At 40.2% G+C, this 288,358-nt stretch overlaps 7 protein-coding genes, 1 long non-coding RNA gene and 1 other non-coding gene across 16 annotated transcripts; 5 read left to right on the top strand and 4 right to left on the bottom strand.

Moving 5' to 3' along the window:
* The first annotated feature begins 436 nt into the window (after positions 1-436).
* vent (ventral expressed homeobox) lies at positions 437-1,551 on the top strand. The gene is made up of 3 exons (XM_003457984.5): positions 437-606; positions 716-915; positions 1,155-1,551. The coding sequence occupies exons 1-3, from the start codon at positions 453-455 to the stop codon at positions 1,389-1,391; spliced, it is 591 nt and encodes a 196-aa protein (XP_003458032.1). The 5' UTR covers positions 437-452; the 3' UTR covers positions 1,392-1,551.
* Positions 1,552-5,058: 3,507 nt separating this feature from the next.
* On the bottom strand, positions 5,059-6,092 carry LOC102079200 (uncharacterized). The gene is made up of 2 exons (XR_267693.4): positions 5,771-6,092; positions 5,059-5,525 (listed from the first exon to the last, which is right to left on the bottom strand). It is a non-coding gene; the product is annotated as an uncharacterized LOC102079200 (long non-coding RNA).
* Positions 6,093-36,005: 29,913 nt separating this feature from the next.
* hs3st1l1 (heparan sulfate (glucosamine) 3-O-sulfotransferase 1-like1) lies at positions 36,006-61,117 on the bottom strand. Its single transcript, XM_005462954.4, has 2 exons — positions 60,721-61,117; positions 36,006-37,367 (listed from the first exon to the last, which is right to left on the bottom strand). Exon 2 carries the CDS (start codon positions 37,196-37,198, stop codon positions 36,257-36,259), a length of 942 nt encoding a protein of 313 aa, XP_005463011.1. The 5' UTR covers positions 37,199-37,367; positions 60,721-61,117; the 3' UTR covers positions 36,006-36,256.
* Positions 61,118-116,587: 55,470 nt separating this feature from the next.
* On the bottom strand, positions 116,588-211,983 carry dntt (deoxynucleotidyltransferase, terminal). Of its 4 annotated transcripts, none has more exons than XM_025897501.1 (11): positions 210,933-211,983; positions 204,379-204,553; positions 201,648-201,758; positions 184,629-184,799; positions 180,273-180,344; positions 179,947-180,070; positions 177,229-177,361; positions 167,138-167,240; positions 152,857-153,105; positions 152,005-152,085; positions 116,588-116,910 (listed from the first exon to the last, which is right to left on the bottom strand). In XM_025897501.1, exons 1-11 carry the CDS (start codon positions 211,124-211,126, stop codon positions 116,824-116,826), a joined length of 1,500 nt encoding a protein of 499 aa, XP_025753286.1. In that variant the 5' UTR covers positions 211,127-211,983; the 3' UTR covers positions 116,588-116,823. The 4 variants fall into 4 exon arrangements, with proteins under 4 accessions (XP_025753286.1, XP_025753287.1, XP_003458026.1 ...); XM_025897502.1 differs by having other exon boundaries at positions 152,005-152,088; positions 210,966-211,981; XM_003457978.5 differs by having other exon boundaries at positions 152,005-152,088; positions 210,933-211,979.
* A 2,259-nt stretch (positions 211,984-214,242) lies between these two features.
* Positions 214,243-238,796, top strand: blnk (B cell linker). 4 transcript variants are annotated; one of them, XM_013265925.3, is made up of 24 exons: positions 214,243-214,407; positions 214,636-214,698; positions 220,963-221,009; positions 226,009-226,074; positions 226,583-226,629; positions 227,603-227,646; positions 227,725-227,836; positions 228,121-228,212; positions 228,310-228,373; positions 228,533-228,595; positions 230,599-230,624; positions 230,722-230,750; positions 231,300-231,356; positions 231,474-231,501; positions 231,586-231,637; positions 233,442-233,496; positions 233,588-233,615; positions 233,776-233,806; positions 234,221-234,296; positions 234,381-234,409; positions 234,508-234,542; positions 234,623-234,706; positions 234,792-234,947; positions 237,640-238,796. In XM_013265925.3, the coding sequence occupies exons 1-24, from the start codon at positions 214,339-214,341 to the stop codon at positions 237,754-237,756; spliced, it is 1,470 nt and encodes a 489-aa protein (XP_013121379.1). In that variant the 5' UTR covers positions 214,243-214,338; the 3' UTR covers positions 237,757-238,796. The 4 variants fall into 4 exon arrangements, with proteins under 4 accessions (XP_013121379.1, XP_013121380.1, XP_025753289.1 ...); XM_013265926.3 differs by lacking the exons at positions 214,243-214,407; positions 214,636-214,698 and adding an exon at positions 220,138-220,254; XM_025897504.1 differs by lacking the exons at positions 214,243-214,407; positions 214,636-214,698; positions 220,963-221,009 and adding an exon at positions 224,070-224,220.
* On the top strand, positions 221,516-221,609 carry trnai-uau (transfer RNA isoleucine (anticodon UAU)). The gene is made up of 2 exons: positions 221,516-221,553; positions 221,574-221,609. It is a non-coding gene; the product is annotated as a tRNA-Ile (tRNA).
* Positions 238,797-238,827: 31 nt separating the features above from the next.
* Positions 238,828-244,789, bottom strand: znf518a (zinc finger protein 518A). Of its 2 annotated transcripts, none has more exons than XM_005462953.4 (3): positions 244,050-244,789; positions 241,021-243,244; positions 238,828-240,898 (listed from the first exon to the last, which is right to left on the bottom strand). In XM_005462953.4, exons 2-3 carry the CDS (start codon positions 243,215-243,217, stop codon positions 240,231-240,233), a joined length of 2,865 nt encoding a protein of 954 aa, XP_005463010.1. In that variant the 5' UTR covers positions 243,218-243,244; positions 244,050-244,789; the 3' UTR covers positions 238,828-240,230. The 2 variants fall into 2 exon arrangements, with proteins under 2 accessions (XP_005463010.1, XP_005463009.1); XM_005462952.4 differs by lacking the exon at positions 244,050-244,789 and adding an exon at positions 243,480-244,043.
* Positions 244,790-249,290: 4,501 nt separating this feature from the next.
* ccnj (cyclin J) lies at positions 249,291-254,392 on the top strand. Its single transcript, XM_003457981.5, has 6 exons — positions 249,291-249,460; positions 249,721-249,810; positions 250,140-250,350; positions 250,439-250,738; positions 252,954-253,113; positions 253,405-254,392. Exons 2-6 carry the CDS (start codon positions 249,742-249,744, stop codon positions 253,727-253,729), a joined length of 1,065 nt encoding a protein of 354 aa, XP_003458029.1. The 5' UTR covers positions 249,291-249,460; positions 249,721-249,741; the 3' UTR covers positions 253,730-254,392.
* Positions 254,393-264,242: 9,850 nt separating this feature from the next.
* Positions 264,243-282,837, top strand: btaf1 (BTAF1 RNA polymerase II, B-TFIID transcription factor-associated). Its single transcript, XM_003457990.5, has 38 exons — positions 264,243-264,648; positions 266,392-266,515; positions 267,360-267,474; positions 267,952-268,095; positions 268,705-268,904; positions 269,507-269,640; positions 269,805-269,934; positions 270,015-270,083; positions 270,199-270,288; positions 270,374-270,469; positions 270,998-271,174; positions 271,408-271,548; positions 271,693-271,817; positions 272,279-272,399; positions 272,597-272,701; positions 272,908-273,057; positions 273,670-273,812; positions 273,950-274,124; positions 274,237-274,440; positions 274,694-275,114; positions 275,268-275,452; positions 275,556-275,712; positions 276,005-276,114; positions 276,228-276,429; positions 276,585-276,733; positions 277,152-277,304; positions 277,810-277,931; positions 278,341-278,508; positions 278,654-278,731; positions 278,828-278,957; positions 279,057-279,198; positions 279,321-279,451; positions 279,602-279,724; positions 280,202-280,354; positions 280,566-280,777; positions 280,885-281,044; positions 281,317-281,487; positions 281,646-282,837. The coding sequence occupies exons 1-38, from the start codon at positions 264,635-264,637 to the stop codon at positions 281,802-281,804; spliced, it is 5,583 nt and encodes a 1,860-aa protein (XP_003458038.1). The 5' UTR covers positions 264,243-264,634; the 3' UTR covers positions 281,805-282,837.
* The last annotated feature ends 5,521 nt before the right edge of the window (positions 282,838-288,358 follow it).

The raw sequence follows: 288,358 nt of genomic DNA, 5'->3' as shown, positions 1-288,358 counted from the left end.
AAGTTGATGGTGGTCATAATAAAGGTTAACAGTGTCAAAATGACCTCTTAAGACGATAAATTATATAAAATATATATCTGGGAAACATTGCATAACTGTATGGATTTTTCTTCTTGACCGACAGATGTTAAACAAGTCACACATCCCACATTTATAGTTATTCCCTTCGCATTTAGTGGCGGATACAGACATGATTCTCTTTATGCAGACATCGTTCAGTTTGAAATGCCAGGTAAATGAGAGTCAGACTCAGTGGCGCCAGGGCATCCCAGCACGACCTGAGAAAAAGTAGAATCCTGCCTCTATTAACCTCAATTACAACCGCCATCAAGTCCCCATTGTTCCGGTGAGACCGCTTTGCATATGCAAACAAAGACGTGTGCCCCTCCTATATAGCGGCCAAGAGCCATCCATACAAACACATACTGCTCCAACCGCTGCTTCTATCCACCATGGCTAACTTTTCTGTTGAGTGCCTTGCCAGGAGTTATTACGAGGAGATGACTCCATGGACAAAGGATGCCGCGCTTCATTCGAGATATCTCAGTGAAATGGTGGAATTTACAAAGGAATCAAGAAGTCGATACTCTGCAACATCGCCAAACAGTAAGTTCACTGATAAACCTTTTGTTTTAAGAGCTGCCATCGATAGGGCCTTTGTGTGCGTATTGATTTTTGACTAAATTAATTCAACTTCTCACCTTTTTCCCTCCAGACAGTTGCGACAACTCTTCTGGGTCCGAGAGCGAAGTGGGAGATGACAGCGAAGGGGAGGCCACCCAGCAGAGGAGACTCAGGACCAAGTTCACATCCGAACAAGTTAGCAAACTGGAGCATACTTTCAGCAAGCAGAAATACCTGGGTGCCACGCAGCGGAGGAAAATCGCCGAGGAGCTGAACCTTTCTGAAACCCAAGTAGGTTACATGTATGCTTTCCCCAAGGCCTCCTCAGTGGCACTGCAAAGCTTTCCAAAAGCTCTCAACAAATGACAAAGACTTTTATTACTATGTTGCCATCTATTTACCCGATGTAATTCAAGGTAAATCTGTTTCAAAGACTATATAAACATCATAAATACACTATATAAAGAGTCCCTTTGCTTTGTGTTTGTGCGTAGAGGATAGTTCCTTATGGGCTTTTTTGCATCTCACAGGTGAAAACGTGGTTCCAGAACAGGAGGATGAAACTGAAAAGGGAGGTCCAGGACAGAAGGACGGAGTTTCTGACAGTGCAGACTTCTCTTCTGCCCCCGATGCTGTTTCAGCACCCCTTCCTCACCGGACAGCTCCCCGCCAGCTGCGGCTTCTACCCGCAACTGCAGCCGCTCCCCGCACCTCTGCACCATCACGCCTCCCACCCTGTTCTCCTGCCGCCGCCAAACTACTTCTGAGGTCCCCCAAATTATCCCCCAAATTCCTGTCTAGAATCTAGATATTCCTCCCCTCATTGCTCTCTCTAAAAGAGAGATTTTAAAAGTTGTGAATATAATTGCTTTTATTATGTCTGAAGCACTGCACTGGGTATGTTTTGATGTTGTATGTATCATTTAAATAATGGAAATGAACTTGCTGCAAGTTTTTATGGTTTATGGCAAAAATAAAGCAGAATTAAAGTCTTTAAACTGCTTGGGATCGGCGTTTTTTTTCTGTTTTGCACTTCGGATTCATAGTTCATCATTTTACGTGCGCACACTTAAAGAAGTAAAACACACAAACCACGACGTTAAAAAGTCACATATATTTCGGGCAAGTTTATGTAACATTTTAGGAGAATGTAAAATTATGAATAAAAGTTTGTAAATGAGAAGACAGATGACGATTTTGGGGGGAGGAGTGAGACAGTGTGTCGTGTAGAAGCTGTTGTTTTCAGTTTGGATTAAAAGGACACAATATTAGGGGGAACAAAGTGGTTGAAGGTCTCACAATCGGATCCTGTGTGTTGCCATTTATTGCAACAGGAACAACGTGTGCAGTTCAGTGCGCCTCTCCTCATCATACTGCAGTGTTTCTATCAGTGCCCTCTCTCACTCCCCTTCTCTTCTTCTGGTTTCCCAGCCTTGACAAGCAGCTGGGCAGTTTTCTAACATCCCCGTCGATACAGAACATGTAGCGGCATGAATCATGTAACAACAGTGACAGGCCCGTCTGTCTTCTCCGTCATGTAAATGCAACGATGTGAAGTTGTTGTCCCCTGTTTTTGCCGCTGGCATTGCTCCATGCTGAGCCTGTCCTCCGCTGGTTGTAGATTTTACTTGTTCAAAGGGATATCAGAGCGGATCTAACCGCGAGATCATTGAGCTTCATTGAGATCTATTGTATAACCATTCAGCTGTTCGCACTTACTTGAAAGACAGAGGGAAGGCGCCATTGAGTCTGCCAAAGGTGTATATTGGCTCACCTTAAAGTCATTAGTTGGCTCCAGCTAAATACAGTTAGGTCCATAAGTATTTGGACAGTGGCACAGTTTTTTGTAGTTTGGCCTCTGTACAGCACCACAGTGGATTTGAAATCAGGCAATCAAAATGTGACTGAAGTGCAGACTTTGAGCTTCCATGTCCATGGAGTTCACTGAATGCTGTGTTTCCTTCCTTCATATGCTCGGCTATAGGCCTCTACTGCAGCTGTTGGGTTTCTGTGGCTTCAGTTTTGTCTTCAGTAACTAAAAAGCATGATCTGTTGGACTGAGATCAGGTGACTGACTTAATTGTTGGAGAATATCAAATATTTCTTTGCATTAAGAAAATCGTTAGTTGCTTTTGCAGTATGCTTTGGGTTTTTATCCATTTACTGCTGTCTGATTAGTTTTGCAGTATTTGCTTGTATCTGAGCAGAGATTATAGCCCTTCAGAATAAACACCGGTGGCGGCCCTATGTCATAACAATGAGTCCACCATGTTCAACAGAGGGTGTGCTTCCAATCATGGGCCACGTCCATTTTTTTCTCTATACTTTGCTAACGATGGGAAGTTAATCTCTCCTGACCTGAACTCTTTGAGATGTTTTCTGGTAAACTCTAATCTATAATCTAACTGAACTCTAGAATCTACTCTTCATATTTAAAAGAAACTCCTGGTGATCAGACACGTGATGTATGTGGATTTTTGGCTGGCTCTACATTGAGCAGCACACAGGATTTTCTGAGTTATTTGGCAGGGCCTAAAGCCAGCGCACACAAACAATCTCCAAAGAAAATAAATGCTGTCATTTCCCACCAGGAGGCACAATTATGAAAAAAGAGATGATTAGACCTGCAAGCATCAGTAACTAGAATAATGAGAAGGACACATTCATTTAAAGGCTTACTGGACCATATATCTATTTATGCTGTGCCTCTGTTTAGTCCTCCAAACAGAGGAAAGCCTCAGTCTGCAGCATTAGCTGGGATGGTTCCTAGCTGTGACATCAACATCAATCAATGATCTATTGTGAGAGGACAAAGATGTGGTGAATTAAATGACAATGAGTTTTTCCCTGATACCTTTAGAAAAAGGTGAGTGAGTAGGTGAAGAGGTGTCAACAGTGGCTGCAGATAGACTGATAGGAGTCCTATTAATACATTTATTCAAGAACTCTAGCTAATTTTGCCCGCTTCCCTAAACCTACAGAAGAAACAGTTACTTTTACACTAAAAGAACAACTTTTTACTAATGAAATGTGCTTGACACAAGATTTAAAAATGTGAGCTCAGTAGTTAACAACCTTTCTGGTTTGTAACCCCTTTGAAAAATACAAAGGGTTCATAATTATTATTTTTTTTAGTCAAGTTTTAAAAAAAGGTCAAAATGTTTCATTTAATTTGCTTTAAGTTTGAGACCCCAAGGAGGTGAAACCTATCATTATAACAGTGCTTCACAGCTTAACACATTTCAAAATAAAAGCAAAAACGTTTGATGCACATATTTTTAAAAAACCCCCTCTTATATGCTTAATTATGTCATGACCCCCAGATTTTGACTCTTATGAATGGCACCAACCCCTAGAAATCATATTTTTTTGCCTTTTAAAGTTCACTACATTTGCAGTGAAGTGTCTGTGTGATGCTGTGGGTGGCATTTAGATGGCATGGTCCTGCTCCACGAGCTCCAGCACTTTACAGGGCAGCACTACAGCGAATCAATTCAGTGCCGTTATGCTATGAGCAAACATTTCTCTCTGATGGACAAACTCTCTTCCAGATGATGCTTCCATCCACTGAGTAAGAAGGGCCGTTCAGCAGTTTGATTAGTATGAGTTAAATGTTGTGGCCTTCACATTCTACAGATCTCCACTGCGGCGAGCGCCTATAGGAGATTTTTGATTGACACATTAGACAGTTCTCTCCACTGCCAGCATCAATACATGCAATGACAGAATATCATTTGGAATAATCAATGCCTGGGAGCACTAAAACTATTCTGTTACCACTTAGTCAAATGACACTTTACATACAGTTTTTTTTTCAGCCTTGTTTGGTTTGTGACCTCTTACAAAAAGTAATAAAAAGCACTATAGTTATAGCTATAGTAAAGAGCAACCCTCCTCCATCAAAATCCTTCAGATGATTTTATTAAAATATCCACTTTCTGATGTCTCTGAGGAAATCCCTGTATGAGTGTCTTCTCTTTCTCCCTGCTCATTTGATCTATCTCAGACTTGGCAGGTATATTGTTAAAGACCAGACTGTTAATTATTTTACGGCCCCTTTGATTTTTATGACCCTTTTAGTGGGCCTGTGAACCACTGCACTACACCACCTAATTGTATTTATAGTCAAAACAAGTTCCACCTCAACCAGAGAAATGCTATTTTGCTTGTTTTGCTACCTTTTAAATGTTTTGAAGAGTGAAAATGTAACTTTTAAAAAGCAAAGAAAATGATGGAAAGATTTATAAAAAGCACAAAAAAGATCCTCTTTTATCGCATTAAATCAGCAATACTGAGATTTTATGAGCACTATTTCTCATATCATTTGTGCTGCAAAAAACATGACTAGTTATTATTATGTAAAAGTCTGTACTGTATGATTAAGTGTCCAATACCACAAAAACTTAAACTGCATACAAATACTTAAATCCAGTATTTAATGGCCCAACTTTCTTTATTCAGCAAATACTCAGAGGCAAACAGACATGAACAATAATGTCACATAAATGCAATAAAACAGATATAAAAAAAAATGATAAAGATCAAATTTGAGCTTTGATAAATAAATCAATTATAATCAGAGGGGCATAAAAATACCTGCATCCAGTGTATCAGTCTGTACTTTGCAGATTTTCTCTATAAATCCCAGACAGGCTGGAATTCCAATGTATATGTGTGTGTGTGTGAGAGTGTGAGTGAGTGAGTGTGCAAATGCACAATTTGAGGTCAGCTGTCATGCGGAGTAGATGATGAAATGGCTGTCTGTCTGGTGGAATACCTCTGCAGCCCCATTTTCCCATGCCTTATGCCTCTTTAAAGTTAAATCTCAAAGAAGTATGTGCATAGGAAAAAGGAACAGCGAGTGCAACAAGTCCCGCTGCCCCGATTCTGGACACTGGAACCTGTAGGGCAGGGATGACAAAAGGCATAGAGATGCATGACTGCAAGCACAACACAAGAAATGACTCTTACATTCTTCTCCTGTCTGACTGGCTGAAATTGCATTACTTCCAGGTATTAAAAATACTGTAAAATCAAAATAAAATGCACATACAGCAGTCATTTAAGCGCTTTATAGTTGCCAAGATATAGTTTTAATTAAAGGATTAAGTTTATAAAATGCGTGGAAGGCGTGAAGAGGACTTACCCCGTATAGATCTCCATGCGTGTCTCCCAGGAAAGCACCTCCTGTTGGCCATTTATCCCTCCACAGGGACCTTGAAGATGTTTAACAAAGACAGAGTAGCTGTTGTGCGTGCTCACTCAGCACTTCTCCTCCCTCTTTGGTTTCAAGCCATGGCGACACATCTGGGAAGATGCCTGTAGACACTGAGAAAAAAAAAAAAATTCTACAGTACGGTGGCATACAAAGGTTGGATTCTTCTGCAAAAATACTTTGTCTTGTTTTGCTCCAAATCTTTCAGCTACTAGTGAACTTGTTACAGTTATTATCTCCTATCTGACACAAACTGTGGACGTCAGAAGCAGCTCACGGAAGAAGGGAAATATTCAGGACGCCCTGTTCCTGATGGTGGAAAAGTTTCTTATCTGTTCAGGGTTTTTTTTTTTTTCGTTCTCTTTCCCTCTCCCAGAAGAGAGGCCCCCGCGCTTTTTAGAACTCAAGGTCTCTAGACAAGGACTCTCAGGGTGTGCTGAAGTGAGACGCTGACGCACACACACAGGTTGTGTGGTGTGTAGCTGAGGGAGTGTTATGGCATGTCAAGGCCGGTGCACCGGGCTGAAGATGAAACTGCTCTCTTTTCTCTGAACCACTGTGTTTGCAGCGCTTGTGGGCAGCAGTCGTATATCACACGCTTTGGTAAAGGAAGATCTATCTTTAAATGAGCACCCTGGACCAGCTGAGGTCATTTCACATCCCGATGTAGCTGTAAAAAAAAAAAAAAAATGTCTGGCAAAAATGCCGCTAATGAGCACTGAAAGTTACTTAGAAGCATCATACATCTCAGTGTTGAGTCTCAGCCTTGTTGTGTGTGTATGACATCTTTAATAGAGCATAAATGTGCATTGACCCAACTCAGTGTTTGAGGAAGCTGATATGCTCCATAGCTACAGGAGTCATTTATGTTGCAGCGTTAAATCCACTCTTTTTCTTTCATGGCTCTGAATCACGTCTTCAAATCATCAGCTATGTTCTGATGTGGAGAGGATTCTTTTTCTCTCTCTCTGTCTTTCTCTTTATATTTTATGTATTTAAGTTGTATAAATTTGATGTCATGAGAAGTTAATGAGTCCACAGTGCCGTGCACATCAAAGGTCTGGACATTTGATTGAGACTAACCAATTACTTTGCTTCTTGTTTTCTTGGTAGCAGCTGAGGAATCTATATTCATCAAAATGAACATAGTTAAATCATTAAGAAATACATCAATACAACAATAAATCAATGGCTTTTTCGGATGAAAGCGGGTGCATGTTGGGGCATTTGGTTAACACTGTTGCGTCACAGCTCCTGGAGTGAAGCGAAGCTTTCAATGGGTTTGTTCTTCGGTCCAGAGATATAGCAGTTAGATTCTAAACTCACCATAAGTTTGGGTGAGAGTTTGAATGATTATCTGTATCTCTGTGTTGACTCTGTGATTGGCTGATGACCCTTTTCAGGCTGTACCCTGCCCCAGCACAGATAGGGCCTAGTAGGATAAGCAGTTAAGAAAAACAGATCAATGATATTTGGTGTTTTGTAAACTGTTGTTCACAAAAAAACAAAAACAACAAAAACATTTTGATCGTCTTTACTTGAACTGTGCAGATATTATGTTCTAATATGTTTTTGCCACAAGAAAACAGACTGACGACCCGTCCAGGGTGTACCCCACCTCTAACCCTATAGTGGCTTGGACAGGCTGCACCCCACCCATGACCCTGATAAGGATAAGTGGAAGCAACAAATATTTCTGTCACAACTTTACCTACTTCCAAGGTGCATGGAGAAGATAAGGACCTAACTACGCAGAGACTCCAGCAACACTTAAAAGTAATGAGAAACAACTTTATTAAGTGACCTTTTTCACTTTTTTTGTCACTTAATAAAGTTGTTTCTCATTACTTTTAACCTTCTTATTATGTTAATGGTCAATTTGACCCATTCCAGTTTACTGGTCATCCTTTCTTTTTCTTCATGAAACCTTATGACTTTTCCTTATCAGGGGTCATGAACTGGTGTGTAAAATATGGACACTTTGATGTGTCCTGGTCCTGGAATGTCTCTGCAGTGTTTGTATACAAAGATGATGTTGCGGTTCATTTTCAACCGCACACTTTTATCTAAGTAAAAAGTTGTTCAGATCCAAAATAAACATTTCCCTTTGATGTACTTTGTTTTGACTGCTTCTGAATATACATTCAGACCCTGGTGTGTATGCAAGACACTTTCTCTCCTCTATTCTTGTCACTGTTCTCATGTCATTTCAACACACCAAAAATGAGCTCCAGGAGGTTGACGACTGAAGAAGCTTCATCACTACTTTTCAACTGGGATAGTGATGAAGAAGAAGATGTTTTAGAGACTGAGGATCTTTCAGAGGCCGAGGACAATGTTATTGATGATCCAGACTGCCAATTTTCAGACGAGGAGGAGGATTCTGAGGGACAGTGTGCCGCCATCTCTACATCAAATGAAAACCAAGGAATGCAGCAATCATCATCCACAGAGGAGACATGGACATCTAAACATGGTAATATAAAATGGTCATTATCACCACACCGAAGTCAAGGCAGGCTGTCATCTTCTAATGTCATCAAAATGACTCCTGGTCCTACAAGATTTGCCATCACACGAGTTGATGATATTCAATCAGCATTTCAACTCTTCATATCCCCTCCAATAGAAAGGATCATACTGGACATGACTAACCTGGAAGGGAGGCGTGTATTTCAAGAGAAGTGGAAGCCACTGGATCAGACTGACTTGCATGCTTATATTGGAATTCTGATATTAGCTGGAGCATACAGGTCCAAGGGAGAAGCAACTGCAAGTCTATGGAATGAAGAGAATGGAAGGCCAATCTTTCGAGCAACAATGTCTTTGGAGACATTTCTCAAGATATCTTGTGTGATCAGATTTGACAACCGTGAAACCAGAGCTGGTCGACGTGAAAGAGACAAACTTGCTGCAATCAGAGATGTATGGGATAAATGGGTGGAAATTCTACCTTTGTTGTACAACCCTGGTCCCCACGTTACTGTTGATGAGCGCCTTGTCCCATTCAGAGGTCGCTGTCCTTTCCGACAGTATATGCCCAACAAGCTGGCCAAGTATGGCATCAAAATATGGGCAGCCTGTGATGCAAAATCTAGCTATGCATGGAATATGCAAGTGTACACTGGAAAGCTACCTGGAGGAGCATCTGAGAAGAATCAGGGGATGCGTGTGGTGCTGCAGATGAGTGAAGGGCTGCAAGGGCATAACATCACCTGTGACAATTTCTTTACATCCTACTGGCTTGGAGAGGAACTTCAGAAGAGAAAGCTGACTATGTTGGGAACAATCAGAAGAAATAAGCCAGAACTTCCCAGTGAAATTCTGAAGATGCAGGGAAGATCTCTGCATTCCTCATTATTTGTTTTCACTGAGAAAGCAACAGTTGTTTCATACCGCCCAAAGAAAAACAAGAATGTTCTTGTCATGAGCACAATGCACACAGATGCATATCTGAGCACAAGAGATGACAAAAAACCACAAATGATCCTAGACTACAACTCCACTAAAGGAGGAGTAGACAATCTTGACAAAGTCACAGCGACATAAAACTGCCAGCGCAAGACAGCTCGTTGGCCCTTGGTAATTTTCTACAATATTTTGGATGTGTCTGCTTACAATGCCTATGTCCTGTGGACTGAAATCAACCAACATTGGAATGCGGGTAAATTGTACCGACGTCTCCTTTTCCTGGAAGAACTGGGAAAAAGTCTTGTCACTCCCAAGATCCAGATGCGAGTCAGACCAGCTCGATCCCCAGCAGCAGCAGCTGTCATTGAAAAGGTCAAGTGTGCACCATCCAACCAATCTGCAGTGGGTTCAGTGGAACCAGGTATAAAGAAACGGAAAAGATGCCAGGTCTGTCCCTCACGAGAAGACATTAAAACAAGCACTGTTTGTGAGAAATGCAAAAAGTACATCTGCAGAAAGCACACAGTTACATTCTGTCCATCATGTGGACAAAATTGAAAATGTTGAACACTGAAAAACTGAAAAAATCGGGCAAGTTAAAAAGAAATGTGTTTGTAAAGAAGGGAAAACTTTTACTAAATTGTTCTTAAAAAGAGTTATGGTTATTCAAACTGTGTTGTATGTCTGTGTTCTAAATGTTTTTCTAATGGAAAATAAAGTTGCTATTGTTTTATTGCAGTTTTTTGACAATTCTGAGTGGATTTACACAGTGCGGGTCATTTTGACCCGCAACATAATCAATGTGATTTGTTTTCAACATAATACAAGGGTTAAGGATAAGTGGAAGAGAATGAAAGGATGGATGGATGTTTTAGCCACATACAAGTTCTGAAACAGTTTCTAACTGGTCAAACACATTCATCCTCCACACCACCACTTGGTGGCAGCAGTCTCAAACCTTGACTGGCAGCAGTCTGAGGTCACTGTTAGTATATAATGTAATAGTGTCTATTTGTTTTAAAGTAAATAACGTATAGGTAAGGGTTACAGTATATAAAGTGCAAGGAGTCATACTGCACTGAGGTGAACTGAGTGGTGCTGGTAGCTCAGCCCTTTTGTCTGTTTTTTGTGAGATAACCACAACAGCATTCAGTCAAGGTCGGATGGGCTGTGGAGTATTAGTGCTCCGATTGTCAAATATGCAGTTATCAGTTTCTCTTATCAATATGTGCTTTACTTGCACTTTAAGGTACAGGATCCTCTACTTTAAAAAAAAACACACAAGGCTTTTCAAACAAGGCAAACAAGTGTACTCTATATTCCAGCAGTTCCCTCTACATCAACATGTCAAACTCATTTCCACCATGTCTCACGAGGGCCTGCATGCTTTTAATTGGGTGTACTTTAACATGCAGCTTTTAAAATCCACTCTTGTTTTCTTCGTCTTCTTTTTTTCCCCTTCTTGCAGAGTGTTCCGTTTGAGAAGAGCGAATTTGCAGAGTTAAGCAGAAATGTCTCACTCTGCAGAAAAAAGGCAACAAAAGCTGCTTGTTCATCTAAACACATCTGCCACGGAGCAGGAGCGGGTTCTCTCAGAAGGCGAAACGAGGTTTTACATTTTGACACTTTGACAGGGTGAGAGTATGATGTTTCCAGAATCACAACACAACAAACACCTGTAGTTGTCTTTAAGCTTAAATTGGCAATTTGGGAAATCCGTCACGTTCATTAGGAGAAAACAGAGGTTAGGTGCACTCTGTAAACACAGTGCTTGTCTCGAAAATACTACCTACTGTGCAGTTTTTATGTATTTGTAGGAAAAAAATGCAAATTACTTCTAGATGTACACTACTGTAAGCATGTGCATCATAAAATAAACTATTATCAGGCTTTAGTCAGGTGTCTCTAGTCAGATAGGAAAGTTGTCTTTAAGCAAGATTCAACTGATTACTTTATAACAGGATCTGTGACTGAGGACCTAATTCCCCTGTCATTATATTGAATTACAATGTAATTTTATTTAAATATATTACATGTGTATTAAGTTATTTATTAGAAGTAATTATAAACTTAAAGGTAGGAACAAGAATACAAGTCAAGTTTTTACAGGACATAAAGAAATAGTTTTGATTTTAAGTAGTTTGTCAGTAATTGTAGATGTTGCATGAGTAAATTAAACATTGCACATCTTTGGGTAGTTTACAGAGAAGGAGACACAAACCATTCTGTAAGTAATTTTTAGTAATGCCTAAGTAATTGTAATTCCCACTTAATTTCATGTTAATTTTGTGGAAAAACAAGAAATACTTCCCCTTGTTACATCCTAGGTAGACTGTGCTTTCTGAGGCAAGAGCAGTATTATGGAGTGACTTAGGCTTGTCTAACTTCCAGCTATTTAATAGGGAAGGAGAAACTCCATTCTTCTATTTCCTTTTCAAAGTTATGTTTGAACAGTGATTGTGAAAGAAAGAAAATACGTTAGATTTCACTCCATCATTATAAGCTTACATAAGCCTGCAGACTTTGACTGTATTTTTTTTTCTTTTATTTGGTGAGGGGGAAGAGTCTGCTTTTACGTTGCTAAAATAAAGGGATGAGTGATTAATAGAACAGCCATCATAATGAACATAATGAGTATAAAAACGTTTTAACTACCCTCTCCAATGCAAACATTCCTCTGTCTAACCTCACAATACAAGAAAAGAAGGCCGTCGCTTCCCTGAGCAAAGACCAAAACATCACCATATTACCAGCTGTCAAGGAGAGGTGCACTGATGTTCTAAACACAACAGATTATCACACAAAAATGACTACTCTCCTCAGTGACAACTATACCTATGAAGCCTTAAAACGAGACCCCACATGCATCTGCAAAAAAAAAGTTATCAGTTACCTACAACAGCTTGTAAAGGATAAAATCACTGACCGCCCTGGATACCACCATCTGCCCAGGGGATGCTATACCCTATATGTATGGTGTTCCAAAGAACTGCAAAGAAGGAGCCCCATTCATACCCATTGTAAGCAGTATAAAGTCAGCCACCTACAACATTTCCAAGCACCTCGCCACCATGCTACTGCCCCTTGTGGGGAACACACCACATCACATGAAAACCCCCACCGACTTCCCCAACAAGGTCCAGAGACTTACACTGGATCCATAGTGTCCTTTGATGTGGTGTCACTCTCCACTTGCATACCTACAGCTGAGGCTGCCTTACCACCACATATTTTAAATGCAAAGAGGGTTTCTACAGACAAAAAACATGGATGTGCCATTGGCTCCCAGGTGTCACCTATTGTGGCCAACCTTTACATGGAGGAAGTGGAAAGTAAAGGTCTTGGCTCTTTTAATGGGACAGCACCTAGCCACTGGTACAGATACGTGGATACAAGGATTTCACATCAAAATCAAAACCCAAGAAGTAGAAGCCTTCACTGTTCACATCAACTCAGAGGATAGAAACATAAATTCACCTGGGGAGACACAAAGGATAATAGTTTGCTGTTTCTGGACTGAGCTGTGCACATTGAGGGAAATGGAAACCTTAACACTGAAGTTTACTGGAAGCCCACACACATGGACCAGTACCCACTCTTTGATTCCCACCACCCTGTGGAACACAAACTTGGGGTAATCAGGACCCTGCAACACTGGGCAGAAAAGACTCCTTCTAAGCCAGAAGGGAAAGAAATGAAACACACACACGTAAAGAAAGCTCTTTTGGGCTTTCATCAAATTCAGCAAAGATGCACAGTTCAGGTCAGACACCAACTAGGGAGAATCCAGAGTCCAGCTGATTTTGGAGAACCCCTGACTTTTAAATTTGCACAACCACTAAGTCAGCATTGTAAGAGATTCATCTGATAAAGTCAGACTATAGCTTCACCGAAACAAAAAAAAGTGTACATTTCAAATATCTTAAGTAGATATGATATCCCATCAACTCTGGGCACATTAAGGCTCCTTTTTCAATCAAAAAAAGCATGGTTGACTGGAAACTCCAGCAGATGTTTGCCTGTTGGAAGAATTCAAAAGTTACAGGAACATTTTACTGGGAGAATGCAACAGAGTGTAGCAATATATATAAGAAAAAGTCCATTAGTATAAAAAATCAGTGCGGTACACATCAGCATCAGAGTTGAGACGCTTCTCTGAGCCGCCCAGTAATTCTGATAGCTTGTCAGTCAGACTCAGGATTTTCTTTGGACAAATAAAATTGACAGAGTGCTCATTTCAGTTTATTTTCAGGTTACTGCACTCGCTGAAAACTCATTACCATCTCATGACTCACTTCACAATATTGTTCTAAAAGTGCAATTTTAGAGACATTCGTTCCTCTTGTGTGTGTGTGTGTTGTTATGTCATTTGTCAGAATTAGTTCAGAGTTAGCCTTGGGCTATGCTACTTTTTTCTTTTCTCTGTCTTTCTTTTATTTTCAATACATCATTTTTAGCTTTGGGAAAATGTTCTCTGTAATTTGGCCCTGTAGTCAAGGATATTAACACAAAACAGATGAAAAATACTGTATAATGTGACAAAAGCATGCCAATGGAAGGAGAAAAAGATATATAAAACATTGAGAGGAATAAAACTGAAAAGGCTGTGAAGTATTTATAGGTGTTTAGATATTTTTACATTGGAAAACATTCTTCTTGTTTTTTCTTCTCCAGTATTCTAATTCTGATTCTGATGAAATTTAAAACAAAAAAGTTTTTTTTTAAACAGAATGAAGACCATCTTTCAGCTGCTCCCTTAGTTCCCAAGAGGTCAACTGTGGATCTGAGTCCCTTCACGAGGTAACCTTCACAATCACTTGGGCTTGTGATGCCCTTTGACTGGGTATGTGTCTCCTCGCAGTCCTACACCACAGAGTCACCAGCAAACCAGTCTAATATATTTATGGTTACAGATTGAATATCTACAAATAACAAACCCCACTTAAAATCCCCTTTTTACTAAACTTACACATTTCTGCTAAATATAATCATAAAAACAGCCATTAAGAAAACAATTTTCCTCTCTAACTGCGAGTGTGTGAGTTTACTGCAAATGCTGATTAAAAGAAAACCCAATCTTTAAAGGAAAAAAAATATTTTGTTTGAACAAAACAAAATTTAATTAAATCAAAAGCAAAGGAAATGTCTGTTGTTCTAGTTACCGACAATTTGGTCACCTTTCCCCCCAGTACAAGGATGAGGAAGCCGGCAAATTTTTTTTAGATCAATAACTGCAAAACAAAAAAATAAAACTAACACACGTTTTTTTAAGAGGAATTCTTTTGAAAAAAAATGAAGTGAAACAAATAAAGTCAGTGTGGTAACTAAAGTCAATTCAATGCAAAAATTCAACCCTATTACAAAAGAGGATTATCTAACTTTTACACAACAGGATTTGCTTTACTAGCAGCAAAACATAAAAAAAATGATTTAAAAATTAAATATCTGAGACTTTTTTTCAGCCAGGATACAGATACTTGCTGGGCCTCTCCTGTTACCCGTCAACTTCAAAACGAGTGTAATAACCTCACACACTCTCCTGGACAAACATTTGCTTGCCTTGTTTTTGGTTAAAGCCCAGAAGCTTTGTTATAATTAAGTAGCACCATGCTGAATTAATTCACAGTGATGTCTGTGTTGAAGCGCACTTGTTCAAGGTCGGAATGCGTTCAGTAGCGAAGCCCATGCTAACACTGCTGTTACTATAAAAATCTGCTTCGGTCTGAAAATGTGTGATTTTCGTGAGGCTGATACTCCCTCTTCCTTTGCATCTCTCAACAGTTAGTGAATTTTAACTTCTCCTCCCATCATTTCCCCGTGTTGTGCTTTGGTGCATGATGCTGGAGACACAGTGAAACAGATGGGGACAGGGAGGGTGGGGGGACTTAGTGCCCCCCCCAAATGGGGCCCAATCTGCATCAGGAGCAGGGACTGACAGAATAAGGCCACGGGGTGGAGAGACAAGCACTGCAACCAGATCCTCCCGGGAGTTGGGGCACCACGAAGCCACCTGGTTCCCAATAGGGGGCTTGTGAGTTCAAGCATCCATGGGCAAAAGTTCTCCACGCCAGCTCTTCTCTTCTGTTCTGCATAGGTGTGTTTGTGCCTGACAGGAGGAGGAGGAGGAGGAGGAGGAAGTTGATGAAGGATGAAGAGGGGAGGGAAGGAATGGTCAAGGATAACAACGAGCAGGAGGCAAAATGCACTTCTGAGCCCTGGCTGTGAACATTTTCACTGCAGACCCTAATCTGACATTTAAATATGTGTCTCCTGCTTAATTTTACTGCTTCTATGTTTTGTAAATTGCCTCTGCAGGTGTTTGTTTGTAGCAGGTAATGGAAACCAGACGCTGTTTGACCGCTAGCTTTTTTTTTCCTCCACAATTCCTAATTCATAAGCTAATGCCGTTCAAGGCTGGAGATAACGCTGCCTACCACAAACCATCTCCTCTTTCTCTCTCTCTCTCTCTCTCTCTCTCTCCCTCTCTGGCTGTTTATTGGCTCTGACACGGTTGCTGACAGAGAGAGCAGAATCTTAAACATGAGCTCTGTTTGGTGGAGGCTTCTTCTTCCTTTTGTTCTCTCCATTCATGAGCCATTCATTCCCCCATTTCTCCTGGAAAAATTACTGTAAAAAGCTGGACATTTTACACAAGTGAAAATGATACAATTAAAAAAGTTTGACAGGACACTGATAATGCTTCATGTCACCACTGTGATACCTTTGGGCTCACTGCCACCAATAACAGTGATTCCTGTGAAATTAAATTCAACTATCAATTTGAAATGACGTCCTCTTTGTGTCCTTGTGACTTGCACTTTTCTCTCCCAGTCTCTTCCTGCCTGTCTCCCTCTCTTTCTCTCTCCCTGGCTCAATCAGATGACAACAGTGGCTGTCTGCCGTTGTCAAAAGACATTTCAATTTGGCGGCCCTCCCACGAGTCCGGGGACATTACCACTTCAAAAGGCTGCGAGTCCCCAGGTCGCTCCCAGTGTGGCTGGCCTAGTACACGCCCCAACCACCACCACCCCACCCCACTCCAACCTGCTGTTCAGCAATGCTGATGAGGGCCCAGGCCCCGCTGAGCACGCTTGTCTCTCCAATCTAAACAAGACTCTGTGAAGGAGGAGCGGGAGGATGCTTTGTTATTCCTCAGAATAGAACGATGTCTTTATTCAGGTTAGGCGGGTGTTTAACAGTTCAGCAGAGGACACATGAACTTTTAGGCTAAATTTAAACAAATGTATTATCTGTTGACTTGAGCTGTAACTCATGTAGCATTTTCATATATGTTTTCCATCTATGTGGATTCATATGTGCCAGGTAAACTTTAAACTCAATGAACCTTAGTTAAAGGAGGGAGGCAAAGAAAAACTCACCAGGATAAAAAAGGGTGAATCTGGTGAGCAGTGGAAGCAAAAAGATTTTTATGCTAATCATCATAACAAAAAGTAAACAAAGAAATTATTTGTGATTTTTGCTAACTAAAATCAGGCTCTCATTCAGGGATTTCTCCTAATGAGCTAATCAGCCCACAAAACCAGCTCTCCAGGTCAGCAGACCAGTGATCACACGAACTCCACCTGTCCTTCAGGATGGTTTTGTTGTTCTGCTTCAGCTGCAGCACCTTGTCTGTGTATTCAGAGATGATTAAAGACCCACAGTCACTGACAACCAGTGCTGGAAGGAGATCCCTAATACAGCTGGCAAAAAATGACAGCTTTTCTCAGAGTCAAAAACACAAGTTCAAATTAAAATCACCTAAAAACTACATTAAGCTTTGGGCTCCACACCCTGATAAAATATGTACCCATCATATTGCATGGCTGCTTGTTTCCCTGAATCTATACACAGAGGTAAGAAGTGCAAAGTTAACACAGCCTACAATAATCACAACTTCTAATATGCTAATATATCTATTTTCTATTCTTTATTTAGAGTCCCATTAATTCATACCACAGCAACAGCTATTCTAGCAAGGGTGCACAAATAAAAACAGCACAATACATCCGACCTTTAACCTACAGACAACCGACAAATACACTGAATAAAACAACATGGTGAAAATCAATTCGTTCCTCCAGCTTGTACAACAAACAGTCCAACAGACATTAAAACAATTTCAAAATATTACAGGTATTTTCTATAGAAGTTACAAATGTTATACATTTCCACATCCTGTTTGTGTACCTTAAAAGGAATGGAGTAGATTTTTACTTTAAAAAAAAAAAAAAATATTTAAAGATTCAAAATTTCTGTATGAGTTTATTCACTTCTCTCGATTTAATCATTAGTTATTATTCATCTCTTCCTCTGTTTCACAGTGTGTCTTCTCTTCTGTCTTCCTCCCATCACCCTCAACCGGTCACAGCAGACAGCCGCCCATCCCCGTGCCCGGTTCTGCTGGAGGTTTCTTCCTGTTAAAAGGTAGTTTTTTCCTTCCCACTGTTGCCAAGTGCTGGGTCATGGATAAGGCAGGCTACAAGAGGTGTGCAAACATTTCCTGTCAGTTTATACCTTACTATTGTTTTTAAATGTGAATGCTTTAATATAACCAAGAATACTGGAAGACTGAGGTTTTGGGGTAGTTGAAAAAAGCAACTAGAGTCATCTGAATAATCTTGCAGATTAATTGCAGGGCTATTTTTGCACCATTGATGTTCTCTAACCATCTGTCACCTTGTTTTTAATTAAAATTTGAGACACGGATCTTTGTCTCTTTGTCAGTGCAGGTTGTATCATCTGTTGTTATCATTTTGCATTTTCTTTTAAACCATACAGTGATTTTTCTCTTTGCCTCGTGTTTCTTAATGAACGCACATGCAGAATCTGTTTAACAGCTGACAACAGCCATTAACTGGCATTCTGTCTAATAGCATCCATAATGGATCAAGTTCATGTTTTTTATGTAAGTTATCGTACGCAGCTCTCCATTTACACGTCAAAGTGAGATTCTTTTTTGATGAGTTGTTTATTTAGTGAAGCCCATTTAGTGGCACGGACACATTGAGCACCGCTAACGGTCTCACTTATGTAATGGTCTTGTTGTTTTGGAGACAGGATATCAGAAATCTATTTTACCACATTCCCCTTTTTGCCTTTGTAAACACACTGTCGGTGTTAATCTGGATCAGTGAAAGTCACACTGGTACATTTGCGTGCATGCGTCCTCAGTTGAATTGTGTTCCTCAAAGGTGAGCCTGCAGGCCATAACACTCCCCGTACTGCAACTGAAGACATCAGCCAAGACCCTAAAGTGTAATATAAGCTATAAATGACTGGAGGTATTACCTGTAGCACAAAGACATGAAGGGAAGAAGTAGCTCCCTCAACTCAGTGAGAAGATTGATTTGCATTAACAGAGAGTTGAGTAATACTTCTGTTGTTCCACTCTGTACGTTTTTGTTTTGCTCTTTAAATGAGCACGTGCAGCTTCACTTGTAATGTCGCAGAGAGGGTAATAAAGCCTCGCAGTGACTAAATCAGACGTTACAGAGGTTGGCAGGGAGCTGACAGTGAGTGAAACGGCACTATTGTCTGAGCTGACTGACACTCTCGATGCTGTCATGCATCACCAACACTTTAATGTTGCACACTGCTGTTGAACGCTTCTGTAGGGTTTGATCGGGGTTAATGGCACGTTAATATGGCAATGAAAGATCAACCTCTGCTGAATGAAATATTTAGTGTTCACACGTCCTTCAACCGTGCCCCCGCTGGGCTTTTGACTTGGCTGCTGCAGGTCTTCTAAATCAGTGAGTGAACTGAGTCCTGAGGTCCTTTTCCTCCAGGTGTAGGTGTGTGAAATGAAATGCAGCATAACACTGTTAAGAAAGCCTGAAAACTGAGATTAGTTGTTATTTGACTTGTGTGTATTAAAAAGAAAAACATGCTTCAACATAAATTGGATTAAAATGGGATTTCAGCCAAAATGGTGAAAGCTCATTTACATCCTGCTATAGAAGGCCTGCAGGTAAAACTACGCTGTGTGACCATATTCAGGAACAATGTTGCCATTGCAACAATAATGCAAGTCTCACAAGTCATTTCTGGAAGGTGGGGCATTTGCTGTTTCCATGAGTGCGTGGCCCGCTGTGGGCAGCTGTGTAGCCCAGCCATGCTTCCAGGGAATTTGTTTTATCCCCCCAAAATAGCACTAACTGTCTTATTTGTCATATATTTTACATGTTGACAGCTTTCGTCCTATATCGGGCATTTTCTGTTGATGCACTCTAAGATCAAAACATGACTAATGAATTGTGTCGCTGTACAGCTGATGAATTATCTTCTCATATGCTAGTTGTCATTTCAACATCACAAAGATGATAATTTAAACGATTAAAATGCCTCAAACAAAGCACACACAGTCCCTGCGTCGGTGCTGATCAGCGTGTGTTTGGTATAAATCACATGAGTGTAAATCAGGAAGGAGAAACATTTTGTTCTCTTTTCACTGATGATCATGGGACAGAAAGGCAAAGTTCTACCACGTTGTTGATCATTTTGAGTCATAGCATTCTAGTTTTCTTTACCTTTGCATCACTGAATGCTAAAAACTTCAACATTGCTTCTTTTGTAGATAATTCCTTTAACGTTCCTCTGGTCCACTGTGTGTGTAACTCCTGCTGCAAGCGAACTGTATGTTCACACAAACCTGTTTTTATATCCCCACTGAGTCCCCACTTATTGACCTAAAGCATTCAGTGCCAGCGCCCTCACAGCTTAATCCCTAACCCTAACCTTAGCCCCTGACCTAATTCCCAAAAAGCAGTCTAGACTCACAAGGACCTCAACTCGTGTCCCCACAGTTTTCCAGCTAGTGCTGTAAAATCAACAGCAACTAAATGTGCTGACTTTAGGTAGGTATAAAAAGTGGGAACCAACCTAGATCTGTGATAGAAATGGAAATGTGAAGCTCTGCAGGGCTTTGCCTTTCTATATCCAGCTTTATGTGGAGCCCGTGCTGTGCAGGGGTTGCAAAGGGGAGATGTGAGGGTCGTCAGGTTGTTTCTAGTTTTAGACATGTCTCCTGCTTCCTCTCTCTCCCTCCCTCCCTCCCTCTCCCCCTCTATATGTGAATGTCTCACTCCAAGTGAGGTGTGATCTCTCTCCCTCTCTTTCTCGCTCGGTTTTTGTACGGTGCTCCCTGGCGGGACTGACGATCAGACGCAGGCATGGGAAAGCAGGGTTGTGGCCTTGCGCCGTGGGGGCTCTCACCTCCTAGCTCTCCCTTCCTTTTCCTCCCACCTCGTTCTCTACCCTCTGGTCGACTGATAAGAGTCACATGAAAGACCTTCCTTTCCTCGGGTGGTGGGAACTCTGATGATAAGGTGGGCGATGTGGCAGCTGCTGGGCCTTCTCCAGGGAACAGGGAGTTCTCAGACTCCTCTGATACTGTTGTGCAGAGGGAATGAAGGTTGCAGGGCATGCATTTGCGTGTGTTCACTGAGCATTTGTGTGCACGCGTTAGTTTGAAACCCTGAATAAATGTGGCATTTTTCTCATGCAGCAATGTCACAGCTTGTCAGACAAAAAACAAAAAACAAACAAAAAAAACTTCCCTCAAGTTTCATTCAAACAAAAACTAGCTCCCAAAATACATTAACCTCAGACTCCCTGCTGCATCCTTGAGTATCTTACAGTGGCAGCACAACACTGTGTATCTGATGAAGGTTAACCAAAACACAGGTCACGATGTCCCTTCGTGCCTCGACCTTAACTTGCTGTAGCTCTCAGTGGTTCTGGGAAGAGCGCTGAAATGCACTGTGAAGGAAAACGAGTGCTTAGCTCACGTACATTTTTCTCAAGTCATACGAACAGTCAGAGTAATTACTCAAGTCAGAGTGAGTGATAAATCACTTTCAGACATATTCTGCCTCAAAGATTTGCCCTTGAATAACTGTGTGGCTTTGGGGGCTAATAATTTTTTTTTTTTTTTAAGTTGTCAGTGATTCTTTTTATAGTCTTATTAACAAAAATATAGACCGTGTCATGGGAGGCTACTCATTAATCTGATCTCTTATCTTGAGAAAATTAAAGTTGCAGAATACAAAAGCTGGCGTGAGAACTTGTGAAGTGAGAGAACACATATCGTCAACCTCTGTGCTCGCGTCCCCGAGTGTGTCTCAGCCCAGCTGGAATACCAAATTTAACGTGATTCTGCCGGCTTTACCTCTATTTTCCAAGGTTGTTGTCTGTGTTAAAGGGAGGGTAATGAGCTGTCAATCAAATGACCAGGGTTTGATTCATGGGTAGCTTCCATGGAGGACAGAGTTATTTCTCCAGTGAAACCTGAAATGCGCTGACAGCTGATGAAGGAAACAAACAGCCACATTTGCATCACTGTATTGTTTTGAGTGTGTGTGTGTGCGTGCATCCGTGTGTGTTTGTGTGTGTGTGTGTGCGTCAGCTGCCATCACCTATTCAGTTTGACAGAAAATGTGATTATCGCTTCCTCTCCCGTGGTTTACCGTAGGGAAAGAGAGACGAGATGTGCGTGCGCGGTTGGGCGGCGGCTCACGCAAAGTCTGTGGTCGTCTTCATACCCTGCTCTCAGCTGGATGCGCCTTATGTGTCCCTGACACTTTCTCTCATTATTAGATACACCGCTTCCTGCTGGGGGAGGCCAGGTGTTGGTGATGCTGTCACGCACAAACCTCCAGTCAAGGTGCCTCGTGCACATGTTCTCACAGCACACAGCCACACACACATATAGGTAGTTTTAGAGGCGGACAGATGTAATATATTTATCAGCTCCTCAGTGCTACACGGAGGAGGTGTTAGATTGTGGTCTGGAGAAGAGGAACTCAAAACTTCAAGATCCACTTTTCAGCTAATAGCTGTCCGGTCTGTGTGAAATATCAAGATGATGACGACAGGTGTAAAGTGGCTGTTCACTTTTCCTAGACCAGCACAATAAAGAGTGCTGCACATAGAGAAAGTCCCTCTGCAGTGTCATCTAATGCTCCTGCCTTTCACCAGAAAAAAAAGGGGCTCCTTTCCACTGGAGTAAAGAAAAGATTGAAGTAAAGGCTCAAATTCAATTACATTAAAACAATCTTAGCTTTCATCTTCCATTTTAATTCAACTTGTGTAGTTAATAAAGATAACCAATTACAGCAAGTAATGTCAACATATTTCCAAGAATTTACATCAGAAAACAATTATGCAGATAAACAGAAACAAAAAATGATTAATAGCAGAAGTAATGACCTGTCACCTGCCTGCAACATCATTATAAAAGAGATCTTCTAGCTGCATAACATATTCAAGGCCCTGTTGCTGCTGTTAAGTGGATACTATTGTTTATCCATGATCACAAATATTTGATATTCTGTTATTCTACCCTGTGGAAGCATGAGTCTGACTCTTCTGAATTCATCATTACCAACTTGCGAAGCAGAAAATAATAAAAATGACAAAGAGATTTTATTAGGAAAATAATCAAAATATGTTGCTCAGTAAAACTGGAGCTTACACTGGCTGTATACTCTGTGTTTTAGCTTCTTTTCTGAGTATTTATAGTTTTCCATGGTTCTGGTATCGGGCCACAAAAAAGCACAAATTTACTGTTGATAATATTGTACATGTACATGCTCTACCCTTATGTTATAGCCAAGCCCCAATACTTTTTCACTTAGACACAAACTAGAGGTGGGCAGATTGATCTAAATATCGACAGTATCGATACCAACAGTGGTATTGGTAGTGGATCGATACTAGTGTGAAAGGATCAATACTTTGTTTCTATCCTCTATGTTCAGTACATCGCCTACTGAATTGTATTATTTATTTATTTACTGGAAATGAAAAATCTACCTTAAATATGAACATTTTGTGTTGACTGTCACATCTTTGTTATTTATCGCCTTTAGAACATTTAAACAGAAGTTGATGTAAAGTCCTTTAAAGACAGGCACATTTAGATTCCAGCCCACAACCCCTCAAAAAAAAACCCAACAACTAAAAGGTGTGTTTTTCATTGTGTTAACTAATTATTGTTGATTTAGAGGTCTTTAAAACGTGTTCAGAATTTGCAAATTGATTATGACTCATGTCACATGTCATGACGCACTGCTTTCACGGTAGTATCAGTATTGATATCGGGCCTGTATTTACTTGGTATAAGATCGATACCAAAATTGGTAGCATCGCACAGCACTAACACAAACTGAGGAAGTTGTGCGGTCTAAGAACAGTTGTTGCCTTTAATTCCTGTTCACTCTTTTCTCTGGCTGTCATTATTTAGATTTAGTACTACTACTGTCATTATTACTGCTGCTGTCATAAGTAGTACTGTATGTGTTTTTTTCACAATTTTTTTGTATATTTTTTTAGGTTGATCTTAAAAAGAGAAGTGACTGCACTGAGCTGTTGTAGGTTTTTGCTGTTCTAGCCCTCTCTTTGACATGGACCAATCAGATCATAGTTTGTCTGCGAGTTTTTACTTAACCTCACTAACCATGACACTCATAGGTGTTGCCCTATCGGCTTGACTGAAATCTTTAAATATAGTAACTAAAATCATGTTTTGATTACCTAAAAATAATTAGAGGACTTTTAACCGAAGTAAAACCAATCAGGAAAAGTGCTGTTAGAACATAATTCAGTAATTCATGGTATAATACTTGAAAATATAGGTTTGTGTGCTATCCAAGTATTTAATCAAACCCGTCCATGGAATGAGTAAAAAAAAACTCCAGACGAAAAGTCGGCAGCTTAGATTTAGTTCTACAATCCACTAATTTCATTAAAGTCACTCTCTATTATTTTTTTTTTTCAATATTTCACCTCAGATGGGCATATCTCTTCTTCAGGACTCATTCTCAGCCTTTTCCCATTAACCTTTTTTAAAGTTATCTTCCACCAAGGTTCAGGTTAATGCTTATCCTGTTTAATTATTTAAAATTGTGGGCCAAAATCTGAAACTGTAATTATAGTTCATCGATTATCTCATATTTATTAATTGCACAGCTCCCCAATGCCAAAAAGCCTTTCTAATTATAAAAATTTTGGTGAAAATCCCCTCCTCTATTTGGAAAAGGCAACATATCTGAATTACTGTGAGCCAAGATGATCTTTGGAGGGAACATCCAGATAGGCGAATAACTAATTTTCTTTTTTTCCATTAGAGTGCTTTTACGTGATCGATTTATTAAAAACACACATGTGAAAAGCAGTTTGGGCATAATGTGCGGTAGAAACAAACAGGCAAAATAAACCACCAAGTAACAAACCTTTTTAATGTGAAGTGCTTGCAAACACCTAAGTGTGGACAGATGTCCGCACAGGCTACACAAGTGACTCTCACTGCCTGTGCTCTGTTTCAAGAATCAGACAAGCCGAGTCACCTGATTAACTTTGATAGGAAAAAGCCATAACAGTTTTTACAGCTTGTTTTCCAGAGGATAGTCATTCATAATTTCGATTAATGAAAATCACCTTTATTTTTGGTTGTGCTTTCCCACCGCAAACATCTTTCTGCGTCCAATCCCCCAGATGTGAGTCGCATATTTAGTTGAACGTGTGGCAGCTGACATAGAAATAAAAGAGCTTCCAAAAAAGAAAAAAGAAATCACAGTTTATAATTCTTTATTAGCATTAGTATTCCATTCCATCTTATTTTTATCTGATTTCAAAAAATAAGGATCTCATTAATTCACCTGCATGTTTAATAAAACATGTGCATGAGACAAATGAAGCATCGTGAATCCAGAGTAATAGCTTTAAAATGGCTCATAAGTGAGTGCTGTCAAACATTTATTGTTACGGGCAACATTTCTTTCATTACTTCTACTCCTACTACAATAACAAATAAACTGTATGAATGTGCTAATTAGAGTATGATATCATCTCGCAAGATTTAGTGAATTTCGAGTAACCTTTGGCTACTTTCTGTTGAACGGATTGTAAGTGATGCATTCTTGCAAAACGAGTCCTGAGATGACCTTTGCTGTCTTCATAAAAGTTCAGATCCAGACATATATGTGGCTTTTAAGGTTAGAGTGTGCTTTTTAATGACAGTTGTTTATGGCCTATTTAATTACAATCGGGTTAACAGTGGATTTGAAGCCAGGGACTGACTCATCTAATCACAACTTCAAAGCAGAATAATTTAGCAGTGGTCACTGAGGACTGGGTGCTGAGCAGTGGTGTGATAAAGAAAAGCGTCTCGCCGGTGCCCTCTGTGCCCTTAAAGAGAAGCTGTCTCCCTGTACACATCCACAGGCCAGCAATTACAGCTGACTGTTAGCTGCTTCTCTTTTTCTGCTCTATCGACATGTCAGCGCCCGACTCTGGGAGGACTGAGGATGAAAGAGGAGGCAGTAGAGACAGCAGCAGGAAATAGTAGCAGAGTTGGGATGAATTCACTTTTGGTGCAGTCACAAGGGACGTGGATATTTTGCACTATTTGCCATTTATTGCACAAGAGACAAATATGGCTAGCCGAATATTGCCAAATAATTTATAAATGATTGCTTTACAGTTAGAATTATAATTTAAAAGAATACACAATGGGCAAAAAAATAAATAAATAAAAAGTCCTTTTCCCCTCACAGATCACTTGCATCTACCAACTGAGGTGAACACTTGACAGATTTATGAGCGCTCTGTTCAAGCTGCCCTTTTTACTAGCAGCTCTGTCCCTGAAAGTGTCTGTGGATGCTTCTGGTCGATCGAATTTAAAGTGCAGTATACACAGCTTTATCATCTAAAGTGTATGTTTGTTTTCGATTATCTCCACAGCCATTCATTGTAAAAACCTGTCACAGTTTAGCAATCTCGAGACTCTTGTAAACTTTTTTTTCTTCCTATGAGGACTGGAGAAGACTGGGGAGTAAGTGTGAAATTGTACGTTGCAACAACTGGGTTTTGTGTCGAATTCCACAGAAAAGAAGGTCATATTCTTGGACTCAGACTTCTTTCCCTTCACAGAGACCCGGGCTTTGCCTATAAATAATCCTCGCACTCATTCGCTAAGACTGCTCGACGCCTTGCAATCGAAAAACAGCTGCGAGGAGAAACAATTCTTTCTCCTCGTTTCCTTTTTGTTTCTCTTTAATTGACTTTTTAACAAGGCTGTGTTCAAGTTGACCAGCTACACGCCTCCGTTCCAAACTACCACTCACACACACATATATACACTTCTCTTATTGGCTGTGGTTGGAAACTCATTAAAACCCTTTGTGTATGCGTGTGCAAAACGCTCCCAATTTCTGAATCAATGAGCTATGTGCAGAGGAGCATAAATGAACAACATGGTTATATGCATGATAATGGCAACCCCTCGCTTTCTGTCAGGGGAGGTCAAACTGAATAATGCATCTGACTGAAATGAAAACACCCTCTAGGGTGTATGTGGAGTAAATTATTTCAAGCTATTGTTATTAAGTCCCAGTGAGAACCTGTACGAGGACCATCATTTGGAACGGTAATCAACCAATCACTGATTTGTTTGAACGTCCACATGAAGGTTTTCACTTACCGGGTCCAGGCTGGATCACTACTTCATTATACCACAAGGACAACAACAACAAAAAGTCACGTGTTTGTATGGGACTCTGTGCCATCCTTGCAATAACTTCACGTAATCGTTTTCTAAATGACTTTATCAGTGTCTCACGTGGTTGTGGAGGAATTTGGCCCACACTGCTTTACAGTGTGACCTCAGTGCATTGGTGTTTGTGGGCATTCATTTTTGTACAGCTCTCTTAAGCATTCTTGATTCTTTACTATTTGCAGATTTGCTGCTGTGCTTTGGATTGTTTTGCTGTTACCATGACCGAATGACCCAACATTTATCTCTAGATTATTTTGGTATACAAATATATGCACGTGCAGGGTGCCCGGGTCCTGTGGCTGCAAAGCCAGCCTAAATCATCTCCCCTCCATGTCTGTGGTTGACAGATAGTATGAGGTGTTTATGCTGATATGCTGTGTTTGGTTTTCACCGAAAATGGCACTGTGCATCACGGCCAGACATCTTCGCTTTGGTGTCGTCTGTCCACATGACGTTGCTCCAGAAGTCTTGTAGTGTGTTCATATTCAACTTTGGAAACCTGAGCTTTGCTGAGATTTTCTTTAAAGAGGCTTTCTGTTGTCCAATAAAAGCCATACTTGTTTTCTAATCATGCTGTCATGAACCTTAACGTGCTAACTGAGGCCTGTAGAGTGGGATGCAGGTTTTCTGCAGGTTCTCTGAGCATTGCAGTCTGACTTCAGGGGTGAATTTGCTGGGATCACTCCTGGGAAAACCAGGAGATTGTGTAACACAGGAATGCTCCAGACCAGCAAACTGCAAACACTTTTTAAAAAGTGTTTACACTTGTTGATGATTGATTAATCAAGTGCATTTGATTAGCAGTGATTGGCTGCAACTTACCCTCTTAATATGTATGGAAATTGTAAGGGTGTATTTAGTTTTTCACGTGATCTGCATAAAATCTTATGAAAACTTTCTTTTTCACATGACTGTGTATGGCACAGACTACTGGTTTGAAATATGGTTTGAAATGTATCTTAATATGTATCCAGTATATGTTTATCTTCTAAATTAATATGATAGATACATAAAAAACAATGCTACAAACATCTGATATCAAGTAATGTTGTGGCTACATAAGAGGTTTATTTTTCCTCAAAAAGCATCTTTGTAAGACAAGTATCTCTAAGTGTCTTTGTGTCTTTGGAAAGCAAACCCATTGCTGACCTTGGAACAGGAAATTCAACCAACCAACAATCCATAATGGCAATGGCTCGTAATAAAACTTACCACAAATGTACATTTTTTTCTAACAAAGCAATTACATATTAGAAACAAAGCTAAAAAGTTTAACTTCTTAACTTGAAGTTTTCTCTTAATCTAAAATGACCGATTTGACTGTTTGACTCCCAAATGTCAAACTGCACAAGAAAATGAGGCACAAATGACCCATTTGCCAGTGTAACTTCTTGCTCATACCAAACAATGCTACACTAAAGCAAAATACCTCTGCATGCACTACAGCGTATTTTGATTTCAGCCAGTTTTTAAAAGATGCATAATAAAGAAAAAGATAGCAGCTTTGCTGTTAGTTTGGTGTCACCAAAAAGAATCAGCAGATTTAAAAAAAAAACCAAACAAACAAATTTTCGAAATTCTAACAAGCCAGAAATCCGACCAGCACCAGCTAACTGGACGCAGCACGTGGCTGCTCTGATACCAAGTGAGGCCAAAGGCACCCGAGAGGCGAAAGCTCAAACGCTTGCCAATCCAACCGTCTGTAGATCACTCGCTCGCTGCTTTCGAGGAGACAGTTTTATATTGCACAGCAGGACGAGAAGGTTTCACACCAGTCGCCAAAATGAACAGCAGTTTTGAATATCATAAATGTGCCCCAGCCTCAGAGGAGCGATGGAAGTTTCCTCCCTGCTGTAGCTCCACTTTGTGGTGATGTCTGATAAGAGAAGGCTAAGTATTGTGCCTGCTGCAGGTTTCATTAAGTAGAAACTTCAAACTACATTTGAATGACTGTTTATTGCTTTAATTATGCTAGATTTGCATGTCATGTTGAATTTTTAATATGTTCTTTTTCTTTTCTAAATGCAGCCAGATTAACAGGTAGAACAAAAGTCTCGTAACAGAAACACACTAATGATAAATTACTGAAAGCGTTGCACCTCTGTGTCCCTCAGATGTTTAGCAAGTGCTGCTAGGTTTGATGCCAGCTTTATAAATAAAAGTAATTTGGGGAATCGTTCTCAAGTAGTGAAAATAAGAGGTTGTTTATATCCTTTTAGCTTCCCTCTCCTTCCGTTTGGCTTATTTACCTGTTTGAGCTGCCACAAGGCTGCTGGATTAGCAACTGCCCCAAGGGGTAGGCTGTTCACTTTATATGGTTTCCTCTCAAGTCTGTGCTATGCCTTTGAACACTCTTTATCTTCACATCTCTGCACTCGCCTGCAAATGGAGCACCACACAGGGGCTTCTTTGATATGAATTAGCAATAGGAAGGTGCCCGAGTCACTTGCGAAGCATACTTAATTTGTACAACACAAATTAATGTTCTAAAAATAATACTCTCGCGCACCCTTTGAGGGGGCTCAAGGAGAGCTTGAAACAATAAGACTCAGACAGTGATGAGGTGCGACATTGAAAAATTAGCAGAGTCAAAATGTCACCTTCCCCCCTGAAGTGCCACAGCCAGGCAACCAAAAGAACAGAGGAAGAAGATGAATGAACGAGAGAGGCGCTGAGCATCTAACGTTAGCTGGAATCCCAGCTGACCAAAAAAAGGGAGTCAAAAAAAAAAGACTGACAGACTTCAAGGGAACTCGGGAGACCTTGCTGTTTTAGTGGGTCCCTCTTGCCCACTAAAGCAGGATGGCTAGAAATAGCAATTGTGTGACACTTGGCTCCTGCGGGCCCCGGGTGCTGTAGGCCAGCAGTGAAATGTGATGCTCGCTGCCATGGCTTTGCACTCCAACTGTTGTTGTTGTTTGGCTGCGGAGGAATCAGAGCGGGGACTCGGGGTTCTACTGTACACCCAAAGGAGAGTAGATTTCATATTCCAGAGTGAAATGCCTTCTGGCACTGTTCCGCCAGCCCTTGATTTGAATAGACAAGAGCTACTGGGGAGGATTGAGGGATAAAAGAGGCTGAGGGAGGAAAGTGACTGGAGCCTCAAGAACAGACACACAGTCTATACGCTGCATCAGCAGTCAGACATATAGAGAAATGGAGCGCTGAGTGTGAAGTGACACTAAAAGAGACTCTATGTCTTATTAAGTTAGCTAGAAAACTGAAAATACAATGTTAGGGGAGTTTGTTTACAGCTTTATGGAGTTTTTTTCTACTCTCGCTCTATATATAATACTTACTTCTCCCGAATGATAAAATAACACTTTATGTTTATATTACAGCTTTATGTTTCTGTCCATCTGGCATGGCTATAGGCTATAATGCATACTGCAACACCCATCGCTAGACTAAAGAGGCCAGTTAGGTATAAAATTGAATGAATTTACCATAAAATACTTTGAATGCTAAGAATGCTAAAAATTAGACACGTGACACCACTCGGTCACAGTTGGTATTTTGCATGCAGTTGGGAATGATTCCTACCTGTTTATCACTCTGTTGCCTCATTTCCTGTTTTAGTTTTTTTGATCTCAGTTGCCATTACTGGCATTAGCAAATTTAAATACTGAGAAAATAAAACATTAGTAAAACATACTTGGGCTTTTTCTAGATTAAACTGGTTTATTATGTATACAGAGACAAAACTAATATAGCTCATACAATATTCTCATAATAAATTCCAACTCACGGCTCTGTGAAGGTCCCACGGACGGCTTTGCAGACCATCGTCTACATGTTGTAGCTGTTAGCGGTCACCAGGGGGCAGTCTAACAAATAGCTGGTTTATGGGCGACTCTTGCTTGTGCTCCAGCCAGCGGGAAAGAGTGACTGTTGTTGCTATGCTGTATTTTTGTTATTTTCTTTTTTTTAAATCTCTGATGTTTCTTTGTCCTTCTCCTGTTAATGGTAAGCTTTGCTGTTGCTTCCTTCTATGTTCCAGTGTTGTGCCAAAAATAGATTTCTAGTAGTAGTTAAATTTGAACATCTCTCTAATGAGTGATATCACATCATGACTTATATCTCCTTTGTTTATCCAGGTAAAACGTGTTAACTACAGTTAGATAAACTAAATGGCCAAAAAGACCAAAATACTTGCAAAACAGGGCATCTCTTTATTTGAGATAAAACCCCTTTATCTAAAATCCTCTTGCTTATTTATCAATATAAGCAAAGATATTGACAAAGAAAACACATAAGCATTGGAAATCACTTTTTGACAATGTAACTTTGTGACACAACACCAGCTCACTTTTCAAACAATCAACATTCAACCTCTGCATAGCCCTCCACATCAAGCTGTAGTCCTCCAAGGACCCAGCATGTTTGCAATGTTGCAAACCTCTTTGTGTAGACAAATGCCTATGCAAAAAGGACACAAACGCAATGCCATAAACTCATAACACTTCACACTGCTTCTTCTTTCTGCTTGCAGATGTGTTGCTATTAGGTACCTCCAGCAATAATATATGGAAGAAGGTAGGGACACTCTTAGAAATGTAATGTTACATAAATGTAGCAGGAACGCTACCAGGGCTCAAAGAGTAAGGAGACACTGTTCTGGCAGGTTAGCAGTGCTAGCAGAAGTCTTCTTTTCTCGCAGGAATAAAGTGATGCAGATCTGTCGTGGTTATATGTCAGCCTACACATTGAACAGAATTTTCATTTGATGCCACAGTAGGTTAGTTGTACCGATCACTTTCTGTCGTACATCCTGAGTACATCCAGAGATATTTGTTTATATCTGACTCGGTAACCTAAAGCTATTGGTGTAACTAACTAGTAAGCTACCTGAGTATTTTAACTATGTTGAGGGTGTATGGGATCTGATTCACATGAACAGAGACTGTTTTAATGGGAAAGCTGGAGAAAAGCTGGTGCAAAAGGATGCCAGTCAAGAGTAACAGTGAAACATTGCACCAGTGACTCATCTGTCTCCTCCAAACCAGGAAGAGGTCAACTTTCACAACACTGGAAGGAACATTGGTGTGTGTGGACTTGGCATGTGTGCTTCTCTTGCCACCTCACGCACTTGCACTGGCAGTTTTTACAATGCGATGTGCACTCTTAGACCTGAACACACTTAAGTTTTTTTTTTTTATATCCTTTTCATTCCATCGCCTCAAAGGATTAATCAGAGGCTTTTAAAATGCAGCTGCAAATAAGCAGACATGTCTCCTTCTCCTCCCTTTGACCTGAATGCAGCAGAAGCCTTCCTTCCCCTTTAGTAAAGACTGCCATGGGAGCACATCAAACACATGCCCTCTGCACCCGAGGCAATGAAAAATAAATCAACAAACAAATGAATAAGTAATCACAAAGGTGGGGGGATAAAAAAATCACAAGAAACCTTTAAAATATGTGTGAAAAAATGCATTTATCTGCACAGTTCTTCTGTTTCTGAGCCTTTTGTGTTTGCGATAATCCAGCATGTATTTTGGGAAACATGCTGGCTCCCTGATCTCATTAGATTTATGTTCATTGTTCTTTTCCTGATCTAAGAAGATGTAAAAGGGCTTTAGTGGGTTGATTTTATGTACGGCAATGTTGGATGCACAGTGTTCATCATTCCACACAGGCTTTTTGCATTTGAGCCAGCAATATAGGAGTGAAAACACCTTTTTTTGATGTTGGGTTATGTCTTTGCATGAACAGTTGAATATAGTAGAGGGTTTCTTTCATCCTGCGAAAGAGCTCCGTACCTTGATGTTTTCGAAATAGCTTCGCTGTGATAAGATTTCAGAGGGATCATCCAGATGGTCACACCTATGTGCACAGCTGTGTGAAAGAGCTGTAAATTTAATAGAGAAATAAGTGCAACGGAGCTCATTCAACTGGCAGTGGGGTTATTTTTGAAGTCCTATAAAAACGTTGTAATATCATTAAGACAGTAAACCATTCAGTGTGCATTTAATTATTTCTAGAGATACTTCAAATGGCACAGTGTTCAAAATTTTTAAAAAAAGAAGCCGACTCTGCTTGTTACTGAGCTGCAGCCAGATTCACTGACCCATGCTGTTTGTAGCTTGTGCATATCTGCTGAGCCATGTCAATCAACTCCTAATGTGCATTAGGTTCTGCTTCTAATGTAAACATGGAGGTCATTAATTCACATCAAGGACACCTCTGTAATAGACTTTTATCACGCAAATACAGCGGCTGCTAGTTTGCAAACAGCTTAGCAAGCCGCAAGCGTTCCTTGTGCTTTGATTTGATGCTAAGTGCTTCATCAATCACAATCCCAGACAGATCATTAGAGGCTTCTAGGATGACAAGACCAGCCAAAACATCTACAGCAGATTGCTCCAGACCACCCCTCAAACCTTTAATTACGCCCGAGGTTGGCAGATATCAAAGACATGCAGTGATAAGTGACTCACTCAATAGTAGCCATTACTTAAAGAAACTTGTTAGTGTCAGAGTTTTAAATGACTTGCACTATGTCGGCGTCCCCCCCAAAAAACTGTGTGTTTCTGTATAACAGAAAAGGTAATGCTCGAAGTGGCTCATCGGGGCGATTACTTGCTCCACAGCACAGTGCCGTTTTTAATAACAGAGCGCCAGCTCGATTGTTTCGGGCTTCAGATTTAAGTGGTGGACTTTGCATCCAGATGGCTGCTGTGCTGACGGCCCTGTCAGCGTGGGTTAGAGCCACAAAGATAATGCTGACTTTGGTTTAGCTGATAAAAACCAAGAGTTGCATCGAAGCTTGTTAAAGGTAAATTTCTTAGCATAGCTCACCCTGACATTTGGCACAGATGTTTAATTGAGCTGCTGCAGCTTTCATGATCGGCTAACCTTTTATCTACTGCAACGCTCGTTTCAAACTTTTCAAATTCTCAGCTGTAGTTTGTGTTTAGTGCTAATTAGGAAATATTTGCATGCTAAAATACTAACATCCGATTGTCTGTGACACAAGTATCATGCTTTAAACATGACTCAGTAACAGTTATTACAGTTTTGTATTTTCTTGTTATTATTATATGGAGAGTATTTGTCATTGAGAGTATATGTTATTTTAGTCTAATTTTTATTTTTATTTTAGTTAAGTAAAATGTTTTTTTCACAGCTAGTTTGAGTTTTTAGCTTAGCTTTAGTTTAACTTTCAGCATTTAAGCATTTAATGAGTTGCCGATTTCATATAACACATATAGTAGAGGCTATTCGTGTTTATGTTGTTCATTTATATACATATGTATAGTTACTTATCTCACTTAGCATATCTTCTTTCAAAAAAACCAACATGGCTGAAGCCGAGTGCTCCACACACCTTTTTGGGATATAATTGTGGCTGCAATCATATTTTATGTGGTTAATATGCTGCACAAAGATGAGTACCAGGTAACCATCATACTCAGGCCAGTGGTAAAGAGCTCAAGGATAATATATTCTTTTTCAAGGATAACATGATGAATACTAGCAGGTCCGTGGTGGTTTCTACCATTTCTACAGTAAGAATTTGACACGTCAGTACTATTTTCTCATTTTCCTAACATCTACACGCCCCGTGACATAACCAAGACAAGATGAAAACTGGATTCTCCTACACCAAAAATGTGCACTCACAGCTTAAAAATATTGTAAGCTCATTCTTACAGGACTCGATGAAAGAGTCACATTTTTACATTTGTTGAAAAAACGTGAAAAAAAAGAAAATCTTTTCCTTAAACAACCTTTGCTCAACTCCTCTGCTTCAGGGTCTGAGAATTTGACAGCTACAGATGCACTATGCAGCTCCCAGCAAGCACACTAAGTAAACTTTGCCTCAAACAAATAAAGGGTATAAAAGGACTTTGTTCAGTATGTACTCACATTGCGAGCAAAGCATGCCCTTTTGTCCTTCTTGCCCACCTGTCTAATGGAAACACTGCGCTGCGCCAGTGTAACACCTTGGGAATGATTGCTTACGTGCGCGCTTGTGTTTGTGTGCGCCAGGCTGCTTGTGCTGTAGGACAGTTCGTTATCTCTCCGATGAGCGGCTGGGTGATAGATACCCAAGCAGACAGGCGTCGGCCAGGGTCACGGGGTGACTGTCACCTGCTTGTGTGCCGAGAGACTGGATCCTAAAGAGATCATGTCCAGACACATTTCCTTCCACCGGTTCCCCCGTCAGTTACTCTGGGGTCCAAGTGCCCCCTGCGAGCAGAAGCGAGAAACGTCCCTGAGCGAGATGAGCTAGGGCTGATTTTTATTTAGCACTTTGTCATCAAACAAAACTTGGCTATACACAGAATTTTCCAGCCTAATTATAATTTAAAACCCCAGATGGCCCACGAACTACACTACTAATATAAATATTCAGCATATTTCTATATAGCCCACAGCTTCACACCCCCACCCCTGCTCTGTTCTGGATATAGATCCAGCATAGCATCAATGACTTGTTTGCCTCGGGAGAGTTGTAGTGCTTATTCCAGCAGACAGAGCAAGGAGATCACATGAATATCAGATCCCGGCGGAGCTGTAGCTTTGGCTGCTGTTTAAAGCCCAATCAATGAAAGAAACATGACCCGCGTCTATCTGTTGTGTATAGGACGACAAGCTGTTTCTTGGAAGACCGCATGATACGCATGATTCAGGAAAGGGAGAAAATAGGAAAAGGATCTGCAATGGATACAGTATCCTTCGTAAAAGATTTAGAGCACTGTTAGGCATATAATTTAATGACTACACTTTACACCTGAGCAAATTGTTGAACAGCGGCAAAACGCAACAGAAGCTCTGTGGATTTTAGCTTGCTGACTGTGAAGATCTGACTTATTTAGCTGCAGGCACAGGCTGCATTCAATGTCCAGAGCTATTAGTGATTCCTGTACTACTAAAGCGCTGCTCCGGGGTACCCATTTCCTTGCATTAATGTCTACCTTCCACCACAGCAAATCAGAGGCTTATCTAATGCCTTTGCCTATCTTAGCATACTCCCTAAATAACACAGGTTAGAAGGCTGAGGGGCTTTTGATGGTCAGAATGAAACGGAGAAAGATAGAAAGATGCCATTTTTTGTACATTTCAAAGCAGAACAATTTATTATCAAGAACAAGAATATCAAAGGAGAGGGGGAAAAAAACTTCATCAGTTTCATAAACTTGTTTTCACTGCAATTTCACCACTTAACACTTCCAGCACAGAGAGAATGACTTATTAAGCTTGAAGGTTCTTCTTTTTAATCTTACGCCTGTAGTTACAGTTTTTCACATTTTTTGCCGTTATCGTGTAAATATAGAACTCCTCTGCTGAAACCAGAGATTACAACAGTAGTTATTAAGAGGCTATTCAAAAGTTTTTAAACGTCCTTAAAGTGCTTCATAGCCTCCCGCATTTTTTAAAATTTTTTTGTCCTCGTCACAGACAAGATAGTGGCTCTGTTAAGAATGCGAGCTGGTTTTTTTTTATTGCCAGTCAAAGGTGCGCTTCACCAGCCTGAAGAAGGTGCGGTTGTGTTCTTGAAGGTAGGAGCGGAGCTGCTGGAGCACAGTGCTGTTAACAGCAGGATGAGGTCGTCCCTTAGACTCGTGCAGACAGCGCTCTCGGCCATCACTGCGGATGCAGTAAAACCCCTTGGTCTGATTGAAGTAGAAGTTGGTGGATACTATCCTGGGTGGCAAGTTAAGGAAGCGCTCCACCTTCTGAAGCTCTGGGAGGGGATCACGGATCAGAGCGTCACCGTCTACTATGTGTATCTGTTCTAAGGGAAAGTGGCGCAGCCAGTTGCGCATGTGGACGTCGTACAGGCTCCTCTGAATGGCCTTGTACCTCATATTCAGCGCTCCGTTGCGTACTAGCAGGTTTTCAATGGCTTGAACCGGCTTGTGGTTCTCCAGCCGGTTAAAGTACACCTGGGTGTAGTCGGAGATGACCCGCTCAGCTGGGTCTCGCAAGATCAGCAGCAGCTTAATGGAAGAGTTCATGGCACAGATACGTTCGGGTGCAAGGGCTGAAGTAAAATAGCCTGGAGTTTTCTCTATTGTGATCTGGTGTGGGTAAGAGTAGGGCATTAACTCACGGTACCACTCAAAGCCCTTGGCGTAGTTCTCATCCCAGTCAAAGAAGTGCACCTCGGTGGCGGCGGCGGCAACCTCAGGGTGTATGTCCAGCATCTCCAACAGCGCTCTTGTGCCACCTTTGCGTACCCCAATAATGATACTATGTGGGGCTCGTTTGCTTGTTCCTGGGGGTGGAGATGTGGTTACATCTCCAGAGACATTTGCTAGTAGGCCGGTGTCCAGGTCCACGGCGTCCAGTGTAATCCCAAATCCTGCCTGGACAAGCTCAGGTGGGGCAGCGTATGTCTGAAGAACCAGGAGAAAGGCTGATGCCAGAAAACAGGCCATGGTGATGGACTGAAGTGGAGACTTGCAAAGAGTCAGTAGCAAGAAAGAAGGCTGTGGCTTAGCTGTGGACCAAAGCTGACTTTCTGAACTCAGTGTTGCTAAGAAATGCAGTCTTTGTCTGCCATTGAATATGAACTGGAGACGGAGGACGAATCAGTCTGCGGCACATCTGCAGGGAGGAACAAAGACAAAAAAGAGAAAGAAGAAAGGGCTTTTAGATTTCAGGCATATAATGAAGAATGAATGTCTGTATTATACTGAAATGGCACCTTCCTCATTCCCATGAAAAAGCAATCCAGCCATAAATACAATCCATGTCTGTTATAAGTGTATGATCTCAAAAGGATAATCTCAATTCATCTTTCTTTGAGTCTCTTTTCATCCTCCCTCTTCCCATCTGCTTTCTCTTCTCACTCTATAAAGTCACTTTCAATTGATACTGTAATTTCTCGGTGCGAAAAACATTTAGCCAGACAGCTCATCAGAAAATGTGTCTGAAATATGCAATTGAGTCTGAAGGCCAAAAGATGAGGCCAGAGTTCTTTGTCTTCCTTCAGCAGGTCAAAATCCACACCTGTATCAATACGCACCTACCCACAGCGCTGAAACCAAGAGACTGTAAAGACAAATATATTGCCGGAAATCAGATGAGTTCCCACTCTAGGTGGCTTTGATTTTCTATACGAGCCGGGAAAGATCGATACCAGAGCAGTGAAATCCAGCAAACAACAAGGAGAAGGATTTAGGGTGTTAGGTTTGACTTATAATATTGCCGAGGAGCCCTTCAAAAGCATGGGAAAATTGAATGTCGCTGCCTCGTCTTTTTTAACTTTTGATCCTTTCTATAAGGCCTTTTAACTATTTTAATATTCGCCTTGTTTTTCTTGCCTTCAACAAGCGCTAGTCAAATGGTGTGCCTTAACTTCAGCAAGAAAAAAGGGGAAAAAAACATCCCTGTAGCAAGAAATGTATAGACATATATATATTTTTAATGCCATGGAATTAATTTAAAAGGCAAAAGTCTTCAGATATTTTTCAGGAGGAAAGGCAGCCGAGAGAGCTGCTGCTTACTCTGTGCTAGTCAAAACAACAGGGATGGGCTATGCAAACATCCAGATTCAACAGCAAAGGTCACGGTAAGGCAATCCAAACAAGCACACATATTCCCAGCCTGGGAACACATGGCTGCACACACACACACACACACACACACACACACACACATATGATTTCAAATGCATACATTAAACAATTTTTTCACTACCTCGTCCCTCATAATGTAGACCACAAATGGGTTTCTTTCAAATACAATTTAAAAACTGGGTGTTTCTGTGGAAGTAACTTCGTCACCTTTTGAACGTTTCAGCACACTGGGGATAATTTCCCTCCCAACTAAGACGCTGAATTCCTGGCTCACAGTCTGTAGATGGCATTTACTGTAATTACATCTATTGGGGTTTTCTAGGAGGAAAGGATATTTTTTAAAATAAATTTGATCTTTCATTTCTTTGATAACAGCAGGGAGGCTGCCTGTTTCGGCAGTTCTTTTTCGCAGCAATCTTTTCCTTCCAAGCCCCCCCCCAAAAAATATTTTTTTTTAGAGAAAATCACACACTCAGTAATTTATTTTATGTTTAAAGAAAGGCTGAAAAAAGTCCTTTCCCTACCTAATTTATGCACCAAGCCAGCGGTGTGAAATAACGATCAGTTTGACTCCAGAATGATCAGCCATTACAAGAATTTAAGATAAGTTTGTGGGACACGCTCATTCCGAACTGATGAAAGTATGAAAGTGTAATCTTTGCATAGAAACTGTCAACACATTGTGAGGGGATCATAGATTTGTGAGGCGCGCATAGACGATCTAAATCTGCGCACTTGAGTTGTTTTTAGCGGGCCAACTGTTATCATTAATCCTCTGCTTGCAGAAATGCTCAGCCTTCAGCACAATTTAATCACAGAAGCCGTCTCTTAATTAAGTGAAGAGTGTAGCTACCAACGCGCAGAGCACATTTCTGTGGTGTCACCAGTGGCTTTCTCTCACCTCACAGAGTCTTTCAACCATATAAAGCCTGTGACACATGCCTCCCCCTCCCCAGTTCCACATTATGATCTGTGGTCTGAGTGTGGGACTGGGCCCGTGTTCTGAACGCGGGAGAGCTGACCTGCCCTACAGGAGCCGGGATGGTGCGAGGAGGCACTTATGTGCTGTGACAGCCTCGCCTGCCTGTCAGCGTTTCCCTGGCAGAGAGCTGCCAAGTCCAATGCTAACAGCCAGGCAGCCAGACGAGCTTTCTGTCTCATCCAATTCCCCCCACACCTCTCACAGTACAGCACCACCTGGAAGGAGCCATTGTTTCACATTCCACCGGGCCTTATTGCTTTATTCTGCACTTGATGTGTATCTTTCCAGCTTTTCAATCGGCACATGGCAGCCACAATATCTGGCAGACCACTTAACCAAGAATATATCTGCTGAAGACTGCGGGGACCAGTGGAAGGTTACACAGCACAGGCTGGCAGGGGATAACTATGGCCACACTGAGTTTTGTGTGCAGGATATAGCATCTGTGTGGTGTCTCACTGCTGCTTCACAGCATCAGAACATAGATTCAGATTGTAGAACTGGACACATTTTTGCTTGAACACTCAAAAAAAAAATTCTGCCTAAATTGCTGACTTTAAGTAATTTAATTGCATATACATTTTTGTAACTTTGTTCTATAATGTAAAATGTTAAACTGAACAGAATCTGCTCAAATGCACAGTCACCTCAAGGTGCTTTATTTTGTAAGGTAAAGACCCTACAATAACTGGAATAATAATACACCCCAGCAACCGCATGACCCCCTATGAGCAAGTACTTGATGACAGTGGAAATGAAAAACTCCCTTTCAACGGGAAAAAACCTCCATGAGAGGCTCAGGGATGGGCATCTGCCACAACAAAAATAAATGTTTCATTTTTTACATTTTAGTTACGTTTTACTCAAACTCATTGCTTCATTTTTATTGAGGGTGAAAAATCCAATTTTTTCAATGTAGAGTTTTAATGTTTTCCTCTGGCTAACTTTCTTCCTGCACTCTAAAGGCATAACAGTGCTGCCGGGCCACGAATGTCAAGGTGGTGGAAATGCTTTTAAACCTGTTCTGTTGTTTGCATTTTTCATCTTGAACCAGACATATCCTGATTTGCTGTGCTAAATAGACACTGGCACCATTCTGACCTAAGCCATGACATGACCATCTTTAATCCTTTAGCACTGCAGCGCTACTCCTTAACCTGATGATACCATACATAAGAATGATTCCAGTGGCAATGAGGCATAATAAATTTCCAGAAAAGAAAAAAGTAATATTTAATACTTAATATTCCCAGATAGCCAGAATTAAGGTATCGCACTATCAGTGCATTACTAATATGAACCATTAATACCTCATGAATTAGAGTCAATCCCTCCCTCTCTTTCAAAATGGTGATACGTTTTTAATTAGATTGGGGTGGGGGTGGGGGGCAGCTTTGGACGGGAAGCAACGACCACACTTTTACTGAATTAGTTTTACATGCATTAGCTCTGTGAGTGTCCACTCGTGGTGAAGATGTCTCCCTGCCCCGCACCCCGGGATATTCTCCATCCTCTTTTTGACCCTGATTATGTATAAGTGGGTATGGAAATTGAACTCGGTAAAGTCGGAGGCACAGTTGCTGAGATAACAAAAATCTAAAACACTGCACCACACTCACCACTCGAACCCATAATTCTGAGCCTCTGCACACACACGTACACACACGTTCGAGAGCTGCCCTTCGCTGACCATTGTCCAGACTTTAAAACTATTCTGGCCCCGGAGCAAAAGTGCAGCGTACCACCTGAGCAGACAGCTCCGCCAACAGTTCTGCACTATTCATTATATCCCACCAGGCTAAGAGGAGGGCTCCACAGGTTCCAGGCACCACGGGAAGCCAGGTTCCCACTAATTAACCCAAACAGCCGCCTCTATACATCTACAGCGAAAAAAAAAAGCCTCATTCATATTCAACAGGCCCCCTGCCATTAACTGTGGCAGGCAGCAGGTATTGCACAGGGTGCTTTGTTTTTTTAATGGGTGCTCATTAGAGACGTTAGTACAAAATAATTATTACTGCAATAAAGCTTGATTACAAAGGGTGGCTTTTGCTATTAAACGGATTCAAGTGAGGAAGTTAAAAAAAATTAATCAATATTACTATCCATTTTTCTTGTGTGGTCACACATTTTAAGTCGTTTAGCACCACAAGTAAACATAAACACTGACAGATTGTTTTGCTTGTTTGATCTAAGCATAAGAATCTGCCGTTGCTCTTATCTACCGCTTGTTTATTTGACTTCATTCCATCCCACCCTCTTGCGTCTCCGCTTCGCTGTCGTCCAGCGTTGTTAGACGATCCCGTGTGAGAGGCTGTGACCCGTCCGTCCAGTCACTTTGGACACAGAAACACATGCACTTTCACTCTGTTTTTGTTTTGCACTTTCCCACTTCCTTTCCTCACCCATCCTCTCCAGTAGGCCTTCAGAAACCACTACAATATATTTTTTCCCACCCACCCACATCCAAACTGGAACTCTGAAACTTCACTCCCACATGCAAGACTGATTTTAAATTATGGATGCATTTCGGTTCGCAGTGGGATTCCTGGCTCACTTGATTAATTTCTAGTGCAACAACTTCAGGCTTCAGCTACGTACCGAGGACAAAGACAGAGCTTTTCTTTCTTTCTTAACCTAAACTACATAGATTCAGTGATACAACTCATATAAACCGACAGCATGAAAGCCAGCAGAGCTTTGAGAAACTCACACGTTTAGTTTCTCAGATGTAAAATCCTTAACTTCCAACCCTGTGCTGCATCAGCATGCAAAGGGGTTTTGAAGGGACACCTTGAGCCCTGTGAAGCATCCCATTCCCCGTTCAAAGCTAGCTTCATCATGATGTGAACAAATAATGAGTGAGTATTCCCCCTCTGTTTACAATAATGGTATATTACAGCTGTTAACTGGGGAGTATGAGAGAAGAAGGCTGTGGGGTAGCTCGAGAACACAGTGTTGCCACTTTTAATCTCCAGGCTGGTAAAGAAAATATAATCGGGGAAGAGCAATGCTTTCTTCTCATTAGAAAGCCAACAGATGTGCCCTTGAATGACTTGCCCATACGCAAGGCATTTAACCCCCGACTAGGAGAGAGAGAGTTTGAGCCTGTTCTGAACATCAACTATAGGCTCAGAGATAGTGCTATTGTAATGCTGGCATTAACCAAGGTTAATGTGGAGGCGTGTTCACACGGAGCTGTTAGTATTGGGCGATTGTTGTGATATGCAGCGCACTCTTTTCCACAGCTCATTCAATAACTAGAATCTAGAATAGAAGAAGAAGAGGATGATGAATCAGTTTTCATCAGGTCTTTCTGGGAAGACAGTTTGTGGTGATTATAAATGACAGTTTCAACAGAAGCCTTCAAAAAGGAGGATTTCTTGCAGCACTGCTTTACTTATAACATATATGCATTAATTTGGGCTAGATGTACCTAATAAAGTGACATTTGGCAGTGGCACAAGCATCAGAGTAATCCTCTCCTTTGGGGCCACCTGCTGGTAAAGTATCTCTAAGTTATATCATAAGAACTGAACACTTCCTGTGTTTACCAAAGGATCAACACAAGAAAAAAAGAAAGAAACCTTCGCCGATCATGGTCAAGGAAAGACTTCAAGACCCTCTCCAAGCCTTTTTCATACTCCTGTGGCCACAGCTGCTGATATAATGAGAAAATCTAATGTCCATTTGGGCTGTGACCAACCTTCCCTCGAAAACTAACCCCACACTGAACAGTCGAAGAGTTTGAAACACTAAGCTAACCTTCGTGATTGTGTCTGCTTTCATAATGAAAGTGGTTTCGATGAAATAAGACCCTGGAAGAGTACACTTTTTGAAAGACAAACATAAAAAAGCCTGACTGGTGTTTGGTAAAAATGCATGTTTACAAGCCGCAATGTTTGTGAAAGGATGTACTTTGGACACATGAAACCAAATTAAAGCTTTTTTGTTTCTTTTTTCTTTTGGTAAAACATATCAGCTCTGTATTCTCAGAGGGAAAATTAAGCTCTGTAAATCAGATTACAAAAGTACTCTTTGGTTCTTTTTTTTACCTTTTCTTCAGTCTCTCTTCACGTTCAGGAACAAAGAGCACACAGTGCTCTCATTATTTTTCCCATGCCAGCCTATGTAGGTGTGTTTTAAGCCCTTTTTCTCTCTGATTTCTATGCCAGCCTCGGCTTGTTTTCTGAGTGAACTCACAGGGTTTCTGCCTGGTTTAGTGTTGATGCAGGGCAACTGCCTAATTCAACAGTGTTTCAAACTTAAGTTTAATGTATTCAGTTCGTAAAAAATGCACTTTTTTAAGCTATATTAAGGGCAGCCTTGGAATGCCATGTTAATCTAATCCTTGCTTAACTTTCAGTCTTTAAATCAGGCCCTGGAAGTGTGATAAAATGCCATAACTATGACAAACTATTGATGCAGACAACTCAGCAGCATTTTACAAACACTGATGCTGGAGAAACAATATTTCCCTGTTTTGAGAGGACTGCAGCTCTGATGAAGCGGTATCGGGCTATTTTTGGAGCGCATGAGTAAGACAATGACCTAATCCACACCCACATGTCAGCAAAGGCATTCATTAAGAGAGGATGTAATCTGTCATTTGCTTTTACACTCAAACGCATGTGGCCTCGGGCCCTAATTACAGTCTTTTATCTGTGATTTTGTATAAGTTGAGTTAAACTTTCTCTGTATAGCAGTCGTTTCAGCTTTTTTTTCCACCCGTAGAGTGGTTGAGTGTGCAACGTAAGCTCTTCCAATTACCAATCCTTCTGCCCACTGCCATCTGTGCACACGAACATGAGCCACCCAACTTGACGAAGGCCTGCGCCACATAAGCAAATGTATGTTTCTGCTAGATTGGCAACGTTTGAATAAGGATCTTTATCGACAAACAACGCATCGTAGCATTTTATACGACAGCATATAAAATGCTGTTGCTTTTCCCAATTGCCCGGGTCAAACAATGCCGCGGAGCACTGTCATTTCGCCACGGCAACACCCCTCCAGTTACCCAGCCTAAATGCACCATTGTTCAACTGCCACGGGATTGCTCTCGCAGTCCCGCAGTCTTCGGCCCAGGCCTCCTCCAGTTTAGCCCTGACATTTGTCAATGCTCTGAGATTTATTTCAAGCACCAACTGACATTGTCTGGATTCCCAGAAGGCATTTTCACAGATAAAATAGGCTGACTTGCTCATCACCCTTGGATGAGTGGAGGCAACCAATCCCAGGGACACTGACTCACTCAGGAAAGTGTTCCGCGGTCCGTCAGAAACAACAACAGACTATGAGAAGGAATTCAATCAGAGTGTGGCCTGATGATCCTCATTCAGCCTGCCACTTCTGATAAAGCACCTATGCTTTCCACAGAATCAAGCTCCCCGCTCCGCAATAGCCTCCTCATCTCACGAAGATAAAGCTAATTTTGCTGTGCCCCACTTTAATGCTGCTGTAATTCTTTTCCCATCACACCTTTTCCTGCTTCTCACAATGAGTCTGATCTTCTCTGTGTAAAGTAATTGATCTGCGGTTCATCGCAGAGGGAACACTGCGAAATGCCGACTTAATCAAAACAAAGGCACCGGCTTCGTCCTCCCTTCGTGGGGCTAAGTCTGCGGAACGCCAGCGCTTTCGCCCCCAGTCTCGCAGGCATCCTGCAAACACCAATATACACATACATTATGGATGAATTACTTCATCAAATAAAAAGCAGGCCATCTTGTAATGAACAGCGAGGATACTCTTAATCTTTGATGAGGCCGATGTGATGAATAGTTTAATGAGAAAAAACTATGGCAAGGCCTGCCGGGTACTGACGATGATATCAAAGCTCTGATGAGTAAAGTGAGAAAAATGTGCAACGTTTAGAGAATTTTATGATTTTTTTTTCTGTACCGTTGTTTATTAAATGGCATCAATCTTACAGCTCATAAACAGCATTACAGAATACACTGAGCGTAATCCCACCTTGCCAAGTGTTGAGTTATGCAGAGAGTAAACTGTACTCGAGGGCAAAGCGCGTAATACATATTAACTAAGGTGTACACGCACACACACACACACTAGGGGCATGCTATTTTCCTCCAAGAGGTCAACTTATATCTTGTGTTTATTTTCCCACACTACAGCTGGTGTGTGCAGTTGGAAAACCTTTCCCGATCTGGCACAGCAGCGTTCTATTGGAAGGCACACGCCACGGATCTGCCAGTGTTTTCCCGCCATCACAAATATGTATTCAGTACTGCAGAACTCGAGGTTTAGTATTTGGACCTTCTGTGATTTGCTGTTGGCTGCCAAGCGCTGGAGTGATTCAACACCAGGCGGCAGTTAGCAAGCTAATAATAACACATTCAGCTTAAAACCATTTAGCACAGAGGTGTCCTGCATTCACTTGCATCCAAGCATTATGCAGTTAGATGTGTCAGTAGTGGTTACACCGGGATATCACTGGCATACATGCAGTAAATAAACAAGCAGAAGCACGCTCTGGAAACACAGTGAGCACAAATAAAGCATGCTCAGGTAGGAATTCACTGTGTCCCATAAGAGGCAATAAAAATAGACACCTGACAATTAGAAAACTGTGATGGAGTTCAGCAAAGTCAGGAAGCAGCGGTCAGCTCAACTGGCTCTGCTATCATATTAGTGCAGAGCCAGGATCGGCTCGATTTGTTTGTGCAGTACGTGTGAATGACGAATCAGTCAAGCGTAACTGAGAGATACGGAGATGGGAAATGCAAGGAGCATCAGATTGGCGGTGACAGACGCCCATTTCTGGGATGTCGCTTTAGCCGCAGCGAAGGACCTTGAACTTGAACTTTCACGGTATCGAGCTACCTCATCTGCATAAGTAATTCAAGTTGTCGCCTCGCATGCGGCTCACGGATCGTAACACAATCGGATGGATCAGACGGTGTGGCCTGAGACGGTGCTAAGTTTAAAACCTGCTAAGTCATCCTTTTTAACGTCTCTATCAGACACAAAACCTTTAAGAGAGGCAAAATCAACTCATTTTAATGTGGCAGCAGACTTGATGTTGTCATTCCTTCTGTTCATACTGGACACTAAGAGGCCCACTGGTGTTTCTTCAGTCTATTTTCTGTGTACAGGCAAATTCTAGTTTTTGCTTTTTTAATTAATGATAGGCATAAAAAATACTCCCCGCCCCCCTCCCCCAAGAATACAAAACAAGTATTTTTCAAAGCTGCATCGTTCATCACTTTGAGTTCATTTGAAGTGCAGTGGAGAGGCATCTCTTAACTTCCAGAATAAACAGGACGACTGGTTAGAGCAACTCTGTTGTAATCTTCAGTATCATTTAAAATGTATAATGCCTAGTTCATATTGCATTTAAATATAGATATTAAGATTCAGGAAAGATTTTGTTTATTAACTGCAAAATAACGTATGCTCTTGGATTAAGGCACAAGGTTTCGACTAACCGTTGGTTTTATAATGAGTCATTTGGTTAAATATGTTATTTCAATGGACGTCATCATGTCAATACCTTATGTTTATGCAAACCCTTGAATGCTGTATTTAATAGAACAGAAGGCAAATCTTCATATTTAAACACATGGTATATAGCAAATTATACTGCAGTTGTTCATTAATTAAGCAACTGAAAGGCATCAGTTATACAAAAAAACCCATTTCTATCCATAAACATCATCTATATATACAAATTTATAAATGTACTCTAAAAAAGACCATCAATTTCCCACATGCGACTCAGCATCATTTATTGAGCGCAGTTTGTGACTGTGCATACTGGCACCTCGGAGGCAAATAAAACCAGTCGCCTCTGCGCTCAACTTTGAGCAACATCCTTGTAATTTCCTGGTTGCAGGGCAAACTAGATCGTAAGAGAAGTGTTTATCTATAATAACAATCTCCAGCTCCATTTCCCCGTGCACGGCCCCCTGCTTCTCTGGCAGGGGTGTGCTTCAGAGGCCTGACTGGGCAGAGATGAGGGAGGACATAAACCACCATAGCTCCGCGCGGCTGTCGTTCGCTCTATCATTACATTGTTTACTGCGTTTGCCTTCGCACCGCTCCACACCATTGCCCGTGAAGCACCGAGCTGCTTTTTTAGCCTAACCTCTGCAAAATCTCCCCCCTGCATGAGAGCAGACGAAAACTCCAGCGCCAGTTGGGCTCCACGCGCGCTTTTAAGCTGAGATTCCACCACCAGCGAAGCTCTGTTTACAGACATTTTCAAGGAAGGCTAACCACAAGTATTGGCAGCCTCTGTTACTTTATACTCTTTCTGCTCTTGTTCTTTTTTGAGAACACAACACTGGCAGCGGTTTGAATGCAATCTCACCGTACACTTTCTTGTGTTCAGCCCGCATAGCAGGATGGCATCCGCCATCGGTTCAAATCACCAGAGCATGCACACACTGAAATGAGGTGTGGGTTAAAAAGAAAAGAAAACAAAAAAAGAATATGTTATAAAAAAAAAAACACTCTTTGCTTTAACTGAATTTAATGTGTGTGGAATGAAAACCAGAGAAGATGACATACAAGACGTGAAGACTTCAGGCTCATTTTAATGGCTGTAAGAAACCTGTCTGCAACTTAATGAAAATATCTGTGCATGTGTAGTCCTGGGTGTGTGACAGAATCAGGTTAAGAAGATAGAGGGAATAAAACGTGTCACTTCAGCGGGGTGACTTTCATAGCAGAGCAGAGCTTTGTCTTCTGCTGGTGTGTCGCTAAACCCACAAGCTAATGTAAGAACCCCTGGTAAAGCTAATGAGTGTGCAATATTATTTTTTTTAATTTCCCTCCCAAAAGAGCTTAAGCACTCTGTATTTTACCGCTTTAAAAATCACCACGGCACACGCTGAAATGAAGCCCGGCGCAAAGATTAATCAACTTCAACTACGAGACGGGCCTTATCGGAGCAGCATTACCGCCTGTAGTGTGATGACGATGACTTCTCGCTGTCAATTTCATCTGCGCCCCCTTGTTGAGCCGTTCTTCATGAATAAGACATCATCACCACCCCCCACCACCCCAGCCTTTTGGCCATTCCCCTTTGGCTTATTGCTCGTACCACCGCCTCCACGGTCCTGTAAAAACCAACTGAAGTGTTTATGGGAGATAAGAGGCAAAGGAGGTCGCAGGCCCAATAACTCCTTTTATCACCCCACGTTCTGCAGCAAGGCCCATTTTATGGGCGAATGTGCTGAAGACGAATTCTTAATTAGAGAAGTTTGTGGACCCAGCATCAGAGGCCTAATGGGGGAATAAAAAGAATCAGAGAAAGGGCATCTGCAAGATTACTCGTTGGCTTGCTTTGTTACTGTGTCATGTAGCGAAGATTGGAAAACAGCCTCCGTTTGTTCTCTAAGCAATAGCAATGAAAAAGGCCTTTTAAAAATGTTTGCTTAGGTGCGAATGTTATGTTCGTCTGAGTCCATTCGAAATTAGTTCAGGTTATTGATTTTCTTCGGGGCTTATCTTTATTAAAGGAGCCTGCCTTGTCAATGGAATTATGCCTCTGCCATTAAGGTGAGCTGATTCTATTTCCCATTATTGTAAATTCCTGCCCAGACTTGAAATGGCTTAGGTTAATGGGAAACGCAATGTTTTGTCCTAAGCTTATCTCGCTAGTCAAGAAGTTTGAAAGAAATAACATATAGAACTTTACTTCCCGTGCATTTAAAAGTAGATGCCTCCCGGGGTTGTCATGAATATTTTAGTTATATTTTACTTTACCATAATTCCTGTTAAATGTTGTCCCCTTGAATTCCGGAGATTAGGGCCATAAAACGATCGGTTCAGTTGTGCTTTTTCAGATATTATATGGGACATATAGATATTTTTAAAATACAAGGTTTTATTATACAGATATTTTTTGGGTGTTCCTAGTGATTCTTTCACGCGGTGATTATGCATCGACTACATCGTTATGAATAGTACATGTAATACCACCAGCAAGATGTAATCAATAAGGTCTCCACAGATCCCTTGGCCTTTAACTTAATGAGGACCGGCTAGCTGCAAGGCTGCCTTTAATCTGTGTGTGAATGTGCCGCTATTTCTCTTCCCTCTGTTTAACTTCCACACACCTGCATGTGACGATGAGCTTTTAAAAATCTTTTATCATTTTATTCTAATATCATGAAGTGCCACTTTTGACAAATATGAACAGCCTGCAATGGAAGGAAACTCAAATTTTAATTAGCCAACTTGGCAGACATGTTTCACCAGAGCAGACCAGACCAGATAATGACTAGGACCCTGTGATCCCAGTCGTCTGCGTATTAACTCAGGAAAAAAGGAGAAATTTAATTACTCATTTTCCCAGACTAGGGAAGAGGGATCTTGTCCTTGATTGCATAATTTTAAAACTCCATAATTATCTCAACTCCACAGCAACAATGAAGGAAGGATAAATACACGAGAATTACCATCTCCAAGCAGGATGGGGGTGAAATGAAATGCCTGAGCAGGAAAGTGGCATTCGTTTTGTTGGGGGTCTCCTTCTATTGGATTCTATTTGAAGTCAATACGAGAATTGGGAGCATTTCTGTGGTTCGCCCCGTAGAATCGACAACTAAATTTAGCAAACAGTGGAACATTAGTTGGGAGTTGTGGTGCAATCCTCCGCCGTACTCGCTCATCAACTTGTGCCGTACAGCCTAGATTAACCATCTTTCACTTCATTTAGATGGAGGATTGTTTGGGGGTTTGCCTGATTATATCTGTCTTGAGCACAGACCAAGCTTCTATTGGTATTTAACAAAGATTAGCTTTAAATTGATGATTAACCTTTGTAATCCTGCGTGCATATTGAAAATGGCTTGCTTGTCTTTACCACAGCCACACAAAAGAGATGCTGCATTATCGTTCAGGGAAAATTGAGGCTGGGAAAGCAAATGAGGCAGAGTGTTATCTGCCTGGTGTTTGGCTGGATAATGAAGACAAATCTTCAGACTAGAGAGCCATCTTATAATGAATCCAAATAGATGAATTCTTTTGACTTCTTAGCGTGAATCTTTTAATAAAACTTCACTCTGACCCTGACAAGCAATTGCCACCCGTATGCTGCAGAGAAGCAGGATTTACTTGTGGGAATGTGTGGATACCATTGTTTAGATGGCTCTATTAGGGAGTAATCAGACATTAAATGAGTAATTTCTCCATATTTAACTCCAACCGGGGAGGTAATGGTTTAATTTGCTGGGCAATGAGTTTTCCTATGTGGAGTACTTCTTGCATTAAATTACACTGCAATACAACTGCATCTGTTGCTCTGGAAATTATCAATGCACAGATACACCCCTACAGACTTCTCTAACCCACAAAACAAATTTAATCTCTAGTGACTTCAGCCATCCAAAGATATAAAAATCAAACCCAAGCTAGTGGTTTTCTGCAGGAGCTCTCAAACCTTCTTGGGGGCAAGGACCCCTCACAAGGCACATAAACCTTACATAATCCTAATGTCAATTTAATGAGTTTGGGCTTAACGTCACTTGTTGATGTGAACTTACTCAAATAATCTTTCTACGCTTGCCAGCTAGCTTGCAAATAAGCCAAGCTATGCAGCTTTGTAGCATCCTTACAGAGGTTGGTAATTTCATGGCACACTGACATGATTTGTCACAATCGTATTAGTCTAAATTGCGTGAGAGGGAAGTGTTTTTTTACTTGGTATAAATGTTCCCTTACTGCGTATGTGCAGTAGGGTTGTCAAAAAATACTCAGATGCTATTCCAGACTAAAAATTAATATCATATTAGATGCTCATTTGCAACAGCGTCATCTTCACCTCCTCCAGTTGACACACTATTTCACCCCCACCCACCACTAGCAGCTGAAGATAGTATATTCACAATACAGAGCAAACCTCTATGAGGAATTTCAAGAGGTCAGGAAAGCCCCCGTTTTAAAAACACTTAAGTATTTAACATGTTAGCCAGGCCAGCTCACACATGAACATTAGCCATTTAACTATTAACAATTACCTGATAACCACATTAGCCCACTGTTATCATTAAGGCTAACAGCCAAATGATTACGTTGGAGCTAAGCTAAGCTAAGGTTTTCACTCCTGCTTGTCTATAACATTAATAAACAGTGTTTATTTAACAGTATGACACATTTTTTGTGGCTAAAATGTTTTATAACACACTGTTTAGTATAACACCAAAAAACAAGGGGACTGTTCAAAACCCAAAAGATGGATCCCAGTGACGTCTGTCAATTTATTCGACTATTGCTAATTAATTTAATTTCAGATTTTCAACTGTCCCTCAAAGCTGAACCAAAAGAATTCATCCTCACATTGAGTGTCAGACAATGACTGAAACCACCAGCTCTGTACTCTGACACATGCAGAATGAGAATTGGTAAGTTCTTTGAAACCCTGAATGCCAACATCAAATGCCCTCGCTAATCCTCGCAGTATTCCACAACTGTGGACCCTACTGCAGTTAACTGAAGGGGATATGATGTAAAGAAGAAGCCATGTGATGAAAAGTCATTCTCAAGGTGAGAGCCAAACCCTGTCCAGTTTTTATCGAGTCGAGATAGCCTCGAGTTAAGTCCTGTTAAAATGGCACCGTTTTTATCACACACTCACTCTTTAAACCAAAGAATAGATCTGCTCTGAAATGAAAAAAATAAGAATTAAAAATACCCTCCATGTGCACTGTATAATAAATGCTCCACTTTATAAATTTGTACAAATCTGTTTGGCAGCTACTAAAATGTGAGTGACTGTGTAGAAAAATGCCAGGAGCCAAAGTATTTCCAGTAATGGAATATGCATACAAAATGAACATATGTTTAGCATACATGCCATTAAATATTTACCTGACACTAAAGCGAAGCCTTTTTTAGTCGGTTAATTTACAGTGATGCATGAATATTGATTACAATATACAATTTCAATGACATGCATTGCAAATCGTCCTCTTTACATAAACACACTGGTAACAAAAACAAAAATAAAGCTTTTGCAAGCATTTCAGGCTGCATGTAATTATTTTTAATCCCATTTTATGTAATATTTTGGCTTGTTTATCTAGATGGAAAAAAACTGAAAGCAAATATAAAAATAATCACCATTATCCTCTTACGCCCTAAGTTATCGCTGACTGATCAAACAATCAAAACATAATGAACATCTGTTACACACATACTGTAGATTTGTGGGAAAGAAGCAAATGCTGTAATTAGAAGATTAGAAGGAGTGTACAAATGTGTTGTGAAGTGAAATGGAAAATCTGAAAAAGAATATGGATAAATTAAGAAGAAGCTCATGTGAATCTCTCCAATAGTTGAGTGAAATTAGAATTATCCATACAGATTACATCTTTATATCCCCAGATAATGATACGGCACATTTACTAGTCGCTGTGGATTTTCATTTCAGGGTTGGAGAGCACTCTGACACTGAAATGTTACAGTGGCAGTGTTACAGAAAAGGGGCTAGGACATGGCCTTGGGGTTCAGAAACTAATGCAGAGCCAATTACCAAACACACAACATACACAGTGCATATGTAAAAATATGTTAGTACATTTAAAACAATCAATAGTCAAACATTAACAGTTTTTAATGGAATTTCTGCTCTTAGAAAACAATGAAATTCTTTCAGCTTCTACAGTGACTGACCCCAAAGACAGAAATGTAAGTCTGTTCAATAGTCCTGTTTTATATGCATTGTTCTGGATACTTAACCCGTTCCACTCTTGAGCTTCCTGTAGTGAAACCAGGTCACATCTTTTATTTAAAATGCAACTAGCTGCCATTTTTTAAGGTTGTATGGCACCGTCAATAAAAGGGCTGCACAGCAATACTTTGATAAAAAATAAATGGATGTAGCATTGTTGTGTTTTATATGGGTTGAGTCACATTTGGGAATTTGTACCGGCTTGCAGGTTATTGTCCTATTTTAGAGTTGTGATCAGGCATGAACATTTGGCGTAAGTAGTGTAAAAACCTGCATTATTATTACATGATAAGTTTCAAATTAATTCATCTATCCATTCTCTTCCGCTTATCCTGGAGCCTATCCCCACTAACTGCATGTATTTGGACTTGCAGTACTTAAAATACTTTTGATAAAAGACATTTAAAAATGTTAGCATTATGTTGTCACTGAAATGTTAGATTTGGTGCTGAGTTGTCTACAGCTTTTACATTAGCTTAAGCATCTATGTAGCATTTTCCATTGCAAACATTTTAGACTATGGAACATTCACTTCACAGCAGCATCGCTAGCTCTTTCAAGCAAAATGGTAATGTTTATTTCAGATTAACAACACAAAGTACCACCATACTGCCTCCTTACTGCCTTTCTTATCAATTATTTGGAGCGACGCTATTGTAGCAGCTAATATGCTGTGCTTTCAGAGTTTTGGTAGCAAATAGCTTATATGTAGTGACATCCTTATTCTCACCATAGCCACAAATAGTGCATCACAGAACCAACACTGAAAAACTTTGTGCGTATATCTGAAAATTCAGCTGCTTCAAGTCAGCTAGAGTACTTTTGTGCCAGTGTCATCAGAATGTAATTCTTATCAACTCCTATCAGCTACTTACAGCACTATAAATTCTACTATACAGAGTTCAGCAAATATTTTTTGTATTTTTGTAGTAGTATTATTAACATAAAGACACATAAAGATAACCTTAATGTTAAGTGTTTACTAAGGTGTAATTAACTAGGAATTTCCCATTTATTAACTAATTTTAAATATATTTCCTTCTGAAATACATTATAAGCCTCATAAAATTTTGTTTGTTTGTTTTTCTGTTGATTAAGTGTTAGGGTGTTTTATTAACTGTGTTTTCTTATAAAACTGGAGCTAGTTATCAATGAGTAAGTTGCACTATAGTAGAATAATTGTGCTGCAACTAATAACCACTTTTAAATGGTCAATATATTTTCTGATTATTTATAATTATTTATACAAAAATATTCACCAAGAGTTTTTATATTTTAAGCAATGTTAAAGAAACTGATTCATTATTGATTAGTACTAAAAATCTGTTAATGAAACATAATAGTGAAAAAGCACAAATATTTTTTCTAGGGTGGAAAAACAAAAAAGACCATGTTACCTTTTACCTTTTTGCCTGTAAAATAATAATAATAAAAAAACAAAACACCTGATTATCTTTCCTTTGTGACATGGCTTTTATTATTAGCCTTTCAGATTTGTGTTGCACAATAGACTGTGAGTTGCTCGTTTTGAACGGTTCACAGTCCCCAGCCCCATTATATTCAATTAGCCATCCAATAAAGGACAGAGAATGAACCAGATATGGGAGCAATATTTGTTTGGCTAAAAAAGGTACTCCAAAACCACACATAAATGATATTGAAAATTAAAAAGCAGGCTTTCAATACAAGTACAGATGCAAGTTGCATTACACTGTACTGTGTTTCACCCTGCTGATATAAGACTACCAATCACAATAAATAATTGTTTCTAAATGTACAAGCACTGAATCCTCGCTTTTGAATTGTGTCATAATTCTGACTATTTTCAGATTCAGACTCATATAGTTCAGTAACTACACCTCGTGTCACCCTTTTGCCTTTAAGTCAGAAACAGAATCTTTCAAGGTTCAATTTCAAGTTTGAGATGAGCAGTGTTCCCTCTGGAGGTGGAAAAAAACGAGAGGTACTCATCTGGGCGTTCGCTTTTCCAGAACACAAGATGAACAGTCTCATTCAGCACCATGGACAGCTCCCCACATTACCTCGAGAGATTGCTGCTAAACTCTTCGCCAGTAAGCACAAGTGAAACATTATTAATACTGGTCAGATAGCTTTCTACGGGGCCACGCTGTGCCGAGCCACTGTTAAATACTCAACAGTGTGTCATTATTTTCATCTCCTCTCCGCTTAACTTTGAAAACATCCTCTGAGCTGCCTTCGTTAGTTGTTTGACCTTCCAACAATAAACCTAAATCGGTGTCTCTAAAGATCAAATTTCATATTTAGACTAACCCAGATCTTCGCCTTTGGAACAAATGTCAAGTGTTGCTTCTGGTGGTGGCAAGAGCGCAAGTCGGTAGAACCGACCAATGCTTGACATTTTGTTCTCATGAGTATTCATCTGTTCCTTTAAAATTACCACCAGTGATGTGAAAAGAAAAGGAAAAGTGGACAAATGCAGAAAATGATTTCAGCTTCCTTAGAAGTGATGATGATGTCCACACTGACAGACGACTAACAGTTCAGCAGACTTCTTTGAAATTGTGGACCATAAGGCCGTTTTTGTGTGAATTCCTTCTATAGCTCCCCAGATTACCTTAAAATCTCTAAATTAATGGTAAAACGTTGCGATGCAGGAAATCGTTTCATTAAAATGTGAAATAATCTGCACTCAGGTCACCAGACGCACACTGGAACCGTGTCACAAACAGAAAATCTCACCACTACACAGCCACAGGCGCACACACCCAGACGTTGACGCGTCCACACAAAATAAATCGATACGTATGGAAAAGGCATCTGAATCAAAGCAAGTCTCACTCTACATGACAGGGTTGTGCTCCCTCCAAAGCAACACAAGTCTGACAAATATGACAAGATATTCAAACTATGAGTGCACACACACACACACACACACTACATATATATGCATATATACATATATATGCAAGAAACAGAGAAAAAACTTAATGAATAAATGACTTGTCCCATCATCAAGTGGAATGATAAATCTGCTTCATAACACTCGCCAATGATGACGGTGTCTGGCTTTCTTGAACCTCTTGATGAAAAAGTGGCTCGTGAAATCTGTTCACTACAAGGTGTCGCTGCCCTCTGCTGTCTCTTCTTTCATCCGCTCTCACCCTGTCCTATTATTTCAGAATTGCAGTAAATTAAGCGGGAGAAGGCCTGTTGTCTGATTCTCTCATCTGCGTGCCTTTAATAAGGCTTCCCCAAAGGCAGAGTTCAGACTCTGAAGCTTTTGATGATAAAGACAAAGCTCTCATGTGCCTGGAAAAGACAGCTTCTGTGCACCCTTTTAATGTTGTTGGTACACACGGTGGATATGTTGGATAGATATATATAGTGCTCATCATGTGGACCAAGGTTTGCAGCATGCATCTCTGCCTGCTGCACGCTCATGAATTATGGAATCCGGCACAAATATGCAAATCTAAGCATTAGCCTAGTTATGGCCCTGTACTGTAAGTTACAGTGACTTATCTATTATGTATGAACCAAGGATTGGAGTGAAGAGGTCCTGGCAGTCAGCTTCACGGCCCTCTCTCAGTTACTCATTTTCACATCATGAAAGAACATGAATAGCAGGGGAAGTAGCTCCAAAATGTTAACTTTCTGCAGCTCAGCATCTCCAAAGACTTGGGAGAATTAGAACTTGCTTCCATGCTCAATTGCCAAGCTACTTAAAATAACAATGGCTTCCAGAGGATTTGGAGGCCTGGAAGATATGTAGGGAATAAGCATGAAGTTGTTGCTAATCCTCTAATTTCCCCCCACAAGGCTGATATGAAATGCTAGTCTGATCAGTAATCAGTCCACGGGGGAGGCAGACAGGGGATCCAGCCAACTCTACAGACACACACACACAAAATCAGCCTCTGTATGACATTACCATCACAATGCTGGATGAGTGATTGTACTTGGGTGACCTAATCACAGGGGCGTAAATATCCAAAATCAAAAAGCCAGCAGAACTGAGAATCCACTAGGTCAAGAGGCTCAGTTTTGAAATCATGCGCATATTATATCAGGCTGAGAGCATGACGAGCAATGTCCTACGGCTCCGAGATGAACACAGTGATCATTAGGCGGGATCAAAGTCAATCACAAAGCACATGACAGCTGACAACTTCTATTTAACTGGGTGCAGGGAAATAATGATGCCTGGGCCTTGTAAATCTTGTCACTAGCAAGTCACTCCATTCACGATGCTAACAAGAATAAACCACTTCTTCACTGCCCCATATCAGTCAGGCAAACAGACTTCAATATTTATTAAAAATAAAGTTATACCTCAGTTTAATTAATTTATTTTATATTGTATTCTTTTTCACAAGAAAACAACTTTTTGGGCCTAATTGGAGACAGAGAGCTTCAGGCCCCTGGGTAGGAAAAAAGCAGGCTAACTGATGACTAAGAGCAACCACTGACAGGAGATGGCCTTATGAACTCTTAGCTGCACTACATAGATGAAAGATTATTTCTTACTCTTTCCACATACTTTAGAAGATTCATTGTGCCGTGGAGTCTGTATTTCACTTTGAAAGTGGCAACCACCAAGCTCGGCTGGCTAGCTCGCTATAGCTAGTTCAGCATGCTAACAATCGCAGCAATTCTCTCTAGAAATGTCTTTTCATGCACGTTATGTTCACACCTTCAGAGTTTCTTATCACTCTGTGATGTTTTTCTCACATTGTACTAAGGAGGCTAGTTAGCACCTGTCATAACTGTGCAGTGGGGAGTTCTGCAACCTCTTAACTCAGCCTGTAATTCCAGGATGCAAATCACAGGAAGTAGCTAATATGCAAATGTATTCAGCAGTGCTGAGAGTGTTCAAATCACAGGTGCTACAAAGCAACGGCCAACAATACCTCCAATCTGGTTACCTGCCTGTGCAATATGATAGGGCTATCACCTTTCATGGTGGATACAGAGCCACATATGTCAGTGTGTGTCTGTTTTTTGCCTGTCTCGACAGCTATGTATCCGTTCTACTCCACACGGAACGGGTACACTGCTGGGGACTGAAGGAAGTGCAGCTTTAAATCTGAAGTTATTTAGATGGGCAGTATCTATTGTGGCTAAAAACTGTTGCTGTTACACTTTGTGTGAAGCAACATAGTTACAGAAAATAACCTGAATTACACTCTCCACTAACAGTCACTGCTGTATAATTAACACACCAATTCAGGCATATGTCTGACAGAGTGGCATTTTGAAGCCTTTTTCATGCCATTTTATGACATTTGAAACAGTTAAGACTTTGGGTCATGTTCAAGGTTAGGATCTCATTTATGACATGAAGTGCAGAATAACTTGCGATGTTATTCATATTACATTTCATGATATTGTCCTTGCCAGTCAGGCAATTAGGCTACAGTGATGAAGCATAAATTCCATGACTTAAAAACAGAGGATGTCACCATACAGTACAAGAAATGTTGATTAAAAATATTGTTTTTGTCACAATTGTTCACAAATAAAAATAAACAACATGGATAAATAGTTTAATGGTTTCATTGACGTTTGACTTTGATACAAAATTTAGAGCCTTTTGGCTGAATTGTGCCAATTTAAAAGCATAAAAAAAAAATGTGTTTTGTAAAAGTTGGATCTCTTGAGGGAAAACCTACATCCTCCCACTATCACACGCACACAAACACATAAAAGCCAAACGCTGGATTTCATTTGCATTTTAAACAAAAGTCTCATATGCCTCAGCTAATAGTTTTCATCCTTTAATTCAGCAAACATAACCTCATCAAATATTAACTCTACGCTCGTGTTATTTTTTATTGCTCTTGATTAGCAAAACTTGAGGAGGAGAAAATTCACTTTTGTTTTATTGTTCTTCTCTTCCTCCACCCCACCCCACCCCTCGTTCCCCTCCCCGCTTTGCTCAAGTGGAGCCAACTGGATAAACTCCATCAAACACAAAAAAGAAAAAAAATGTAATAACAGGCAATTGAAACTGTTTCTCTCCCACCTCCTCCTCCTTCTTCTATGCTTACCACACGAACCCCTCACGTTGTGGTGTAAAAACCAACTGACCCTGCGTGTTTGTCCACTCCTACACCACAGAGACACCTTTTGTTTTCTCTGCAGATTTAGAAATCATACCCGCCTCCCTATCTCACTATTGTCTTTACAACCTAACTCGTAAATGCTTACTGTCACGATGATCTCATAGACCGCCCGGCTTCACTGCTTTCTGCAATACTTACACATTTGGTTCAAGCATAGGATGAAGCAAACAAAATATCCGTTCTGGCTTAGCAACAGATGCACAGTCGCCACATTCATGTTGATTAGTCGGGTATGAAAATAATGAGGGTGACCCCTTTATCATGTCGACCTTTTGCCCTTTAATTCCAATTTTCTATCCAGCTTACAGAGAACTCATTGTGTAGCATTTTCACCATTTCCATACATTTGCCTCTTGATTAATAAGTGTACATCTAGAAAGTTTTTTTTGCACGCGCTCACTATGTATTTCAAATAAAATCTTTAAAAGGGGGATTTTCAGTGGAAAAAAAATAACAATAAGACTAAATTCAGCACAGCACATCTCAATATAATGAGCAGTCTACACCCAAAAAGTAATTGTCAGAACATTAACACCACCGCATTACTTTCCAGAGCGTGGTTATGTAGCCTTAAGATTGAACCTATTTTAAATACAGAGCAATTAAAGCCCACTTGAAGCAAAAGAGATAGGACAGGGTTTCAGCTGGGAAAAAAAAAAAGCCATTATGTTTCATTTGAATTTCATCACAGAACTTATTCCACTCAAACAACGGTTTATGCCTTGGAGGAAATCCTGCTGCTAGAAGCACCAGCTCACATAAGCCAACACCCACATGCTCATAATCAAAGGTGAATTGCACAGCCCATGGCAATTTGCATCCTGTGACGTTATAATATGTGGCTGCTGGAATTTCACTTGCTTTGGTTGTGATAGCAGATACAGGAGATGAAATGATGGCGAGGAAGGAAACAATGCCGCATCAAGGCTACGTTTCCCCGAGTACAGGAGAGGGGTAATTATCATTAGCTGCTCTTGTCTGATTGAGTTTACACGGCGACTCTTTAAAATGGAATATAAGAGCTTTCAGTTTCAATCTGGAGCTGAGGGTAAAAAAAAAAAGTTCTGCAAACGTCTCTGTTTGAGTTCGCATTTTAATCCCTTAAAAAGAAAAAACCCACTAACTTCGCAAATTTTGCCCCAAACTTTTAATGTGTTAGAAGTGTTATTGGAAAGCTTACTTTAAATGTCAAAGCCCACAGGGTTTAGAAAAGACGGTGCTCCTGTGAGCGCCTAAAGTTAATTTATTGGATGCAGCGTTTATTTTTTAATTAGTTTGATCAATACTCTATTAAAAAGAATTTAAATGTGAGGTGCAGAAAAACGACGAGGCACCTATTTCACATGAGTGACTAATCATATTTCAAAATGTCAGAGGATCGGCTCGCTACGAGGCGATAACTGGATTTGTTCGAGCTTGACAACTGAGAAATTAATCACCCGTGAATTGAAAAGAATAAAAATTCAATTTAAAAAACAGCATCCTTTTCTCAGACGCTAGGAGATTCAAGTGTTGCATGAAAGCGTAACGCATGTGTGTGAGCTGCTGAGAAGCAGTGTGTCCTCAAAGTGAGGGAAAATCTGGTTACCTCGCACGAGGGGGGTTCGTGGGGGATCTCAACGCGCCTCTTTGGATTTGGGTTGATCTCAGGAGCGGAGAATGGAGACGAAGCCGAACCAGGGCGCGCACTTTTGCGCTCGGCAGGTCCGCACGGGAGAAAAGCGTCCGCCTGTGCTCTCGGCCACTCTCATCACTGATTCACTGGAAAGCCGACACCAGTGCAGAAACGCAGTCCTTGTTTATTCAAAGTGGAGAACTCGACTCCGGTGTCCTGCTCACGTAGACGAACCCCGTGGATAGAAACGCGGGCAGAGTTGTGCCCGAGCCACTGCTTTGCGTAGCAGACAGGAGGGAGCGGGGAGGAGCCGTCTGCCGTCAGATGATCAGGGAAAGGTGCTCTCCTCACTGAGGCTCTGCAATCCTGAGCTTTAAGGGAGAGCTCCAGCTCAGACCCGAACACAATAACCTCCCACTCTAATCGTATTTATTATCTATTCGTTTTATTCTTGCTGTTTGTCAGACTTGTGCCTTTCTGAGACTATAGAAGACTGGTTTTGCCTAATTAACAATAGGCTTTACCATTATAGACAATAATTACATGCCTTAAGAAGACAGAACAGTGATATTAAACTGTTATATGACTCTATATTAGTACCTTGAACAAACAGCAGATATACTGGAAAATGCGTAACTTCAGTTTCAAACAGACATATTATACCTCCAACAGAAAAATGCGACCAATGCCATCACACTATTAGCCCTATCACATTATTATGAGAAATGTGCCCAAGACAAAGCACTAAAGGAGCGTTTCTTGAAAGCTTGGGCACCAGACTTAACAGAAGACTGATTTACAATCTATACATGATGCTTCTTTCTACCTTTTCTTTCTTTTCTTGATTAAAGTCTTGGTTCCGTTAGAAAAGAAGGGTGATGAGTTGTCTAGTCACACTGGAAATCAGACGTGTTTATAGCCGCTCCAAATGGCCATCCTGGCAGAGGGAGAAGCCAGATTTCATGGGTGATCATTTAAATATGGAGATGAAGGCGCACATTTTCAGACAGTCTCTCTTGGAAGACAGTCAAAGAGCTGGATTTCATTGTTCAAATTAAAACTACCCTAAATAGTAGTGAAATTGTAAAAAGGGGGGGAGGGGTAATACTCAGTTATTGTTGCCTTTGGAAATTTAAAGAAAAAAATCTTTAGATACAAACTCCTTCTTATCCAGAGTTTAAAAGAAGGAGAAAAGAAGCTTGCCCCTTTCTTGAACCTAAGTGTTCGTATTTATTATTAAGTAATACATCTGTTTTAGATGTCTCATGGTGGATGTACAGTACTGTGCAAAAATCAACACTCATTTTTTTTTTTTTTTAGCTAGGAAAATGGGAAATAGGTGCAGCAATTTACTGAAAAATGTAAAAATTGTACAAACATAAATTACAAAAAGAGATTATAACAAGCTTGAAAGTCAATATTTGACATGGTTACAATCATTCCTCAACACAGCCAGAACTCTTTTAGGCAATTTTTAAAAAAATGTCTTCAGGAATAGCTCTCCAGGCTTCTTGAAGTACATTCAAATCTCTTCTTTGGATTGTGGCTTTGGATGTTGATTGGCTGTAGGCTGTTCTCTAACCACATGACCATTCACTGTGTCAATTATGTCGAGGTGACTGACTGGACATGTTCCATTGTGTGTTTTTTCTATCCAAGTATGGATTTACTGCATTGGCAGTGTGTTTGGGATCATTGTCATGCTGAAAAATGAAGCTCTTGCCAATCAGACTCTTTCCAGATGGTTCTGAATGGTGGATAAGAATCTGACAGTGTATTTCTACATTTATAATTCCATCAATTTTGGCAAGATCCCCAAATCCACTGGCAAATCATGGCATAGTTTCCACCGTGTTTTTACAGATGGGTGTAGATATGTACATTTTGTCTGACCTCCTCAAATTTCACATTTGGTTTCATCACTCCATAAGACCTATCACCACTTTGACAGTCCAGTTCTTGTGTAATTCAGCATATCTCAGCCTTTTCTTCCTGTTTCCCTTCTTTAAGAATGGCTTCCTGACAACCACCCTTCCTCTGAACCCATTTCTAACAAGGCTTTCTGCAAACAGTCGATGGATCAACTGAAGGCTCGGGTGCATCTCTCAGGTCCTGTGTCAGGTCTTTAGTGGACTTTGTTCCTATTTCCTATTGTTTCTTCCTTCCTATTGTTCCTACTTCTTAAAGACATGACTTCCAGATACTATCCATCTGCTCCAGATAGTTTGCCACTTCTTCTTTTGTCCACCACCATTTCTTTTGTGAGTTAGGTGCCTCTTTCTGCATGAATGATTCATAGGTCAGTGTTAAATGGTTCAACAAACAATGTCCAAAGAAAAGACAGAAAAACTTTGAAAGACTTTCAGAAACACAGGAGAACTATTGCTCAAGACAACATAAAAAATTACAAGAAAGTCTGGCTCACTGGAAGCTAATTACAGTAATGAAGACTCAAGACTTTTGCACAGTACTGTATACTTCTGCAGACCCGCACATTAAGAAAAATGATTGGTTGATTAAGCTTTTGCTGCATCTTGGCTTTCAAGCTACTGCACATATTCTTGTCAATGGCTAGCAGTCCTCATGTCATCAGTAAAAACATGCAAACGTATAATGCCAGCCTATAAATAAGAGGAAAAAATAAACAATCGGTGCCTAATAATAAGACAACGGGTCACCATAGTGTTTAGTTTAGTGTTTGTTTGTTTTTTTCTGATTTGAGAAAGCCCCGCCTAACACGTCACTCCAAAAACTCATGAGTGCTCAAATGGGTCGAGACTCGAGTCATTTTCGCACTCATCAAACCGTTCGGCGACCCCTCGTGCTCCTATGGATGGGCATACATGCAGAAACCAATCACTTCAGTAAATGTTGAATGCTTCATTATAGACACCTGAGTGTGCGGAAGAAATGTGAAAAGGAAGCAAATGTGTTCATCCTTTGCTTTTCTACATTATTATTATTATCAGACACCATAGGCGACTCAAACTATACCATCTCTTTTTTTCCCACCGCTAACTCATTCAGGTTTTTCCCTTTAAGACGTCATACATAACAGCATTAGAATGTCTGTGCTGTTGTGGTTACTGCTATTCTCTTGCTCTTCATGAAATATTTCCACATGTTACGGATGTCTCATATTACTGATATTTCCCTTTACAGGAAACATTTAGCCTGCCCTTCCCATCCCTTGTTTTAAAGCATCTGATTTTAACCTAGAACCTTTTCTTACCTCATTTACATGAGAACATAGCCAAATCAGTCAATCTCTCACCCTCCTTTTAACATCTGCACGAACAAGTCTGAAAACAGGCTCGCCATTTCACAGCTGGGACATAATGTCTGCAAAAGACAAAGCTCTTTTTACAAAGAAAGGGTCAGATATGCCCGGGAGCATCATGAGAATCCAAAATCCCCATCCATAATTGAAGTGTATGTGTGTGTCTAACATCCCCATTGACTACACTTCCTACAGGAGGCTGTCTCAGAATCCTGGCTGTTGTAGCTGGATTCCTAAAATGAGAGCCAATGCCCGGGCAAGTGAAGGGCGCATTTATATTTCAATAGCTCAGTCAACCTTTAGAGAGAGGGGGAGCGAGGGGAAGACAGAGATCATATTTGAGTGCTTAAAAATGTATGGTGTTTGTAGGACAAAGGATGGCGGCTGTATGTAGATTTTAATAGAGAGAAATGGGGACGCTGAACAAGTCGCAGCCTAGTCAGCACCAATGAAGCTGACGTGGGAGTCTGACTCGGAAAAAAAGTCACTTTTAGCTCTAATTGAGCACAAAAGAGAACTTCCAAGCGATGGGGTAACAGTTTGGAGGAGTGGAAACTAAAATTCTGTCCTTCTTAATAAAATATAGTGCTGTGCTAGATAAAAAAAATGTTGGAAAATGGGAAATCTAGGACCCCCCAAGGGTTTCTGACCCTACTTTGAGGAGTACTGGAGTGTAAAAGATGGGAATAGTTGCAGGCTGTACTTTGTGGAGTGCCGATGTATTTGATAATTTATCAGGCGCCTGAGCAGAGCTGCAGTGATTACCTACAGCCCACAGCCAGCCAGACACCTTAAGTCACGAGGTCTCAAGCTCAAAATGAACTTTTCACGCTGACTCAATAATATTTTGGTAGATAAAGGCAATATTTCAAAGTCATATTTAACTTTAAATTTTTAGAGGAGACACACGTTAAATCTGCAGAGCAAGCTATTATTTATTGAAAGGGGATTTTGTAACAGTTGTAGTAGTTTCACTGGTATTTTAACCACTTCCCCACCCTGGATGGCTTATATGTGACACCTCTGTATATGTAGCTCCTCTGCTGCTACCGTGTTTTTATGTCATTTGAATGCACAGCGTTTGTCATTGTTGTCTGTTGTGTAATCTCTTTTTTTCCTTCTCCATTTCACAGCCAGAGAGCTGCATTGGTGCTGTTCAGACTTGTCCCATCATAGCCTGGAAAAGGCTCCTGCTGATGAAATTTTCATTGAGCAGATGAAGCGTGAGCGTAGTTTCATAATTCCCCAGTGAGTTGCATCAGCTCGTACTGATATCGTTCTATCAAGACCCACTAAAAGCAGATCTGATGTCTTGATAGCCAGGGGAACTTATTCTGTTTGAGAGGGGGGGATCCTTCACATTGCTGGGGATTTGGACTACACATGATTGAGATGTTATTTTGGTTAGAAGTGACAGTTTCTCGTTCAGATCATTTGATTGTGCCTCAACCATCAACACAACGACGCTTTCTGGTTGATGTGACTAACTGATGACCAACTTTGAAGACGCAACAGGGTTTCTGGCTGGTATCTGTCAAGAGCAGGCGCATATTTTAACAGCAATTGTTTCTTTAAAAAGAGCATAATGGTGGGATCCATCTTCTGCTACCTCAGGGTTTTTAATCCCCCACTGCTCCTTTATGTATAGTATTTACTCGTGAAATCCTCCAGCAGTGTGTTTAAAATTTAATGCTGATTCAAACCTGCAGAGATGCTTGAGATTTATATTTGGCTCGGGCGCACATCAAGATGTTAGTTTGTTTAGGGACGCGATAGAGATGCCAATGAGTCATTTTGCCATATTTCCTTTACTATTTTCAAAATTAGAGCATCTTTTTACAACACTTTGAACATGTTCAGTAAATTAAAGAGTGGAGTAAAAACAATGCGGTGTTTTTAGTGCTTTCGGCATCATGTGCCTTTCCAACCTGTTGCCAGTGTTGATTTAAAACTCTGGATGTCAATGGAAGCCCTTGGTCACCACTGAGCCAGTCTTATTTTTCTTTGCATTTCATGTTTATAAAAGCTGGAGCGTCATTCTTCTTCAGTATTTGGACAAAAAGGCTTCAGATTTTTGTTTTTTTTTACCTTAGTGGCAAGGACCCAATCAGTAGACCACAGATTTTCCTTTTTATTCCTCTACATTTTTTTATACAGTATGTGTAAAAACTTTAAAAATAAAAACAACACCAGTAAAAATGTCATTAAAATTATGTATCTCATTTTAATTCAACAGTCAGAATCATGGAATTATACTTTACTATGTTTATTTGCTCCAAATAACCCATGGCCCAACTGCACACAAGATAGCTGTCACTGGCAAAGATGTCTCAGCATATTGACAGTATGCTGAGATATCAACAAAAGGGCAAAAACAGAGCTGTTTCCAGAAAATGTCTTTTTTGGTACTACACTGGTTATGAAAAATTTATTTAGTGTTATCTCATTTGGAGAATGTACTGCAGTGTCATACGGTTGACTGCAAACCATGTATGTCCACTGGCACTGCTGACAAGCACAAAAGACTCAGTGAGAAACTGAAACACCTAGGTCCTCTATGTTCATTAAAAAAAAAAACCCAAAAACATGTAATCAGCTACTTCCTGACATGGCATGGAAGCAGCCGTCAGAGGATGGATATACGGACATGGTCAGCAACAATACTAACGTTCCCCCACACCACTATAACACCACCCTGAGCCATTTCTATAAGACAGGATGCCTTCATAGTTTTATGTTGTTTATACCTAATTCTGGCCCGATGTCACAGCAGAAATCAAGACTCATCAGACCAGGCAACGTTTTTCTAGCCTTCGACTGTCCAATTTTGGTAAATTAGTGTAAGTAACCGTCAGTCAGTAACAGCAAAGCATTATCTTTGGTGTGTATATTGGTATACTTGTGTTATGTCCGTTATTATGAGATATTTAAAGGTTTGAACCCCACCCCTGTGCATTTTCCTGTGACAGCAAACACACCGACTGTTCCTTACTGGGAATCTGTTTTATTTCGACTACCTCACTTTTTTTTCCATAGTTCGTTTATGAGGGGAAAATAACTTGTGAGAATGCATCTTCACTTTGGGGCATCAGTCATAGGATCACATTATGCATTAAGGTCATGTCGCTAACTTGTTTGGCAGAACTCCAACACAAGTGAAGTATTTCATTCTGTCTCCTATTTTTCTGATATTAAAAGTGAAGTAGCAAGAAAGAAAACCAAACTTTGATTAGTATAGCTTTAATCTGTGACTCCTGGGATTAATTTGCATCTGTCAGTGTTTATTGCTTTTTTATGGAAATGAACTCGTGCTACACCTTGGTTAATGCTTATCTTGAACCCAAAGAGCTTGGATATTTTGAAACACTCAGACCCCCATTATGAGTCCAACTCCTGTCTTGGGTCTTACTATGAATTTCTACGAGAGAAAAAAGCCAACTCTCCAGGTCAGTCATTGTGATTGCTCACTGCTACACACTGAGTATGAAGGGAACGACTCTGTGAGCTGGAGCCACCTCCTAGCGTGAGGTGACTCAGTCACCATGGTGACAGGGGAGGCCAAACCATCAGTCCCTTGCTTGGTGCTGAAATGTTTTATTTGCCTGGCAAAGAATGGGATGGAGAGCTTTGACCTCCCACCTGGCTTCTCATTCACCCACGACTGATGATTCAAAATGCACAGAGCCCTGATTATCCAGCGAACAAAGCCAAATCACGTAGGAGACTGAAGTGTTGACCTATGCACGAGGTATATTTGAAGCCACGTGTTTCACTGGAAGAGCTGAAGATGCATCAAAATTGATTAAAGAGCTGTGACTATGACTTCAAAATAACTGGGCGATAGGTTTGAACTGGTTAGAAGATCTTAAAAGAAATTTAAAAATAAACGCTCAGCTTGAAGAGAAGATGCCACTTTCACATCAGTGAAGATAAAGGAATAGCTTAGCCTTGCTTAGCCTTAGCATAAATACTGGAGACAGTTGGCAAACAACAAAAAACACAAAACAAATGAAGTGTTGTTTTTACTTTTTTGTGTATTAACTATGAAGATTTGGAGTTACCTGTAGATTCTGTTGGCTTTATATGAAGTAAAGCCAATATTCATTATGAGCCCATCTCCCTATTTCAATGCAAGTTAACAAGCTGCTTGCTATAGCTTCATATTTACCATCCAGACATGGCATTTAGTCCTCTTGCTTTACTCTCAGCAAGCAGGCAAAAGGATGCATGTACAACCTACTTTCAAAAATGTCAGTAGCACAAAGTATAGTTTTTAACACTCATCTGTATAATAAAAAATACCACCTATATGTCCAGACTAAAAATACAGTTACAGCCAGAGGATTGTTACTTTAGGGCCCAGTCACATAGGGCTAGAGACCAACTGGCAACAGCCTGTTGAAATGGAAAATAATGTGTATTCCCAGCTGATCGGAAAGGGATTGAAGGAAGTTTCTTGTTGTTGCAAGGTTAACTCAATCACCTTGAGGGATACCGTGCGGTACTGAACACCTGCTTGTGATTTACCTTGATTGCTATTAGATGGGCGTGGTAAGTGGTAGTAGTTTGTATTGAAGATGCGGACTTGTGAGCAAACACTAGCTAACTACTGGCTAAGCAATTTTTAAACTGTGAAAAGTGAGCAAACTGACACATTTTGCCTTAAAAGTAGTTTGTAGTATCTTTTGACGTGTTGGTTTCAGCGATGAAGCACTTTTAATCTGGAGGTGAATAGACCATGTTTCTGGTTTGTGAAGCACTTTTTCAAGTTTAGTTTGGATAGTTAGCTAGTGTCGCTGTCTTCCATGAAATCCTCAGCCATCCACAGTAATCTGCTAGCAAGCAAAGCATAACAAGGAGGCTTTTGGAGCAACAAATGGAAACTTCCAGCAAACTTCTCACCAACCAGTCACGGAATACACATTTTTCTTGAGTGACCAGGGGCTACTGACTGACCTCTAGGTCTGTGTGACTGAGACCTTAGCCTAGCAAAACACTGTAACTTACTCAAACCCCATCATAAGTAATACTTTGTAGGATTGTTGTTGTTTTTTAACCATTTTCTGTCTGAATTAAACAGTATTAAATTATTAAATAGGGAGTTTGGGGCTGCTGTTTTGTTTTGTGAATAGAGATAGCTAGTTGCTAACCAGTTCCTGCTGTAGCTTCATATTTGCTCTACAGACATAGCAGTGGTGCTTCAAATGAGCATATTTCCTAAAATGTCTAGTAACTCCTAACAAATGCAAATACTTGTTTTTTGTTCTATCTATGTAAATAAGTATCTGAAAGGTCGAAGTTAACATTTTTATATATTACTACTGAAGAACATCTCAGTGTTCAGACTGTGCAGATTTTCTTGCTACTTAGGGATAAACAACATTAGAAACAAGGCTTTGTTTTGGAAAAAGAAGAGGTGTCTGGCTTTAAATGATTCACTTTTTGCGTGACAGAAACCATTTTCAAGCTGTCATTTTCTCTTTGTGTCCAGCACCAAGGATAAATCCGAGGATCAGCCAAGCTAATTTGGAGCAGGTGATGTGGGAAAGTTATAATTGTGCTTTTGTTCACACATTCACAGCTGACAATGTACCACCTGCCACTGTGTGAATCGCACGCTGATAATACACTGCCTGTACTTGCCATGTAGTTTTCACCTAGAATTAGTTACACATTACATATATGGTACTACTAATATAACAATTCAGAGATACTTTGCAAATAGACTCATTAGACGTTAGGAACTCGATCTTTGCTAATAGTGGCATATTAAATGTCTTGGGACTAAGCATATTTAAATATCAGACTGTAAATTCAAGCTATCAAGATATTGAAATCTGAAATTAGAGCCTTTGCGGTGTAGAAGTGTATCATTTCACTATAATATGAAATGTGGCCTAGCTACTAGAGTTCGTTATCCTTGGCTTGGTGCCGTTTAGAGAGCCAACCTCTGGGAAGGTTTTAGATCACTTTCAGATGAGCATGAGCTTTCCACACAATGGCAGGCAGCACGATCAGATGACCACACATCTCCACACAAGTTTAACTCATTTACAGCAACATATTCAGCCTCTCCATGAGCCCCAGTTTGTGTGGTAGCTATTTTTAGACATGTTATTTGGAAGTGACTAAAGTGAACAGCTTCCCTGTCAATCAAGCCTTTAAAAAAACAAAAAAACATGAAATATCTTCCTTGATTGAAATTGATTAGGCCTACAACTTGAATTAAACAGAGCTGCATGTTCCTGAACTTATCACCTGCGCAGCTTCTTGACAAAAGTAGCGATGCCAAAAGGTATTTTGTTTCTCATCTTAAAAACATACATCCTTCAGCATATTTCCGTTTCACACCTTGGCTCCTTGGGAAAAAAAAGGACACTTCATCAACAATACAGGCTGACAGGAGTGTGATGTAGGCCCACTGAGAGCAAATTCGACAGGGCTACACCAAACATTTCCCTCCTGACTTATTAGCATCCTGAAAAGTAGGTCAATCAAAGGAGGAGGGGAGAGGCATGTTAAGAAAAGCACATAGTGCTGGGAATGCTTGCTGGCAATGTAATAGTGAAATCGCGAAACAAAACAAGAAAAAAACAGAAAAAACATTTGCATTTCAGAAGCACTTTTATCGTGATAACAAAATTCTAAATGATCAGAAATGTTGTATTTGTGGAACGGTTTGATAGACAAGCTGCAGGGGCATTTTCACCTTTACATTAGTGATTTCTCATTAGTGTAACATCTTCTTTGCTTTCAACTCACTGAGGTTTTTTACATGCTAATTGCCAATTAATTCATGTAAGAGCCTTCCAAAAGAGTCATTGCCTACAGAGTCTATACTCTTTTTTTTGTGGTTTTTCCACAGTTGTTGCCAAGCTCTCAGTAGGGCAGGGTACGTCCGCCTTAAAGCCAACCAGGCATTATTGCTTAGATTTGTTTCGTTATTTCATTACATGATGTCATTTAAACAGCTATTTTTGCAATCAGGCGAAAAAGTGTAAATTTACAGAGAAAATTCAACGTTAGGAAAAGCAAATTAATAATAAATGAGTCGGTGCTGAAAGATGTCATATGTTTGCAGTATAAGAAAAGAATAAGGGATCAGGTGTGCTATTTAAAAGGAAAGAGCATCATTAAAGAGAGCTAATGCTGTACATTGTGACATTTTGATAATGGTGACAGTCGTTTCCGTTTGATTAGAAGCCCGTTTGAAGTTTGACGCCCATAAAAGTTTTCTGCATTAATAACGGTAAACATGATGTCAGCTGCCGCAAACGACAAATGGTACAGATGAAGAGAAAGGAAGCAGGCGAGTAGATAAAAGGCCTAAATACACATAAAAAAAGACCCAGTGAATACATTTACTGCAGGAAGTTGGAACTGAGAGTACAGCCGTTTGCATGTGTAAGCACTTGCGCACATTTGTCTTTTGTTTACATAGTGTATAACTATTTTATGCAGAGGATCTAAATATTTAATGGTATGTAAAGGCTTCTTTCTGGATATGATGTGTTTGCATATTTATTTGCTTTTAAGGCTCAGCAAACAACTGTGTTGATGGCTCACAGATTCAGTAAAGTTGTGATTATGGGAAAGTATTGGCCTCTGCAAATGCACTAGTTGTACATTTATCACTCATTTCACTGGGTCTATAACTCATTCTGTGGCCCGTAATTTGACAACACAATGCACAACACCATAATGCAAATGTGGGTATGCAGAGGCTTTTGATGGATTTGTCTTATAATATGCATACAATATCCTAATTATTCTGGCTGCTGGAAGGGCAGGATTGCCAGGGAAATGCAAAGCTAAGTCATATCGATAGTAAAGCTTTGCCTCAGGTTAACTTTTTTCCTCCTTGTCTTTTGTGGTCAAATTGTTCTTGTGCTGGAGCTTGGAGCTGTCCACGCTCACTTTGATCACTTCTATAATCACCAAATCACCAAACATGATAGGTTTGTCCTGCATTCAGCTCTGCCCTCATCCCTGAAAATAAAAGAAGCACAGAAAGAGGTAGGGTAGTACATTTAAGGGGGGGAAAAAAATCACATCTTTGCCTTTTCTCTGACAGATCTTTGAAGTTATTTGTGTCCTCAGGCAAAGCAAAAGTACCCAGTGTGATAGCTTTTTATTCGTTGTAAGATTTAGTTTTTGTTTTGTTTCTTTTTGCAACTTTTTTATGCAGCGCAGCATATTTTATATACACTGATGGCAGCTGAGCCTCAGGGAGTTAAAGCTTGTCTGCGTGCCAAGTGCATCCTTTAGGGTCTCTAGGTTATACCAGTAAAGATCAAAATAACACTGAGCAGAAAGCCAGTGAAGGGATGAAGGAACATGGCAAAGCCTCTTGACTGTCCTGCTCACAGGGTTTGTTTTTTTTTTGTTTATTCTTTGTAGGCTTATTTTGTCTCTAAAGTCTGTCAACTTTAGATGCAGGTTTCTTGACTATTTGCTGTAGAAAACCTCCAAACTTTTGTTAGGCTTGACTAATATCATAGAACTTTGTACTGGAAGCTTTAAGCTGTTTGTTCTCTCTGCATTGCATGAGTTTTTCTGTTAGAAATATCCACACCGGTGCTTAATATCAGACAATCATGACGACAAAGATAATGTAGTAATGAGATAGCAAATCAGTTATTGGCTCCCTTGTCGCTAGCCTAGGATTTTGTTGCCTGGTTAAGTGACGTGGGAGTGAGTGGGAATTACTTGGTGTCCATGTAAAACTTTGACATTCAGTTGGTAATCTATAAATAGATAAAACATTTGTTTTCACTCATTTGTTTTTTTGTTTACCTCTGCAACATATTTGGCATCAATATTTGTCATCAATGTGCTGACTTTCTTAACATGGCAGTGTTTAACTGGTAATGTTAAAATGTTCACCATCAGACCAATAATATACTAACAATTCCAAGAGGTTTCTTGTTTTACATTGGGATTCACACTTTAGGTACCATGGACAGCGACTGATCTAATGGTTTTGAAAATCTTTGATTAAAAACCAAAAATTGTTTGGCAATTACAAGAAAGGTCACAAGAACAACAAGTTCAGGAATGTTCAGGAATGTCAAACTCATTTTTACATTGTGGGCCACATATTGAGCTCAAGTGAAACTGCCTTTTCTGATAGTTTTACTACACATTTAGCTGAGATGTCTTAATACTGTTAGTATTTTTTAGTTTTTCTGCATGCTAAGGAAGTGCTCCTTGGGCATAAACTGTAAGGAATAAATTTAAATTTATTTATTTATTTATTTTTAATTGATATTGAGTTAGTCTTGCATTATGAACAGTTAATTGACTTATTTTGTCCAGGAGTGATATGCACACAGTACATCTGTTCTCCTGAGGGATCAGTAAAATACAAAACTGCACATATCTGTGAATGTGAACGAAGGAACGGTGACATTTTTGTGTTTGTGAATGATCATGATTGAACTAGCAGGGATTTTAGATCAAATGTCTCATAATTAGCTTGTAAACAGAGTTTTGGTTACATATCATCTCAGCAGGGGGACTCACAACAAATACAGTTTTAATCAGCTGATCAGTTATAATCGAACCCATCCTGTGCTATCAACTTAAGAAAGCGCTTCATACTCTACAAACCTTCCAATCTAGGTTGTTTACAGCAGTTTGATCAGCTATTTCCCCAGTCTGAAAAAAAAAAACCCTTCAGAGCTTTAAAGCTTATTGAGATTTTGGCTTTTATGTGTCTCAGTGGGTTATTTATAATCAAAGTTCAAAGGCATTTATTGAACATACTAGTATAAATTCCATCTTCATCAAGGTTGAGTGTAGTTCTGATCAGCACTGAGACTGTTTATAGGGAAGATTTTTAAATGAATGTTAAATATGCCTGAAACGAACCTGTAACCTATGACATAACCACAAACCCCTGTGAACCCTACGCTGTAACCTACCACGTAACCTGACCTGCACCTCCTGAGGTATTTAACTACACATCGGGTTGATGCAGCCCAGATCTGTTGTGATTGTTCAGTTCAGCGCTGTAATGCACTTCTGGGTATGTTTTCACCACAGTTTTTGAATTTATCAGTGAGAGAATAATGATCATCGCCTCAGTATAAGGACTTATAATCACAGCATTAATATAAGGATTCGCAAATGCCAGCAAATTCCTGGAGTGAGATTGCTGAAACTATAAGCAGCAATTTGTCCCTCTAGTATAAATACTAGAGGGACAAATATACGTATCCCCTAAACAAACTGACCACAACAAAGAGCAGGACCCAGGATTTTATTTTTTCCTTTTGGCTGGCACAGTCAATCATGTGTTTCACCAGCACAAGCATAAATGCTGGCAATGATTTCATCCACTTATGTAGGTTACTTCATAGGCATACACAGAGATTCTCCACAGAAGAGGGAGTCTTTGCACAGACCCCTAAGCAGTTCAGTGATGTTGCACTTTAAAGTGCTTTTATGCGACTTTGGGCGACCCAGCCCTTCTTTAAACAGACAAGCGTGGATTACTGAAAAGGCCTGTATGTGTAAAGTGACAGTTAGAGAGCGATCATATTCTGTTGTGGTCACAGACACAGACAACTGAAGATATCACAGTGAAGTATTCAATCTTCTTAGACATCTTTGAAGTACGCTTGAGGGGTGCAAGTATAGTTGGTACTTTATGATGTGACGTCACAGGTACGCTCCCAATCTGAAGACAATATTCAGACCTAAGCCAACTGTAACAAACTCAGAGACACGGGAACTCTAACACTACAGCTTAATTAAAAAAGCAGATAAAATGAGAGGCATCTTGAATATGTTTTTTTTTTTCATTCTTAATATTTATCGATATTTAACATTGAAGATCTGCCAAAGTGTGTCTTTAATTTCAATGTCACATAGCAACTCTGAACTACAAAGGGGCACAAATGGCCAAATCATCTTCAGAGACATTTAAGACACTGCAAAATGCAAACAACTATCTAAGGTGATCATATCTCAGACAGGAAGCACACAAATTTCAATATTAGAATTGTATATTTACAATAAAAAACACAATTTTATGAATGAAAACCTCTCAAGTCACAGATTCAAGAGATTTTTTTTCTTGTCAAAGCACAACATGTTTCACTTTGTACTTTGATCTATCAAACCAATGTGCATGTGGTGGAAAACTTCAGCCAGCTTTGCAACCAGATCTTGTAAAAAAGAAATCATGATGCTATTAGAATGGCTGTGAAGGAAAAGTGTCTGGATGTTAAATTGGCTTCGTAGTCCAGGATCAAGGTCTCCTTAACATTTTGCTCAATAAAACAAAAGAAACAACAAAGGAGATCCTGAACGCTGGAGCAGCTAAAATTCTGCATGAAGACTGAATGGGAGACATTTTAATATAAACTGGTCTCCTCAGCTTCCCAGCTACTTAGATTGTGTTCTAAAAACTAGATGTGATGCACCATGTTCAGTTAAGAATAAAATGGACGGCATGGTGTGTCAGGATATTCATGATGTACAGCGTGGCAGCTTCTCTGAACAAGGTTTGTCACAAAGTTGTATGACTGACAAACCATGCATGTGCTGTGGTAAGTCAGACTGAGAGGGCAACTAAAATTTACCAGTTGTTTTGTGCCTGCTGAAACGCTGATTCTCATCTGAGTCTCAGTTCCCGCACAACCGACTCCCACAGTTTATAATCCACTTGATTAGAGAGTGATTGTTCGCTGAACTACAAAAAAAAAAAATCAAAAACAATCTCAGTTACCACCCTGTTGTATAAATGTAAGTGCTATCGACTTAGCTAAATCAGTGGTGTGTTTATTACTAAAATTAGACTCAAAAAGCCTCAGTCAACTGCTTTTCTTCTTCCTTCAACTTCATCCTCATGTAATCATGTAATTCTTCACATTAGAAGAAATATAGCATTTTAACAATTTCTTTACTTCACTCCAGTCCACTGCCATTCAAGCTTCTTCCCACAGTTAGCTGAGGCCAAGTTCCACAAAGATGAAACTTTGAATCAATGAAAAAAAAAAAATCATGTTCAATATACCTTCCCCCAGCTTATCACGTCATTAATTAATGGGGAACTTAACAAAGAAACACTGTAATGAAGTTACAGAAAATAATTAATGCTCGCTTAAGCCTTCATTCATTTTTAGCAATTAGGATTCTTTGATTAAAAAGTGTTGTGGCTTGTCATTCACTGTGCAAAGAAGTTGGGCAATTAATTTTTTTTTAATGTCAAAAATAGTGCGCGTGTCAAACAGCATTAATATTATGAACGTTATTACTGTTGTTGTTGTTGCCGTTTCCTTTTCAAAGAATGCTTCTAATACAGCCACAGAAAAGCTTGCCTTAAGCGTAAGGAAGGACATCAAAGAGGATGTAGCAATCATGCAGATAGGATAGAAACATGTTTCAAGCTCAGTGCGCTTCTTCAGGCACCAGGGGCGATGAAAAGGGACGCTATGAATATGTAACGAAGAAGAAGAAAATGGGCGAATGTGACGTAAACTGACCAGGAACAGATCACATGAAAATATAATTTATGTACATTCATATGATTGTGTGATATTACTTATCGTCTAACACAGTGTTTGTGAGGCTCTGGAGGAAAATGGCTAACAGCAGAAAAAGGTGAAAGACATACAAAACCAAAAAAAAGATGATGTGTCTGCCATTTTGGTGCTTAACATCAAAAATCCGTTCAGCTCATTCCCTACAGCAGATCACGGTTGTAGGGGTTTGAGTAATGTATGGAGCAGAATTTCAATTCTGCAAACACAAGTAGGTATTCTAGGAAGTGATTCACAAGGGTATTATTAATACTACTCTTATATTCAACAGTGCATGTTTTCAGGGCAAACATTGAATTTTACTCACATTATAAATTGTAGGTAAGGACACTGAATAGCATGACAACACTCTTTTCCACCTTAAGGAGGGAAGTAAAAGGCTGGTATAACATGATGTTACAATGCTTACAAATCACTTGTAAGCTGTAAGTTTTTACCCATAAAAGCCACTACTGAGATTGACCAATCCCTGATGTTTATGAAGCCAGTGTCATTTACAGTTCATAGTTTTATAAAATGTAAATACAGTACATTAACTAGTTTTTGTCAAACAGCACTTTGTTGTGTCCAATTTAGGGCTTGAGTTTATGAAAATATGAAGTAAAAAATGTAGGAGTAACAGCGTTTATTTGATTCAAAGCTCATGTATGTATGTGTCCTTCCACCAAAATGTTATTAAACGCAAGCAAATGCGCTGCACACTGCATACTTTCTGGTGTACTCGTGAACAAAAGGCTTATTCAAACAGCAAAGATCCAAAAGCCTGTTCACATTGACCACAAACAATTTGATGCTGCTCATGCAAACACCCACACAGTCAAATTCAAATTAACAGGTGCCAATAGCCCCTCAGGCTATCTGCGGGCGTTTCAGAGTCCACCTGTGCAGAGCAGCTAGGTTGTGAACTCTACGTGACACCAACGTGTGAATGCGCCGCGGCATTCATCCCTGAATAATTTGTGGGCTGCCAGCTCAACTGGGCTAAATAGTCTCCTAGCCCTTCAGAGAGGCACTTTGCTCTGCAATCTCAACTGGTCCACATTTCATGCATCTGGGGCTGCTATGATGAAAGAAAAAAGACAGTGCATGTGTTTAATAAATTATACGCCGCTCTTCGGGTGTTTTCCAAACCATTTGGTTTGACTGATATATACACATATGCTGGGCTTATTCAAATATTGGCCATTGTAAATATTGCACGTATCATCAGCAGCAGGAACATCATCTGTTTATGCTCCCACTGAAAGAAAAACTTCTCTGAGTGGAATAAATGATATGCCGTTTGTAAATATTAGTCTTTGGATACTGTTTTTTGTGATTCAGACTAATAGTACATGCCTTAGGAAAAAAGACTAATATCTTGACATATACACCTCAGCTCTAAAGATTGGACTTGCTAAGGAATGTCTTTGTTTTTGAAAGAAAAAACGTTTTTTTAATGAAAATAATCAGAAATTTAAATACCAATTCATATTTAACTGAACTGGTCAATCATAAGTTACTTTAGATTTTTAATGGAATGTCAGCATAGTAATATAAAGGCCAAAATTAAGGACTCGTTCCTGTGTTCCAGTGGCACATTACATCAAACATTACAATTTGATAGTCTCAAAATCCCCCCGAAATCTATCTATATAGTGTCCATTCAGCAAAGATTAAAAAAATACAAGCTGCATATTGTAGAACATCTTTGGATCTTTGACAGCTTCTGGTCTGGAATAACATTCACTGCTTACAGCAGCACAAGAGAAACCATTATCAAACTATTATTTTGCCTAATGAGATATCACTCCACAAGGAAGTCTTAGTTAGAGCTTTGTGTTGCTCTGCAGAGAAAGCGATGCACACTGCTTTATAATACCTCTAGTACTTGGGTAACTTCTTGCATGGAATACCATTCATTTCTTATAGCAGCACAAGATGAACCATTACCAAAAGATTAAGGTGCCTAATGAGATATTACTCCATAGTAAAGTATAATCAGAGCTGAGTTCATTTCCACCACATAGGCCGATACATCACAAAGATGTAAAGTGTTGTTGCTTTTATACTTTGTGAATTTCAGCACATCCATTGCCAGTGCTTTCTCCACTGATATTACTGATCCATGCTTGACTAAGTAGGAACAATGGGATTATCAATTAAAAAGGGTCTCACCCACCTGTCTGGATGCCTGATCAGCCTGGGCCATCTGCAGGCTTAAGCAGTCTCACACATAGATCTTCTGGTGAGCCAAAGCTTAGAGGAAAATGTTGGATTCACAGCCCATTTAACCCAATATTAACATAAATCATTGTGGGATAAACACCTCTACTAGGCAGAACTGCAATAGAGCTCACCAGTCTGTGGTTTCCCACTTTGCTACTTCCATATGTTTTTTCATTTTTCTATATTATTGATGCATTTCTGTAATTCAGAAGAAACTTTTAGTCTTTTTTTTATGTAATGAGCAACAATGGAGCTCAAAGTTTTACACAACTTTTGTCTAGAACTTAACATTCAATAGAATCCACAGATTCATTTCTTTGAGGCTTAAACTAGTAGTTTATTTCACTCAGTCGCTTTCCATTTTAGATAACATATATAACACACATACACTTGAGCACATGAGCACCAGTTTAATTGCTTTGAACATTACAATCAGCATTCACTATGAATGCATTTAAAAAAAGCAATTTAGGAAAACAGGATCTCTTGCTAACATCCTAGAGGCACCCTGCAAACCAAATTTGACGCTGTATGACCTCAAGGAATGTTAGAGATAGATGGTTTAAATACCAGGCATATATTGTGCATCTACTCCCCATAGTGTTCGAGATATTACGCATACCAAATGCCCATCATGCTCAGCAGATACTGTGACATTCACTTCAGTTCATTTCAATTCAATTTTATTTCTATAGTTCCAAATCACAATAACAGTCACATCAAGATGCTTTGTTTTGTAAGGTAAAAAAAAAAACCTCCCTTTTAACCCTTTAACGCACAGGTGTCGAACTCCAGGCCTCGAGGGCCGGTGTCCTGCAGGTTTTAGATGTGTCCTTGATCCAACACGACTGTCTTGAAGTTCTCCAGAGGCCTGGTAATGAACTAATCATGTGATTCAGGTGTGCTGACCCAGGGTGAGATCTAAAACCTGCAGGACACCGGCCCTCGAGGCCTGGAGTTGGACACCCCTGCTTTAACGCGCCCTGGACTAAGGACAAAAGACACACTGTGGAAGAGAGCCAGAGATTAAGAAAAAATAATGAATAAATACAGAGCGGTGTTTAAAATTGCATAATGGGAAGCCCCCAGCAACCTAGACCTATTGTAGCATAACTAAGGTGGGGTTCAGGGTCACCTGGTCCAGCCCTAACTATAAGCTTTAACACACTTATGTTTTATAAAAATAAAAATAGCCTGTAAAATGTGATCCTTAGGTGAGTGCATTTTTCCAATTATGAGTGTTACAGTGCCTATAAGTCAGAAACACTGTATAATCCCATCTTATCCTTCTTGTTTTTCGAGATGTAAACTTTTACATCACTCAGACTTTTACATAACTTCACTCAGATAACGGAAATGATTTTTCTGTTATCTGAGTGAAGTGTTGAATTATTCATGTCTGAGATATTGTAAATGACAATAGATTCCATAAAAGCTTGCAGGCCTGTATTGTCTTTCCAAGAAGCAAGAATAACCAAGGACAAATCGTGCTTTTGCAGCCACTGGGCAGGCTGTGTCATGGGTGTGACAGCTATAGTGGCTGCAGTGACACAGGAATGGTTTGTCCTTTCTTCCTGAGTGACAAACATGATTTGGGTTTGAATTGCAAACATGTGTGTCCTGGGGTTTGTTCTAGGCTGCTTCAGCAAGTGCCACTGAGATATACTGTTTGCATGTGGTTGGAATAAAATGGATTTGTGCATCACAGGTGTATGACATGTTTACATTTATTGAAACCATGTCTGGATGGCTGACATCATCCATCCATCCATTCAACCATCCATAAATCTTCTTTGTCATTCATCCAAGGTTGCACGGAGGCTTGAACCCATCCCAGCTGACAGAAAATGGCGTACACCTTCTTCAATCCAGTTTTAAACATAAAGATTTATTAATATAAATTTGCGTTCTTCTTCCTGTTTTTGCAGAAGCTTGTTCCAGGAGTTCCTTCCACATTACTGGCTTAGATCTGGAGGGGGCTCGTCTATTAAAAAAATCTATAAAAATGCCAGATTCTGTTATAGATCAGACATTGCTGACTTATTTCAACAGTCCTATATTAACAGAAAGATGGATAGTGAAATACCTAGCGAGGCTAGTCTTAGCCAAAGCTACTTGTAGCTTCTCCTTCCAAATTCATGCAAACCAACGGCAGTGTGATAGGTGAGCCAACAAAATGTGTACTTTGGCTTGCACCTAATGACCCATGACATTTAAGAATAAACTATGAACAAATGTATTGGGTCACACCTTGAATTCTGTGTCTCCTTTTACAAAATTCTAAAGAGGTCACTGAATGTGGTACTGCAATAGCATGGCACCATTGCAACAAGTTTGTGAAATTACTTTCCTCCTACATATTCTATGGAAGTATTTAGGAACCACACCAAAAAAGCCACAGAGTGGCAGATCACATAAAGTTATACCAAGTGTTGAAATCCTTAAGTGCATAGTGCTTAAGACTCACCATCTCAGTAATTCTTAAGCTTTTTAAACCTCCTCTGTCATTAACATCAGCACAAAAACTGTGCACCAGGAGCTTAATGGCATTGCTTTCCAAGGACAAGCAGCTCTTGTAGGTGGCCTCATACTTTTTCATTGTAGGCTGTGTAGATATAGCTAATGCAGGGGTTGAATTACAATATGTGCTAGCCATTTCCCAGATCTCCTGCTACTTACAACTTGCAAAATACTCCTGTAACATATAGACTGAGGTTGTGGGTCTTATTGGCTATGTACTAATGGCATACATACTAAAAAAACATATACTAAAACTAACGCAAAGATCCTTTGTCATAATATCTTGAATTCAAACACAATGGGCTTATTACTATAAACCAAAATAATTTCATGCTCCAATTCAAAACAGAAAGTTTAGAGAAGGCTTCTCTTTCTTCGGTGGGAGTCAGCGTTATCAAGAATAGGCAAGATGCCTGCAGGGTGAATTATAGTCTGTGAAACACCTTCATTGAAGCACACACGCTGTTAAAGTCTCTGAGCTGTTCAATCTAGTGAATTAATCACTGTTGTTGTACAACATAATACAGCTCATTCTGATCATCCCAGGCATATTTCCTCACATCATCTTTTGGTCCCACCAGCTGGCCATCTATAGCTCGGTGGATCTGCCTGGCTTGCTCTAAAACACAGAAGAGGTCGATGCATTCAATTCCACAGTTTTCTTATTGCTCCCCCCTAAAAAAAAAACTTCAAATCCTGCAGCTAATTTATTCATATTCTCAATTTCTTCCTGGCCTCCCTTAGAAAACGGAGAAGGGGGCGACGACAGAACTGCCGTATTCTGCTCTTTGAAAATCTTCCATTAAAAATGAATGGTCCTCTGATTTGGTGAAAAGGAGGCTGGGATTGGGATCGTCTCCCAGACACAGATGGGCACAGTGAATCCATAATGGGTCCAAGTTAAATATCTGCTACTCCCCCTTTTTTCTATTTTAGGCATTTCTTAGAAAGAGCATATATGCTCAGCAGAGCCTCAGTGGTTAATGGTTTAAAAACAGTTGTGGTTGTCATGTAATAGATAAGACTCCAACAGCTTATTCTTCTGTGTCCCTTCAATGGTAAAAAAAAAATGTCCCGTGACTGAGTTAACGTAATTCAGATTAAAATCTTTTAACAACGCTTCATTTCTGCAAGCCAGCAGATCAGAGAGTTAGAATTGTGCTTTGATTAATTCTGCTTTGTTCAAAGAGTCACATAAAAAAAGTTTATACTTGTTCCAAATGCAGTTTTATCATGTGGTGTGTGTGTGTGTGTGTGTGTGTGTGTGTGTGTGTGTGTGTGTGTGTGTGTGTGTGTAAGTTTTATTTGTCCAATGTTTCAACTTGGCTGTAGAGCTTTGGTAGAGTGTCACCTGGAGAAGATCAACACTGTGTTGACATAGTGCATTGTTAAAAGTTCCTCCACAGCATAAGGTGACGACTAACCTGCTTCAAGTAGGTTTTCATTCACCAGTTTCTTCTCCTCCATTCTTGTTGGCTTTCGTAAGGCACAACCTAAGAAAGAGGCAGCACAAGTAAAAGTAAAGACAAGATTAATGACATCCTTGATCGTTAATTTTAATGCAGATAGTTTTATGTGCTGCTTGTTCAGGCTCAGGCTCCTGAATATAAGGAATTAATGATTTCCAGATACCTCTTTCTAAAAATATACCTGTTGTTCCATATTAACAAAATTGTATTTTCTACAGCTTTGAGTAGAAAAAACCAACAATAACTATTGTTGTTATGTAAACTGGGCTCTCATTTATGTATTTATCTCGGTGCTCCTCTCACTGATTCTCACCAATTAAGATTTAGGTTAATCTTAAATGAGAATCTGATAATGCACCAAACCACTGTCAGTCACATGTAATCACACCACAGACCACAGGGTTTGTTTGTTTTTCAAAACTATATCTCCATTGATTATTTAGGAGATAAATATGTATTGATGGTGCTTTTCAGTCACAGGTAGTCTGACCATGACAGTATGTAGCCACAGGCACTCAAATCTAAGGTGTCTCTGCAGAAGAAAAATAAAAACACTGTAAGAGTTCCTCAGTATGATTATGAATGCATAGGATGTTCTTCCTACCATGTGCACTCACCGAGCATAGAGACATAATGACAATGACATGAGGCTAAAGTGTATTTATAGATGTGAATAAGTAATAAATTCTGAAGATTTAATGATGTGTGCATTGTAGTGGATGGAGGATTCCTGGTCAGTAAAGGTCCAAACCCCTGCCTGCATCACGACTAGAGCAGAATGCCAAACAAGAATGGTAGACTGAGGATGCTGGTGTTTTGATCAGTGTGTTTTAGTGTATGTGTGTGTGCCCGTGTGTATGTGTGGTGTTTGGGAGTGGTCCTAAGATCACAAGCTGAAGGATGCAAGCAAAACACATCTTTAATTCCAACACTGTTTATCTTTCCTCCTTTTAGAAGTGCAAAAATCTGAAAAATGTAAAGCGATTCAGCAATAATTGTGCTGAGATTCAGTTGATACACGGTGGAAAAGGCTTTCAGTAAATCCTGAAAACAATCTTCAACACCCTCAGAGAAGAGTATTTACATCAAAGCGGTATCAATAAATCCTCACTGAGACTAATTTCCTACAGGTTAAGCTTGTGTTTGTCCCTGGCAAGCTTTGTAAAGAAGGCACAAGGGTAAATCACACAGAGAAGTAAACCATGTCCAAGTGTTTTAGATATTAAGCAATTTTTGTAATCTATTTACTTCATGCTTCACTGTATTACTTCATACATACAGTGCAGCAGCAGAATAAACATAACAATCCTTGTTCTTTTTCTATACAGCCAGCAATAAGTAGGGAATCCAAGGGAGGAAGCCTCTGTGCCTGTAACTGGATTTACTCTGCATTTGCATGAGCCTTTTCCACACTACATTAGGCAGAAAGTGGAGATAGGCCCAATAATGTGAGCCCCTTCTTTTACTACAGTGATGAGCTAATTTCAGCCATTACCCTTGAGAAATCTTTTTTTATTACCTTTAGGGAGAGTTTGCTGAGCAGGCATGCTCTTTTTCACGTTCAGCGTTCTGTTGAAGGATTCAAACACTTTGACTCCTGGCAACTAACCAGTGAAAGCACAATGTGGTGACTAACAGAGGGCTGAACTCTTTCCTAGTATTTAAAAATAATATTTTGCATCACTAATATTTGAGCCACAGCTACATTTATAATACAGTAAATTATAATTACAATGCAGTAAAAAAAAAAATTCATAAAATTTGAATGATGTTTGTTACATTTGTTGTTTTGAGTCTTTTGAGAGCCTATAAGCATCATTTTGGTTTATTTGGTTTATTTTGGTTTTATTTCATTCTCCAATTTAAATGATAAATTATGACAAATGGTTTCTATATTCTGAATATTAGAGTAGACCATGTTATTGCCATAACTGGACTTTTTTACTTTTTCTTGTTTTGGATGGTCCCTTTCCGCATCCATCTGCCTGCCTCCATCTCACCCTATATTCCTTGCATCCTCCTCTCTCACAACAACCCCCTGCATGTCCTCCTCCACTACATCCATGAATCTTCTCTGTGGTCTTCCTCTTTTCCTCCTGCCTGGCAGCTCTGTGTTCCACAGGAGGCTATATCTACTATTCCCTCCACTGAACATATCCATTATCTCAGCCTTGCCTCTCTAACTTCGTTTTTAAACCACTCAACCTGAGCTGTCCTTCTAATGTACACATTTCTCTCCAGAGTGTACCTCCACTTCTCGAGGCTCTTTTCCACTGTTCCACAGTTTTGTTTTGTTTTTTGCAGTTTCTCCAGTTATTGCATTGTCTGACCTTGCAGTAAATTTTATGGGATATCCACTTGTGGTAAAATTGTGGTATTTTGTTAGCACATATCTAAATCCTCCAGAACAGTGAACTACCAAAACTTATTCAGGTGTATTTGATTACCTGCCTGCTACTTACCCTCTTCCTATGAATGCAGTAAGGGCGTACTTTCTTCTTAAATGTATCTAAAACTCCAAACTTCCCACAGAAATTACAGGAACATGAAAGGATTAACGGAGAGATGGATCTTTATGATTCAAATTCAGTCTTTGATCATGAATGGTTTCAAAAACTGACTATGGCTATTGTATACACATGCCCCAAGGCAAGTGCTGCACAGAAAACAGCCTAAAAATGCATGTTCTGAGTGATATTAGGTTCAGATGTTTGGTGATACCTTACTGACAGCATTATTTGTCAGCCCATTGCATGTTTTACAATCTTACCGTCACAGTATTTGCTTTGTTCATTAACTGGTCTCAGTTGTTTTAGACAAAGGCATCATGGAAATTAACTTGAATGAAAAATAATTAAAATTACTTCTTGATTTGAGGAATCAGTTCTTCAGAATCAAGAGATTAAAGTTATCCTAGAAACTGGTTGAATGTGGAAGGAAGTGATGAGATCCTGAGACATACTTATCTTTATTCACTGTGTGCAACGTTAAGCTAATGTTTAATAATAACATCATTATATACCATCTGTTACAGCTAATGGAAATCAATAGTTTTGGGATTTTTATAGTTGAAATCCTTCATGTATCACTAACCACCTTGTGAAAGTCTTCACTTGATACAGCTCTATTTTGGCAGCATTAGTTTTAGGAAGTAGAGGTGGGGGTGATGTAATCATTACCAGAGCATGTCGGCAATTTCAGTCCCGTCTGAATCTGCCATGACAGTAATTTTTATGGACTGCTAATGCTCTCACCAGTAGAAATTCTGCCCACTTAACCTGCTATACGATACCCAGTGAAGAATTACCTGAGGAAATACAGCCCAGTTCAACGTGACATCTCTGAGATTGTTGCCAAATATTGGGTCATTTCCTTTGGGATGGCACTCCTTGTGTATGGTAGTGGACCATCTGCTCAAATTGCATGTGGCAGCAGGGTTTTTCCTAAAAAGAGCATTGACCCAGGGTCTCAAATCTACTCAGTCTGTGACTTTTTCTGCTTGTCGTTCTCTTCAAATTGCACATCTGATGATTTAGTGGCTATTGTCCTGCAAACTGTGAATGGACTTTAAACCTTTAATATGTTTAAACAGCTAACAAAATTGCATATCAGAGCCCAAATTTGCTCTATGAGTCTCTGTGATAAAGCACATAAAAGTGGAACTTAATATTCCTTAGGCCTATTATTTTTTCACTTTTCACTTTTTTTTATTATTATTCTCTGAAGAAAAAGACTAACTTGAGAAATTTTAATGACTCTAGACAGCAATTTCATCAAGATGAAGTCAAAGCAGGCAGGGGACTTTTAACAGTTTTGAAGCTGTTTAATCTCACAATGCTTGCCACAAAAGTACTGCAGTAAACAGATATCCTTGTTAGTGAAAATTCCATTACTTTCCATTTTATCACCTTAATTTTATGTGTCACTAAAAGGCCCAGAAGAGGCCTCACAAATAGTGAGGACAGCTTAATGCCGGTCAAATTGAGAGACAAAGATGTAATTATTCCACCTAAACTGCAAACTGCCGTTGAATTAAAGTCATAATAGGCAATAGCTGTTGAGAAGCCTTCATGTCACACATTTATATCAGATAAACACAGTGTGAAACAGTTCTGAAGAGGCTGGTGTTGTTTATCGGTATCTCTTCTGGAAGGCAGTGTGTCTGCAGCAATAGAATTATAGCCATTCTTCTTATTTCAGTCAATAAAACACATTCACTTGGTGATCAGGTTTATAAAACTCTAATAAAATGCCATCACGCGGACATTTTTATGGGTTTGAATCTTTTGTATAGATCTCTGCCTCAGTGGCATCGGTTCTCTTTATCCTGTATGTGCAGTGGGATATTTTATTTTGCACATGTTAATGTATTGATGATGCATAAAGCAATGCAACAAAATTCCAATAAACAATCCTGGCTACATTAACAGTCGCACGAGTCTGCTTGTTTTCCACTGTTCGATTTGTGCAAGAACAGCATAACAGAAAACAGGAAATTACTTTTTTCTCCCATTACATAAAATGTCCAGAGTTGTCAGAGTTTCTCGGGGCACTGTGCAGTGGCTGCAAATCTGACTTTCTTTATATCTTATCTTATATTTTCTTTATATTACTTTCTTTTATAAAGAACATACATATGTATACATAAAGCAAATTCCACAGAGGAAACTGAGCTGGTGACAATACCACTGAAAAGAGATTACTATGAAAACTACACTATTATCAAAACAGCACCAATAATATTTTAGTCAAACTGCCATAATTCATATTTAAAAATGTCAAGAGTAATGGTTTGTTTTTATTACCTAGGAGGTTATTTATCTTTTTTTTTTGTTGGTAGAGTTTGAGTGCGGGCGTGTCAGACTGCTTGAAAACTTTTGAATGAATTCTGATCAAACTTTGTAGGGGTGTAGAGCGAGGTCGTGTTAACGATCCATTAAAATTTGGCTTACATCCACCGTGCTCTGCAAGGTCAACTTAATGATTTGTTGTTCAAAAATGGACAAAAAGCCTTACAACTTAGAAACTAGGATTCTTATAACTGTGGTTTGTGTTGTCAACATGTAGAAGGCACCATGTCAAGATTTAAAATATCATGTCACATTTGACCTCTGACCTCTCCTTCAAGGTCAATAGATTGATATGAAGGTTACGTGATAATCGTAATAATAATCCTACACAGTGTTATTTTAAGAAAATATTGTCCAGAGAAAGGGAGTGAGCTGCCTGTATGACGGTTAGTTAGAAATATACTGTATTAATATAGTAATATATAATAAGTTTGAGTTATGCATGTCCAGTTATTTACGAATCAGTCACTATCATCCATGATCTACTCCTACATAATGTTTGTGTAGTCAGAGTAAACAGCTGTCATGCACACCCTTATCTGATCTTATCTTTACTGCACTACAAACATCAAGTATGTTTATAAAGAACAAACAAAACAAAATATATATATCAAATACAGTACTATTAACTTAAAAGTAAATACTGCCCACAGAGTTAGCTGCCTTGTGCATCTCTTATTTTCATTTCTTATTTTCATCGGCTTGTGTATAAGTCCGTGTGTGTGTGTGTGTGTGTGTGTGTGTGTGTGTGTGTGTGTGTGTGTGTGTGTGTGCGACTTTAACATTGAACTGCTGTCAATGACGAGTTGAATTTTAATGTTGAATGTTAGATTTTGGCTGCTATGTGATTACTAGTAAATCATTTTACAAGTAATCATACGCCAGTCAAATAAATCATTTCTTTATTTACTTCAGTTTCTTGTGTTATTTATTCAAACTGGGATCTGTGAAACTGCGTTGCTCATTGGTGGGATAAATCAAGTTTTCAGAATCTAAAGTGTATTTTCCCATTATTGCAGCTTTATTGGGCCATGCTGAAATCTCTACCTTTGTTGTTAAGATTGCGGATGTCACACACAACATGACGTTTGGACATACTTGTTCAGTCATGCAAGGGCACAGAAATTTGGTGGGTAATTTTCTAATTGGGATTTTTTTCCTCATAGTTTCTGCAATGATCTGAAAATGATTTTTTGGATTGGGGGGGGGCTTTTCATGTGGACATTGCAGTCGGTCAGAGAATGAACGGGATGTACTGGACGATTCGAGCTCTCATGCTTCATTAGCTCCTCTCCTGATCAAACAGAGCTCTACCCAGCCCTTTTTTGTGTGCCAAAACAGTTACACCCATTAATCTAATACGTGTCGAGTTTGGTTTGACGACTGTAATGACCAAACTGAATGTGTGACCCCATCAGGACCCATAATGTTTTGTATTCTTCTGCCTTATTTCTCTTATTTGCTCTTTTATATTAGCATTCCCCCTTTTCTTTTATTCCAGGTCCTTCACTTCCTCTCCCTCCTGTGCTTCCCGCCTGTGTGATTACCTGCCCTAATGTGCTGCACCTGTGTCTAATTGTCTCCCCTCCTCTGTGTATATAAGCTGTGTGTGCGCGCATTCCCCTTATCCTCTGCCAGATCATCTTTGTCATGTACTTAGCTTTCCAGCACTGGTTTCCTCATGTTAGGATTCCCATGTGCTCGACCTTAATGTGTTTACTAGCTTTTGTCTCAGCCTGTTCCATCTGGTTGTATTTGCCCAGCTGGATTGACTTTGTGTGTATTGCTGTCCTTCAGGAAAAACTGCCAACTTTCACCTGGTCTTAAAAAAGTTTTGCATTCAAGTTCTTTCTTTCACTTTCTCTCAGGTTGTCGTGCTGAGATTTGATTAGGTTTTATCGTCCCTGTGACGATGGCGCTTTTTAAAGCAAAAGAGTAAACTGGTTTAACTATAGGGAAGACGGTCAGCTGTGCTTTTTAGTAATTGTGCTGTGGACCAAATCTGTCGGTCTTACATTTTTAGGCAACAGCTGTACTTTCAATATTCTGTTGGTGAAAGATAGTGGTGCACCATAATTCAGAGTAATTTGATCTGATTACAGGTTTTAGACGTGTGCAGGCGGCTGTCTGCTCTTATGCAGCAATTCCATTTCACTCAAAAATTCCTGGGCAAAATTAAATAAATAAATAATAGGCTTATAATAGTTCAGGGTTGATTCCTAACAACACGACACTGCTACTGTGCATGCTGTCCTTTTATTGTGGGTGTTTACATGAGATGCCACGCTGTATGTGTAGGAGAAAACCTGAAACGCCCTGTTTTACTGCTAGTTATCTCTGAGCCTAATGCATTCTCAGCAGCCATCCAGTTACGTAACTGACAAGCAGATCATGATTGATGCATTTTCACCTCTACCTAATATGCCAAGTCATACTGAAACCCAGAATCACCCCTGAGTTTAAACATGCTGAGCACTGCCGTCTGAGTTTATTCAAAGCGAGTCAGGCGTCTTGTTTTATCAGTTGATAATTGGCATAGAGATGGCATCATTTGGTTTTCTAAATGCAAATATATATGTATATATACTTATATTAGGCACTATACCAGCAGGGTGGCAAACACAGTGGGCTTCAGCCATTTGAATATTTAAAAACAAAACATGACCAGAGTAGAGCGTTAGGAGCTTTAGATTGTAAATGCAAGTACAAGATGAAATGCGGCCAGGACAGGACGCCTCGCTGCCTAAAACACGGGACAAGACAAAACATGATCAGAACAGCAGATGCTAAATTGGACTCCAATCTCCACTGAGCATAACAGCTCTGCACCGCACTACAATTAGAGTTATCCCAAGACCACTGGGAGGTAAAAGGCAATTCCATACTTTTATTCCGTCCTGTGCTATAAGGGTGGTAGATTCTTATTAGATCCAGATTATGAAGCGACACTCGTGTTATTAAACTTTATCGACAGTTCTCCCTGGTAATATGAGAGCTTGTTTATCCATAGCACCATGCACTGGAGGAGGACCAGAAGCACGGGGGTATAAGGGATAAATATTTGGCTTTCTGAGTTTACACTGTTTATTGAAGATTATGAGTTTGAGAGAGCAAACACTTTGTATGTGAGGTTATGTCTTACGCCATCCTTTGATTAAACTTGTCACCCACCCCCACCGATCCACCTCTCAGTGGCCTCAAGTGCACACACGTGGTGTGAATTCCTGTGATGTCATAATTACTCTGTACGACTCCAAATACGTTTCGCCAGCGGTGTATACGTGCAGATAATCCTGTGGTATTTGACTAATGTATGAGGAGCATGAATTTGTCATTCATTACACAAACGCTCCGGCAGTATTAACTGGATACACACATCCTCAACGGAATCAGACTGCAGCGACTCAGATGATGTAAATTGATTTTTTTTTTTTTCACTCCGTGGAAAATAAATCTTAGGTTGTTTTAACCCCATAAGTAACAGGCACGATTCATCTGTGGCACTTATATTCCCGCTGAATTACTGACATGATTATCTCCACTGCTCAGATTGCCAACATTATCTGTTAAAGGTCTCTCACAGCCAGAGCGATTGACTCATGATGTGATGAGAGCGCTAATCTATTACAGGCTTCTAGGTTATAAAGGTATTTTTCCTTTTTTAAAAAAAATGTTGAGATATTTTATTAATACATCTTTCCTTATTTTGGCAAACAAACACATAAATAGATCAGCTCTACTCTCCTACTTGTGCTCCATCTGTATTTGAAGCCACAGTGGAGACTTCAAAACTCCATCAGTCATAAATTTCTGCAGTTCACTTAAGTGGCCCAAAGAAGTCAGAGGTCACGCTCGTTTGTGAATATTTAACGACTCCATTTAAAAAGAGGAGCTGAGCAGGAGCGCCATGCAGAAACAGTTACTACTAATTACTGAGGCATTTCTCTCCTCATTTTCATTTTATGGGCATTTTCTGAACCCGACCTCACTGCCCATTAACTTCTGACCCTGGTCACTGGTCATAAAATATAATTTTTTTTCTTCCAAGATTTCAAAAACAATAATAAACCAATCAGCTGAGTGACCTTTAAAAGAGTCTTATCATTAAGAAGTAATACATTTAAAAAGATAATTGCTGTCTGTCTACTATGTTGAAGAATCCCATTACAAAGAGTCTAAAAAGAATCTATTGCACATTAGCGCAGGTATGTTTGTCATATTTTAGCTTGTTTGTTTTGAGTTTTTATTTGCTCACAGCTTTGTGATTTTGATTTATTCTCATAGTTTTCATTAAATACAATGCCAACAGCAAGAGGCAGTTGCTTTCATCTATATGATTTTAATAACCCCGCTGCACAGAAGCTTTCCAACACCAAACAGCAGATAGAATTTAACACATTGCTGGTGAACATACACATAGCAGTCACAGAGAGCCTGGTTCTGTGTTTGTCTACAGCCTTTTAGTGCTCTCATTGGTGATGTTGTTGATGTTAATGTTCATCTGTACCAGCTACCAGTGTTAACAGGCAACAAATAACATGTTTCTGAACAGGGATGTCCATCCTGGGACAGGATGATTATGGGGTTTAAATTCTGGTCAGCCACATCAGGGGAATAGATCGGGGATGGCGACACCTGCAGATTAAAGTGATCAGGAAAGGTGGCACTGTGATTGGCTGCAAAGTGGACACTTTTGCAGCTCTGAGGAAGAAAACGGTTCCTGGTCAAACTCATTGATGATCCTGACCACCTTCTGGACCACTTGCTGGATATGCAGAGAAGCACATTCTCTAATGGCTTGGTCACACTACAGTAAAAATATGAATCTATCTGTAACTAGGAACAATTGTGGTTGCTCAGTGATTTTATGTATTTAGTTGAAATTGGGAAATTATTGCGAGTAGTCAGTTTGACCGCCCAAAATCTGAGCATGCAAATCCCTTATCCTCTGGGAGGTTGCCAGACATGGGCCATGTTGCAATTTTGCAGTTAAATCTAACTGCATTTGTAGAGGAATTTCAGTTTCAAATCCACGAGGTTCTGATTGGACTCTTTAAGTATACTAGCAGGGCTGCATGAAACTTGGTGCAGCTGAGAATTTTAAGGAAGACACATTTAACTACTAATGATTTAAAACCATTAGAAATCCAATAGGAACAGTGAATTCTAACACAGTCTTCAGCTATTTATGTTGATCGTTATATATATACATTTTCTGTTAATTTTATAACTTTCATCTGCCTATATATCTTAAACCATGATTTTAACTGTAAACATAGAAATTAAAGTGGAAATGCCTCAAAAGCAACACTTTACCTCTAAGGAATGAACAGCCACACCTGCCGTTCACAGCTCCTACTTGCAGCCCTCTATGTCCATCATTTTTCTTTGGATGTAGCATGCAAATGTCCAGAAAGACTCACCACTCCCTCTGTCATCTGTTGTGACCGTCTTTCACCTTGAGCCAACAAGATCACCGCGCATGGTCACAACACACGGTGCCGTGGACACCACGCAACATTTTTTATTTGTGTGTTTTTGTTAATAGCATTACAGAATGATTCAGCTCTGCTGCCACAAGCACAGACACAGGAAATCTTTTACACCACATGCTATCACTGTCTGTAATACAATATATTTCTCTAGCAGAGACCCATCTGCCAGATGATGTTATTATTATGATTATTATTATCATCATTTCAACTGCTGAAACAAAAGAAATTTCCCAAATATGAGAAACAAAAAGCGTTTTTTGTCTTAATATGTTTACTTACTGCAAAATAAGACCTCTCCTCTTAACCATAAACCCACCTGATCTTTATTTATTGTCAACCCAGTGAAGGGACTCTGTATACAGTGCATAGTGATATATCCCCTCAGATCAACATTATCATTCCATACAACTACTACTCCTACCGACTTGCCTGTGAACTCATTAATATTTATGTCAGCAAGACTCTAAGTACCGTGTCAAATCCTGCCAGATATCACAGGCAGAAGAATGAAGAAGTCCTGCTGCTTTCAGCATCTCATGATTTTACCTTGTAAAGACACTGATTAGGAGAGATACTGGGGAGATGAGCCTTTGATGCCACTACTCTACAAATGCATCATTAGCTGTAGAATTTGGAGGAGTTGAGCAGGAATGTAGAGGATATTTACAAGGGCAATGAAAAAGCTAAGCATAAAGAAATCTAATTGTTTTGTGTAACTGTGGGTTTTCTATTGCCAGGGCAAAATAGTTTCCTCCCATTCTGTGCTGTTCTGTTACAGCAAATAATAACTGTCAAGAAAGTCTCATTATTTTTCTGTCTTGCCTTGATCTTATAGATTCGAGGCAAATTACGTCTGGAAATGTGTCTCATTGAAACCAAGACTGGCTTTTATAACATTATACTTTAGTAGCATCAGGCCAATTTGATTCCCTTTATAATTTGTTTAAGTGGCAAGTATGTTATATTTAGGGTGATAAAACCTGGATCGTCAAGTCAGTCGCACATATCAACATTTGATCCTGCAAGAAATTAAGCATTTTTTTAAAGTTATACAAATACATTTTATACAAACAAAATGTATCATTTAGTTTGTTAAAACATTGCATTTAAATGTGAAACGTTACAGATATTATGTGCACTAACCTTTAAAGGAGCTATCTGTCCACTTTTGTCCTCATTTTACCCTTCTCACAGTTGAGGAACAAAAGATTTGATCCCCTGTTGAATTGTAACTTTGTGGTCATGTCATGACCTTAATGTGCTTCTTCTTTAGCCACTTCTTCATTGCCTTAGTGGTCTGTTTAGGATCATGTCATGCTTGAAGAGCCATCTGTGACCCATCTTCACTGTTCTGACTGAGGGATGGAGGATCTCGTCTAAGATGCTGCACTATACCTTCATCAGAAAAACAGCCCCATAGCATGTTTCCACCTCCAAGCTTCATAGTGGGGATGCTGTTCTTTGAATCATTTGTCTTCCTCCAAACACAGCAGGTCAAGTTGATGATAAAGAGCTTGATTTTTGTTTTGTTTTTTTGGTGACCACAGCACTTTCTCCCAAGCCTTCTCTGTACCATTTAACTAGGTGTTCATTGGCAAACTTAAGATAGGTCTGCACATGTGATGTGCCCTCTTGAGAAGGGGACCTTGTAGGCGTCGCAAGATTCAGACCATTACAGTGTCAATATAAGTATCATGTAAGTGATACTTACTAAGTATCATGTTCAATTTTTGTATATAATTTTATGTTTATGATTAATGTGTTAAATGTTTTTGAATAAGCCTCATTTAAGTGGCCTGCAGTCATCTGTGTTTTTGTTAGTGTGAGTTCTGTTATGTGTGTGAAATCATGCTGTAGTATATCAGAACAGAATCTATGGTTTAATTATTCACAGATACAAACCTGAAACAACAAATCAGTTATTTTGTGTGTTGCTTTTATGTATATTTAATTCAAATACCTTACACTCTGTCTTTTAACCTTATCATTTTTCTTCTAGCACTCTTTAAAGAATGAAACGTGCCAGATGCAGTGTGCTAATCATACTATCCATCTGATCTGATTCCACGATATCACATTGATTTAAAACATTTTCTTCTCGTGTTTGAGCCATCAGGACCCGATGACTCGGAGATCCATCTCTGGGACGTGCTGTCCAGGAGATTTAATGGATAGTATTTTTGTAGATTCATGTTTGGAAACTGCTTTAAAGTCAAACCTAAAGATTTATTTTTTTTAAAGGAAAAAAGGGAAAACATTTCCTTTCTCCCTCCAGCTGATTGTGCTGAAAAAGATCCATGTCCTAGATCCTGCCAACACTGTTTTGTTCTTTGACGACTTTGAACACATAGGGCACACTTGTCCAGTGTTTGAAATGCTAGACATGACTTTACACACACTGCTAAAGGAGCAACATTGCCACCCATCTTCTCTTTGGGAGATAAAACCCACGACAGAGCAGGTATGTGGATTTGATCAGCGAGCAATATCTACTGAAATATACATAGATGGGAGAGGCCAACCAATATGTGGACAATAAAAGTCGGCCTTCATTTCTTCCTCTGTCCCTCCAGCTGCTCCAAAGACTGCTGGCATCATTCACACAAATATTAAACCAGCAATAATATCATGTTAGTAAACCAGATAGTCCAGCTCTTAAGAGTCAAACTTGGCTCAGCCATCAGGGCTGCTGGTGTTGAGCACAGCTCCATCTTGCAGCCTGTTTTGTTTGTTACTTTTGGTCTTCTGTGGGTAATCTGATCTGGTGCCAACAACATTTATATGTAAAACTTTACAAAAAAAAAGATTCAAAGTACCTATTCTTGCCTTCCACACTGAGGTATCACGATGTTGTTCTGGGTCTTTTAGTATCAGAGGCAATAGATATGTGATCTATCTGTGCTTAGCCAGTATTCACTGTTGATATACATCCAGCCTAAATGTATATAAATGCTTGGGAAATATAGCCCAAGTTGCACTCAGTGTTAGCCACTGGCTTATCAGTGGAAGAATAGAAAAACACTGTAAAGCTACAGTTAAAAGGCAGTATGTAAGTGCAGACCTTTTACAAGTATCCAGGCTCAAAGCAGGCACGAGGCAGGGTGCACTCTGAGTTTAGTCCACCACAGTGATCTTCTAAAAATCCTTGGATTTAATTTAGCATCACTGATGGTGTCCTGTTGTATCTTCTGTCTGGCATTCTCTCACAAGATGAACAGTTCAGTTCAAATTTCCACTCTGATCTTAAATAGAAACACTCAAATCAGTCTGTGCACAAATCCGTCCAGGGCTAAATTATTGCATTTTAATTTTTTAATGGATCTCAAATGCATTATCTGCTTTTTAGATGCCTGAAAATTACAGGGCTGGGACTTGATTCCCACCTCAGAGAGACAATGCAACCAAGTTCAACAGTCTGACCTGGTGATGGTAGGTAGTCTTTGTACTGTGGATGTAACATCTAATTTCATTTATCTGTAAGTCAGGAAGTGGATGTTTTTAGATATATATGAAATATGTTTCCAACTGTACCTAGATGTGGAAACATGAGGACAAGTTTATCAGATTGTTAAGGAAATAGCTACTTACCTCTACAACGTTACCCACATGGACAAATACAAATACATTTTTCTGTGTATGCTGACCTTTCATCCACATCCAGACACTTTTATTTCACTGTAATTTGGCATTTTAGAAGATTCCTTACAGTGTGCAGAAGCATTGCTGTCTGGATGAACACTAACAGTATTTCTGACACACCAAAGCTGTCAGTAAGTTATCATGCTTTTTGTGCATTTAACTTAAATACAAAGGAGAATGATTTATTAGATAAAATGTTCAGCTAGTTGACTTCATATTGATTTTTGCGCTTATTCTTTCACTCACTCAATTCTCGTCATTCCTCACACTGACACAAACTGAGGCACCCTATGAGTGTGTCAACAAAGGTGGCATCAGCAGCAAAGGAAACGTCTCTGTCACCTCCATCCGCACTGATGAAGACACACATAATGATAATGGTCCTTCAGCTGGGCGGCTTCGCTTGACAAAGCGTCCAGCAACTGAAAGCTTACCTGCTGTTCACATAACTGACAGAGTTTCAGGCAGTGGCTGGAGAAGTGCACAAAGGAGGTCACTGAAAAGGATCAGAAGATTTCTCAGCAAGATCTTTAAGATATATGTGCTGCTGTGAGTGTACGTGTTGAAAAAGTCAATGTGTGACCTACCAAATAACCGGCGGAGTTGTAGCAGTGGTGAAAGTGGCAAAGAGAGTGGCACTGGAGGTTGTAGCTTTAACAGTACAAGAATCCATCAGTCTTCTTTTGAAATTTATTACCTTGATAACTGTGAATTCATAACTGCTGAAAGTTATCGTAGGTACACCAAAAAATGTCTTTATGCCATCACTGGACCATTATTGTTGCAAAACAAGCTGAGTGTTTAGGGCAGCATGAAGACTGAGGTTTTTTAACCTATAATCTGTCCGTCCAATAATGTAACAGATAAAATACACATTTGTGAGTGTCACAGAATTATTAGTTTGAGACCATTTATGTAAAACATCATGTTTGGCACATGATAGTTATGCAGTGATACATGTGTATAAAAAAGATGAAAAAGAGACAAATTGGAGTCCCAAAACCAGATGTCAGTGACTTTGTTTCTTACCTGTTCTTGAGTTTCTTTAAATTGTGGCTTGATGTGTTGCTTTTTAAGCCTACTTCTCTTTGTCTGACAGGTTCTATTGAATTGATTTCTTGATTCAACAGGTCTGGCAGTAATCAGGCCAGGGTGTAGCTGGTGAAATTGAACTCAGCTTTCCAAAGAATGTGGTTAATCACAGTTAATTTGTGTTTTAACAAGGAGCACACTTAATTTTTCACACAGGGCCAGGTAGGTTTGGATGGCTTTTTTCACTTAAATAAAATAATCATTTAAAAACTAAATTTTGTATTTACTCAGATTATCTTTGACTAATACTTGTTGAAACATTTACATTTGAAAAATATGCACACAAAAAAATGCTAGCATTGTGTTAGCATGCTGTCTTTGCTGATGCTTCCAAAGAGCTTTGTGTTAGCAGTATAATGCAAGCAGTTTACACTTTATCATCATGCTTTTTTCTTTCCACACAATAAAAATCAATGAAACGTCCATATGGCCACTTTTCAAAAGTTGTATTACACTCTAACACATAATGTGACTAAAGCAACACGTTACTTTGGAACACGGTACACCCAACACTGGAGGCCAGCACCTGGTCACTGCCATCGCTGTGTGAACGTGAATGAAGTGGAAGAGAGAGCTTGCATTGAATAGAAACCCTATAGTTTGTAGTGAATACAGTCCATTTAGAAACATGAGATACAACTTTCAGGTTGGGGGTGGGGGGGAAGAATAAAGTTGGGAAATAGAATGCATGGAAAAGCAGCAGCACCTCAAACTGAAAGAAAGCGTACCTCTGAAGCTCTGATCAAATGTTCCCACAACTGTGTACATCTGATAAAGGGGCTCACTGACTCCGCAGCTCTCACACAGCACATATTGCAAAGAAAGACTGCCTTTCTCTGCAGGATGCGGTCATAAAAAAAGGCCATATTTCATCGGCTGAGGGTATTGACTGTGTAGGCTTGTCTTCACACATGATCAATAGCGATGTATAATGGCTGCTCTCCTCCAGTCTTAATAATGAGCACCGACCACAGCCAAATTCTCATTTTGTTTGGCTTTGAAAGAATAACAAGGTTGTTAGTTTCAAAGGTTACATTGATTAATATCCCTTCTCGCCCATCAATGGATGAGTAATTCTTGGTAATGGAACATGCTCGAACAATCGATCGGGATTCATGGAAGTGATGAAAAAGTATCTGGCTGATATGAGAGAAATGAATTAAAGGACAATCACAGGGGGCCCAACGAGCCGCTGCCTTTTCTAGACGTCTTGACTTGACAGAGCAGAAACAGATATAAAGTTAAAAAAACAAAATGTACACACACACACACACACACACACACACACACTAGCAGTTTCTATTTTTTGCCCCAACTGTAGAAAATCTACGCAGCTAATTCTTCCATACAGCTTGATGTGCAAAATTCTACTGTACGTGGGCAGCTTGCATCCAGCCCACATCCTGCTTGTGGACAGATTTATAATGAGTCATTTGATTTGTAGCCAGAAGTGATTATACATATGGTAGATAATGCACACTGCACCTTCAAATAAACCCTCTACTACACATTAAATTCAGCTTTATGAAGCGTGTTTTGTTGCATGCTAAAAAAGAAACCAGGCTTTCGCGTTATTTTTAAGAAGCCTAAAACAGAACATTCCTTTGTGGAATCCATGTCACATCCCTCTTGAGGTGAGGAGGAGATGTCATTCTGATCACCAATCCCCCTCAGCCACCGCTCCAGTCTATCTCTGTGACTGAGGCAGACACCGGTGGATGGGCCAGATGGTGCGTGTTTCACTTGTTTTGCCGTTGTGCCGCTGTTATTTATTCGCCACATAGGCATCAGCAGCGGCGGGGCCCCCTCGACGAAAGCTTTTGTTTTCGGAGCTTGAAAGGAAGAGAGGAGGCGAAGAGGCAGGGAGCGAGCGGGAGACAAAAACAAATGTCCCTATTAGATTATCACCTCAGCTCCCGAGGAAGAACTCTCTACTCTTGTCGTCTGTATGTGTGTGTGTTGTGCTGGCGTGGGTGTGTGCCCCCCATTGCCAGGGACAGAAAACAGAGGTCTGATATCTCAATATCACTGGTATTAGCCTGAGAAAGAGGCCATGGATCATTTTAATGCCATCCAGTGTACAGGAAGCCCAGAGTAGCAGATCGATGATACATGTCCCCCAGCCACCCATGACACCTACCAACCACAGACACACACATCCCTCCACCCTGCCAGGCCTTTTTACTCTGTCACACACGCACGCACGCACACACACACACACACACACACACACTCCCCTCCCCTATTCACTCAATAAACTGTGAGAAAAAGCAATATCTCTCTTGAAGGCAGAGAATATGATTAAAGCTCTTTGCGCTTCCGTTATCATCCCATGAGCTGTTAACAGCAAGCAAAACGAAGCAAAGTGAATTACCTCCAGCTGTCGCACGTAGCCTGCAGACCCACAGTCAAGGGCCCATATAATGTTCAAAGCATAGTTGACACTTATAATGATAGATAGAAGTCAAGAAAACCGAAACCAGCGCCAGTGGAAAAAATTTTGACCGTGTTTTCACTGTTTTCGCGCAGAAGTTAAAGATAAACAGCAAAAGGAAAAAAACATATACTGCTACTGAATCTTTACATTGAGTGTTGAGAAGCCGTATGCAGCCCTTACATTTATGAAATCACGTTTTCAACTTAAAAGTCTAAAAACGTATCGGCAAGCTTTTAATTTAGGACATCTGCAAGAACAGTTTTAAAATACCAAAAGACTGGAAGCAATAAATATACTTTTAATTATAAAAACACATTTCTTTTCTTTAAAAGAAAAGAAGAAGAAGAAGAGGAAGAAGAAGAAGAAGAAGAAAAAGCCTTGTGGTGATGGAATTACTGCTGTAAAAATGGAGAATTCTAATCTTGCCTCCTCTTAGCCTTTAATAGTAAACAGACTTTGTTTATTCGTGCCGGGTGGCTTTTACTTGAATATTAGCTCTCGAGTATGTGGAGAATAAGCATTCATTTTTTTTTATTAGACTGAACTCAGCATCTTCTTGTGTATTTTCAATAAGATCAAATAACCTGACATTATGTTTTAAAAAGAGTTGGAGCCACTCTGTCAAGAATCTGAAAACAAAATCAAGCATCCATCATAAAATATTTACTATACTCATACTGTACGCCTTTAGTTATATTGCTATGGTAACTGTGCTGGGCCTTAACTTTGAACATTAAAACTATATCAAAAATGGGATAATTTATACTTTCTCTCATGTTGATTTTGAAAAGCATGATTAATTAGTGTAACATATTACTGTAGCGCTTCACTGCATCTATTTCAAATCAAATGAAAAATTGTATATTACTGCCTAATTCACTGACAACAAACCACTCAGAGGTCTGTGGTCAGAAGATTGTGGCTTTCTTAAAAACCTGAAATGAGATTTGTATCTAGTCGAGATATGTTTGGCTGCTTTGATTCAAAACTTTTTATAATTACTTTCTGCTACTTTTTTTCATAACCATGTGCTATAGTTACACTTCTTGCATATTTTTTATTCCTTTTAGTCACTTTTTATAACCCCAGTTTAATCTAAATACACTGATGTTATCAGGAAAGGAATATAATGGATAGAAATAAGCATGATTGGACCTGCTTCACCATTAAATGGTGACATTAATGGGTCACTTTACTTAAATTACTAAGATGATAAAGAGTCATTTCAATCACAACGTAGATGTAGCAGAAGTAGTTTCCTTTGTACGAACATCTGTAGGCGAGAGATTCATACAAATTTGACCTGCTTGACCTCCTCTTGGCAGGGAAAAGCCTTTGCTAAGCAAAAAGAACATTAGAGCAGTACATTGCCGTTTTTCAGCAAACATACAGGCAAAGAACTGGCCATCTGGAACAATGTGCTCTGGACAGATGAATAAAGGTTAGAGTTGTTTGGCCACAGTGACATGTTTGGCACAGACCAACAACAGTTTTTCAGAAGAGCCTCAAACCAACCGGCAAGCATGGTGAGGGTGGTGTGATCAGTGTCATGGATTCCACTATAAATTCTGTATCATAGGTATCTTTGGGTTTCTTCAGCCATCACATATAATACAATAAGCACAGGTAGCATTAGCAGTAAGCAAAGCCTACAATCTGTGTATTGAGTAGTGACTGAGGAGCTCAGGGAAAAGCTGAATACTTACAGTATCATAGCTGATTCTGCTGATCTGGATGTTACCGTTTTAAAGTCACTCATCCAAGTGACTTTTTAGTCTGAGCTGACAGAAAGTCAGTGTGACTTCCAGTTTGATTCTTAATATGCTGATATTAACACCTTTGTACATTTCTTTAGTATCCCCAGTTGCATGTACTGTTAATATTTAGTTTAGTCAGAGTTTAGTTTCAGTCTCAGAGTTCAGTATATAAGTTTTCCTTTTGTCTTCCTCTGTCGTTTCCTCGTATTAAGGTTTCAGTTGTATCTGAGTTTCTCTGTTTACTTGTTTCCTATTTTAGTTTGCTTGTTAGTTGTCTCCCATGCTTTGCGTTTAGCGTTACTCCCCCTGTGTCGTTATTCTAATTAGTTTCACCTGTGCCTCCCCAGCTATGTCTAATTCCTTGCTTAGCCCTCTGTACGTGTGTCTATAGCCCCTATATCATTTTATCCTATCTCAGGGCATCTATTATCATCACACTGAGGTTCTGTCTCTGTGTGCCTGTATATTTTCAAATTCTGTTTTCATTCGCCTGTGGACTTTTACATTGTGAAGATTTTGTACCAGTTGTAGTAAAAGGCTCACTTTTAATTATTCTGTCTGTTACAGAATCATGCATTTAGTTCCTAATCTGGGAACCCTTGTCAAACAATGAGCTAGGATAAGAAGTATAAGCTAGCCATAAACTATATGAAATGCTCGATACTTTAATTGAAGTTACCATGTAATACAGCCGACATCCTTCCTCCCAGAGGATAGGTGTGGTTTGTCTCTTTTTTTAATGTGGGAATGACCTTTGTTTATTTAAAATCTTCAGGGAAAACGAAAACACCTCTTTGTAAATGTTTATTAAAAACCTCAGGTAAGAATAGATATCTTTTATATTTAGAAATAAATAAAAGAAAAGAACGACGAGTCAGCGTACAGAGAGGAAGTGCAGAGGCTAACGGACTGGTGTAAAGACAACAACCTGTCTCTGAATGTTGACAAGACAAAAGAGATGGTTGTCGACTTTAGGAGGACACGAGGCAACCATTCACCGCTGAGCATCAACGGCTCCTCTGTGGAGATCGTTGACAGCACCAAATTCCTGGGAGTCCACCTGGAGAAGGACCTCGGCTGGTCCCTCAACACCAGCTTCCTGCACAAGAAAGCCCAACAGCGTCTCTTCTTTCTGAGAAGACTGAGAAAGGCCCAGCTTCCACCACCGATCCTGACCACCTTCTATAGAGGAACTATCGAGAGCATCCTGAGCAGCTGTATCACTGCCTGGTTTGGGAACTGTGCCATATCGGACCGCAAGACCCTACAGCAGATAGTGGGAACAGCAGAGAAGATCATCGGGGTCTCTCTCCCCTCTATTAAGGACATCTACAACACACGCTGCATTAGCAAAGCCACCAGCATTGTGGCTGATTGCACACACCCCTCTCACACACTCTTCACACTCCTGCCATCTGGAAAAAGGTACCGAAGCATTCGGGCACACACATCCCGACTGTGCAACAGCTTTTTTCCACAAGCCATCCGTCTCCTCAACAAAAAGGGACTGGACTGATAAACACACACACACACACACACACACACACACACACACACACACACACACACTCTCTCTCCATCACTCAGCTCAACTCAACTACCTCAAAGCATCAACCTGTAAATGCTCTTTTTGCACAATATTATTATGTTTACTGTCCAACACTACCTACATACCAAGTATGTTTACTGTTACCTTTGCACTACCTACCTAGTTAGATAGTTAGTTTTAGTTAGATAGTTAGTTTTTGTTTTTTGTTAATTTATGTTGTAAATTTATTTATGTTGCATGTAGCACCTTGGTCCTGGAGGAACGTTGTTTCGCTTCACTGTGTACAAACTGTATATGGTTGAAGTGACAATAAAGCCAACTTGACTTGACTTGAAATATAAATAGTTTCCATATATATGGATGGAAAGTTCACTAATTTCTTTTAATAAATCTGTTTGAAAATCTGGTTTCACAATTTGACGTCCAAAATGTTGCCAACATCATAAAAAAAAAATTCATTAGAACCTTTACTATCAAACATAACTTGGAATTGTTTTTAACCATCTTGTAATGGATTTAAAATTCATTTTTTTAACCTTTTTTACTTTTATTTTAAGGTTTTAACACCCTAATGCAAATAGTCATGCTTACTCAAAATAAAGACAAATAAAAGCCACTTTAGATTCGGTTCCTTTCATACACTTGTCTTGTTTAGCATTATTCCAAAGCAGATGGACAGGACCGGTATTATTAGCTTGCTTACAGTGTTCATTATCACCTCTGGTTACGTGCGAAGTGTAAATGGTTATTCCTGTTTTACGATCTTGTGGTGTGTTGAGCCACTGAATGCTTTGCTGACTTTAAAAAGGCAGCAATGTCAGACCAAACATTTAGTCATTCAGAATATATCATTTACTTTGTTAATCTCACCCAGACTGTTTTTATGGGGCGGGCTGGAAAGATAAACACTGTGATTAGAAAATGTTCACTGCGACCTCTTGAAAAGTCAGAGATTCAGCAATCCCTCAAAGTTACCATTACAGTTCACCATTACACAAAATTTCATCTGCTCTGGCCGCCGTGCTAATCGGAAGCAATGAGACGAGAGGGAGACTCTGATAAGGAAGAAAATGAGATATAAGGACGAAGTAAAAAAGATGAAGTAAATTGTGAGTAGGAGACTGATTGGAGGTGGCTATCTGATCCTTGTCGGTCTTCCTCTTTGATTGCACCTTGTCAGCGTGCCTCAGATCTGCGTTTTTGAAGTCGATGGATAGAATATAATGGCTTACTTTGTGATCAGCACTGAATGTAGGAAGCAGCGCATGTAGAGAGGTCTTGTCAAAGCTCGGGAAAGATTTGCATTAAAAGTAGTGAGGAGGCTAAAACTGATTCAGTGGCTGCAACAGCTCCCATGTGAATGGAAAGGCAGTGTGTTGATAAATTAAGCCAAATAAATTAGGACGGGGACTCATTTTGTGCCAGACTGACAATTAAAGATGCCTTGGGATTCACCCAGTGATAACATCCATCTTCTCTTTTACTCCATTAAACAGGCAGCAATCAAGGAGATTGACACAATGAGTGCTTATGAAAAAAGATCACATCACATGTCTACTTGAACTAATGTTCAATTATCTAGTTTCCTCTGTCTACAATGGAAAAATACTTTGGAAGTTTGGGACATAGGTTGACAGATGACTTATACGGGAAGATTGATACCACTCTTAAATCTGGGAGCCAGCTTCTGCCTCCCAGCACACTTAAAATCTCATTAACCCATTATAAAAAAATTTTTTTGCACTTTTATTTATTTATGTATTCATTTTGTTTTGATATTTGTCCATTCTAAAATTTGAAGCATGAACAGATCAAAATATTGTTGAATCTGAAGTTTGAGGGGAGGGAGCAGGAACTCTGGAAACACACATGGTCTTTGAATCACGGGCGTCTTTCATAACAGCCATTTGTACACTCTTCTTACATGCACATTGCAAATGATGCCAGCATACTGCTTCACTAATGATGGCTGCTTTCAATTTGCTGATGAATTTGATGAAATTAAAGTGAAATAAGGCCTAATATTGAAGATGACATCTTGCGCAATGCAGACGTCTTGAAACAGGATCCAGGTCAGGTCACGTAAGGTCAGGAGTGCGATGCCTAATGCCAGGGCCTTAGATATCAAACAACCGCTCCAAACTGATGTTTTACACAGTTCTTACATCACACTGCTTCCAACTTCACCTTCATAAACGGTAGCCAAAGTTTAAAGGAGAAATCGAGCTAGGTGATGCCAGGTTAAGAATGCCCGTCAACTCATTTCCAAATTCTTTGATATTTATTGGGCCCTGGTGTAGCTCATCAGTGCACAGTCCAGTGTCTGAAACAAGCTGTTTTATATCCTTGACAGCCTCTTACTAACAAAAGATGTGAACAGCAGGTAGGTGGAGCTTCTGCAGTCACAGCTGGAGCTGTGTGCCTCAGATGATCACAGAGATTTTGGATTCCTGCTCTTAAAGACATCACATAGAGCCCAAAGAAGAAGAAGAAAAATTTCAGTAATGGAGCATTTAGAGCAGTCTGGAGCCCGAGCTTTAGACTCAGAGGTATTACTTGTGCAAACACTAACCAGTTTGCATATCGTGCGAACAGATCCTCAGAAGACGCCATCGCCATAGCCCTCCACTCTGTGCTGAGCCATCTAGACCAGCAGCAAAGCTACGTCTGAATGCTCTTTGTGGACTACAGCTCAGCCTTCAATATAATCATCAAACTGGTCACTCTTGGCGTCCCCCCTCTCACATGTGCCTGGATAAAACACTTTTTTACAAACTGGCCCCAGACTGTAAGACTCAGACCTCATGTCTCCTCCACTCACACGCTGAGCACTGGCTCCCCACAGGGCTGTGTGCTGAGCCCCCCTTCTGTATTGTTTCTATAACCATGACTGCAGTTTGACCCACATCATCAACCTCATCATGAAGTTTGCTGATGACACCTCGGTAGTCAGACTCATCTCAAAGGGAGACAAGGCAGCCTACAGAGAGGAAGTCCTGAAGTTGGCAGCATGGTGTTCAGAGAACAACCTGCCACTGAACACCAAGAAAACCGAAGAGGTCATTGTCAAATTCAGGAGGCACAGCACTGACTTAGCCCCCCTATACATCAACGGGGAGTTTGTAGAGAGGGTCCACACCTTCCAGTTCCTTGGCGTCCTCATCTCCGCTGACATCTCCTGGACAGACAACATCACAGCGGTCGTCAAGAAGGCCCAGCAGCGGCTACACTTCCTGAGGGTTCTCAGGAAGTACAAGCTTGACTCCAACCTGCTGCTGACCGTCTACCGCTCATCCATAGAGAACCTGCTGACATACTGCATCACAGTATGGTACTGCAACTACACTAAGGCGAATAGAGTGAGGCTTCAGAGAGCAGTCAAGGCAGCACAGAAGATCATCGGCTGCCCTCTTCCCTCCCTGATGGACATCTATTCCTCCCGCTGCCTCAGCAGAGAAACGAACATTACCAAGGACAGTTCCCACGCTGGTTTTGACCTGTTCAACCTGCTTCAACCTGCTTCCCTCAGGGAACCGCTACAGGTGCATCAGCACAAAGACCGACGGACTCAAGAACAGTTTCTTCCCAAAAGTCATAACCAGCCTGAACTCACACATGCACCGATAACACAGTTCCACCCCTCATTCCAAGGACTTCCCACTATAAACCACCACTGTGCAATACTTAATTTTACATGCAATAACCCAAACTGTAAATGCAAGCACTATTTATTTATTTATTTATTTCCTTTTTCCCCTCGATTTGTATATTTGTACACTTTATATTTTTTTATTTTTTTCTAAATACTGTTCATATGTATAGCGTGGCAGAAACTGTGCACCTCACCCCCCTTTCTTCTTCCACATGTTTGCACTGAGTTGGAGATGCTCTGTATCTCATTGTACATCTGTATAGTGACAATAAAGGCATTCTATTCGATTCTACCCTCAATATCAGAAACTTTAAAACTGTTTAATATGAGCAACAGTGATAGTAATATGTGTAATATATGACAGAAAGTACAGTGGCATAACAGCTCCTGTTTAAATCTAACTTATTTTAAGGGATACTCTACCAATTTTACGCACAGAGTATGTTTCCCACTTCTTATGAAAGCAAAAAGTTGTATAAAGTCTTTGGTGGATCCGGAGGGAGTTCCGTGAAGTCTGCTATATCCTCAAGCAATGTCACTTAGCATTTGAGGGTCTGAAGACAAGTTTTAAAATGGAAAAGATCTGAGTGTGTGGAATTAGACAGAAGAGAGCTTTCCAGATCATCGTAGCCTGCTCCTTATCTCTGCTAAAGGCAAAGAGGCCTGAGGGTATGTTAGCCGTTACTAGCATTACACGCCTAAAAGTCTGATCAAACTGACTGAGTTAATGTACGTAATGGAGGAAGAAGTAACATCAGCAGTGTTACAGTGTTACATCAGTGTTACAGCTTCACAAGGTTAAATCAGCGTGCTAATCTTTTAAGCATTGAGACCAACCAGTGCTTCTTTTTTGTGTGTGAGGATAACGTTAGCCTTTGTGGAGGACAGAAAAGAGTTGAAACTGATAAATATGCAACTTTAGGTTCAATTAGGTCAAACTGACAGGATTATAACAGTGGGACTCAAACAAACATTAACTGAAAAATCAAAGCTGTTGCCGTTTTGTAATGCAACAGATTTCACACCTACTCTCCCTCCATGGAGTAAAACTGACTACGCAGAAGCTGCCAGACATCTTGGCAATGATCTCTGTTTAAAATGATGATTTAGTGATGGTACATTTTTAAAGTGCTGCCTTTAGCAAACTAGAAATGCAAGAAAAGGAAGAAAACAATACTCTAGATGTTGCACCTTTTTCCCTTGTGGAAAAGTGTTTTCTTATCCAAGAAGTCTAAAGGTAGTATTTGCCAGATTTTGTCAGCCTGCATCACAAGACAGGACCCTTTACGATTTCAATTTTTGCTCAGTCCACTAGGAAGGCATGTGGCGTGTCCATCGAGGGTGTCCAGACATAGGTGTTTATTCAGCATGAAATGAGGTGAAGCCTAAAAATACATGGGGGTCATGAGGGCAGCTGGGCAGGGTTAAATGGTTGGCCCTCCATTCAAAGAGCCACAGAATGAAGAGCGCCGCCTCATTAGCAGCCTGATACGGAAGCAGGTCCATCTGGAATAGCGGGAAGAGCAACGGGAGAGACTGGGACTCAGCACAGAGGGAGAGGGGTCAGAAATAGCTGAAAGATGAACAGACTGACCGCAGTGCACATACACACACAGACACACACAAGAACAGAGAGAAAAAGACAAAGAAAGCGATAAGAAGCTCAGACACACTCATTTTCAGTAACTCGTGCACATTTGCACATAGAAAATAGGCAATAATAGATTTACTGATTTACTAATTTTTCCAGTCCAGAATATTAAAAATGTGATTGTTTTTTTGTTTGTTTGTTTTTAAAATATTTTAAGTCCGCACAGTATCATGCAGTTTTCACAAATACTGAATGTGCCTTCCATTGATTTCTCTCTCTGAGTTGTCATGCTTGAATAGGGTCACAGCAGCAATTAATTGTTGCACTTCAGTAAATTGGAGGTCTCATGAGAGACAGCTTTTTAAAAGTGCTATATAAACCTGACGAAGCAGGTGCTTAGATACTAATTGTACTTCTTAATTATAGGTACAAAAATCCTTGATCTTAGAACATCTTGGAAATGTGTGCTTGCTGCACTGATGAGAACTAATTTTAACTTTCTAAGAATGATAAGGTGAAGATGAGGCGGATATAGTGCTGGCTATCATTACCAACAGCTGTGGTCATTTTGTAACAAGTAGTTTTACAGACTTTTTGTGGAATGACCTGGGATTATCCACAACTACTCGGGAACAGTCCCAAATCACCTATCTCTCTAATCTTCATTCTTCCATTCCCGCAGCATCATCAGTAGTACAGGTACACCAGAGAGTTTACTGTAACTATTACGAGTACAGCAGGCAACATTAATTCAACACACACACACGTACACACACTCACCTTCCCCCCTACCTTAATCTTGTAAGCTCCACATCCGCCACCCACCAAATGTGGGTGATTTTTTTTCCCTTCCAAACCCTTCAATCACGTTGGCAGATAGCCTTTAATGGGGCTGACAGGACTGGAGCAAAAGCTGCAAGGAAAAGAATTCCAGTATGTGCAGTGCAAATTGTGATTTCACACCACAGATTGAGTATAGAAAGAGTATTTGTTTTTCCCACTCCATTTCCATCTTCAGTCTGATACTCTAGCTCATTTGCATGAGGGAAGAGCTTCAGGTTTTCCTAACCAATCACTATAGACCAATATATAGTGAGTCTCAGGTCATCTTAAGTTAACACTGTGAAAATGCTGATATACTGGGTGTGAAAGTCAAATGAAAACAGTCCAATATACAGCCACAGCTCAGGGTTGAAGAAGTGAGCTCTGACCAAAAGTATCACTGTGGCCCTAACTGCGAGAGGTGGGTGGATCAATCCAAATATTGATAGTATCAACTCTGGTATTGGTATCAGAAAAATATTAGTCTGATAGGATCGATACTTTGTTTCTATCCTCTAAGTTCAGTATGTAGTCCACTGAATTATGTTAAATTAAAAACCTCAAGCATACTCTGTGAAAAATGTCTGAAACTTTTTGTGTTGACTGTCACGTCTGTTTTATTTATAGCCTATAGAACATTTAAATAACAGAAGCTGACCCAAAGTGCTTTAGAGACAGACACATTTACATTCCAGCTCTCAAACAAAAGCCCAGGTGAATATCTGGAAACAGATGAATAGCTTAAAGGTGTGTAATTATGTGGAAAGTAAAAATCACAGTGATTTAGATGTTATTAAAATGTGTTTAGAATTTCAAATTGATAATATTTCATCACTGAAATCATGACACACTGGTCTCCCCTACATACGCTGCATTTATAAGTTAAAAGTATTGGTATTGGTATTGGCAACACTGACCCTGTATTTATTTGGTATCGGATCAATACTGAAATTTGCAGTATTGCACACCACTGGTAACTGCATATATTTATAGACTTTATGTAAAACATGCACATAACCATCATATCAGTGTCATCTAACAGTTGTGGACCACATATTTTGGAAATAGTGGATTCATCAGTGCTGTCAGGGAGAAAATGATGCAAGGTAATGTGTGTTTTAATCACATGATTCATATAATAATACTGTAGATACACGTTTACCGTTAGCCGCTTATTGTTAGCTTGTCACTTCCACAGCTGCTCCGGCACGTTATGTCTTCTGTTGTGTTTTGCTTCTTTTTTTTCTGCTTTTCTTTTGTTTTGCTTTTCTACTTCCATTGTTTTGTGTGCATATGCAGAATTTTTCAATTTGCTGGTTTTCTTCAGTTGCAGTGCATTTAAACTCTCAGCCACCATAGTATATAATGTATTAGCATCTTTAAATAAGGCCATAATTAACTTAAACTTCCCATCATCAGTTTACAGGCTTATTCTATTCCATTTGTACATTTACTACAACATAGATGCTTATAGTTTATTTTTCTAGAATTACAATGAGAATTATTAATTCATTGTAGCAAAATGTTGCTCTCCGTTAGTTAGTGACAGATGCAACCTTGCAGAGATTATACGTCAATGATCTTTACAACACAGACAAAAGCAAAGAGCAAGGAGACACAGGCTGACATGTGAATGTACTCATCTATGCATTCATAAACACATGGTGATGTAAACAAACATTAGGAAGGACTTTCATTCACTGTAAGGGAAGCTGCGTGCGTGTGTGCACACAAATATAAAAATGTACAAATGCATAGAAAGACAAACAGATGAGATTCTCTCCCACGCCTGTTTGCCACAAAGCAGAAAGCACAGGAAGGAGTGGAGTGCAGTGACATGTTGCAGCAGATGGCTAATCTCCTCCTCTTCATCCTCCTCTTCTCCTCCCATTCCTCTGCCACCTGTGGAGGAGGACACACACTCTCCGAATCCGTCCGCCCTCCCAGAAATCAAGGATGTAGGTCATTTATCATGAAGGGAGCGGGTCACCTCGAATTAAAGTTTCTTGTGAGGGAGCGCATGATTTTTCTCATGCTCTCTGTGCATCACTCTTGATTTTATAAGCCTGGAGGCTGAAAGTCACTGTGACACCAGTGGAGGGTATGCCTTTGCGAGGAAATTATCCCCAAGAATCCAGCGTAAACATCTCTGCTGATCACCCACGTCTCCAATTTCATTTCTGTTTTTCTAAAGCAAATTAAAATTGCTCATTTTCTTCAGAAACTCAGGAGAAATTCAAATCCAGTTTGAACCAGTCTTCTTGCCAGACAGTATTAGCTTAAAATAGAAATGTTTATCATGATGGCAGCCTTTAAAAGTCTTTCTAATGTCTGTTTAATGCAGATGTCTCAGTGCTCTTCTCTTCTCACTCTTTTTTTTTTATGTTTCAGAGTCGGCCACTGCCATGCATCGGCTGATTTGACGTTGTGACAGGCCTTGAGAGGCAAGGATACACAGTGTCCTTATTCTGTCACCTTCCCCCATTGGCTTTGACTGGCCCTAACACTTGCATTCAAGCCCCTACAGCACAGCCAATAAATCACTGTCTTCTGATACAATACAAGGGAAAGTTTGCTCAAGGAGCTCAGCTCAGACATTATCAGTGTTTGGTCCTGATCTATTTTGGTCCTCTCCTTTTCAGTTGCTGTATGCCTGACATGAAAGGATAGCTGCGCCAGTGGCTCAAACTGTGATGAAAACTGATGTTCTTTGCTGCATTAACGCTGTGGACGATAATCAAAGAGCTCTTTCTTTTTGTTTCTGGCATTTCATCCACAGATGCTTGCTCTCACCTCTGAGGAATGTGTCCACATGATTATTCACATGATGTGCACACACTTACACATCGTGACCTTTTGTCATGTAACCGAGATGAGAGTGGCACTTCATATTCTATCTCAAGACCATCTCCAGGGAAGCTTTATGGCTGATGGATGTTCCCCCAGGTACATGTGTCCTCCTCAAAGAGTCACCCATTAATCTTTGAGCACTCCCCATCTATGCAATATCATCAGCTCTCACAGCCAACCTCATCATATATGCAGTGACAAATTGGTAGAGCTGTAGAATGACCCAATGTCAATTTACATTGTAATGTATCCATGGATGACTTATGAGACATGAATAAGGAGGCCCACTAGGAGGAAGACACCCAGACTCAAAGTTGCAGACGTTTTTATTTATAATGGGTTTTGGTCTTTGAGGTTTGTTGAGTTTTGTCATGTACATTCATACTGTACATGACATTAGGGTTTTGAAAACAAGCTTGTATTTCTAACTTTTTGATCATTTGTAGCTCTAATGCATTTCATTTGTTTGCACTTTCCCTGCCCATCTAAAATTTGGTGTTTTTGCTGATAGTTTTTGCACTGTTGAAATTAATTCTTTGTCTCTTTTGATGAGTCCATTCAGTAATCCATCCATGAATGTATCACAGGGCACATGCTAGTTAAAGTCAGGAGTTGGGCTGCAATGCAGCAAATGAATGAGACCCGGCTGGCATATACCATCAAAATGTCAATACAAAGCTCCTGTGCCGTGATGGATCTGCTCAACTTAAAAGAATGGGTGTCAGATGGAGATGATTGAAGGTGTTTGGAGCTGGAATGTCACCAAGAGAAAACTGGGGAATGGAAATGATTGCATAGGTAGAAATGAAAACCGATTGGATGGCAAAATACATTTTTGTCAGCAAATCAAGCACTTTTATGCAAATTCGGGCAAGCAATTTTTCATTTATTCACACATCTGTCATCTCAGTCAGACCTCAGACATCAAGCATGCAAAAAAAAGGCAGTGTTTGCCAGACAGCGAGGAGCCAAAGGCGACAATTTGCATAGAAAATGGCCACATGTGATTGGCTGAAAGTGATGAATAAACAAATTAGCTAGATCTGAGGTTTTAGGGTTGGACCTTTGCAAAATCAGTCTCTTTGGACAATAGCTAGTTAATACAAGCTGTCAGAACACTCCGGAAAAATTCACAAAGTAACACAGGTTTGTTAATTTGTGCAGTGCAGTGTAATAGTTTCCTTCAGCTAATCTTTTAACCATCCTAAATATGGCTAATATATCCTTGTGCATATTTAATCAATTCATGGACTGGTCAGAAATTTGCCTTATATCAGAGTTCATGGTAAAATCTGTCAGTCAGCTGGCTGTGCTCATTCTGTGGTGGTTCAGCTGTAAATGCCAGGATTTTTTCAGATAATGAAATGATCGTTTACACTGTCAAACAAGCTGGGCAGGCTGTTACTAATTTATCACGTAAACAACATCCACATTGTAAAAATCCATACTACAAAACCCCAACCTGTGAAGTGCTCATGACAGCTTTGAAACATGCTACACAACATTTATGCTACACAACTGGCATCTATGGGGTATTTATTCAGGTTTCTCCGGGTACCTCACTTCCTCCCACAGTCCAAGGGAATGCATGGGATTAGGTTGGCTGTAGGCATGAAGGTGAGCATGGACGGTCATGTTATGTCTTTCTGTGTTAGACCTACAACAGATTGTTAACCTGGCCAGGGTGTACCCTGCCTCTCACCCTATGACTGGATGGTAATTTATACTATGCATGTATAACCTGACTGGACTGTTACTTGAGCCATAAGTCTATTCTTAGGCACTCATAGTTCAATTTTCAATTCAGTTCAGTTCAGTTGTATTCATATATTTATAAATCACAACAAAAGTCACCTCAAGGTGCTTTATATTGCAAGGTAAGGATGCTACAATGATACAGAAAAAACCTTAACAATCAATTGACCCCCTCTGAGCAACCACTTGGTAACAGTGGGAAGGAAAAACTTCCTTTCAACAGGATGAAACTTCCTGCAGAACCAGGCACAGCGAGGGGCGGCCATCTGCCATGAGTTGTTGGGGGTACGCTACCTAATCGAAAAACTAAAAAAAATTGTTTAGTTGAGCTCGTTTTAAAAGCAGTCTCCTCATACATATGGACTGCTTCCAAAGCAGCTTCTACTTTTTACTCAGTGGAAGGTGTGAAACTGGAAGTTGTTGACATGATTATTCATTTTGGAGGAAGAGAAGACGCAGAGGACCAAATCATACTTTCAGGTTGGGTGGTAAACTGTTTATGTTTGATAGGTCAAAGTAATGTAAGAGGGTATACACGATGCTCCCCCTCCACAATACGGGCCATGTGTGAACTGCTTTGCTCCAGGTTGAAATCAGGTAGCCTGATTTCTGGGGACAAATTTACTGTGCAAAATCAATGTTCATGTCAAAAAAACCAACTAGCTCATGCTGTTTTTATCACATGACTGCTGACTCTTTCATTTACTGTACAACTGCTGTTTGATTAGGACCATTGCAAAGTTGCAGGTGAACTCATACAAGTGGTTAGACTTCCAGGGAGCACTTCAAATATAACAGAAGCACTGGAAGTCGTCCATATGTGCGCAACGACATGAAAAACAGATTTTTAAATTTAAATCAGGTATGGGTTTTGATTTTTTTATAAACTTTTGATCGAGCTTTGTATTGCTCCACAGGAAATTAACTCTTATAGGAGCACGCAGCATTATCCCGTTGTACTCAAATCTTTGCTTTTCAGCTTTGCAAACAATTTAAGGTCTTCTAAGAGCACAACAACAATGTTGTTGTTAAATTGAGAACTATAGCCTTTTAATCCCTTTACACTTGTGAATTTTTAATGTGAAAGTAGCAGAAGATCCAATTTACACTTGAACAACAATTAGGAAAAAGAGAGCTGAACAAATGTACATTTATTGAGGTCAGCTTGGTTTTTATTTTACTCTAGAGAAATTTAGAGACGATTTTGGTGGGGGTTGGGGTAGAGGGGGTTCCGCCTTCGTTTTAAAAGTGAAAACATTAGATAACCCAGGAGATCAGGGAGCCTGTTCCATCTGGTTAACACTGCAGCTCAGAAGCTTTAGAGTTTGTTTTGTGTCAGCAAGGTTGAAAGAGCAGCTCAGCGGGAGAGAAAGACAGAGGCCAAGAGGGAGAAAGTAGAAAGAGGTGGGAGAGGGGGAGGCCCGGGTCAAGTCCTCAAAGCGCCGGACTGTTCTACTTAAAAATCTTTAAATAGGGTGATTCACTAGAATGCTTTGCTCTCATCTGTCTCTGCTCTTGTTGCAGCATCCTGGGATAAACCGGAGGCTGAGCATCAAGAGGAAAGTGGGTTGGGGGATGAACAGCAGGGCAGGTCGTGTCATCACTAAAGGAGCAAATCAGACGTACCCAAACAGCCCGCGGGGATCAATAAAGGTTCTTCATTAGAGGATCACCGTCCTGAAAAAAGGACACAAATCCTGATAAACAACCACCATACATAAAACATAAGCAAAGTCAAAGCAATAAGATAATGGATGCTGGGGAGACAGAATCGCTTTGGCAGCCAAACTCCATTTGTGTGTTCAGCAGACTCGTTTACCTTCCATCTGAATTCTTCCTGATTTCCCGCTGTAGCTGATTGCCTCTAATTTCAGCCAAGCATCTGGGGAAGTGGATTCATCGGGGAACAAAGAGAGGAGACTACTGGTCTTTGGATAGGGGAATGCCAGCTAAATGATCTCCAGTGGACGTAGGCTTAAATGGAGGCTAAATGGCGACGCGGAACGCTCCTCTATCTGAAGCTCATTACCCGCCTCTCAATTCCCCAAAGACCTGGCTCAGCTTCACACTGAGCACTTTCCTGCCAGGAGGAGGGTGATTACAACATTTTGCTCGACAAAGAGCTCCCTTCCCCCTCACTTTTCTCATCGTTTCCTGTCTTCTTCCTCTCCCTCCCTTTTTCTCAGTGGTCACCCCCTTTACTGCCGTGTTTCTTTCAGGCTCCCTTTCTCCTGCACCTCACAGGCACCCCAGGCGATTCATACTGACTGATTAGTCTTTTTATCCTGCCTATGATTACAACACTTAGAGACAGGAGCCTGTGAATGGTACGGGAGAATGTTTATTTGCTGGCAGACAATAGTGAATAAGCAGAATTATGAATCACACGTCGTCATGTAATCTAGACAACAACAATATTGGCAACAACAACAACACAAAAGTGTATGGAAATCAAAAGCTGTTTGAAAGTGAATCACAGGAGAGCCACATAACGGCAAGCAGATGGGATAAACACTGATGTATGCACAGGGTATCATCCAGCCAAGGAGGAGCGGAGGCCTACGCATTTCTCTGCCAAGGCTCGATGTACTCGAGACCCAGATGGGCAAAGATGTCCTTTTCAGTTGTCGCTGCCAGGAACTCTTTCTAGAGAGAGGACACACAAACACAAAGTCAGTGACTTGTGCAGGAATGTGCAGGAATTTGTCTCTAAGTCACCAGTGCAGATCCGTGGATTCTCAACTTGAGGTTTCGCCGTTCCACAAAATGTTTGTGCCTTGCGCTCGCAGCCTCAACTGTGCTTGTACTTCAACTCATATCTCCACCACAAGCTGTCTTTCGATTTAGGATTTTATTCGCCTAGTGTGTGCCAAGGCTCAGACATGCTGTGATTCTGCAGATTTACATTTGAGCATCCACCTCCTTTCTAAACCCATAAAACCCCAACCTTGCTCTAAGTGATTGCTCTCTTCAGCAGATGAGTATTTTCCCTGGCAAATCACAACAGGGCTATTAACTACTGGCCATCTACCAGCGCCATGTGATGGGTTATGTCTTTATAGGAGTGGTGACAAGGCCTGACTCACCTTGGGTGCGAGACAGCCTGGAGAGAGAGGGGGCTGTGATTCTGACACGTTCTGCCCTCAAGTGCTAAACTGGACCTGACACGTTGCTGAGAGATGGTGGAAAAATCAAGAGCATGTCAGCTCCCACAGCCAGCCAAAGGCAGAGATAACTGAGAGCAGCAAGTAGGAAGTCAGGAGAAGGGAAAAACACTATAAGGCACAGCTCCCTCTATAATGGCTTGTTATTTATAATGCAAATGACACGTTTGGGTGGACTTTTTCAACTTGCAGTTTTTGCCATCATTTCTATCAGGAATGGTTACTTTGTCCAGCAAAGTTTAAGATGAAACAAGCAGTTTAAATAGGTCACCTTAGCCACTCTATATGGAAGTGTAAGTGAGCACATTGGAAAACTGTGATTACCCAACTGTCAAATAATGCACTAAAAAAAGTATACCAATGTTTTCGCCTTTCACTGATCTACAGTATAAATTTCCAGAAGTGGTTTGCAGTCTATGATCCTCAGCTAACCACAGACTGCAAGTAAAAAAATGTGGAGTCACTTCAATTTTATTTATATAGCACCAAATCACAACAACAGTCACCTTAAGAAAAAGACCGGAGCTTTCTCTGTATTATCACAATAATACAGAGAAAACCCCAACAATCAGACGACTCCCTATGAGCAAGCACTTGGCAACAGTGTGAAAAAAACACTCCTTTTCAACAGGAAGAAACCTCCAGGAAAACCAGACTCAACATCTACCTGCTGGCATCCTCCATTTAAAGGGGAAATATGCCGATTCCCCAACCATATGACATTGCTGGAGGTTAGTGGCAGCTGCCAGGTGAAATTACTGGCAAAGAGCATGCTACATCAAAAACTTTGTGGAAATACTTTAATCAGTAATTGCAGAGGTTTTTGATGCTGTACCTTTATTGCAACCAGTTTCACACCAGTGATTGCCAGCAATCTCCAGCAACATGTCTGTGAAGGTTCTCAGTCATCCAGGTCATCGTAGTCTAAGGAGCTTGGAAAGAAAAGCGTCTGGACTTCTTTGAGTTGCTTGAAGACGTTTCACCTCTCATCCGAGAAGCGTCTTCAGTTCTCGGATGAGAGGTGAAACGTCTTCAAGCAACTCAAAGAAGTCCAGACGCTTTTCTTTCCAAGCTCCTTAGACAATCTCCAGCAACCACTCTCCAACTGGTTGCAGAGTTTATTCCCTATCAGCCAGTGGTTACTGGGGGTCACTGACAAGTCTAGGCCTGCATAAATGGGACATTAGCAATTGATTTCACAGTGACTACCAGCAACCATTTGTATCCAGTTTGGGAAGTTTTTTCCCTCATGACCTGTGGTTTCCAGATGGTGCTAAGCCTGTGTAACTAAAACCTGAAACACCACAGCACCAACTTTACATTCACAGCCTGGAGGCTTGTCATGTTGAAACATACTCAAACAAACAATTATTCATCTTTTTGACTCTAACGTCAAATGAATGAGACTATGAACTCACCAGTGACTGACCTTGACGATAAAATAATGTAGCTGTTTCTGTGATGGATGAAGTTTGAATTTTACCATCACCTGTATTTTCGTGCATTCAACAAAATAAAAGTAATATCCATTCCCCAAAAGTTATAGACCCCTAAACCGCCATCCTCCTCCCTGCACAGAGACCAAAATCAGCAGATTTCACTGCAAGTGCACAAGAAAAAAGACACATTTTCTCTTTTTAGTCATTTTTTTAGTCATTTGTCATTTTTAGTCAGGTTGGAGCATCTATTATCCTCTGACATCTTTAGCTCCTTGTGTTGTTGGTCTTAATGTTGCAGTACCTTGGGGATGATTGAAAAAAATGGGCAAGATTCAATAATCATGTTTCCTAAAATTAGATTAATATCTGTGGCTAGTCTCTTCAGTAGCACCCACTTTTTCTCTTGCACAACACATTTAATCAGCACTGTCCAAAGAAATATTATCTCTCTTTCCCAAATAAAAGTGTGCTGTTGGTGAAACAGTATTACATTTCAGTAAAGCCATCCTGAGGCCCATTAACTAGTCCACCATTGCCTGTATTTTTCACTGTTCTCATAACCCTGAGCCCATTTATTGCTCTGGCCACTCAAAACACATGAAATGCAGACGCACATCGCTGCAGTTTATGATGTGGCAAGCTATAGTGTATTAAACATACAGCTGATAAAACTTAGAGGCAGGAGAAGAAAAGAGAGAACAAAGGAGAGTGCTGAACAAAGCCAATGTGATTTGAAGTAAATACATATTTCTAACAACACATGACAGGATTTATTGTCGAGAGGAAACAGAGGACAACTCGAAAGATCCGACTAAAGGAGAAAACACAAGACACAGATGAGATTCTCAACATTATCATTTTAGCCACTGTGCTGGATCAGGGCTAAAGCGCTCTGTCCGCTGCACTGTCCACTTTTCTCAGTTCCTACAATCCTTACACGCCCTCAGGGAGATGTTGCTTTATTTACTTACCACAACACAGTGTGGTTCTCAGAGAGAAATCCACAAGCCTCGTGCACCTCTGGGTTCTTCCATTTGAGCAAGAAAAAGGAAATAATACTTGAAATGGCAAGCTTTATTCCAGAGCTGCTTGATGGATAAAAAAGGAACTTGGAGTTGAAGAACAGAGAAGCAGTTAATTAGAAAGAGAGGTTATCTGTCTGAGGCACTCATGTTGTCAGTGACTGGCAAGCCATCAGCACCACAAGCCAAAATGGCACCGGTGTATGTTACTGCGAGCCAGTGTCCTTGACTTAATAAGGCCGCTAATCAGCTACATGTTTCTCTGTCGGCCACGTAATGACATCCCTCGTGGATGTGAGAGCATATCAGTTCCTGCAAAACATCTGCCCCTTCTCTGCTGCCCGTCATCCTCTCTCTGCCACCCGTCCCACTGCTTGATGGATGGAGCTGATGGATATGGCTGCCTGCCCTACTCCGGCCTTACTCAACTGACACATCAAAGAGAGAAAGGGAGACCGAGAGACACTGAGACAAAGAGACGAGAGGGAAAACTTGGATGGCTGTTCACACCTACCCCGCCAGCAAGCATCCAAAGGACAGAATCATGAAGGAAGCTCAATATCACTCCAAACTGGCACAATAGTTTCACCACTGAAAAATCAAAAAGCTCCACAGCTACAACATACCAGCAGTAAAATGTTCAAAGTTAGGAACATCCAATAACTTTACCTCATTAAGTGAACGCATTTGCATATGCTCTAAAATGTATACTTCATCTTGTTTGCTTAAAACCAGATGTGGTGAGTAATAAAGTACAAATATTAGGTTAGAATCCCCAGGTATCTGAACTTTACTTGAATATTTATATTAACCTTTCACTTTTACCTTCTACTCCTTACATTTTTACAACAAGCTTGTTACTTTACGTTCAGCACATTTGATGAAAGTCATTTTTCCGGACTTTGTGCACTTTAAAAACATCAAATCGATTGAACCTAAATGGAGGGAACAATAATACATAAAAGACAATCCTATTGGTGTATCCATTATCAGGGCTTATTACGCATGACTGACATAAAAGACACAGAGATGAAAGAGACACAGAATACCTAATTTATACATTATTTATTGCACTATGGAGCTGATGGAGTTGAAATGGGCCGGAATGATCCGGAATGAATGAAGCTTTTTCAAACAGCTCAACAAATATCAGCAAACAAACAAACGGGTTATGTGCAGTTTGTGTATGCTAGCTAAAGCCATAGCTGATGTATTTCACAGGGAGAGAACAGAATGAGACACAACTTCATTCAGCGATGGAGAAAGAGGAAAATAGTTTGTTTTTAAAGGTAAAGACTGTTCAGTCACATTTTATAGACTGGAAATTTAAAGCATGTATAAAATTTCTGATTTCATTTTAGAGTTTGCTTTTTATCATATACAGTAATGGATTGGTACGTGATGTGTTGTAGACAGGTTTTTTCATATTGTGAAACATCCTGCAAAACAAATTGAAGTCTGAAAAGTGTTATGAATGTTTGACGGCTGGATGAAAATACAACAGAGGCTACACTGGTCACCTTTCAGTGCTGTGCTGAAGTTTAGAGACTATTTTAGACTGGTGTAGAGAAGCTGTGGTGTGATCATGATCAGTGTTTGGTTTCGACGATTACAGACACCAATTTGAATTTAAGATGATAATTAGAAAAACTCAATGAATTCCACCTTTATACTAGCTTTATATTGTCTAGCAGTGAGTAATTAGCCACAATAGCTCGTGTAGCATCTGCCTATATCTTGTTGAATTTCTTTACACAAAGCGCAGGAGTACAGCTCACCTATCACAGCCTGTACATACACAAAAAAAAAAATCTATTAAAGCACACAATAGAAATTATTGTGACCCATTTCTAAGTGATTTCTTTCCCCACACGACACTAGTACTATACAACCAATCTTATGGGTCCCACACCTGCCAAATCTCATTTTAACCTTTGACTATTCTTATTTTCCTGTTCGGTGTGAAGCCAAAGTCATCCAGTATAAAGCATCTACATTACAGGCAACAGTAAATGGAGCTTTCTTTTGTATTTCCTTTTAGTTTTTCTTAGCTTGTATTCTCCCCATTAGAATTATATTAAGGGTTTAAATAAGACTGTATTCTTTTATTATTATTTATTATATTAACTTAACTGAAGGCCAGTTAGCTTTGCAGAAAAATAGCTGGTAGAAATATTATCCAAAGCTCCATCTCTAAAACACTGTGGAGGCTCTGTTATCATTTGAGACTCTATTTCAGCTAGTAGTGTTGGGGATCTTGTCAAACTTGATCGAATTTTGAATGTGAAAAAATACCATCAGATTTGATTCATCATGCAATACCATCTGGAAAGTGTCTGTCTTCTTTTTTCAGCATCACAATGATCCCAAACACAGTGCCAGAGGAGTAAATACAAACCTGGATAGAAAACACACACTCACTGTCAGCCATGGATTGGCCTCCCTAGAGCGAGGACGTCAAGATTAACAATGTGGTATCATGTTGACAGATAACATAACAAAAGACAGCCAACATTCGAAGAGGTTTGAATGTCCTTGAAGAAGCCTGGAGAACTATTACTAAAGACTACTAAAAGAAATGACGAGAAAGCTACGAGAGAGCTCAGTCTGTTTTGAAGAATAAAGCTAATTGGAATTGTGTAAGCTCTGCGTTTGCCTGATATAGTGTGTTGTCATGTATGTTTACGCATAGTTCAATAAATCACTTGATTCCCATTTTTCTAGTAAAAGAAATGAGAGGTGGCCTAAGACATTTGCACAGTGCTCTACATCAAACCCTTTATGAATGAAGCCCCTGCTGCTCATCTTTCCTAACGCTTTTTGATTAACACAAGAATCAAGAGTTAGTGAAGTGGAACTACATGAGTTCAATCTCATAGACTGTATGTCAAAGCAGTCCAGCTGCCAGACCATAATGAGTCTGAATGGAATTTAAAATAATACATGTTGCAGTTCAACGTAGATCCTGCAAGAGCTGTCACACAGTGCTACAGCTCTTGCAGGGCCTGCTTATAGAAATAAAGCTTTTACTACTTAACTACCAGTTCCTTTCAGCTTCAGCCTATTTGAGCTCACTGAAAATTCACTACCACATTTTAGTTTCTGTGCTTATTTAAGTGCTGCAGCAAGTTGGTTCTTTAAAAAAAGAAAAGTGCTGTTTGCTTCACCAAAAAATACAAAACCAGGGCCAATAAAAAGCTGATGTTGGATAACCATATGGCCAGAAAGATGCATCTAGATGAGTTCTATCATGTCATAGTTGAATGTGTAAACAGTGTGTAAACAAGCCACAGCTTTCAAACCAAACAATTTACAGGCATTATCATGTCAGTGTTTCACAGCTTGTTGAGCTACTTGCCACTTGACAAATATGATTTGATGCAGACATAAAATGTTTCATAGTGCAGGTGTTGATTGTTGCACCCAGTGCTTGGTCAGCCACTGATGGCTGTTCAGCTTGGCAATGTCAGCTATTAGGACATGCAATTAAGAACTGAAATCATAAATAACAATGTAATATGTGGAAAATTGTCTTACATAACTCTACTCTCTTAGACGGAAAGATAGCTTTAAAAAAAAAACAGAAGAGAACTGAGCTAAAGGTCATGCAGACAAGTATGCAAACACGACCTGAAATCTATGCAAATTCACCCACGTTGTATAAGCCCTTTAGTAGGGGAAATGTATCTGAACAAAACTTGACAGTGCTGTCATCTCACTTTCAGTACTGACTGTCTGCTCAGCCGCAGGAGCAATGACCATGTATCAGGAACACGAGTGTGGAGGTCAGACTGAATGGCAGACACAGACAAAGCTTTCAAAAGCATCAGTTTCACCATGTTGTATTTTCACGGCTCTAATGGTGCAATGAGCACATTCAGAGTAAAGTATTTAATGTGTGAGTCCATCAACCTTTAAATAAAGAGTACAAGGTACTCTTCCATCATAGAAAGCACACTCAAAGGGCAGAAAGGAAGGAGACGGCTTTTTTCCCCTCGCAAAAATTTAAGATTATGAAATCAACTAATGTTCTCAGTCTGCTTTTTCTTTTTTTATTTGCACTTTCGTCTTTTCTCTGACAGTTAGAAATAGATTACTTTATTGCCAAGAGATCAAGGAAAAAAACTCTGATTGCCTCTAAGTTAATTTGTCTTTATTGCAGCACAAGGGAAAGGGCTGACAGGGGCAGAAAAAGTGGGAAGTCGATTACGCTCCTGTGTCTGCCTCCCCCAACGATCCGCACACCCACACTTCCCCTGTGCTCCGGTCTGCAAGAGCTCAGTGCACAGGACAGCCTGAGCAACCAAAGAGGGCACAGACACCTCACTAATCACACCAGCAATTAGTGCAAGCATCATAAAGCACCGCTGCCTATAAAACAGCTATTGAGTTTAGTGTTATCGTCATTACCCATCCTTCCCCGGCTTGCTAATCAGCTCATGCACTGGGCAGAGAGGCAGACGGGTAGAAAATAATAAATTCCTAATCAGAAACAATGGGACTCTCACTCGACGTCCCTGGTGTTATGGCTCTCTGCTCCCGTGGAGGAGTAAACATTTGCAAATCAAAGTTATTTAGTTGATTAGGCTGCCCAAAGGCAATGAAAAGACACATCAAAGAGTCTGAGAGAAGTGTTGGATAAGATTCTTTTTTTTTCTGTGCACTGATAATGTTGCCAAAGCAGCAGCAGTTTGACACTTTAAAAATTATATTTCCGTTTGCCTATGTTGCCACTGATTAAAGGAAGTAGCAATGACAGTTTCTAACAAATTTTTGCACAATGCTACACTTGAGCACTATTGTGTCTTGCTCAGCATGAATGCAAGATAAATCATTAGTCAGCGCATTTAACGCCATTTTTATGGATAGCGTAGCCCATTTAAAACAACCTTCAAACATTCTCAATTGCCTGTATGCAGAAAAATCCACATGAAAAGTGCCGACATACTACATGCATGAAAGTGATATAATGTTAAGACCCCTTTTTAAGATGACTGAAAGCTTTTCTACTCTGACTGAGAAGACTGGCTAAGTGGTCACTTGGAGCTTTAATAGTTTGAAGTGGCAATAGAGGAGATTTTTTTTTTTTTGCTTTAACATGTCATTATAAAGTAAATGTTGATTGCACTGCTATGAAATAATAACACCATCGGCCTCTAGGCAGGCTCTCTGTGAGCCTTGCTTTCATTACACAATTCTGTCTGCCACCAGAAACAAAATCCATCCTTCCATTTTCTTCTGCTTATCCAATTCACATTTGCGGGAGTGCTGGAGCCTATCCCAGCTGGAAAAATCGATAGCGCAGTCAAACTAGGACGAAGGTGATGTTTTTTGATTTTCTTGGTAGTTATGAGCAGGTAGCTGAAATGGAGACTGGGTGAAGAACTGAAGGAACTGCTAAAAAACAAAATATCCCTGCTGTTGGAAGAGGCAAAGAACGCTAAAAGGGAGACTGACAATAACCTAAAGCAAAAACAAGCATGACGATTTTATAGTATAAGTTGTACAGATAGTATTCACACCTAGAATTCACCTGGCATTACTTCCATGGCACAAGCGAGTTATAAAACCTGTCTATTTATCCTCCTACTTACAAGCAGGCGTTTTAATATGCTGCAGATACTTCAGTGGGCATGATTTCCTTCAGCAAATGTCATAGCAGTTTTCCAAATATTTGCCTTTAACATTCAGGGAAGATGACTGAATACTTATGTACAGTAATGTGCTCGCAGATGTACTGGCAAAAGGCAACGAATGAGACAAAAATACAAAAATATGCAAAAGTTATGAATGCAGTACAAACAAAAGCCTGACTAGGAACACAAGTAAATGTGAGAATGCTCAAAGACAATCTGGTAATGTAAATCATTTTCTTAGCCGCAGAGAAGGAACATGCTTAGTCACAGAAAATCCTTTGTTTTTCTATGCTACAGTTAGCATATTAAATCTAAATTAAAAAATACTTCACCTCTAATTAAAGTCAGACTAAGCTCATGAGTACAATTCAGTGATTATCAATATTTTTTTAAAATAAACAGCAGCTTTTCTTGCACTTCCCACAATGAGGTGTACCAGTAAACCAGTTTGTCAGTTTTGAATTTGCTTACCATAGAGACTGCACAGAAACTAGTGATCACTAGGGAAAGATGCACCTGACCAACTGGCAAGTGGTTGCTGGAGATTGCTGGTAGTTGCTAGCTAAAAGTGGTCGTAAAAACTTTTATGGAGCTGCTCTGATAAAAGAAGATTCCCACGTTCACCCTTGGTTTCTATGCAAATGCTGACTTCTCTATGATTACACACCACTGAGAGGTATTGAAATTATAAATCTAACGCAAACTGGAAACAGTAACCATCACCTTCAAAATAAAAGTTGTATCATTTGAAGGATTTTGTGGTGATGGTAAGCTAAAGCTTTTATTTTGAAGGTAAATATTCTGCAAGCGACCACAACAATCACAAAGACATTTTTGTTACACCAACCTATTTTTGGCTATCTGCAAATTTCCAGCAACCACTTGCCAACCAGTCAGGGAATACACATTTTTCCCTGGTGACTGCAGATTGGCAAAGGGTGTCTGACTAGTCTGTCCCACTGAGGTCTTAGTTATTGACAACCAAAGTGTTTAGTTAGGTTAGAGAAAAGATGAGTTCAGAGAAGTGACACTAGTGTGATGCCAAGGGGATCTTGCCCAAGGGTCCTAGGAAGGGAGATTGGGCTCATGCAACTGCCTGAGTGATAGGTTTGACTCCTATGTTTGAAATATGTTGGGCCTTAATTTTCTTTCTTTGCTCTTTTCTTCTGTCCAGTATCTACTGTCAGTTTGCCCCTCGACATTTGTTAGGCAATGAAAATATCATGCACAGCTAAACCCAACAAAGCCAAGCCACATGTGAATCACGTTTAAAATATGATTTTTCTTTTAAACAAAGATAATAATAACACTGCTGGCCATCTAATAGTATTTTAAAACAACCCTTGCACTCCTTGATGTTTATTTGCTGCCATGCATGTCATTTCCATTTGCTCCATAACCACTGACACGAAGTTCATCACTTGGCAGGTGTCTTGTGGATTGTAGGAGATTTCTCCCACAACTGTACAAATTTGCAGCTCCTGTAACTGTAGCTTGACTCATCCTCATGTGGACCCAAACAGAAACCTCTTCTAATGATAACAATAAATTAAGTTTTTCTGCTCCACTGAAGCCCATAAATAATTAATTGGTTTGTTGACGAGGGGATGGTTTAGCATGACCAGTTTGCTTCCTGCTACAGACAGTGTGATCAGATGCTACTGAGTCAGCACTCCGCTCATTCTGGTCAATTAGAAACAGCACATTAGCGAAATATGAGCTTTGTTTAGAATGTTTTTATGACACATTTTCTCATTGATATGAGCCGAGAGCTCAGGAATCATTTCATTGGGTGCTACACTGAAAAAATGGAATGGTATATAAGCAGAGAACATCTGAAGGTTAAACATGTAGGCTTCTCTATACCTAATCGCAGTTTTGGACATGCATCCAAGCCATCTTTGCTTATATTATGCACTACCAATATTACACTTTATTAGGTCCACTTTTGTCTTCAGAATTGCTTTAATTCTTCGTGGAAGAGATTTAGCAAGGCGATAAAGGGTTGGTGCTAACCTCCTGTTCCATCACATCCCAAAGGTGTTCTGTTGAGTTGAGATCTGGTGATGGTGGAGGCCATTTAAATACAGGGAACTCATTGTCATGTTCAAGAAATACAGTTTGAGATAATTTACGATTTTTGACATGATGCATTATCTTGCTGGTAGCAAACATCAGAAGATGGAAACACGGACACGGTCAGCAACAATACTCGGGTAGGTTGTGGTGTTTAACAGATGCACTAGATGTTCCAAAACATATGCCATGTGCCATTACACCACCAGAAGCCTACAAGCCATTGACACAAGGCAGTGTGGATTAGCATGTCTCAAGCTATCTATGCTAAATTCTAACCATCAGAATTTCACAGTGGACTCATCAGACCAACAAATATTTATTTTTCGAATCTTCTGTTGTCCAAATTTAGTGCTGACAGAAATGCCGATCATGTTGTTGTCTTCTGCTGCTATAACCCATCAGGTACTCATTGGATATTTTTTGGACTATTCTCTTTAGATCCTAGAGATAGTTGTGCAGGAGAATCCAGGTTGATCAGGGATGTCTGAATTACTCAGACCAGCCAGTCTGGCACCAGCTAAAAAGAAAATCACTTAAATCCTATCCTGATGCTCATTTTTACTTCAGTGTGTTGTCTTGACCATGTCTACATGCCTAAATGCATTGAGTTGCTGCCATGTGACTGGTTCTTTAGACATTTAGGTTAACATAGAGTAACAACAGTACCTAATGAAGTGGGCAGTGAGTGTAGAGCACATTGCAAGTATTGAGCGATCTGTCCTTTCTTTATTTCTCACTTCAAAGGCAGAGGCAGACCTTTCTAAAAGTGGTCTTGTAATAGTTCTCTATGCTTTCTGGAGATCCTTCGAAGTTCGTCTTTGGAAAATAAGAAATTACAAGAAAAGCTCGCCTAAGAGACTTCAAGCTGTGTTGAAGAATAAAGATCGTCATATCAAATATTTACTCTGAAGCTCATTAGAACTGTACAAATGTCATACTGGTTTTCCATTTATGTTTGTGGGTTTCAATAAATCACTGCAGCTATTTCCCTTTTTCCTAGAAAGGAAAAGAGGGGCATGTCAAAACTTTTGCACAGTACTCTATATATTACTAATATTGTACTATTATTACTGCACACTCACTCTCTTTATACTGAAAGAAAAGCTGAAATAAAACTGAGTTCTTTCTATAAAATCAAGGACTGCAAGAACGGCAACCTCATCAGTAAGGCTTAATAAAACCCCTTTTTACATCTAGGTTCTGCTGATAAGACAATAACGTAAATGTTTTACTATTCTTAATGCGACTTTTGAGATTTTAAAATGAAAATTTGGACTGTTGAGTGTTGGGTAATTATTCACTGTGATTAACCCTAGTGCCTGATTCTGGATGCGGTGAGACCAAATAAATCAGGCATGAGGGCACACGGGGTTCTGTTTTTATAACAGCGCACTGCTGTGTGCATTTTTCCCAGATGCCCATAGCTGTATTTTGTTAATAGAACTCATTTTGTATTTTAGGAAATCACCGTGGTGGTAAATGTACCATTGGAGAGTCAAAGGTGTGCAATATTGTGTGTCAGTCATAATCATGCAGTGCAGGGTAATTTGGATGTCAGAGCCTTGAATCGTGCGCTTACGGAGAATCAGAGTTTCATCAAAGTGAAGGCAGCCATTTTCTATTATTTTCATAGCTTCACTGAGCAGTCTACATATCAATTGATTCTAACAAACAACATGTTTAATTCTACAGCACTTCATCATCCAATGCAGAGCTATGCATCATGACGCCCAGAGTTAATAGGCTGTCGAGACATCCTTCGTCTTGCAGCTCATGTACAGTTTCCTACTCTTCTCTTGGGATCTGAGAACATGTAGCCAAATATGTTATCTCCTCTAAAAGCGGTTTGATTTAAAGTACCATATATGTACCTCAGAGTCCCATTGGGAGAATCGTTTATGGCAGTGAGTCTTTTGTGCTAGAGTTTTACTCCATTACAAAACTGCCTCAGTGCGATTGATCAAAGCAGACTCCTTTTAAAAGCAATGAAAGCGTTCTTATTTGACATGCTGAATCCAATGCATGGCCAGATTAATGTATTCCTCCTCATCACACCCTGGTTCTAATACAGTGTCAGTGTTCCCAAAAGGTGACCAAAAAAATCAGTCACCACATCCTGTTTCCTACATCATTATACACATGGAGCTCTGGAGGAACTGCAGCTTATCATCTTTGCTTTGCCCCCCCCATATTTTGTCCAAGTGTTGGTTCTGCACACAGAAAATGCATCACCTCTGAGCAGGAGGACTCTGATCAACAAACAGTGCTCAGAATAGCTCCTAAATAACCCTTCATGAACTTGGTACAGGCTGAATCATCACATTACGACATCTACTGACAACAGAGTTGCTTAACATTTTTTACATAAATTTCTAAGTCTTGTTTTTCAAACCCTAGCACTTATGTCACCATTCAGTGCACTTTACAATGTACACTGGCACCTAAACACATCCCAGCCTATAATACCAGAACATTTATGTCTTTCGATTCAGTCAGTAGATTTTTTTTTACCTGTTGCGTTTGTTCTTTACAAAACCAGCTCCATCTGGAGCAAACATCTGGAAGTGGGTGATGCTTTCTCTTAAGCAGGCAGCAATGCACAGCTTTATCAGACATGGGAAGTTAACCAGATGTGCGAAACCTTTCAGTCCGTCTGCACCCTTGAAACTTTTTTCTTGTCAAAGTGACATTTTTTTTTTTTGAAAACATGTATATCGTGCAGAGCATAAATATAATCTTTGCACGGTTCATTCTAGTTCGTTTACAAGTCATAAATGGGCTAATTGCTGCCTCAATGGGAAAATAATGAACACTATAACTGAAATCAAACAGGATAAGTTAACCTCAACTGTTTTCTAATGACTTGTAGTCATTAGCAATAGCAGACAATCTGTAGCCCCACATTGCTAGCGCGGTGGGGCATTTGTGGAAGCAACCTTACTGATGACTAACAGTTTGCAGTAACAGCAAAAGGTGTTTTTAACCTGTCCTGTTATAATTACAATAACAGCAGTAGCCTTCACTTAATGGCTGTGCTCTCAAAGGTCAGCACAGCTTGGGTCAAAGTTCAGCTAATTTGAATATATGGTTTCGCTGCTCACACGTAGACTTGACCCTGGGACAATCACAACAGATAATATACACAATTAGCTAACTACCCCATATAAACACAAAAAATGCTATTGCACCACATGCTGTTCTGTCTATGACGGTCTGCTGAACGTAAAGCCTTCGCACATGAACTACACAACACTGCCGTCTACATCAGCCTTTTAAAGTGGCAGCATGCTGTGATTCAGTTATTCAAATATAGATCACTTGTATATTAACATTCCCAAATTAGATATACCCACGACACTGACATAACAAGACATAGTGCATGAGTAATATTGTAGTATGTTGTGCAATTTTTGACAGTAAATCAACACAAGATTAGAGTTGGGATTTTTGGGGGGTTTTTTAGAAATCATCCTACATGTAAATTTAGAGTAAATAAATTTTTACTTTCATCATTCTGTCACATTGCCGCTATTATAGCAAAGTGAATGCACTTAACTGTTGTTTGAAAACGCACGTATGTGATGCTGCAGGTATGTGATAAACTACAAGCGGGACCATGAGAGGGAGACTGGCATCAGGTGTCTCATGTTCTTGCCGTACAGAGCTTTCTCTTGAAGAACGGTGTATTTTAGCGAGCTGAGCAATTCCAGATGCCGGAGAAACACATGCACAGTCTGTGAGAGTCTATTAATATGAGGCACGCATCGGGACTTAATGCTGCGTTGGATGTGATGCAAAAATGGTACAAGGTTACGAAAAGTAACCGTGGTGCACATTCAGACTGCAGCTGACATGATTACATGCTGTCGGAGTGCATGTCTAGAAGGGGTTGGAGCTGACAGTAACTCAGCCACTGTGTGTGTGGAGCTCCACTGCAGATTCATTTAGTGATAATTGAGATTCAGCAAAGCCACTTTACTGTGAAAAATATGTTTATACATATCATATATGACGTTGTTGTGCAGTGAATGCTCCCACGCTTTTTAGAGACCCCAAAACCACAAGACAAGGCTGGAGCATCCCAATGACTATTTACTCAAGTGTCCCTGTAAATAAATCATCGGGTAAACTGAAACGAGAGCCTGGATGGACGGGTGCCTGCACCACCGCAAGGGCTGTGTCAATTAATGTTAGATGACAAGCAGACAAGGTCCAACACCAGGCCTTCCTGAAACCTTCTGCCATTCACTTTCATCAATAATGGACGAGGATCTGTCTCTTGAGTGAGGCAGCACATCCTGGATCAGCCCTATCTCTCATTATTTTCTCTTTTTTTGTCCCCTTGTTCCATCTCCCAGGTTTACAGAGCAACTCATTTCTTCTCTTTGTGTAATTCCAGGAAAATAGATTGCAGGTTGCAGGATTCAGCGATAATAGCCTTCTATTGAATTTTTTTTCCTTTTTTTTTTTTAGTAATGCAAAACACAGCCCCAATAGAATCTATAAATACTTCCCATCCTTTTTTCCACAAATTAAGCACTGGTAACAGGCACTGTGTGGGTGGATGGGAGGCTGGAGAAGTGGAGGCAGATGTACACTGGTGTGGTGGTGGTGGTGAAAAGGGTGTCAGGGGGAGAGAGGTAGGAGAATTAAAATACAGTAAGTGAACAGATAATATTCATGCAATTATCCTGGATGTACTTTTCTTCTTTTAGAAATGCTCCTTCCTCTAAACATGTCCATCACTCTTTTCACCCCTAATTCCCCTTAATTTCAGTCTATTTTTCAACAGTTCCACATTCCCTCCTCTATCATTACCCCCTTCTGACAGGCAGTAGCTGTCAATATGATTTATCAGTGATGCTAACTGATGTAGTTGTCCTACTGTGAAGGCTGATTAGATGACCATCCTGCTGATACAGCCTTGTCAGGGACTCCAGTCTTCGGGAATGGTAACAGCATTGCCCTGTCTCTGCCCTTCTCTTCATGTGTCACTCTTGCTTTTCTTCCTCCCTTGTTTCATTGTCATTGCTGTTTGCCTTCCCTTTAGCAAATTTCCATATTGAGTGTTGTAACATCAAACATCAGCCTCTGAAAACTGTCCACATAAATTGAAAATTACAGCTGATTTTTTGAAGACCGTTCCCCTTCTTTACAGTGCTGTAGATTTGCCCTATATGCCCCACAAAAACTGCAGGTGTTAGACATAAACAAATTCTACTCCATCTACAGAAAATGATAAATTGGAACACAAGACCAAAGCACAAACTGTTTGTCAAGAAGCGCTTAGAAGCACTCCATCACCAGAAAGTAGGATTCAGCACTGTGTTGCCCTTTATAGCAAGCATTGTACGGCTACAAATTCACTAATATTCAATTCAATTTAATTTATTTATATAGTGCCAAATCAAAACAACAGTGTCATCAAGGTGCTTAATATTGTAAGGTAAAGACCCACAATAAGACTCAGAAAAGCCAACAATCAGATGCATGTATTTGAGACAATGGGAAGGAAAAACTCCCTTTTTAAAGAAGTCTCTATTAGAACCAGGCTCAGAGAGGCGCAGTCATCTGCGGTGACTGGTTGGGGTGAGGGGAGGGACACAGGACAAAAGAGACACTGTGAGCCAGAGACTAAGGCTACGTCCACACTAGCTCGGATAGATTTGAAAACGGCGTTTTTGTCTGAAAACACTCCGCGTTCACAATAGCGTTTTCAGTCGTTTTCACAGAGTTGTGCGTCCACATTAAAATGGCTGAAAACGCTCACGTTCCAGTACTGCGCATGCGTGAAACGCAAGAAGATTCGACCTGCCTCATTTCTGTCTGCCCTTTATTTACTTTCCGGCTCTTTGAAACGTTCGGGCAGAATGTTGAGGAAAAGCACCGAGTTTTTTAAATGGACTAACAATGAGGTGGAGTTGTTGCTGCGAGTAACACAAAAGTACAAAGTTGCAAAAGCAAGTGAGCGTTAAAGAATTTGAAGAAAAGCTATCTGGAGCATGTACAGACTGATATTAATCTTTAATAGGGCTGTCAAAATTGACAGCAAACAACTGCTGTGTAATGCCCTCAGCTATCTTAGTTTAATTGGTCACTTGAGTGCATCACATGACTATGTGTCATCATTTTAAAAAAGTCTCCGTTTTCGATGTCCACACTGTGGCACGAAAGCACCGTTTTTGAATGTATGCGTTTTCAAGAGCGTTTTCAAAATGCTGCGTTTTCCTTTCTCAGTGTGGATGGAAGGCCAAAACGGAGAGAAAACGATGGGTTTTCAAACGAAAACGCATTAGTGTGGACATAGCCTAAGAATAACTATCCATCCATTCTCTTCTTCTTATCCTTATCAGGGTCGTGGGGGGTCTGGAGCTGATCTGAGCTACCATAGGGCGAGAGGTGGGGTACAACCTGGAAAGGTCTGTCGCAGGGCTAACTGCATTTGTTTTGACTGGAGTTAATAATAACCAATAATTCAATAATATGAAACTCATAGCGGCTCGCATCAATTTGTGACTTATATCTCAACTTTTGGGCCTCATTCACTAAATTTTGCTTAACAACAATCCTACACTAGGCAAAAAATGAATTTGCACACACCAGTGGATTCACGCTATGTGTGGGTTGGCCGGTTTGTTCTCAATGCCATGCATGACACGACTTCAGTGACACCATCACGAAACTCTTGTGTTCAGTGCGATGATGTTGAATATTCCTGATAAGTTCTGTCCCTTCTCATTTAGTTAAACACCTTCTCAGTGACACTCAGAGCAATATATATCGCTTAACAAAATGTTAAAATATCTTTCTCTTTGGTTAACCAAAGGCCGTCTTCCTGATTTGGAAACAGGGAAACAGGCTCAATTTTTCATCAAGTGCCAACTTGGAGTTGACAGTTATTTAGTTGAACCATTTTGGACGAAAACTAATGACATTTACTTCAGCTTCAGCTATTTTTTGTATCTTATACTTATTACATATTGTTATATTGCTAACTTAAGCTGGAGAACTGTAACGATTTTTCCTGTTCTAAAATATTGTCAGCATGTTAGGATTTAGCTTAGAGCTTTGCAGTGTCCAGAGCTCCACTTCAAAGTCTTTTTTCTTTTCTCAAATGCTTTACGAAAATTCTGAATTTAAATATATAAAAAAAAATACATACAAAAAAAGCAAAAATATCTAATAGAGTACTTCCATCAGTAATGTGAGTAAAAACAGATAAAATCATAAACTGGTTGACTACTTTTTAACTGGCTCTGCACCACCAATCTTCATCAGCTTGGACCATTATTATGCCAGCCATCCCACTCCACACTCCCCAGTTCATCCCATTAAAGTCCCTTAATTGTTTCCCTGACCTCTGTGTGGAACGACCCAATCAAATAACCAATGTATCCTGAAATTAATGTCCATATTTGCATTGTTCACTTTTCATTAGGGTGTCATTAATTTAGTGGCTGGAGAAAACAGGGATCTTATTCAAGGGGAAGGAGGTCAAAAGAAGACCTTTCACAATGAGAAGGTGGACGACTGATTTTTATTCCACAGCTCTTCAAGAAACATTAGTTACAATTGATTAAGAAATCAAAACTCAGTATTTATAATCTATATATGTACAAACTACATGTGCTTCAAATATAATAAACCAACACAGAATAAACTTGCTTCCAGTTTTGTATTACAGTTTCTCAGAAATCCTCAAATGTCTATGAATCGGTCAGAAAATATCTGGAGTTAAATTAGACATCAATGTAACACCTTCACATTACACTAACTGAATGCTGCTACTGTTTAATTCATGGTGAATCCAGCCAGATTTAACTGTCTGCATTCCACTACAGTCAAAACCTTTCAAGACCGACTCAGGGACTTGCCAGAGAAAACATCCAAACTGATCAAAGTAAATCCTTGAAATGAAAAATTCCTTGAACCCTTTTTGACTGTCAGAGAAAAAATTGGAAATATGTGCTGGGCTTTTATGGCAAACCAGCAAACCCCAGTCTTTGTAATGCTGAGTGGCAGCTCCCTTAAAGGAGAGTGGGGGTTTTAATCAGAATAAATGCAAGAAGACACTCAGACTTGTTGTGTGAGTAAGGCATTAACATGGTCAGAGGATCGTCAGGGAAATTTGAAGCTCTTAGTGGAAATCCTAATTACAATGCCTGGACACAGACTGGAAGCAAATGAATATCAACCAAAGATAAGAAGCCAGGCAAAGTGCAGCAATAAATGATCAATCCAAAAGCTTTTGTCTGAATTGTCTTTTAGCAACTACAGCTATTAAACATTAAAGACAATCCCACAAATATGCTGTTTACTGCTGGAAATACCATATGGATCCGGATTTAGTAAAACATGAACAATCTGATGGTATTTGCTGTTATCTTTATTCCATCTCCATCGTTTGACTTGTATTTCGCCTACAGTGCAAGGCAGGTGAAAAGGTTAGATGGTGAGGAATAAAGTGGCATTTCAAAATTAAAGGCAGCACAGAAAGGAGCGATTTGTTTAACAGTGAAATTTACCCTTGATGATTTTTAATTTTCCTTTTTAGGCAGAAACAAATGATAGATGTAATTATGAGGTGTTGCGGTACCATAGCAGTGAACATATAAGGACGTCTTACCATTCTGACTCGTGTGAAACATAAGTACTCAGGGACCAACAAAGAAAGAAATCAGCTCCATACTTAAATATGCCACCACCTGATATGGTAGTATCTCAGAAAAGGGCCTGGAGTACCCTGTTTTTAAAAACGATGATGACAATATCAGATTTGATGGGCACATGCTACTTTCCACTTACTTCATTCAATTTCATCCCCAGTTGTGTGCTCACACTGACATCAGAGGAGTGTGGTGGCCAGGTCAAACTGGCTATTATATCCCACAACTGCACTGTGATGTTATCTTACTTCTTATGACCTGAGCCACTGGATCCATCTATCACATCCATCTTCCAAGGGCAGCCAGCGACAGAAGCAGTATTTTGCAAATGCCACCACAAGGTACCCAAGCAACTCTTTTGCGTTGTGACACTCAGACCTCGCTGGTACACACAATCCAGTAGCAGAGTCATCCTTTCTTTAGTAGTAGATAGAATCTGATGCTTGCACATGCATCTGCGACTTTTCGACTTCCTTCCTTTTTGTTACCTATATTTAAATCTAAAACAAGACAAAGCAAAGAGACCAAAACATGCTAACATCCAAGTGGTGCTTAGATTCATAATTAGAAATGCTTTATGTTAAATTCTGCACCATTCAAACAGCCTTATAGCCAAACAACTATAAACTAATCTTTTTAGACTTGCATTTTGTTAACTCTTTTTTAGGATCGCTTATTTTTTTGTAAAGCATTTTGTGATCCTTGTCTTGAAAGGTGCTATATAATTAAAATTTTACTCACTTACAGTGCCTCTATGTGCCACATGTGAACATTCTACCATATGCTGTATGTATTTGTTTATGAATCACACTAAATAAAAACAATTTACCCAAAGACGGAACTTTATGAAAACTTGCATCAAAGTTAACAACATTAATAAAGAGGTGGACATAAATGAACGCTATGGTTATGCTAGTGGGAAAGTTCGGGTATCATCTGCATACATGAAAATGTATCCAGTGAAACTTGCTTCCCACATTTTAGATTTAAGTTAGAGCTTACTGGTCACCCAATTAGCTTGTCAAGGTTAGCTTTAGCAGGCAAGAGGAAGGACCCAAATGCAGGACTCAGTACACACGGGGATGAACTCAAAAAAGCAGCTTTATTCTGCTGTATGACACTAAAATACTACCAAACAAAACCTAAACCGGAAAACTTGAAACTAAGACTAGGGAACAGGAGACTAGGAGTTACAAGGCAACATGGAGCACGGGAAAAACCACTCAGCATGAGGGACGACACGACAAGCAGCAGGGGGATGACAGAGGACTAAAATACGTGTAATCAGGAAACGGGAGACAGAAGGGAAACACATCTGGTTCTAATTTCACAGACGAGACGGGAAACAAAGGCTGAACAAAGAGCAGAGCTGTCAAAATAAAACAGGAAGTACACGACAGACACAGAGAACCTCACTAGACATGAGGAGAGAACTAACCCACACCAAACATGGGGGCACCAGAACAAAACCTGAGAACTAGAATTAACAGAGCAAAGAAGGACTAGAGTGCTAAAACAGAAACCAAAAATCTAGTAATAAACCATGAAGTCACAGATTAATAATAACAAAAGAAATCCAAAACACTGGATCACTCACCCAGGATCGTGAAATAGCTGATATTGTTCTATATTATATGTTACTTTTTTCTTATTGTTTTACAGAATATATTGCAGAAAAATGATGAGCATGCTATTTAAAAATTATGTCATTACATAGTCTGTACAGCAGAGCAACTACTCAGAATATACAAGACTCTCAGCACCTTCTGCAGTACATGCAGCACAGTATGCATCACAGCTGGCAAAGGTCAGCTGGTGTCTTAATGGTAGGTGCTAACTTGTTTGTGAAATTCTTTGCAAAAACTAATCAGTTACAACCCCATACAGCGGCACACAGTTTTAGCCATTTTTACATTTCATAGAATCTGCTCAGTGACGACAGGCTTTTTGTGGCCATTAGGAATATTTCATTTTTTGTGTACTTTTTGTGCCTTTTGAGCCTTAAGATTGATTAATATCAAAAATAACAAATGCATCATAAAGTATAAAAAGGTACTTCAGGGTAGAGTAAATAGAGTGAAAAGAAAAGAAAGCTATGGAAAGAAAAGCTAAATAAGAATATAAGTTTCTCTATTCACTTCCTTTAAGAACTTTTATGAAAAAGTATTCTCCCAGAGGCTCCATGCTTGTCTTGAGTTTGTCACCACACACAGCAAAAATGCACATGTGTGCAATATTTGGGACGGTCCAATTTTCTAAATCCTATTTTAAAATCCGAATGCATCTTGTAATCTGTCATTTCCTGTCCTTATCTCCCCAGTATAGGTGGGAGCTTCTCTTGGAGCGCAAGACGAGGTTTTATGAGAGAAATCTGCAGCAGACGGCCTGTAAATACAAGATATGTTGAGACTTTTTAAATCCTGAAGTCTGATCCCTTCTTAAGAAGCCATTCCTCATCCAGCTCTCCTCTGCTGCAAGATGTCTTCATGCTGTATGTCGGTCTTTTTTATAACTGCCTGATTTTTTGTGGGCAGTGCTGTCACATCTAAGAGCGTTTCTTGTTGGCTCCACAGATGATAATCACCCATTTACAATAAATGACTTGGTACTTTATTGCCAAATATGACGTTTCCACATGCAGTGATGACATTTATGTCTGCATAGATAGTGTTTCCACCTACAGTGATACCTACTTCCCCCATGATGAGGACGCTTCTGGTCATTTGACATTTCTGCACTGTGTTCAAGTGACAAAGATTTTTATTGATACGTTCTCAATCAGGGTTGGTATAAAGCTAATAGTCGAGTCAGATCATGATGTATAACTGGATTGCTGGTGTTCTGCCTCCAGCACACTTTACCCAGACATAACCCTTTGCCAAAACTGAATGGGAGTTTTTCCAGAAGAATGTCTCTGAAATATCTTTTATTTCTGCTGCGTGTACATCTGGTCGTGATACTTCTTTCATTACTCTTATTCCAAGTGTGAAAAGCTTTACCGTAAAGCATCTAGATATTCCAGAATGCACATTCCTTCTTTCATTTTTAATTAAAAAAAGAATGCATGTTGCTTCAGGAAGCCACTTCACACTTTATTAAATTTAACAAAATTTACTGTGTTGCAGAATAATTATAAATGAGACGGATTTAGACTGATGGAAAGGTGAAAAAAGTCAAAAATGCAAATTTCTTATATAAAAATGTATTCAGAGCCTCACTGGTTTATAAAGGCTTTTTTTAGAAGAGGCAGTTTTTTGTTCTTGGGTAAAGCTTAATTTTTACTTCTGCAATAAATCTGTGCAGAACCTACAACAGCGCCTAAGCAAGCGGCTGATGATTTTGCTAGGTGTGCATGCATTGCTCTGCAATTTTAATGCCAAAATACTGGTTGGGTTTTGGTTGCACTCTTTGAGGTGATCCATTCTCTACCAGCTGATTTGAAAAACAGTAGCAGACGAGCAACTAGCCTGAAATGTGTAGGAGGAAACAACAGCACCAAACTGTTCAGTCACAAGCTTTGCAGGCTGTGTTGAGGTAATGTGTAGTAACACTTCTAAAGAGCTGTATTTCAGGTAGGTTACCGCATAGGCTTTTAGAGGGGTTTGTAATTACAACATATCTGCAGCACAGCTTTAATACCGAAATATAAAATCCTATTTAAGTCTACAAGCTTTGCACATGTGGATTTGGGCAATATATCCCATTCTTCCTGGCATGTTCTCACCAGCTCTTTATATTGGTAATACTTAGAGTTCAGTTTGTGTCTCATTCAAGATTTCATTCAAGACTTCTGAGGCTCTGTTACAGTGATTGTTGGGTTCTTGGTCACCTCCTTCATTAAATCTTTAGATAGTTTTTCAGCTTCTTCCTGATCAATGTACATAAATACTGATAATTCTAGTACCTGCGGGTACTTCATATATTGTTTTATCCAGATTGATTCACGTGTCTAGGAGGAGTTAGTGCAATTTAATCATTACAGTAAGAAATAATGAACATAAATATTAAAGGTTTTACCTGCCAGCCCTAATCAACACTAAACATACTGTTCCTGCATCAAGTCAAACACAGCTACTTTTTCTTATCCTTGTACAAGTTTTCTTTCTTACTTGCTCTTTGATCTAACAGCACTGAGTTCTTTGTGTGGCTGAATAAGGGTTAAAAGTAAATGAAAGCAAAATCCAATGGTGGTTGCAAAATAAACGACTAGCAACCCGCTCACAGCTTATAACAAAACAGACCATCCCCAAACTAGAAGTTAAATAAAGGAGAGAAGAAGAAAAATGAAATCAATTTCTGTATCTGAAAATAGAACACCAAGTGTAGCAATTACTGGAATAATGTTCCTGGGATACTCTGCTTCCACAGCAATAATAACCAGTGACTATAAGGCAGCCTGTAATCCTCTTAGTGTGCTTAATGAAATGCTACATATTGTTTATACCTGTGTGAGATGAGGAAAAAATAAACTTTTCCTCTTACTTGCTTACCTACACTCATCCTCCTCAGCTTTTTCTTGTTAAATGAATCCTACTATTGCTACTAGTTTTTTTTAACAAATATGGGCAATCATCAGAATAATTTAAGATATTTTTTAATTGTAAAAAATTGAATTAGATTGTAATCTAAAGGTTTAATGAAAACACCAGCAAGATGAGTGTGAACGGTGCCACATTAGACTCTCCTATAGGTTGAGAAGGAAGACTTTATGTGTGCAATTTAGAAACTGGTTCAGAACCACATTCACCTCAGGTTTACTGTCTTTTCCTAAAGATCTACTTTTTATTGTCACTTGTCTGCATCACCAGTAAGCGATTTCTGTTTTACACCAAACTAGGGTTCAAAGCTAATAGCTGAACACCAGGTACTGAACTGAATTGGAAGAACATCTGACCTTGGGAGAAAAAAAACCATCTTGATGTGTTCTTTCAACAGCAGCTATCAGGTCTATTCATCTACCTCTGTTAATTAAAATTCATAAAAACAGACGTGCCACCAAGGTCGACAAGAAACATTTGCAAATGTGAATGGTAAGAGAACAGCTCACCCCCATCCCCGCCACTCACTCCACAAATGCTTCCCTTTATAAACGGAAAGTTTCCCAACTCTGTTCACCTGCCAGCGGGATGTTTAGAGGACAAAGACCTCCCCGCTCCTCGGCTCAATTGTCTGTCACAAAGCACGTTCGAGCATGTGTGCGTATTACACCGCGTGCCGCCCTGAGGGTCCACCATCGCTAAATTAAACCTCTACTCCCCCTCTCTCTGCTCATGAAAAGGGGCCTCCTTCCAGGCGGCTGCCCGTTCTCACTGCAAACACTGCCTGTGAGCGTCAGCCATCCGGCCAGGGGAGCTTTCAAAACCACGGCTCCCCAAAGCCCAGTGCAATTGCCCTGTTATTGTCCACTCATCCACTGCTCACAGGGTGGAGGAGGTTGGGAGGGGCGGTCAAAAGAGCTGTGAGCACTCTACATCCAAGATATTGTAATTTGACGGCGAGCTTCGTATTAAATTCTGCTCTCACCCCAGTGGTGAAGGAAAGCATGTGTCAGATAACACAACCATCATGAATTTATCATCGCATTTAAACATTTTACGTTTGTCAAAAAGAGTTAGGAGAGCCACCTGCCGAAATATTTTCATTTATGTATATAAACCACTTTAAAAAGGACTCTCCTGTGGACCTTTATACTACTGTTTGTGCTGCAATGCATGTGCAAGCACTCATAAGGCAAGCCCCTTCCTTTTTTTTACACATAAAAATCTATCCTTGAGGAATCCAATAATGGTACAACCAAAAAAAAAAAAAATCCATTTGAATTTTTTATGTTTCCTTCAGGTCTTTTGAAGGATGAAGGCCCTCCTGGAGGTCAAAGTTAATGCTATATTTGCAATTACATTACAGCTGCAAAGAAGTTCTTCATGGACTCTCTTTGGAGTCAGAGCATGTGCAATATTTTTATAATTAAAGCATTTCCTTCGTTTTTCTAATAGAATGAATTTTGCTGTAAATAACCTCAGAAATTGCTGGTGAAAATTAATATTGTATGTATGACTCACAGCTCTCATCACAGACAAAAAAATCATTTAAATTTTCATTTTTGTATTTTGTACCTTCTGAGGTTGATAGATGAAAGATAAATACACCCGATAAGGAAACGAGTGTTATGTGGGTGTAAGCCTTTCTTAAATGTTTAACACTGTTATTTCAGTACAATGATCCCACTGGAGGAGAGCTGTACAATATCTACTAGGCGCCGTCTTTTCGTTTTGCTTAACACCAGGTTGGTGGAGGCCTACTGTCCGCTGGAGTGTGGTGTAGAGCTGCTGGATGTCAGGTAGAAAGAGAATATGAATGGCCCTCTCATATCAGTATCTGTGCTTCAGGACCAAAGCCAGGACATCTATGCTCACAGCCTTTTGACCAGAACCTCATTAATCACACTCCACACATGACATAGAGTAATTACCCTCTGAGAAAGACACATTCAGATACACACACATGCTCACGCTCGCAGTATATAACACGCTTTGAGAGCACACGGCAAGGTATGCACAAAAAGGCAGAACAAACGACAGTGAGTTTGATGTACATGAACACATTTTTAACAGGTGTACTGTGGTTTGGAGACTGCAAACACCTGAACAGCTCCGCCGCACATTCACAACACACACTGGGTAATTTTCAAGGGTAGATACTGCTACACATAGAGGGGCGAGTTTTTTTTTGGAGGTGTTGGGCTGGGTCATAGATCCCTCCTGCCCAGGGAGGGAGTCAGTCTGTCTAGGCATGATGAAATCCTCCACCTGTCCTCATTCATCAAACCCACTACACATATTAATTATCACAAACCTTCAGACTTACAGCAGAGGACACACACACGCACGCAGACAAACACACACACGCACATTTCCCTCCCCAAACCGCTCCCTCCGACTTGCACCTCAGTTAAAATTCAACTGTGGTGGCGAGGAACTGATGCTGGGTGTAAGTGCCTGTGGCAGTACAAGTCAGCAGAGTATTTTCAGAGGACGACTAGATGTCAGTTATTGCTAGCAGGGTGTCGCAACCCAAACTTGACAGTGGAGGTGCAGTCATATCGATCACGCCGGGGTGCCAAAGATTTCCTGTGTTTTGTCCATTTCCCTTCACGCTGACCAATTACTAGAAAACCCAACTGACTTGGCAGCTTCTTTATTGGAAAAATAGGCCTTTTCCACAGTGGGGACATTTCTAAGAAAACCAGACAGCCAAGTATCTGAGACAACTTTTGACATTTTGCAGAAGGAAAACCAAAGATGTGGCACAGGCCACTGATCATTTCACAGTGGATTCACACCAGGAGCAACATCAATGACTTCTCATGAAAAAATAACACCTTAAACATTACGTGTGTGTGTAGAGAAAAGATGCCTCATATGGTAAATCAGTAGGTGAATTACAAATTACAAGCACCAGTTACTCATTACTCCTTTATCTGGCTACTTCATTATTCAGATCTAAGTTTAAGTTTTAGTGAGTTTAATTACACATCTTAAAAAATTCATGACTGCATCTTGTCTTGTTGCAACACTGTTGCATCAGCAAAACTTGCCCACTGACAGACAGGCACATGAAGACCTGTAACCACAACTGCTTTTTTTGGACAGTAGGTGTACAATAGCCATAATGATACACACCCACTGCACTGTTGTAGTGATAGCTGAATTACGTTTAGGAGTTTCAGTGTGCTACTCCTGGAATTGCTCATCCAAGTTCACTGACACACCAACAGGCCTACATTCGTACAGCATTCATTAACACAATAAGCAAGTGTGAGCACCCAGTTTGATTTAGGGATTGAAACAGGGCTGCAACAACCACATACAGGTCTCATTTACCCCTACCCAGCTTCACAGTGATTGTTTAACCTGTAGGACGCACCCATATTTTTTTCAAATCTATTTTCAGCACAAACTTTACAAACAAACTACAGAAGTAAATAGGCACCAGCATCTAACTGGTAAAAGGAATCAAGCATTAAAAGCCTCTCATTTCCACCAGGAAAAAGCAAAGCTAAGTACGGGTAAATATAGGACACACACACACACAAAACTATGATACTATTGCTCACTGGATACGGAGATAAGAAGCTGTTTGCTAACACGCAGGTTCACCATATCTGCTCTATTATGGTGAAATATTACCAGCACTTCTTCAGAAACCTCATGAAGGCATCTTTAATTAAAGTGCTTACTTTCTCTGCCTTGGAAAACAAATCTCTCAAGCTGGATCCAAGAAATGTTTGTCATATGTTGACTGACACAAAAAAATAAAATCATCAAAATTAGCTGAAACACATTTATTTTGGTCTTTGTTTCTTACTTTTTTTGCACAATAAAAGCAGGAATAACAATGATAAACTGATCACAACACACATGCCTTGTTATTTAGGAGACCGGCGTGTTTAGAAGCTCTCTCCACTTCTCTACTGCTTATGTCACAACGAGTTACAGAAAACCACAAAAAAAAAAACCAACATGACAACTCTGTCACTGTGTGTGAAAATGGCATCTCCCCCTCTAAAGCTGCATAATCTCGACAGTTCTTCAGATGTTGTGTGATGGAAACACTGATTAGTTCTGTCTTAGGGCTCTTTATTTCCTTGGACTGTCTGGGAACGAAGAGGGGCAAATGTTTGGAAACCTGTCAAGCTGCCAGTTCAGAGGATTAAAAAATATGGGAAAATGCAGCTTAACATCTCAATAGAGCGATGTTTCTTTTAAGAAGCAGTGAAAGTTGCTACTCAGCCCTTCTCTCCAGTGTAGTTTGGCCCGCTGTGTTATGTAAGGTCGTTTTTTTAACCATGAGGAGCTCCAGCTATCAACACCTATCACCTTACATCAATAAAGCAGATAAAGAATGTGTTTTTGGTTTGATGTTCCTACCCTGGTTCACAACCATTGTATTGTTTGGTTGTCACCTGTATTCACATTCATTTACCTGCCTGATAAAACTTTGTTATGGCAAATGTTTGAACCTGGAAACATCTGTCGTGTACATGAACCCTGAATGACTGAGACAGTTGTGAAGACCTCTCCCACAGTGACTCAAGGATTCCCCTTGAGCTTAGTCTTAATTGGGAAGAGATCATTAGCTTGAGCATCACCCTCTAATCTTTTTTTAAGCATTTCATAATAAGACAGAGACCAGCTTGTGTCCACTGAGAGCCACTCTGAAGCTCGCAAGATTAAAGTCCTCTAAATGACCGCCTTTGGTCCTAAGCACGGATGTCTACCCTTTTAATCAGACATCAGTCCTCATCGCTCCCCTGTTTCCTTGACACCAGTCACACTAGTGGTGCAAAACCTCTCCAAATCTGCTGGCCAATTAGAAAGGACAAGAAAAAGATGAAAGCCCTATTACCGCCCTGTCCTCGGCCATACGTCGGACCAATTGACAGCGTGAGCGTGGACAAAAAAACACAAGGGGGAGGATGCTCTTCCTCTCCTGGTCAAGTCGAAGGCGTGAACACAGGGAACAGTCAGCGTTGTGTGAAGGCAGCGACAGGACAGACACGGGACAGTTAATTGATCTTCATTACGTTAATTATGGTGGAAAAGTGGAGCGTGGAATGAAATACGGGTCACACTGCTGTACAGTTCTGCCCGGACGTTCCCCTGTTAAGCTTTGTGACGACCTTGAAACTACAGTCCTGGCAAGTGGTGACACGGCTTCAGTGACAGAGTGTGCGTTTGGCCTGTTTTCACCACACTTTTAAATCCTCAGCAGGTTGATGAGTTTCCGCTGCCTTGTTGTAGATGCGTTTTCTCACCTTTCTCACATACTAGAATCTGAGCCTCTGTTTTGTGTTTAACGTACCATCTTAGCGAATCAAACTCCAAAAAGAAAAACCAACATGCAAGGTTTTTCCAAGAATTACTGTGTGTGCGTGTGTGCATGTGTGTGTGTGTGTGTGTGTGTGTGTGTGTGTATGCGTGTGTGATTTCCCCCTGTCCACCCCAGTGCACGGATGGCTGCACTGTCAGCAAGCCTGGCTCTGCCCTTGCATTTAAATAAACACCATCTGAGTTGGCTGGATGCGTATATTATCTGTCAGGAAGCTGCCACCCAGTGATCTCGGGGACTTTGACCTCTGTCCCCGGGGAGCAGCTGACGGGACGTTGCGGTGACAGGGTGTCTTCCCTGTCGATCTGCCCGCTGATACGCCTTACACCCTTGTCCCGCTTGACTCGCGACTCAAACGGCTTGCCTGTCTCCCCCATGCATTGGAAATGAGCCGCGGGTGCCTTACAGGATGCAATGAATAGTAGCGAGGATAGGATAAACACGAGCTTCGAAGACGCCTGTCATGAAGATTGATGGTTCCCTGGAATTTTTGTTGTCGTCTTGTCAGTACTATAAACTTTTCCCTGCTGAATAATTGAGTCCTTCAGCTGAAGAGTCGTGTCAATCTCTTTTTTTAAGATTATGCTGAGGCACTTGTACTTTTTTTAGGAGCGTAACTCAGTCTGAGCTGTGGCTGTAAATCAGAGGTTTGCGTGAATAAATAAAGCCATGTTAGCATATTTCCTGCTGGTTATAGAACATCCATGTGATTAGGGTTAACGGGGTTCACAGGGTTAAAGGCACAAAGTCATTTTAGGGTTGGTCTTCACTTAGCACATATCCCGATTGTATTCAAACACCCTCACTTGTTGCTGCTGGCCTGGAAAATGTAAATATAACCCAGCTGTCTGTCACCACTGCCTACCTGCGATCTCATCAAACGAGTTGTCACAGCCAATTTTCACATGTGGAAAATGACTTCTCTGCATGCGTGAAACAAACCCTATAATATATCTCACACGCCATGATGGAAGGTCTGATTCTGTCACAGGTTACTAATTATGACAGCCCATCTTATCATCTCGCTTTTACCACCACCACATGAGAAATCCAGCTTACAAGATGAAGCACACCTACTGTCCTCTTCTGTTCTTCCTAAAGCCAATTAGGTACAAAGTTACAACAAAGAAAAGTTGTTCCTAAGCAAATTTTAATTAGATCTACCACTGTAGGCAAGAAAAGAGTTAATTGGTTGTTAAATTGCATAGGTTATGCTGTGAATAAGCTTTCCCTCTTCACCGTGCACCTACATACAACTGTGCGAAATATAATGCTGTTTATTTAATTTGGAAATGTGTAAATGAACCCTGAGCTCCCAAATGCAATTACCTTTACTTTAACAAGGTTTTTGCTTTTGTATACTGAAACATTAAGATATATTTTTGCTCACTCAACTTGCTCTGATGAACTCGCATATGCAGTGCGTTCATTTGTTTATGCGTGTGTGATGGAGATGGAGCGCAGCGCTGCATCAAGCCCTGCCAAACTCTGCCCACCTCCCACGAAGCGCAGTGCTATAATTAAAAATTGTTGTTCTCGCTCTTGTTCTAACTTTCTTTTTGCTCAGAGAGGAAAACTCGTGTTACAGTAAACAACTTTGAGCTTTCTTCGCTGTAGCAGTTCAACACAACAGCCATAATCCGCACTGATCACCATCCAAATAAAAATCGTTGACCAGTGAAGTGAGCAACAGTGTAACATCGTCTCATTACAATACAATGTTCTGCTCCGTAAGCTTGGGTGTTGCTGTTCGTGTAGATGATACTTTTGATCACTTTGACTTTTTAAATTTTAAAGTGCTTCCAAATGGAAGTTTAGATTAAACCAAGGTTGTGTACACAAATTGCACAAATTGCATTACATGTATTTCCACCCAAGCACATCAAGTCTTCAGCACATCTTTGTTGGTGTTAGCAAACAGGATCAAGAAGTGCTCATTACACCAGCACAGCAGCAGACCCTTGAAATAAAAAAGTGGGCACAACACAACAAAGACCCATCACAGGCAAGTAAATCAAATTCGGCTTATGGTAAAATAATGCTGAGGCTATGGCGTACCGATGAGGTAATTTCCCTTTTCTTCAATTTCATGTGTCGACAGTTACAGTTAATATGATAGCCAATATCTAAACCCACTTCCAAAGCAGCTTGACTGATGTGTACAATGTAAAATTGTAAGAAAAAAAGCAGAATGAAATCATTTGTGAATTTTATAGAACAATATTTTGTTCACAATAGAAAACAGCAACACACCTCAAAGAAGCTGGGACAACAAAAGGCTGGAAACATAAGTGGTGCTAAAAACAAACAGCAAGAGGAATGTTTTGTAACGAGTTACGCTAACTGCCAACAGGTGAGTAACATGATTGGGGATATAAAGAGCATCTTAGAGAGGCAGAGTTTCTCAGCTATAATGGTGGTTAGAAGTTCACCAATCTGCAAACAAAAGGCGTTTCTACAAATCGTTGGACAATTTCAGAATTAATACTCCTCAGCATAAAAAAGCTTGTGCCGAACATTCTGCCTGCAATCCAGACCTTTCACCAACTCAAAACATTTGGTGTACCATAAAACATGGTAGCAGCTCAGTACACTTAGACATAGTCCAAACCACCTGTTGAAGTTCAAACCGAGCACTGAAGTAGATGTGCTTCAAACGAGTGCCACTCCTGTCAGCTAACAGGAAACTAAGGCTGCTGTTCAAGTGAGCTCACCAAAATTGGACAATAGAAGATTGGAAAAATATTGCCTGGTGTGTCACAATTTCTGCTGTGATGTTCAGATGGTATGCTCAGAATCTGCCATAAACAACATGAAAGAATGGATCCATCTTGCCATGTATGACCCACTCAGGTGGGTGGTGTAATGATGGGGAATATTTTCTCCTGGCACATTTTCTTCCCTTCAGTACCAGCTGAGTATCATTTAAATGAAACACCTTGTCTGTTGCTGTTGCTGACCAGGCTCATCAATTTATGACCAATGTGCACCAATTCTCTGATGTCACGAAGCTCAAATCATGTTAAAGGTACAATGCTGCCTGGTCAGAGTTCAATTCATCTAAAACTGGTTTCTTGAACATGACAATTAGTTGTATTCAAATGGCCACCACAGCAACTAGTTACATCAACTTGCTGAATCTATGACACGAAGAACTGAGGCAGCTCTTAAGGCAAAAGAGGGTCCAGTCCAGTACTAGCGAGGCGTACGTAATGAATTGTCCTGCATATGCGTTTGCATATATAAATGAATCATGCAAACTGATTTTCTAAGTAGGTAATTGATACCAAACAAGCTAATCTTACTTTGTGTAATGATATGGCTGTGATGGTTGTTGCTAGAACTGTTAACTTAGCTGGAATGCTAAGAGGAGACGTTTGCAGAACAAGGCATAACTATTGCAGGCAGTTGTCTCAAGGCTGAGATTGCAGCACCAAAGCGCTGTGTCCATCCTGTACTCCTTCACTGAGTCCTCACCTTGAATGTCTAGAACAAAGCCCTCCATATTTAAGCTCCTTAGTTTTGCTGGCATTTAATGTAACAGAGCAGAAGCTAAAGGCTGTGGAAAATAGTCGCGCAACACATAATATGTACAGCAGAGTTTCCAGTGTTTTGAGATTGTTTCACTAAGGCATCTATTACATAAATACTTTAAAAAAAATTTATAAAATACACTAGTTTGTATGTGCACATGACACAATTATAGCAACTTAATTATCATGTTGTTTACTCAAGTCTTAAAGGAAATAATGTTTTACTTTTGTCTTTACACAGATTTCAGCAAATTTGTTTTTAATCAGGCAGCCCTTCTTTGAATGAGTTTTTATCAGAGAATACCTGCAGCCTCCACAGCCTCCATCATTTCACACTAATGAAAATACAATTTTCCTTCTTTAGTTCTTTGGTCCTTCTTTGGTTTGGCCAATATTTATACATTAGTGCATTTTTAGAAGATCAACCAACCTTGTTTTGTGTGGGTTTTTTTATTTGTTTCAATTGAATCATGCAAATTTGAGACTGATTCCTTTGCCTCTTCAAAGACAATACTTAATGTCAGGTCATAAAACCTGTGCACAGTGCTTTGTGAGACAAAAAAAGGGGACAGAAAAAAAATCCTTTTAATTGAGAGAAACCTCAGAGGGAACCTGGCTGAGGGAGGATAGCCATCTGTGTCAAACGGCTGCAGTGAGAGAAAAGCAAAGAAAAGAATAAGATACAATTTAACAATGGCTTCCAGGTTAGTAATTAAGTCTACTCACTGTAGTATTAATTTGGTTGAGACATCTCTTTGCAAACAACTTACAGACAAGCTGTTTATGGTTGTCTTCTAATTAAATTTGCAATTCATCATGGATATTGTGGGCAATGTCAAAAACACCCCGAGACTTTTTGTATGCAGAAAATTAGGATATTTAATTATTATTTTTAAAAAAACACATTTAAACTGAGACGAGTTAAAACAAAGAACAGAAACACTGCACGTGAATTTGTTTCATCTTCAACACTGGTTACGCTAATTAAGCAGTTATGATACAACTAATTCTAAGAGTTGGTAACCGGTAGATTGAATAGTGCATTTTAGGGTGTCCAGTACATTGCATAGTCACATGCTATGCGTCTTAGGTTGGAGACGTTTGACTGAACTCATGTGTTTGACAGTGTTATATTTAAATTGCTGTCTGTTTTAGAAAACCTTGTATGCACAATTAAAACTGGGACACAAGGATGCTAAGCTAAGACTTTGAGGAACATTTTTAAATAAAAGACGGTGACAACCCACTCAGACATCACTACAGCACAGTGGCATGATACGTGGCATTGTCGGAGATTTAGAGTTTGTCTTTCAACTTGTCTCTTTTTTTTCTTGTATATCGTATTTCAGCTGTGGTCTGCATGACTTTAACTTTTATCTGTGATAAGACCTGACACCTCTTTATCGGCTTTCTTGATTAGAAGAAATAATTCAATTGAATTTTTAATTTGTGTGCCGATGTCCTCCACGGTGACCATTCTCTACAAAGATTTTGAAATGCAAGGGAATGAGACACAAATCTCTTGACCTTTGATTTCTGAGTTTAAGACTTGGTAGTTATTTTCTGGGACAGTTAAATGTTAATTTTTCACAGAAATGAATTTAAGACTTTTGAAATTAGCAAGAGACAATATCCAGGACTAAAAATACCTAACTTACTTTCTGCTGTTTTCTAATTATATGACTTGTAGCTTACACAGGATGGGTTTCAGTCATGTCTACGTCACACACGTACTGTCACAAATACTGACACAGCTCTTTGTTTATGCTTTAGATAAATGATTTACAGACACTGCCTTATGGTAAAAGACCACTTACCTGCAGCTGACAGCAAAAAACATGCATTATATCACATTCAAAACGGTCAGAGCAAAAAGTTTAAAAGATCTGCAAAATGCAAATCAGTGCATTTCCCCCTCATTTCAGAAATGTTCTGTGAAAACTCAACATCTGTAGTATCGCAAGTAAAAGTTGACTTGCTGAAGAAGTGGACGCCTGTCCAACTTTGAGCTTGGACAGGCGTCAATGAGTCATAAAGCTAAATATTGTACATGTGTGAATTAACTACTCCAACCCATTATTGACATTAAAAGCAAAGTGCAGTTAGAATTTCTTATTTTTACAGTTATTTACCAAATATTTTTTTAAATGAATGAATAAATATAAATCACTAATAGAATGAATATAAATGCAAAGCACTTCATGAAAATCTACTAGATTTATGTTGATCATGCAGTTGAATCATACATTTATCATAAATATGTCAAAATGTAAAATTATCAGCTAAAAATGAAATGTTTTAATTTAAATGTACCTTAGTTTTGTCATACAAAGCGTGATTGTCCAACAGCATTCGCCGCTCCATTCGAGCAAACCTCCTCAGGTCTCTCTCAAACTGCTGTGAAAGGAAGAATCGATAGTCTGAAATTAAATACCTATTTTCCTTGTCAGCCATATGACATTAAAAGGAAACAGCGATGTCTAAATGCATTTTGTATTCCTGGAGGACTTCTATGCCTTTTCATTATTGTTATTAGCAAGATGGTTTTAGGATATGAGACTTTGCTGATATGAAATCATATTTTCATCATGTACACTTGGCCTTAGATACCAAATTGTGGTTTCAAATTGTGGCTCAAGCACTTCTAAGATGTACTATAGCCCATAGCCAAAGGGTTCTCAAAAACTATTATCTATAAAAAATAAGCTTGATTAAAATGTGCATATATATATATATGTGTGTGTGTGCGTGTGTGTGTGTGTGTGTATCAAGCATTGTGTCCATTACTTTCTATGCCAAAGCCAGTTGTTCTCAGAGTGTGCTTCTGCACAGCATGAGTTCAAATCAGGTAAAGCACTGCTGTGAATATGAGGGGGTCCTTGGACATTTTTCTGCCCTGTAAGAGATCCTTGGCCCCCAATAGTTTGAGAACTGTGAGAACTGTGGTTCTTAAAAGTAAATTATGTCTCCTTAGAACCAGTTTCAAAATGAACTCCCTGTTTGGCAAACAAGGTCTTCCTTTGACTTGGTCTTGTTCTTTTGTTCAAGAAACATTTTACTACAGAATTGACCGTGACACTGAATAACTACTAGTACATTTTTTTCTACTCACACCTCCTTCCTGCAGCTACCTAACTTTCATTCATTCTCTATAATCCTTCTTACCCTGGAGCCGCTCCAGCCAAGAAGAGTAAAGGCGTAGCGATCCACAGGTGGAGATACCAAGTCCACGCGTACAGCCCTCCAGCCTCTCCTGTCTTCCTCAGCAGTTTGGAGACCTCCGTCTACTTGGCTGTCCTCCAGCCGCAGGATCAGGAAACACTTTGCAAAGTGGTCCATGGCCTCAAACCTGTGGCTGGGAAGCTTCGACTCATCAAAAGTAGAGGCCTGGTATTCACAGTAGAGAAGAATGCCCTGTAGAAAATAAAATAAGGATGTGTTCACCGGTCTTTTCCATCTGCTTCTCAAAGATACAAAACAGTTTATAAAATGTTATCTGTAATACCTTAATATGTTGACCCGGGCTTCAGAGCAACTAACATGTGCAAGCGATGTCTAAGATGCATCGCTTGCACATGTTGCAGGCTCACTAAAATAAAATAATAAAGTATTATTCTAAGTAATGTGATGATTAGATGTGCAGGATAATTCTGGTTTATGTCATACAGAAATCTTAATCTAGAAATATTTTGCATAAAATAATATTAGCATGACCTATAGAACCACAATGGCCACATTAAAGGAACATTAACTGAAGTGAAATAAACTGAACTATTAAAAACTCTAAGACTGACATAAGAATGTAACATTTGTAGTATTTTGTCCCCTTAGTCCTAATACAAAGCCACATTCTTGCCAACCAGAATAATATCTTGTCAGCATTGCAGTAATTAAGACGCACGGACATAAAAGCCTCCATTATTATGTGTTCTGCTGACTGGCACGAGCTATCGAATTTTGTAATTTGTATTTTAAAAAGACTCAATTACTAGAATCCTGTTCAGTGTTTAAACCTGGATCAAAAAGCACAATTAGAGTGAAACGCTTCAATTCACGGTGAAATGTTTTTTTCTTAATAACCAACAGATTTTTTTTCTCGTGCAAACTTCTCTGTTAATGTAGATAAGCTGGAGAGTTTTCTAATATCTTTGCCAAAAAACCTTTCAATTTGTGTTGATATATTTTGGTAAAATATTTAATTGGAAGATTTTGCTGGATATTCTCAGTGTAGCATTGACAGCAGTAATCGCATCCCTGTCTTACCAAGAATTGAGTCTTTAAGCATACTGAAGCGATGAAGAGAGCCAGGTCTCATTCCCAACTCTCAAATAAAGATATCAGATTTGATGTCACATTTTTCTCATTCTGTATTATTTAGCTTAAAGAGTTCCATATTGCGCATTGACCAAACTCTTTTTTTTTTTTCAGTGCTTTACCGCCACCATAACTCTGATATTATCAAAATGGTTCAGCACAGGGTGAGTGAAGTAGTTCTCTCTGAAATCTGAATGAAATTCTAACAAAAAGTATTGCTTTACATGAACGACTTGCTTCAGAACCTGATTCTTCATAAAAGGCTGCTTAGACACAGGCCTGAGGGTATTGAAAAAGACTGAGTCATGGTAATTTCTCTTTAAGCAGTGCTGGATTTTTGCTCTTCTTAAAATAGTGAGCTGAGGAATGAGTACATTTTTCTTGACGTGACAAATTGCTGCATGCTCACACTTGATGTAAATTGAATATACAAGTGTTGAAGAATATAGAGGATAGCCATGTGATAAACTGATGGCCAGAGAATAAGAGTTAATATTCAAAATGGCTGAAGGGTCGTTCACAAGAAATACTAGTAGTGAAACTTGCACACAATGATCACCTAATGGGTCTTCACCTAAACTGTGATCAATGTCAGGGTCGCATTTGTCATTTTAAGGGACGTAACCTATGAACTCATGATTTGTTAAGTGTCTGTTGGAAAATCTAAACATTTCTGTGCAGACAGGATTATTATAAATTGTATGGCTCATAAATTCAGCAAAAATATACAGGGTCCCCATAGAAGGAAGGACGAATCTTAATGACTTTGGTGAGCTCTCCTGTACCATCACATCCATTAATACAATTTTCTTCCTCAAGCCAAGATGGGGAAACAAAAAATACATAAGAAGCAAGAATCATCCCGCTGACCTTTATAGAACCACATGAAAAGGCATACAAAACACTTAAAATTTCCTGACATGACACAAAATGTTCTTAAAGTGGTACACCTTTGTGTTTCATGCTTCACAGTTTCTTGCCAGTAATGTAAAGATTTAAAATTGCCCCATCACATTAGCTTACTTTCACATCAAGACAGCAGTGATTGAAAGAAAATAATTCTTACCTGGAACTTTAATCAGAGATAATAATTGAATGTTAAGCACTAACCCACATAGCAAAATTGGTATGGCCCAAATCTGGCCCACACAATGTGCTTACACATGGCCCACATACCGCAAAGAATGACGGCCCTTTGGTGGCCCAGATCTGGTTTGCCAGAGGTTACACACGGGCCAGCACAAGGCCAGTTGCAGACGCACTGGTGATCCTGTGCTGGCCCATGTGTAACCTCTGGCAAACCAGATCTGGGCCACCAAAGGGCCGTCATTCTTTGTGGTATGTGGGCCATGTGTAAGTTGTGTGCAGCCACGGGCCAGTTGCAGACACACTGCTGGCCCTGTGCTGGCCCAGAACAGTTTCAGCTCTGGCCCCAGATGTCACCCTAATGTGTACCTTAATCAAGCCATGTAATAACAACATGTGCCGGAACATAATAGTGCAAAAGTAACATGACAAAACTCTGTTCAGACAGTGAACAGACTGATTCTTATAAAGCGCTTTTCTACTCTCATGGATTACTCATCATTATTAAGTGCTCTACACAACATGCCACAGTCAGCCAATCACACACTTTCTCTAACTTGAGTGCTTCCTAACTACATTCATAGACATTCACACTCTTGATATGCAGACTGGAGGAGCCAGGGATCGAACCACTAACCTTCCGATTAGTAGGTGCCCTGCTCTACAACCTGAGCTACAGCCCCCCAGTGCTAAACATGAGTAAACCCTCAATAGGTTTTAGATAAAGTGTACACTCACAAACCTGTCAAACCTGCATTTGAAACATTGGCTACCATAGCAGTATAGTATTACATGGCATTTGGGTCTTCTAACTAAAATAAAAATAGGAACATAAATAGTGCCATCATTGCCAGACCTGACCCACATCTGGTTGACATACACCCTGCCATGACACCAGTCAGTCAGAAGTGTCAGCTTGATGCCAGATCTGGGCCAGACCTGTTTTCTATGAGCCTGAGCCACATAACCCAAACCACAATCGGGCCAGATGTGGCATGCCATCACATAAACAGTCCCACCTACACCAGACTTGGCCCATATCTGGATGACATACCACTTACATTGCCAGAAGTCAGCCAGCAGGGCCGGCTTGACACCAGATCCGGGCCACACCTGTCTGCTATGTGTGAAATATGTCTGTTTTAAATAATCGAATAAAACAGATTGAAATGACAATTTAAAACCAATTAGGTAAAGGGTGTAAAGTACAGTGACTCTATGGTTTTGAGCAAACTAATTTGAGGTTTTAATGGACAGAATGCCATGAACATTTGTAGAGTCATTCACAATTCCCTTAAATTAAATGTAAATGCCTCTGAGATTTTCTGACTTCTGATGCCAGCGTGATGAGTTAGAAGTTATGTGTAATTTCCATTCAGAAACTGTAAAACGATTCACATCAGTGCGATCTTTACACCCACTAAAGATCTCCATTTATTGTGAGGGTGTTAGCAACATTATCATGTAGTGTCAAATGTTGTGCTGAGGCATAGTCTCACAGGGCTTAGACCAAGTCAAATAGCAGCCAAAGGGACACATTTGGCCTCCAAAAACAGAATTCATTGGTTCAGTGGTTAGAATTTGATGGATTACCCTTTTCATACTTCTTCTATGGATTTAAAATATACTTATAATACTGGAACATTTAAAAATGAATAACTAATTTCCATTACAAACATTAAGTAGTGGCAGTCAAGCACAAATAAATGGCATAACTGGGAAAACCTCACAAATCCTGAAAACCTGAGGTGCCCATCTACACTAGTTCTTGTCCGTCAGTTCTCTAAGTACGTTCTAAGTGCCCTACTTAGGGAAAAGTTCATTCAAGGCTCATTCTTGATGCATTGGAATGCTAGCATCACATGTTGATTGTCTGTTTTTGTTGTTGATCTGAATAGTTACATATCAAATGTTTAAAAATCTCAAAAGGAAAAGAAACAGAACTCTAAGTCTGTATAATCTGACGTTAGACAAAATCCTGAGAAATTGGTTGTCATTGTTAAAAGAAATAAAACACTGCATCATCACCAAGCCTGTAAAGCTTCTTCTTTCCGTCTTTTGTTCCTGCTTTTAAATATTTACATAGATTTATTAAAAATTATCCTATAAAAAAGCGCTGACTTTGAGTTGTGGCAATCCATCAGGTTAAAACTCATAAAATCATTAGAGAATGAAATATGTCCACTGGTTAAACTGAGAGTCTTAATGTGAAAGTCTCAACTGTTTCAATAAAGCTCTAAAAAGTAGCTCTAAAAGGTAACAGTAGCTGTGAATGTGCACACAGACTTTCATCAGTAAAGCTGTGAAGACCAGGAAAAGAACTCGGGCCAGTGTGTGAGCATGTTTTCAGACTTGTCATGGGCCTAGAGAGTGCTAAAAAAGGGGGGATGGATGAGTGTAAGACCCAATAGAGAAACAAGCTTTCAGTCAGCAATAGTAGATGGCTGGAGCCCATTCTCTGGTAAATGGCTCCACTCCTTAGATAATGAAAATCTCTGCCAAGTAAGATGTCAGTGCGTTGAGGAGAGAGGAGAGAGGATCACTGATGAGAAACAAAGCCATAAGAGTAGAGGAGAGTGAAATGGAGTAAGTGCAAGAGGGTTTGAGAAAAACGAGTAGATAGGGGAAAGAAAGAGAGGTAAAAGACAGATAGTCCATGAATTGATTTCCCGGGACCTCGCCCTGGCCGATTTCGCTTCTCCCTGGGTGTAGCAGTGTTAAGGCGATTAAGATTACAAATTGTCAATTTAATTCCAGCACCCAGAGTAATTGTTGGGATACTACTCTCCTCTCACTGGCCATAAATTTGCTTCACTCTCCTTAAAGAGCAATAATTGGGGAAGAGAGTGCAGTGAGCAGCCACTCTGCCTGTCCAACTGATGACTGAGGTTAATCACGAAACATTAAACACCTTGTCAGCATAGCCCGGATAGCCGTTACTAAACACTCCTGCCTGACCGCCGAACGGCACGAGTTATCAGACGAGGACAGCTCTCCCCACGGGGGCCACCGCGATGGAGGGCGGTGAGATATCTTAGGTGGTGACACACCAGGGAGCAGATCTCAAAGAAATCACCCTTTCCTCTAATTATCTTTAGGAGTGAGCTCATGTGTTGTGCAACTGCAGGCAAAAAAATCTACGATGTCACCCGCTGCTGCACCCCTGGACCGCTCTCCCTGTGCAATTACAGATAACCGTTCACCTCCTAATAAAAGGCACGGACAGGAAAGTTCCCTTTCCATTTAGTAATAGCTTAGCTACAGGCAGTGACAGTTCTCACTTGGATAATGAGGGCAGAATGACAGCATAAAAGCACTTAAATACTGACTAATCTGAAATTAAAATCCCCCTGAGCCACACACTTGAGACGAGCTGTGGGAGAACGTCTGCAGCGCATCTGATTCACGAGGCCGCAAATGTAGGTCACCGATTCCGACCCCTCCTCAAAAAAGAATCTTTTTCTCCAGCCTTGAATCACGCTGATGCCTTCAGAGAAAGCATTAATGAGCTATGGTGACAGTTGCACAGACCATTAAGTACCTGAATGCGGATGCCCTTCGCCGGATGAGGTTTGCGGCCCTGCTGCCTACACACATGCAGTACAGTACAGCGGCACTGATTTCTCTCACTCTCTCCCTTTTCAGCCTGACACGCAGACACTCACAAATCCAACATAAAAACAGGATGTCATGAAGTTCCCCGTCTCAGCATCGCCGGGGGCTGTTTAGCCCAATAGCGCTCTGTAATCATCTCCTACACAGCAGGTACTGTCAGCGAGCATCTGAGAGTAAGCTTATTCCACCAGAACTGTTTACAGAGGGAATTACAGAGGAGGACAGCAGGGAGATAATCTTTCCCCCGAAAGCTTTTGCCTCCGAGCACTGGGTGGAGGGGGGTTCAAGTGAACATGACTATTGAAATTGTGATCAGAAGGTTGAGTGTTTTTCTTATTTGATTATTTACACCAGGTATTTTCTTGAGAGTGTGATGAGTGGACCCAGAAGCCACCTGCATCCATAGGATTATCGGGCACACTCTGATCTCATCTTGCATTCTTTCTGACTCGCAAAAAAGAGACATCAAAACCTGCCTTCAAGTTGCAGATTAGCGTGTTAGCCAGGACCATCTGAAATGCACTTTGACTTTGATACAGGGCCTCGCCAGAATGAAAGAAACTGATTTGTGAAATGAAAGCAAAGCGGTTTGTTCGTCTGTCCGCATGTGCGTCCTCTCAGTGTCAGTCGGAGGAGCCATTACTGCTCCAATTTTATTTAGATCTCAAAGTGACTAAGCCTCCGTGACTGCCGAATAACCTCGGCCGTATGGGCAGCTCTGTCTGAATCACTGATTCAGCCACGGGGAAAACTCTCCAATTACCAAGCATGCTGACCAAACGCAGAACAATAAAGCCTTAGTTGAATGGCACCATAATGACTGCAATGCATGCAGACTTCAGCCTTCGCAAAGCAGTGCTTAAACAGTATTTAGAGACAGAGATGATAGATGGACGGAGGATGAGGCATGGCCCTCTCCGTCTCTTCGTCGCTATAGCTGGGGCCAAGCTGAATCTCATCTGTCTGCCACAGAAGCTGGTGGCTGACCTTGCTTCTGCCCCCAAGTTATGCTTTCAGAATTTCAGCAGTAGAAGGGGGGTGGGCGATGAGGGGGGGGAGGAAAAAAAATGATGAACCCCTTTTTACAAGGACGTTTGGAGATGGATGTATTTTTAACTCCCTTCAGGCTGTGGAGGGGTGCTGGATGAAGGGGGGATGGGTTGGGTTCCAGGGGCTGCCTATGATATTAGGCCTGAGTGAAGACATGTCTGCCCCCAGGGGCTCGATTGCAGATGACAAGGTTACACGACTTAGAGTCAACCTCTGCTACCTCCACTTAATCACTGTCTCTTGTGTCCTCGTCCCTCCAGACGGTCCCCTCTCCATCCCCATTCTGCCCACCCTGCTGAGAAGAAAGCTTCCGGTCTTATCACGCCGTCCCTTCTTAGCTTTCTAAAGCCTTTTCTAACACCTGCCCTTACCTGCCTAATTCACTGTCTCACATCCATTCTGCCTCCCTTTCCCCGTACATTCGCACATCCTTTCACACCTTCACCTCGCTGCCTCTGCCTATAGTGGATTTAAGTGGCTGCAAGTGGTGAGAGCTCCCCGCGATAACATGCAATAAGTAGAAGGTAATTATCGTCAGGATGGACCTCTGAAGGAGTGCGGAGGTGGGGATGGAGGAGGGTTGGAGGGTTTGGAAGGGTTTATTTTTAAACCCCAGCGATGTCAAAAAAGAAGCCAGTGGCTAGACTAGACTAGACTAGGCAGCGTGATTCTGCTCTTTATCAAACACTCATCTCTTTTTCATGACTCTCTTCAACTATGCATTTATGCAAGATTGAAGACAGTGTTGACAAAGAAAAGTCCTTCCACATCCACATTTTCTTGTGCCGCCCGTTTTTATCTAACCAGTCTAACCAACACTGTCCATGATGGCCTTTTACAGATCAAGTTTTTCTGTTGCATGTGTCACCCTGTTCAGAGGAGAGGTATCTGCCTGCAATTAAACTAATAGGGACTTTTTAGCAAGCAGCTCTGAAGGGAGGCATAATGACTGGGATGTCATTTAGTCCTGTTAGTAGGAAATGTTTTCTTGGTGTTTTCATAGGCAGTGTCTCTTTGTTGGGGAGTATCAGACAAAACACCTGCAGCAAAACATGTGATTCAGCTAACTCAGCTTCATGTACAGCCACTGAGGAGACTACAGTATGTACTCGACATGATTTTTAAACCAAGACAGACAGCCACGGATTTCATTCATTTTCAGCTCAAGAGACTTCAGGTATGTGTTTTTGACGGGGGGGGAAACATGCATAAAAGTAACATGTTTGACTTTTATGCTTCAAACCAGCAGCAATCTCTGGGGCCGACCAGAATATAGCATTAAGGAAATGACAAAACATGCAGTTCCTCTAATGGCCACTTGAGGCTGACTCCAAAGGTGACTCGGTCCCCTTTGACCCAGTGTTATTGTGCCCAACTCAGCAGCATTAAAAATCATGTTTACAGCCTAGTACAAGCGTGCAGTTCATTGAATGACTGAAAGTTAAGCACACAAAAACATATCTCCAGATGAAACTGGCTGCGTTTTCCGAGCTAAAAGGGTAAAGCAGCCAAGTTCCAAAGAAAAACTTAAGAAGGCATCAGAACTATTGCTCAAAACCACTTTTAAAAAAATTACAAGTCTGGCTCATTGGAAGCAAAATATGAAGAAATGAGAAGTGGTTTTAAACTTGTACTGTACGTGCATCGGTTTATAAATCCAAGGTTGCAAACCAAGCTAGCTAGTTTTCACTGCTTACTTACCACTTCACCCTCTTCCCCAAATCAGATCAATTTTGGCTCCAAAAGAAGAACTTTGCAGCAGCAAGAGGACAGGGCTTTGGTTTAATTAGTAACTTTCCCCCAATAAATTTGGAAATGAGGCAAGAAAAGAAAAAGTCCAGTCTTAGGAAGAGTCAAAATGAGAAAAGTGATAGAAACAACATGAAAACAAGTGGGATCTGTTAGATCAGTGAGAAACAACACCTGTGTTTATTGGCCTCGTATAATCAGGTGTTTTAAAATAATCTGGCCCTTGTGACATCGGCGCAGTGAGGCGAGATGTGGGAGAAGTTATTAATGTGAGTCACAGAATGTTTTAAAAATGTCTTCTTGTGTTAATAGTTTTATTCAAGACAGTTAGTAAAAATCTCATGTGTCTCTTGGCACCGTGACTTTTCAGTTTCTAACTAGGCCACAAGAGAAAGTTAGGAACTACAGCTTTAAAGCCTGCTGCTCTTCAATAATCACGAATCACAAGGACATTATTCATGGATGAAAAAATAAAGTTTTCCATCACATTTGAATTTTATTCCTGTTTCCCAGAGTTATCTAACTATGTATCCAATCAGTTGAGCAGTTCCATAACTGAATGAACTAGTAGACGGTGAATAAACCTGGCCTACTTCATTGATTTCCTCCTCCCATGCATACGATAAAAACTTCAAAACTAGAGGAGGTAGGTGTAATACTGCATACGTCTATCTATAATTTAAACACCCTGGATATTTGTTTCAATGGTTGTGCTTAACACCCCAGTTTCATGTAATTGCAAATGTCTTTTATGCAACAAGTTGAAGTAGAGCACTTCTGGAACCCACTGATATTTGTCACATTACCATGATATTAGCAGCAAATAATTGCTGTCATTTGAGTACAGTCAATAATTAAATCACTGTGTTTATGTAAACATAATCCGTCATTAACATTGTGTCTCTCTGTTTTATCTCTTGTTCATATATTTTCTCACTCTGCTTACAGTCACTGTCTGTTTCCCTGTCTCTCTTTCTTCTCCCCTCTCAGCCACTTCTCATTTTTTTGCCCATTTTCCATTAAAGGCTCCATTTTCCACCATGGGGCATCCAGTGCTGACCGTGGTCCTTGAAAGCCCTAAAAGAAGTTCTTAATGTAACTGCTAAATTGTACTTTTTTTGTTCCTAGAATCACTCACCTCTTTCAAATCTCTTTTCATTGCAGGCAACTAAATAACTCCTTTCTCTCTAATTTTCACAAAAAAAGGAAGCTGTGTTTCCAAGGACACAGCTCTGAATCATGAAAAATTGACCAACTCCTTTAAGTGATTTATTTTTGAATCATGCTGAAAACTTCAGTATCTTACAGTGACCGCGAGTGAAAGACTGGCTTTTGGTTTCAGGAGGTTTTTCAGCATATAGTGCAGCAATTATATATATATTATGTGCCAGAATATGCATATGTCCCCTCTGTGACTTGACTCATTGTAGTGGAGGGGTCCACAGGAGCTATGTTGTTGGGAGCGTTTTGCCCACTAGTACGGTCTCCCTCTGCAAATTGGTCCTGGGTGAGGGACCAGACAAAGAGTGATTCAAAAACCGCTATGAGTGAAAGATCTAGGGAACAGTTCAGCCTGCCCACAATAGGGATAGGGTTAGATGGGGTGGTCTATGTATTTCACAAACTGCTGATCCACCTTGATTTTTCATCTCCAGGATTTACAGAGAATGGTCTGGAAAAAGGGAACCTATCCAACAAGCAGGATTTCTCTGGGTGAAAATCCTTTGTTGACGCCAGAGGTCAGAGAGGAATGGCCAGACACCTAAGGTGATAGGTAGGAAACAGTAACTCAAGTAACTAGTAGTAACTCATTATAACCAACTTATGCAGAAGAGCATCTCTGCATGCACAACAAATCAAACCTTGAAGCAGTTGGGTTACATCAGCAGAGGTAACCGGGACCACTACTGTCATCTACGAGCAGGAAAATGAAGCTACAATGCTCCCTGGTCAGAAAGCTCATTTCCTCTCAAACTAGTTTATTAAAAATGGAAATGAGTTCACTGGACTCAAATGACCTCCACAACCATCAGATCCCAATCAGATAGAATTGATGTAGGTCACACAAGCATAGGAATAAAGTCAGGGGAAAATATTCAACTGGGTGCTAAGAATTAGCCCTTTTTAACCCACATTTGAAAATATTCCATTAAATCATGGATGTGTCCCAAATGAGTATTGATTCCAGTAATGATTTATTGTTATTTATAGCATTTTGCTTCAGTTTTTTTAAACTTTAGATGAAATACATTTGTGATTTTCCTTCAAGAACAACAGCATTAATATGTAACCATTTTGTGCAGTAACACAGCAAAGGGTAATACTACAGCCAGTTCGTTAGGCTCTGAGGCCTGCTGACAAAATTTAAATAAGTTTTAATAACTTTAAAATTCAAAAAATTTACTAGAGAAAAAAATATTTCACCCTACTTTTTGGGAGCTTGAGGCTCCTTGTTTATGAATCAATAAATTATCCCCTACATAAAGGATAAATGGAGTGCCATTTATATAGCACTCTACCTGAGCTCAAAGCCCTTTATACAACATGCTGCATTCACCTATTAACATACATATTCACACAAGCACATTTTTAATATCTAAGTACTATCTATCTAACATCCAGACTCTCGTGAACGCGTTGGGAGCAACTTGGGTTCAGTATCTTGCTACAAGTATACTTGATCAGTAGCTGATTTGTATGAATTTTATGAATTAGTTGGGTGTGGTTGTGGTCAAGGAGGTTCGCCACAACCACTCCCAAGTAACAAATCACAAATAGCTGTGTGTGTTGCTGTTTGTGTGTCTCCCATACCATGCATTACATATAGGTCTGTATGTGTGATTGTATGTGTTTCTATGTGTCTGAATGTATCTAACTAGTCTGTATGGAACTTTATGAATCAGAAGTGGACGTCACATACCTGTCATTTGGAGTACCATTGCATCCTGGTACCTTATATCTCCCTTCATAAAGTCTGCTCCAAACTACCGATTCCCACACACACATGAACATGAACATACTATTGCTTCCCCACACACATCACGTATGTATAGCCTTTAACTGACCCATAACTCCTAACTGTTCCTCAGACCTGATTCTGGGATCCTCCTGGGATACTCGCTGCCCTCACCAAGGCAGTGACCTTATGACCTTAACTGTTCAATCAAATTCTTTCCTCCCATAAAATGTCCTCGTCCTCACTTCCTGCAACTTTCTGCATGCTTTTTCAGTGCATGATTTGCTTACACATCCCATCACTCAGTGCTCTCAAAAGTGGTTCCAGTCCCTGCTCCAACACAGCTGATTCAAATGACCAATTGGGTATTATGTGCTGCAACTGTATGATAACAGACTGATCATTTCAATCAGGTTTTTTTGTAGCGGGGAAACACCTGAAAACCTAAAACAAGACATCCAAAGGACCAGAATATGGAATCACCTGCTTTACCATTATAGCCCGAAAACAAGCATAAAAATGATATTCTTCTCAGCAGTAGATGGCACTCTGTCACATGTAGCTTTGGCACCTAAAAAGATTGCTCCACCCCTAGGTCAAAGGTCAAACCCTCTGCTACTCATCATTTAACTGAACACTGAAGTGTTTTATGTCACAAAATAAGTAAATAAATTTGAAAACATTAAGGGACAGTGTAATAAACAGAAATTTGGTTTGTTGCCTGAGGGCAACACCGTGCTACACACCATGGCATAGAGGGTTAACAGAATTTTAGGAATGTGCAAATTGGTGTGTAAGAAACATATTTTATTCTCAACCTAGATTTTGTGGTGCATCCTTTTTTAATTTAGCAATGTATTGAGCTCCACTATAACAGTGGGCTTAATATGATCTTATAAGAAGCTTGTTTGTTACTCTTACTGTTATTCTCCATGGTTACAACTGTGGTTATGTTGAACATGGTTGCATTATTTGGTGCAGTGATGTTTGTGTGCACCCTAAGCACTGCTCTTCGGGGGGGTTTTCTGTACTTCTTTTTCAGCACTGTTATAGCCTTGAGGGGCTCATCACACTGATTAGGAGAAACCATGCTATAGGCAAAACACAAATAATACAACCGGCTGCAAAATGCAGAGATTACAATTCAAATCCATTTCCCAAGCAGCACAGAAATTCCTGAATATGTTCACAAGGATGGAAGGATGTTCAAGTGGTGTTAGAGAATGAGCGAACATGTTGAGTTTTTCAGCACTTTGCCTGCTATATCCTGTTAGTTAAAACAGTCTGATGAGATACACAAATGTAAGCATGAAACAGAACCCACAACATGGGACATCCTTGGGTTTATCAACCACAAATGCATGGTTTATTAAACCAGATTTTGATAATTCATCTACTACCTGACGATTAAAAACTTTAAAAATTGCAACATGGAGGACACAATCCATCCTCACTGCAAAAGCATCAGATGCTGCTGTTTCATAAAATCCACTGACGTTTAGATTTGCAAGATATGTATCTAGAGAACATTCACCTTCAAAGTAAAACTAAACCTTTTACTTTGAAGGAGTTGTTTCCTAGTGTTTGAGCTCTCCTAGCAACCATAGCAATTGCAAGGAAGTTTTCAACAACTGCTTGGGAAATACACATTTTTCCTAAGCAGCTAATGGTTGCCAGGAGGTCACTGATTGGTCTCTAGGCCTGCATTGCTCGGGCCTTAGCAACTGATTTCACAGCAACTGCCATCAAACTCCAACAACAATTTACCAACAGGTGATAAACGTTTTTCCCTCAAGACCAGTGGTTGCCAGATGGTTGCAGACCAGCCTGTAGGCCTGGCTAGCTCCTTATTCTTTTGACCTTACAGCATCACGTTTCCATCAGGGCAGACAAGATAACATGTGGTTAGAAATCACATGACTGCAGAACCTGAATTGAGCTATGAATAGTCTCAGCAATCTAGGTTTAAACTTAATATAAGCATAATTACAGATGTCTGCAATGACGTATGAATCACACCACCAGAATGTTAAAACAAACAAAAGCCTTCCACATTCTCACATTTCCCACACCACCGACAGATAGCTGGCTTCAGTATCTCTATTACTCAGCATGCAGCAACAACAAGCACTTGTCTCAGCTGTGTCTATCACTGTTTTGGTGCTGCTCTGGAAACACTTGCCTTGCAGTCTGAGCTACTGCTGGCACCTTCATGTATTTCCTTGGGATTTTTTGCATTTGCTCATTTTCCCCCCTCAAAGCTCTAGTTGCCTTGTGCAGTCAATAAAGATGTTTTCTGTATTTGCATGTGCCTCATCATGGTGCAGTGGTGCGAGCTTGCTGTGCCACCATGGCCCAGGATGTAAGGTGTGTTTAATTAAAAAGGGATTGTTTATGAATGCAGGATATAGAAACACAGATGGACACCTAAACCAGTCTCAGTGATTTAACATCAAATGCAAAGCAGTGTTCAAACGTTGCTCTGAACTCCCGCTTATTAAAAATTTAACACACAGGCACTCCACAAACACAGGTTTCAAAAAAATATTAGCATTGCTTTGTTTAGTCTATTATTCCTCTCAAGAATATTGGATCTTTGTATTTACTTTAGCCTATAGTGTGTTCATTCAGGATACTAACACTATGCTTTAAGAAAGAACTAAACAACATACTTACTTGGTGTTTTAGTCTATCAATAACGCTGGTGAGAAGACGCTCCTCCTTCCCCAGTTGTGGTGTGGTCACGATAAAGTCTACATCATGGCCAAAATCCTTCCCCCTGGAGACAAAGACATAGCACAGTTACCCACTCACTGTATCCTGGAAATAATGAAATGAATTATCTTTTAGTCATAGCGTTTAACTGATGAAGAGGGAGGGTGGCAGACGGTGCTATTAAAAGAACAGGCCAAGCTAATGGCACTGGCTCTTTTTTTTCATTATTCAAACAAGTAATTTTTTTCCCTTCAGTAGCTAAGTGTAAAAACCCTTTTTGTTGCCTCAGCTGTCAGAGCTTTAACTTTTATGAGAATCATCATTTTCTACTTGGATTGGTGTCATAAAGCGGACCCATATGGACCCTGAGTAGGCTTGCACAATGCATTTACTCTGTCAGCACAACTGCACATAAGAGATGTTGCAGTACTGAGTGATTATCAAGTGATTATCTGGCAGAAGAAAAAGCTCTGCACGGAACCGCTGTATGGGCAGAAGATATGTACACAAAAGGCATATCAAAGCTTCTGTCTGGCTCACTGGATCCATAGGCACTTGAGCAGAGGAGCAAGAAAAGAAAAAGCATCCCCATTATTTAATCAGGAGGAGCAAATGTAGTTTTTTTTTCCTACCCTACTTTTCTGTCGCTTGAAAAGTAAATTATCATACACTTCTCTGCAGCGTTTTTATTAGAAGCCTATCCTTTTAAGTCACGGCACAGCAGTGAGTTGTTCAGACTAATCAGTGGAAACGCGAGAAATATGCAGAAATCTATTGTAGACTTACTGAAATGTATCCCCGTGTACCTCGCTCAGAGGAAATCGTCCTGGTACAGAAGTGAGCGTCACAACATTTGTTTATCAAAATCTTTTGAATGTCAAATAAGTGTGTTGCACTATGCGTAAATCTCTCACACCCAACCACACTAGGGAAGCCTGATCAAACACTAAGGACTGTCAGGCTGACTGAGTGACCAGATTTAAACATGTGGGCGCAGGCAAACATTGGGGTGTTGGCATCACTGGTCAGTTTGTGTACACTTTGAACAAACTGCTTTTATTTAGATTTGGTTGTTGACTTCCACAGAATACACATGGTTTGAAGTTAGTACTAAACCCGGGCTTGATGGTGCGAATGCGGCGTGTAGATATTCTTTGGAAATTACAGTCCATATAGTCTAAGGAGCTTGGAAAGAAAAGCATCCGGACTTTAAGGTGCTTGAAGACAGTTAAAGTCTAATCCGAGAACCTTCTTCAGTTCTAAGGTCAAATGATGTCGAGTCCCAGATTTAAGCCCTAAGGGAGTGTCCCCCAAAAGGGACATGGACCCCCTATTGATCCTCTACCTAATCACACAAGCCAAGGTGTGAAAACGGGTGTAGGTCACAATCGGCCAAGGTTTCGGGTGAACTCATTGTGAAACCTACCCCTACCCTATCATGTGATTTCCTGAGGTCCATGTCCCTCTTGGGGGGTCACTCCCATGGGACTTAAATCTGGGACTCTCCACCATTTGACCTTAGAACTGAAGAAGCTTCTTGAATGAGAGATGAAACGTCTTCAAGCAACTTAAAGAAGTCCAGACCCTTTTCTTTCCAAGCTCCTTAGACTCCTTGACCTGGATGACTGAGAACCTTCACAGACATACAGTCCCATATAGTTTTCTAACTCCCAGCTATAGACTGTATTTAAAAGATGGATGTAGCTCCTGTGCATGAAAATCAAATGTTCAAATGTCCTAATTTTCACTTTTTGTAATGGCCAGCAGGGGGTGACATCAGTGAGAACTGCTGGTTGAGTAGAGCTGTACTGGAAACCTGCTCCTGTGAGCTATGAGTCTACAGTTTCAGTTGCTCGTTTCAATTCTTACTAAATATAACAGGATTGAGGTAAAAAGCAGAATTAAGCAGAGTGTGCTTCACTATGTGACTGACACGTCAGTAGACTGTAAGTGTGCATTATCAACCACAAACAACCTTTGTGAGGTTTCACAATGAGACTAACCAAAGGGTGTTGTCACAGTGGTGGCACCGTTCCCCTTTGACTAAGCCTTGAGTTCTGGCATTTTTGCCATCTCTATATTATAATTTATTTTTTGTTTGTTTGATTGATTTTTGTTAGCAATAACTCACTGTAATATTAAAATCCAATCTAATTTTGGCTAGCAAAAAACTGCCATACAGCTAACCAGCCTGTGAAGGGAATCATCTTTTCATGGCAACCTCCACGGCATTCTGAATCTTTCCAGGGGGGTTTATTATTTTCCCACTTATCAGAGACATAGAGATCAGAGAGCATTTGTTACTCTGATCGCCTGCCTAATCTCAAGGAAACTGTCTCAACTTATTGAACAGGCTATTACTAGGAACCACTAAATTCATATCTTTGGTTATCAAAGCCATACGGTGACCGCAGATATGCTGAAGAAAGTTTTGGTTCAAGAATTATTTCAGTTTTAATGCCTTCAGAAATCAGCATTTCCCTCTTATTTTTGGCTGATTTTTGCTTTCTAAAACCTGGTTGCCTGTTTTCTGTTTGAGGACCACCCACTGTCCGATTTTCATACTTGAAGCTAAAAAACTTTTTCAACAGATTTTTATTATGGTTGAAACTGATTTGATACACACAGCAGGCGTACAGTTTAAAACACTTTTAGCATATGTATTATTAGTTACATAAATCGACAGGATAAAAGAAGTGTGTGTACAAAAGTAAGAAGCATATTGCTGCCATTCATCAGACAGAAAGAAGATGTGGGATTATATAAGTTCATGCCTGTTTCTGCTCCTTTCAGAACATAAGATTTTAGTTACTTATATGAAGACAATATTATATATTGGGTATTTTGTTTTGTTATATATATATATATATATATATGTTTTATCTATCTAACAGCCTTTTCACAATGTATATGGGCAGTGCTGGTCTGCATTAGTATATGAGTTCGTGGTAGGTGTCAAAGTAATATCAGAGTGAAAGCCAGGAGCCACAGCTTCCCGGCAGAACTGTGCATCATAATTGGATGATCAATGTTATTCACCTGTAAGTGTTTTTTATGATGTGGCGGACTGGTTTATGTACTATATTTCTGCATTGACTATGGTATCTTATTACAGTTATATTACATTTACATTGTACATATGCAGTAATGCACATTATAATACTGATATATTGTTATCATATCAATTTAATAGAAGGCACTTTGGACTGCTCCGTTATTTCCCAGGGGGTCGCAACAGTGAACAGATCTGCACATTTGATTTGGCACAGATTTTACACCAGATGCCTTTCCTGACATAACCCTCACATTTATCCGGGCTCGGGACCAGCACAAGCAATATACACTAGCCTGTGACTGGGTTTTATCATATCAATTTAGTAATATTTAATCATATATATCCATTATTATTTAACTTTCAAAACATAAACTGATGGGAATTTACGACTGTCCTTGATAGGAGGTTTGTATCTGTGCTTTGAAGCTCTTGAGAGGAGATCAATTTAGTGGCTGCGGCTGAGGTCCACTCCAGTTCCACCTGCTGATAATGCATTCCTCCTACGAGCAATATATTTATCATCCTCCAGCCAGTTAAGATCAGTCTGTGCTGTGCCAGGGTTTCAGAGGCGCTTCCAGTCAACACAATCACAAAAGCAGTTGGACACACCCACGTGTGCCTTACACCACGAGCAGCATCTGTGCTTACAGTCATATTCACAGAAGCATATTCACTGCTTTGAGTTTTCCTTTAAAATTCTCAATGACTTATGTGTATGATGCTCTGAGAGTACTTTGGCGTGCTCATTGGCATTCAAGCCAGATGATAATAAAATTAAGCCTTCAAGACAAACGATGAGCTGCTCAGAAGTGTAAATATGACTGCAAATGGGTTTGCATGTAAGCCCTGCGATGGACTGGCCCACCTGTCCAAGGGGTTTTCCTTCCTTTCACACAGTGCATCCTTTCACAGGTTGCAGGATGACTCAAAAACAGCAGTCAGACGGAATGATGAAAAGAATCTGTGGGTTTCTGGCGATTATAGTAGCTTGCCTCATATGGCAGGCTTTTCCACCAGCCATGAAAGCAGTGTAGACACAAATACACAGAAACAAAGCAACCAGTGCTAAAGTTGTGCCCTCAAATAACAGAAGATATCCCCCATAGTGCTCAAGTTTTGCTCTGGCCTATGCCAGCGCTACCTGCCAGAAGGCCTTGCATTATTTCAACCTAATCATTGCCCGACACCCACTCACACACACCTACACACGCACACACAAAAGATTTTGAAAAACGAGCAATGAGCAACGAGCAAAAAATCCTACATACGTAAGCACCAGTGTCACCGCAAACAACAAAGCAAAGTGACAATGAATGTTGGGGGCGATACGGCTCTAAAGAAGCCTCTGCAGCCGCGAGGCTCCGTGTTTGATCTCTCTTTGCTGCTGCTTGACAGCAGCGAGAGTGAAGAAAGGGGCAGAGGCTGTGAATGGCTTGCGGGAACGCTTCAAAGGTCACTGTGGCTAATTCAGGGAGCAAGGAAGTAATAGAAAACAGCCATTAGAGCTGCAGAAGGCATGATAATGTTAATGGTTAGCATTAGCAGTAGACAGCGTGTACCCCTGTGGCATTTACAGAATGAGCACCTGGTTTACAGGTTCACTCTGCAGCTGGGTCTTTGGTAACACTTATTCAATTTGCATTGTGAGCGTGTATTATTTTGTATTAAATATCAAAAGCTGTTAAGTGAATTCATTTTAACACTTGTGTTTAGACTTTGCAGTATATACATATACATATATAGGCCTCGATGTGAAGAGTTGGCACTTCTTTAATGAGTTGACTGTTAGGACAGCGCTGCTTGAGAATGCATCACAGATTTCCATCTGCTTACTGAGCAACTTTTGCCTAAGAAATCTCCCAACACTCAGCTTTAATTGGCAAAGCTGAGATTCCACAACACTTCCAGCTCGTACAGTGCGCTTAAGTTGTTAAGTGAGTCTCGCTGTTAGCCTCTGCTGTGCCGGCAAAACCCACTCGAGTGCACTGCATAGATGTGTGCCGAGAATAGCAAAGAAACCAAAGCGGGAAGGAGACAGAGAGATCATCAGCATAAATTGGGTTTACCTCCTATCACAGCTTAAGAACGACCTAATCTTGTCAAATAGTGGTTTTCCGTGTCTGTGTGTGTGTGTGTGTTAGGGGATAACATGGGAACTGGTGGTTATTTGAGGGGAAGCGGCATTTACGCTTTTCAGCTCCCTCCCATTTGAGCATCAGTATGTGTCAGGTCAGTGCAGATAATTCAGCAGCAGTCAGCGGAAAGGCGGATGACAGCATGTCGTGCACATTCTTCCAGCATACCAGGGGTTCTCCTTCTTCTTCTTCGTCTCTGCCTTTAGCAGTGCAACTTCAGAGCTCTGTTCCTGTTTAGCATTAGACACCCACTCCTGCTCAGTGGGATGTATGGATGTGAAGATTTGGGTAAAAACAGAAGAATTGATAGGCGGTCGGGCACAGCTGCACGTCGATAAACACCTGGTTTGAATTTAGGCCATCTAGTCTTTTATCGCGTGAGGGAAAATGCTAAATTATTAAGTGTTACTGCACAAAGACTATGAAATATACATGGTTATTTACAGTTTTGTGTGGACGACAAGGCGACACGCATGAATAATACAGATCTGCGAAGTGTTAGGCTACGGGCGTCTGCAGGGTAAGCTCTGCAAAACTTAGGTCACAAAAAAGCAACCAGGCTTTGTTTGTGACTATGCATCATTTTCCCCTTCTATCAGCCTTCCCATCCACATTTCTTGCTAACACAGCAGAGCGAGGCGATAATCAGTAAGATACGAAATGAAAACAAGAAGAAGCAGCTAAGTGTGGCCTATACTTCGTGACCAGATGGCTTGTTTTGCTCTTTCCTCCCCTGCAAGCTGATAATGAGGTTTGTTTTAGAATCACGACACCCCGAACTAAGCCGATAAGGAATACTTATCTCAGCTGTTGTTCAAGGCAAACTGTGCGGTGGGACTCGGCGGCTGTTTGCAGATTTGAGAGGAGACACCACTGGCCCCCCTCATCAGTGTCACTATGAGTCATATTCCAGACAATTTGATGTTAAATAAGGCCCTCAGTAGGGACTTGCCTGCCTCATACTGAAATAAACACAGTGTTCCGCTGACACTGCGTGAGCCTTCACATGCAGTTGTGGAAGAAGCTGTATTTTCAAGTGTAATCTATTTTTAATCCTCCCCTCCAACAAAACCGCTTTAAGACTTGTCACCCGCCTTCCACAGCTGTCCTTTCAATAAGGCTAATGTCAGTGGCATCAACAAATCCTCGCCACGCTGTTTCTCTCTGAAGTGGATGACAGCCTGAGTTTATTCCAGCACACGAGTTATTTTGTGAAACTTTTGGGAGTCGTGGTATCTTTTTGTGCATCTTCTGCCGAGATGAAAGATTTGCCAGAGCCGGGTGCAGCTATTTAAGGAGGTATATAGGATATGCACATTTCCATTTTTGACAAGGGGTATCGGCTAGAAAGATGAAGCTAATAAGAGACTCTACACCAGGCTCAAAATTATAGGTAATTAAATCGAGCTTTGACAGGACTTTAGAAGGGAACATTTTCAAATATGTCACCGTGAAGAGAGTAAGTGGATTATTAGTGGTACTGCTGGCATCTTAGAAAGCATATGAACTATTTTGGTGTAATAGACCTCATACTGCCTCCCACTGTGTTTAAACCATGTCTGGAGAATCAGCCTTTCAACAAGATAAAGGTAAATTACTTACTTGCTTACTGATAATGCACAAGTTATCGTTCTTCAATTATAGCGCCGCATGATTCCAATTAGGTCTATCTCGCTCTCTCTCTCCAAAGTCTGCACCAAATATGGGGTGAAGTAAATGTGTGTTTCATCTCCCCGAATTTGAAGCCATAAAGGCGCTCTTGCAGGCCCCTTTACGCTTTGCAGCAGTCTCCTGGCCCATAAATCTTGAGCTGTTCCTCTCCCTCATTCTTGAAGTTAACTATCCATGATGCTCTAATCACCTTCCTCGACTCTCTTACCACATTTCCCCCCTGAGCAGTTATTTACATAATCAGACATCATTCCAGCTGTCATTTAACTATTTAAAGATTGGAGCGTTTTTTTTCCTTGTGGATTTTCACATCATCCTTGCTTAGGAAATTTGGGAATCTTTCCCATTTACACATTTGCCCATCCCTCCTGATTTCTTAGGTTGTTCTTTTTTTTTTACATATTTGCCACATTTACATGCTTCAGATCATCAATCGAAATTTAATATTAGACAAAGATAACATTTGTTAAAAAAAGTTATCCAAACTTACCTGGCCCTGTGTGAAAAAGCAGCTGCTCACTAGACCTGACACCTGGTTGCACCATCCTGGGCAATCAAGAGTTTTTGATAACTGGGGATGAGTCTTTCACATCAGTGTGGAGGAATTTTGGTCTACTATTCTTTTTAGAATTGTTTTAATTCATCCACCCTGGAGGGTTTAAGATCACGCCAAAAATCAGTCTGATTTAAGTACAGACTTTGACAAGGCCACTCCAAAACCTTCATCTTTTTGAGCCATTCAGAGGTAGACTTGCTGGTGTGTTTTGGATTATTGTCCTGCTCCATAATTGCGCTTGAGCTTCAGGGCATGAACTGATAGTCAGACATTCTCCTTCAGGATTTTCTGGTAGAGAACAGAATTTATGGCTCCAGCAATTACAGCAAGTTGTCCTAAAGCAAGAAAACACACTACCACCACTGCTGGTATGATGTTCTTTTTATGAAATGCTGTGTTGGTTTTGTACCAGATGTAAAGGGACTCAAAACTTCCAAAACTTCCAAAAGGTCTTTGGTTTGTCAGTCCACTGAATGTTTTCCCAAAAGTCTTGGAGATTTTGCTTTGGAAATGTCCCATGCATGCCATTTTACCCAGTGTCTTTCTTTTTGTTGAATCATAAACAATGACCTTAACTGAGGCAAGTGGTGTCTGCAGTGCATTAGATGTTGTTCTGGGTTCTTTTATGACTTCCTGATTCTTGGAATAATTTTAGTCGGCCCAACACTCCTGGGAAGGTTCACCACTGTTGCAAGTTTTCTCCATTTGTGAGGCTTACATCGTGGTTCACTGGAGTCCCAAAGCCTGAGAAATAGCTTTGTAACCCTTTCCAGACTGTTAGATGTCAGTGATTTTGTTTCTTTAGTGACATGATGTGTTATTTTTTTAAATCTTTTAACCTATTTCACTTTGTCGGACAGTTTCTACTTAGGTAATTTCTTGATTCAACAGTTCTGGCAGTAATCAGGCCTGGGTTTGGGTAGTGAAACTGGACTCAGTTTTTCCCCAAAGAATGTGGTCAATCACAATTAATTCATAATTTAACAAGGGGAGGAGGGGGAATCAAAGGGCTAGGTACATTTGGATAGTTTTGTTTTTTATGTAATGTATGTTTTGAACAGAGAAATAATGTCATTTCCTTAATAAAATTAAGTTAAGCCATCCCTAATAAAGTGCCCACTGAGTGTATATATCATATTTTTCACAGGTGATTTTTAATAAAACACTCGTGTGATTCGTGTAGGCAGTAGGTATTTGTTTGATAAAGGTGTCCTTGTCTGCTAGTTTGACTGTTAAAGGTTACTTTGTTTCAACCTCTGATTGGTCTACAAGAACTGCAAATGAAATAGATTTCATTTACAGTCTCAACACTGCTCTAAAAATCCATGAAGGGACATGTGTATGGCCTACAAAATGATTTTAGGGTTTGGCTGTTGATTTACAAAATGCTCACAGCAAGAGAAATCAAAATGAACAGTGGACGTGGGTTAAACGGCTTGAGGCAAGAAACACAGATTTCAGGAAAAGCACCATGCTGTCTCTTTGTTTAGACAACTGTGTCATTCTGGAGTTGCAGTCGGCATCTGGTGCTGCAAATATTTCCTCCCAGTATAAAATAGTGAAGTACTCTGATTTCATGCACATTTGCTGTAAAGCTAGTATGCTATAAGGATCAGCATGTAAATCAGTGTTGTATATTACAAAGTGTGTTGAATTTGGACTCAGAGCAAAGCCTTAATGCTTTGCTATTTGGCTACACCTGACAAATGTGAGGTAATGCTACAATACCGGTCCTGTAGCTAAAGGGACTTTTTTCCCATTATAAAAGTTAGTGTATAGTAATTTTCTACCAAACTGACAAACAGAATACAGCAAATGCAGAAAAGGAAAACTTTAATAAGGTTTTAAGGGAGCAGGAATAACTCCGGTAACATGTAATGTTTGCAGCCCAGACACTATTAAAGACCATCAGCTAAGCCGCGGCAGCTCTGTCACCCCTGTAGAGAGGCAAGCGCCCGTCCTTACTGCCAGACTGCTTTTGAATTATTTACCTCACACGCCACTGGTTACGGCTGGATTTTTACAACACCACAGAGCGGAGTGCTCCACACTTACTGAGCCACAAAGCACTGCGCATAACAAAAAATAAATAAATAAATAAATGAAACAGCACCACAAAGACGTGCCAATGGAGGGAGGCACCGGCTGCGAGCAAATAGTGGCACTCAGCAGGTAGCTTTACAAGCGCACTCACTGTGCACTCTGAGACTGACAAATGTAATGCACTTTAGCATCTTAATGTAAATGCAAAACGTTAGCAACCCGTGCTATCTGGCGTTCTGTTTTACTGTCAAGAACAAAGGCGTGAGATGGGGAATATTCTGCGGTGGTAAATGTCAAATTAATCCGTTTTGTCTAAGAACTCTCGAAAACGGCAAGATGCAATTAGACACCAGCGGTTCTGACGCTTCTACCCAGACACTCACTCTGTGACTTCTATGCTCTCATATCAGATAATAATAATAATAACAGTAATAAGATCCACCTGGGAATCAAGCAGACCTCTTGAGGCTTTGCTAATGTCTAATATGAACTGAACAATAACGGGGGATGGGGAGGGGCGAGGAAAGATTGAAGGTGCCGTTGTATTTCATCTTCAAATATCAACACTGAAAGGAGGAGACAAGTCTTGTACCTGCGAAAGCCACCTGTCAGTGTGAGTATGGCGTCCGGTGTGATCGCATGGACAGCTTCGTCAATAATGTTCCCCAGGGCTTGGGCCTCTGCTTTACTGACAGCCCTGGAGATGTCTCCATAATGCAGAAAACCTGCAGGGAAAAAGACCACGTGGTTATTAGTCTGGAAGCCAGCCATCAATCATAGCCATTTGCTCCGGGGAAGTGGAGAGTCAGAGTGAATTAAAGGTAAGGTAAAAATGGGATGTGTTCTCCTGGCTGATAGAAGACGGCCGCCGGTGTTCGCCCGCTGCAGACACAAAACGACTGCAGCGAGCGCAGAAACGGTGCAAAAATTATAATTCATGGATCGATCGGTATCTCATTGATTTGTATTTTCCTCTGTCTTTGTGCTACATGAAAAGCATTAATTATCCATTTCTTTTTCTTTCTTTTTTTGTCCCCCACCGAAGAATGGAGCTTCCCCCAACAATTAATTAGAAAACCTTTAATGATATTTCTGCCTCTAATGAAGTAAATTAAATGGGATTATTCATGTTTCTGCTCTTTTTCAAGACGCGTGCACGGCGGAGGGTTCAGGGTTCAGACAAATTTTCCACGTCAAAAACTCACACGGTATTTCTCCGCACGGAGTCGACACCGCAGTGTTCCAAGTGATCGATTACGACCAGTTTGATGAAGGTGTCTGTCAGCGTAATACATTATGGGACGGAGTTTGAAAGTGAATGGAAACCTGCGAGCGATGCAGTACAGTGTTTTGAATTACCACCTCGTGCAGTGCTACAGAATGTGCAGAAGAAGCAGAGAAATGATGCAGACGAATGAAAAGCTGAATATCAGTATTTTTTTTTTTCATATGTGAGAGCACTGTGGGGTATATGTCACTGTCGAAAGCTGATGCTATCTGCATGTCTGGCTGCTTCTGTCTTGGTATATTTCTTCATATTTCTCACTCATGTATTCCCTTCACATTTGATCACATCTGTTTCTTTTATATTTTTAAGAGAGGGCACTCCAAACACCTTTAATTCTCTCTGTTTATGGTTTCCTAAGCATGAAGCCTAAGCAAACTTTTTCCTTTAGCACCACCAACAGGTTAACATTTGTGGGTTTCGGGCACATCTCTGTGGATTGTTATATTTGATGCGGGCCCTCGCTTTTCATCAGGTCATCATTTTAAACTTTACGCCGAGCACTTCGGTTTATGACCGCGGAAATTAATGACGTTCTCATCAGCCACGGCCGACCTCAGCTCCCACTTGTGACTGAAGCATCCATCAAATCTGCGTTTCGTAGTCAGAAACTCCTCCGACAAAAATAAACAATGAATTTAAGATTAATGACAACGGCTCACGGAAAATTTGCACGGAGGCTGCGAGTTCATGTCACGTCGTAGAAACACACGAGAACAGAGCGCTCCGCCTAAACTGAAAAACATCTAAGGCCACGTTAGCTTTATAACACAAAGATGGCCACAGTGGTAAACAGCGATGAGAGATTCGCAAGATGTTTAATTACCAGGGGACCTCGTGTGTTCGCTAATACCAGAAGCATCTAACAATTTGCTGATTTCACAGCTCTTACTAGTACTAGAGGTCGAATAAGTGTATGTTATCTCCTTCATGGAAAACCTGGATGCTTTATCTGTTTTTGTCATCATAAATGAGAGGCCTCATCGTGTGAAGAGCATGGCAAATCCTCACAACATCACACATCTGCATGCCATAAAAAAACATTGTTGTAAATTGCAAAGTGAGCAGCAGGATGGAGCGGTGTCTCCCAGCTGCGTGCTTGCTGATTTTTAAGTGGCATAAAAGAGTTGTTCATCTCAATAATGTGTGACATGCTCTCGGTTGTAATTTCACTCAAAAGCCAAACGAGCCAAACTAGTGGACAGAATAAATATTGAGGGGAGGCGGGGGTATATGCTTAAATTTATGGTGTCGTATACCACAAATACCAGCTTGGCGACGGTTGCTGGAGGTGAAGTTTGGTGGTCGTTAAACTGTTTAGAACACATCATCTGGGCTTTATGAAAACCAAGACAAGATGAGGCGTCAATCCATGAAGTATTTCACAGGAGAAGTAAAGAATCTGAGCTGCTGTTGGAGCTACGAACAAAAGCAGGGCATCATCGCATTCAGAATCATCCTCTGTGCATAAATGCATGAAATATCTCACCCTCAGAAAACGCATCTTTGTGGAATGGCTCAAAAATAACTAATAACTGCCACAAATGAAAAATGAATTTTCAGCTTTTGGCCAGTTTGCTTTTCTTTTAGCCTCACAGAGCCACTCTTGTGGCCGTGGGCTGTAAGTTGTTGAAACAATTTTAGCACCAAATTAATTCGATGGCTCTGCCGCGACTGAGTGGCGAGACGTCTGTACCATGCCTCCCCTTCAGAGTCACTACTTATTGATTTAGGTTGTTTTTTTGTAAGAAAAACTCTCCTGTTGTGGGTTTTTTACAGTAAACTCCCTGCTGATCATATCTCACTTTAGAGAAAACACATTACCGCTAGAGGCTCACATCCTTTGGGAGTAAACAAAAAAAAGGCACAAATAAAGTCCCAAACCACATGCAGCCCCACCCCCCAACCCCCCGGAGGGATTTAACAATTAGGCCTTTGAGTCTCTCTTGGAAGCGAGCTCGACTTGAAATTTTCCCTCTATAATTTGTAAAGTGGCGGAGCGAGGATGGTGAGATGTTGATGTACCACTTTGTTGCATCCGGTTGAGATGAATGCTGGGCTCCGCCAGAACGTCGCTGAATGAGCGCAGCCCTCTGCGGTACCACTTCTCAGCTGTCTTAGGTCCAACCCCAAACACACTTGTGAACAGCTGGCAGGAAACGAGGTAAGTATGTAATCAAGCAGACATGCTCTGAAATGACAGGTTCTTCTGAGAAGAGGTAAGCATTCAAAGTTTCCAAGAGCTCCGAGTCCTTAAGAGGGAGCAACAGAGCGCATCATTTTCACAGCGAGTTAAAAGCTCCAGAATGGAGAAAGCGAGCCATCGACTGAGTTGTTATTCATCCACTGACCTTTAGTATTTGATACCTTTCATCTGAGAGTATTTTCTCGACTTCAAACGAGCGGCCGTGTTGAAGGATCTCCTGCAAAACATAAAGGCGGATGATATTATCATCAAGGAAAGCAATGTCTGTGTCAGCATCGGCGTGTTTTCCCCTGGGTTCCCTCCCAGCCGACTATTAACAAATGAGCCCCAAATCGCTGCTTATTTGAGAAACCATCCACTTATATCAGGCATCCTTATTTCCATTTCTTTTCCTTTCGACAAATAACGACTTTGTTGTTGCGAAACCTGGGATTAATACCTGTTTTATGGCAATCATAAAAAACCCCCAAGGTAATGTTTTCCCCCAGATTCTGTTGTTTGCTCCGAAAATGCTTTGTTCTGCATTTAATTGCCTGCGTCTCTCAGCGAGAGTGCCGCCAATTTTGCTGGTCACATTTTAACTGTCTTCATTATGCGAAGGCGTAAAAAGAATCAGGTAGCAGCTATCTGGTTAATATCAGCCATCTTCCGGAGAGGGAAATGAGCCTGCATGCTTCTGCTCTGGGATAAGTATCCGTGTGCATTTTGAGCTTGTGCATGAATGGATGACAGCCTGTATCGGTGAGCCAGTGAACCTAACATCCACACTGTGAGTACAATGCAGTTTGAAGCAGCCTTCACTGCTCAGTGATGCATCCACCCGTCCACCTCTGCTTTTCAAGCCCCCAGCTAAGGCCAACCTCAAAACGCACGGATAATGCTTCAACACACTCCCCGCTCCAGGAAAGACACACTTCTTTACATGCACGGCTCCTCTCCCTCTCTCACACACACACATATACAGCAAACACATATACTGACTATTCAGCCCCCATCTCTGCCTCAGTGCTCCCAGACTTTCATGTCAGTAGGTTTATATCTTTTCCCCCACTTTGGATGTTCAGTCAGCAGTGAGCAGTTCAGTCGCTGCTGACAGAGTGTCGCTCCGATGTTCACAGGCACATCAAGCGTTTTGTTTTCACTCTGTTTGGTTTCACTTTGTTTTTTGTGTCATGTCATTTTTGGTGTTTTGAGCAGCAAACTGTTCAAAGAGACAACCCCAGCGAAAGGCGTGCGTCTGAATTGTGCAAGAAGAACAAGAAGGAGAGGTCACTTACAGGCAGTCTAATTTGGTCTCCCCGGGACATTTATGCTATTTTGTTTAATGAATCTGACTCGGCGCTGACAGCTTTGACAGATTCAGAAACGCGCTGTGAGTCGCACAGTGTGTATGTTAGGTTTAACGTGTCAGAGAGAGCCGGGTTGCTGAGCTCACCTTGTTATCCTACAGGGACCTGGCGTTCTCTCCGAGCGAGCATCCGCACTTTCCCTGACAACCTGCCATGATTTCTGCCCTGAGCTCGAGTGTAGATGAGGAGATGTAGTGACCCAATAAGAGTTTTTTTTTTTGTCTCAGAGACAAAATATATTTGTCTGATACCCATCAATGTGTGCTGCATGTGTGCAGCAAAGTTTTATTCTTACGTCTGTACGTCTTTCTTTCATATATTTCTTAGAACTCAGCATTGAGAATCTCCTCCAGAAAGGCTTACATGTGCAGATGGTTACTGATTCAGCTACATTCTTCTTGCTGGCACAGAGGGAAAAAAACCTACTTCTAAGTAATGGAATGCTTCATATACAACTGAGCCAGCCTATTTAAACTACTTCTGTCACATCAATGCCTCCTTATTTAAAGTGGGCCTATTATATTCATTTCTAACTCCATATTTTTATTCTTGAACTCCACCGCAGACGCTTTGCATGATTCACAGTCCTTATTAAACCTATGCTGTGCCTTGGTGCAGCCTCTCAAAAGACATTTTAACTTCCTTTCATCAACCTTCAAGTTAACTTTTTTCTGATTCGCTGCCCCTCGTGAGCAAATGGTTCAGACAGATGGTGGGTGGGGTTTCTTTGCTTTCAACCAGAGCTATGTCTCTGAAAATGATAATCTGATCTCACTGACGTCATATGTACAAAAAGGGAATAAAACCTTCTGAAATAATATACAGCCTTGTGCAAAAGTCTTGAGCCACCCCTCATTTCTTAATGTCCACAATAAATGTCAAACATAACACAGTGCGGCAGGCATAAAGTAGCATTTTTGCACCAATAAGGGGACTCCCAAAAAGATGAAAACATGGCATTTGTTGGCACGATGTGCAGTGTGTGCTTAGAAAAAGTAAACTGAGGAGAACGGACAAGCAGAGGGTAAACGATAAGGTGCAGGCCTGAAAAACTAACTACAGCAGATGAACAGAAAAGACCTGACACAGGACTTGTGAGATCCAACTGGTCCTTCAGCTACTGTTCACTGAAGCCTCACCAGAGATGGTGATCTTAAGGAAGGGAAACAGGCTGAAAAGGCTGAGGTATGTGACATCACACAAGCAGTGTAATGACGATCCTTGGCAACAGGTCTTATAGGCAGAGTGTTACAGGCATAGCCCTAAAGAATGGAGCCCCATGGTCAGTGTAGTCCAGTCTTAAGTAAGCTATTAAGACTCGACTGTACACTGTGTTCTTGTTTTTCTCCGAAACAATAAGTCCCGTTGGAGCAGCCTTTCAACACCTCTCTCTGTCTCTCGCTAGCCAAGGTGACCCAGCCAACAAAGTAAAGCTAGTTTTCAGCTACGAGCCCGACATGAACCCGACATATTAGCCAGAGGTCCCTTTACTACGGTTCGGAGCCGCGGACCTGTTTTATATACGCGCGGAATAGTTTTCTATATGAGACCGCTGCAAAAAGTGCAGCCTTACCTAATGTCCACCCTACTGTTACTCATTTATATTAAGATTTACAATCTAGTTGGTATTGGTATGGCGAGTAACCTTCAGTAATAGTAATAAATCACACAGCAATAGTACATTCATGTAGTTGTAAAAAGCATGATAATATATTAAGTAATCCAAAGTATTCAGAATACGTTACTCTCATTGAATAACGTAACGGAATATGTTACAAAATACATTTTGGGGCATGTATTCTGTAATCTGTAGTGGAATACATTTTAAAAGTAACCTTCCCAACACTGCACATACGCAACCAAAAATATAACCTCCTCACCGGAGGTAATAAAGAGTGGCTGAAGACTTTTGTCAGGTTTTGTATTTGTCCATCTCTTGATATGGTGTGTCTTTTTTTCTTACTGTGAATTTTAATCTAATGAAACTGGAGAAAGAAGTTCATTCGTTGGAAACTATTTCCAGCAGCACATTAATAAAGATAGTGATTTATCGTATGGGTCCTCATCAATCGGCACTGAAATTACGCCCCCTCCCCCTCCCCGTTATGTGCTGCATCTTACTTTATTTTATTTTGATTTATTTCAGAGGCTTGTGTTTACAGAGGTGACATTTGGTAAAACATTAATTTTACAGTAATGTAATGTCAAACCCCGAAACACGTCCATGTATAGAATTTATAGCAAACTACTCAACCTGGAAAGTTTGCAATTAAGGAAAAGAAATGCCGATGCTTTCATCCTCATCATCAGTGAGCTGATGTCGCTTCACGCTCACACTTAGTGATCACGTGTGTGTTATACAGTTCAAACGCTTAGAGCCTAACTACTGTCAAACCCCCACCCACAGGTCCGTGGGGATATTGGCAATATGTAAACAGTTCATTGGGGAAACAGAGGGTTGGTCACGGTCTTGTTCACTGCAGTAAAATTCTTGGGTTTTTTTCTTGCCTTCCTTTGCAGAGGAGCAAAAACTACGAGTAGTAATAGTCGTACCAGAAAACGTATCATATGTGAAGTGCAATCATTTGAGGCCGTTGCCAACATGCACCACTCAGTCAGGTGTTGTACACTAATGGCTTTATTGATCCATTATTTCCTATTGCAAAGGATCAATCAGTGTCAATATTTTACGCTGGTGTTAGTTAATTCTGTCACTTCATATCACATAAGCATAAATATTAATAATGGTCATTGGTTTTGAGTGCTTTAGCTCATAAATCACATGCTGTGTGTTTCGAATCATCGCCGACATCTTCCAAGCGTGTTTCCAAAATATTAAACTGTATCTTCATGGCAGCAAATTATTTTAGATCATTGCATAACTGTGTAAATAGGGTCCGGGAAGTCTTGTGATTTATGGTTTGCACACCTTATGTGAAAGCTTTGAGTTTGAGACGTTGCATTCAAAAGACGTGTTGTCAGAAAATCCAACCCAGACGATAAAATGGGGGCAATAGTTTCAGTTTTCAGGGCATTAGACATTTCTTTATATTTAGTTTTTAAGTGACACATGACACCAGAACCAAAATACAGAGGGAAAATGCACTGGCTATTAACTGGACTGCTGTGGATTAAGTGAAACTGGGCCTTACCTCTATGACACACATAGAGTGTTCCCCCAGGCAGGGCAGGTCTTCTGTGACCCGTAAATTCTGCACCGTCCAGGGCAGACTCTTCAGCACAGATGCAGCCCTCCTGAAGGCCAAGCACGGACCCTCCATGTCATTGAATTCATGGCTCTCTGCCAGCACTTCAAATGCATCCTGGAGTGAGAAGCCGGAAGTACAGGTGAAGGAATAATTAAGAAAGCAGATCTTATTCACACCTAAAGGATGTAGGTTAAAAAGCATAACAAGGCAAAATTGTTGCAAATAAAGGAAGAGAAAACTGGGAAGAAAAAGAGAAGCCAAGTAAAAATATGTCAGGTGTGCATTCACATGCGAGATGCATTGACCCGTAGAAGGAAACCAGACAGAGAGAGAGGTTTCCTCCCCCCATCCTCTATCAGTACTGGCTGTCTCTGCTCCTGTCCCTGTCACCGTCCCTGTACAGTAGAAACCTGCTGCATGTTGTTTTTCTTCTAGATGACTGGACAGAGACATTAGAGGCTGGCAAACACCAGACAGGAGCCTGTTATTTTCCACTTGTTTACAACAGCCTCCCATGGGGCGAGCCACGGACTTTCTCTGTACAAAGGCAGGATTTTTGGACCCTGGAATGACAGAAAGGAAGAATCTACCACATTCCCAGCTGTCTATTTTTGAAATCAGGAGCTGCTTTAATCATTATTTCATCATTAAAAATCAAATTGATCAAGAGGCTAGGAGTGTTTTTCACCTTGTTGTCTTTTTTTGTTTTTTACTCATGAGCATTGTTCACACACACAGGAAACAAGGCTGATGCAGGCACGTGCATAAATGATGGGTAAATATATACTGCACATGCTCAAGTTTGCCATATCCACTTTAAAGACAGACAAACTATTAACAGCTGTTATAAAAATCAGGTAATTGTTTAAGGAACAACATTACTCTAATGCCATAATTGGCCACTTTGTACTACAGAAACTGAGCACAGTTCAGTTTTGCACCCTTAATTATACAGAACCAAAACAACTCTGTGCCCAGCACTTTTCTGACATTTTATCAACAAGCTGTTTATTGTTTTTCCAAGCAAAATGCTCAAATTAACTGATAGCAAAAGTAATAAGTGCCCTACGTGATTTCATAAAAGTAAAATACACTCCCTGGTCACTTTATTAGGAAATCTTAATCATCTTGCTACAGTTACAGAGATGTTAATGAAACAATTACTGACGAGAGTGAATTTGTTCAGAAGTTTATCTAAATAGAAAAAAAATAAATATTGAAATGTAGCACTTTAAAATAATGCCACACGCTATTAAGCATTAGTAAGGTATTAGCATGTGCTTAACTCATCATTTGTTTATCATTACTCATCCATAATAGTGCATTTATAGATACAGTTATTTTTATCCATCTGTTCCTATACATGGTTACACCATATACAGCTATCACTGCTAGTAATAATCATAATAATAGTCATTATATCTGTATTTATATGTGTGTGTCATTAACAAGCCTCACTTCTCTTTCCCATCACCCACCAACCAGTGGCTGCAGATGTCTGACCCTTCGTGACTCTTTGTGCTGTTCGAGATCTCTTCCTGATAAAAGGGAGTTTTTCCTTTCCACTGTCACCAAGTGCTCCTCATAGGGGATCATCTGATTGTATGGTTTTCTTATTAGTATTGTATGGTCTTTACTTTGCCATTTAATGTACCTTGAGGGAAATGTTTTGAATTGGCACTACATAAAGAAAGCAAAAGTGAAATGAAACAGATCTGCCAAATACTGCTGTGCAACATATAATTTACTTAAAACTAGTAGGGTGCCTCGTCTGTCTGTAGCAATACTACTTAAGCTCAGGCGTGTGCTTAAAGAATTTTTTTTTTTTTTTTTTGTGGCGTCTTAACTCAAAAAGCTTAGAAAGCGGTTAATAAATGGCCACAGGGTGGTACAGTCATTGCTAAATCCCAAATAGCTATTCATTATTATTAGTAGTATTATTTATATTGGTTCAATCTCTCAGAAACTCTACAGTGGTTAAAAGGAAAAATACACTTGATCTACATCAGTTACACTCAAGATTTAAGCCTTTAATTAACGTTAACAGAATGGCGAGAGAAAAAAAAGAGCTCATGAAACGACTTCAGTGTCACACTTTCTAATATTGGAGTATACTGGCACACAGCAGTACATTTGGCACCATGTTCAGCTGGACCGCTTCACAGTTTGAAGTGATGAGCTACCGTTGTGGAACCAAGCGGAGGAAAACATGTCACCACAGGAAAGTTGGACCATCATCGTTATTGCAGTCATTCATTAGTTAAAACAAGCAATGCTGTTGTGTGGGTTATGATAAAACATGTCAAAAGACTCAGAGATGGAGCAGGTTCGGTGCAGTGAGGAGTGAAAAGAGCAGCAGGTGGGGCTGGACTCAAAATACTGTGTACGAATTACTCTTCTTTCAAATATGCATCTCTTTTTCTGAAAAAATAAGATAGGTTTATTGAAGCAACATGGCATTATTCTCTTAAGCACCGTGTGCTTTAAAGTTGCTCAAAAAGGTATCATGTAGCTTGTCTAGAATGACAAGGAAACATTATTTGATGCAATTATCACGATTAACTCATTTATAGAAGCAGAAGATACAAAATAGAAATGTGTTGCTGCATGGAAATCCTCTGAGTATTCCTCCTGCCAAAACCCCAAAGCATGTGCTACTAAATGCTAGAAATGTGATAATTGCCTTGTTTTTAAAAAAAATTGTTTAGTTTTTCAGCTCATACTGTGCATACCTCCAAAACAATGCCTTCACTAACTCGAGTGCAGTATTCCATCTGGAAAGTCAATGTCTCTCTATCGACAGTAATGCAAAACTGAGACAATGTGCAAATCTGCTACCTGTACAAAAAAAAGCTTTTTTTCTATGTCACAGCATGCATTTCCAGCTGCATGTACAAAGGGCAAAATGAATGACTTGAATGAACTGATGCACACTGTGAGTGAAACTGGAGTGTTCAATTAAATTTGTCCATTTGAGTACTCTCTTCACCACAGCAAGGGCCAGGTTTTGCTTAAAAAGAACTGGTTATACAAGACTAAAGCGGCACACTTTTTGACAGACAGGGCCCCATAGTTTTGAATTCATTTATCGCCAAGTGACTCACACATTTGTATAGAGTGAAATGTGAGAAAGAAGCTCAATTCCAGATATTTTTGTCACCAGATCAATTACTCTATGAAGCGAGCAAGGCTGTTAGAAATTGCAATATATGTAACTGTTAAAGAACCATTCGGTCACCACCAAGTCAGGTCTGAGGTAACATTGTTCAATGATCCAACAAGACTTTTGTTGGTGTATATCACTGGATTGGTTAACCAACCAAAAGATTTTTTGTGGTCCGACAACCCTTTTTCAAAACACACAATGTGATGTGTGGCAACCAGTGTTAACGCATTACTACAACCACCTTACATTATTCAGTAACACAGTAATCTGACTCATTACTACTAAATTCATTATTACATTACAGTCACAGTTATGTTGTTACTTTAGTTACAAAATTTCTTCAGTTATCTGCATCCCTGGGAAAGTAGGAGAGAAGGTGGAAATCAAATTGTGTCACTGAAATGTCCTGTTTAGATCAAAATAATGAATGGCTTGTAACAGTAGTTTCAGTTGGAACAATATATAATGTAGCCTTTATAATGTGACTAACTCTTGAAAGCTGTTCACTGTGTAAAACAGGTTTTAAAAGAAGGATGCATGCAGACACCATGCCATTCACTTGGCAAGCACAGAAGAATATTTTATTCAGTACATTCACACGTGGAGTGTTTTTACTGTTTTTCATTCTAAGCATGTGTTTTTTTCTAATTTCTCACGCATCCATCTGATGTGCATCTTAAAAAACACAAAAAAATATCTGTGTCTTTTGGAATCTTTCGTTTTACTGACCTGTGCACTGTCAGCAACACTTCTGAGTGCTGTGAAGAGGTGTGTAGTATAATAAAAGGACCACAGATGCTTCTGTTTTCCTTTTTTCATGTATCCCATAAATTTATCCTTTCATATTACATTGTTCAATTCAGCATTAATAAGAAGCTTTTAACTGGGTTATTTTAAGTTAGTTTTTCATATTACACTAACTCTAATGTGTTGCGATACTGCCATTTATGTGGTGCATGAATCAATAATGTTTAAGAATAATAATAAAAGCCGATGCTACTTTAATATCATATAGCCTATCCCTCTTCCACCCCTCACCCCACCTCCAAGGACAGATATTGAAAAGTAAGGAATTTGAAATCCTAGACCTGAACTTTAATGCAGCTCAGTGTTATCAGAGCTCAGGGCAGACCTTCATTTCCTCTCCTCTAGTCAGGGCGCTATCTGAAGTCAATGCATTACCCGCAGTTCTGTGCAGACATGCAGCATCAGGTCAGTGAGCAGCAAGACTTTAGCCCAGCTCACCCAGGAGACGCACTGACCCGTTTACTGCAGCACATGGAAAAGGAATGACCCTTTACAGCACACACACACACACACACACACGAAGCTAGGTTCTCCTCACAGCATGCGACAAATTGGAAAAGCAAGCTTGTTATTGGATAGGTGAAAGGGCACACTGGTATTGTGCAAGTCTTTAGTGAGAAGGATGTGTTACCAGCAGTTTACGGAGATGTGTATGGAACAGTGTTCTGAGGCTAACCGAATCTGACTTGACATAAAAACCACAGGGTAAACTTCAGATTATCCAAAGTGTAAAAAAAAAGTTAGAGAAGACTCTTCCTTCATTTCATCATTGAATGAAAAGCAGGGAGGATTCAAAGAAAGCTTTCAAACATCTCGAAGGAATTTTGCATCAAAAAGTGATCAATAATTGTCGGAAAAATGTACACGACTTAAATCAGAAAATATTAAGCTGCTAAAGAGCCAAATATTTCCAAATATTTAGTTGGTGGAGACCAAAACAGAGCTAAAAACAAAGAGGGTACTTTTCTGTATTTTTGCCTCTGTACACCACCACTTCAAACAATCGATATGTGACTGAAGTGTAGACTTTCAGCTTTAACTCAAAGGCTCCTTTAGTTTCCCTTCTTATTTCTTGACAAATTCAGCTGATCTTTGAGCAAAGTTTTGCGGGTGGAATGGCTGTATAGCATACGTTTTTATTGTCTTAAAAAAACAAAAATTAGGTCTACATGTTTGGATTTATTGTTCACATGGAGTCAAAAGTACATTCAGGTTTAAATATACACGTACACTCATTTAAATCTTCTGACAAATGGTGCTGAAGATTCCACAGTGTCTCGTAATTTGACACGGCCAAGGCCTATTAACTTCTGGTAAGTCACCATGATTGACTACAAGTGGTAGATTCTCTTTGCCAGCATAAAAAGGATTTATTTAAAAGAACTTCCTGGACCAACCTACATAAAAAGCAAGTTCAAGAAAAGTGATGATCTATAAAGGACAATTGTAGAGTTATATAAGTAAGGAAGATCTTATGAAGCCATTTCTGAACAGCTGCAGATACCAAGGTCATCAGTTCAAACATTTGTATATAAGTGCAAGTTATAAGTTATTTAATTGTTTAACCACCTTCCCAAGGTCTGGAAGAAGATACAAATTGTCACCCTTAGATGAGAGGAAATTGGGTAGAATGTTCAGGAACAGCCCAGGGACTACTAAGTCTCAAACCAGTCGTGAAGTAGAAATACCTGCATCCCTGGTCATACAGCGAATTGAGCTTCAGCTCACCATAGACCGAAAGGGTGCCAACTAAGAAAGAAGCTGACAATTTTATAGGTACATTGCACAAAGTGGTTGGAATAATGACAAAGGAAGACTACCTCCAAATTCTTCAACTTCACCTGCAATCAAAGGCTAAGGTTAAAACTTGGACACAACAGGAACACAACACTTGGGTGTTTTCTGGAATGACCTTCCAAAAGCCTTTACCTCAGCCATATTTAAAATTTGTGGACTATGCTTAAAAGCCTGGTCTGTACCAGGAAATCAACCAATTTAAATAAACTTTACCAAAATCGCCAAGAAGAATGGTCAAATATCCCACCAGATTAATGCCAGAAGCTTGTTAATGGCTACCAAAAGTATCTGATCAAGGTGCAACTTGCTAAGGGACATTTAACTAAATATTGGTTGAGATGTATGTATACATTTCAGCTTGAAAATGGTCCTCAGTGCCCTGAGTCATTTACTTCTTTTTCTCTAATTGCACTAAATGACTTAACCACAGTAATAGGCAAGATGAAACCCTCATCATGCTCATTAGAGAAATTACCTCCCTTCGGGACTTTCAATAGCATTGGTCCATTGTTGCTGTCTATTATTAACAGTTCCCTGAAGCAAGGCTGTGTTTCCTTGAATATTAAACATGCTGAGGTAAATCCTTTACTAAAGAAACGTAATATTGATCCCTGCACTCTTGGTAATTTTCACCATATTTTGTCATTTCCATTTGTCTGCAAATTATTATAAAAAAAAATTGTAGAAAGTCAATTGAGAGCGTTATCATACAGATTGCAGATTTTTTTTATCCATTTGTCTGGTTTTCAAAAGCAGTACTCCATTGAGACTGTTCGTTTGAAGGTCTATAACATTCATCATATATCATTCGACTTGACTTCAGCACAGTGTTTGATTCTGTTGACCATAAGATTTTACTAAACAGGCTTAAGGTTGGCTGTATGTGTATCTGATAGGACTTTCTCTCTTAGGATAAACAAGTTCTTCTCTGAGTTTGCCTCCATAATCTGTGGAGTTCCACAAGGTTCAGTCCTGGAACCATTATTATTTTCTTTCTACATTTTTCATTTGGCATTATTCAGTGTTTTTCTTACATTTCTATGCCGATGAAATTCACTTGTATATGTCTTTTAAGCTTCACCAGCTGGATAGGCTGTCTACCTGAGTCCACTGTTTAAGCCGAATTGGGAACTGGCTCCCTGTCTTAAACACCAACAAAACTGAGACAATGATCCTGATTTATATCCTAAAATGAGTCAGGATCTGGCTCCTTTTTTACACAACAGCTATGTCCAGCATTTTAAATATTAGCATAATATTTGATTGGTGTTGATTCACATGTAAAATCTACTTCTCTCTTTCCTTCATGTAAGGAGCTCAAGAAAGTTATTTGTGCATCTGTGTTATCGTGCTCATATTACTGGAATGTCCAGTTTGCTGGTTTCTGTAAACCACCTCTTTGAGCCCTTTTTCATTAGTACCTAGTTTCCATTAGATCTGCTCGGAGCGTCTCCATGGGGTTGACTCGTTTTCCATTACACTTGATGTGTGAGGGGTTGTTATAGCAATGCAGCCGAATGTCACATGACATCATTTGTATGCGACATGAACAAAGGAAGACATGACATCGATGGTATGCCTGCTGCTTGGTGTATGGCTTTTTTGTCAGACTCGGGAATCACTGTGTTGTTTTTTTGTGCAGCCATTTCTCTTGTTTCAAAAATGGTGCTTTGATTTTTGTGAAGGAGATACTCTAGCGTAGCCACTGACTAGCCAATTTATGTCATGCAGTCTGTTGATGTCACATTTTCGCTTCACCTTGGAACTCTTGCTGAGTAGGTACTAAAAAAGTACCTGGTAACAGGTACTGCCACCTAATGGAAAATCCTGAAAACCGTGTTGGGCCATGCCGAGTTGACCTGAGTGGGTACTAGTGGAAAAGGGCTATTTGACAGCTTCAAGTGATAGTAAATGCAGAGGCTCTACTTGTACTTGTAAAGACTTGTACAATGAACAAGTCTTTGATCAGTGTTCCAAGACACAGGAACATTCTCCCCCTTTTGTATTGCTATTAAAGCACTTATTTTTCTTATTTATTTTATTCTGTTTTGTTGTACACCACTTGTGACTGCTTGTCTGTGAAAAGTGCTTTAATAAAACTTAAAACTTTATTTACTCACTGTATGTAAAGTAAGTAGATTATTAAAAGAATTATTTGATCTCCTGCTGAATTTGTAAAAACAAATGTATGTCTCTAACTTTTATGGTAGTTTAATTTTAATGGAAAGAGACAGAATAAAACAAATAAAAGAATTAAAGATGTATGCTGTGTAATTATTCCACCCTGGAAAAGGATTAGTTCAAAAAATCATTAAACCCCCCCCCCAAAAAACCATGACATTCATGCCAATGATAAAGTTTTGACCACATCTCTAATTCCTAATCATCATAAAGCAATACTTTTGTTAAACTTCTTAACTGAAAGTGAGAAATTCAATCACATCTTGATAGCTAGTAGTTGATGTTGTAGAGTTTTTATTCCCAGAGAAAATTCATTTCCTGGTGTGGTTCACCTGATGAAAATTTCTGAAACGACTGAAAAAGTCAAAACAAATAATTAATATATACAATCATCTCACCTGTGGAAAACTAGAACTTTAACGTGTCCTATACAGAAATACACCAAACATGCACGGAGCCTTGGCACCAGTCTGTCAACTGTCATGTTGTCAAAGCAGCTGTGTGGAATCAGCGCTGCAGGCTTAAAAATCCACCCTGCATATGCGTTCATCTAATTAATGAGGAGTTAAGACTGGTAGGGAGACTTGGTGTGCAGGGACGTTGATATAGCACGCCGATTTACCCCCCATCACCGGCTATCATGAACATGCCTGCAAGTCATGTTCGCACAGCAGCCCGCCTCACCGCATGCTCAAAAAGAAACCATGAAAGGAGGTCAGAGAACCCACTGAGAAGAGTTTTAACACGATTAGCATCTAAGAGATGGATTTTATCTGTCCCATATCTAATGAATAGGTAGCGGGCACATGCCTCCATCTTTTTTTTTCATGTAACATTAAGTTTTACGGTTCGAACAATGAATAAAAAAGAATTTACTTTTTATGCATGCTGTGAAAGAGATGGCATTTTGTAATATTTATTTTCTTTAGTCTCTCTAAAACTCTAAAACCAAGCACAGACAGGGCCTTGCTGTTTGCTCCAGCTTTGATCCTCTCTGAGCCGTTTCTTTGTTTCCTCTGTAAGTTGTGAACTCCATCGGGTAAAGGATGTATTCAGTGTGATGCATTTAAGGTTCAGTGCTCCAATATCCCCTCCAACCATCTCCTCATCTGTGACATGTCAGTGTTATCAATGCACTCGAGGTCTTGTACTGCAAGAGAAAGAAGTCAAGATGTTTAGCTTCCCTGCTTTCTCTTCCCCTGTGTTTGCTGGTATATATCTGCTTGAGGTTATACACCAGTCAACCAGAGCATTAAATGGCAACTGTACTCTTTAACAGCAGCAGCCAACTGCACCCCATACATCACAAAAATTGCTCGGGAACAGCTCCCAAAACACAAAAAAGAGCCCAAGGTGTTGATCCAGCTTCCAAAATTCCCTGTATCCCGATCCAATTAGTATCCAAGTGATGCACAAAAGGGGCCGATAAGTGCACGCATGTGTGCTACCATCATAAAAAAATAACCGATGCTCACCCAAGACATAAGTGTCGATTTTTTTTAACACTCTGCATCAGGCTTATAGTGAACATATGACAGCAGAAAATTGGAGGCTAAGCAGATAGAAAAAAGAGAGAGTGTAAACTTGACTTATGTGCGTAAGTAAGGTGTGAATTTCCCAGTCACAGCAAGACAGTGAGAGTGGGAGAAAGCACAGGAAGAATGGGTAGGTGGCTAGGGTGGTGTTAGACATAAGAAAAGGGCATGTAGAAGTAATGTGGGAGTAAAAGAGTTTGAGGCAGAGATGGTGAGAGATAAAAAGGGAGCAGGGTTGAATAAATCAATAGTGCATGGCTGTGGAATGAAGGGCCGTTTGCTGCCAGCATGTGATTGACACCTCACTGGGGTGCTGTTGCTGGGACGATGCTCATCCTCTCTTCATGACTCTGACACCACTCTGAACTACCACTTCCTCCTCCTTCACTAACACATACACTGCTCCTCCGGATACGCTCCTCCATCCCTCCTTCCTGAGATCACTGCAGGTTTTCTCACACTTCCTTTGTTTGGATTACCCTATATAGAGAGCTGTAAGAAGAAACCGCATCATTTAAAGCCCCTGGGTGTTGATTATTTGCTTCACCACATTGTATCTTTGCTAAATAAATTGGTTTTGTCCGACTGGGAAAAAAAACAAAGCTTTTGTGTAACAGTGAAATATGACCAACTTTTCTCTGTTATTGTTTGGGTATTACTACAAAAAGTAAGGGTTCTTATTTCAAAAGGGGGTTGTGAAGACAAATCCAGATGTTGTTCACCCACAGTGTGCCTCATCATGTGTTGCAGTAGTCAGAAGGGTAGTGAGCAATAGTTTTAAATTTTAGTATAAAATCAATCCCACCCTCTCATAGAAACTGGGATTTAAATGATCGGGGGGGGGGGGGTTACTGATCAGTAAGTGGAATTATGGCTTCCTATCCATTTTTTCACATTACATTTAGCGGTAATGCAACACTCCACAATTCCTGAATAGAATGAACTAATGGGAGACTTCCATATTTGGTTTCCAAAGAACAACAACAAGATATCAGCCAATCATGTTGCCTGTTGCTCTAATATATCTTCACAGAAGTCATGCCTTCTAAAAATGTTCAACAATTCAGGCATCTTATTAATGTATCCATGTATCCATCCATTTGCTTCCGCTTATCCTTTTCAGGGTCGCAGGGGGTGCTGGAGCCTATCCCAGCTGTCATAGGGCGAGAGGCGGGGTACACCCTGGACAGGTTGTCAGTCTGTTGCAGGGCTAACACACAGAGACAGACAACCATTCGCACTCACATTCACTTCTATGGGCAATTTGGGTTGATCAGTTAACCTATCCCAACTAACTGCATGTCTTTGGAATGTGGGAGGAAGCCGGAGTACCCTTGGAGAACCCATGCAAACACAGAAAGACCCGGTCTGATGGTGGAATTGAACTCAGCACCTGTCTTCTAACAGACAGTTGCTGGCTAAACGTATACCTGGTTGTCCATGGCTGCAGATTGTAGAGCAGGCTGGCTACCATTTGGAAGATCTGTGGCTCAAGACCTACCATCACATGTCTGTGTGTTGAAGTATCCTTGGAAAAGATAGTGAACCTTATAGTGGAAAATCCTTTGAGTGCTCAAATTGAGTAGACAGGTGCTTTATAAGTACTAGTTTGTGTCTGCTGTTGATCAAGGTGGCCGCAATCCTAAGAATGGTAAACCTTCCTCATTAAAACAAAAACAAAAAAAAGAAACGTTTAAAATACCTATTGTGACAAGACCACATCTGTACCAGGCTGGGAAAGTACTTGTTTCCACTGCAAAATTGGGTATTTTAACAGGGTAGTCTATGTGGACTGACTTGCTCGTGGAGACTAAACTGATCACTCAAACACCTGCTGCTTTGAGCACTGTGCTTAATCTTTTTAATCCCTACAGATTACTGCTTGATTGCAACAGTTAATTTAATATCTCAAACTGATGGCAGACATAAGGACAGTATGCATTAAGTTAAATGAAAACTGCTCACCAAAGCCAAAATTTACCAGTATCTAGATTTACTTTTGTGTTGTGAGGCCTATTGTAGATTTGAGTTAGAAAACCCACTCGCCCTATATTCCTCATACTCTGTATGTCTGTGCTTTACACTGGGTAAAGATATCACAAAATTGCATTTCTGGGCTTTTGGAACATTTTCCAAATATCCAAAGAATAATTGACTTTATAATTGGTTTGCACTACGGAGGTTAAATAATCATATGTCTTTTCTTCCTTAATGAACCAAATCCATCAAATTTAATGAAAGATTTATTTTACCTACTTTGTGATGCTTTGTGAGGAAAAATGTACTGACTGTTTTTCAGTGACTGCTTGGAAGAAAAACCCTTTTCGGGCATGTATCCATCAGGAGGGAAATTTAGGTCTTAGAAACATTTTTAAACATCCACGCAGATATGTTGCAGCCTGTTAGCTTCATTTTGTGGAGCTAGTAAAATTGAACCTATAGACCCAGAGCTTGTGGGTTGTAGCCTCAGTGCAGTTCCGAACAACTCAGGTGTGGATTGTTTTTAGTGTGAACGTGATCCGACCCCGATCTGAACCAACTACCAGGTGTATGTTACAAGTTTGAGCTAAAAAACTTCCCATAACAGCGTCTACTTTGTATTCTCAATGCAAGAAGGTACTATGGATGTGCAAAGGTCTGTGCGGGAAGGCAATTAGCCGTACAATGAACGCAAACTCTCTATTTTCTGACACACCACCTTCTTCCTATATTTACTTTTGTTGCTCCTGCTCCAGACACATCTGGCCAATGAGCAGGCTGAACACTCGCACGTGGCTTTTAGTGATGTAATTTGGTTTGCTTGGAGTTCACTTGGATTTATTCATGTGTAAAAAAACCAAAACAAAACAAACCACGGGGAAAAGCTACAAGTTTACAAACTCATTAACTGCTTTGGACCAGATTAATTGAATTATACTCCCAGGAATTCCCTTTATAACAATTTCCAATGGCGCGTTTGCAATACATACTTTATCACCTACATTGTGTCAAAAACTAACTGTGAGGAATCCAATCCTGCAAGTAGTTTATGTACCATGAGCAAACACAGCATGCCACAGTTCAGGTCCACTGTTCTCAGTGTTTCTCTTGAGGCCTTTCAGGACATTCAGTAAAACTGTGTTTGGCAGTAGGATTTGAATCTAAAGTTCAGAAATCTGTGATGCCCCCAATCCTAGCCTTCTAACCTTCTTCAGGATTGGTCACTTTGGGCTCCTTTACTGCCGTTTGGTCTCTGGGTCTGAGCAGACCCAGAGACAGACACTTATCACCAGTTACGATCGAAGGTCAGGTCAGACTGAAGTTGATATTTGCAGAAGGTGGAGGTATGTAAAAGTCTGCAGAACTTGACCTCCAGGGAGTGATCTGAAAATAGCACCAGCACTTGAACTGGTGTATACCTGTGCAAGGAAATGACCATGAAGGGAACAGTGGTAAAAATTAATTCACGTAATGTTCAAATATTATTTGTAATATGCAAAGCTTCTGAATAATTGCTAAAGTGCCATAGTGAAGCTCAGATTTTGAGAGTCATGCAAATGCTTGACTGGTAGAGGCTGTCTTTCACTTTTATTTTTGGTTACAAGGTATTATGTTGCTAAGTGGTTGCTAAGTGACAGTAGCACTGGCTAGCCACGGCACACAGCAGTGTACATACCAAAAACAATGAGTCGCATGCACACCTACAGTCAATTTAGAATCACATAACCCCATGCAAATTCCGCATAAAAAGGCCCAAGACTGGATTTGAACCCAGGGCCTTCTTGCTGTGACCTTCTTGCAGGGCAAAACACTGCGCCACCATGCCGGCCGCTTTATAACCTGATAATAATCTGAGTGTGTTCTGTAGCTGTTCTGCATATTAACATCCCTTTGCAAGAAACATTACAAAAGCTTTAGAGTTACAAATTCTCCTTGCCTTTATACAAGCTTCTCCTCTGAGACTATTTGACAACACAGTGCTGCCAGCTGACATCTAACTCGCTAATGAGTAAGAGTGAACTTTTCAAGCACTTGTTATTGAAAATGTCCATGAAGGAGCAACATTGATCCATATTTGGCCACTTTCCATCAATGCAGAAGATTTAATGCCAAGGCTGCCAACCAACAAATGCCAATGTGCAGATTGTTACATGTTAAGTAACATAATCCCTCAGATTCTCAGGATTGGAAGATTTAAATTAACTGATACATTTTTTCTGCATGACAGTTTGTAATTTCCTTTGCACCCAGTCACACAGGCATGGAGACTGGTTAGTGACTGCCTGGTAACAGCCAGTAACTAGGAAAAAAACGAGTATTACTCCCAACCCCCGATGCTGCTTGCAATCACTAGGTAAATTTGGTCACAAAAATGTAAACAAGGCTTCACCAAAAAACCTCCATGCAATTGCCTTGGTAGCAGGTTTTAGGTTTTAGCTTTAACTTTAAGGTGAACATTCTCCGTTTCACATCGCAATTGTTTCTAGTTTTGTTACCACTTAGTAGTTAGTAAGTGTTTGCAAACAAGCTGATCCTATCTATGCAAACACTGGGCTTCTGTGGAAATCATGAGCAGATTTTTTGGTACAGCACTCTCTTAAAACCAGTTTTTACCTAGTGACTAGAAGCTATGACACAGACCTAGAGACCACAAAGAATAAATATGTCACTTTTGCTGCCAAAACAGGTCTGACTCATCGAGGCATGGACTCCTCAAGAACCCTGTCCTGTAGCATCTGGCACCAAGATGTTAACAACATATCCTTGAAGTCCTTTAAGTTGTAAGGTGGGGTAACCGTGGAGCAAAGTTGTTTGTCCAGCACATGCTCGATTAGATTGAAATCTAGGGCCAAGTTTGAGGTGCTGAGTTTGTGTCAAAACTTCTCTAGACTATTTTTTTGATTTGTGGCAGTGTGCCTTATCTTGCTGAAGGAGGTCACTGCCATGAGTGAATACCATGAAAAAGTGTACATGGTCTGCAACAGTGTTTGGGTAGTTGTTATATGCAAAACTAACATTCATATGGCTGGCAGGACCTAAGGTTTCCCAGTAGAATATTACCCAAACATCGCACTGCCTCCGCTGACTTGTCTACTTCTCATAGTGTACCCAGCCATCCAAGTGTTCTTAAAGAAAACCCGATTCATCAGTCCAGGCCACCTTCTTCCAATGCTCTGTGGTGCAGCTGTGATTCTCACATGCCCATTGTTGGTGCTTTCAGCAGTGGACAGGGGTCAGCATGCGTACCCTAACTGGTCTGCAGCTATGTAGTCCCATACACAACAAACTGTGCATTTTGACATCATTCTATCAGAACCAGCATTAAGTTTTTTCAGCAGTTTAAGTAGTCCATTGAATCAAACCACATGACCCAGCCATCGCTCCCCACACGCATCAGTGAGCCTTGGCTGCCCATGACCCTGTTCCTGGCTCACCGCAGTGCCTTCCTTGGACCACTTTTGATTGATACTGACCACTGCAGACTGGGAACACCCCACAAGAGCTGGAGATTTGGAGATGCTCTGACCCAGTCGTCCAGCCATCACAGTTTGGCTCTCGTCAAACTCTCGTCCATTTTTCCTGCTTCTAACAAATCAACTTTCAGGGCAAAATGTTCACTTTCTCCCTAATATATCCCACCCACTAGCAGGTGCTGTGATTAAGAGATAATCAGTGTTATTCACGTCATCTGTCAGTGGGCATAATGTTATGGCTGATTGGTGTAGTTGTTACCACAGTCAGGTTCATAGTCAGTACTGGTATTAAGGGCAACAGCCCTAATTCACACACTCAAAGGCTTTTTCATTAGATGGGTATTCACAAGGTTACATCATTACTGTCCCTTGCAATCAGGCGGACAGCTGGACTGATCAAGGATTACTTTACCAATGTTGATCAATAGCTTGCTGCTCTTTAGCACTGCCACTACAGGTGATTGGTTTCCAGTCACAGGACAAGGCAACATTTTATTATTAGTATTATTATTATTATTTCTCTACAATTTGGATAGTTAAAATATTTCTTAACTATGGGGAGTTGTACCTGTGGTTTTTCTTGGGTCCACAGCTAGAACAACTTTTTACTTTAATCAGAAATTCTGCTTTGATGTGGCCTTCCTTATGCAGAGATAATGAGTTAATCCCTGTGATAGGGAAATTGAGTGGGATTGCTAATTATGCAGTTAATGCTGTGGAAAGAAATGGGGAGATAAGAAATTGAACAGCAACGCTCCCCAGGTGAGACGCAGGTGGGTATGCACATCTGTAACTGCTCGTCCATGTGGGAAAACACGTGTGCTTTTGTGTGTGTGTGTGTTGCAGCACACGCATGAACGTACATGTGGGCCAATATCCGTACACGTGTGTGCATCTTTTATGTACATTTGCCATCAGTGAGAAGTAAAGAGTCATTATGAAACAGATGCTCAGGCCCTCTGCGAGCTGTGCTTAATACGTCTTACGGAAACTCATCAGGGGGTCTCCGCAGTCCCACATAAACACACACATAGCCACTCAGTTTACAGTAATATTGCACATTTTAAAACTTCAAATTCATATTCACATCCAGTTTTAGTTACAAAAAAGTGCTTCAGTGACAGCCCCAAAAAAGAAAAGAGGAAATAAATAATGATGTGTTTCTGCATACATTCTCCATTTCTTCTTTTAAGTTCCTTCAGGTCACAGTACCGCTATTAAATTTAGAAGTAATTGCTATTTTCATTATGGATTAATCTGCCATTCATTACATCGCAAATTACTTTTTAGATTCATTGTTTAGCCTACAAAATGTCAGACAATGTTGCTCAGAAGTTAGAAGGCCCCAACGCGAGCTCTTTAAATTGCTTGTTTTCTCTAAGCAAGGGTCAGAACCCCAAACACGTTCCACTCGACAATAGCTGACGAAGTTTGGTAAACGCAATGTTTGCTGACACTGGCTTGTTTCTGTTTTCTGACTGATGCTCTCAGCACCCTCGGCTACATTGCTGTTATTAATGCAACATCGTATCCCTTCTTCCTTTCACACTCATCAACACTTACTCCAATTAACTACTTTCCCATTCTGTCGGGGACCCTGAGCGAACCCTTCTTCAGCAACCCAATTTACCCACCCCTCTGTCCTTCCCTCCTTCACCCGCCCACACCAGATGGCGAAGGGACAGATCCATCATCGCTTGTGAGGAGTGTCACGTCCGCTGCCCATTTCAGCGTAACGCAGCGCCTGAGGGCGTGTCCGTGCCAGCCCCCGTGCCAGGGTTCGCAGGCATGTCAGCTGTTGCACCTCGAACGTGCCGCAGCTGCAGATGCTACTCATTTGCAGGTTAATGTATTTTGGGGGAGAGTTGTGTCAGAGCGCCCGTGAGTGAAGCAAGCCAGCCATCCAATTAGAGCAGAACAGATTAGGGGAGCTTTTTACATTGCAAAGTAAGAGCGACGAGCCTCTGGTGGCTCAACATGTAAAAGCGTGGTTCAGAGTGAGGCCGGAGAAGCATTTTCCCACCGTGAAAATCTTGTTGTTGTTCTGTGTGGTGGTCCGTCTCTGGCAGGCATATTGAGACACCGTGGACACGGGTGTGGGTGTTGTAGCTTCTGGCGATGCAGGCAAGGTCTCCTGTGTGCAAAAGAAAAGAACCGGAGAATCGTGAACACAATCACACACTGTCATAAAGTGCGTTAATTTCTCAGCCCAAATTGTTGACAGGCTAAATGTGTAAATGTGTGTGAGGCTATTCCTGACGAGCGCAGAGCCAAGAGTTCAAATTGAATTACATAAAAACGTAGCCATTTGCCTTGGAGAAGTTATTTTTATGACTGTGTGTCTCCAGGGCAACAGGCTAATGACACTCATCTCACAGTCTGGTGGCATCCAAATCCATTATGCTGCCTAACCCGTGGCATTACAAATCTGCTTGCCATCATCCAATTTGCCTCCTGTAAATTGCCTTTTCATTCTATAAGAAATGGTTTCCCATTTGTAATATATGTGTCAAAAGGATTACCAATGTAATATTAATATTCTTGGAGACAATTAGACATCACAAAAAGGGAACATTGTGTCCATAAAATTGCCTGTGGATTTGGCAGGAGAGCGACACAGAGAGGGGAGGAAGAGGAGGAAGAGAAAGATGGAGGAGATTGTCACCACGGAGCGTTGACTGGGACCGATGCTGCAGGAGGAACAGTGGCGTCTCCAACAGATAATGAAAAGGAGTAGTACCTCTCACACTCCTGGGCTGCATCAACAGCTAAGGGATTTTAAAAAAAAAACATTCATCATTTATTCTCTGCCAGGAGCCTTTCCTGTTCTTCAAAAAAAAAAAAAATTGAATAACTTTGAATATATTTCACGGCGAAAATTTTCTGCCAATCAAAAGTGAAACTCTCTAACTGTTTTCCTTCTAAATACAACACGGGTGTTCTTCATCACTTTTCCACCTCGGCTGCAGCTTGTTTAATCCAATATGAGATTGTGGGTCCGTGGAGACCCCAAAAAAAATAAAAAATAAAAACCGCGCCTGTGCATCAGCATGCAGAGGTTGGTCCCCCCCCTCTCCCATCTGGGCTCAGTTATTACACAGGCCTCTAACTGTGTGGAAGTTAAAGCTCACACACTGATCTCAGAGGCGCTGTATCCCCTCCTGGCTTTCTCTCCAGCGTTCTCTCCACCTTTGCTGTGTGGCTTTAGATGTTACTAAACTAATGTGTGCAGTCTGCACACTGGGGCCTCATTTCTTCACACACCATCTGCTGAGATGAAAAGGTACGGCAAGAATCGCAGAACCTCTACGCTGTGAAGCGTAGAGACACTTCCAGGCCTGCTCCTCCCCTCCACGTTAACGTCTGTCACACGGTCAGTTGAGGCCACTTGGGTGAGTTAATAAAAGCCACTTGATCCAACGAGCACCACAAAGGTCACAGAGGTCGTACCTCGTAAAGGAAACTGCTTGGCCTTTTGCCCACACACTAACCCACAAACATCATCCCCAGCCCACCTATCTCCTAAGCGTGAAGGCAGACACACGTTCACAATCTCCGTAGCACCTGCTTCCACTTTTACTCCTTTTGAAGCAAAGTATCCTCACATCTTACCACATCTCCACTCAAACACACTAAACAGCTTCTCTGCAAGCCAGGAAGTAATAGAAAATATTACATTTCAATGGGCTTAATACTTAAAATTCCTCCCTGACTTGCTGCAGAATATTTATGATAGCGAAAAACACATTGCATCTTCAGACTATCATGACGAGCCGCAGGCAAATGTGCCCAAGAAGTAGCCTGTTTGGGGAATATTTTATCTCCTCCTGGTAGCTCCTTAAATGGATTTATCACTCATAAAAAACAATCTACTGGAAGCACCACACGCATAAATGCCACCGCGCGTTAACTCATTTGCTTCAGAGAGGAGCTGCATCGCAAAACAAGCAAGAGGAACGGGGCCTCGCCGGTTACCTGGGGAGATGGGTCAATAAATGTCAGCGTGGCATCATTAGCCCCGTCTCCTAATGACGCGGCCGACAAGAGTCGTGCCATTGATGCGCCACGCTTACGTGGGCCCCGAGGAAACACTGCCACAGCAGTCTCTCACGTGGAGGCACAAACACGGCAGATTTCATCGTGACCATTAAGGCCGTCACAGGCTGTTAGGAGAAAGCATAGATGGAGCCTGGCAAACTGGCAGAACTTGACTGTATTTTTTTTTTTTTTTGCTTTGTTTTGTTTTTTACCCCTCCTTCTCCACAGTGGAAGGAAAAGAAGACAGCATATTTCTTTATTTTGGATCCATATGCTGCCAAGCTCTCATAGAGCCATTCACAGGGGGAAAATATGCGCGTCTGCGAGCATGTGTATGTGTCTGTGTTAGTGGGCTGCTCTGAGCCCTGACATCCAGCTGATGGGTTCATTTGACACTCCTACGCAATATGGAGGATGTTTCTCTTGCTATCAGCGAGGTGAAGTAATATGAGCAGAGACAGAGGGAGAGTTAGATGTGTCCTTTTTATATGAGCTCCCTGTCAGGGGGTTGACGTTATAGATTTGCAGTGGCAGGAAAAACCTGGATGCAATATATCCAACATATACCTTCACAATGTAAGTGTCTTTCTTTTCTTTTTTTTTCATTGTATCAGTTGTTTTTGTTTTTCAGTAAATAATCATATCCTGTTTTGTTTGTAGTGCCATCTAGTGCTAAGCACTTAATAGCCATTGTGCCTGATTTGCAACACACAAACCTGTATAAGGTGTCTGGTCTCCACAGCAACAGGTTTCCCCTCTCTCATGCTGTCAGTGAACCAGCTGATGTCCAAAACGTGCATGACGGGCAGATTCTTCACAGACCCTCCTTTTAGCCACGCCCAAAGAGACGAGGCCTGGCTATCCTCCGACACCACGTGAGTCACCACATCGCTGTGGGGGAAGTGGAAAAAGAGCGGTTTCACAGCACGTTTGGCAAATTCTATACAGCAAACGCCGGAATCTAGATAAATATAATTCTTGCTCCAAGAATATTCATTCTCATTTCAGAAACCTTAAAATCTAATCCTTTTTTTTTTTTTTAGATTGCGATTGAAAAAAATATGCTGCAATTTGCCCGGGTTGGTTGAAAATAGTATAATAGTGTTGGTGAGAACGAAACACCACAGAACCAAAAGCAACATTTAAAACAGGCTAAAAAGCTGAGAGGAACTGCAGAGATCCTGTTATTACATGAAGAAATGCAAACAGTGTCAAAATCTAAGCAGCCTCTTGTGTTTAGGGTTATTATAGTGAAGTAACACTTAACTCAAGACTAAAAATGTAAAATGGGTTTAAAAACTAATAAACTGTTGGATCCTGTGTAGTGTGTTTCTGTAACAGCTGTTTGTATTGCTGTACTGTAGATCAGGTCATCTAACATATCATATTAGCAAAAGCCAAAACTAACACTGAAACTAATAAAAACTCATCTAAAACTGAACACTGTGAAACAATAAGAGCTAAACTGAAATAGACGAACTAAAACTGAACTGACCTGAACAACTTTTTTCACAGTTTTGAAGTGGAAACACTACTTTGTGAAATTTTGGGCGTGGGAATCACAGATTAACTCAAGATGTGATACTAACACAACACACTACTGGCAGCTTTCTCCTGCTGTCTGTCTTTTTGCCCCTCTGAGTTTCTTCTCCTTCACTAAAGGTTAGCTTAGCATCACATTCAACTGCTAAGCACCACCACAGGTTTAATGAAGTCGTGACTCTGGTAAGTTAAATATAAAATATAACGTAAATACCTTGCAACAATAGTTTAACTGCAGAATGGCATGGACACTCTGCAACTTTTCTTTTATACTGGAATACAACCAGAATACAACCAACGAGTTGCTTATTACAAAGAAGCACATCGCACCAGTGCAGATTGCCTCAGATTGATTGCAACATGATTGCAATCTGCTTTTGTTTAAAAACTGAATAGCTGTTATTTAGAAACCTTTGCCAATCTGCCTGAGAGTGGTTGCAGTGTGTCGAAGCTGAACAGGCAGCTGTTTGGAGAAAGGTTGCCTCCCACCAGGTGACCTTTGCAACACTTTAAACCAGGGGTGTCAAACTCTGGTACTCGAGGGCCAGCATCCTACTTGTTTTTGAGATATCCCTGCCCTACCTGCTGCTGATTACCTGGATCAGGTGTGCTTTGCCAATAAGAAGTTACAAGGGCAGGTTTGTGGGAAAACAAGCAGGACAGTGGCCCTCGAGGCCTGGAGATCGACACCTGTGCTTTAAACCGTTAAGCATCATGTTGCTTGGTGCAAATAACTGCAACTGGTCACTAGTTTGACTGAGTCACTAGCTATGCTAATTTGCATGTTGACAGAATGTTGGTGTGGTTTTTATCAAAATTTGACCAAGAACCAGTGACATATCATCTTTCATCAATTTTAGCTCATCTTTGACAAGTTCAAGAAAACATTTTCCAACATTTTCTAACCACAAACAACAAAAATCACAAAAGCAAATGTCAAAAGTGAATGACACAGGAACTTTCTGGGACTTTTTATGGATTAGTAGGATTGCTTCACGGGATTCCTTCATCTTGTTTGATCGAAAGGTTTCTTTCGCTGCTTGACTTAACAAAAAAAATGCTCACGTCTAGGGCTCGGCAGCTTTCAGAAAGAGCAAGGGGTGCAAGCGAAGCTTTTGAAATGCAGCTCAGATGTCAGCATTGCAGTCTAACTTGTGTCATTTGGGGATCGACACTGGGTAAACAACAATCACCACAGACCCCCAGCGCCTCTCTCGATTGTTTGATAGCTGAACTCATTCAGCCAGTGCATCTCCACCGAGACCATCTCAACAGGCTTTTTATCAAGGCCTCCTCCCCTGTGCTTCCTGCCTCAGAATCTAACAACCAAACCCAATCAGGCTGCCCAGCTGTGCATAATCACACTCGGCATGCTCCTCCTCTTCTTCTTCTCTCTTAGCATGGGTAAATCAGTGGAAAGACTCCTTATGGGAGGTCCCAGCAGAGCTCAGACTGAAGCCTAATTGGTCAAATCACTAGCAGTCTGGCCACTGATTGTTAGTGTTTTTGCAGAAAAATCCTCCTTGTCCTCAGTGCAAAGACATGCTGAAGGAGCTTCTCAAACAGACACATTTGACAACTATGATCTCCAAAGACTTAACGTGAATGATTGTCTAACCACAGTAATCAAGATTTGGCTCTTGGGTTGCTTTCTCTCAAAAATCAAAGTGGTTTGAGTTGTCTATTTGGACCAAGACTTAAGATTATGAAAAAAAAAACTATATTCATCAAACTATGTTTACATATCCCCAAAATTCAGATCCTTATCTTAACATGTAGCTGAGCAGAATGTGAAATGGCAGATTGACATGCAAATGAGGAAGAAAGCAAGGCCAGAACCAGACTGTTCTTCCCTGAATCAGTGGGACTCTGAGCTCAGACACAAGGACAGGCTAAAGTCAATGGGCTTTGATATGGAGAACTCTCCTGAGTCATCTGTGTGCCCAGTTCCTGTCAGCAGCTTCCCTCTGTCCTTTCCAAAAGTGAAAACAAGCTAATCAAAGACTGCAAATGCCCGGAACAGACTTTTACACCACGGTGAGGTTTTTGTTTGCATAGACATGATCAGTAGTGCAATATATTTTTTATCATAATGATAAAATAAATGCACCAAAGAGATAAGCTGTGGACTTGGCTAATTTGATTTAGACTTGTTTGTAGATAAGAAGCCTAAATAAGCTTTTTTAAAAACAAACTGTTATTTTTAATTGAATGAACAGAGACATAGTTACAGAGCAGGTCTCTGTAACCACCTAAAAGGAACTATCTGTAAAAAAATATGAAAATAGTTTTGGAGTTCACCATTACACCATTACGGTGTTTGCTTTGTCCACCCAAAAGTCCAAATATCTTAATTATGATCGCTACTGGAAGGAAAAAAATTTTTCTTTTATTAATCCACATTTAAAAAGCTGGAGCTCTGAAAGGTTAGTCTTAAATAAAGTATAAATAGATTAGATCAGTGCACTGTATTCCCTGTGGGACCCTGACGCAATGAGAATGGTGTCAACCTTTAAATGTAGGAAATGCACATGAGGAGAGGAAGCTATAAGAGGAAGATATTTTTATAGTACTTTTCAAGCAATGGCAGTTGTTCGAGGCTCTTTGCCTAGTCTGTCTCTGATGGCAAAATGGCCTGAAAATGTCAGCTGACAATATAATAACCATCCAAAACACAGTGCCCAGTAATGTAGCAACCAATCACTGCAGGGCATCAATCCAGGTGATTTATTCAAGAACTATTTGTTGCAAATCTACAATAAAATACAATACAATACAATAACTTTATTTATAGAGCACCTTTAAAAACCAACGGTAGATCTAGGTGTGACCTACTCTTCAAACAAAATCTGTAGTGAAAAATGTTAAATTTATTGCTAAATTAAGTCCTGCCATCACTCCAAATAACTGACTTTTTTTTTTTTTATAAATAGAAATATCTCTTATTGAAATAAAAGCTGGAGAGAAGCATAGTAATTGACCAAGCCAACTATGACTTCCAAAGTGCATTTCAAGAACACACATGATATATGTAGTTGTATGACAATAACTTTTAAAAAGAGACTACACTCAACCCAGCTGCCATCACCACCTCCATGCATCGTGGATGCTCCTCCATTCGTTTATGTCCATATGTTTTGGACGTTGACACAACTTTTGTAGTTTTGACACAAAAGTGCTATACTGCAGTTTTGGCTATACTGCAAAACTGCAGTATAGCCATGTACACAGAATTCCTCCTGCTACCTTGTATCAGCAGCCACATCATCAAGAAACACTGGAGGCCCAGTTTCACATGCTAGCCGTACATGCCGTTTCTATACCCTTACCATTCTTAACAGATAATGTGTTATGCTTCAGATCATGAGACGTTTCTCTCCTTTTCCATACCTTTCTCCTTTCCCCATTCTGGTAAATCTCAGTTGCAACTGCCCAAACCATTGTCCAATTACTTTTGAGCCTATGAAAGTGGTGGTAAGTCTTAAACAGCACAGCTAATATAGCGCTTTTGTTGCTTGAAGGTAAAAATACTCAAATTCAATTACATACAAATTGTTTGATTTAAAATCCAGTGTGGTAGTGTACAGAGAAAACAAATAAATGAATAAATGTGTTAGTGTCCACAAAAAAAGTAATAAAAAGAATGTGAAGGTGGCCCGCGAAGTGATTGCTAGCTTGCTAGCTTGCTAGCTTGATGTGGGTGTTGAGGTACGGCTTGCATTGGGAATGAAGGTTCAGTGGGAGGGAATAATTAGTAGTGGAACTCGGGTAACATATGTTAGAACACGAGCATACGATAAATATTGATGCATATTGAGCTAAATGTTTTTAATTCTCTGCCACTGATTTTTGTTTTACAGCAGCTGCACCAAAGGCTCATGTGTACAGTCACATCCAACATCATATCTAACTGCTGTGACAAATTCAAGGATAAAACATCATTCCTCAGAAAACAAAGCGTTTGAAAAATGGTGCCTATGACCTAAACTAATGGGGTAAGTATGTGTGCGTGTGTGTGTGTTATTCCCATTTGCGAAACAGCATGTAATGCAGCTCATCAGTCACCCAGGACAAACATGTCAATATTTTGATCCATGTTCATGCGCACAGGCCTTGAAATTCATACAATGTGGAAACCTGTGTGTATGTGCGTCGTGTGATTGTGCGTGTGCGTGTACGAGCATGTTCCTTTATGCTCAGAGGAAAGCAGGCAGTGCATCTGACCATATGCTGGAGGCAGTCTGCCTATAACGTGTGTAAGACTAGGCACGTGAGGTGTTGCTATCAAACTGCAGCTGATAGCAGTTTTGTCGGCTTGCAGAATTAATGTCAGTTTGAGGCGGGCACGCTCTACTTCCTGTCGTTGGTTTCAAACAATTGTATCAAGCCAAGTGTAACCGTAGGAGCGCTCAAGCTGTGTTTCTGGGAATGCTGCCATGGCCAAGCTGGTGCACGGCTGGCAGGCCCACTTAGACACGCATTTAAACACTCTCTCTCTGTCTCGCGCACAAACACACACAGGCTCTTACGCTGGTTATAGCATACTCATGGGGACCCTTTGCCTAAACCCTGTACATACACCCTACATCATATGCTCAACTTCAACCATTTTCCAACCTTGAGCTAATGTTAACTTAGAAGGAGAAATTGCCCTCACTTTCCATGAAAGCAAAGCAATGAAAAACACAAACAAAAACACCTGCTCACCAGAGGAGCTCAAACTCTGAGCTTAACGCCCAGCACTGAAAACAAAGTCGACATCTAAATAACGGGATGTTGCGTTAACAAAGAAGCCTGACTCTAAAGCATCTCTGGTGTCAAGCGGAGGACTTCTGCTGTGCTCACAGTTTGGGACTTTAAAAAGATACTTTCAATTAGAGGCAGAAAAAACGACGGAGGCACGCTGCGTCTGTAATTACCGCGCAATAGATGAATCATCATCCCAAGGAACAAGCTCACAGAACATCTCTTCTTAAGTGAGACTTAACAAAAAAAAAAAAAACTTTCACCAAACTCATTAAAAAGTTTGCGTGTGCTCTGTTACCTTTCTTCTATTGTTTGTAGTTCTCTGGCTGCCAACAAGCTGCAGCTGGTTTAGCCAATTTCTTCCCCCTGCTTTTAACGTATTTATGTGTGGAGCTGTGAGTAATGGCTCAGGGGGGGGGAAATCCACTAAGGTGAAGAGGAGGCAGGATGGATGCCCTAACCCTTCTTAATTAACTATTCATGAGACAATAGTCGCTCTCTATTTAGCTAATTGGGCCATAGCTTCTAAGAAAAAAAGAAGTTTGCAGAAAAGTGCCAAAAAGTAACTTTGGATGTCTCAGTGTTGAAGTCCAGGCATGTTTTTCCCACTCCGATCAGTCAAAAATTCTGTGCACAGGCAATTATTCCACAAAATTTTAATTGTTTTTTTTTTCAGACTATAATAAAACTTTTTGTAGGCATGGAAAGTATTTAATTTTGAAGTCATAAGCTTGACTGCCAGAAAATGCTTTTGCTGAATGCTTCTAGGGTTAAACTAGAGGCCTCAAAAGTCAACTGCCAGATCAAACCAGTCTGTTTGCTTCCAGGAAATACAAACCCAGAAAATAAAGGTGTACCCACTCCCCTCCTCCCCTTACATTAAAGCTCTTTTCAGCTTCACATTGAGAAAAGCTTTTAGGTGGCAAGCCTTGCTAAGTCTGTGAATGACACAAATGGCAAGCTTTTTTTTTGGTTCCCAAACCTGAGGACGTCTTCCACAATAAAGCCCTTTGACCTGGCCAGCTCGGTCAGAAAGCTTCTCCTGCTGCGGCCCATTTTCCTCTCCACCAGGTACAGCCTGACATCCTCAAACTTCACCCCTTCACGCCTGGGAGCGCTTGCTTCGGCCGGCCTTGACCTCTTCCTCGCGCGAGGCACAATAGGAGCGTGGAACATCTCTGAGATGAGCTCTCCAAAGTATTTCTGCACCTCTAGGAATCGCCGCTTTTGTGAGTTTGTGTCGGTATTGTTGTGCGCCACTTAACTTCCATCCAGGAAAAAAAAAGAAACACCTACTTTGGTAATGGCGCAGTTGTTTTTTTCACTTGTGTCTCTCTCTCTCTCTTTTTTTTTTTAATATTTGGGAGCAGAGTTGGTGAGAGCTGGCAGACAGGAAAAGCCTCTGGCAACAGGTGCTGAGGATTTGGTGTTTACCAAAAACCACCTGCCAAGATCGAGTGATTGAGGATGTGAGCGAGAGAAAAAATAATATTTTTTTTTCTTTTTTTTGAAAAACACTGTGCTGACGTGGTATTACTCATTTCCAGTGAAGTATTTTCAACCAACACACACTTGGAGGAAGTAAACAATTACTAATCCAGTAGCTGCTGCTTCTTCTTCTTCTTCTTCTTAAAAAGCTGCTCATAAAGTTTTCATGGACTTTAAATTCTGCTCCTCTCGACTGCCAGCGAGGCCTCTCGCTCCTGGGAGACGCCTGAATTCTGGTCACCTCACAAACCCCTCACAGCTGTCCTGCCATGTCCAGTTCGTCTCGCCACTCACCGTCTCATTATGTCCGGACCAAGCCTGCACCATCTGCTCTGCCGCTTTAATTAGCTTACTGCCTAAAAATGAGAGCCTTTGTGGGCATTTCCCCGGAGAGCCCGCAAGCTCGTGCACGGCCTTTGCACACACTCAGGTACTGTATACGCAAGCCGTTGATGATTAGGAGCGTTTATCCGGGGAATACGGCTGCATATGGATCGGACAGAAATGCAGACTGAAAAAAGATTTAATCAGCTGAATTCATCTATTCCTTTTGTTTCCCAAGAGGTAATTACAGCATGTCTCCTGTTGTTATGATTCCTGTGCTATGGCGGTCAGGAATGTAAAAGAAAAGGTTTCAGCAGGTCTTTGCTGTAATTATCTGCAATAATGGATCTGCTTCAGTAGACCAAACAGCAATGATTTGTTGATTTAGGCGAGGGTGATGAAATCATTACAGGCCTTTATTCTACATCTAATTACCACAGCCTCTGTTCATTTCGTCACTTTAATAAGCACACCTTGTTTCTGTCTGCTACACAGAAATTATTACACAGATCTCATTACCGCGGAGTTCTGGGGGTTAACGGGTGTCACGGGGCAGACGCCACTAATTGTTTGACTGTTTACCCCCACCCATCCGCCATCCCAATCAGTCAGTTGTATATGAGGGTGCTGGCCCCCATCCAAACGTGAGACCGATGAAATTCTATCACTAAGACGAATGGCTCTCACACTGCCAGCAGCAATCGTTGCACGAGCAATGAATCCAATTTCTCTTCCACCTTTCTTGAGTAGCTCTGTGGGTGCAAGAGAAAATTGTCTGATAATTACAATTATGGTGCATATTCAGTTCCATTTAGAAAGGACAAAGTGACAGTCATATCTTGATTTTTTTTTTTAGTTTATTTCTTTTTTTGTGCCCTGAGGCCATTTACTACAACTTTGAAGATGAAAATAATGACATTTATGTTGTGTATGTTTTAAAATTAGTACAACTTTAAGAGTTGTGTTGGGGTTTTATAGTCTCGTTAGACTATAATAAGTCATTACAAGCACACAAATATTCAAACAACGCATGCTGTGCTCAAAGAAATTTCACGTACAATACTGGAATCAAAAGAAATACAGCCAACCTTTGGCAACTTTTACTTAACAGTAAAGTTTCAAGATACCAGTTTGACATGATGCACTTTGTGGTGACATGTGCATTGTTAGAACCATCAGAAGATGGGTGCATGCATGGACAGCGTATACAGTAATACCCAGGTAGCCTTTGGCCTTTGAACGATGCTCAGTTGACACTAAAGGGTCCAAAGAGTACCAGGAAAATATTCCCCACAACATTGCACTACCACCCTGAGCCCTTGATACAAGGCAGGATGGGATACATGCTCCATTTAGCTTAAAGCTCGTTTTAACTTTGTCCATTTGTTCTTTCTGCTAAGACAACAGTATAGTCAGTTTACCAGAATTTTTTAACTACACTGTTCTGCTGCTCCTAAAAAAATGTTAAAAATGGTTCAAACATACTGAAAAAGCTACACAAGTCTTTAAAAGCTCAAGAGCAGTGCGTATGGAGCTTCCTGGAATGGGTTTTGATGGCCGAGCAGCTGCATCCAAGCCTTATATTACCAAACCCAATGCAAACCGTCAGATGCAGTGGCACAAAGATCGCCACCACTGGAATCTAGAGCAGTGGACAGATGTTCTCTGAAGTGATGAATCACGTATCTCCATCTGGCAATCTGAAGGACGAGTCTGGGTTTGGTGGTCAGCTGTTATAGCTGCAAACCCTATGGTTTAAAAATAGGATGTTACTGAAGTTCATATGCATGTGAAGGCAGATGAACAAATATGGCAATACAGTGTATCATGCAAATAGCAAATATTAGCAGCAGGCTCTATTAAGTTACATTCCACCACTTGTTCTGCCCGTGTCCTCATCTGATATCACTTTGCATTGCAAGAGTAACTGCACTCTAGTCAAATGGCATTGGTAGGATGGCAAGTAGTGATGTCTGACCTGAAAGTATCATTTTAAAAAAATATATATATATATATATGTATATATATATATATATGTGAAAAACGTAATTAGGTTAACTTAAACTTATCAAAGTTTCTAAAAAAAGCTGAATGAAGGAATGCACTCTATATATGGCCATCTTTCCTCAGAGAATAATGCAACCTAAAGAGCCTCATGAGTGAAATACGATCACCCCCTGAAATCAAAATAAACGCAGAGTGGATTACATCCTTTAACCATAAATGAAGCAGGCATGAGCTAGGATGTAAAAATTAAGTCCCACTGTTATGAAACTTTTGTTTCAGAAGTATTTATATAGAACGAGGAAGTCCCCGCTTCCCTATTTGTTAATGGCTCATTGTATTCTATGGGACAATTTTAAAATTTTAAGAAGACATGAATTGCCACACCACTTATGGGTTAAGAGAGAGAGAGAGAGAGAGACGGGAAACGTGTGTTGGTTATAATGAGGTGACCTCTCTGTGTGTACTTCTCCCTGCTGAAGCTGCGCTAGAGCCACAGTGCGTGACGGGTCAGTCTATTACTGTACTTCCAAAAGCACACTCGTGCTCAGAGGTTCCCTGTAGAGTCCGAAATGAACCTGCCGTCCAGAGAGGAGTGCGAGGGGTGGGACCAGGCAAAAGTAGCCTCCTTACTGTATAAGGTGAGTCCACTGGAAATGGGAGAGATGCTTGTGTTTTGTCATAGTTTAAATATTCACCACTTCATTCTGAGGGTCATGTATAATGTTAATGTTAATGCAAATTAGCAGCTAAAGTGTTAAAGTAAGACCAGGACATTAGATGACTGGAAGTTAAATGTTTGGTTGTTTCAATAAGTGTGTGTAATTAGCAATTTAAAAGTAGTGAATGGATATGTTTCCTCTCCTCAGAATAATATGCAAGAATGCGCCGTCACCGTAAACAGACTGAAAATTAATGGACAGAGATTTCTGGTGAGTCTTTCCTCATTTGTACCTGAATAATCCAGAAATGGCTCTTTCTCCCACGCAGTTACATAATCTACTAATCCACCCAGGATCATATCAGGGTTGTGGTTGTGTTCAGTTTGTTATTCTAATTAAAATGGTCAAATCCTGACGAGCAGTTGTTATTATTGTGATTATGACATTAACAGCAGCAGAATAATTACATTTCCTCGAGCTGTTTGTGCCATTTTGCTAGAAAACACACACACACACAAAGAATCAGTTGAGGCTGGTTTATTTGTAAAACTCTCACTCTCTCTGTTACTCTGGCAGACATTTTTTTATTATTTTCTTGTTAAAATGTCACTGCTTGACTTGACTGACGAACACACTTTTACTATGAATCTAAAAGCACGCTTCAAGTTGACAAACAGGAGAGTTCACAGGATACGAAACATGACTAAAGCCGGTTGCGTTACTTTCCACACTTGCTCTTTGTGTAAACTGTGGCCCTGCTAATGTGGAAGTCTGTGTATCTGTTGTAACTTCTGCTTTGGTTTCACCCTCGCTGCTCTGTCTCCATCATCCACACCGTGTGTACAGTCTCTGAGGCCTTTCTCATAGTTACCGAGAAGCAGGCTGCCAAAATGAGCGCAGCTGAGTGCCCCTGTTCGGGAGAGAGTAAGGAGTGTGAAATGAGTCTCATGGCTAATAAAGCTGTAATCCCCACTTACTTAAGTAAGTATCTCTAAATCTGCTTCAGTCATGAGGGGGAACGCTGTTTAAAGAGGATTTTATGCAGCAAATAACTGAAGTGAGGGTTTATAACTCCCTAATATTTGGTGTTTTGGGGATCTTTATAATACTTCAGTAAAAACCTCCCACACACTGGCAAGCCTGAAGAAGCTTTCATTCATATGCATCTTTTAAGTGGACGCTTATGCACACTTCTTGCCACGCTCTAAATTAGAGCAGCGGCCTAGTCGCCTATTCATTATTCAATGACCCTGAGCTAACTCCACTTTAGGTGGGATATTGCATCACTGAAGTGTTTGGCCTGCATAGTTAAAAAAAAAAAAAGATGCGGATTTTTATCAGTCAAATTGATTAATACTTCAGAGCAGAGGCTTTGATGTGCACATTAACAGCACCGATCTGAAATATACATATACATACAGTATGTGTATCGATTGATGGATCTCCTTAGCTACGGATCCAGCCAGTGCACGCTTAAGTAAACCCATGCTTTTATTGAATGGCTGCCCAGCTTTTTAGTTTAACTAGCTTCAAGGTTGCGGTGTCTGACAGACATTCCCCAGTCAAACTTTTAAGCTTTTTTTTTGGTCTAGTTGATTATTTTTTTTTATTCAGTATTTTTACTGCAGCAAAGGATTTTGATCTATAACCTAAAATCCCCAACCAGCTTCTCGATGGATCGCTTTTGGATGAAATTTCCTTCTGCTGTTCGGCGTCCTCAGAGGCTGAATCATGCTGACTTTTGCAAACCTCTAACTTTTTCTCCAGTGCCGCAAGAGGAGGTTGACATTTGTGGTTCAGAGCAAAGTAGCTCAGCAACAACTGGGTGCACGGGCATGAAATTTGCAGCAAATATTCTGTGTCAATAGAGGACTTTGTTTTGCTCTTGACTTTATAATTTGCTCAAACAGGCAGGCTGGCATTTTTAACTATTATGTAGCATATGTAAGCAATTTGCACAAATAATAGACTGTATATAATGCAAAATGTTATATAATCTGCTATTTTAAGCTCTATAGTACAGATATTTGTGGTTTGATTACCTTCCGGTTGTTCCTCCAATCAAATGCTCCCATCAGTATCAGCTTGTTAGCATTGCTACTGGAATATATTAGCAAGCTGATGTTAGGCTGTTATGACTGTATATAAAATATGGACACCTGCTAGTTTGTGAAGGCTTTAAGCATGTTGGCTGTCACAGTGAAGTGGGATGTGATGAGCAAGAAAACTCTGGGCACTGCTGTCAACCACAAGGTGGCCCCATCCTGAAGCAGTATTGGCTCTACAAGTAGCCATAATTTAGAAAAAGTCCATGATGTAACTGAGAAGATTTCTAACTCACAAGTTATACTACAGCACAGTCAGGAAACTGTTTTCTGGAATGATTAGTGGAATCCTTTTCCTATAGACAACCTGTCTTTGTCATACAACCAGAGAGGTTGCCCCCTACTGGTAATGATAAAGAATGCAGAAGCTTCACCTTTCAGATCTGGAAAGTTACAGAAGAGTTATGACACTAAATGTTCACTGGTGTTTATGAGCATGCTTACAGAAAGTGTATAAAGTTGTCTGTGTTTGACAGAATAACTTCATAGATACATATATTTGGAAAATATCTGAAAAAAGTCTTTACTGTAAAGACATTTGTGTCTTTGAGAAAGGTTTTGTTTGGATTTTCAGTTGACGAATTCCAGCAGATGGTGCTCTGTTACTTTCTCTACTACAAGTGACGCTGCTCATTGCAACTATCCAGTTCCTCTTCTATTTTTGACAAACATCCTGAAATTGCCCCTGGCAGTGTAATGTCACTTCCTTTTATTTTACAAGAGCAACCGTTTTAAAGACTCAGTGGTTGAATCATCAGTGTGCTTCTGAAAAACCGACCCGCCTGCAAATATACGTTTTTGTATTGTTTGAAGGGGCTGTGTTTGCCTGTGTTAACCTAAAATCACATTTGACAACAACTGCAGTGTTGTTAACACTCCAGTGACATCACTGAAAGGACTAATTATTAATAAAAGGAGAATTTTTAAAGGCATTGTTTGCCTCTTCTATGGGTTTTTAAAATCCAGCAAAGAAGAGGAAACATTTGTAATAAGTTATTTTTGACTCATCCGGAGCTCAGCGTGTGTCCAGAAGCAGAGCAGGGCCTGCACTTTGGTATCTGAATGTCATCCAGCGAGCATGCTTCTGCTGAGCATTGCCTTTGGCTTATTTTACATATTCATGTAATGTACAGTGGCTGGAGCAAAGGTCATAAAATCCATTTAAAAAAAGTGAGCAACACAGATCTGAACTGCTTTCATATGGCAACGTCATCATCAGCTCCTGGCTCGAATGCATCTTATTCACATTGCACCCACAACGCGTGGTCACGATTTAGCGGTAAGAATGAAAGGTGAGAAAAGAAAAACAGTTTTATTCGAGCGGTGGATGGCTGTATAATACAGTACGGAGAGGAATGACAGACAGTCAGCGCAGCGCGGATAAAGGTAATCTCTGTCTTTTTGATGCCACATTCGCTCACACAGGTAGACAGGTTAAAAGCGATATGTAGAAGCAGAAGATCAAAAGAACTGTCAGCTTCCATCTCTGTAATGCCGCCTGTGTGTGGCGGCTATGTGGGGAAGCCACTTTCAGCTTCTGTGTATCACATTGACATTACAAACGAAGGCCCCTCGAAAAAAAAAACCACGTGCTTCCATTGCAGATGCTTCCTATGAAGCACATATAGCACATCTGCATTTAGTTGCCACTTTATTAGGTGCAGGGTTGGATTGCCTTTTGCATTCAGAAGTGTCTTGTGCTGGAAACATACCTCAGAGATTTTAATCCATACTGACATAGTATCACAGCTTCATGTCCGTAATGCGATGCTCCCATTTCCACCTGTTAAAGAGCAGCTGTACCTAATAAAGTGACTTGTATATGGGGAAGCAGTGTATATTTCTGCTTTGCCGTTGGCCTTAAAAATCTACAGCGGCACTCTGCAATAATATATCCTCAGCGTAATAAGCAGTAATTCTTTAGCCTCACTGAATCTAATTTGAATTTTGACACAGCTGCCTCGTAATGGATAACAGAGCCACAAAGCAGGAAAAACACCTTAAACTAGAATTAGCTTGTCTACATCCAGTGTAGATTTGTGAACATGTGGAAAGTCTCTCACCTAATGACAGTCATGAGACCTTGTGCAGCTGCCGTGAAAGAACCGAGGGGTAATTTTGTGGCCGTGTAGCTGCGAAGCTGTTCTCTCTATCGTGAAATGAAACTCGTTTCAACAAGAAGTATTAACAAATGTTCTGTGCGTCAGACCCTTGCCCTTGCTGTTTGCCACTCCGACAGCAAACCACTCATGAACAGAAACAAGAATAGTGGTCGTCTGTGCACCTGGTTTAGGGTGAAACTAAGATTTCACAATGACCCAATGTAGACTTTCCAGTGGGATATTCTGTGATTTTAATGTGTTTATTACCATCAGTAGTTTTGAGTCACATTTAAATAACAGTTGGAAAATTTCCTTATTTATCTTACGAGAAAAAACCCGCCCTAGGGTTGGTTTTTGTCAGGCCTGCTTGGCTTGTTTGCTTTACACATGCTCTCCACCTTTTTAGCAGTTTCACCTCTTTAATGTGTGTATTTATTATATAGATTGTGAATGGTATTGATTGTGAGGGCTGGGCCATTACAAACTAGGTTAGACTATAAATGCTGTGGTGTGCTGCATGTGACATACTTGTCCCTGTTTAAAAACAAACTACTTCTACAAATGAAAGCTAAAATCTCTACTCACTTTGGTTTATTACATAAACATGAATGACTGCACAGGGAAGTAATTTCAGATATAGCCTTTATCTTGCTAATGCTACTATCAGTATCGTCAAGGTTAAAAATGTCACATCATGACAATGAAAAAATGGTTTAAAAGAAGACTGGGAAAAGGAAAAATGCCCCATTCACATTTACTAACAGGCCTGATGGCAGATCTAAAAGCATGTAAACCACTGCAGTGTGACCGTGAGCATTTTTAAAATGATAAAACGTGGACTCTGGGCCTACTGGAAGAAAAGGAACGGATGCACCTTGTAGAGCTGTTGTGTCTCATTTGAACAAGCACAGACACTCCTATAAATAATTCACTGTGTGAGCAGTGCCTGAGTATCCACTGGGGCAGACTATTTGATATTTCATTCGGTGTCAAAAGGCTAAGTCTGATTTTATACAGATGTTTTTTTCTTCTTCCTGTAAGTCTGCGTGATGATCAAGGGTGTATCTGCGAGGGCAAGGTTCAGTACTTTGAAGGAGGCACAGTCTTTCATATTAAGTGATCTCACTTTTAAATTTACAGATGATTAAATCCCAATCTCTGTCTTAAAGTGCTTCCGCTATGCTATGGGCTTATTCCTAGAGGTAATGCGGCTTTTTGTTCAACCGAAACACACACATCAAGGTAGTGTGAGCTGAATTACTAACTCCCCTCCCTGTGGAATTTCTCTTATAAATAAACAGCTACTGTTTAATCAGCTTAACAGCATATCATTACACAGGTTTCACATCATACTTATTGAATAAAGGACCAATTATATATTCTTACGTTAAATTAAGACGCTTTATATTACAGCCTGTTATGACACGCCTCCGTCGGGTCACGTGACGTCTCGCAAACTAAAATTCACAACTTTTCCCAAACATTTGTGGCCGTGGATCCTCATTACATTACAGCAAATTTAAAACGGAAGAGAGACAGAGCAAGTAACGACCTGGAGTAATGAATTATGAATGAAGAGGGGAATACATAATTTAGCGGGATTTGTTGCATATTTTATGGTAATCATTTTCCTTTCATTTACAAATCACAAACGCCTTACTGCAACACAGACATTATGAATACGACAAAAAAAATTGTAATACAATGCAGCACGCAGTCGGCTAAACTTTTTTTGAAATGTGAGATCATTTAGAAAATTGGGTAATATGATAATATGGTTGGGATTTGTTTGTATTAAGACGAGCGAGCCAAACCTGAAGGTCGACGACTTTCATTTACAAAACAGAAAACGGCCAACGTTCATTTAATGTTGATTTCAAAATTATTTTCTGTCAGCTTTTAGTTTAGAATTAATTATTATACAAACACTCTGTTAGTAAAAAAAAATGTGTTACTCCTGTGTTACTAAATATTTGGGCACATAAGCAAGACGCTCAGACCACAGCTTCCCTGTGAAATTACTGCAGTATGTTACCAACAGCACTTTTAAGTTAGTGTGTCTGAATGTGGCTAAACTGTGCCCTTTTTTGAGCTACAGTGAAGTTTGAGCACATGTGCCTCCAAATAAGGCCCTAAGTGAGATGCTGCCATCTTTTGTTTCTAAAGAGGTAATGCATTCGTGTCTCTTCTGCTCCAGTAAAGGTGACATTCTTGCCATATCATCTCTGCTGAAAGGAATCACAGCGATCTGTGATCTCTGTAGTCTCTTATTTTCCTCCCATCCTGTCACATTTTTTTAACAGTTGATTTCTCTGATGTTCTTTCAGAACCTGAGTGAAAGTGACATGAGCAAGTTTAGTCTCATCCACCAGCCGTAAGTAACACCCTCGTACCTCTGTCATCACACCCCTCAATCATATCCTCCTTTTTTTTTTCGCCCCGTCTCTGTCCTTCAGTTCTCGTTGTCTCTCATTTCTTTTTATTGTTGCTGCTGCAGTGTGACGAAACAAACCACAGGCTGACTGATCTCTCTGTCCAGAGCTACAAAACATTTCACAACAACAGCACATAACAGCAAAGGTGTTATAATCATTTGTATTGTTATTCCTTTACCTTGTTACACACTCGCTGGCCATTTGATTAGGTACGCCTGTTCGACTGCTCATTAACTCTAATATCTCATTAGCTGATTGCATGGGCAGCAACTTTGTGCATTTAAGCAGGTAGGCATGGTCAGGATGGTCCAATGAAGTTCAAACTGAGGATCAGAAATAGGAGGAAATTTGATTTAATTAAGTGTGAATGTGGCATGGTGCCAAAAAAAAAGCTGCTTTACTAAAGCAAAGTCTGACTGGTCAGACTGCTTTCCGCTGACAGGAAGCTCCAGTGGCGCAATCGGTTAGCGCGTGGTACTTATATGACAGTACACTGCAAAGCAATGCCGAGGTTGTGAGTTCGAGCCTCACCTGGAGCAGCCTTTAGCTGGAAAGTATAGTGGTAAGACTACACTCCTTTGGAGTGGGAGTCACAAGTTCGGTTCCCTCCTGGTATCCAGTAAGGCTCCTGCTAGAGCCCCATGCTAAAAGCCCTGGAATGACGCAGCCTGTCTGCAGCTCGGACACAAGCACTTCACTACATGTTCAATATATGTTGTACTGTGTGCGACAAATAAAATTTGTATTAGGGAAGGTAACAGCAACTACTTAACCACTCATTGCAAAGTGTGTAGGAGTGCGTGTCTGATCACAGAGCACATCAAACCTTATTGCAGATGGGCTACATTAGCAGAAAACCACACTGGTTGCCCCTCCTGTCGGTAAGTACAGGAAACCAAGGCTACAAGTCACCCAGGCCAACCAAAATTAGACGTTAAAAGACTGACCTATAGAAGTGGTAGACTCCAAGTGATAAAGTGTGACTGCACCAGATCTGCTTATATTCATGTGTAAATAAGAGAAGGAGCAGAAATGAAATTACAATATTTGTGTGTGTGCTCACGTACAGCTGGTTTCCACTGGATTTGTGTACGTGCACAGATGTGTTTAGGGAAGTTAGGGTCTCTGACTGCACCTGCACATTTGGCTGCATGTGTGTTCTTGTTTGTATGGTATGTACCCGTTGATGTATTCCCGAGTGTGCATGTGTGTGTGACATAAACAGACACCATTAAGCTACAATTACTCATTTCAGCCGGCATGCTCATATCATTATTACCATTACCCATCTATGGTCTGTAAAAAAATAAAACAAAAAAAAAGAATTAAAATTAATTAATACGCGTTTCTTGAAAATTATGCATTATTAAAATCTAAGTGAAACTTACTCCACATCTCCACTCAGTTACTTATTTATTTATCATAGAATTTTTATTTCTGTGCCAATAGAAAATGCAAATATTGTAACATAAATGCAACATATTGTACTTAAATCTTAGAGTGAAATGTAAAAATATTTATCTCATCATTTTGACAGCATGTACAAAAGTCATGAGCTGAAAAAAAAACACAATTTAGCAAATAACCAATTTAAATCTGCATTTTTAGACATTCTTTAAACATTAGCAACAAAAATAGACAATTTCTTCCCATTTGTTTAGTGAAATATACCAAGAAATGCCAAAAATAACGCAGTTTGACAGGGTTAAAATAGTACTTTTGCACCAAGAAGGTGATTTCCAAAGACCTATTAGGTAAAAAGAAAACTTGGCATATTTCACTGTGAGTGTACAGTGTGTCCACCGAAGCTGATGCATCACTGGGTTAGAAAACACACTATGAGTCATGGATTGGCCTCCCCAGAGCCCGGACCTCCACATTATTGAAAGCGTGTGGGATCATCTTGACAGAGAACGGAACAAGAAGCAGACAAAGAAGAGCTTTGAATGTCCTTCAAGACACCTGGAGAACTACTCTTGAATACTACTTAAAAAGAATGACATGCAAGTTTGCTTAAGAGAGTTCCTGCTTTTTTCTTTGAAAAAAATAAATAAATAAAGGTGGTCATACCAATTAAATGGTAAATGGCCTGCATTTGTATAGCGCTTTACACTACATTCAGTCATTGGCAATGGCAAGCTACATTGTACTGACAGAGGCGAGGCTGCCGGACACTGGCGCCACCGGGCCCTCTGACCACCACCAGCAGGCAAACATGGGGTTAGTATCTTGCCCAAGGATATTTGGCATGCAGCCAGGAGGCAGCCTGGGATCGAACCACTGACCTTCTGATTAGTGGCTCTGCCACCTGAGCTACAGCCACCCCATGTAGATTAGAATTGTTCAAACTGCTTTGCCTTATATACTGTGTTTCCATATGTTTGCACTTGTTTCCATAAATTGCTGCTCTTCTTTCCTTGCAAACTATAAAGAAATGAAGAGTGTCTCCAGATATTCGCACACTGTAAATATTTTATTTACCAATAAAACTGGTAAAAATGGCAACTACAAATTCAAATGTAAAACTGGAAGCCCTGAAGTTACTTGGTCTTTTATTTTCTTTTATCCCATTACTCATTCACTTGTCAAGCCATAAAGTTACTTAGAAAAAAGCAGCACTGTGCAGTTTGTAGGTTCACACTATGCACAGTATGATTCAGAGTACACAAAATCCAATCTGAAAAGCCACTTTTTGCAACACTTTCACACGTTATGTAACATGAAATGGACACATATATATAGAAAGAAAAAGGTGACAATGGTGAAGTGACAGGAGACTAAATATCTCATACTGTGTTCGCATATATTTTTATACACTCACTGGTACAACTGCGTGTTACCACAAATGTTGAAACAGCCAATCGCATGGCAGCAACTCAAAGCATTTAGGTATTCAAGATATCCTGCTGAAGTTCAGCTAGTGTATTCAAATGGGGAAGAAAGGTTATTCAAGTGTTTCTGTGGTTGTTGGTGTCAGATCAGGAGGGTCTGACTATTTGAGAAACTGCTGCTCAACTGAGCTTTTCCCACACAACCATCTCCAGGGTTTACAGAGAATGGTCCAAAAGCAAGAACCTGTGTGACAGGCCGTCTCTTGATGAAAACTCAACAACTCAATGCCAGAGGTCAGAGATTTGAGCTGATAGAAAGGTAACTGTAACTTAATTAACAAATCGTACCAAGCAAGGTGTGCATTCAGATGGTAAGGTCATGGATCCGTCCTGCCTTGTTCAGGCTAGAGGTGGTGTAATGATGACGTGTCAGATATTTTCTTGGCTTCTTTGGGGCTTTTGCAGCTCACAGCCTACTTGAGTATCGTTGCTGACATCAATACTCAGGTAGGCTGTGGCCTCACATTGTTACCACAGTCTATTCATCTTCTGATGGCTGTTCCCAGCAAGTTACTAAATCATTTCAAACTGGTTTGTTGAACAAGACGCTGTATTCAGATGGCCTCCACAGTCACAGCTCTCAATCCAAAAGAGCACCTTTGGGATCTGGTGGAGTGGCACAATTGCATGGATGTGTAACCATCTGCAGTGTCTGTGTGTCTGGAAGTGTCTGATGAGTAGAAGTTATCCGTTTCACATTCATTTCCAGCATATGGTATGACTGTCGTCATACAGCATGCTGACTAAAGGCTTCTTTTCTCATTGCGAGATCTGTTTAGATATTACCTTAAAAGTCCAAAGTTGTCTCTTTACTTCTTGGTATTTTCTTACCATGCACAACTTCCTCATATTACATCTTCCCCTGACTGTGATTAAAGGCAGAGTAGACGTTTCTTTAGCAAAACAAAAACCGAGAAAAGAAATTCCCATGATGATTGCATACATGCTGTAGTAAATCAACTTCCTTCCAGGTCAACATGAGAGTCAGCATACTTGTTATTTTTCTTCTCCTTCTTCATAGAACAGGGTTACAACATGGTACTTTCCACGACACAATGACCTTAACAACAGATCATTTTTAATGCTAAAAGCATAAGTTAGACATAGATTAACAAATATGTATTACTTGAAATAGAGTGTTAAATAATAAAACATCACTGTCAGAGGAAGTTAGCAGAGTTTTACGTGTAATTGTGGCAAGTTCTAAGTCACCTTTCGATCTGTTGTATAACATACCGAACTCGAAGTCATTCTCTAGAAATTTCCTATATATGAAGTTATCTGCAGTTGGTAAAATATCAGTGCTTGGAAGGGTGGAATTGAAGTAAGTCAAGACAGATGTGATGTAAGAGGGCTGCTGAAAGTATAGCCACTGAAACCTATTTTTGAGTGTGTGTGTGTGTGTGTGTAAGGGGAGTGGAAAAGAGAAGTGATTTGTCTGAAAGAGGTGGCTCTAGCAAATTCCCTCCCCTGTGTGAGAAGGACGTGACTAAACAAAGGCAGGGTTCCTTTACAATTCTGCGAACAATTCGGCAGTCGACCTTTACCGCATGACAGGAATGTGGCCCGTAAAATGTAAACTTTTGGATCAAACATGAACATGGATACGTTAGGTAAACTGGCTGCTCCTGCCACAGCAAAGATCCGGTAAGAAGCTGGGTTTTGTTGTAACTTTTGCGTGAGCGTTGTTGCTTTAAGCCAATTTTTGGTTTGTTTCAAATGTACAAGGAGTATAATTAGCAACAAAAAAAAGAAAAACAAAGCTATGATTTTTTTATGTATTTATTTTTTATGTTCTGCTTGGTAATATGTCCTGCAATTGATTACAAACACTGTAAAACTACAAAACTGTCCAGATAGACTTGTATTCAGTTTATTCAGCAAAATGCATTTAAACCCTGGCTGAAAAGTGAAATGAGGAACTTATGTGAATGCTTCTTTAGAAAGTACTTTTTTAAGCTGAGAAACAAGACAAATTACATGTGCATGTACAACTGCATTCATTTATGATTTGTGTTTTGTATGAAACCTTATGTTTGCTTTCCAGGCAGCTTCAGAAGATTGTTCAAGATATCAAGAAAAATGATGGCAGCTTCCTGAATAAACTAAAAAGGTCAGTTTCTTAGAATGAAAGCTTTGATTTTCTGCATGGGAAAGTTACATAGTTGTTCAATTTATCTGTCCTGCTACAGTCAAAGAAAAAAAAAAGCCTGGTGATCTAAAAGCAAAAAAAAAAAAGTCCATGCGGTTTGTGTACATGCACCAGTGGAGAACGTCGATTCCTCTTTCACAACCGTTGGAAAAAGAGACGCAAAGCAAAAATAACTAAAACAGATGGCATCGCTCTCACTTTCCTTTCCTGAAATGAGTCCCCTCAAAACACGCCAAGGATAGAAACTGACACACAAAGGCCATTTATTCAACTCGTGTCTTATGTGCGAAAAAGACTGCTGACTGCATTTGTGCGTGTCATCCTTTTGTGGTTTGACAGCCTTCATGAAGTGAACACACATTTGCTTAAGTTGAAGTGTTCAATGATTCTGCTTTATTATTTGAAAGTGCACTTTGTTTCACTGTCGAGTCATCTAATGACAGCGTTTGTGTGTGTGTGTGTGAGACAGGCTGACAAACAAACCGGTGCCCACAGTGCCGGCAAGAGACTACAGAGGTAAGAACTGAGTCATTAGCCCATACAGTACACTGAAGGAGTTACAGGTCAGTGTAATCTACATGTCTGTACAGAGATTCACCTGAGGGGGGCTCCTTGTGTTATTCCTATCCCAGTACAGAGACATCAATGGGACACTTGCTACAAAAAAAATAACTTTGACCTTTCTGACTCATCTCATTAAGACTCATAAAGTGTCTTTTGACTTCTGATGATCTTGGACGGGATTTTTATTTTTTTGTACAGTGTGGGGGTTTCAGACTTTGTCCCACGTGTCTCCTTTGTGCAACTGTAGGAATGGAAACTTTTAAAGAAATCAATCTGTACACACACAGCCATGTGTATTTTTAACTCTAGAAACACAAATTTGACATTTTGAAAGAAGAGAAGTTAGCTATCACTCTCCAGTTTTGATTTGCCAATAACTGCTAGCTTTCTATGAAATAACTTCCTGAACTCTATCACCACAATAGACATAAAAGTTTACATCTGAATTACAAGTCATTAGGCTGGATTATTATTTTTTAACTTACATCTTTGATTTTTTGCCTCCGTGTCCATGATTAAAGGTACAAATTTACTATTAAACAAACTGCAGCTCAGTCAAATCACCTGTTTTCAGATGTTGGCTTGATAACCTCGTTGCTTAATTGCATAAAACTTACACAAAAAAGTCAGTAAAGTGTAAAAATACAGAATGATAAAATTGCATCATTTTAAACGACTGAGAGAATTTACTCTACAGTTCAAGAGGTGAGGAGACACACATCACTGGCTCCACCACAGAAACACTGAGTTTTGAGGTTTTATTCTAAAATTGTGCTCTAACACCTGCTGAGTTTCGTTGGTTGCCAGGTTTTACTTTTTTTTAGAAATTTGGCTTTAATAACAGCAACAATTGCAAGGATTGCGTTTACACATCTTGATTTCTTCCTCTTTGTTACGAAAATGCCTTAAACCTCTGTGTTTACAGATGACCACAGGGAAAGCGACGATCATCTGTCGGATTCTGATTATGTAAGTTAGAAAAATGCTCATTTTAAATGATTGTTATACTTGCTGATACACTTGCTATTAAAAGCGTGTTTATTCCAGGACAATGACACATATGAGGATCCACGTGATGATGACAGCTACGAACCTCCTCCTAGCCACAGAGTCTTCACCGCACTTCCCTCTGGTTCCTTCCCAAGGGGCGAGTATGTTGGTCAGTAGTCATTTGACCTTTGTTGTTTTAATAGAACTTACCTTTTTTGTCACTATAAATACACACTTTTTTTTTCTTTGCTTTTTTTTTAGTTTCACTGATGACACTTGAAAATTTACGCAATGTTGAGTTCTTTTTATAGTTTCTATAGCCTTGAAACTCACTCTTTGGCAGTCATCCCTACCTTTCTGCAGAAGTGTGACAAACACACATTGAGTCGCAATACACCAAGCTGTCTTCATGCAAATGATGTCCCTTTTTCTGGTTCTGCTTCTCCTTTTCAGACAGCCCACCCAAGCGGCCACCCAAGAAGCCCCTCCGCCCAACTAAGTTCAAAGAGCTACCCCCTGAACCCCCGAACGTGGGAAGTGATGAAGTAAGGCCACTTTGGTGTGACATTTCAGTTACATTTCACTACATATTTTAAAATATCTTCCAACGAATGTGGGGATGTTGCCTCTGTTGCTTTTTAGGAGGACTACATAAATCCAGATGTCGATGACAACTATGTAGAACCTTCAGAGAATGCTACTAGCAGTAAGCTACAAGTCTGAACATAGAGAAGAAGAAAAAAGATCTGTGCTTTGCAATATGCTGAATAACAGCTGGAATTTGAATTCAATGAGAAAAAAACAAAATACAAATAGTCACAGGAAAAATGATAACAATCCTTTCTATGCCTTTCCTCATACGCAGGGAACAGTGGGAACAAAGCTACAAGAGACCTTCCCAAGTTACCAGAGCGGACTCCGAGTCCCGGTGGGTAAAGCACATGGTCAGAGGGGTGTACAGTGGTCCCTCGTTTATCGCGGGGGTTACGTTCTAAAAATAACCCGCGATAGGTGAAATCCACGAAGTAGCCAACTTTATTTTTTACAATTATTATAGATGTTTTAAGGATGTAAAACCCCTCACTACACACTTTATACACTTTTCTCAGACAGGCATGAACATTTTCACACTTTTTCTCTCTTGGCCCCCACAGTTGTCTTTGACGGTGCAAAACGTTTTGTCAACATTGTTGCTTGTTGGGGAGAAGACTTACAAACAGACAGTACAGCACTTCCGAGTCACACTGCTAGCTTATTAAGATTTATGTAAATTTGACAAGCTGGACTCATTCTGTACTGTGCAGGAGACACGGCACGGGGGAGATTGACTGACAATGGTCTATAGCCAATCAGAACGCAGAATACAATGTGCTGTAAAAAAAAAAAAAAGAAAGAAAGAAAGAAAAAAGAAAGAAAAAAAAGAAAAAAACATACAAAATTACACAAAAAAAATCTGCGAAACAGCGAAGCCGCGAAAGGTGAACCACATTATACCGAGGGACCACTGTACTACAAAGCAAGATTAATGGGTTAAAACGGTTTGCGCCCAGTGCAACGTACATTCTTTGCTGAGTGAAAACATTTTACATGTGCAAGCAGTTGTTAGGCTGTGCTTTACTAACATCGTGAACGAAGCCCAGCTGTAAAGTTGCAGCGGTGCAAACTGTGCAGCTCATTGTCATGGGACTTTACTCATGCAATGATGCAACAAAAGTGTAAATGATTTTGCACTTGATTAGAATCTGCTGGTAAACACTAATGTCAGCTTGACAACATGTAGTGTGCTATTACCTCTTGTTGCAAAAACATTAGTTTGGGCCCTTGTCGAAACGTTAGCGATTAGAGGCTAGGCTGCTTTGTTGTTCTATCTTACTATATTTTTTTTAGTAGTAAACAAGTCTTGCATGTGTTTTGTAAACTAAATTATCAAGCTAATTAAAATTAGAGCCTCACTATGCACTAGATTCAGTTCCATTCAATTCAATTCAGTTTTATTTATACAGCGCCAAATCACACAATAGTCACCTCAAGGTGCTTTATATTGTAAGGTAGCCCCTACAATAATATATACAGAGAAAAATCCAACAATCATATGACCCCCTATGAGCAAGCACTTTGGCATCATTGGGAAGGAAAAACTCCCTTTTAACAGGAAGAAACCTCTGGCAGAACCAGGCTCAGGGAGGGGTGGCCATCTGCCGCGACCAGGCGGGGTGAGAGAAGGAAGACAGGATAAAAGACATGCTGTGGAAGAGAGATTAATAACAAGTATGACTGAGTGCACAGACCTCTCTATGCATCATGGGAATCCCCCAGCAGCCTACACCTATTGCAGCATAACTAAGGGAGGATTCAGATGAAAAGTTATAAAATCTTAGAGTGTAATGAAACAAACGCATCTCATGGTTATCCTCTGAATAGAGGCGTGTATCTCACATGATGTAGTTGCTTCAGAGTTGTCCACAATATTGGTTTTAATAAAACCACTCCCCACAAGGGAAAGATGTGATAAGTGTTACAAAGAAAGTGCTGCACAAAAAACCTTGTGAGTAATTTAGTCGATAGCAGATTGCTGCGGTGACCCATAGTTTGCACGTAAGAAGTCGATTTGTCTGCAAACGCTAACGATTAGCTGAGCAGTGGTAAATGGTAAATTCTTTTTCTGGTTTAAGTGTCACTTTTTTCACAGTTTTATTTGGCACCTTCCATGCAAACTACACACAACTGCATCAATCTGCTTTTCCAGCCTAAAGGCAAGAACAAAAAAGAAGTCCCGGCTCTGTCTTGACTCTTGTATTTAACAGGTTATTAGTAAATGCATGCAAATGCAAAGGATAGTTAAACAGCAGCCGAAGAGGCAGATGTAAACCAGCACCAAAAGGTGGCTTTTTTGGTTCTGCCTGCCTAATTGATGCTGTGGTTATTTTTCAGATTTCTATGAAGTTCCTGACAAAGAGGTAGGACGTTTATGTAAAACGTAATTACACATTTTTTTACATGAATACTTGAATACTTGAAGCTGAACACTGTTTGCATTTTATGCTACCCTCACAGGACAATTCTCCAGCTCATCCAGGAAGCAGGTTAGTTTAATACTTTCCAGAGTTACATTCGTTCATGTAGACAGATGTCCAAATCAGTGGTGGAATGTAACCAAGTAAATTTACTCAAGTACTGTATATAAGTGTAATATTAAGATGCTTAGATAGTAGTTTTTTTATTGCCACATTTTTGTAACACTTTTACTTTTTCAGTACATGCACTCAATATTATAACAAGTGGTTAAATGTTAAATCAGTGTTCCTAACCTTGCTATCCTTCAAGCCCCAAAGAAATAAAACTGTTTTGTAACTCTAAAAACTAACCAGGCGTATGTATCACTAATGCCTAATTCTCCAAGGAATTGTTTATGCTAAATTTAACTGTATGGCTAATACACTTGTACTTTTACTTAAATATGATGTTAAATATAGAGCATTAATTCCCCTTTTATTTAATATTGGTACTTTTACTTGAGTAAATTATCTGAGCACTCTGTTATAAAGTATTTGTTATAAATAACAAATAAATAACAGTATTTGGAAATTATTTTGACTGCAACTATTAATCATTTCCTTGGATTTTTCTTTTAGATTATGTCCAACCCCAGCAAAACACTCACCATCTTTGCCACCAAAACCCAGCCCCAGGTACGACTACCAAGACTCAAATTATGGCATGACCATTACTTTGTCATTACATTCTATTCTAATATTTGATGTATATTGATGTTTTGGGGATTTCTTTTTCTTCTTGTTGTTTTTTAGGGTGGCCATGAGGAAATCTCCCACGCATGTAAGTGATTACAAATTTTTAAGGCACATAAAAGATACTGGACATTAAGAAGGATACCAATGGATTGGTGTTGTTATTATGCAGGTCCAGGAGATAACTGATGGGGATGAATATGAAGTTTGCGATCCAGATGATAGTGAGTATGAAATAAAATTAAAGAACTATTTGGTCAGAAAGGCCAGTACTATGTGCTAGTACTATTGCTGTGGCAGGGTTCACCTGAAAGACCTTGGAAATGTTTCACTGCTTATCAAAGTGATGGAGTTTTAGATTAGGTGTTCCCTTTTATGATAAGGTCTCCTGCTCTGTATCATTATGAACAAACCGTACTGATTTCTCTGCTTGTATGCACACTGTGTTAGGTATATATAACTTATTGGACAGAGCAACACATTTTGTAGTTTTGCCTCTGTACACCACCACAATGGATTTTAAACCAAACAATAAATATGTTAAAGTGCATTCAAGGTTTTTTACAAAAGAGTTATATTAAGTAAGAATTAGAGCAATTTTTATACATAATTTTTTTCAAGCACCCAAAATTGTTTGGAAAAACGCTTTTTATGTGCAAGAATTGTTTTTAATACTTGGATGAAAATCCTTAATTTAGTACCTCCCATTAGGCTAGAAACCATGAACATCACCAAATGCTGTGTTTATTCCTTTAAGATGCTTTGCTACTGCAATTTGTTGCCTATTTGTTCATTTTTTTCCACTCTGATCTATCTTAAGTAACTGAAAAAAAATGCTTTATTAGGTTGGGATCATGCAACTCACTTGACGTTCGAAGAATATACCAAGTTTTTGCCTTGAGAACCTCTTGAGTTGCTTTTGCAGTATGGTTTGGGTGATTATCCATTTGCACTGTGAGGTGTTTTTTACCATTTGGCTCAATCTCAGAGTATTGCCAGTCCTTTACACATCACAATCCATCCTGTTACTTCTATCAGTAGTCACATCATCAAAAAACACTAGTGACCCATTTCCACTGGCAGCCATACATGACCATGCCATAACATTGCCTCCCCCAAGTATGAAAAATAATGTGGCATGCTTGGATCCCAGCTGTTTCTCTCCTTCTTCATACTTTTCTCTTCTGATCTTTCTTATACGAATTAATCCCGGTTTCATCTGTCCAAATAACTGATTTTAGTGCTGTGCAGGCTCTTTTAGATATTTTCTGGCAAGTATGATCTGGCCTTCTTGTTCTTTAGTGTAGCCAAAGGTTAGCACTTTGTTGTAACCCACTGTATTTGCATTAATGAAGGTGTCTCTTGAATTTACAATTTTCCAATGTTACACCGCCTACAGAGTGTAAATAAGGGCTGCTTCTTAGCTATGGAAATAATTCTGTCAATGTGCACTTTGGTTGTCATCAGTGGGCTTTCAGGGCTTTGTGACCTTTATGAACAAATTTTGAATTTTTGCATTTTGGCTGCTGCCACGTTGGTTTTTAGGGCCAGAACTTTCCATATTTATACAGGTGGCTTGAGTGCTAAGCTAACACTAGCAAGCTCAGTAGAAAGCTACACCCAAACATGGTACAGTTACAGACGCAAATAAATGTTGACCAGTGCTGATAACATACTGATATGATACTAGACTTTCACTCAACAAAGTTGAAGCACAAACCTTTTAAGGAGTACAGCTGTAATCCTTACTATCTGTAAGTTAATCCATTGAACTGCTACAAAAGGCATTACACCACAAACAGGATCAAAGGTTGCAGTTCAGGTCATTCGTATTAGTCAAGATCAGGCCAAGTAAAAAGCGTCAGATGCAGTGGTGTAAAGAACGCCACTCTCAAGTGACAAACCACTTTTCTACGATGGAATGACTAATTTATAATTTCAAAAATACTGACATTGATAACTAGCATTTATACTGTATAGGGTACCCAGTAATGCACTCATATAACTGCTTTGTATTTGCTCTTCTAGGTCCTGGGAGGAATCGTCCCCCACCTCTACCTAAACCTAAACCTGTACCCAGAGAGTAAGCTTCACTTACCCTAACAAGATTCCAGTTAACATAAAGCTATGAGCTCAAAGAATAGAATAAGTGATCATTTCATTGTTTTCCACAGGAGGTCACCAAAACCACCTCTAGGACCGGTAGGAATTTAATTTAAATGAAAGCAATGCACACAATGCTAGAATATTATAATTATCTGATTAAATGTCTAGTTTTTCATATAATACACTCATGCCTGACAACATTACTCACGTTCACTGATGACGGTGAAAGAAATACTAAATTTGACTTTCATTCCAGAGGCCAGATTTAAAAGCAAAGGACTTTGAAAGTAAGTGTTTTAATTAACTCCCATTATTAGCCACACCTGACTGAGCCTTTAATAAACACTGGACAATCAGCCAATTAGTGCAATCTGCTTCCCTAATTGTGTGCACAGCTTTAGCACACGTCTCATTTCCTCTGTGGTTTCCACTTGCTTTCCCATTATCACTTAATTGCAGAAGCACACAAGCAGCACAGACAGCGCATAAGAGTGACAGACGAGTTGGAGTGTAGTAGATTTTGTTGTCATTTACAGATTTTTCACATTAAATCTATTCCAGTTATAAGGGGTTAAATATACAGACTGAAACTGCTTTTTGACAAATTTTTATGAGCTGCTGATTACTGAAAAATTGTCTTTATTTTCTACTTATACCTAAACAGTAAGCAAGCTAATTTCAGCATGTCTGTATTTTTCAAGGCAAAACACTGCCTTTGGCTCATAATGAACAGAAGACTCCTCCAAAAGCTTTTACGCTGGACTTTCAGCGACCAAAGTAAGTGGTAAAAACTGTCTCTAAGCACAGCTTTGTACTGTGCACTCACTGACGTCTGCCCTGTTTGTGGACTCTGTCTTACAGAATTCCTATTCCACAGTTTACCTCCCCAAGTAAGTGCGGCTCCCCCCCTTGTGTCTCACATCCACGTACACAGGAATTTTGCACGTCAATGTAAAATGACATAAATTCTTACCGTTTATTTTCGCAGAGCCTCCTGAAAATGACACAGGAGATCAAGATAAGGTGTGCTCTTAAAACAGTAGACTGCAAAGATGTTTTTCGTAATACATTTGTAACCCTCATTTCCCTTCACTTTATTTCAGGATGCAGATATCTATAGGAAACCCTGGTATGCCAACGGGTGCGACCGAAAAACTGCTGACGATGCCTTGTTTCGCTCGAATAAAGTGAGAATCTTATTGGTGAGAAAAGAGAGCTGCTGACCCGTCATTTATGTAATCTGGGTTTGACTGTGAGCTTTTTCTGTTTCAGGACGGAGCGTTTATGGTGAGAAAGAGCTCTGGTCATGACGCACAGCAGCCGTATACGTTAGTGGTGTTTTACAATGGCAGAGTGTACAACATCCCGATCCGCTATATACCAAGCACTCAGCAGTATGCTCTGGGAAGAGAGAAGAAAGGGGAAGAGGTAAATATATGTCTTTGATAGGTCTGAGCCTTTTATGCCTGTCTAGGCCACTGTTTGTCAGAATTATGACACTAAAAGTGGCCAACACTTTACAGGTAACACATTAGTGTAGCAAATACCACAATACTTACTATTTACTACTATTTGCTGCACTACTTGGTACAATACATAAAAACAGATATACTTTATGCCTTATTTAACCCACATTTAAGAAGTTCTAAATAGGATGAGGATAGCAAGCATGCTCAACACTAGTAGAGTGAATGCTAAAGAAATATGGCTATAGCTGGGAATTCGGTTAGAATTCATTTTGTTATTTAAATGTCTACTTTTCAAAATGTTTGGAAATTTTCTGCTTACTTACAGTGTTTATGGTAAATGGACTGATTTTTTATAGTGTTTTTCTACACTACCTAAACACCTTATACAACTTGCCTCATTCACAAAAGAATATTTTTCTGTGCGTAAGCGTTTTTTATCTAACGTTCACACACATTTATGCTAATGATTTTTTGCTCAAATTGCCAAAAAGCCTTATGTGGTGGGTATTGTCAGTGTTTACCGTATAAACAGTACCTCATAAAGATTTAAAATATCTTGTTACATTTGACCTCTGAGCTCTCCTTCAAGATCAATAAATTAAAGGTCAAAGTGATAATATGTCTATATAGAGCTATTTAAACCAGTTTCTTTCTGCCATTGTTTGTATTGACAACATATAGGGAATGATGCTGGTATATTGGGATTCTAAATATCACGTTACTTTGGACCTTGGACCTCTTCTTCAACAAGGTCAAACTTTCATAAAATAAAAAGTAGAAATAAAGTATTGTTAAGGGAAAGAGAATGACTTGCCTAGTTAGAAATCTACTGTAATACGATATTATATAACAAGCTCAAGTTATTCATGCCCACAACTTTATTACTAAAGAATGAAATGAATGCTATGCATGCAATATATCCACATGAAGAAAAAAAATTGTAGGGCCAAACTCGTACTCAAAATTGTCAAGTATAGTAAAACAGGTTTCCACCGAAAAATCTTTTACAGCAAATTTAAACTTAACTTAAAAGTACATTTAAAAAGAACAAAATGAATATATAAAAAATATAATGCTGTTCCCTTAAAAGTAAATAATGCCCAGCGAGTGTGCTGACTTGGTGGAGGTTGGCGCTCTCTGACTGCTTCCTTTTTAGTAATGAAACACTGAACGCCGTTGGAATGTTTTGAATATAGAATGACTGACTTGGAAAAAGAGACCTTAGTCAGTTGGTAGGCACTTTTGGCTTTTCCCTTTTTTCCCAAGCAAATGATCTGCCTAGCTGATTTGGCACAGGTTATGTGCTGGCTGTCTTTCCTGATGATGAAACCCTACCCTTTCATCTGGGCTTAGGACCAGCACTAGAGGTATATTGGCTTGTGAGCTCTCATGGACTCTTGTGTGTCAGGCAGAACCGAGGGGAAATTATTCCTTTTTCATAAACCAAAAAGATTTTCCAATTTAAACAGTAGTGTTATGAATTAAGAAGGTCCTCTGCTTTATTAATAATTATTAGACTCATATTAAAGAAACAACAACACTATGACTGTCTGCTTAAAAAATAAATCACCTTTTTGCAAATTTACCTTTTGAACAAACTTCCTAAATGAAAGATCCCATATTAAAGCCTTTTTTAACAAGTTAATTTAACTCTCACTTGGCCCCAGGGCATTTTTAGTCATAAGCAGTTATGGAGTAAATACAATAAATGAAATGGTAGAATCCAATGACGCTGTAATTTACAATTCAAGACTGCAGTTCTTATGTGAGCTGGAGTCTTTACTCATATTTTATGGCGCTATAGACAAACTGGAGACATTATCATTATTATTATTAAAACGCTTTCTACCTATCAGCTGGTTTTTTCACCTAAAGGGTCATCCAGTGATTCGTGATGTGGGCCGCTGTGGCTACATAGTAGATAGTAGAGTGGGTCATTTACCAATCAGAAGGTTGGTAGGTTAATCCGCAGTCCATTAGTCAAAGCATCGAGTTTGTGTGTAAATGTTAGAAAAAGGTTCTTATACATAGATAAGAGCTGTATGAATGTGTGTGACTGAGTGAATTACACTTGTAGAAAGTGTTTTGATTGCTTAAATTGAGTAGAAAGGCAACACATAAGTCCCAGTCCATTTACCCTTACCATTAATTTATAGTGCCAAGTGCCAAGTCTGTGGCCAAAAAAAGAGCAATGATATGAGAGTCTTATGAAAATTCCAAAATCCTGCTCATCATGAGATCTGGCCAGCATGAGATTTAAAAAAAAAAAAACTTCAGCAAAGCTCAAGAACCTTTTACTTCGACTTGATCAACGGAATCGATTCCATTAAATGTAGCATTTCACATTATACTTATGTAACAAAACTACATGAAAAACTTGCATATAATTATATTACTTTAAGTCAGCATTTTGGGCATAGATATATTTTTGTCTTTAGGCAGCATCGTTGTAAAATGTGCCACATTCAAATACGTTTTCAAAAATGGCATCAACATGGATGCATAAAGACATGGCCATGTCCTGATACAGAGACCTACACAGTGGTGGACAGGGTTAAAATTGTCTCAAGCCTCATCCTAATGCTGTAAACATTTTCCTTTAGTCTAACAGAACATCCTCCTTTGTGGGGTTTTTTTCTCTCTCATTGCAGCACTTCAGCAGCGTCTCTAAGATCATTGAGAACCACCAGAGAAACCCCCTGGTGCTGATTGACAGTCAGAGCAATGCCAAGGAAGCCACCAAGCTATGCTACCCAGTGAAGCCCTAGGCGACCCTCGGTGACTCCAAACAGCAGAGTGATTGGTGCCGAGCGACTCGGTCCACTGTGTTTGCTGTGAGACTTTACAGAGGTCACTGGGGCTGTTGCTCTGTCACTTAAAAAAGCAGGTTTGAAACACACCCGAGTGCAGAGCTTGATTGTTTCAAAACAAGCGCAGGAGTCACCCAGTGCGGGCGTGCATGAGAACCTCACCAACACAGAAGCTTCCATCGCGTTATGTTAAAGGTTATTTAGATTGACACCCTGGCGAGTGATGTGACATCACAGTGTTACACTGATAATGAATCGTCTTTCCCCAATTTTCTGAGAACTTTTCTTGACAGAATTCCTCACTTGTGATAATTTTTTTTCCTTTTGACCTAATGCAGTACCAATGCAGTATCAAGCGGTCTGACACTATACACTGTATATGATTTTATGTATGCATTTCTGCCAAACTGACTAAGAACTGTGTGTGAAAAGCAATCCTTTTTCTATTGTCCACAATGACACCTCGAACTGTAAATCTACAATTATAACTTGCCAAATTGGCATAAATAATGTACATAGAATATTAGAATGCATCTAGAGCTGGACTTTGAGCTGGACACCAACCAGGTTCAGAATAAACCGCAGGAGCACGCAATGGGATTTCAACAAGCGTGTGAGTCAGACAACACAAATTCAAACCCATCCTAACCCTTAATCTGTGGCTAGGATGTTGTGCAGGAGCAGCAGCCCCATTATCTTTTTCCCCTCCTTCAATGGTTGATTGTCAGCAGGACTGCATGCTGGACCTGCCTGCACTGCTGGCCGTGCAGAGCTGAAGTAGCACAGACACAGAGAACTTTTAAACTCATGTTTTATTCACTTTTTTTTTTAATGCTCAGTTGGTAAACAGTGTTTTAAAATGAATCAAGGAATGAGACAGCTTTGCTGTAAGCAGAAAGAAGCAGGAAGCAGTAGGTTTATGATAGCAATACTTAAAGGAGCAATTTCTACAAGGTTGTATATTTGGTTTTAATAAAAAAAACTTTTCTTGTCTCGTATATTCAGTCACAACAAAATGCCACCAGGAACTGACAAAGTGTTCCATTTATTCTCTCTTCAACATGTAATGCTATCACACTCGTGTACATTTGTTGCATAAAAATAATTCCTAGGCACTTTGTGAAAAATTCTCAGGTTATATAATATATTGTACCTCTAGCGGGACTATGTACAATTATAAATCTCAGAAGCTAAACTGAAAAAGAATTATTCACACTTATGAAACGGAGATTCATGCACGATTTATATACATACATCCATTCAATAGTCAGACACAAACAAACACAAGACAGCAGGCACACTTTTCTCTCTGTGAATACTGAGGGATCACGGCTGCACGAGGAAATGTCGAGCCACAGTAGGACACCGGTTGAGATTGTCATAGGCTTCGGCCTGATAAGGTGAGGTAACGGGAAATGTATATCCTGCTTTCATAGTGCAATCAAAGGATAAGATTATCATCATTTCAAGTCACAACAGAGGAAATGTACTGAGGACCAAAAAAATTACATTAAAAAAAAAAAATCATGATCAGATCATCGAGGCCTATTTAAGTTCAAAAATCTAGGTTTGATTTTTTTTAAGAACTCAATTTGTCACTGAACATGACACAACACAGGTATGTTTTGAAAGTAGTCCTCAGCGTATTAGCTCCCACTGCATGAACGAATGCATCAAAATATTCTCTTGCAGTTAATACTATATTTGAACATAATTTGGAGTTTATACAAAAGGAAACAAAAAGGCAAATACACTTATTTTGCTAATGGCCTGGGGAGGAAACGCATATAGGAAGCACCTAAAGGCTAAACCTAAGTATCATAAATAAATGTTTCATAAAACAGCTTATTGGTTTTTTTTGTTTTGTTTTTAAACACACAGTTTTGGTTTATCTGAGTAACTTGTGGGTCCCTGTGACCCATTCCAAAAAACATAAATATTACAGCTACCACACTGTATAGCCTACCCGTACATAAACTGATCCGTAAAACAGATGGTATGGCAAATATACATATTACAGTGTTCTATAAAGATTTCATACAACAGTGTACTTATGTCACCTTAAATAAAGCTATTGCGTAGACAATAAGACAAACAAGAACAAAGAACAAAATTATCAATGCCACTTCCTTGTGGCTTTACAAATAATCACTAATCTCCAAAAAGAGGTGCATCAAGCTACTCAGAGTGGGAGAGACAATAGGTAAAAATACCCTGAGAATGTGAACCCTCCAGGAAGCATGACTTGATTCTTATCAAAAAAAAAACAAAACAAAACAAACAAACAAAAAAAAAAAACCTTTAAGACATAAAAATAAAAACGGTTTCCATTATTGCGTTCTCATATTGCAAATTCACCTTTTTCCAAACTATTTTAGTTTGCTTTGGGTTGTTTTTTTGTTTTGTTTTTTTAAATCCAGTGTGTGCGACATTTAAGAGTTTTCACAGTTTGGCCTATTCCACTCCACCAGGTGCCGCTGCCGGTGGGCCAGCCACATTTCCTGACTGGTGAAGACCCTGCCGCAAAACCAGCAGCGAAACTTCGTCACGACGTCTCTGCTGGGAGACACCGCGCCCACCATTTCGTACTTTTTCCTGCTCAGCCTGCGAAGTTTGAACTTCAACGAGAACCTTTCCTGCACTGAGTTGGCCGCGGCTTCCGTTCGGCCATCCGTTCGGTCGTCTGCCACAGGGAGCTCGCCGCTCAAAGCCGAGAGCGCGCTCAGAGTCCTGCGTGACAGTATGACCTTCTGCACATCTCCTCTGTACCTGTTCACAACTTCCATGATCCTGGCCACCTCAGGGATGTCAGCATCGGGATGATTTAGCACTACAACAGGCTGGTCTCCTGTTGGACGCTTTACCAGCTGAGAGGGATTTAAGGCTACCAACTTCAAGGTCCTCTCCAGATCTTTTGGGACGGGCTGCCACCGACAGCCAGGGGCTGATGGGGGCTCTTCTTGGGTGGCTTTACCAGCAAGTGAATGTTTTTTGTTGAGGATGTTTGTGAAGGAGTCTACAGGCACTTCTCCAAATTTCATCCCTTCAATGCTCCGATCACTCAGCTTTGCAGATGGGCCACAGCAGGAATCTATCTTACCTGCAAAATAAAACGTAAAAAACACTCAGCATACTTATAATTACAACTCAAAGTTCAAATATTGGGAATAAAATTAAATCTTCAAACATTTTATGTAGAGAAAGTAGAAATTCAAATTTTACCACGTGTTGGAAGAGCCGGTTGGGAAATAGAGGAAGACTGGGTGCTGGTTTGAGGAGTCACTCCATCAGCAGCAGAACTCATCTCTTCATTCGACTCAGGGTAGTGACTGCCATTCTGTGATGGCTCGAGCCCTATATTCTCAAGGCTTGCTTCAGTCACTGACCCAGCCTTTGGATTTGTTGGACTCATCCAAAGGGCTGAAATGCTCTTGTCAACTTCCATAAAGTTCAGCAATTTCTCTGCATCGCCTTCCAGTTCTTGATGTGCCGGAATCAAACCTTCACGTAGATCTGGCGTGTTTGCAGTCATATTTTTAGAACTTGTTGGTTTTGCAGTGCATCCTGAGGTGAAGTCCTCTTTTGGCTTTGATTGCTGAATTGAGCTAATGGCTTCAAATTGGTCATAGAGTTCAGTCTCGGAACCTTTGGTCCATTCCTTCTGGTGTACTTCTAATGGGCACACGGTTTGGAGAATCTGTACAGTCTCCTCCATTTCCGTATGAGGATATTGCAGTCCATGCTGACCACTGCCCTCTGACGGGGACAAAGAAGTTTGTGACACCCACTGCTTGTCCTTCACAGGATTTTTTTTCAATACTATCTTTAAGGACAGCTCTGGTGACCTTTCATTTGCTTTTTTAAACCTGGTCTTCCTTTTACGTCGTCGACATTTCCTCTTGTTTTTTGGCATGACTTTATATTTGGGCATTTGCTCCTCAGCCTCCTTTGTCAACTTCAGATCACTGGAAACATGATTGCCATCACCATAAACAGGCCCCTCCAGATTTTTAATATGCTCTTCAGTTTCCTGAACAATCTTTAGTTCCTGATTCTCTCGGTTCTCCTGGATGCGAGTGCACTCCGTTGGCTCAGTGTGGGCTGATGCCGAGACATCATTATGTAGTTTATTTTCAGCATGCAGACACGGGGCACACTCGTTCAAAGTTGAGTGACATCCATTTTGGCTGACCACGCACTGAGCATCGCCAGCAGCACTTTCAGCTTCCTTATCTGACGATGCCACCGTTTTCAACCTTTTGCCGTAAGCAGCACCGTTCTGAGCTACAGTTATCTTGTTCTTCAGCGTCAGGACAGTAAGATCTGATGACACGATGCTGTTCTCCTGCATGGGGAGAAGATTTATATCTTGGGGGATGTTTGACAGAACCGTTTTCAGGGCCTTGGTCCATTTCTGGTCACCGGTTTCTCCTGCGACAGATTTCATCAGAAATTGTTGAGTCTCCTCTAGTGTTGTTTGTGGATCTGACAGATGGCAGTATTTATCCAAGAATTCTTTCCCGGGCAGAGAAAGGCAGTCCGGCGTCAGCCAGTGCATTTCCCTAACTGCACTTCTTGTTCTGGGCTTCACATTGGGGATTGTATCATTTGGTTGTATTGCTAGAGAATGAACCACCTTCCTTTTTTTCTTCTGGTTGCCATTCTGGCACATATGGGTAGTCTTAATGTGCTTAGTTATCAACCATTTCTGAGATGCCTCAAAGCCACAGAGATGACAGTGTAACCTCTGAGTAGTTGATAGCTGATTCACATCCTTTGTGTGCACCAACAGATCATCGGCTCCTTCCAGGTCCAAATTATGTACATACACATGCTCTAAAAATACTCCAACATCACCTGTGGAGAATTTCTGGCACATTTCACATGAGTATTTGCCATTTGGGCAGTGATACGCAGTCAGGTGAGCATTGAATTCAGGCCCTGTGCGTCTCACGTCATCATTGCATATGCTGCAGCTAGAAAAAGTGTCTTTGTGGCTTAATAGGTGGACCTGAAGATAGGAGAACTTGTCTGTGCTAAAACTACATACATGACAGGAAAAAACTGGGGCGATCCCTCTGTGTTTTTCCTCAAAGTGTCTCATTAAGTCTTTGGGAGCATATTCCAAATTGTCACTGCACTGAGAGCAGGTGAACCGGAGCGCGTTCCCACTGTCATTTGTCCCGCACTGGCTTTGCGGCACTTCCTGCGAGGGCTTCTTTGATGAAGGCCACACTGTGCTCTGCTTCCAATCCTCTGCTATCTTTTTTGGTCCACGCTTATCTTCATTTTGCATAGCTAGGGGCTGAACGGCATTCTTCCTGAGGTGGAGCTGTTTGTGGCGGTCTCTGTTTTTATTGTTGGTACGCTGTTTATTATCTCCTGCAGATGTAGCTGTGCAGATACCCACCGAATCCATGGTTTTATTTTGTTGTTTTCCAGATTTCTGAAAGTGCAGAAAAACACAAGCAATTTGGTCATACTGTGCTTTATTCTCTGTACTTCATCATTTTACAGCTGCTGCATTCACTGTCCTGCTCTGCATCCTAATTTAATACAAGTCCACCTGTTGCTGGCCATGGTTCAAACTGTGTCTACCTGAATGTAAAATTACACATATGGTACAATAATAATATCAATAATAATAAACTATTGACGACTACCAGGTGCAGGAAACCCACCTGCTCCATTTACGAACTTTCATGCGCTGCATAAACCCAGCATATATGTGCTATGCTAAGCGATGCAGCTAAAAACATCCCTCTCGACTCAAAAAAATAAATAAATGATGCACATAAACAAGAATAGACTGAGCTAGCACTTTTCAGCAGATTAAACAGAGGGGTGCTGCGCGGCCATTGTGCAGTTTGACTTAACCACAACAAAGTGACAAGACTCGCTTTGTAGAGAGACAACGACCGCCTCGGGAATAAAGTTAGACAAAACCGTAGCACCCGAGTGTCTCCGCTATCGCACAAACAGGAGTGTTTTTAATTTGGCGACCAAGCTAACTGTTAAAACTGAGGCGGCGTTTAACTGATTTGAATTAACGTGACGCACAAGAGCTTACAAAGACGGAATAACTTGAGGGATACAAAGCGTGCCAACAAAGTTACACCGCATCCGTTTATTCTTCTCGCGTCGACTTTTTACTGCACAAAGACCCGAGCGGTTGAATAAATCATTAATAAAGCCGTAGCTGTTTAACTAGTAGTCTCTGAATTTTTTTTCCTTTTTTTTTCTTTTTTTACCTTTTCTTTTGTGGAGAGCTTGACAGCTCAGCGAGTGGCAGCCATGATGGTTTTTCATCCGGGGATTACAGCCTCTGAGCTGCTTTTAGCCTTTAGCCGGGTGCCTCCGTCCTGTCCCGGGCCTACAGCTAAGCACAGACGCCGAGCTGATTTAATGGGGAAAACAGCTCTCAGTGCGCTAATGTAGCGTAGTTTTAAAAAAATACTTCTACTAGCAGAAGACTTGAAAACCGAAAATAGTGGAAATATAACAAGGCGTACATGAAAACACGTATTTTCCAAAATTGTTAGCAAAATAATAATAATAATAACAACATTAACTGGTCGCAGCTAACTACTGCAGCCCATCCTCCTATGCTGGATTTTGTATGACGGTAACAATTTCACAGACTAGTCTTAAATGTTATTATGAGCTTCCATACAATGAGTGTCTATGTAAATATAACCTTCTAAGGAAGCTGTTCATGTCCTTTCCAACATGAACATTTCTAGAATTATTTTTCCACAGGAGTGAATTAAAGTGAAGCCAGTTGTTAAACTGCCCCCAAATAGGACCTTCACAGATTAGTCCACGTGGTCACATCTCCACAGACCTTCACGCTCACCATCCAATGAAGACATTTACATCACTCAAACCAAGGACACCCTAGGAATTGAAGAATAATCCCAGGCTAGTCACAGCAAAATTTCACAGTTTTAACGATTGTTTACATTTCTGCCCCCAAAGTGTGCTGCCAACTTTTCCATTTATGTTTTTTTTTTTTTTTTTTAAATGAAAAATTTGGGCATTACTCTTGGTTTTGGATGCTGTGTCAAATACAGTGAATATGCTATGAACTTTATTTTATGCAGTTTTTGAATGATTCGACAGCCACAAGTTGTTATACAACAGTTATGCAATGTCCTCAATTTCACAGTCGCATCCACACCTTGTTCCTCACATCCAGTTTCAAAATAGAAAGTTGGTAATTGTGAAAATGCTCAACTCAAGTCTTTAAAATGGGACTTTAAGAATTATTGATTGATGGCTACATCAATCTTTTTGAATGGACCAAAAGCAAGGTGAGGATTATTATGAAAATAAAAACTATGTAGGAAATTTGTGTCTTTATATTTTTTATTTAAGTATTTAGATCTCTTCGATCATAATTATTGATTCATTCATGATTTTAACTTCTACTGGGTATCCAGTAGACAGTCTATATGTCTATGAAGTGTTGTGTATACAATTAACAGTGACTGAAAAAAAGTCTATGAATGTTACACAATGTAAGTATAATCTGATAGTTTTGTTTCTTTCAGTTTTGTTTTGTATAAGAAGTAAAACCCTGTGGTAGTCAATCAACACAAAAAGATCTGAACTGGTGATAGCCTCAGTCAGACTCAAGCGGGGGTATGTTTGTATTTGTTATTCCATGGAAGGTACAGCGTTGAATGCAGTCTATGATACTGCAAAACACTGAAGAAGTGAAAGTTTAGGTTGCCTCTGCTCTGCCTGCTATATCCTTTGGGTTTGTGGAGCACTTCACAAATTTAATTAACACAGTGAAGGGCTTCTTATAGTTCAATAGCAGCTATAAAATTTGACCACTGGGCCTGGAGTGGAGCAAATGTGACACCCTTTATTGCAGCTACTTAATGAGCTGTAGATTCATTCACACTTGTGACCTTTCGGCGATCTTTAATAAGACTCTTTAATTTGAATTGTAAATGGACATAATCACTATAGGGATTTTAATAAGTGACTTCGTGTAGGTACAAATTAGTATGCTATCTTTTACTGACTGACTTTTTAAGTATTAAAAGTATGAGACAGTAGAATGCTGACTCTTCAGAGTTGACCCTATTCACACTTTCTAAACCACCGACACGACCCAAACTGTGCCATCTGTCCTTTATGATTAATTTACAAAAATCACTTTCAGATTTTAAAGTTGCCACGCTGTTTAGCGTCAGAACAATGGCTCCCTAACAGAGTTTAAATGAATGCATCTGGGCAGCACTGCAGATTTTAGCTGGGTCTCCAGAGGAATGTTGCCTATTTTGAGACACCAATGCCAGGAAGTAAACAGCTTTATGATGCTAGCCTTAAATAGGATCAGTAACTTAAAGGTTGTTTACATTCATCTGCCATTTCTCTCCATGTGCTTTTTGAAAGACTCTGCAGTGGCTTGGTCACACTGCTGAGCCAGACAATAGCTGTCAGCTGTACTCCAAGTAGGAGCTGCATGACACAACAAAGAAGAAGAAGAAGAAAGCCACTGGCTCCCTCCACCCAGGACACTATTCGTTTCCCCTGACAGACAGTTTCAATCCTTTATAAAGACGGCTTCCCACCGCCTCAGCAATATCTACCACAGAGTGGTTAGCATTACCAATCCTCTTAAACCTCACCCCCTGCATGCAGCCACACTCCCAGACTGCTCTTTCCATTATTTAAATGCATCATGGAAGCAGTGTGGTGTTTTCTTGTAAAATGTAAACTCGTTATGCGCCAGACAATATTTAAAAAATAAAAAGGTTGCCTTAAGTGATGTTAATGTTAACCTTTAAAATGTTATCTTCAAGTTATTGATCCATTGTTGCAAGATAAGGACTAGGTGTGGCTCAGTCAGTTGTACCGGCATTCTTATCACAGCCCCTGGGAAGCCGCCGGGGAGTCGACACTTCTTTGATCTTCCACAGTCACCTGATAAAACTTGTCCCCAGCATTGATGGCTCAAAATAGTCAACATTCCTCTGTAGCCCCAGCTAAAATCTGCACTGCTGCCTGAATGCACTTATTTACATATATCAAATCAATTTCCCTCACCATCATCACTAAAATGAGTTCTTCTGCTAACCTGGAAAATCTGGAAAAGTGCATTACATAGAATTCCCCTTGCTCTTGAAGTTATAGAGGACCTGATGTTACTTTAACCTATTTGTGTTAAATTAAATGGTCCTGTGCTTCTGGGACAAACTGACCCATTTTGGAGTTGCATTACAAAAAATGACTGATTGAATTACTTTGCCTGCACTGGGATTTTTTTTAAATGTACATATATATATATATATAAAATAGAATAGAATAGAATAGAATAGAATAGAATAGAATAGAATTCAACTTTATTGTCATTGCACATGTCACAGGTACAGGGCAACGAAATGCAGTTTGCATCCATCCAGAAGTGCTTTAGCCATGATATAGATATATTACAATATATATTAGCAATAATATAGATATGTAAGTATATTACAGAAATGGGTCTATTATGGTATGTTATAATATATATATATTAGTCAAGAAAATATTTAGAACACTTATTGGAAAAACAATTATTCTTCTATTGTAAGTTTTTAGAGGTCATCACACTCTCCTGGGAGTAGATAAAACTCAGTGAGGTAAATGTAGCCACAAAGAAAAGAATCACTTTCACATTTGTTATCACAGCTGTGTACACAAACACACGTGACACACATGTAAATTCAATGAGCATTTTCTTTTTAGTAGATTTTCACCATATTTCATTCATTGAATGTGCTGCACTGATGGGTTGGCCCATTATTTTAGTTTTTACTTTCACTTGATATTTTCACTTTCGTGAGAGAAAGGAACAAACCAATATCATCTAGCCTAGAAACCAACAACCTGGTTAGAAGGAATGGTTACAGTGGCTCAGCACTACTGTGAGACAGCAAGACAAATAAGACGGATATGGGTTTCTCTAAAACTAATATAATATAATATAATATAATATAATATAATATAATATAATATAATATAACATAACATAATAATTGAGAACAGAGAAAGTAAACCCATGTCAAACATCTATGAGAATAAGAAAAAGAAAAAAGTTAGTGACAAGAAGTGGGTGGGTTTTCAAACAACTTAGATGTGAAGTGAAGCTACTATAAATGACACAGGATACTGCTGATGGACATATGACCTGGCAGTAAACAGTGGTGATGCTAGAATCTGTAGGGGCCCTAGGCAAAAATTGACTTTATTCAAGTGTCTCTCCCTACTGTTCAGTCTAGACTAGCAGCATTAATTATTTCACATTATATTTAACCATCATTAGGCTCATTATCTCCTCCACTCACAACTGTCTTGCCTGTTTTCTCCACCTTCCCTTTTTCCTTCATTGTTTAACTACTCTTCATTTGTCAAGTGTCTTCTGCTGTTGGCGTTAGGTTGGTTTAACTTCTTCCCCTCTTTTATACCAGTACTTAAGTAGAGTTTTTGTGCCAAGACCTATCGTTCAGGAGAATACTGCACTGAGTGCTCATGCTCCAGCGCTGATAAAAATGGTAAAGAGTTGTGGCGACGTCACTGCTTGTGCACAACACGACCAATGTGCTGAGTATAATTGCAAACTTTCAACGTTGCCATGCTGTAGTGTAAACCAGACCCTGCTAGTATTGCCCACTAAGCAGTTACCTGTCTTGCCTTGTGGCCAACTTGCAGTGGGAGTCAGTGGAGTCACATCGGGCCCCCCTAAAGAGGTCGAGTCTCTTTGACTGTCTCTGCAGTTTTGTTTTTGTTTGCTTTTAATTCAAGGGCACTGGTTAACACTGCTGTAGGTTAAAGTTTGTCAGCACTTGGGGGACCTCTTCTGGTGTTGGGCCCCAAGCACCTGCCTTTTTTGGCTGTTGGCAAGCGGAGCCTCTGGTCAACTGGACCAGCTGTCAGCTTCAAAGCAATGCATGATGAGCAAATCACTTCCCATGGATCTTTATTGTTTATCTAAAAATGTGGACAGTGCAAAAAATGAAACTGCTAGAAAACTGTTCTTTTACTAGCTTGCTGTGTTTGGCCCGTTTTAACCTTTTAGAATTCAATATAGATAGCCTATAGAAACTGCAATATTGGGAAGTGGGCACAAATTAGATGTTGCCATTCCCATTTATTGACTATTGGCTGCAATAGGAAAGCAGCTAAGCTGACTTTGCAGTGATTGGATGTTGACAGTTGTTGCTTATCTGTAATTGGCTGCAACCTGTGCAGTACTTGTAAAGACAATGGAATGATGCTTTCAAGTGATAATCAAAAACAAAATCTCACAGGTAAACTGCGTTAAACAGTTAGATGTTGCACCAAAATGTTTTACAATGCACATCTTTCATTTGAAAACACGCATCGTTTGCACTTTATCGGCTACAAGCTAAGTCTTTTTAGTTGTAGTGTAGTGTAGTGGTTGTAATGTTTCACCACCAGTTTTTTCCAGCTGTCTTTCGGTTGGTCGTTCACGAGGGGTCGCAACTTTCCGAACAGCACTTGAACGCACCAGTAGTGTTTGCTGGACTCGTGTTGCCGACTCTCCGCAGTTACAACAATGAGTGCGAGCAGAGCTTGTTTGGCTAGTTTGAATTGAAGTTTTCTTCAGTGAAACTGCCCGTAATATTTCACTACATGTGCTCTCTGGGTGAGTCTTCGCTTTGGGTTGGACAGGAGTCGCGTTTTTTTTCACATTCTCACCTCAGAAAAAGAAGGGAAAAACGCAGTGAGAGAAAGATGATTGACTTCACTGTGCCCACTTCTGATCCGCTATCGTGAAAAGTGACATGGCTGTGTGTTTGGAGATTTTGTGTCATTGTGCGGCATTTTTTTTTTTCCTGTGCTCTTACAGTTTCTGAGACACGTTTTAGTTGATTAACTGTCTTTCCCATGTTTTGCCTTTGCCAGGTTTCCAAAGCACTGTATTAAATGGAGCTGGAGGACCAATGGTGGAAAGGACAACTTGCTGCAGATATATACCAGGCGCTGCGATACAAAGTGAGTCACACCGGATCATTAATGTGGTGGCTGCTAAACATAATGCAAAAACTATGAGAAAGGTTACCTGAAGTGTCATCCTTCTCATTAATCAGTAACTTCTTCTGTCGTGCTGTTTCACATTTTGAACACACATTTGAAATCTGAGTTACTTTTTAAAAACAATATTGATTCCTTATTTTAATAGGCATGAACTTGTTTTTGCCCGCTTCTAATTGCTTGCTGCTGGACTAATATCATAGGACTACAGCAGAATAAACCTAAAGTCTACATCAGTTACAATGAAAGATGTGTCTTTTTGAAATCTCAAAACACAACATGTCCCATAGGAGCTCAAGTTACCTTCCTTCAAAGGTCAGTCCCCTCAGCTCAATTTGAGGCGATACTTCGCAGACCTCATAGCCATCGTCAGCAACCGCTTCAGGCTCTGTCCTACGGCCAGGCACCTGGCCGTCTACCTGCTGGACCTCTTCATGGACCGCTATGACGTCACGGTGCAGCAGCTTCACATGGTCTCGCTCTCGTGTCTTCTTTTGGCCAGTAAGTGTGCAGCTTCACTTTTCAACACATCCAACTAGTAAGTGTCCACACTGGCGTGACAGATCATGTGATTGTTCTTTGCTTACAGGTAAGTTTGAGGAAAGGGAGGACCGGGTGCCGAAGCTGGAAACACTAAACAACCTGGGTTGCATGAGCTCCATGAACCTGGTCCTGACCAAGCAGGGTTTACTGCACATGGAGCTGCTCCTGTTGGAAACTTTCCAGTGGAACCTGTACCTCCCTACGGCGGCTCATTTTACAGACTACTACCTGTCTATTGCGGTCCATGAGGGTGATCTGCATGATGGCTGGCCTATGAAATGCCTGGAAAAGACTAAACTATACATGGCCAAATATGTGGATTACTTCCTGGAGGTTTCCTTGCAAGGTACCATCCATTGTGGATGTATTTATGCAGTGCAGTCTCGCTTATCAGCATTATCAGTTTCTAGTGGAGTTGATAACGTTGATTTTCCAGTTATCAGAAGCTCCTCAGAGCCTATCCAGATAGCAAACAGTAGTTGAAACAATTAAATCAGCATTTGTCTGTCAACCTACATTTAATTGAATCAACGTTGATTACCAGTTTTGCACCGTCTGTTAATACTGAAACAGCACTGATCATCATTGCTGATGATCAGTGGGACTTCACTGGTATTTCAACTGATATTAAAGAACAAATTACTAATATTATTTTGAAATATTGTATTCCAGAGGACGTTAGTTTAAATATCTAACCTTAAACATTAGGCTCTAACATGTAAATACCAACGTATAACTTTACATCGTTTTAAAGCAGGAGTTTATTCATTTTTTTTAAATGGAGGTTTAGTTTAAAGTCCTTTTTGGTGAATTCACTCCTACATGGTTTCATATGTAGGATTATATGGCTTCAGAACTGCCATAAATCTTTGTGGCGCTTTCAACATGGTGCTGAAAACAATCCTCAGAGATTTTGGTTGTTGATATGTTGATATAATAGCATCACAGAGTTACTCCATGGTGCAAATCTCCTGTTCCACCACATTCCTAAGGTGTTCTAATTCACTTAGATCTGGTGACTGTGGAGGTCATATAAGTACCATAAATTCACTGTCGTGTCCAAGAAACCAGTTTGTTACGTGCCATTGTTCCAGGTGGGAGCAGCCATAAAGGCATGGGTACAGTCAGCAACTTTACTCAGGTAGGCAAAACAATGCTAAACTGGTAATAAGGGCCCCAAATTGCACCAAGAACATATCTGCAACACCATTAAACCACCACCGCAACGACAATTGAAAGTCATTAAACCAAGGGAATGTTTTCTCAGTCGCCTCGGTTTCCTGTTCTCAGTTGGCAGGAGTGGCACCCGGTGTGGTCTTCTGCTGCTGTAGTCCATCTGTTTCCAGTTTCAATGTGTTGTGCATTCAGAGATGCTCTTCTGCATGCCTTCGTTGTATCAAGTGGTTATTTGAGTTACTGGTGCCTCTTAGAGATGGTCACATGTGAAAATCCCAGTAGATCAGCAGTTTCCAAAATATTCAGTGCAGGGTGTCTGGAACCAATTCCAGCAATTACGCCACATCCCAAGCCACAACAGCTCAAAAAACGTTTACCACTGTTTAACACCCCCCAATTCAGCACCTACACCGGACAAATGTGCAGTACTCCTAGCAGGCTTGGGCGAGTTTTCTTGTCTGTGTCTGCAATGACATCACACTTTGAGGTTTTATCAATATTTTAACATGAATCTAACACTTGTATAGCACTAAAATCTCAAACTTAAAGTGAACATTTTTTTAATGTTGTCTTATAACATTGAGGGAAAGTTAAATTAAATTATTTATCACAGGTTTGCTTTCTCATCTCTTTCCATATTACCTTTAAAAGTTTTCCACTAACTGCTTTTTTTAAATAATACATTTATGCCTACACATTCAGAATAATAAGGAAATGCAAGTGGAAAATAACAGTGTCCACCCACTCTTTGAGTTTGCTTGGCTAGCTTTTTAAAGAGAAGATGTACTCTAATTGTAATGCATGACTATTGAGAAAATGACTGTTCTTTATGTGTTTATCCTTCTAAAATTAATTTGAATCCTAAAATAATACAGTATGACAGCTGCAGTAATGGCAGTCTAAATTCTACTTTCCAAGGCTATCTAACGTTAGCAACAATTTTGGCTCTTATCTATCATAATTAGATTCTACATGCTAATTTAGATGATTTGAATAAGAAACTTACTTTATAGCATGTTGGTTCTATGTATATTTAAATTTTTCAGTCTGGTATTTTAAGTTATAAATGGGTTACTGAGAAAATACATTCAGTTCTAGCAATAGCTAAAGCTAGCAAACGCTGGCTATCTCAGTATTTAGCTTAGCACGGATGTTTTAGGTCTTTATCTGTTTGTCTTTTGAAATGTCTGTCAAAGTAGCATCGATGCCCGATGGTTTAGCAAACTAGTGTAGTTCCTGTTAAGCCATAATGCAGTTACTGTAGCAAATCTCAGTTTTTAAATTCCATTTTGGACATAATGTCTTTTTTCATGAAGAAAAAAAATCTAAAAATGAGGATTGGTCTTTTTTGGGTGTTAAATCTGGGCCTTTTTTTGTCTCCTCAGATCATGTCTTTTTGTGTTTTGCACCTTCACTGGTGGCTGCTGCATGTGTGGCCGCCTCACGCCTGATCCTTCACCTGTCACCTACATGGCCACCCCGACTGCAGCGCCTCACAGGCTATGCATGGGAGAACCTAATCCCGTGCACAGAGAAACTACTCATGTGCGTATCTAACAATAAGCTTGCACAAAGTTGACTTGTATATGTGCTGAATATGAAAGTGAACGCTCAACATGGTTGATTAAAATGACTTGGGACAGTTAGGTGCTGCGGTTCAGTTTTTGAGAGTGTTTTGACACTGATGCCTCACAATGGCACAGCAGAACAAAAGAAGCTAAAGCACAACAGAAGCACACACCTTACACATACAAGAGATTTACATCAGCACTCGGTGTGCAGCACTGACTCTTTTCGCTAATCAACAGTGCAACTCTTTGTCCCTTCTTTCCACAGTGCACATGACAGTGACGTCAAAGAGGCCAACAAGCAAAAGTGTCAGCAGCCCAACCAGCAGCAGCAGCAGGGTCAGACAGTTTACCACACCTCAGCTCAGTACCTCAACCGATCAAATGCGCAGTACCCCCAGCAAGCTCCACAGCCAGTCGCAGCCCCAAACCACCTGCCTGCCTCCTACCTCAGCCACTCCACTGCCAACGGCCCCCAGAGCATCAACACCCAAACCATCTCCACCTCGCTGCAGGCAAAGTCAAACATTCCCAACAGGGCATTCCAAGTCAGCATGCACTATACTTGTGCTGCTCCATGCTTTGACAGATGATGGATTTCCAAGGTTTAGTCATTTTGGAGGAGGTAGAGTTAAGATACTGCCATCCATTTCACCGGATCAGAACAAGATGAAGAGGGAGGAAAAAGGAAAAACAAAATCTTGTTTTTAATTTGAAGAGTCTTGATGAGATTGGTGCAGCACTTTGAATCACAGTACACAACGTGCAATATGCCAAGTCTGCTGTAGTTTTCTTATTTGTTTTTCAAGATGGTTCAGGTAAGAATGTAGTCGTGAATTGCCTATTGGCGCAGTTTGCACCCTGTATCCACTATCACTGTTACTGCGTTACAGACCAAAAGTCTCGTATTCAGTTAAGCCAAAATATTTCAGAAATACTATATGTACAGTTACTTTGTGCCTTTAGCCATTGTGACTATTAGTATAAGTTAAAACTGCAGTAACAAAAGGGGATTGACATTGTTTTGTAGTTGACGTGAGAGTTAATGTTTCTGTAGCTTTGTGGGTTTTTTCCACAAAAACTATTTTTGTTTGTTGGTTTGGATGAAGGTCATTTGTAAGACAAGGAAATAATATACTCCCCTAGATGTCACGATGTACAGTATTAGCAGAGTAAATGCTCTCCTGTGGTTGGAGGACAGAGTGCATTCTGCAATGACTGTTTTAAATAAAATATAAACCTGTGTTGAATTGTGATTCTAGTCCAGTGGATTTGTTGCAATATGTATCATTAAGTATAACTGCTGCTTGCATGACTGCAACTTGCCTTCACTTGTGATTCTCTGATTTAATACTCAACATGTGGTGTAGTAATCATCTATGAAAAACTCATTTCTGACTTTGCTAGAAAAATATGACCACCTTTATTCTTCAGCACAGCCTGAGCTCTCCTTGTGATTTCTCTAGTCTTTGGGAATAGTTCTCCACACTTCTGGAAGGACATTCAAAGCTCTTCTTTGGGTTTTGGCTGCCTTTTATTCTGTTCTTTGTCAAGATGATCCTACACTGCTATAATAATCTTAAGGTCTGGGCTCTAAGGAGGCCCATCAATGGTTCATGGTGTTGCATTGCTTTTATTGTATTGGCAGTGTTTGGAGATCATTGTTGTACTAAAAAATGAAGCGGTTGCCAATCAGATGCTTTCCAGATGGTACTGAATGGTTGATCATAATCTGATGGTACTTTTCTCCGTTCTTAATTTCATCAGTTTTGATAAGATCCCTAACAAACTGGCTCAAACCATGACAGGGCCTCTACTATGTTTTACGGCTGTAGACACTCACTGTTGTATCTCTCCTGACATCTTCTGTCTGTATGACCATAATTTGATTTGAAAATTTCAAATCTAGATTCATCACTCCTTAAGTCTGTTTTGTATTTACACTGGTTCTCAGCGCAGTTCTTGTGTAATTTTGTATACCTTGGCATTTCTTAAGAAGAGAAACATGGTGACTGTTCTCCTGATGAAGCCTCTGATGAGGTTTCAGTGAGCAGTAGATGGATGAATGGAAGGTAATGTGTCAGGTCCTGTAATAGCTCTTTGAGAATCATCTTGTTCCTGCAAAAATTATATTTATGTCTATCAGGCTGTGGTATCTTTGGCATTTTCCAAAGATTCAACTAAAGAGTTTGGAACAAATTTGTGACAGGTTTCAAGTAACAAAGTGCCTAAAATTATTCAAAACTAATTCTTTGCTAAGATGTCAGTAACAACAGAGGTTAATGAATGATTTATAGGTCATTGTCAAGTTGCTTTATCTTAATTATACTGATTGTGCCTAGCAGCTGACTGCTCCATGCTAAATTTTAGTCCTTCAGTCAGAAGAAATTTTTAAGTTACACATAACCAATAGATTTAATAAGTGAAATGGTATGTAGTTTAATGAAGCAGAATATGACAAAATAAATGTGTTAAAGTGAAAAATCAATCTGACACCAAAACAATTGAAATTACTTAAGATGAGCAAAAACAGAGTTTAAAAATGGCTCGCTTAATGTAGTAAAAAGAGAATATTAAGTGACACTTGTGGCTCAGTATAAGAGTGTAAAGTCTACTGATAAAATGTCTGAGTGGGTGTTACATGTTGTGTAGGATCAAAGCAATCAATTAACATGACAAGTGTGTTGCAATCCAATACAGAAATTTTCCATATTTTAATTTTGCTAAATCAGAGTCAGATCTATAGCATCCCTGCTACATGTCTGCCTTCCCTACTCCGTTATCATTTTAACATTTGTTTGTTTGACACAACATCCTGGTGGCAGCTAAAAGGAAAAGACAAGCTGTGAAGGAAAGCATTTGTTTTATGTCTACATCTGTTATGCTTACATTGTGTTTCACACCTTTTACAATATATTGAATATGTACATTAAGGACATTTTCTGAAAAGACAACCCACAGTCTGCAGAGGGCAGTGTGTGCCACATTTCTTATGCTGCTTTTCTCTTCAGCTTCACATCTATTGTGTATTCTCTCTTGTGAGCTATAAAATCATCATTATCACATCCGACAATTGACAGAGTAATATTAAACACGTCAGCCAGCTAATCAACTGAATGTGTGCGTTAGACTGCGTCTAAAGTTATACAATTATCTGGTTAAAATGCAACTACAGTTGTTAAGCTCTAGACTTAAGACATAAAACCACTCTCTTGTTACATAAACTCTAAACCAATTTGGTTTCCTTCCACTTCCATGTTTTTATTTATTAACCCCCGGGTCTTTAAAGAAAACCCTAATTACAACAAGTTCCTGTTATAAAACAATGTGGTCAAGCCTGACTGAAACAACGCTTCCAAATAAACCTCTAAAGCATGTCTTCCTGCATGTCGTGATGTGGCAAACCTACAAAAATAGAATTTCCGATCTAGGCTGTGGGCTGCAGAAAGCTTCCTGTGGAGGAGGACATAAAGTGACGTAGTCTTCTTGCTTTTTATATGTTGCTTCCTGTACTAATCTGTGCATGTAAGTTCACCAGAAGTTCTCTGTCAACTCTGCTTTATTTTACTCCTTAGATTATATCCTCCCATATTTTGGCATAAAAGCTGCAACTAAGTCACACACCCTTTTTCTTTTATGTGTTTGGTGTGTGGCCTTGTCATTTCAAGAAAGGGCAGTAAAGGTTAGCTATTGTACTTTTCTGTAATAAAATTCCAAAACGGCAGTAGACATATCACCACTAATGAGTTAACCAGACTAACAGGGGTACATGGCTTGTTTACATAAAGTCTGACATTGCCTGATATTCTCCCAATTCTTCTTTAAATCAGTCTTTAAATCAGAAATTCTGGGATTGGAAATTGCACATTGTGAAAGCAAATCTATCAACACTTTTGAAGTCTGAGATTTTGAGTGAGCCTAAATAAAGTCAGCAACCTCACTAGCAGGCATTAAACCAAAGAATCTTCCACTGGGCTTTGTTTATTTGTTCGGTCAGTCGGTCATTTTTTGTCATTTTTTGTCATTTTGGGGTTTTTTTTTGTTTTTTAGGAACATATGTCATGAAAAAACTGAACAGAAATAGATTCAAGTGAAACAGTGAATGCAAAAATAAACCATATTGCTAAAAGTATTTGTCTGCCTTCACAGTGACTATATGCTCTAATTCATTCCAAAGGTGTTCTATTGACTTGAGGTCAGGACTCTGTGCAGGCCAGTCACGTTCTTCCACACCAAACTTGCTCATCCATGTCTTTATGGACTTTGCTTTATGCACTGGTGTGCAGTCATGTTGGAACAGGAAGAGGGCCATCCTCAAACTGTTCCCACAAAGTTGGGAGCATCAAATTGCTAACAAATCCAGACTCGTTCATCGGATTACCAGTGGAGTAGCCTGTTCCATCACTCCAGAGAACATGTGTCCACTGCCCTAGAGTCCAGTGGTGGCATGCTTTACACCACTCCACCCAAAGCTTTGCATTGCGCTAGGTGATGTAAGGCTTAGATGCAAGCTGCTCGGCCAGTGAAACCCACGAAGTTCTCTGCGCACTGTTTTTGAGCTAATCTGAAGCTTACATGAAGCTTGGAGGTCTGTAGCGACTGACTCTGCAGAAAGTTAGCGACATCTGTACACTCTGCTCCTGGGCATCTGTTGACCCCACTCTGAGATTATACATTGTCCACCACTTCATGGCTGACTTGCTGTCTTTCCCAATCACTTCACGTTGTTGTAAAACCACTAACAGTTGACTGTGGAATATTTAGTAGTGAGGAACTTTCGCAAGTGGACTTGTTGTACATCCGCACAGGTATTCACTGAGCTCCTGAGAGTGACCCATTCTTTCACAAATACTCGTAGAAGCAGTCTGCATCACTAGGTGCTTGATTTTATACATCTGTGAACATGGAAGATTGAAACACCGGAATTCAATAATTTGGATAGTGAAGAAATACTTTTGGCAATAATGTGCATAAAAAGAATCTTTTACAGCAGAGTTTTATCTGCATAAGAAGGGCTTCATCCTTCTACATGTTATACTACTACCTACTGCATGTTGCATATACTTACCGGCCACTTTATTAGGTACATTTTGCTAGCAGGTTAGACTCTCTTTTGTCTTCAGAACTGCCTTAATTTTACATAGATTTATAGATTGATCCAACTACATGATGGAAACATTCCTCAGGGATTTTGGTGCATATTGATATAATACTATCACACAGATTTCTCAGCTGCATATGCATGATGCAAATCTCCCTCTCTACTGGATTGCAACAGGGTGTCTGTGGAGGCCATCTGAGGTCATTGCCATGTTCAGGAAACCAGTTTATGGTGATTTTGAGCTTTAAAAAGCTGAGAAAATATAATTGCCATTAAAGCTCAACCAGCAGCTAGTTGGCCCAGTAGATCCATGTTTTTATTTTATTTTTTACATCAAATCTGACCTTACCAACTAAATGTTGCACCACAAATTGAAACCTGAAAACGACATCTTCTCCAGTCATGTACAATCTTGGTCAGCCCATGTGTAGTCTCAGTTTCCTGTTCTTAGCTGAAAAGAGTAGCATCCAGTGTGGTTTTGTGCTGCTGTAGCGCATCTGCTACAAAGTTCATGTTGTGCATTCAAAGATGCTCTTCAGCATATCCTGATTTTAACAAGTGAGTATTTGAGTTACTATTGCATTCCTGTCAGCTCGAAGCAGTCTGGCCATTCCTGAGATCTAGTATCAAAGAGCCAGAGACCCCAGAGAGCTGCAGGTCACTTGATAGTTTCTCCTTTCAGATCTTTCTCTGTAAACCCTAGAGATGGCTTCAACAACCATGCCACGTTGAAAGTCACGTAAATTACCATTTGAATTTTACCAGGTTGTCTCAACCACGTCCACATGACTAATTCTGATTAGATATTTGTATTAACAAGCAGCTAAACAGGTGTACCTGATGAAGCAGCCAGTGAGTGTATGACATGTGTAATATACTGCAATCTGATAAAGTAAGTGGCTACTTCCTTAACTACACTACAAGGATAATAAGAGTGTATTATAAACAGAAACACCATGCTGCAGAAGCCTCCTGTTACCTTTGACTGGATTTCCGAAAGAACCACAAGGAAACATATTTTATAGTAATCAAACAGGAAAGCAGCGCCCACATTTTCAGTACAGAGAGTTCGGGACAATAAATTTTCAGATGGGTGTTGTTCATGTGTGATAACGTGGGGAACAAAAACTGATCTTGCTGGGTGCTGCACAACAGCACACAATAACTCTTTCAGAATGGAGCTGAGACTAATGTCTAACTGGTTTTGACCAAAACAGTAGAAGTCTGTGGTTAGAAAATTGGTTAGCAAACAGGAAGAAGTTAGAAAAATAGACAAACCAAACTAAAGAGCAAGCTCCTCTCAGAATCGAGTCATTCTTTAGCTGTGAAGTCGTATCTGCTCCCTCAGGGTAGGCAGACGAAAGCTCTTGTTTCTCCACATCTCTGTTCACAAGACAGCAGCAAGGGGAGATGAGTGTGAGGACTGCTTGCTCCCAGGCACACGTTGCAACACATTGCCGTGATTCATGTTGTTTGGCTGAAGGTGGAGTTTTACATTTAGAAAGACAATTGCAAAGACTAAAGGAGTTTAACAAGAAAGATTTGTCATTTAAACTAAAATGAGCCCAAATACGTTCACACAGCAAAAAAAAAATCCTAGTCCTAGCTGCCGTACATTTAGTTGTAAAGCATTTTTGAGAAAACCAGAGGTAGAAGAAGCTAGTAAATAACTGATTTTAATTTACTTGTCAAGTCACATAGTTATCAGTATGTAACTGGCCTTAAATCGGGTTAAATTTCAGGTAATGTGATTAATTATCTGACTGTAATCAACGAAGAAAACAGTCAAGTGTCACCTAAAGACACTTGACACTTCATAATGTTTTCAAGGATTTTATTTTTGTCTTCAGTTTCACTTTTCTCTAAGATCACACTTTACTTTGCCGTGCCATGTTTCATGAGTTTTCTTGTCACCAACCTCTCACCTTTCTAGCTGTTCAAAAGTCTCCTGTATATGACTGTTTACAGCCTGTGCTTTAAACAATCAAACCACCGGGGCCAAATTTAGGCCAGTTCCTGCGAACTACAGCGACAATGATGCCAGGGGAGTCCAGCTGCTGCTTTAACTCCACAAAGACACAGAAAATAACATGTCTTTTGATTTATTTAGCTTAACAACATAGAGCATCCTGTCACAGTTGACTGTTTGTGAGCATCATTATTCACCTTAGAGACTCTATATAACATTTTCATGTAGCTGCTATGACATTGTCAAATGGTTTGGGGCTTTTATTGAAACCATAAAATGTGTTTTTTATCACCTGAAGCTATGATGATGCTAGAAACCTTGGTTAACAACATAAATCCAGATGCTGCACTAGTGCAATAGAACAACTATGTCGACTGCACTCAGCCTAATAGACTAACTAATGCCAGAAACTAAAAGCGATGTCAGATAGAGCATTTGAAATGACTATTAGAGGATTAGAGGAACTTATTGGTACTTCAGCATCAGCTTCATTTGTAGTCCTTGAGGTTATCACTTGACTTCACAGTCAAAGAATGACTCATGGTTCAAACATGAAACATGAGACTGTCAACAGCTGGTTAATTAAGTGTTATCTTGGTTTGAGACATTCCTCAGAAAGATACAGTACTGTGAAGATTTAAAGGACCAACAGGGGGTAGCTTACACTGCTGAGAATGGATCTTATCGGTGCACTTTTAGGTCCACCCACATCTGATGGTATAGTGTGAAAGTGACTCCTTGTCTCCATGCGCTAGCCAAAAGCAAAACTCAAACAAGCAAAGTGGATACTGGCAATGAGGCATTAATGAGATCCTGAACTGTCATTAAGTGCCTGTAACAGGCATGTTGTATCAAAAATGTCAGTAGTTTTTTCTCAAAATGTTTGCGTTAGTCCATTATTTTTATAAAACTTGGGAAAAGTAATGCAATAACTGTTAATTATTTCTGCCAGTGTCTGAGTGGCACAGACATGCCTGGTTAAGTTATCTCGTTTTGCTAATCTGATCTGTAAACCTTGGTTTTGATGTTTACATGGAATGTCATAATGTTTGTATGGCCAGTAAAAATGACCATTATTACTGGTCAATAATTTACAGTCCCAATTGTAATACACATTGTACCCTACTGGATTCACATCCAGGCTGTCAGTCTAAAGCTACCCACAGGGTCATTATTTAACCTCAAACTGCTGCCTCCATTGCAATTCATTTATATTATTCTGTATATAACACAGTAATGATTGCCAACATCCACAAAACATTTTGAAATTGAAGTTTAACATAAAGTTTAGCAGTACTTGCTGTAGGGTCTGTGCAGGCCTAATGATCGTCCAAAAAGTCTTCGACTTTACTTGAATGAATTGTTGTTTGTTTAGCTGTATCTCTGTGATATTTAAGGACTTTATTTCTAATTCTTCATATTGCATTTAATGGCAACTCAAACAAAATTCTGTTGCGGTCAGAAAATTTGATGATCTCTAAGCTACATGAGTGATATGGGTTGAGCATGACTTATGCAACAAATGGCAAATATAACACCAAATTCGTGGGGGGATGATAAGATGGATATAATATATACTAAAATCAAATGATTTGTATAATAAATCTTTAAAAAAAAAAGATGTTAATAATCTCTGTGATGATCATGCAAACTTCTGTTCAGATAGGCCAAACTGTTAAGGAAGAGATGGGGTGCATATATACATATATTCTATGATTGATCAATATAATTATAATCAATCTTTAAGATATTGCTTCAAAAATGCCAATAACCCCGAGGGGTTTCAAGGTGGTTGTCAAGTGACAAGGTGCTAACATTAGCATGCTAACACATTAGCTTTCTAATAGTTGATGAGATGGAGCATGCTAAATTAGTTCTATGACACAGTAAAAAAGTTTTTTATTTGGGTGAAAGCATTCTGTTAGAGTTTCAAAGCTCACTTGGACAGTGTGAGACAGAGTGTTAAACCTTCAAATGGCTCTGCTGTTTCTATGATCCAGTGTCACCTAGCTAGCTAAACATTACAAACTCTCACCCTGTACTGAGCTAACGTATTCAGTAAATTTGATGTGATATTGTTAAAAGCGTGGTTTAGTTTTAATGAGAGTCCACTTACAGATTAAACAGGGATCACATTGGGACATTACACACAAACAAAGAGGAAAAATAAAATACCAGTTACATTTTAATGCTCAACAGCAACTGATCCTCCTCAAGATTTATGAGCTCATACACACTTTATACACACTGGGGGATAAAAGAAGTGAAGCTCTAAGAAATATATTCTCTATCATATTGCATGTTTAGTTTATCTATTTGACACAACTGCATTCAAAAGACAGTACAGATAGTACAAATACATTCATATCATCGAGATCTTAGCAGTCAACTGAAAAGAGATGTAGGTTCCTGATATGTTGCACTGTGACTGTGGCTTTAGAATGTTTGTAGCTGTGATCTGAGAACTGTCAGCCCTGTATTTATGATCGCTTCATTTCAAATAACTGCAGGTATTTCTGCAGAAAATCCACTTCAGGCGTGGATGAAGTAACTCTCTTGTGATATTATTATTGTTTCACACATTTTTACATTAGTTTTCCAATTCTTTGTCTAAAAAGTGTTTCTATTCTTTTTTAAACCTGTTAAAAAAGCCTAACTATAAATGTGTTGTTGTGCAATCAGTGAAATCAACTGCACTTGATATCTAGCACAGAACAGACAGGAGGATGGTGACAGTAAATGTTCAGGTTGCAGGAAACTAAATCAAGAGAATATGTTCACTAATTTAATAATGTTGTGGAGAAAAAAAATACAAGATTAAAAGTATTTGAATCAAAATCACTTTTATAATCCTCTCTAAACCTATATAAGTGGGATTTGGTGTAATCTAAATGTGAGCACAGATTGCATTCCAAATCGCACTGCCCTGTGCTTATTTTAGATATTGCATAACAATGTTTCATAACCAAAAAAAAAAAAAAAAAAAAATCAGAAAAAAGACAGGATATTCATTATATGATAAAAATCATTTCAGGTTCAAATCACTGAATTGAAATAATTTCAAACGCCTGAGTTCTTTACAGTAATACTATCCATGATAACCTGACACTTTGTTAAGTTAAAACTCTTTGTGCACTGAGCATGCTGTGCTTAGTCTACGTGAGAACATCAGATGTATCTGCAATCTGGTGGGGGGTTTTCTCATACAAAGAATATTGTTGTAGATGCTTGATAGACTAGAAAACTACACTTAAAATAAACAAAGAAGCCTGATTTGTATGAGAGCACTTCACGAATCCTGTGGTCTGAGGCAAGGCAATTAAGGTTTTTTAAATTCATCCTTTATGTCTCATTGCAAAGAAAAACAAAGACCACATATTGGGATGACAGAGGCTACACTACACATGAATACTGAACAATCACACTTTTGACAGAATTAAAGGATATGAAAGTTGCCAAATGCAAAAGGTGTCATTTAAAGACAGACTGGGAAATGATAGTCGCCACTTTTTTGCTTGTATTCATGAGAACAGCTACCTTGGAAGTAAAGTGTTTGTGTTCTAGCCCCCTTTAGTGTTTCTTCATACTTCTATAAGGACGAAGACACAAGAAAAGCAAGAAACAGAGAAGATGAACCTTTCAGGACCATGGTCAGCTCAAGCTCAGTTGAGACATTGAATCATCACGACTGAGATAAATGACTGCAATTTCTGTGGAAACAAACTGAAACATTAAAAAAAAGCCATCTTAAATAATTTTATGCTAGATGCACATTCAATTAATGATATAACTATGACACATATTCTGCTGTTAATATGTTAATATGATATAAGCTGCCAACATGTAAAATAAAAAATAACCATAACAATATAAGGTGCAACAATGTATAGATACATCTGAAGAAAAAAGTATAGTGTTCTTTTCGGGTGTTTTTTCTCTTTCGATTCGTTTCCTCTTTTAACGCGTGTTTTGATTGGCTCTCTCAGACCCTTGTAACCAATCAGCCTCCGCCTGCTATGGAGGAAGGAATAAATGCAAGATGGCTCCTCATATAAAAACAGTCTTCTGGGTCGTCCTCAACGTGCAACAAAATAACTCTTTAAATCTTATCAGGTTAAAATATTTATCTGCGAAGAGTTCTGAGGGGTGAACTGGGCTTTATGTTAATGGTACTTGGCGATATTTTGTGGGAGAAGACAGCAGAGAGACTACTGGGGCAACTTTGAAGACATGAATTGGTTGTGAACTCGCTCTCTTTGGTAGACAGAAGCACACTGTTGGGGCCTCGGCTAGCTAGCGGTAGCTGCTAGCTAGCTAGTGACTCTGTCTGCTGTTATCTGTAGCACTGGAAACAGCGTAGCAAGAAAAGTTCCAAGTTGTCGGGTGCCTGTTGGATGTAGGACGCTGAAGTGCCCACAATAACTGACCATGGCTGTATCGAGGTAAGATACGTCTGTTGTAGCTCTGTTTGTCTATCCCAGTTTTTTGAGCTATTAGCTAGCGTGCTTGCTAATACCTGCTAGCTTTTGATTAGGAAGAGAATGGCATGGCGACGCCTGACAAATGTTAGCAAGTGTAATGTTACAGTGTGAATTCGTCGCCTCTTGTGATCGCCCTCGAAGTGTTCCCGTAAGTTTGGGCTCGTGTTCACTTTCAGGTGCGACATTAAAATACATCCCGGTGCTCTGTAACACTCTGCTGATGCCCCGGCGTTAAGTACAGGTTAATTAACGTTGCTGTGGAGTTATGTCAGGAAAGCTGCTTTGCAAACAAGAGATGCCACCACTGGCTAGCTGCCTCTGCATATACAACCAGTTAATGTCAGTGTCCGGAACAATTGCACCTGTTAGTCAACCGTAAATTCATTCCAGATTTTTAACAGTCACCAGATTGTGAAATTTCAGTGTGTTGTTGATGCTGACAAAATTCTGTTTACGTGAATATCACTTCTTTTTTTTTTCCCTGTCATGATTAGAAGTCCACGTGGTGAATGTGAGAATACACTCAGGTGTAGTCCACCTATAGTTTGTTGGGGATTGTTGTTATGATGTCTCTCTGGTACTGAAGACTTCACGGCTCCTGTATAGCTGATGGAATCTAAGTCCAGCTTTCTGATCCAGCCCAGCAATTTATCCCTATAGATCAAGAAGATCCTTTATGAAACTTCTTAAGTGCTCCAATTCATGCCTTTGCATTGTAACAAAACACAGAGATGGCAGGGATAATTTTGATTTAAGTGTGTTTCAGGGGCTAGTTTAGTTTTCATAACAGCACACTAAACAGGGGTCACGTAGGAAAGTGCACACAGAGGGGGAAAAAAGGGGGGAACGTCATTCATACCTCCTCTGCCTTCATTACACAGAGTGAATCATGAAAATCACACACCTACATCTGAAAGATTTTAAAAAACACAAAAGAAAAGCCCACTGCATTCCAATGCAAATGCTGCATTGGAAAAGTTCTGAAAGTAAAAGACTCCAACAATGGCTGGCCACTTGTCTAATATTTAACCAGTTATGTTAATTTTAGAAAACCTGAACAGTCACACTTCTATGATAGCTTTTTCCAGTCCAAATTTTAAAACAGATTTTTAGAGACAATTGATTTCTTCCAAATATTCTTGTTGTAAACAGAATTTTAAAAATTCTTGTCGAGTCCACGTGGTGTGTGTATATTAGTGTGCGTTCATCTCTTGTCCAGATTAAGTGTTTGTAGAACCTGAAGGGATATCTGCACATCCCTAATCCACTTCACTTTATTAATAGACTGCTAATGACCTTGGTGAAAGACTGGAATCATTAGGCAGGTTACTTGGGTGCAAAGCCAAGAAAATAAAATAGTGACAGCTCCTCTTTTAATTAGTTTACATCTTTAATTATTTGCACTGTGGAGCATCAAAAGACATGTAAATTTTATTTATTTTAAATTAACTCCAATTATATTAATGGGTAACATTGAGAGCTTCATTCTTAGGAAAAAAAATGCTTTCAGTATCTCAAATCTTCATTACATTATCTTTGAACATTAAGTGACCCAACAGGTGAATGTTCTGCTGCCACTGTTAAACATTGTGTAATTTGCTGACTGGACAGTGGCTGTCAGGAAGGTCCACGCTGATGTTCTGCTGATTAATTTCAACCTTGATTTGCTTTCTTTTGTGTGTGTTTCTTGTAACCTGTCTTTAGACTTGATCGATTATTTATCCTGCTCGACACTGGAACCACACCAGTAACCAGGAAAGCAGCAGCCCAGCAGCTTGGAGAAGTGGTCAAACTCCACCCACATGAGCTTAATAACCTCTTATCAAAGGTGTGTATTTTCATATAATTGTGATTAGCTGTGAGGATTGTCACAGGCTATCGAGCAGAAAAAAAATATTTTTCTGTGTGTATTCATGTGTACACACCTTCATAGCTGTGAGGTATACATATATGACAAATATTTTGAGAATCTCTTGCAAAAAAACCCCCAAAACAATATTTTTAAGTTGTCTGCGGTAGTGCAATGCTTCTGGTGTCTTGACGCCATATTTGCTTTGCATGTTTGCCGTCCAAATAGAGTTAGTAATGCAGACTGCAACTGTTTTTGTGTAGTTGCTGGTGAACTTTTCCTCAGCTTCAAGTTGGGACTTAAAGAGAAAAAGAAAACCCAACAGTATCAGAATGTCGTTTGTTTTTGTAAACAACCCCATTGGCTATACCAGCCTGAGTATCCATGAGTGCTCTCACACTCAGATGTGTGGAATATTAATAATGTCTTAAAGCGTCTGTTTTTCCAACCAGATTAATGAGCTGAGCTTTGTTATTGTATAAAAAACAATCCTATAGTCTTGAGCTTTGTGAGATTGTATGGGGTTTAACTGGGGCGCTTTCCTCTTATCACAGTTCACAATCATGTATACATAATTGCTGCAATAATGAATGCTCACTTTAAAGATGGGCAAATTTTCAAATAACAATGTCAGAATATGTACAAATAATTGCTGTGAGTCACAAGATCAAACTCTATATGTTTTTGTTTTTGTCAGCAGCTGTCTTAAACTATGGCTATCTTGGGTACACCTCTTTGGCTGTATCTGTTAAAACTTTCTGTCTTTGGGGGGTCAGCCACTTGTACAAAGAGTCAATGCAATCTCTTTTCTGTCATTTATAAGGTCTTGACCTATCTAAGGAGTCCCAATTGGGACACCCGTATAGCAGCAGGCCAAGCTGTAGAGGCCATTGTGAAGAATATTCCTGAATGGAAACCGGCTCCAAAACCTAAAGAAGGTGAGCGTTTGTGCTTTTTCATTAAAATATTTAAGTGATGAGTTGGAGGTATGTGCATCACAATAATCATTTGTTTTTGTGAAGTGATCTATTCTTTTGGTCAAACATGCTTATGAAAAAATTCAGACCACATAGGTTTGACTTAGGTTTCATATCAGTTCATAAAGTGACTGTTTTGTGTGAAAACTTAACACATGATGCCATCTGTTTGTTGTGGACTGGAAAGTAGGTGTCCATGCCCCAAATTGATGCCTTTTCGTCTGTTTAGTTTCACACTAATTAATAGTTTTGTAAAACAACGAAATGTTGCATCATTGTCTTTTTGTTTTTGTGAGTTATAACCTCCTCTGATGTGTTATAAGCTCTGTGCTAATTTACCTACAATTTGAATATTGCACCTTCCCTTTCATTTTCACTTGGCTACACCATTTGAAATGACAATTTAATATTATGAAACTTTGTGTTTGTTCCATAAAGAGTCTTGTGAAGACCTGTCTCCAGAAGAAACATCTTGCGACCGGTTGAGTTTCTACCACTTTGACATCTCTCGCCTGCTGAAACACGGGGCGTCTCTGCTGGGATCTGCTGGGGCCGAGTTTGAGCTGCAGGATGACAAAACTGGTTTGTAGTGACTCTTCAAATATTATTTCAGCTGCACTGATATCTATGCTGTTACACCCTCTCCCATGCACACACGTCTGAACCTGCACGGCCTCTTGTCTGATCGTATGTGTCGTTTACCAAAGTGGAAGATTTTAAATCTGTATTTTCCCGCTTGTTTTTTTCCATTGAGGAAAGACATTATCTAAGAAGTTTTTGATTTAAAACAAAGACCATTGTAACAGGTTGAAATGTGTTCTGACAAATGCCAGTCAAGCCTGACCAGTAAGACTGCTTTGTTATAAATTTGAATACAGTTTGAAAGGAGAAAGTTGTTCGTTGTTATCTTTTGGTGGTCATTTGAATTTGAAGTTCCTGTGTATGTCGTAACGCACGTAATGTCGTTTCCCTTTGGCCTGATTTGACTTCTCATTCATGGTCCCATTTTACTGTTAGTTTACTAAATTTAGCAAGTTCAGTATGACATTCAAGACCATTCATAGTGCTGTCCATTGTTTATTTAATGTCCCCCGTCGTAAATCTTTTGTTTGTTTGTTTTCTTGTCGCCTACCTGCACTTTGAGCCAAAGTTTCTAAAGTTTCCAGCCAACTTCCTGTCATTTGTTCTCAGGTGAGATGGACCCCAAAGAACGTCTTGCATGCCAGAGAAAGCTTCTTCAGAAGAAGTTGGGTCTAGATATGGGTGCCGCTATTGGTATGAACACAGAGGAGCTGTTCAACGACGAGGACCTGGACTATACCTGTCAACCCAATGCCCTCAGAGCACACGGAAGCAAAGCCACAGCTGGATCCAGCTCCGGAAACCACTTGGTGAGTCTCACTCGGACCTCTCGAGTCACCATATGTTAGCACACATTTTGTCTCTTTGACTTTAATGAATTGTCAAAGGGAAGTCATAAACATACCTCTCAGTGTAACCAGAAATTTTTAGGCTTAAAAGATTCTATTGCAGTTTATAACTACACCTATTGGACTGCAGTATTAAAAACTTGTCTGTGCCAGATTTGTTTTGGTTTTTTTGTTTTGGTTTTTTTGTAACTGGGTCATGTGGTTGGATTTTCATGTCGTGGGCCCTTTTTGTGAAGTTCTGCACACTTCCCGTGAGTATGCACGGCATAGCAATAGAGTAGATTCATCATCTTTTTTTATTTCTGCCTCATCAATATTTGTGGCAGCTTCCAGTTGTTGAAACTGTCACTATGGTTCTTCATTTGCTGGCACACTTGTTTGCAGAAAGTCAAGCACAGGATGAGGAAATAAAAATGGTTTGTGCGTGAAAAGGCAGTGGGAATGCTGTCAGCTTAGAGTTGCTGTTTATTATAATTGGAAAGTTTTCTTGAAACAGTATCCCGACTTTGAGATTCACTAGAAGAGGAATTTCTTAATTAACACCACTCTTTTGTTTTTTTTAGACCATTCAGGCAGCTGAATTGATCGACTCAGAGTTCCGACCAGGCATGAGCAGTCGTCAGAAAAATAAGGCTAAGAGGATGGCCAAATTAGTGGCAAAGCAAAGATCCAGAGACGTGGATCCTAATGAAAAGAGGTAGAACTATCTGTATATATTCTGGATTCTAATCAAAATTGTATGTTTTGAAGAGTGCATGTGTTGTATTTTACATGTTTGGGGTTTTTTGTCAGCGTACTTACAGTTTTTTAAGATTCGAGAGTCATCATATCCTGTGACTCTCATTTGTCTTTAAACTTTAGTAACGACAGTTTTGAAGGTGAACCTGAGGAGAAACGAAGAAAAACCACCAACGTAGTCACTGAGCAACCAGCAACAGAGCATAAGATCCTAGTCGACAACGTTCCAGATAACTCCAGTCTGTTCGAGGAGGTAAGCAATCAGAAACAACTCGGTGAAGCTGGTATCGATAACAATGTCAGATAGCTGATGCGTTATTGTTTTCTCCTTAGACAAACGAGTGGCCTCTGGAGAGCTTCTGTGAGGAGCTTTGCAATGACCTCTTCAATCCCTCGTGGGAGGTAAAAACACAATACTTATTTTCACTTGATAATGTAAGTTGAATGAGAGTGGGTAGAGTGGGCTCAAAGAATAACCACGTGTGTGTTGTTATTTTATTTATTTTTGTTTTTTCAGGTTCGTCATGGTGCAGGCACTGGTCTTAGAGAAATCCTCAAGTCCCATGGTGCTGAGGGAGGGAAGGTGGTGGGAAGCACTGCAGAACAGGTAGGTCTCAACCACATCTTCAGGCTTTTTTGACAGCTGAGTGAGAATCAGACATGACCCAGACTGTACTGATATTTTGATGCAGATGTTACGGCAGCATCAGGAATGGATAGAAGACGTGGTCATCCGGCTGCTGTGTGTCTTTGCTTTGGACCGCTTTGGCGATTTTGTATCTGACGAGGTAGGTTTGTTTGTTTATCCACAAATATTTTTTGAACATATTTGTCCTAGAGTTTTTCCACTTCTTTGTACATTCCCTTACGTCCCTTACTGAAAGGTTCAGCAATCTCCATTCCAGGAATTTGCAGGCTGTGTAGGGACGATGCTAAAGGTTACTGTTTTTTTTTTTTTTTTTTTTTTGGTTGGTTGGTTTTTAAGTGTGACACATTTATATAATAAACATTTTTTTTGATTGGGTGCTACATTTCTTTACAAAATTCTTTCCAAAATCACTGTTTTCAAAGAAATTAAAGTAAATTCTCAGTAAATTATTAATTTAGCATAAACTAGGACTTCACAGATGCAGGGAATTGACCCTGGGAGGTCTGACTGTGACAGTGTGTTACCATGTTTAGCCTGTAGGAAGAAGTCAAACTTTTTGCTTATGTTTGGACTTATGTTAGTCAGATGTGTGTCACTCAGCTCAATGTGTGTCTTTGGCTGTGATTTAACTCTTTCTATCACAATCTTGCCCTCTTCCTTTTGACAGGTAGTGGCTCCTGTTAGGGAGACATGTGCTCAGACACTGGGTGTGGCCCTTCGCCACATGAATGTATCTGGTGTTTCGAGGACTGTAGATGTCCTGCTGAAGCTGCTGAAAGAGGACCAGTGGGAGGTGCGCCATGGAGGCCTGCTGGGGATCAAGTATACCTTGGCTGTTCGTCAGGTACACCCTCTCTATCACTGTGCATATGATGAGCTTTTAAAAAGAATAGCAAGATTTGACATTGTATTTAAATTGGGTAGTGTGTGGCCATTAATGTGAATTGTGGGGAACGGGAGGTTTTATACTTGGACAAAAAGCTTTTTTTCAGACTGAAAGCATATGTTCTAGTGTTATCTCACTTTCTGATGCCGTATACACACATGCTGATTTTCATCTTCTCTTTTGTGTCAAAGGACTTGATTGCTGTTTTACTTCCCCGTGTGCTCCCTGCAATCACAGACGGCCTACAGGACTTGGATGACGATGTCAGGGCCGTGGCAGCTGCAGCCCTCATCCCTGTGGTCAGGGGCTTGGTGCAGCTACTGCCCAATAAGGTGTGAAACAAAACCAGAGTTTCAATTTCAGTTTTCAGTTCAGTTTGAACTCTGTGGTGAAATGTGCATTCTGTTAGTAGTTAAACTTCCTGCTGTCCTTGTTGCTTATTTTAGTCTGAAAACTCTAAAACTTCTGTCTCTCAGGTACCCTTCATAGTGAACACACTATGGGATGCACTTTTAGACCTGGATGATCTCACTGCTTCCACCAATAGTATTATGACTTTGCTGTCCTCGCTGCTAACCTATCCACAGGTTCGACAATGCAGGTCAGTTTCAAGCTTATGCAAAAAAAAGAGACTAATAAAGTAATATATCAAAAAATACTGTTGATTTATTGAATAATAGGAGACTCACAATACCAGAAACTGGTTCCAGCGATTCCCTATTTCAAACCTTGACCCCAAACCATACACAGCTTTTGCAGGGTGTCTTCATAAGAGCATTAAGTACTGTCATAGAATTTTGTCAGTGACCTGACATTAACATATTAGTAACTTAGGGTGAAAGCCAACTCACAACAGTGTTGCACACCACAATTTTGTGTTAAACGCTTTTCAAATGACCTCATTTTCCATAAAAGGGCACAAACAGACAATACACTCCACAGAACCACAAGCACAAAATTAGATGAGCGCCGACTCTTTAGCTGTGGCATACATTCATGCACTTTTTACTAATGTCCTCGCATTGCCATCCTGTCTGTAATTTTGCCCCCTTTTTATCCCAGCATGCAGCAGTCACTAACTGTTCTGGTTCCTCGGGTATGGCCGTTCTTGAGACACACAATATCATCAGTAAGGCGAGCAGCACTGGAAACGCTTTACACACTACTGTCTAAAGCTGACCAGGTAAAGATCTAACAGTAATAATCGGATAGTACATCTACATGTATTTACAAAAATAGGAGCAAAATATTTCCTGAATCATTACATCCATTGTTCTTTAAATCTTATTTTGTTTGTTTGTTTTTTAGCTCTTTATCCAGCTTTAAACTGAATTGTATCCCTAATAATAAGGTGGCGTTTTTGTGGTTTTGCTGTTTCAGAGCTGTGCAGCGTGGATAAATCCCATCCTACAAGATATGCTGCGGCATATCTTCCAGTCTTGCATACTGGAGAGCAATGAGGAAATCCTTGAACTGATCCTTAAGGTTTGTTACATGACTCGCCTAACTACTTTGGGTTAAATGACAAACTCTGTCCAACTTTGGTTATAAAACACAGATGGAGCGATACAGACGATGCTGTACTGTCAATTTTTAATCTAAATGTTTATGGGGTCTTTTTTTATGCTTGGATAGCACGTATGGGAGACTTTTGATTTTTTGCATTGTTAATCTGCATCTTTTATGTGCAGGTGTGGATGGAGCTGCTGTCTCAGGCCCCCCAACAGTATGTGGTAGCAGCCAGCTGTCCATGGATGGGTGCCTGGCTCTGTCTCATGATGCAAGCTTCCCACATTCCAATAGACCTGAACATGCTGCTGGAAGTAAAAGCCCGCTCCAAGGTTGTATACTTTATCTTTATACACATAAGAACTTTTATTTTCAGCATATCTTTTGTTTTAGAAGTTGGAAGGAACAATTTTACAGTGACGGGAATTAATATGATACATTTAAACAAAAGGTCAGCATGACATAATTTGGAATGGTTCAGTGTTTCCACTTCTATTTTTATCAATAGGTTCATGCAAATAATGCAGATTCCCTATCACACAAGTCAGTGCACCTTGCTGTGGTTGCTAGGTTACAGACTGGCAGACAATAAGAGTCTTACAGCCATGTTCTGCATTTTTGAGCCAGTGGAGCTTAAACCTTAACCGTCTGAAGGAGGAAATAAGAGACAGAGGATGCACTGGCACACAGAAGCGTGCACCCACCCACCAAGTGGCTTAAATGCCGGTTTAACGAGGTGTGGTGGAACTGAGGAACAATAAAAAGAACTTGGGACGGACAGGTTTGCTTTGCATGTAATGAATTAATAGTGTTAAAAGAAGGAAAGCAGACAAATGTCTACAGAAGGTGTCTTTCCACTCTTATATTAAAACCAGGTCAAACATGTAGATTTGGCATCTTCTGAAATGAAACAAACTTTAACTAATATTGTGTTGTTCAAACAGGATAAATGTGGCACAAAGGGACGTCAAGCGAGCAGTCAAGTGAAGGAAACTGTTCAGGAATATATAGCGGGTGCAGAGACGGTGACAGATGACTCAGTGACGAGGGACTATGTAGTAGTCCGTGCTCGACTTATGGCTGCCAAGTAAGTTTTCATAGTTATATTGGGAAGAAAAGTCTTTAACTTAACTATCTTTAACTCTCAAGAATAACTGGAATTGCTGACTAAGTGATCAAGGTTGCGTTTGCACTGACTGCTCTCTTTGTACCTCTGTAATCCAGATTGCTGGGGGCTTTGTGTCGGTGTATTTGTGACCCTCAGCTCAATGCTGCATCCCAGGAGATCAGACCAGCAGAATCTTTGGCTCAGCTATTGCTCTTCCATCTCAACTCCAAGTCTGCCCTGCAGCGTATCGCAGTGGCATTGGTGCTTTGTGACTGGGCTGCACTGCAGAAGGTAAAATTCAGCTGTTGAGAATTTTTGTTAAATAACTTCAGATTTATAGATTTGGCAGCAAAGCAGAATCGGGCTTTCAGACGCTGAAAGGATTTCTCTCGTATCTTTTCAGGATTGTCAGTTGGTGTCGTCCACCGTGCTGCCTCGTCTTCTGGCCATTCTGTCTGAGCAGCTGTACTATGATGAGATCGCCATCCCCTTCACACGCATGCAGAATGAGTGCAAGCAGCTGATTGCACTGCTTGCTGATGCCAACATAGACCTCAAGGACCGCCTCAATTGTAACGTTTTCACCATTGATCAAGCCAATGAGCTGGTAAGTCAGTACACACACATGTGCACTGATACACTTTTGACTCATGATGATCAGATTGGTGAAGCAGAGTGATCTTTATTGGGATTTTACAGCATGTTTGTCATGTAGGTATGGTGTCTCAACAAAACCATGAATGATTTTTGATCAAAAACTGTAACAATTCTTGGCTTCGAAGGTTAATGGATATTGCACTCTGTAACACATGAGACCATTTTCAGTCACACCCTTTATCCCCCTCCTGCGTGTTCCCTAGGTAACCACCATCTTTACAGAGTCAACAGCAGGTTTGAATGTGAAGTCCAAACAGTGGCCAGCCCTAGACAGCAAACGACAGCAGGCTCAAGCGACTGTGATGGAGACCAGCACAGAATGGCAGCAGCTGCATCTGCGCGTGCACATGATCGCAGCCTGTGCCGTGATTAACCTGCAGGTGCTCCCCGACAAACTGAACCCACTGGTCAGGCCTCTGATGGAGGCCATCAAGAGGGAGGAGAACACCCTGATCCAAGGTTATGCTGCCTCTTTTATAGCCAAGTTGCTTCAACAGTGTGCCGGACGCTCGCCATGCCCCAACCCTAAGATCATCAAAAACCTCTGTGCCTCAGCCTGCGTGGACTCTGCAACCACGCCCTCATCTGCTTGCCCCGTACCTCCAACACAGGAAAATGCCAAAGGTGAGACCTTTTGAAGCTTGGCTCTATTTTCAGTCTGTCAGCTACAAAGATTATTTTAAATTTGGGGTTTCAGTGATGTTTCAAAAGGTTTGACTCATGAATATAAAAATCACGTGTTAACACTGATGGTTTTCTTAATTGTGATGCTTTCAGGGGGTGGCTTGGAGAAAGACGGCATGCATCACATGGTCAATAAATCTCGAGGTATCATCACTCTGTATCGCCACCAAAGAGCTGCATTTGCCATCACCAGTAAGAGGGGTCCAGCTCCTAAAGCCCCAAAAAACCCAACCACAGAGCTTCCTCCTGGCAGCACCATCAGCTCAGAGAATGATGAGGTACAGAAGAACTAAAGTACATTTTCCACACATTGAGCGTAAAACCAACAACGCCATGTTGTCTTTACTGTTCTTGGTCTTTTTTTCTATCATTTCATTTCAGAGCAGGAAGCCATTTCTTATTCAGAGACGAGGTGCAGAGTTCGCCCTAACAACTATTGCACGGCACTTTGGTGCAGACCTCACAAAGTCTCTGCCATACCTTTGGGAGAATACGGTGGGACCACTGACGTCAGTGGCAACAGAAAATCAGTGCATTGGTATGTTGATTATGTTGATCAGATTTTGATCTTGGATAGACACTGCTGAAAATCTCTTCACCTTGATTTTCACCAATACAGACCTGTAACTGTCACTTAGGAACATAAACTGTGCTATTTTAAATTTATTGTAGATATCTTAGAAACTAAAAGCTGTATAGACTCTCACGAGTCAGTGATCAGTGGGATGAAAGACCTCCTTTCACCGAGCCGATTCTCTATATCCTCCATGTTTTCAGATCGTTAAGACGTACAGAGTTGTTACTCTCAATCATTGTTTCATGTGTTGTAGATAGGCAGGCCCAGCTGGAAAGGGGTGACGCTGCAGCTCAGGAATTGGTCAACTCTCTACAAGTACTGGAAGTCATGGCAGGAGCTATGGCTGCCGAACTCAAGCCTTTGGTAAGCTTGATGCACTTTGACTGATTTACTTTGATCATTTTTTTTAAATCATTATCATGGATGTGGATTCAGTGACATCTTATGGAGATTGTTGGACTTTTTTTTTCCTGTAGTTATTGGAACACCTACCCCATTTGTTCACCTGCCTGCAGCACCCATACACAGCAGTACGTCACATGGCAGCACGCTGTGTTGGTGTGCTTAGTAAGATAGCCACACTGGAGACCATGAACAGTTTCCTTGAGTGTGTATTACCCTGGTTAGCTGCTATTGATGACTGCACCAAACAAGAAGGCGCCATCGAGGCTTTAGCCTGTATCCTTCAGTGACATTACCTTTTTTTCTTTTTTTTTCTTTCTTTTTTTTTTTCACCTTTCTGATATAAGAGCACTTCAGAACTGATTTATTTGTGCCTTTATTTAGTGTATTCCTGTGCTGTATGTTACTGTCCTTGACCAAGACTTCTGCAGGTGTCATGGAGCAGCTGGATGTGGACATCGTGCCCTACATTGTGCTGCTGGTAGTACCAGTGCTGGGCCGTATGAGCGACCCCAGTGACAGCATTCGTTTCATGGCCACACAGTGCTTTGCTACACTCATCCGCCTGCTGCCACTAGAGGTACGAGCACCCAGACAGCAGGCTAAAGTGCAGTTTGAGTCATTATTTTATATTTACATCAGGGATGTCAAACTCCCTAAACTCCAAGGGATGTGACCTACATACAGGGTATAGAAGTTTAAGTACAAACGTGATCCCTGGGGTGGCTGTATATTAGAAAAAGAAGTACAATTGCATCATTACATCTCAGGATTTCTGCTGAGAAATAGTACTTTAGTAAATCTGTCGCCATGAATCCTGATCAGTAAGAAAGCTGTAAAACTTGTGAAAGTCCAGAATTTATACCTACCTTTACATTTTCCACAGCTGTACAGTGGACAGGATTGGAGTCTTTGCTGAGCCAATTTTGGCCCCCTAGCCTTATGTTTGACACCTGTGGTTTGGACTCTGAGTAATGTATTTTCCTCCTTTCTACCAGGCGGGTATACCAGACCCTCCTGCCATGTCTGCTGAACTGATCCGGCAGAAAGCTAGAGAACGTCACTTCCTGGAGCAGCTGCTAGATGGCAGAAAGTTGGAGAACTACAAAATCCCGGTGCCCATTAAAGCAGAGCTCCGGAAGTACCAGCAGGTTTGTGTCATGTTTAAAGATGCCCACACTGTGGATATTTTGACACACAAACAACTTCTGGAACATTTTAGTGCTTGAGCTGTCTCATCACCTCCAGTGTGATCGTATTTCTGCCACATTAAAGAATGAGGTTCCCTTAAATGCGTCAGGCTGGCAACGTAGACAGAGATGCTGACAACAAATGGTTTACAGTAAATTTTAAAGCAGTCAAATGGAGGTTAAGTAAATGTGCTGGCTCTTCTCTGAAATGGCTTCTAGCAGCTCTGCTGAGAACAGCAATCCATCTCTGTAATACAGCAGTGCAGACATCCTGTTTGAAATGCTGCTGAAATCGCTGCCACATCCTCAGCATCACTACTGTAACTGACTCAAAGGCACTGAAACTGATGGGTGTCATTGAAGAGATTGTTTTGATGACTTTTGTCTAATTATTAGTATGATCACCCAGTAAAACATTGATATTCAGTGTTGTGGTATTTGAGCGTGGGTGTGTTTAATCTTGCAGGATGGAGTGAACTGGTTAGCGTTCCTGAACAAATACAAGCTGCATGGGATCCTGTGTGACGACATGGGTCTCGGCAAGACGCTGCAGTCCATCTGCATTCTGGCAGGCGATCACTACCTCAGGTACTCACAGCACTGTTACAGAGATGGAGTACGTGCACAAATATATTCTGTTTAAACAGTGATATGCTGCTCTATGCAGTCATTGTCAGAGGCTTGATAAGTGTGAGTTGTTTTACGCCCATTTTTAATGTGATTTAAATGCAGACAAAACACGAGTAACCTCCACGAGAATAATTTTTATAGGTATTATTCGTCCACATGCCTTATTGTCCAATAGAAGAGCGACTAGGTTTTGACAGCTTGAACACCAGCGGTGGTCTGTCCAGGCTCGGTGCACTTCTTAAATCTGCCTTTGATCTTTGACCTTTAAAACTCTGATCCAGTTTCATGTTTGAAGCGCTGTGTTAGAAATTGTGACTCAGCCGTGTGTGTGTGTGTGTTCATGTGTGTTCGTGTGTGTGTTCTTCAGGGCACAGGAATATGCCAAGACTAAAGCAGCAGACTGCAGCCCCCTGCCCTCTCTGGTGGTGTGTCCTCCCACGCTGACTGGCCACTGGGTGGATGAAGTGGGCAAGTTCTGCGCCAAAGAGTACCTCAACCCGCTGCACTACACTGGGCCTCCTACAGAGCGGATGCGGTAAGGATTAGTCAGAGTTTACTGCAGGAGAATGATTCATGCTCTCATTTTTTTGTAAAATTGAATAAGTGAGGAAGAACACTTTGTATGTGGGTAGAGATAAATGCATTTATTTGAAGCTAACTAAACCTGTACTACTTTTCAGGCTGCAACACCAAGTGAAAAAACACAATCTTGTAGTAGCCTCTTACGATGTTGTCCGAAATGACATAGATTTTTTTAGGTGAGTGCTATTCCAAATGTCTTTTTTTCTCCCTGTTTGTTTTTGTGTTTTGTGTTCTGCATTTTAAAATTATTTTATTTCTTTTTGCTTTTCTAGAAATATAAAATTTAATTACTGTATCCTCGATGAGGGTCATGTGATCAAGAATGGGAAAACCAAACTGTCGAAAGCCATAAAACAATTGGCTGCCAACTTCCGAGTCATTTTGTCAGGAACGCCCATTCAGGTGAGGCTTCCTTTTTGATCTGAAAAAGAAATGGAGATTTCCATTCTTTCCATGTTTTCTGCACCTCAGAGCATTAACATTATTCCACTCTAACTTCAGAATAATGTCTTGGAGCTCTGGTCGTTGTTCGACTTCCTAATGCCGGGCTTCCTCGGAACAGAAAGGCAGTTTGCTGCACGCTATGGTAAACCAATCCTAGCCAGCCGAGACGCCAAAAGCTCATCGAGGGAGCAGGAGGCAGGTATGTGAACCCCCTAGTTTTTGTTTGTTTGTTTTTTCAGACAGAATATTAGATTTTCTCTCATTCTGTCTGGTTACTCGTACTGAATATGGCCTACCATTAATGTTGCCTTCTCCATGTAGGAGTCCTGGCAATGGAGGCCCTACATCGACAGGTACTACCCTTCCTTCTGAGGAGGATGAAGGAGGATGTCCTCCAGGATCTTCCTCCTAAAATAATTCAGGACTATTACTGCAACCTGAGCCCTCTACAGGTATTGACCCATAATGACCTTGGAGACATTCCACATTAGTATGATGAACAGTAGTTGGAACGTGTGCTTGCAAAGTCTTGGTTGGAATTCATGGTGGTAAAACTTGTTAGTGGCACAGTTTTATTGATTTGGCTTCGTCACTGCCTGCAGGTTCAGCTGTATGAAGACTTTGCAAAGTCTAGAGCCAAGGCCAGTGTGGATGACAGCATCTCTGTAGCTTCTACAGAGGAGGAGGAAAAGCCCAAGCTGAAGGCCACAGGCCATGTCTTCCAGGTATGTGTGGTTTGATAAATGTGGTCTTTGCGGTTCATATGTGAAGAAAGTTTGTCCTGACCATAATGTGTAGCTTTGAATTGTTCCTTTCTGGTAAATGGAAAAGCAAATGTTTCTTAAACATTCATGCAGCAGAATATGGTGCCCGCATACCCCCCACATATTTTCCACACCATGGCAGAATATAAGACAGACAAAACAGTGGCCTGCTCATGAAAACTGTAGGCTTATAATCTCTCGGTTGCCTTTTATTCTTAAATCTGACATTTGGAGATTTGACTCGTCAGTGAGGAAATTCGTGCTTGTCAGTGTCACACAGTTTCCTCATTTGTCCTCCTGATGACTGACATCTTAAAATCTGTATCAATTTTTTTGATTATTTACATCTTATAAAACCTTATATGAGTTTTTAACCGTCTTTCCTTTGCTGATGGTTTCCCCGTGTTAATAGTTGGGTTCATGTCTTGATTCTTTAAGGCGCTGCAGTACCTGCGGAAGCTGTGTAACCACCCCAGCTTGGTCTTGACCCCTCAGCATCCAGAGTACAAACGCATCACTGAGCAGCTTGCAGGACAGAACTCAAGCTTGCGAGACATTCAGCACGCACCAAAACTATCTGCTCTCAAACAGGTGAGATATCACTCTTCAGGTCATCTTTGTCATGTCCTCTGTGGACCAAATGTTTGATCCTGATAACTTTTTGGATTTTACACAAAGATATGTAGGAAGAGATTCTGTAGGGATGTTTGTTGTATTCAGTCATTCAACCATTTGATTCACTTGTATCTGATTTCAAAGATGTTCCATGTCTTCAGTCATTCTAACACGTTTCTGCTCTCAGCTGCTGTTGGACTGTGGACTCGGTGGTGGTGGAGGATCAGAGGGGGGCACTGAGGCAGTGGTGGCCCAGCATCGTGTGCTAATCTTCTGTCAGCTGAAGAGTATGCTGGATATTGTTGAACATGACCTGCTGAAACCCAGACTGCCCACCGTCACATACCTGAGGCTGGATGGCAGCGTGCAGGCCGGCCAACGCCACTCTATAGTTTCCAGGTTAGCAGACTGATCTGTACAGTTGCTCACTGTCAAACACAGAAGTCTGCTCAATGAGTGTTTGCTAAATGAATGCGAGACTAGGATTTCTTCTTTCTGTGCCTCAGGTTTAACAATGACCCATCAATAGATGTGCTGTTGCTGACCACCCATGTTGGTGGTCTGGGTTTGAACCTGACTGGTGCAGATACTGTGGTGTTTGTGGAGCATGACTGGAACCCAATGAGGGACCTGCAGGCTATGGACCGTGCCCATAGGATAGGACAGGTACTGTTGTTGAATACACTTGCTCAGCAGAATATCAGTGTGTGTAGACAGATTTAGGCAGTCCAGGTTGTTTTGATAACTCTTAAACTTCCTCTGACACTGAAATTGCACAATCAAATCCCGCGCGAAGAAGTGACTGTTTTTGGTTTCACATTGGATCACTCTTGGATTGTATCAAGAGGCTGATGCTGTCTAAAGCTAGTGATGCAAAGAGAAGCAGTTGAAATTAGATTGGCATGAAAGCTTTTAATACATTCCATTTTCTTTTGCAGAAACGGGTGGTGAACGTGTACAGGCTGATCACACGAGGCACGCTGGAGGAGAAGATCATGGGACTGCAGAAGTTCAAGATGAGCATTGCTAACACTGTTATAAGCCAAGAGAACGCCAGCCTGCAGAGCATGGGCACAGACCAGCTCCTCAACCTCTTCACACTCGACAAGGTGAGAGCTCAAAGTAGAGAGCAGCTCCGTCCTCTAGTGTTTGTACTATTGTTACTGATTTCTAATAACAGTCAAATTTCTATATATTCTCCACTAACACATGCACGCATCTTTCCCCTGTGTTTGGCTGAACTCCCTTGTCTGTAAATGCGTTTCAGGAGGATAAAGGTGAGAAGGCTGAGAAGGGTGAGCAGTCATCGTCAACCTCAGGAAAGACTTCCATGAAGTCAGTGCTGGACAGCTTGGGAGAGCTGTGGGACCAGCAGCAGTACGATTCAGAGTACAACCTGGACAGCTTCATGCACTCTCTGCAGTAGCACTGTGTGCAAGTCCACCCAGCCTCCATCAGGCGTCTCGCCCTCTGGCCGAGCAGGACCCGGCCAGAGCGCGAGGAGACCCCTACTGCTGCAGCCACATGCCTAACACCGCCACCTTAAATAGAGTAACTTTAAGGAGTCCCTGAAGGATAATACTCTCAGTACATTTCTCACTGCGATTACTTACCCACAGCCAAAGACCTGAATCTTTATCGTTCTACAGTCGATAGGTATGCAGCAACATCACTCAAACTTTGTCTCACGAGGTAAGCTACCCAGGTCCTTTACAAACCTGAGAGAATAAAACCATGTGATGATGTAACAACTGTGAAAGACGTCGTCTACAGTAGCGGAATGTTTTTCCACTCTCTCAAGTGCACAGTGTTTCATAAGTAAAGTTATCATTTATAGTTACAGTAGCAGGCGCTACTTTTACAGCCTGCTACCCTCTGTTCATATGACATTGCCAGAGTAAACAGTGTTAACTGCTTCAGATGTTACTACCTAGATGCACCTTCCTCATGTGCGCCCCTCTTCTACTACCGCCGCCACCTCTCACAAAGTCTTAAAGCACCGCTATACCCACCTCTCTGCCTGATAGATACAAACATGAGAAAAGGAAACTGGGAGAGAGTGACAAGAATCCACAGGATGCCCATCACACTACTGGCTTTTTATAGCACAACGCTGAGCTCAGGAGCTGTTTGTGCTAAGTCAAGACGACTCCCGTTCTCCAGACGATGCCTTGGAAGAGTCTGTTCACAAAAAATGTGGTCATCAGGAGGCCCTGTTTGAGAAACTCTATTCTGTGTCCACCTTCTCCATATGTACTGTAAAGAGAATGACCCGGGAACGCACTGCGCTTCAAAGCAGCTTTACAGAGATGGAACTGAGGAGGCCAAGCTGTGGCTGGTACCTGAAACTTGTCACAAGTATTTTAAAAAAATGAATAGACTTGTACATAATTGTCTAATTGCTGCTTTTTGTTTATGATCTTGGGATTGTAATAAATTCTACAAACCTTTGAATTACATACGTATTTGTCTTTGGACGTCAATGGCCAGTAGATGGTGTGGTTGTACATCCAGGGAAAATAAAAACTAGAAGTGAATACATGTAACACATTTCCACATTGGTCTAATTTGAACCTAAGTAAATGCAAAATTCAGGGAAAATATACCACTACACAGGAAAACACGGTTCAAATGGACCGGTGGGGAAATTTAATTTGTCAGATGCTATTTTGTAACTTTCTAAAGACCTCTTGTACAAAAAGTGCTCAGAAAAGTGGGAATTTTATCCGAGGAAGGAGGCTGTGAAAAATGCTATGTTTTGTTTCTTTTAAGCTAAAGTTACAATGTGTCTTTCATTCTCACAACTCGACCTTTACATTTTCCACAGTGTAATTTGTAAGTGGCCCAAGAGCACAGATCTTTAAATGTTACTGCGAGGGCCAAAGAGCATAATGGAAGTTAGTACTTAGAGTAGCAGCATTAGAGCTCCATGTTTTTGAGTCATACTACAAATAACCAAGACAACTGAGGTCCAAGTCAACAATCTTCAAAGCCTCACAGAGAAGGAACCAGTGCTCGAGTCGGCTAATAAAAACATTAAGACTAAAAGTCATTAAAAGAGGGAGGGATTTTTTTTGTGGGGGAAAGGAGCATATTTCTTCATGTGGCAAGATCACAAGATGGTGAGACCTCCAGTGCTCGTCTACCCAGAGAGCAGCAGCTGAAAAGACATTCTAGCATCACATGGGCTTGTGGGCCATTCATATACATATGGTTCAAGCAGCCCTTCCAGCTAAAACAAAGTTACAGTTTTAGTTCCTTTTCAGACCGGGAGACTGAGTGCTTATCGGAGATCTCCAGAGAACCAGCTGGAATGAGAAATGGTGGCAGGGCCTATTTCAGGTACTGCTGACAATCCAGACAGGAGTCAAAGTTGAAGCTGTGCCACTCGGGTCCCTGTCAGCCATTGCAAGAGGATTACAGAACTACAGTAATAACCCAAAGGGTTAAAAAAAATTCCACACTGACGATGAGGAAGACAACAAGGGTGTACAATGTGCTCTCCCCTTTCAACCTACAGCTGTGCTGGAACGAAAGAGTGAGGGGTGAAAGAGCGCCCTCCCAACAAGAGCGTTACCCATGAGGAATTAGCAAAGGAACGCAGACGACACCTGATTAAATGGTGCGGATGGTGCGGTTTGAGAGGTTCAGTAATTTTTTTAGCTGTGGTGGGTATTGGTGTGACTTTTCGCATCATTTTTACACAGGATAAAAATCTACTTGTGTTTCACCTTATTAAACCTCAGTGTACTGTTGTTATTTAGCTGTAACAAACTAATTATAAACTGTGTTTATAATGATAAACACAAAGATTGTACCCACACACTGGCTATAAAGGAGCTCTTATTATTTTGCCTGTTTGTCATTGCTGGTATGAACCCTGTTCCTGCTGGATTGATCCCTTTCAATAAATCTTAACTTTCTTTCAATACAGTATATCTCAGAAAATCAGTTTGCTTTTGATGCTCAATTAATTTTTCCACAACAGGAAACAGTTTGTGTTCTACACTTGATTCACAAAACTCAGAGAGATGGGACAAAAGGTAGAGCAGGCCACCTGCTAATTAGATGGTTGGTGGTTCAGTCCCTGTCTGCTCCAGTGTGCATGCCAAAGATCCTTGAGCAAGATACTAACCCCAAGTTGCTCTTCGATGGATGGATCCATGTGTGACTATGAATGTCTGTGAATGTTAGATAGAAAGCACTTACATAGGAAAAGCATAGAAAAAAGGGCATGGGTGAATGAGGCAAGTTGTATAAAAAACACTTTGAGTGCTCAGTTTTAGTCCATTTACCTTTAACACACCCTTGTCGTGATTCCTGGGTCATTGACCCAGTATTTTGAGTTCTGAGGGTCCATGATTTACCTTGGGTTTGTGAAGTTATTTATGTTCTAACTCTACAGTGTTTCACCTTTGAGTATAAAATTTTCCAGCACATCTGAGTTTTGTTTTTCATGTGTCTGGTTCTGTCTGTTGGTTTATATAAGTTCCCTTTTGTAATGTTATCTAGTCTTTAGGTTTCTGTTATCATACCTCCCCGTGTCCCACGTCCCTTCTTGTGTAGACAGTTGTGTCTCTGTGTTTGTTTCTTCTTCTGTTTGTGTTTTAAGGTTGCATCTCTGTAGTGTGCACTTCCAGTCTGATTTTGTCAGTGCCTTGTTTTTAGTTACATTTCTGTAATTTGCTGTGTATGTATTTTCGTGTACTTCTTAGTTTGGTTATAGTTCTTGTCTTGTTATGTTAGTGCCCCGCCTTGCCTCTGTCTCCCTCTCTTTCTCTGAACTGACAGAAATGTGAAATGATCTGATACTTACCCTTCTTGATTCCTCCTCTTCTTTAGCGCTAGCTAGAGTCACGTACAGTGACCACAACTTACACCTGCACTCTGGCCACTCTACTTTGTATAACTGCTATAAATTTGTAAGAAGTAAGAAGGCACAAGTCAAGCCATTTGCTGCCACCTGTAGGTTAGTTTTGCACATTTACACTTCACTCAGTCACCTGTTAAACATCACATGAAGCTGTCACAAGTTAAACTGACTGTAAAGCAAATTGATGACTGAAGTTTATTTACTTTTCATCTTTTAAAAGTTCAATATGAGCCAAACAAACACAGTGAACGCTCGAGCACATATTCATTATGAATGCTTCATTGTTCTAGATTATTATTGTGTTAATCTGAATAACCTTCCAATAATTCTTAATATAACGTCTCGAGCTGACCTTTATGGTAAGAATCCACTTTATTTTCTTTCAATGCATTTTGTAATGTAATATTTTTGCCAATGTATGGAAATGTCATGATGTCAAGACTTCTGACTTCAAACGTTTGAGCTGTTTTTAATGATAGTGCATGGTTGTTGATGGTTATTGATTACAGCAGATCATATAGGAGTATCAGGACAGTGAAGAGACTGTTAAAAAGATATGAGCGAAGGTGGAGTCTGTCATCCTTGAAATGCTCCTACGATAGGCAGCTGGCAGGATTGAATGACGCCTCTTTGGTGAAGTACACATATAGGCTGTAAGCAACCACGAGCCACTGTGTGACAAATTAATAATGTAGATTTGGTAAACACATAGGCGCCACTAATATGAGAAAATGAGCATGCAATAAAGTGAACTTGTTAGGGTTAGAGTTTGCTATCAGTCTTGGAACTGTTCAACTCAGTTTTGTTTGCAGACAGAGCTAAAATGTTGAGACTTTGCTTAAAACTGATGACAAAATTCTGATCAGATACAACTACATACAATATACAATATACACCACTGCTCAAGTGTTTGGGTCAGGTTGAGCGGTCCTTGTTTTTAATTTTAAAAAAAGATCACATTTGATTTACTGTAAATTCACCATAGTTTTTTTTGGTTGTTTTGTTCCTACTTTCTCTTTTCCTCACCCCAGTGTGTCCCCAACAATGTGGCATATGGCTGACCCTCACTGGGTCTGGTTTATTCTGCTAAGAGGGAGTTTGTCCACCCCACTGTGGCCACATGCTTGCTCATTATTTGATTGTTGGTGTTCTTTTATGTGTATACTTTGTGTATGGACTATACTTTTGTAAACATTTTAAAAAAGATAATTGGATGCATTATTGTTTATTTATGCGAGTCCTGAAACACATACATGCATATATAATAATAAAAAACTCCAGTAGTAGTTATATTAGCCTACTGAGAGCCTACACCCAATATGGACATTTTAAACCTTTCTTAACCTGATACTTCATTCTGCCCACCAAAAGGTTGTTATTTGTTAAACAAGGACGGCTTTAAGCTGTAAAATAAAGTTATTGTATTCATATGATACAAACGATATCATCTATATGTTCATCTGATTGTTGGGGTTTGTCAAGAAAGGTGGGATTGAAAGAGACTGGAATTCCCCCAGATTACCTCTCATTACATCGGCGAGAGGGTTAAAGGGCGTAACATCCAGCCTTTCACAAGTAATTTTAAAAGTAATACAAAAGCGCTAAACAGAGCTTTTGCTGATACTAAATCATCTTTATTTTTAATAAAAGGTATAGTAAAATGTATAAGTCAAATTATATTATTAAAATAATTAATTATGTTGTACACAAACATAATTGAAATGTGATTTTGATGATAGTTAATCATGTTTAATTGCTCAATACTGATACAAATTCAGGTTTTTCTGACTGTAATCCACTTTCATGTCTGTACAGTAGGCAGACCTCAAACAACCATCTTTTTTTAAGCTAAAGTTAACTTATCGTAACTGTAAGGAGGAAGATTAGGGCCAGTGAAGGAAATAAAGAACATTTACATAATTCAGATATTCAGATTTTTCTCATAATTGTGATTCTTTGAAATCTCAGAATTCTGAGAATTTTGTGAGAATTTTTAATATTGAGTCTTAGAATTTAGAATTTTTAAAGAAAAAAGTGAGAATTCTGACTTTTCTTAGAATTCTGGATTTTGAGAATTATGTTTTGTTTGTTTTTTAGATCTCCAACATGGTAACAGCTCGTCACTGTTGGAGGACTACTTCCTGCACACACCTGCAGGAACTCAATACCTCAGGCCAAGAAAGCAGTTCATGAAAGTACTCGTAGCACTGTAATGTTTAATTTCTGCCATTTATTGTGTCGATAAAATGTAATCTCGATGTTGGTGAGCTTTAGACATGCAGCCTCTGCTAGCTCTGGACAACATAAGGGTTGCCATTTCTGAGCTTCCAGTCTTTTTTTAAGCTAAAGTTAACTCATCGTAACTGTAAGGAAGATTAGGGCCAGTGAAGGAAATAAAGAACATTTATACAATTCAGAGTTTTCTCATAATTGTGATTCTTTGAAATCTCAGAATTCTGAGAATTTAGTGAGAATGTTTAATATGAAGTCTGAGAATTCAGAATTGTTAAAGGAAAAAAAAAAGGGGGAATTCTGACTGTTCTTAGAATTCTGGATTTTGAGAATTATGTTTTGTTTGTTTGTTTTTTAGATCTCATGATTCTAACATTTTAATCTGAATTCTTAGGGAAAAAAGACTAATCAGAATTCAAAATTCTGAAAAATCATTTTCTAAAATCTCAAAATTCTTACTTTTTCCTCTTTGTATTCTGGAAGAAAAATCCAAAAGCAACTTTTTGATTTTCCCTACATAATGACTACAGCTTAAAGCAAACTGGCCCCCAAAAAACCTGTCACCTCAGACCACTAAAGCTCACCAAGCTACAATACTATCTCCTTAACAAATCTGTAAAGAACAAAATCGAACGAGATGCAGTTTTACAAATTCATTTCTGCAGCTATGTGCAAACGCTTGGTTAAGCTAACAGCCTCCATATTTATTGATGAGTACAGCAGGAGAGACAGGAGTCAGTTTTTCTCAAATAAAATGTTCAAACGTCAAACCGTTCTTTCTTTGAAGGCAGGAAAAAGGGTGAAAGTACAGATATAAATGGAGCAGCCACATTAGGCCCATGCCTGCTATAAATGATTAATATTGTACAGATCAC

The sequence above is a fragment of the Oreochromis niloticus genome, linkage group LG13 (assembly GCF_001858045.2).
Source record: "Oreochromis niloticus isolate F11D_XX linkage group LG13, O_niloticus_UMD_NMBU, whole genome shotgun sequence".
NCBI lineage: Eukaryota > Metazoa > Chordata > Actinopteri > Cichliformes > Cichlidae > Oreochromis > Oreochromis niloticus.
The sequence above is the reverse complement of the archived record's forward strand: the minus strand, read 5'-3'. Positions and strand labels throughout refer to the sequence as shown.

Excerpts from the sequence above, each read along its gene's own strand:
- vent (XM_003457984.5), top strand. The coding sequence starts at position 453 with ATGGCTAACTTTTCTGTTGAGTGCCTTGCCAGGAGTTATTACGAGGAG. Across the intron at positions 607-715 it reads CTCTGCAACATCGCCAAACA|ACAGTTGCGACAACTCTTCT; the intron begins GTAAGTTCACTG and ends TTTTCCCTCCAG. Across the intron at positions 916-1,154 it reads TGAACCTTTCTGAAACCCAA|GTGAAAACGTGGTTCCAGAA; the intron begins GTAGGTTACATG and ends TGCATCTCACAG.
- hs3st1l1 (XM_005462954.4), bottom strand. The coding sequence starts at position 37,198 with ATGGCCTGTTTTCTGGCATCAGCCTTTCTCCTGGTTCTTCAGACATAC.
- dntt (XM_003457978.5), bottom strand. The coding sequence starts at position 211,126 with ATGTTCCACGCTCCTATTGTGCCTCGCGCGAGGAAGAGGTCAAGGCCG. Across the intron at positions 204,554-210,932 it reads ATTGTGGAAGACGTCCTCAG|CGATGTGGTGACTCACGTGG; the intron begins GTTTGGGAACCA and ends CTTCCCCCACAG. Across the intron at positions 177,362-179,946 it reads CAACCGGATGCAACAAAGTG|GTTTTCTGCATTATGGAGAC; the intron begins GTACATCAACAT and ends TTTTCCCTGCAG.
- blnk (XM_013265925.3), top strand. The coding sequence starts at position 214,339 with ATGAACCTGCCGTCCAGAGAGGAGTGCGAGGGGTGGGACCAGGCAAAA. Across the intron at positions 231,357-231,473 it reads CCACCAAAACCCAGCCCCAG|GGTGGCCATGAGGAAATCTC; the intron begins GTACGACTACCA and ends GTTGTTTTTTAG. Across the intron at positions 234,410-234,507 it reads TCCACAGTTTACCTCCCCAA|AGCCTCCTGAAAATGACACA; the intron begins GTAAGTGCGGCT and ends TTATTTTCGCAG.
- znf518a (XM_005462952.4), bottom strand. Across the intron at positions 240,899-241,020 it reads ACCGGCTCTTCCAACACGTG|GTAAGATAGATTCCTGCTGT; the intron begins GTAAAATTTGAA and ends TTTATTTTGCAG.
- ccnj (XM_003457981.5), top strand. The coding sequence starts at position 249,742 with ATGGAGCTGGAGGACCAATGGTGGAAAGGACAACTTGCTGCAGATATA. Across the intron at positions 249,811-250,139 it reads ACCAGGCGCTGCGATACAAA|GAGCTCAAGTTACCTTCCTT; the intron begins GTGAGTCACACC and ends CATGTCCCATAG. Across the intron at positions 250,351-250,438 it reads CTCGTGTCTTCTTTTGGCCA|GTAAGTTTGAGGAAAGGGAG; the intron begins GTAAGTGTGCAG and ends CTTTGCTTACAG.
- btaf1 (XM_003457990.5), top strand. Across the intron at positions 275,713-276,004 it reads AACAGAAAATCAGTGCATTG|ATAGGCAGGCCCAGCTGGAA; the intron begins GTATGTTGATTA and ends CATGTGTTGTAG. Across the intron at positions 278,958-279,056 it reads TGTCAGGAACGCCCATTCAG|AATAATGTCTTGGAGCTCTG; the intron begins GTGAGGCTTCCT and ends CTCTAACTTCAG.